Below are 288,358 nucleotides of genomic sequence, written 5' to 3' on the forward strand. Positions count from 1 at the left end.
GTGTGTCAATAATAATCCAACGCAATTTTTTTTGTCAGTACGGAAAAGACAGCTATGTTGTTAAAGACCTGGCGTTCTCACCGGACTCCACCAAAATTGCCATCGGCCAGTCCGACAACATCATCTTTGTCTACAGAATCGGGGAAGATTGGTAACGTCCCGTGACTGGTTTCACCTCCGATATTAATCTTCATTTATTTTGATATCTAATGCACACAAAAATATTTGTGTAATCAGTGTTATCTTTTTCTTCAAGGGGGGACAAGAAAGCCATTTGCAACAAATTTGTTCAGACCGTGAGTAAACAGCAGCAGACGCTTTGCTCTGGCAGTGAGCCGTGTGCATTTCATGTCATGTAATATCTTTGCTTCAGAAGTGACTTGAATGGCTGGTGTGAGTGTCAGAAGAGCTATTTTTCCTGGTAGGAAATTTGACTCTCTGACGAGGTTTTTTTTTTAATGCAACATTTTATTCCCTGTATTGCAGAACGCTGTGGCTTGCTTGCTTTGGCCTGCAGAGCATGCAATTGTTTATGGATTAGTGGACGGCAAGGTAAGTTCTCACACACGTTCTCACTCAGTTCTTACAGTTTGTATATATTTTGTTCATGTATTAGGATTGGTAGTATGACAGACGTATCAGCAGGATAGCAGACAGAAAGAGTGCTTGTAGTAGTAGTAGTAGTAGTAGTAGTAGTAGTAGTAGTAGTAGTAGTAGTGGTAGTAGTAGTAGTAGTGTCCTTCTAACTTTGAATGGACATGTTAGTTGTCGCTGGTCTAGCTGCTGTGTCAGACGTGTTTTCACCTTGTCGGGAGTTTTTAGCTTAACAATGACTTCTTTGAGTTCAAATCATTTGTGGCCATTCTGTTACACAGAAAATGAAGAGTTGAAATTACCGCTATCTGCCAAGGTCAAACGATAAATACAATTTTGCACATTTAAATCCTTTTTTTTCCCCCTCCTGACTTTTCCATAGGTTCGCCTCGCCAACACTCAGACAAACAAGTCATCCACCATCTACGGCACCGAGTCCTGTGTCGTCTCACTGGCATCCAAGTGAATACATAAACATATCTATATATTTATGATCAGTCAGTATGAGGTGGTTTGTAACTCCCAAAAACATTTGCTGGGGGAAAGAAAAGGAAGAAAAACTGCATGCTGACTGGCCTGTTCCTCAAAGTGCCAACAAATTACATACTTATATATTGTCTTCTTCTGTGGTGCACTCAGTCAGTGTTGTTCATCTGTTCCGTGTCAGTGTCTCAGGTAAAGGCATCCTGTCTGGACACGCCGATGGGACAGTCGTGCGTTACTTCTTTGATGACGAAGGCTCCGGGGAGTCTCAGGTACTTCACGTTTACACTCATCACCACTTAGGTTCTCTATGCTGTTGCTGCACATTTATGGTATACATTTGTATTTACAAACACACACACACACACACACACACACTCAGGGTAAGCTGTTGATGCACCCGTGCCCACCTTACGCCCTGGCCTGGGCCGCAAACAGCATCATGGTGGGCGGCTGTGACAAGAAGGTGGTGGCCTACGGAAGAGAGGGCCACGTCCTGCAGACCTTTGACTACGGCCGCGACCGGACCGAGAGGGAGTTCACCGTGGCCGCCACCAGCCCCGGCGGGCAGTCGGTTGTGTTCGGCAGCTACGACCGGTCAGTATGCGGTCTCTCAGTCGATGCGCAGACAGTACGGTGTGATACCTATCAGCTTAAACACTCAGATCATTTGTATATAGGGCTCAGCCAGTTGCTTCTCCTCCCTAGGTTGCGGGTGTTTAACTGGGCTCCCAGGAGAGGCGTGTGGGACGAAGCCAAGCCTAAAGAGATACTCAACCTCTACACCATTACCAGCTTGGCCTGGAAGAAAGACGGATCACGCCTCTGCGCTGTGCGTGCTTTATCGATCACGTATTATTTGAAATCCAGAGTGTGACGTTTGAACAGCCTTTTGCTCTTTACTCCTTCGGTGGAGATTTGATTTGTTTTGTGTGTGCTTGTGTGTTGACAGGGAACGCTGTGTGGGGGAGTGGAGCTGTTTGACTGCTGCTTGCGTAGAGCCATCTATAAGAACAAGTTTGAGATGACCTACGTTGGCCTGAGCCAGGTAGAGACAGCCAGAAGAAAATGAAAATGTTTGTCTGAACCCACAAAGCTGAAGTATCTTTAATTTCCCAAGCAACGAGTAGGACTCGGGACCAAATAAGCAATTCCAGCCCTCACTTTGGTCTCTGCCACTTGCCAATTAATGTGATATGAAATTGGAAATAGCCAGCTGATTGTGCAATAGCAATAATTCAGACTGAATTAATTAAAATGCAAACAACAGTCCACGATTGCAATTTCAAAGTTAAGAAAGGGAGAACAGAAATGAAGGTTTTGAAAACAATCACAGTCTCTTTGGATTTTCTAATTAATTGATGGGTTACATGGACCAGTAAAGGGAATGTTTCAAATTTAAAAACCTATTGTATTTGTATCAATCTTAAGGATTGACCAAACATTCAGTCTGTTGTGAGTGATGAGCTCAATAAACTTGCGTATAGACCACAGCCAGTAGAGTTTTATTGTGCTGATTCATCAAGTCGTTCATTCAATACAAATGAAAATGTCTTATTCGTTTCTTTATTTGCATTTTTGTGTTCTCCTCGTTCCTGTGTTAATCTCCTTTTTCCTCTCTAGGTGATAGTGAGGAACCTCTCTTCAGGAACGCGAGTGGTCCTGAAGTCCTATCATGGCTATGAGATAGAAGAAGTCAAAATCATGGGCAAAGATCGCTACCTGGTGGCCCACACCTCCGATACTCTTCTTCTGGGAGACCTGCTGTCAAATAAATTGAGCGAGGTAGGACTTAAAGGGTCACTTCACCGAAATCACACCAAAAAAAACTAAACATTAACACTGTATAATCAGGTCCTTATAATACGCGTTAGTTAATGGGTAATAACGCCCTTATGGGTCCTTATTATATGCTTATTAACGTTATTATGTGTTAATAAGACTATACAAGTGTTAATAATAGCGTCATCAACATGTTTATCATTCGATTATGAGACTTTTTTTGTGTGTTTTTTCAAAAACATTGTATAATTCTTTCTTCAGATTTAATCAACCGTAAACCACATGTAGCGCTCATTCCAGTTGGGGGAGCTGCGAAAAGCATAGTTAAGTATTAGTAAGTGCATAATAAAGGATGTATTATCCATAATAAGGTATTGTTCTAGCTTTAGATCCGGTAGCTGCAAAAAGCATATTTAACCGTTAATAACTTAGTGCATATTTAACACTAACAAGTGCATGATTAAGTATGTAATAATCTTAATAAAGCAACAAAAAAAGGAATGACACAATATAAATATCTGTGTTTCTAATCCGATTAAAAACAATTATAAGAAGCTCATGAGGCTTATAATATAACAATAAACATTTTTATGATGTTATTAATAGTTTTATAGTATTATTAACACATTATAGCATTAACAAGCATCTTATAAGGACTTATAGGGGCCTTAATACCGATTAACTCACGCTAATTACGAGGAGCTTCATCTAAAGCGTTCCCAAAACGCTTACTTACTTTTAGATATCTAGCCAAAGCATATGTTTGAGTTTGTCTGCTGAGGTTTTCAAAGATCTGCCTCTGGGACTTCTGCCTACACGCTAATTAAATAGAGAGGAATGTAGTTTTGAATGTGGCGACAAAAGCCTTGAAAACTTTGGAGAGAACGTTGAAGACGTACGTTGTTCTTACTTCAGTCGTATTTTCATTAGAAACTGTCATCCTTCGCTGCTTCGAACAGCTTGAACGAAATCTATTCACCTCCTCAAGTTTGTGTCCCAACCTGTCCGGACATATGATGCGTACATGATTGCTTGTTTCCTTCACCCAATAAACTCTGCTGCCTCCCCTTCAGGTGCCATGGCCCGGTTCAGGGGGAAATGAAAAGTTCTTCTTTGAAAATGAATCGGTACGTACACAAGACACTTCTATCTGTGGGATTTTCCAATAAAGTTTACAGCAGTGCCAAGACAGTACTGGCTAAGGAGCAGTGGATTGTAGAGTGTAGTTACAGTTACCCCTGCTCCCATTTATATTACAAGCTACTGTGCTTCATTTGACTGCATTTGATGTTTCAGGTGTGTATGATTTTTAACGCCGGGGAGCTGAGCCTGGTGGAATACAGCAGCAACGAGATCCTGGGATCAGTCCGAACCGAGTTCATGAACCCTCACCTCATCAGGTAGGTCCAGTCACACGAAGCAAACGCACCATGTCAAGTAGGTTTCGAAAGAAACACCTCAACAGGTTTGTCCGGTTCCAAAAGTCATGATGCATGTAGTTCAAAAAACACTTGCTGCTAACACTAGCGTCACAGGTGCCTGATCATTCCTAATATGTATTCCCAGCTCTGCCCATTAGATGGCTGTATTGAGCTGTGCATGAATCTCAGGTGTCGGCACAGCCAGGCTTCCGAAGAGTCGGTTGAGCCTCAGCCTGCTAGTCGGCACACGTCCACGTTCAAAATATTCAGCCCTGTCAATAGTGTCATGACCGACGGTCCCCGGGTGACTGACTAATGGCCGACTGCAGTTGATGCCTGCAGATTATCAGCATGCCCTCACTGCTGCTCGCCTCTGGCTGTACGCTGTGGCATGACAACATCATGATCAGGGGTATCCTGGGATTTGAACAGCAGCCGAAGCCAATTATAACGAGCGGATGCTGGATTTAATACTTACATGTTGAGTCAGTGTAAATTCAAATTTCTATTTTTTTTTCTTCACTAAAGGTGTGTTTGTGTGTGTTTGCAGCGTCCGGCTGAATGAGAGGAAGCAGAGAGGAGTTGAAGACAACAAGAAGCTTGCGTATCTGATTGACATTAAGACCATTTGCATTGGTAAGAATGAGTGCTCGTCATTTCTGTTGTTTCTCAGAGCCTTTCATTTATTGATCGCTGTCGGGATGCAATGACAATTTCAACAATTGTAACAAAAAAAGTCCTAAAATACAAACTATAGCTTTACGTTACTTTCCAAATTCAGATTTATATAATCAACAAATACATTATGATGTACTATCATAGCTTAATATAAGACAAGCTATTATCTATCTGCGGGTGGTAAATTCATAAGCGACCCAGCAGCATATAAAGTAATTCAAATTAGCCCCATCTGGAACATTAAAGCCATGAACACATGAATGCATCAGTAATGAGAAGACATTATTTTGAAATATGCCATTCTGCAGAATAAATACCTTTTGTTTCTTTAAGTATAAGTAGAATTTTGAATACATGACTTTTTTTTGCACACTGTGGCATTGCTATTTTTAAGTAATTTAAATACAATATACAAATACCCACACACTTCAGCTTTTATCAGCAAAGTGTCGACCCAGCTCAGGTCTCAGGCAAGAAAAGGGATCCAGGGATTTGTTGGGATCCAGCATCCATCCCGATGGCATTCTGTGGATGTGCACATGACTATTGTAGCCATTTGTGCAATAAGAATTCAGATTTGACTTCTATATCACGGTCTATCAACCTGTACTTTAAACTGAATCTGCTGATTTCTACAGAAATTGAAAGATGTCGTTTTGCGAGATTTTGCAAACGTTTTTGTTTCATTTAGGTCAATGCACTTCCGGCTCAGTTCGGCACCATGGAAACAACGGCAGCAACAGTAGGTTTGCTGCCCCGCCTCCCCTCCGGAGCATCATACTTTCTGTTGCTGCCGTTACAGATACGGCTATTTTCCAAGTTACTGTAGCTGTCACAGGGATCCGCAATGAAAAAGGATTGAAAGATCTTGCTAAAGTACCTATGTATTTTTTTATTACATTTTTCCCCTTCCATATCCCTTCTGGGGCTCTGTACTTATTCTAATATATTCAATATCTTAAGAGGTCCATTATTCCACAGAAAAACATACTTAAAAACAAAGCTTTTTTCAGCCGTCGTAGCAGATATTTGCTTGCAATAGTGCCGCCCATATATGTATGTAGGATTGAGTCAGAATAAACTACAGTGTGTGTGTGTGTGTGTGTTCATGGTGATGAAGGAACATGTCACCCAGTGTGCCTCACTAACATGTTTCTTGTAGTTTTTGCACAACAATGGAGCTCTCTGGCACAGAGGAGCATCCGGCTGACAGCACTTGTATGTAGGATCAATCGATTGTTGGTTTTTGGTCTTCCTGCGGGATTTGTAAACAATAGGAAAATTGCTGAATATCTCCAGCCTTATCCTTAGATGCAAAAAAGTTTTTAGTTCCAAGGCAAGAACAGCTTGGCTCGTGGCTTCTCAGTCAACTCTTGCGGATAAACACGCGCTGTGGGTTTGTGAAAGGCCTTTGATTTGGAGAACAGCTTCAATCTGCAGCTTTTGAACGCTTTCGGATGCTGATGATGCTGCCACCGGTGTGCTTCTCTCTCTCTCCATAAATCATTTAGTGTGTCTTGTTTTACACACTGAGCCACACAGCTAGTTTTCACACACGATTAATCACCGTAATATTAAACTGATCCAACTACAGTACCGGTAACTGAAGTACATCATCCTTGAACTGTATCATTTCCATTAAGTGGACCACACTGCCTGGACCACATTACATTTTAATTAAAAAAAAGGTGATGTATCAGCAGACTTATATCAACTCGTTCCCCGAGGCAGGTACGTTTTTTTAAAGTAGAGAAACCGCCTGATAGAATCATAGATAATTATTACAAAATGATTTGGTTATGACTTGATTAAAAACACAATTTTAGCCAGAGACACTGTCATGCTAGCAGTCTGACTGCTGCTCAGTGAAAACCTGTCCTTTTCCTTCTGCCCCTCAGTGGACTTGGCCGGGGGCTGCAATCTGGGAACCATCAGCCAAAACTCCAAGATTGACTGGCTGGAGCTCAACGAGACGGGACGCAAACTGCTGTTCAGGGACAAGAAGCTGCGGGTGAGAATAAAACACCTCAGCGCCCTGAGGGATGGTGGGAGTGGAAATGATGGGAGAGAGGCCCTTAAGGGCAGACAGGGCATGATGATAGATAAGATGATGATTAGTGAAGTAGTGAGTCAAGTAGAAAAAATCCCCACCTTGGTTGGGGCTTGTCTAAAGTTATAGCCACGTCCATCACCCAAATAGTGTCTTGTGGCTTTTTGTGGAGGCGTTTTGCTCGTCCAGGTTGATACGATAGTATTTCAGAAGAACTGTTGGTGCCACGGGGGGGGGGGGTCTCAAGATAACTTTATTGTCACGCTGCAGGGATGAAACTTCATTTCTGTGGAGCCGATGATGCTACTTTTAACATGAACACAGTGCAAACAAGGCAGACAACACAAGGAGCAAAGAAACGCAGCAAAGCTAGCACGTGTGAAATAACTATAAGAAGACAGAATGACCAATTACCAATCGATCAAATATACGTAGAATTGTGCGGGGTCCTATAAAACCCTCCAGGTTGGGTCATGGTTAAATGTACCGAACAACATTTTTCATTTGTATTGCATTAAAAAAAATGCAGACATTTGATGGATAAATCACTTTGTTTATCTTCTTATCTAATTTAATTATTTCTAAGTGCAGTGCCCGTTCAGAACGGGCCGAGTTGCTCGGCCTGCGGTGTTGCTTCTTGCAGCTTTCTCGAGAGCGGCTCATCCAAACAACTTCACACCCGTGGGTCCTGAGTGAAACACCTGCCCTGACATAGCGGCATCCCCTCGCAAAGTTAGCTTTTAAGTAAGTAAACGCGTCACTCGCATGCAAAAGCTCACACGAACATCGACTGTGACCGAGCTTTACCCAGCATGCCTTTCGGCGGTGTAACAGTGACTAGGGTTTCCCTCTCAATACGCTGCCGTGTGTTCATAACACTACTAATATAATGAACAGTTACCCTAGATCTCAAGAGCTCGCACTCTACACTGCGCTTCCTTGGGTCCTCAGCAATGCGCCCGCCAAGCGTGAAATAGGAATAGCATTTTTCTAATGATGAAGACATTTCAAGCAGTTTGAACATCCATCAATCTGTCTCAGTCCGTCTGCATCGTTGTCCAGAGTCAGACAGAGTAAAGGTCCTCCCTCTGGAAGCTGGTTTATCCCAAAACGATCCTAGAGTTCCTTTGTTTTTCAGTTGCTTGTATCTTGTTCCACTGATTTGAGTGGAGAAACATACATTTCACCATTTTCCACTTCAATACCAAAAAACATGGAGAGAAGGTCTCAGATTTGAGATCCACAGCTTTTTTTTCGAGAAGCTGTGTGCAAGATGAGAGTGGCAGACAGCTGCTGTCAGTTGTTGCCCCGGGTTAATACATCAGTTTGATGTCTACGCCCTGGGGCAATGACATGGAGAACTCGGGTAATTGGGAATCCCTCTGGGATTATTGCTGCACCCTTATTTCATTTTGTTCAGGTAGTAATGTAAAAATTTGGTCCAAAAAGAACTTTAGTTGCACCAATTGGGAAATATTTATCAATGCGCACAAGTGACTTAAGAAATAACTCCAATACGCCAAATATTGGAAGTTTGAGGCTAATTAGAACCAGAAAGATAATAATAAGTCGTCACTCTCCCTCATATTAGACGCTCGAAGGTTTTGTGGTTCGTTTGTAGACAGAAATCCTTACTTTGAACTGTTTCTAGCCAGAATATTGACTTTAATACCTTGGATTTTAATGTGTTGTTTTTTTCTGAACAGATATATTCAAAACCTTTAATTCAGTACCTATTGTGCATAAATATTAGATGTGCATGCCATCCGTCTATTAAAGGGATAGTTTGGATGTTTTTCAGTGGGGTTGTATGAGGTACGTATCCATAGTCGGTGTATTAGCTGCAGGAGATGGCGGTCAGTACGCCCCTAGTTTGGAGAAACAGAGTACCGGCATGGAAGCGAATCAATGTGCTGCGTTGGATGGGGAGCAGCAGCAAAACATATTTTAGACATGTAAAAAAATCAATATCAGTTTAAGTATACGCTATATTTAGAATGTTTTCACAGCTTTACCTTGTTGTCGGACAGCTCTTTCAGACAGGGAACTGAAGCTGTTATCTGTGCTCTCTTCAATGTCACCAGACTCCTTTGACAAAAAAAACTGTAATTTGACCGCAAAGAACATAGGAGTCGCCGCTTGTGTGACTTTGGTGTTTTAAAGGGTTACTAATAACAGGGGGTCACACAATAACACAAACAAACGAATCGATCGAGGCAGCGGTGAACAAGCAACTCCAGTGTTCTGAGATGTAAAATTGCTTCTGTCAATGGAGCCCGGCGGCTTTGAAAGGGCATAGATGGATACAACAGCTTTAATTCCCAGTCGGAAACGGCTGGTTGACAGCAAAGTAAAGCAGTTAGAATATTCTAAGTACAGCGTACACCTAAAACACTTAAATAGATTTTTGACTTGCATTGCTTTGCTCCCGTGCTGGTACTGCTGTCTGTTTCTCCAAACTGGGGGCGTGTCGACTGCCATCTACTGTAGGTAATACTCTGAAGTATGGATAAGTACCTCATACAACCCCACATAAATACATCCAAACCATCCCTTTAGAATGGATACAAATGCAACAGACTGAAAAGGATTAATACTATTTCACATTCTTTGCATATTTGCATTTAAAGCATGTATTCCCTGCTCTTCCCACCAGTAAGAAATGAAAAAAAAGAAAGTTTGATTACAAATGTTTCTTTAATTGAAACTTGCTTCCAAGTGAACTAATCAACAGGCTGCTCTTCCTCACTGCATTAAAACGTGGCCGGCTGAGCTCCAGGGTAAAACTATAGATGCAGCCTTATTAAAAAGGGGGGGGGGGGGGGGGGGGGGAAGATATTAAGGCAGCTGATTACAACAGCGGGCGGTCTGTCATGCACACACGCATACATATTAAGTGCTGTGGGAGCCACTGTAGCTTATAGAATCGACATCATCTCAACTCATCAAGAGTATAGCAGAATAGATTGCAGTGTGAGTGTTCACATGGAGCCGCTGGAAGTTAATCAACTTTGTTCGAGCGATAGAAGTTCAACTGTGCGTTGTGAACTTTAATGTCAACACAGGGATTCGGGAGATGAGGATAATCACCGTGTTTACTACGTTAAAAGTGTTTTTGTATGTGATTGCTGTCTGTCGGGAGAAGTTCGACAGCCGTGAATTAAAAGTGGGATTGTTTTGACAGTGATATGTGCTGCAAGAGGCTGTTCAATCAGAACCGACACACCTGCAGTGAACACCGACACACCTGCTAGCTACAGGAGCTGGGAGACACATTTTGTTATCTTTGAGTCAGGCCAGCTGTTTGCCTCTGCTCCCAATCCTTAAACGAAGCTAAGCTAACCGTCTCCTGAACTCAGAGCGGTGTCAATCTTCTCATCTTACTCTGTTTCGTTGATAATGAAACTGACAATCAGCATCTCCCCCCCCCCCCCCTCCTTCCTGCCTCAGCTCCATCTCTACGACATAGAGACCGGCTCGAAGACCACGCTGCTGAGCTTCTGCTCCTACGTCCAGTGGGTGCCCGGCAGCGACGTGGTGGTGGCTCAAAACAGGGGAAACCTCTGCATCTGGTACAGCATCGACAGCCCAGAGAGCATCACCATGTTCCCGATCAAGGTGAGGCTTTGCTCTCTTTGTGAGTGTGAGTGTGTCGAGTATGTGATTCCACAATTAAAACGTCATACTGGCCTTTTTCATATTTTCATTTGACCCTCTACTGCCTGGTACTTTTCCCGTCGCTTTTGTAAAGCACGTGTTCCGTAAAAAATTGTGTAGCCTCCAAGCCCACGTTGAAGTAAACCAAGTGACATCACTGTGACATCATCAGAGTTATTTTGCCAGCGGTAGTTCTCCTTATGATGAATAAACTGACCTGTAGGTGCAGAATCAGCGGCGTTCCCCTTTGAATAAAGGAAAAATGCCATTAAAACTTCAAACCACTTCAAACTTCTGCTTTTTCTTTCACTCTCATTAATAATGAAAACCAGCCAGAGGAAGCTCTTGTGGTCCATCATTTGAATACATTTTTTTGTAGTGACTACGGATACCGCAGTCCTGATTCAAAGTATAATTATCTACTTATAATCAGCAAAATATATACGTAAACTATCAGAGTACTCGATGCGTAAATATGTCTCCTGTGAGTTTCATATTACTGTGTATTGTATCATTTGATTATTATTACCGATGCATTAATGTTTACGAAGCATTTTGCTCCAGTAGTCGGTTGAGGCGGACCCAGTTTAAAGTACTTTATATTCCGTTGCGTGCTTTAATCTGTCACAGTGCATCTATTCTTGACAAGCGTATAACTTGTCCTTGAGTGCAGTACTTGAGTGAATGCACTCTGTGACGTTCCACCACTGCAACGGCCGTCTCTCTAACTTTAAACTGGTTTCACTTTGCTCTGTCAGGGAGACATTGTGGATCTAGAACGAGTGGATGGCAACACAGATGTGATCCTGACGGAGGGCGTCAACACTGTGACGCACACCCTGGACCAAGGCCTCATTGAGTTTGGCACTGCTGTCGACGACGGGGACTATGACAGGTACGTTTGGAGTACTGTGACGGAAAAATCAGCCCCCATCACTGTCATTATCGTCGAGTTGAACATCCGTCCGGCCTTCCGACTACCGGTACTTGCTGCTTGTTCTGGGTCAGAGTCACGGTGACTGCAGGGCGAGCAGAACAGGCCAGATGTCCTTTTATCCAGCAGCTTCCTCCAGCTCTTCTCGAGGGAGCTGGCAGGATGGCCGGGAGGCGTAGTCTCCTCAGTGTGTCGTGATGTGAACACCTCCAAAGTGATGCTTTCAAATCGTCGCCACTGACCTCTCTCAGTGTGGAGGAGCAGCAGCTGAACTCTTCACTGCGGCTCTGAACTCTAAACAAAGTGAGGCCAGCCAACCTTTAACGGGACTTTGGTGATTTGTGCTTGTCTATCCGTTCGAAAACAATTAGTATGTGATTGCTGGTTGCTGGGAGATGTAACACACTTGCAAACAAAAAATATGATTTGTTTTGGTCAGAGGATTGTGCTGCAGGAGGCTGTCGTCACCGTCAGACCTGCAGCAAACACAGTCACTACTGCTAGATACAGTAGCTATAAGCTCCCCATCTCAGAATGAGAGTGTAGGTTGTTGTAAAAACGAGAACGAATTCATCTTTTTCAATTGATGAATTCATCCATCCATTTCCTGCTGCTTATCTGGGTCCAGGTTGCATTCGTTTAATTAACAACTACTTTTGTTGGACAATATGTCGTCCCAGAAATAATTGAGATGAATTGTGTTCTCGTCATTTTAAGACCATTTTATGCCACTGATTTAATGATAATAAATGTGAAAAGAATATGAAAATCTCCTAAATAATGAAAACATAAATCAAATAAAACCACACAACCAAAGTAATGATTAGAATGGACTGTCGGCCTTTGTTAACAGAAGTTAAACATGAATATTAAACATTTGGCACAGAAACCAAGTCCTTTTGTACTTATTCTTCCACACCTTCCGGTTGGTCAGAATAGGATAAGATAAGCCGCTAACATAAAAATGATCGAGGCCATGTCCGTATATCGTGCAGTGAGCCGATAGCATGATTAACGTGGCAGGCCATATCATAAGAGTTATTATGGCTGGGAAGTATTAAAACAAATGTGCCATAATATGACAAGGCCATATTGTGTTTTTAACAACCCAAGTCTCACAACTGTTTTTTCAAACACAGACCGCATCTGCAACACAAAATACTGTCGTAGCTAACTTTGGCCTCACTCAGCTTTACATCCGTGTGTGTGTGTGTGTGTGTGTGTGTGTGTGTGTGTGTGTGTGTGTGTGTGTGTGTGTGTGTGTGTGTGTGTGTGTGTGTGTGTGTGTGTGTGTGTGTGTGTGTGTGTGTGTGTGTGTGTGTTGACAGAGCCACAGCATACCTTGAGACTCTGGACATGTCACCAGAGACCGAAGCCATGTGGAAGACCCTCAGCAAGCTGGCTCTGGAGACTCACCAGCTGCACATCGCAGAAAGGTCAGCGAGACACGCACACACAACCTCATACTTTTAATGTTTGTGAGGACTCTCAATGACTTTGTGCATTGACTCTTAACTTAACCATCACAACACAAATGGCTGACCCTAGCCCTAATTCTTATTCCGAAACCTAGTCTGACCCCTCAAACAGGCCTGTCCCACAGTGAGTGATTGGTCCCCACAAAGGTAGCTGTACAAGGACACACACACACACAACCTTGCAAGCTAATGTCTCTGAGCTAATTACATTCTTTATCAGTCTTCATTGTACGTGAGACTTATCTTTGTGACTGAAGATAATGGAGACAACAAGGGCACCTTGGTCACCTGCAATGAAAAAGCTTTTGGACACACACACACACACACACACACACACACACACACACACACACAGCAGATGACTGTGTTTCTGCCTGACCCCCCCTCTCTAACTTCATGAATCATCAAAGACATTTAGCTCTCTCTCTCACTCCATATTTCTCTCTGTTTTGAGAAACTTTTAAAAATTGGAATTCTCTGTCATTAATAATGCATATGCTGTTCGTTAGGCATCGGCCTGATTTGCATAAATCATGAAATTGGGGGAAGAAACGTTTTTGTGTGAAGTGTGTAATGTTAATGAGGGAGGGAAAGGGATGTTAATGAGGGAGGGAGGGAAGCGAGAAAGAGTCAGACAGGAGTTTTCTAACTTGTTTTTTTTTTTACTTTCATAACTTGTTCATTAATCTGATGCAACTGTTCAGAGAGAGTTGGTAATAAAGTGGCCAAATGCTAAGACGAGCCTTTTCATCTCGCAGCCCCTCCGACTGCAGCGTATCTAAAGGCTAATTAGACAAAAGCTGTAATTTATCTCAGTTCATTGAGTGGAACCGTTTTTTCAGAGCTTTGACTGGACGATATTACCTTCCTCCTTCACTGAATGTCTTCTTCTTCCTCCCTCTGTTTTTATTACATGTCCTCTCTCTCTCTCTCTCTCTCTCTCCTTTATCTTTTATAGGTGTTTTGCTGCATTGGGGGACGTCTCGACTCTGCGTTTCCTCAACCAAACAAACCAGATTGCCGACAAAGTTTCACAGGAAATGGTGTGTTTCGTATCACAACAGATATCTCAAAACTGACCATGTATACAACAAATGCAGGGTTTTTAGGGTGGTATGGAAATATTTATAAAAGTTTTTAAATGTCATAAAAGTGAACAAATTAAAGTAATCAGAGGAGCGTGTGTGTGTGTGTGTGTGTGTGTGTGTGTGTGTGTGTGTGTGTGTGTGTGTCTTTTGATCAGGGAGGAGATGGAACAGCGTTTTTCCAAGTCCAAGCCCACGTGGCGATGCTGGATAAGAACTTTAAACTGGCTGAGATGCACTACATGGAGCAGGTCGGCGACACGCCCCGTACACACTTCCAACATGTATATTTGTATATAATATGTAGAATTAATTGCTGACGCATTCTTGACAAACCAAACACAAAATTCCGCAAATTGTGCTCTTTAATAGCATTTGAATTGTTGTGATTTCAAAAGCAATAAAATGTTTTATTTCAAATGAATATACCATTATCTTCTGTCTGTCTGTGTTGGTAACACCTGTGATTGGTCAGATAGTTTACCCATAAATTAGGAGCCCACGGTTGAGCTCACCACATCAGGAACTCTGAACGCAGTGTATCAATATCACACCTGCACTTGCTTTATTATTTGCAGAAGTCAAGATTGTGCAGCACTGAGTCAAATGTCGTGATCTCGTTTTCTGCAGAATTCCATCGACGAAGCGATAGAGATGTACCAGGAGCTCCACATGTGGGACGACTGCATCGCCGTGGCTGAAGCCAAGGTAATAACGCACGGACTCAATTTACACTTTGCGTTTTACCTGAGGGAGATGCTGTTATTGCATGCTGGCGTAAACACCCTGGACCATAAACTGGGCTTTTAACAACACACCGCTGACGTCCACAAACGCTGCCGACAAGACTGTCTGCCGTCCGCGAACTCAAAGCACTTTCCGTCGTTGCCCCCCCCCCCCCCCCCCGCCTTCTGCTCTACAAAAGTATAATTCGTCCCATTCTCCTATTGTTCCCCCATTTTTGTTCACCATTATAACTGCCTCCTATAGGAACAAATATATACGCCAACCTTAAGGATAACAATAAAAGGACCAGAGCCATTACTCGTAGAACACACCCCATAGCACAAGACCACAGGCGCCCCCTCAACCCATTCTTTACACTGCCTCAATCTGTTCGGGGATATAGATCCCTGGGCCTGGAGACGGGCAGGCTGTGGGGGGTTTTGTCCGCTCTGCCATTGCATCACTCAACAAAACAGCCAGTTTTCTAAGTCTTGAATGCATTCTCCTCAGCGCAGACTTAATCCTGTACACAAAAAAAAAACGAGAACCAGACGCAAACTGAATTGAGTTTCAGGTCGACACTTTTTTTTCCCACCTCTGTTCGAGGTTGGGCGTGAGTTAAATTTCTGCGCTGCTGGATCTGTGCACCATTTTAATTTGAATTGGTCCTGGTAGGTTCCCGACATGATAATAGAGGTCTAAAACCACACGTGGAACCTTTTAAAGGTTTCACGAAACTCACTTGTGTAGATATAAAGGGCTCATTCTGCGGTATGGTAAACACAGCGATTCTTCTTTCCAGGTGATTATACACGAAAGAAAACATACTTATTAATGTTCCATTTCTGCCAAAAGATCCCCATAATGCTACACACTGGGCCTTTAACTGCAAATGATTTAAATATGGCTACAACTCAGTCTCATCAATCTGTTGATTACATCAGAAAATATATCTTCTCGAAACCCAAGCTAACATTTTCAAATTGCTTATTTCCAATTAACAGTCCAAAAAGCTAAAGATAATAAATGTACAACGGTATTTTAACAGCGAAAAGCAGCAAATCAAAGTGAATATTCAAGATGTCTTCAAGAGCTTGCTAAATGGCTTAAAGATTACATTGTTTTCTCTTAGTCAAGTGTTTCAGCACTAGATTTGAAGCCATGTCTCACGTAGAAACAAACTCCACCCTCAACCCCAAAAATGACTCTCTTAGGGCCACCCGGAGCTGGACAGCCTGCGTGGGAAACACTACCAGTGGTTGACGGAGACGGGTCAGGACGAGAAGGCCGGCGAGGTGAAGGAGATCGAGGGAGACTTCCAGGGTGCCATCAACCTCTACCTGAAGGCCGGACTGCCGGCCAAAGCCGCCCGACTGGCCATCAGCCATCCGGAGATCACCAACAACAGCGACACCGTCGGCCGCATCGCCGCCAATCTCATCAAGGGAGAGTTTTATGAGCGGGTGAGTGGACTCTATCTGTCCTAACTATCTGTCTGCCTTATTTATTGCAGAATTTATCCCAGCTAGTATCCTATGCCGGTAAATCTTCCTCCTCCTTTTTTACCTCATCTCTCTCTCTCTTCCTAACAAATGCCAGGAGAGGAGAGGTATTAACAGAAGAACCTTTTCTCCTTCCTTTTTTTGTTTGCAGTTTTACACTCTGTCTCCCTCCATCTGTCTGTTATTTCTCTACGTATCTTTCTTTAGCCGTTTGTCTGAGAACTCAGTTCTCCTCCCGGAGCCATCTGTGTTTCTGTAACAGGTGGGAAGGAGGGAACGAAACTTCAGAACAAAATGTGTTTGCTGCGTTTTGATGGTGTTGGGTTTCATAAGTTTAGGTGTTTTGAGGGTCGGCATTCTGTATATTTTCCGTATCTTGCAAAGATCACATGTTGTGCATTCTGTTGTTGAAGAAATGTGTGAAATGTGTGACCTAAGTGAATTAAGTATGTGGACAGCCAGACATTACACCCATATGTGATAGTTTAACATCTCTTTCCAAAGTCATGGTTTATTTTATGTGTCGCGATAACAACCTCCAGTCTTCTGGGAAGGCTTTCTACGAGATTTGGCTTCCATCTAGCCACAAGGGAATCAGTGACTGATGTTGGGTGATCAGGTCTGGCTCACAGTCGGTGCTCCAGTTCACGCCAAAGGTGTTGGATGGGGGTTGAGGTCGGGGCTCTGTGCAGGCCAGTCAAGTTCTTCCACACCAAACTGGCTAAACCGTTTCTTTATGGACCTTGCTTTGTGCGCTTGGACCTTGTTGCCATGAATATCGATACGAACCTTGAAAAGCAGCCCAAACCAAAAGTGCACAAACGTATGTGTCACAGTTTCCACATACTTTTTTTTCGGCAGTATAGTTTCCATTCCCAACAACCCTGACTTATATAATATAATAAATACAATGATATGCTCTACATCTTTGACCAGGCAGGAGATCTGTATGAGGAGATCAGAAACAACCAGAGAGCTTTGGAGTGCTACGTCAAAGGAGGTGCCTTCAGGAAAGGTAAATAAATGACATGTAGATAGCATGAATATGCTTCGCCTATATTTTGAATAACTACCAAAAATGTGTATGTTTGGTGATTTTGTTTGTCATGCTAGCAGCTTTAGGGAGGGCAATGTCGATCGATTGGTCGGTCCGCCGCTTTGGTCCAGACTGAATATATCAATAACTATTGGATGGATTGCCTCACTAGTTGGTACATGCATTCATGAGTCCCAGAGGAGGAATCCTAACAACCCTGGTGACCCTCTGACTTTTCCTCTAGCGCTAGCGCCAACTCCCATCAGCCTCAGCTGCACTTTGTGTCATCAGCAAATGTTAGCATGCTAACGTGCTAAACCAAGTACCGGTACCTGCAAAACTAATGACGTTCCCATTAGCCTCAGCTGCACTTGCGTTACTACCAAATGTTAGCATGTTCGAATTGCCATTGTGAGCATGTTAGCATGCTGACGTTAGCATTTAGCTGGAAGCACAGCCTCACAGGGCAGCTGGCATGGCTGGTTGTACATTCGCCATAATTACAGTATTTATTGTAAGTATACAAGCATCATTTTCAAGTACAAAAGGTACAAGCAATATCATGTGACAAGATTTTGGACAATAACAGGTGGACGCATGTTGTTTAGTTGAGTGTGGGTTTACACTACAGTAAATGTACAGTATATTAAGTAAAGTTTCTGCTTCCTGTAGCGGTGGAGCTGGCACGCCTCGCCTTCCCCGCTGAGGTGGTGAAACTGGAGGAGTCCTGGGGAGAATACCTCGTCCAGCAGAAACAGATGGACGCCGCCATCAACCATTTCATTGAAGCAGGGTATGTAGTGTAGAGGAGTCAAGAGACAAATATTTGGGCAGATGGAGAGGAGGAAAGACGACACGTTAAAAGAAAACATCAGAGACGGCCGATAGTTCTTTAAATCATCACCAGGACCATAATAGATGTCTTTAAACATGATTATATTCCCCACAAATACCAAATAAATACAGTGCCCAGATTTTTATTCTTTTCAAGTTGAAAAAGCATCAGAGTAACTGAATTTTGACTGTGGGAAGCTAAAACTCTCCACAGAAACAAAGGTTTGAAATGTACGTCTTCTGCTGCTAGTTTCTCCTGCCAGAAAAAGTTTCAATCCGTGCCTGTCTTAATAAAAGTAACTTAAATCCTAACCAAAGTTAATTCACTTTCCACAATTCAAGTTGGCTGTGTTGTTGGAGCAACACAATCAGATAAGATAAACCTCTATTGATCCCCAGCGGGGAAACTCTGTCGTTGCAGTACCACAAGGATATAAATAAATACAGGTCAGTATAAAAAGGAACAGAAATAAATACTAAGAGGTACATAAGCTAAAATATGAAAATAAATGGAAAAGTGCACACAGTAGAGTGCTGATCTTCCACCAGGTTTTTCTCCCCTCCCAAACAAAGAGTGGAACCTTCAGTTGTCCCTCCTTGGCTCCCTTACAGTCAAGATGGCGGTGAAGAGATTCATTCATCTCGTATTCCGCCAAACTCTAGTAAATCATAACACAGCGGCTATGGAATTACTCTGCAGATGCTCCGGTTAAAAAATACGACCAACCTTTTCCATGGATGTCAGTTTTTGAGCCACGACAAAGGCCAAAATGTAGTCTAGGTTTTTAGCCTTGTAGTTTTTAGTAGGGAGATGGTTTTAGAAGGTCAGGTGAGTGAAAATGTATGGATACACACAACACTTAAGTCTTCTCTGTTGTCTTTCTCCGGTCCACCCTTAGCTGCTCGCTCAAAGCCATCAAGGCGGCCATCGCTGCTCGTCAGTGGAAGAAAGCCGTCCACATCCTGGAGCTGCAGGAGGATTCGTCGGCGGGGAAATACTACGTGACGATAGCTCAGCACTACGCCTCCACTAAGGACTATGAGGTGAGAGAGGAGGGACGAGGCGTGAGGTGGCTTTGTGGTTCGGTGAGCACCTGAGATTCCTTTTGCTCCCTGAACACAACCACAGGAGAGTGAGATGGAGGCAGCCAGAGGGATGAAGTAGGCAGTGACATTTTGCCATCAGCAATTCATTTCTGCACATCTCCCTGGAATACATACGTTCACCCATGACAAACACACACACACACACACACACACACACACACACACACACACACACACACACACACACACACACACCACCCTGAATACATTTCAAGCATAAAGTCAGAGGATCAGCTTTAGCTCGGTCTCCGTGGAGCATTGTGGGCTGTGTTTGCTCGCGGGTGCTTTGGCAATAATGACAAGTTAGATTGTTTTAGTAGTTGCCAGAAATATAGTTTAAAAGAAGAGGAGAAAGACACAATCTGGTATAAATACAAGGAAAAGAAAAAAGGAGGAGACGCAATGATGGTGATGGTGATGATGATGATGGCGAAGCGTACTCTGCTCATTCTGATGAGCTCAGCTGAGCCAAACGGCCTCCACAGACTGTCAGCCTCTGAAAATAGCCGGCCATTTCAGTCTGTTTGCTCTGTGGGCACATTCACAGAAAGTAATTAAGATAACAGGCTCTCTGCTTTCCAACTTGTGGAAGTTGCCGGAAAGTATAATTCAGTCCAAACTAAAACAATGGAGGAAGCTCACACCTGTGATGTCAGTGCAGAAATTATCGCGAAAGGAAACAATGACTCAACGTTTTTGCTTCGTTGATGCCAGTGTTAGAACAGGTTCAATGTGAAATACGTTTTTTTACGTAGCAAAAATCTGGTCGTGGTGGATTGTTTTCCCTTTTCTTTCTGCCCAATCTTTCCTAAATTCTTCCATTAACAGAGTGCAGATGCCTGCTCTTAAATTAGCTCTATATGTGTATTTTGAGCTCTCTTTACCCTGCAGGAATGCCATTCTAATATATTGATGTGCTGTGGATGTGTCAGGAGGTTTAAAAAAATGTTCTTTTCCCAAGTGCCTCCCAAACGAATGTAAAATATGAACTTCTATATAGAGATCTTATGATATTCAGCCTGTATTTTATATTTTCTGAGTGCATTTTGTGTGTATTCTGTGTGTTTACGGCCTGTAGGTGGCAGAGCAACTGTTTGTGAAAGGAGGTCACATCAAGGATGCTATAGACATGTACACGACAGCAGGACGCTGGGAGGAGGCTCATAAGGTTAGTATGGACACAAACTACACTAACAACTGTGAAATAAACAGAGACCAATTTGGATTATTCAGGCAAAAACACAGTATCAGTAACATGTTCCCGTTTACAAAAAGGAAAATAATAATATTAACATATAAATTTAATTTAATTGATAATGAAAACAAATGTTTTTGACAGGATAGTAATGGATATTTGATCCCAAATGAATCCCATGATGACAATCATATGGATATTTTGGCCACTGATGTCGGTGTAGCTGTGAAACAAAAAGCCATGGCCATGTTTTTTTGGTGCATTTTGTCTGCAGTTGGCGGTGGAGTGTATGACAGAGGAGGAGGTCATGGCTCTGTACATCAGCAGAGCTCAGGAGCTGGAGAGAGATGGGAAATTCAAGGAGGCCGAGAGGTAAATGGATATTTATTTATAGTAATTTGCTGCATCATCGACCACTGGGTGCATGAAAATGGAGCGAGGCAAAGTAATGGAGCGAGCCAAAAAATAAGGAAAACGGTGTTTGACGTTGGACAAAGTGGAAATTTCAGACCCTCTCAGTTAAACTAACTGACTCTTTATTATGTCGCGACTGAAGTCTTTTGGCACTCGAACATTCACCCCCCCCCCCAGTTACTCAGTTACTATGGCCGTCTATGTGTGTGCGTGTTTGTGTGTGTGCTCGCAGGCTATTTGCCACAGTGAAGCAGCCTGACCTCGCCATAACCATGTACAAGAAGAACCGGATGTTTGATGATGTCATTCGCCTGGTGGCCAAGCATCACCCCGACCTGCTCACGGAGACCCACCTGCACCTGGCCAAGGTACATTAGTGTAATGTCATGGAGCTTCATGACCGTGTATTAGGGCCATCGTAGGTAGAGGAAAATTACAGAGTTGGGGAAAGGGGTAATTATTTTACCTTGCAGAGCAGCTGGATTCTCGCGATGCCAAGATCCCGCGAGAATTGCGGGTTCACATATCACACATATCGTATACATTTTTTTATAGTGATGACGAGGTCGGCGTAGATGCTGCAATGGCATCAGTTTTATCAGAACTGGAGAGCAGTTCCCCATTGAACAAAGCGCAAATATCAACACTGAAAGCTTTTCTCGATGGAGAAGATGTTTTTGCTGGCTTCGGGAATAGTTTGATTGACAGATGGCGCATCCAATCACCTGCCAAGTCTTTTTAGAAACGGTTTTTTTTCCCCAAAGAGTATTCAATCACGGCTTCTCAGATGGTTCTGTGTAACAAACCATCTGGTGGGTCAGGTTAGGTAATATTCAGAGGAAAAAATTAAAAAAGTAATGAGAATACACTGAGATTAGAGTTGTAAATTTACGAGAGAAAACTCACACAGAAAAAAACTCTGATATTCTCTGAGATTATAAAGTCTTAAATTTGCAAGAATAACACATAAAAAATACCACGGACGTCACCGTTAAACAATGTGAGAACACGAGCCGCACGGCGGGCGGTGGCGAGCAGTTTCGCCATGACACAGGGAGCTTTTGTAACTTGACTTTACATTGTTCAATCTTTCCCACATTTCACATGCTGGATAGGAGTCCAGGACTGAAGACATCCACATGCCAATATTGAGTCGTAGCGCCACCTCCTGACAACAGGAAGTCAGCCTCAAATGACAAAGATCATTTGATTTACATGAAATTTCCATGGCGTGGTCTACACGTGCTGGACAGCAACACGACGTATAATCAGTGTGAGTTCTCTAGCACCACATAGTTGACACAGGAGATAGAACAAAATTCGCAATACATCATTTCCAAGCAGTAAACGTGTCCGATGAGATTTATTTGTACGGCGCTTTTTTACAGACACAAGTCACAAAGCGGTATTTCAAACATAATGGGGCGAAGGCCTGTTCATCACACTTGCAGCTTTGATTTTTGTTTTCCTTCTCGTCCCATGGTTGTCATTTTCAGTGGCCGAAGGACTGTTGATCTCTTGCTTGGTGTCATTATGTTTACGCTGCTCAGCGCCCTCATTCGCAATGGATGAGGTTTCCTATCTGAAAAAGCTCTCATAGGCTCCAGTTCTGGCACCCTTGCAGCTTAATCACATTTTCTGTCTTTTTTTTTTTTTTTTTACTGTTCTCATGTAACAGCAGACAAAATGTTCACAGTTTTGTGGTTGTCCAATTAGCATGTGAGAATTGCACTGCAGTGCTTTGAACTGTAATATTAATTAGAAATGTCTCTAACTGAGAATTCTTCTCTGAATTCAGAAGAAGAAGCCCATGAAACAAAACAATTTTTTTGAGATGCACACAATTAGACCACACGCATGTCTAATTTTATAACAAGGAGCTTTTAACTGTGGAACAGTCTCAATGTAATGCTGACGCCTCTATATGACCTACATAAGCAAACGAGGACCATCAGCAAGAATGTCGGCTATGTAGTTGTCCTTAAAGCCGGTCATCGGGACTAATTCCCTGCAAAGGAGACCCGGGCCGTATTGTTGGGCCTGCTGGACGGAAGGGAGGCACGGGAGAACCAGAACCAGGACTGAGCGGGGTAGACTGTCAGACCCTGCTGCAGTAAAATAAGAGGTTTTGTAAAGAGACTCTGGTGGTGGGAAGCACTACCACCTATGTCCAGAGAGGCCACCAAAATCAACACAAAATTAAAGCTCCCCATAGTAACTTTAAGTACAGTACCGGTACTTGATTAAATGACCGTAGTTACATTCCGCCGCTCACACTCTGAGACCTAAAGTCCCTTTTAGCTCCCGATAGTTGCAGCAAAGAAGATTTTAAAGAAATCCAAAAGAGTTTCATCATTAAGTAGTTAAGTTGGGTTTCTTTGCTTTTGTCAGCAGTTCTTTTTTGCTGTGTCACAAAAAGAGTACAGCCGAAGGGGCATGAATTACACTTATCAGCATTAATGTATTAGACTAGTAATGTGTAATCATGTGGTTTTGAGAGGTCTTACTGTCCCTGATATGTTGATGTGCGTGGTGTAAATGTGTTTTTGCAGGAGTTGGAGGCTGAATCCAGGTTCTCGGAGGCAGAGTACCACTTCATAGAGGCTGAAGAGTGGAAGGCTGCCGTCCACATGTACAGAGTCAACGACATGTGGGAGGATGCATACAGGGTAGATATTTGTTTTGTTGGCTCGATAGCTGTTAGTGGCTTTACATCTCCAAAGACATCTAGAGTTTTGAGGCATACAGCATAGATCAAAGAACAAAAAAGGTTCTCCAAACAAATACTTACATCACCAAAGTAAATTGGAAGATGCTATAATCACACAAAACACTTACTGGCTTTAATAAAAAGCTTTAAAAAATTTTGAGATTGCTATATCATACCATTTTTTGTGGTGAATGTCATTTCACCGGTCAAATTAGAAGTCTAACATGTATTTAACTTGCTTCCCTGTGTGGCGCTTCATTTTCACACAGAAGTTATAATTGCTGACAAATACCGTACATTAATAAACACATAAAAGGTTTTTATAGCTGCGTATAACTACATTATTTTGTGTCATAAGCCATTTATTCCATACATATGTACAGCTTATGAATGCTGAATAGGAGGACGTAAATTAAATTGAGATCAGACTTCATGGGCACGGCATCGTTACAAGCCTGTGCTTCCCCCGTCCACGGTGTTTATTGCGGCTGCTGCTCTGGGAGCACAGTGCAACTTTATAGCTGCTATCAAATGTTTTTCTCTGGGATTATCTGTGGTGAAGGTGCTATAGGGAGCCATACTGCCGCAGGGCTCCTATAGTGATATATATATATATATATGTATATATTTACCACATATATTTTTGTGTGTGTCAGGTGGCTAAGAGCCATGGAGGTGCTGCAGCTCAGAAGCAGGTGGCCTACCTGTGGGCTCGGAGCCTGGGAGGAGAGGCGGCCGTCAAGCTGCTCAACAAGTTCGGCCTCCTGGAATACGCCATTGAGTTTGCCTCAAATAACTTGTGAGCTGCGCCACGACACATAGACACAACATGCACGGTGGTTCATTTTTCATTTGCTGAGCATCCAGAGTCGGATGCACTCAAGCCCATTCCCGCCAAGTGATGATAAAAACAAAAAGATCATGTCAGGCATTGTAGTGTGAATTTTTCACAAGTGAACGAAGAGGTATTTCAAAATAATGATTTTATTATCTGAAAAGAATGACGATTTGTCATTATTTTAAGATACTGACTCTTTATTTTGACAACGATTGTTGTTACAATGACTTTCAGAAAAAAGAATGTCATGATATTGCCAGGAATGTTTCACGTGAACTGTTTAAAAAGTAAATTTAAACGTTTTATTGGTTTTACTGTCTGGCAGGGAGATCCAACAAATGTAACCTCGACAAACGAATTGCATCTTAAAAGTTTCTGAGTCATGATAGTCAGTGAGTCCCTAAAGAGAAACTGGGATCAGTACAGTCGGTCAAGAGAGCAACTGAGAGTGTATCCTCCAGCCAGTGACTGTATTGTGAAACCTGGCTTGATTTCTTTATTTACTCCCCAGCTCCTTTGACTTTGCCTTCGATTTGGCTCGTCTTTCCAGTAAAGAGAAGATTCCTGAGATCCACCTCAAACACGCCATATACCTGGAAGATGAGGTAAATCTGCTGCATACAGTAACCTATCTGCTGTCCATACTGTACCTCCATGGGATACGCATTACCAAAACCGGTGTTTTTGTTTTTTCTCCCACCTCCACACACCACATTATCTTGAAAAGCCTATTACCTCCTTCTGCAAAACTGGCTAGTTGCTGCAGTGCCTATTTTTGTTATCTTTATAGTTCTGTCCTTAGGGGGGGGGGGGATTATGAGACATGCAAAAGGTCCCACCGCCTCATTCAGACTTTGTAGTTATTTCGACTCTTTATGTTGTTATAGTCGTTGCACATCTCTGCGTGGTTTTGTGTCTCTCCCTGGTAATTTTGTGTCACTTTGTAGTTGTTATGTATTTTATGTAGTTATTTTTCGTCTTATTTTTCGTCTTTCCACCAAATTCAACAAGATACATTTCATAACATCCAACATACGTTCTCATTGTAGTGATGATGATTGTAAATGTAATTTCTGCTTATACTCCCTATCACTAACCATGCTCTGGACTGCATGTGAAGAACAGTAGGTAGTGCTTACTTCTGATATTTCTGATCGTCTTCCAGGACAAGTTTCCGGAGGCCGAGGTTGAGTTCATCAAAGCAGGAAAACCCAAAGAAGCCGTGCTCATGTGAGTACATGTATCTCTGTGTTACTGTCAGCTGATCAAGAACTGTTAGAATTAGTGGCAGATTTATCCCTTCTTGCAGATCAGTGGTGCAATGTAACAAAGTACATTTATTCATACTTTAATTTTGCTTTATACTACATATTAGAGGGCAATATTACACGTTGTATGTTCCATTTCTGCACATAGGATTTCAACTACTTCAAAAACGTCTGTTCTTTTATATATATATATTTTGCCGTGTTTGTGTTTGTGCATGTGAACTGCTCCAGGTATGTCCACAACAAGGACTGGGCCAGTGCGCAGCGGGTGGCTGAGGGCCACGATCCAGACACTGTCTCTGAGATCCTGGTCGGCCAAGCCAAGTTCTGCTTTGAACAGAAAGATTTCCAGAAGGCTGAAGCCTTCCTGCTCCGAGCCCAGAGACCCGAACTCGCTGTTAAATATTACAAGGTAGCTGGCTTCAGAATAAAAACAAATTCAAAAAAAGAGTTGTAAAATGTTGTAAGGAAATAGAATTTCTTACTCATAGACTTTAACCATCCAGCTTTTGGTCAGTTATTCTTTTTATTGATTCCATATTTATCAGGGTGCGGACTTGTGGAGCGATGCCATGCGGATCTGTAAGGAGTATCTCCCCAACAAGCTCTCCATGCTCCAAGAGGAGTACGAGCAGGAGACCTCCAAGAAGGGAATCCGGTGAGATTTAGAGCAAGAAATAGAAGAAATCAATGGGCCTCATTGCCATTTACTTCCTCGTAGTCCAGGGAGCCAAAAACTGTAAGAAACAACTGAAAAATCACTGAAGCCATAGCTGTAGTAGTTACAACATTAGCAACAGCAGATACCAAAAGCCTTGTTAACAGGACTTGTAATTATAGAGAGGTGGTTTAGTATTTGTAGGACATTATTTCAGGAGCTCATATTAGATATTGTTGACCTTTCATGTCGTTATGTTGGTAAGAAACCTCTTCAAAGCCAGAGGGAAACCACAAACCCCACTATGAACATTTCACAGGCTCCCCCCATAGTATAATCTATGCACAAAGAGTCAGTTTGATGCTTTATTAAAACACAGCTCATGTGTTATCCCACATCGGGAGTACCAACGAGGAATAGCTCGTTAGCCAGCGGACCAGCAGCGCGCAGCCCTCGTCCTCCCGTCGCTTCTCCCTCTTTAATGACTTGTGGGAGGAAACATCAAAAGTTACCAATGGAAACGAGCGAGGAAGTGAGAAAACACTGAATTATTGCTGCAGAGTTTACAGCTCGGGCTCCAGATAAGTGCAAGGCTTCACAGGCATCTGCAAAGCATGAATTGTTGTTTGATGCCTTTTATAAGAAATGTAATAAAAGTAAGGCCGAGAAAAAGAGAGGGATGACGAACACGAAACAAGGGGGGGAGGGGGATAGATATCCTTCATGATTCAAAAGGGTGAACTGTGGATATTATTTCTGTGAGTCTGCTCTCTTTAAAAGAGTGTTCTGTTAAATAACAAATATTCTGCCTTGTAGCTACAGCGGGAACGCTAAAAAGAGCCTGTTTCTTGTGGGGAAACATTGGAATTGTGAATGACAGAATTGACCTGATTGATCTGAGAGGTATCGAATGTTCATTCATCATCATCTTCTATTTTCCTTCGTCTTCCTTGCGAGTTGCACTCAAATCACGGAAGAGGCGATTCTCTGTTTCGCTGTGTGCAAATATCAGAGCAGTGAAATGTAATGTTACAGTCTGTGAGGGCCCCGTTTCATTCTCTTGGGCGGCACCGATGGCCATGAGTTGTAATTGAAGGTGCTTAGGTAGAACATTTCACGGGTTCGGGAGGGCGGGTTGAAAAAGTGACAGAGCAGCGATAGCCGTCGGCTTAATCACTTCTTTGTTACCTCATTCTGTAATGTATAAAAATATTCACGATTACTACTTTAAGTCAAAGCAAGAGGCCTTTTTTGTCGCTAATTGGCCCAAATATCAAGAGTCTATCATTCAGAGATTCTAATATGTTTAATAATGCATCGTTGCTTATTTGCCGGTAATTTGAATCTGAAAAGTGAACCTCGAATGGAATGCATTCGTTTGTGACTCTGTGTGTTTGTTTGTTGGTTCAGGGGAGTGGAGGGCCTGCTGGAACAGGCCAGGGAGTGGGAGCAGTCAGGTGAACACTCCCGGGCCGTGGAGTGTTACCTGAAGGTGAAGGACGACGCCAACACTGCCCTGATGCAGAAGTGCTGGATGAAGGTAAAGGGTCCAGTCAGCACAAATACAGTTCCCCTTACTGGCCTATAGGGCTGAGCATTAATCGGTAAATACTTTGAGAATCGGTTAATAGTTTAAGACAGTGGTGCCAAACCTGAAGGTAAATCTGTGGGGTCGTCAAATATTTCACAGCACAAGAGAAAAACATATAAACCACTGAAAATGATATTATGTATGGACAAATAGCTTCAATTTAAAGGGCCACAAGCCAAAAATGTTGTGCAGCATCGGTTTAGGTTATGTATCACGCACCCCTTATCAACCATTTTCTGGATTATTTGATGCTCTTTCCTCTGTTTTATAATATATTGTTAACTGCATATATTTGGACTGTTGGTCAGACAAAAAAATGCAATCTGAAAATGGGACATTGTGACATTTTTCATAATTGTTTGACAATTTATTGTCTCAATGATTCATTGATTGAACATAAAGAAATATTGAAAAATAAATAATTACTACCTGCAGTTCAGATTTAAAGATATCGAAAATGAAACCACAGTTCCATAGAAAAGTTATAGAAAAAAGAAAACGAATGAGTCTTAATTGTAGAAAACAATACAGGAAGTCTTTCTCTAAAATATTGTACATGGTATATATATACACCATGCTCAACACTGCTGTACTCTTTCTGCTGTGTGCAGTCAACTTCTCCATGTTTATAATGACTGCTACATCTAATCTGAGAATGCAACTTGTATTATTACATTTTTGGTTACCTCAGAATAAAATGAGGACTATAAAAAACAAAAATGTGTCCACAACAGAAGCATATGAGCATTTTAATTTCACCAATTAGCTGCTTTCATATTCAACATAGTAGCGGATGGATGATAGGACAGATGCATTATGGGAGCCAGCATGATGGTGGTGGAAGGTGAAAAGGCCACCGTGTCACCAACGATCAATAGATTCCCTTGTTGTTGACTATGTGCTATGGATATCAGAATATTGAAAAGAAGGTCATTGGCCTCATGGATCAATATTCTTTTTTTTCTCCTCATGGAGTTTGGTTAACCAGTGTGAGTAAAGGAAACAAAGATGGCGTGTGCTCGGTGTGTGTTTGGTGTCCCGGTGGGGTTTGGCGTCAACACAATCAATATGTGGCTTCCTGTGGAAAGACTGAATATGAAGATTAGATTTTATTTTTTTATGATTTTGTTTAACCAAACAAAAATTACAAACATTCGCCAGTTCCAGCTTTTCTCATTTGTTTTTTTATTATTTTAAATTTTAAATGTTTGGGTTTTTGGACCGTTGATTGTGCAGAACAAGAGCTTTGAAGTCGCCTTCTGGTCACCACTTCAGAAAACAAAAAGTAATAAGTTAAGCTGTAGAAAATCAAAATGAGAATTGTCTTTACGTACAGACACAAATGTTCAGTGGATAGATTCATCTAAAAACACAACTGAGTGATTGTTATATCATTAATAAAAATATCAGCTCTATCAGATATATTACAATAACAGCTTCTTGTCATTTTACATGTTTCTACCGTTGTACTGCAAAACCTTTAAGACATAGAAATTAGTACTTTTAATACCAATCAGAGTTAGATATCTTTTTTTCTTTTTTCGTGGTAATTGTACTACTTATTGACAAATGAAGCAGTATTAATGTAGTAGTTTTTACAGATGATACATGGTGCACATTTTACATTTGATCATGTTTACAGTCGTCTTGACATCTTATAACCCCATAATGTTAAGCAGATGCAGAGAGACACAGTACCTCAGGTTAGAATGGATATTTATTTTGCGTTTGGATTTATACTTTTGAAATACCGATATTAATCAACATACCTGTTTGTGTAAGACAAAACTAGACATACTCTGGTCAACAAAGGCCATCTTTGTGTCCTACGCGTGTGTGTGTGTGTGTGTGTGTGTGTGTGTGTGTGTGTGTGTGTGTGTGTGTGTGTGTGTGTGTGTGTGTGTGTGTGTGTGTGTGTGTGTGTGTGTGTGTGTGTGTGTGTGTGTGTGTGTGTGTGTGTGTGTGTGTGTGTGTGTGTGTGTGTGTGTGTGTGTGTGTGTGTGTGTGTGTGTGTGTGTGTGTGTGTGTGTGTGTGTGTGTGTGTGTGTGTGTGTGTGTGTGTGTGTGTGTGTGTGTGTGTGTGTCCAGGCAGCAGAGTTGTCCATCAAGTTCCTCAGCGGCGATCGAGCGGTGGAGGTGATCCAGGTGGTCGGGCCACGACTCACACAGCTGAGGAAGTACAACGCTGTGAGTGAACGCGCAAGCGCGCCTCGTTCGGATGAGTCAGTTTCAGCTTTTCAGTGTTTTCAATTTGCCCAACTTCTCTCCTGTTGTGTTGGCGGTCTCGTACTCAAGGCTGCTGAGCTCTACCTGAACATGAACCTCATCAAAGAGGCGATCGATGTCTTCATTGAGGGCGAGGAGTGGAACAAAGCCAAGAGAGTCGCCAAGGAGCTGGAGCCCAGGTTTAAAGACACAGACATGTACAGTACATCAATGGTGTAAAAGTAAGGCAAGGCAAGGCAAGTTTATTTGTATAGCACATTTCAACAACAAGGTAATTCAAAGTGCTTCACATAAAACCATTAAAAGCATCAAAACATAAGGCAAAAGAAAAGGAGATTTAAAAACAATTAAAGAAACAGTGTAAGAAATAAAATTCAGTCGTAAAAAGTAAAGGAGATTACCAAGTACATTAACTCAAGTAGTATTTACATGTTCTCCTACTTTATACTTCTACTCCACCACATTTCAGAGGCAAATATTGTACTTTTGACTCCACTGCATTTGTTAAATAAGGAAACAAAAGTGCGCAATGGTTGACGCACTTCCTTTGTGTCACGAGTGGAGCTTTCATTCTCCCAGGAGATCCCAACCTGGAGGCAGACAGAATTGCAAAGTGATGATAGAGTGCAGGGAACCAATCGAAATGGTGTCATTGTTCTATAGCCACGACATCGTGCAATCGTGTGCTTCATGATGAGAAGTTAAAGCGACAGAACGTGTGTATTGCCACTTTAAGATCAAGATCTCAGAGTACTTCTTCTGCATTCTTGTATAAAGCATATTTCTTCACAAGCACACTTGTGTGTGTATTTTCAATGCGATATCACCTCGCTTAAACGATCGTCTTAAAAAAAACCCACCTCTTAAAAATACTTGGAAATTGTCTCCGGTTGAGAACAACTGGAATGTCTTTACCCTGTGTCTCGTTCCCCTGATCTCTTTGGCAGATACGAGGACTACGTGGACCAGAAATACAAGGAGCACCTTAAGAACCAGGGCAAAGTTGACTCTGTACGTACTACACACTCTGTTACACACCGGATCCAACGAGTACGATTTTGTTGAGGAAGTATTGCCGTATTATCAGTTTAATGCTGCAAGTTTGGGCCTGATTGTGACAAAATCCACTGTCAGCAAAATAGAAGACATCCTTTACTCGCTCATCATATTGCACAGGAAATGAACCAATCTGAAATGTGTTTAAAAGAACAGAAAAGTGTGTCGTGTGTGTTGATTATTTTCAACTGTTTGTGTTTTTTTTTTATGTCTGTGCGTCTCATAGCTGGTGGGCGTGGATGTCATGGCAGCTCTGGACATGTATGCAGAGAGAGGCCAGTGGGAGAAATGTCTGGAGACAGCATCTAAACAGGTACTGAATGCACAATCGACATGACTCTTAAAGGTCAAAGCCGCCGCAGGTGAAGCTCACATTACAGACGTTGCATTTCGTTAAAATAAAGAAATGCTCTCTGTAACCAAACCTTCCTTTAAGTAGTTAAACTGGATGTATGTAAAGTTGTCCTTGAATAAAAAAACAACATCAACAGTAGTTGTCAGTGTTCCTCATCATCCCTGTCATTTTGTCAGAACTTTAAGGTCCTCCATAAGTACGTCGCTCTGTACGCTACACACCTCATCAAGGAGGCGGACGCTCCGAAGGCTCTGCAGCTCTACGTACAGCACGGAGCGCCGCCCAACCCTCAGGTACAGTACGCCCGCACATGTAGCTCCGATAGAGGGCTCCTCATGAGCTGTGTGAGAAAAACATACCTCACTAGGTATGTTTTTCTCACACTTCCTGTTTTGCAGCCTGAATATCTTAACACCTGGATTCAGTGATGTTCTGGAAACACACCTTGAGGGGTTTCTCTCGCGAAACATAAGCCTCAGTCAATGTCAGCCAGTCAAATGCTGCCAGTTCACTGTGTTTACATACAAAGTCTTCCTTTTCAGACTTTGGCTTCTTTATTAGAGCTACGGCCTCACCATCAAATGTCAGGCATCTCTGGTTTCCTGTGTACGTATCTTATGATACAAGCAAAAAGCATCAATGGAAGGTCCCACCAAGAACTTTAGTTTTTTCTACTCCCAGAACTTTAACATCTACAAGCGCCTGTTCCTGGACCTGATTAACCTCCCCGACACTGATGGACCGGAGTCTTACCGGATGTGGGCCGACCTCCGCAATTTCCTCCTGCAGCTGGTAAATGACAACAGAAGGAAAATTGCTTCCCTCCAAATTTCCGTGATGTGAATTTTCAGATTTTCTGTTCCTTTTACTGTAATTCCCCTTTTTGTGATGCCTGTGTGTGATGTGTGTGTGTGTGTGTGTGTGTGTGTGTGTGTGTGTGTGTGTGTGTGTGTGTGTGTGTGTGTGTGTGTGTGTGTGTGTGTGTGTGTGTGTGTGTGTGTGTGTGTGTGTGTGTGTGTGTGTGTGTGTGTGTGTGTGTGTGTGTGTGTGTGTGTGTGTGTGTGTGTGTGTGTGTGTGTGTGTGTGTGATTTCAGTGTGAGAACATGTCCCGGTCGGCTGAGGCCAACTCTCCAGCTCATGAAGACTTTGAGCAGATGCTGCTGATCGCTCACTACTACGCGACGCGATCCGCCGCCAAAGGAGTCGCGCAGCTGGTACGCGAACCACAGACGGCTTTATTTATTTGAAGATAATAGATTTTGGGCCTAAATTGGAGTTAAATTCACGACTGCACGATCACATTTTGATCGTAATAGTCTGCTTTCCATCTTGAATGTTTTTTTTGTTTTGTGTTGTTCGATGTATTTCTTGTGTTCGTCGTCTTGTGCGTGTTCAGGAACTGTGGGGAACGATGCATCTCACCACAAGGTTCAAAACCAACTGGTGCATGTTTATAATATTGGCAGTCTTTGTCTAAGAATGTCTTTTATGAAAAAATTTAAAACGACGAAATTCCAATATGTTGTATTGTTCCAAAACAAGCTTAAACCTCTGAACGATGCTTTATGGGTTTTAAAGCAGAGCTTAACTCTCTACTTTCTTCCTCCGCTGTTTGACAGCTGACTTGTTTTAGTGCTGATTTTTAAAATCAACAGCTTCTCTCCCTTTGCAGGCCAGTCTTCCAGCCAAGCTGTCCGTGTCTCTGCTGCGTCACACTGAGCTCGTTCCTGCAGACAAGGCTTTCTACGAGGCCGGCCTGGCCTGCAGGGTGAGTCCACCGATGAGAGAGCAACGCTAGTTCTTCCACTTCCGGATAAAGTCTCTGTGCTCTGTGCTAAATGCTCCTCTCAGTTCAGTTCTAGTGTTGGTCACGGCCTGACAATGTTCCTCCAACCTGGTTTGTCGTTTGCTCAAGTAATGTACTTGAGCACAATTTTGAGTGACTTTTACTTCACTTGAGTATTTTCATTTAATGCAACTTTATACTTCTACTCCGCTACATGACAGAGACGTGCTTTTTTACGCCACCAAATGTATCTGACATCAAGTACATCCTGCTCATAATGCTTGCATACTTCTACTGAGGTAAGGTTTTGAATGCAGGACTTTTTATTGTGGTGGAGCATTTCACCGCTGCTGAAATGAATAAATCCACTCTGCTACAATCCTATAAATGGACAAAAATTCTCAGATATCCTGCAAATTCCCTTAAAAATACTCCCCGACTTCCCATCACAAAGTTGCAAAATATATATTCACCACCTGACTGATCAGTTTTAAAAACCTCGGAATAACATGAAATATCCTTACTCCTCTGACTGACGCATGAACATGTGTACCAGATTAACTTTACGTCACTTTTTTTCCTAACCTGGCAGGCTGTTGGCTGGGAGAACATGGCCTTCATCTTCCTCAATCACTTCCTGGATCTGTGCGATGTGAGTAAAATCCTTCCCAACGTTATTAGACAGTGTGACCATGGATCAGGTTTCTGTGTTAACTGGGGCGATTTCTGTCTCCAGGCGGTGGACGAGGGGACGCTGGACGCTGTGGACCACTCCGACTTCCTGGACACCGACATTCCCTTCGAGGTTCCAGTTCCCACCAAACTCTGTGTCACCGTAAGACATCCGTCCACCACACGCACGCCGAGACATCCCACCGGGCACGCTGTGGTCAGACTCATCAATGGTGCCGCGTTATGAATCAGATCTGGGGAAAGATTGTGATCAATGGAGCTTGTACTTCGATATCTCCCGTCTCGTAGTGTAACACAGAACATACATTCATGCATGGAAAACATTTCCCTCCAAATGAGTATCAGCTGCTGTACGTCTGTGAGCACAAACCTAAGAGAGAAACGATATTCTATTCTAAAATGAATCGAAACACGTAACATATTTATGACACAACGGCCTGTGCACCTGTGGAACGTTGATTACTCCTGTTAACGAGTCATCTTCAAGTCCAAGTTTGTTCTCAGTTTAAAAATCTTACTTTATAGTCTTATTATATACATGTTTAATCATTTTTAATAACTTTGAACGACTGTTCAACATTCATCTCACACTACGTGTTTGATTAATGTTTGTGTGTGTGTGTGTGTGTGTGTGTTTGTGTGTGTGTGTTGCAGGACGCCCAGCGGGAGCAGATCCGTGACTGGGTGCTGATGGTCTCCATGGACAATCGGTTGGAGCAGGTTCTGCCTCGTGACGAGAGGAACTCGTACGAAGCCTCGCTGGTGGCCGCCAACACCGGCCTCCGCTCTCTGCCCTGTATCCTCACCGGTAACCCACACACACGCACACACACACACGCAGACACACACACACACACACACACACACACACACACACACACACATACACACACACACGCACACACGCACACACGCACGCACACACACACACACACACACACACACACACACACACACACACACACACACACACAGAGTATGGTCCCTCACTCTGTGCTGTTCCTTCCTCCAGGCTACCCGGTGCTGAGAGATAAGATGGAGTTCTCGTCCGTGGGGAAAGTAGCCGTCAAGAAAGACTGGAACAAATTCCTCGTGACCACAAAGGTGAGACACAAACAAAGTCCGCTCGTGGAATGTAACCAAGTCCGCTGACTCAAATACTGCACTTAAATTTGAGGTACTTGTACTTGACAGTCTTTTCTTTTCATGCGACTCTCTGCTTTCACTCCACCACAAATTATTTAACAGCTTCAGTTGATTTACAAAAAACACGCAAAGCGCTTATTGAGTATGATGTTTTCGGTACAAATGAAACGACATATACGCAAGTACAACTGAAACGATTCGTCTATTTTGTAATCGCGCAAGTTATTTTTCATGTCGACACATTTCACGTTTCCCGCTTCTCAAACGTGCAGATTTCCTTTTAATAATTGTAATGTGTTATTAATGTTGATGTTTTGGGCTTTTTGGTCGGACTAAATAAACATTGTGAAGGTGACACGTTGGGTTCTGGGTAATTGTGACGACATCTCTCGCTCGTTTCACAACCCAAACAATCGATAAATGGAGAAAATAATCAGCAGATTAATCCAATCTCACTACCAAAACTCATTTCACTGGGTTTCATCATCTCTATCAACATCAGCGATTTTATGTGAATCAGCAGAGTCGACTGATCTCACGTCTGCAGCAGTGGCGGCGTGTGTTGAATCCGTTTTGTCATTGGTTGTTGTTTGTGTCCATCTTCTCCATGCAGACCACTCACAGTTCAGAGTGTCAGGACGTCCTCAAGTTCATCAGCCAGTGGTGTGGCGGCCTGCCGGCGTCTGGATTCTCCTTCCAGTGACACAAACACACGCACGCACACACGCACACACACACACACACACTGCTATTTCTCGTTCTGTTACACTCTTCCATTTTTGCTGCAAGATTGCCAGAAATTTATTATTTAAAGAAAAGATGACTAGCCACCATCTAAATATTTATTCATGAAACTTTTCATATATATTTTCTGTAAATATGGCGGTCATAATGCTGTTTCAAAAACTTCTCGGCACTTCGGGGTATGTAGTCTCATGGAAGATAACTTGAAGTTATTTTCCATGAGACTACATACCTGGAAGTGCAGATGTAGAATTTAAGTCACATGTGAAGCAATTAAATCTTTTCAAAATCAGCCACATGTTCTAATATGAGAGATATGTTGTAACTGACTGTTAACTCGCGCTTAGGACGATGAACACACATTAGCTGAATTGTTTCTGTGAACACGACCTCGATTCCTTAATACTTCCTTATTTCCTGTCTGTGGTGCTCAGCTCCAAGCCCATTGGTTCCCGCTGAAGAATAAAATCGTTTCAAACGAGAGGAAATCGTGCATTTGTTGAGGACTATTTTCAGCGGCGGATTAATCCACATGTGTTGCTCTGGTATTTGGGGCAGCAGGACGGTGTATGTTGGACTGAGTCAATAAACTACAGTGTGTGTGTGTTCATGGTGATGAAGGAACATGTCACCCAGAGCAACAGTGCGGCTCATTGATGTGTTTTTAATAGTTTTTCGGCAACAAGGGAGCTCTTTTTTTCGATTTGAACAAAAGAGCTTTGAGCAGATGTTTACGATACTCTGATGTGTTCGACTGATGGTTCGAGGGACTATTTAATGTCTGCTATTTCTCTGTGTGTGTGTGCTTAAGAAGCTGGTGTCTCTGGCAATGCCTTTATTGTGTCTTTGATATGGAATGTATTTTGTTTTTGAAGTTAAATAAAAGATAGTTTTCAAGCATTTTCCCAGTGCAAGTTTTAATCCCTTTTCATTGTGTCGCGTTTGCTCATTTTGTGGTGTTTGCTCGGATGGTAACGCAGTTGTTAGTACGTCAAGAAACTTAAAGCTGCAATCTCGAAGATGTCCGTTTCGTTTACTTTGGCGACACCTATGGCGATAAATGGTAATGCAGGTTCTTCAGATCTCACTTCCCAGAGAGCACCGGTAATGTCGCCACAGACGGTTCATAATCTTGCAAATGCAACGGCTTTCAGTGGGCAACAGGCTCGATCACCTTTCTGTCACCTCATTCGGGAATAGAGATTTTCCAGATTGTGACTTTAAGTGATATTTGAAGTCTAATTTCTTTACATCAAGCCCTGTAAGAAAGGTAATGATAAATCATTCCCTCAAATCACTGATTTATTCCTCAAATGTCTTTTTATTAACTAACTTATTACATCATTTATACAGCATGTAAGCTTTTCTGTCTTTTTTGCACAGTTCAGTCACACTGTACTTTGAGCTAAACATTGTTTACCAGGTATCATTTTGGCCTGCTTACCATGGTAGTTTAGCATGTTAGCATGCTAACACCTGCTGATTGGCACTAAAAAGAAGAAAACAGCTGAGGCTGACGGGAAGGTGGTATTTGATCAAGTTAATAGACTAAATGTCCACGCTGGTTTATGGGGATGACCAATAAATGTAAACTATAGACTGCAGGTTTTTAAGACCCTTTACGGGGAAAAAAAAGATTCAGACTCAAATTCAATTTGTGTTTATTTGTGCAGTACAAATACAATGAAATAAGTCAGTACAGAAGACGACAGAAATGTGGAAATAATTGCATCTGAGTCAAACATAAAAACAGCAACAACATTCCTTTATTTATAAATTCACAAAAAATATTGTTGGGAGCTCAAACACAATCTAAAAAACTAAATGAAGCCCTGTCTTTTAAACTCACTCAGTGTGGTTGTACATACAAACACATATATAAATTATATATATATATATATACAGCCGCCTCCTTTCCCAGCAGAGGTACTGTACATCCGCAATCAATAGAACAGCCGGTGTGTTTGGGGAAAATGCATTAGTAAGTGATAACTCCGGAGATTTGCTGCTGTGCTGCTGGCTCCATGTCTCATACTCACCTACACTGTTCCAGCTGAGAATAGACCGTTTACTGAAGTCAGCCCACATATGAGTGTTTTATATCCACACTCACATTACTGCAGACATGCTGAGACATCTATCACATCTATCACAGGAGAACGTATTAAAGTACAGTTATTGTATTCGGAAGAAGGTGATGAATATCATCTCACTCATCTGGACTCATGACTCTTTTTCATTTTTTTGAAAGAAAATAATGATTCCACAAATTAAGGTGAAGAATATCCCTCTGAATCCAATTATCCTTTTAGATCTACTCTTTTATTCTTATTCTCAGTATTGGTCGGCTTCATCTGCATTATGATTCATGTGAATTTATCATCTCACTGGCACTGAAGCAATGAAGAAGAATGCGTTATTTTCTACATCATACGTGCATTATTCTACGTTTAAAGCCCCCTGTAGACCTGTTAATATGAATATCATCTGTACTCAAACTGGACACATTTGTTTGTACATAATCCTCACTTTTTTAAAATGTGTTTTGTCCATGCTTTTCTTAAAGTTATATTTATGCGACTGAACTATGGTGAGGATGTTTCTGTTACTCTGAAAGCATCTGCGCTTCAGTGTTACTGCTCATCTAACATCTAGCATCTTAGCGCTCAAATGAATCCGAGCGATGAGGTCCACTCGACCTGCATGTCAGACCGTCCTGTGAGTCTGGCCCCTCTTGAAGTACTACAAATAGAGGGTTTATTGTGATTTGGGAGGCTGATCCGGGGACGGTGATGCAAGTGAGATGCAAGCGAGTGGAAAAAACATGAACAACGATGGTGAATGAAGCAACATTTTATGCTTTGACAGGGAATAAGGGATTTTTTTGTTTCTTAGTGATAAGAATAAAAGTAGCTTTGTGTTACTAATGGAGTTCCAGATTCATATATGACAACTGGATTGCCTCATTGTAAAAGGCAAACTATTGTGCAATAAGAAAAATGTCAAACCATAGAGATCACTATAGTTGTTCACATCACAAACGAATAGTACATCAAGTTTTTGTCCGATATTCGTGGACGTATTAGGTATGACATCAGCCAACCAAGCACAGTACTGTTTCTACTGAAATTTCTATTGAAATTTTCCTTTGGGTTTACACTCTGTGCAGTATCTGTCTGCAGTGATGGAATTTAGAAGTATCACAGCGTAAAAATACTATTACCAGTAAAAGTACCACATTTAAAATGTTACTTAAGTAAAAGTGTAAAAGTATTAGCATAACAAAAGTAAAAGCTCTCATGTCCCCCATCATTGTAATGCTAATGTATCATAAACAATATTATCCGATCATCATCATTGTAACATCACTGTTAATTTTTGTAGCCGGTAATGGTGGAGCTAATTTTAACTTAATTTTGTGTAAAAATTTGAATCTGAAAAGTAACTAAAGCTGACACATAAGTGCAGTAAAAAATACAATATTTCCTTTATTTTAAGTATAAAGCTGCTTAAAATGGACACGCTCACTTAAGTACAAGTACACCAAAAGTGTGCTTCAGTACAGTACCACAGTGAATGCACTTAAGTGTTCCACGGCTACTTAAAGGTAAATGTGTATGTTTAGGAGAATCTTTTGGAGATTTTGGAGCACCATCTAGTGGCCACTAGCGGTATTGCATCACGCTCTTTCTCAGTTACAAAACAGCCCAGAAATGTGTTGATGAGTTGGAAAAGCTCCTGGGGTTTTATTCATGTTCCGGCTGAGAATGGTGGGTCTTCGATGTGGGCACTAGAGGCAGTCTTACACTGTCTGCTCAGTGAGTTCAGTGTTGATTTCCAGGCCACTCTCTTGGCATTCACCGCGTGCCTTAATTGTATGGACATTTAAATCAAGGTCCGCTGTGAACACGAGGAGAGATGACCCATAATCCCCCCCCCCCCTCACTTTGTCCTGTTTGACTCATTTTTCGCCTCCAACCAATTCCACTCAATCCCCCTTTTCTCCCAACACCGCTCAATCCCACTTTATCCCTTTATATGTTCAGCTTCGCTCGGCTTTGTTCGCTTCTTTATCCTTCTCTGTATCCCTCACAACCGTTTTCTCAACCTCAAAGTTGTTGTTGCCATGTAACGCATACTTTATTTATGTGTACTATCAAAAGCACAGAGGGACATAGATTATGTTTAAAAAAAAAAGAGGAAATGTTCCAAACCTATTTAATGCATTTTTTTTATGAAGAACATAATAAATGAATGTCACCATATCAAGCTCGAATATCTCTTATGGACTTTTACAGCCTGTGTTTGTGTGCATTGGTTATATTTTTGCATGAATGTTTGCTGAAGTGATGAATACCACCCAGATTATTCATCATGACTATGTACTCATAAAATACACACGGACTAATCCTACCAAAGATGTACATCATGTCTGCTGACTACACGAAGGAAGTACACCGACGATAACATTAAAGACGACGTTGATGCTGATTATACTGCATATTGTGATTCTACTGACTAGTACACATTAAGATGCTGTGTCTTCTGCTGCAGACCAAAGACAGACAAGCAGCTCAGCAGACTAGATGCTGTAACGGTCTATAGGTGTGAGTGTGAGTGTAGATGTCATCCTGCTGACCTCCACACAACAGGCTACACGCTGGGACAGATTCGAGACAATGACAGAACTGACAACACGACTATATATCAACCGGCTCCATTGACTATATAAAGATGAAACTATGCATGCTATCTATGATGACTTAAAAGGGCAACGCCAGCATTTTGCATGTGTAAAATATGCATATGAATGTGTTTTTGCACCGTCCACGCTCTGGTTTCCATTAATTTCTCACTCTGGTATGAAAATCAATTTGCAGAGACTCAAGGCCACGGTTCTCGACCCTTTTTTTTTTGGGGTGGGGGGCTTTTTTTTCCCTAAAAAGAAATAATAATGTTCACTTCTCACCTCATTTCACAGGTCCAAGTTGATCTGTGATTCAACCAAATTGGGATTTTTCTTTCTTCTCAGATTGCTGCATTGGAAGGATTCACAGAGCAGCGAGGAGGTGAGAGCAGAGGAAAAACAGCAAAATACAATTCTAATCTATCGTTTTCTGTGTCACCCCTTCGATCAGGTGACTCCTCGTTGATGTATTCTTGTAAAAGCAGAGATAATGGTCATCGGAGACGGATTGACAGATTAAAGTCTCTGCAAAGTGATTTTCACAGTGAAATGTATGAAAAGCATGCATGGGGGGGGGGGGGGGGGGTTCTGAAATAACGCAGCATGCAGAGGGAAATTATTCAAAGTGTTAAAAAAACACAAACCGACCGCTATGATCCTTTAAGCAGCACTGCGGACCATTAAAGCATGATCCTCCATTATCCAACAGCAGCAGCCATAATGCACGTTCTTATGGCACCACTGCATTAATGACACAGCTGCAGGGGAGGAAGCTGCTGCTGCTGCGATATCTACTCCTCATCCCACATGAGCACACAGCCCTGGCAGCTCCAGAAACATCATGCCATGCAGCCTTTTTTGTTAAATTCTATTATTTCAATGTGGTCGCTGCAGATGGAGCAGCAACAGCATCTGTGCTGCTCAACGGCTCTCCGGCAGAGGAGAGGACCCATCTGCAGCCTCGTTAACCGCTGAAATCCTAATGACCCAGATAGCTCATGTAGGCTAAAATGCGGAGGGGAGGGGGGGGGGGGGGGGGGGCTGCCTTTGTGGGGGTCGGGCGTGTGTATCAGAGCCTGTGTTCAAAATTTCTACAATACTCGAACACACAGAATATCTTCAATTACTCAAATTATAACATAATAAATATTTATGTGGGCCCAACACATTACACTTATAAATAAAAAGGCTGTAATGTTTTATACAATTAAAACACCATAACCACCATAATACTACGATTATATATATATTGCATTACAGATGCATTTTATGTATTTGGTCTGTATCATGTGTATGCATACAGCATTTTTGCTCATATTTCAGAAAGAGATAAATAATAAGTTCCGCAGAGCACGACAGCACACTGCGGCTGCTGCAGGAGCAGATTTAGCGCAGATGAAAGGAGCTGGTGGAGGTTTGAAAACCATAAGGCCGAAAAAATAATAAATATTGATTCAAATGAATAAACCTTGCAGATAGCCTATTTTATTGGAAAAGCCGAACAGTACCTTTTCAGCGGCAGGGTGCCCGGATAAATGGCGCAGCTTTCTAATAAAAATAAAGTCAAATGTAACAATCAGCGGACATTTACCGAGGTTTGATGCAGCTAAGACCCCCATAAAACACACCGATGCAGGAGCTTCTGTTTCCCCGGTGATAGAACGCTTTGAAACCTGTTTAACCTGCGTGCGCCGCTCGGTCCGCGGTGCTCTCCTCTGGCGGTCCATGCAGGGATGCTGAGGATGCGGAGGGATGTTGCGGGGGATGCGGAGGTCGGACTGTCCTTCTTCTGCAGCTGAATTGAGAAAAAAAAAAACGATTTTTTTTTTTTTTTTCTCTGCATCAGAACTCTTCAAGCACAGAATAGTCCAAACCCAGAAGAGCACCGGAGCCAAGCGATATCCTAAGCCCTCGGAAATCAGGTTTTCTGTGCGTTGGGTGCAGTCAGGAGGTGGGTACAGTAGCCGAATGGAAGGATGGAGGGAGAGAAGTTGGGCGCAGTCAGAGGGAGAGAGGAGAGAGGAGGAGGGGAGAGGAGGGGAGGGTCCTCTGAAAGAGTGGGAGTCAGATGGAGCTCCAGCTCCGTCCTCCCTCTGCTTGTCATCCTCTCCTGAGGATGGAGGGAGGAAAGAAAGAGCGAGAGCATCTGCCTCACTGAGCAAACCAATCGAAGCATCCGACACTGTACTTAACCGCTGTTAATGCGGTGGTTTAATTTGAAATGTGTTCAGGAAACAACATATTATACAGAGCAACTGGATCTCAATAAAAACACGATATGGTGTGTAGGACTCAATGCTTTTTTTTCGTCTCCTTGGTCAATGAGAAGATTGGGTTTAATTTAAGTGTGTCAAAGTGTCAAATAAATGTAATGGAGTAGAAGGATAAAGTGGCAGAGAATAGAAATACTCAAGTGGCGTGTGAGTATGTCACAATTGTGCTTAAGGACAGTACTTCAGTGAATACATGTGCATTCCACTTCCCCCCCAGAACACCTCGCACATTAAACTCCACCTCTCCCGTCCCCTTTGCTGGAATGTGAAATTGTGCCCGATCCTTCTGAATTATAGATGACTCTCACCGTCACAATCAGACGCTGGAATGTATGTATATCCCCCCCCCCCTAACATGAGCAACGTTTCCTCCGTGGGTTCTTACGGCTCGTCATCTGTCCCCCTCAGCCGTCCCTCCTGTACCCAGCGTATATACTGGAAGCCAGTGGACTGATGGGGGGCTGTCGTGCACTCATTTGACTGCACCATTACAGTCGCAAAGCATGAAATAATCAGCAGCTTCCATCTGACGGAGCCTCGTTCTCTTCAGCCAACCACCAACCAGCTTTACTAGTCTGAATAAAGCTGGCTAGTGAGTGCAGTTTGTACACACACACACACACGCATGCACACACACATTTCATTTATATGTTATGCTGTTTGTATATTTTAGCTACAGTCCATGCTTATTCATGTTTTATAATTCTACTCAGCATATTTCCCTGATGCTCTTATTTACAATGTTTATTTTCGTGACACCCCACTGCATTTATACATTACTGCTACATGTTCTAGACGTTTTGGTTTTAATATCCGTGTGACAATTTGAAATTCCCTGATTTAAGCTTTATTTCTGCTGCATTTACATCTACATTAATAATAATGAATAATGTAAAGATTTGTAACAGTTATACCTGAGTTGTTTGATGATCATGATTATGTGTCACGGGGCATGATGGAGGACTCAAACGCAGACCAGACCAGAAGTAGAGTGAAGTGGAATTTAATGAAAACTTAAAATCAGAACAGGAAACTTACAGGAACACACAGGGAATTCACGGACAAGACAAGAGACTAATTTGGAAATCCAGCAGGACGAGGCAGGGCAGGCAGACGGGGAAACCCGGAACAGGACAAGCCAAACGGGCGGGTGGACATGACAATTATCTGGCAGTGCGTGACTGAGAGGCAGGGGTTTAAATAGTGCACTTGAACAGGCGAGGGCAGTTATGCTGATGAGGGAGTGCGTGATGATCAGAGGCAGGTGACGGGAGTTAGGCTGGTGCTGAGGGAGTGGCTGACCGGCAGAGTGAGGAGGGTCTGGAGCTACACAAAGACACACACACAGAACACAGAAGGCAAAGCCTGGTCGTGACAGTTATGGGTATCTAGACGGATGTGGAGGGACTTTTATGAAATATCATCACAACAAGGAAGGACACATGAGAAAGGCGCTGTCGATTGCATCAAACATGATGATAAAATCACAAGTTAAGACACAACAGCCCCACCTTTCCATTGTGCAATGTGTGTGTACAGTTCACACCACTTTGCACCACTGTGCAATAGCCATTGTGTGTAAAGGTTATGCTTGTATATCAACAATAATACTCAATGCATTTACATAGGCCAGAGAATAGTGGCCTCTAACTGATAGTCCACAATAAAAAGGTGAATCTTTGGTTCTAAGAACTCCTATTAATATGATTTTCATACTTTCTCCCATACCCAAAACACTTTTTTGTTTATTTTTCAAGGAAGTAAAAATAACCTGCATGTCCACATACCAAACTTTCTTATCAGCATATGAACCTACCACTAAAAATAACAAACAGTAATGTAATTGTCATTTAGTATTAAGCTTAATACAACTGTAAAATTGACACCAACAGAGTGGAGTGGGGGGAGAAGGTGCAGATAGTGAGGCCATAAGCAAAAACACCTGTCTCAATTAAATAAGCAGTCCAATTAAAAACAGCCACACGTAGCAACAATGTCACGAGGGACATCTTCACTGAAATAAACCTCACAAGCCTGTGTTTTCTGTAATACCGCTGGAAAACGTCTATGATATTATTTTTGCAGCACATTCTATGAGTGATTTGCAACAATGCTAAACTCCATTCATAATTCTACCAATTTAGTGTTCTTCTACTGATTGGAAACGCTACACATAACCAATGTGCACGTATCAACCAACTGATCAAATTACTAAGTCGTCTGGTGAATTCGGCGCAGACGTGTTGTTATTAGATAGTTACAAGAAGAAGAAAAAAGCAAGAAGTTAAGAATTTCATCAAATAATTACTGCTTATAGTCAGTCTTTGTGGGGTAACACATCTGACTTGGTCTTGAGAGACAAACGTTTACATCCTATTTTAGTGCGAATATGATACATTTAGGCTTTCCGTTTTTTGTATAGTCATTGTTGAGTAACCCTTGCCGCTACATAAGCCTTGTTACGGAGCATATCCAACTGTGTGAAGCAAGAGAGTGTCCGTGCTGCTTCCGGTCAATGGTGTACTCCTCCAGGCTCCGTCTAGTTTGGCGTCATTTTGTCAACCGTAGCAGGGGAGAGATGGGCTCCAAAGCCCAGATGCAGACTTCAGAGAAAGCACTTCCCGGCCGGACCGACACCATGAAAGTCTCCGGTAAGCCAGCTTTTGTACGTTAGCTTCTTTAGCAAGAATGGTGTAACTTTTACGTAACAAACCAAAACGCATATTTTCCACAATTATTTGGTGTTCAGGTTATCTCGCGGTAACGTCTGCGGTACTGCCTTCTTTATACGAAGGGAACTAACGTTACATTCCTTATAAAGACTTAAGGAAAGTAGCGTATACTTTAAATGTAGCCATCAGTTCGGTAAGCACTTGCCCGTACTACTGCGCATGCGCAGGATCGGGGTTTGTTTTTTTGCATCTTGACCGCTGCATGGATATTGACATGCTTTGTTAAAGTCGCCACATCTAATGTACATATGACAGTTAACCCAATATATGGATGTGCATATGTAACAGACTTGGAATGGGCATTGAAGGAGACTACTCAGAGGGTAGGTTTCCAGCATTTATTCGCTGCAGAAGACAACATTACACACATTAGTTGCTTCCTGGTCTCACTCTCTCTTTTTACATCCGCTCATATATTTCCAACAGTCAAAAAGGCACGTAACAGCTTGATAATGTCATCACCTTAGCAGTTACTAAAGGACGTAGCGTAAACAGTTCCATTCCCGAAGAAAACAACATTCTTCCACACAACTTACCCTCAACAGTACGAAACACCATTGTGAGGGGACTACGGGAGCTTAGGAGGTACAGAAGAGGTGAGACGCCGCTTAACAAAATAAAACGCTAAATAAAAATAGCTCATTAAAATAAAAATGCACACATACTCAACAGAATCGTTAAATGACAAACAAAATTCAAATATTACAAATCGAAAATAGGAAATAATAAAGTCAATTTTTAAGTCTGTTACACCTACTTTTAGTCTTTTTTACTGTATTATTGCTCTTTCACCTCTTTGACTCCACACTCTGGAGTTATTAGTGTCATTAAACAGAGGTGGAAAGAAGTACTCAGCTCCTCCACAGAAAGTAGTTACACCACAGTGTAGAAATACGTTGTTATAAGTCTTGCATTCAAAATGTTATTCAAGTAAAAGTACAAAAGTATTAACATCCAAATATACTAATCGTAAAAATAGCCATAATACCAAATTACCCATTTCAGAGTCATGTAGTATTTGAGTATAATTATGAATTTTTTTTTTTTAATGTAGCAGCTGGTAAATGTGGATGTAATTTAGTTACTTTACATGCTGCTCGGTAGCTTGTGAAGTTTGGAATTATATGGCTCGCAAATATTTGCATGTGCAGTGGTGCTGGGCAATACTGATATGAGTAAAATAAATATTTTCCAATATTGATTATTTTTTGTTATATTATATTGGGGGAGTCCAAACAGCGTTCATGTCAACGTTCTTCATTACAAATATAAAACTCTGGGTTTTCTGAGAGGTCCTTTTTATATCCATATCCCAGAACATACGGACACCCGATGTCAGCCAAAGTCCATAGTTCAATGTAAATACACCCAAATGAAATGGTTCTAATTAGGGGTGTCACGGATCACAAACCTCACGGTTCGGTTCGGATCACGGTTCAGGAGTCACGGTTCGGATTATTTTTCGGATCAACAAAGAAAAGGGGAGGAGACAAACATAACTTTGCTTTCCATTTATTAAAGACTTCAAGAACACTTAAAGCAAAGAACTTTGGGCTATAGTCTTGCATGAAAACAAAAATATTGAAGATGTCCAATTTGAAACAAAATGAAATAAATAAATAAAAATAATACATTCAAGAATTCTGTTAAGTTTAAGTGCAACATGAGTTATGTTGATACCCTCGTCCTTTGATCAATATTGAAAGAAAGAAACAGCCAGTGAGCTAGCTTCCACTGTTTACACTGAACTGAACTGCTCGGCAACAACTTGGGTCTATGTTTACTTCCTGTCAGGTTATGCCATTCAAATACACAATAATGTCACATTACTGTGACATTACGGCTTCTGACGTTCCTCCGCTCGCCATGACTTCAATGTTAAATGCTTCTAAGCTGCTCCGTTCACGTGAACACACTACTGCTTTATATCTGTTCACTGACACTCTGCATTGATATTTGGGGACTTGTTACTTGAAAAGGAACAGCAGCAGTAGAACTTTATTACACACTATGATGATTACACTGTAAAAAAGAAAAGAAATACTTGATTGATCCGCGGTTCACGAGTGATCCGAACCGTGAGGGGTGATCCGCACGGATCGATCCGTGATCCGTGACACCACTAGTTCTAATGTATATTGTCAATGCACAGTATTTTTAATACTCACATGACCAACTCTGCATCGATGTGAACGCCCGCCAGTTGTAAATATGGAAATCTTTCTATCGATCGATCGATCGATCGATCTATATATATATCACCACATTTTAGTTTCACTGAAAGTCGATAAAGATCACAACATTGAAGACATTGAATGAGGATATTAAGCATCAAATATCAGATTTAAGCAGCTTCAATTCATGACTGTCAGTGCTTTGACAATCCGTGCATTTATTAATTTACTCAATCGTTCCAAATCATAATTGTCACTCTAGTGTGTAAATGGCTTAAACAAAAGTGTGTGCTGTGTGAGATAGGCAGTTTTTTTTTTTTTTCCAAACAGACCGATAGCAGCACCAAGTTGGCAGTTGGGGCGTTTGGCACCAACCTGCCCCCTCTTCACTACAAGTGAGGGCGCTGAGTCTTGGCACATGATGAATAGATCTGCACTGAACAAAAGACACAAGACACGCACACACACACACACACACACACACACTCAACAGCCTCTGACATTAAAAAGAGAAAGATGACAGTAATGAGTAGGAAGTGTAAAGGTTGCGTGGAGGAGATATTGACTCGGTGCTATTGGGGTTCAGCGTTCAAGAGACGGAGAGCAACGGGAAGATGGGAGGAGTGGAATGTCAACGGCTTGAGTATTTAGAATTTAGTTTGGATTGATTTACCCAAAGTATGCTCAGTATTTTTCGGACCGGAGGGGGTCGGACTGGGGAAGGAGGATGTGGGTTAGGAGGGTGGGGTGGGGGTGGAGGGGTCCAGCGCCAAAAATGACGATTGGGATGGATGGAACGGTTCAGACGGAGTGGCAGACATGCTGGAGCGTCGCCAAAGCTTCTCGGGAACGCTGCCACGATCGTGAGCGACGAAGAAAGAGCGAGGGGGCAGAGAGGAACGGAGAAGCCATGCCTGCAGTGGAGAGACTTGGCAGGGCTTCCCCTCCTTTGTCTGTCTGGCTCAGGGCTGCAGCGCCAGAGGAAATCAAGAAATGGCCAGGCGTGGCGGCGGCGGCGGTTGCGTTGGTGGATGGGGACAAGCTCTGCCTCGGCTCCGGAAAAGACAAGGGAGAGAAAAAGTTCTTTCAAACGTCTGAAAACTTAGCTTCTGAAAAGGGCTATGGAAACCAAAAAACGAAAACGAGCGATTTTCTCTTTTTGATCGATATTCCGCATTGGAGCCGTCGGACCCCAACGAGTTTTCGGAGACCACACAATCGGAGAAGTCGTCGTGTAATTTTAACGGCAAGGAAGCATTGGTAAGATTTTGAAGCGCCAAACGACGTCTCTGAGCCGGATAAGAACGTATGTTTGACCTCAAAGAGTCTACCAGCAGGCCAGCCCCGCGCCAAGCAAGAGGTTTGTGCATGAATGCTTGTTGGATGTGTTTGACCAAATCAACTGGACTACAGTTGGTGTTTAGGGAAGATGGTTTCATCAATTTAAGCACAAAATCTTTAGATAAGAGTTAAAGCCAGGTGTCTTTAGATGAATTGTTTTTTTTCTGGAAACCGACCCAGAGGTTAGGAACTAGGCCGAGTCAGGCCAGAAACCTTTAACTTTTAGCTTTTAATCATATCCCATGGTCTGTATCAGCAGGTCCAGTGTGCCCAGTTGTCATTGATTTTTAGATGGTCAGATTTCCACTTGAAGGAATAACTTAACACCAGGCTGAAAAACAGTGTTTAGCTGCTCTCTCAGCTGTAACCACACCCATCTGTGATGTTACGGGGTCCTAGGGTACACCTGTACGTCACTGCAACCAGGTGAAAAGTGAAACCACTGGAGGTCAGCAACAACATGATTTTTAGTGAGTGTTAAGTTACTCTTTATTGAGTTATCTTCCATGTTGGCTAAAAATGTTTTAAAGTTTTGTTCTTGATTTTGGAAACAGCAGTTGACATTGTAATCTCTCCACGAGGTCTGTTTAGTAGCTGTTCTGGAGCTTTCAGCTGAAGATCAGAGGTTGTAGATGGATCATGGATCATAAATAATGAGGTTCAAAGTGTGATTGTGGTTCAAAGGTGAACCCCCCCCCCCCCCTCCGCTCACTCCTCCTCCTAGCTTGTCAGAGAATTTTGGTGGCCTTCAGCTGATGTAAAAGCGCGACTGGCCCAATCTAGTGCCAGTGTTGGGTTTGTCCATTCTAGGCTACAGTAGAAACATGGCGGCGCACCACAGCGGACTCTCTTCTGTGCTGTTGGTTGGACAAAACAAATATTGTGAAGGAGTCGCTTGAGGTTCTGGGTAATTGTGACGACATTTCTCATTATTTTCAGAATTTTTTTGCAAACCAAACAATCGATTCATGCAGATAATAACAAGCCGATTACTGCGTAATGAAAATAATCATTAGTTAATTGTTAAAACAGATCTACAGTAGAATCCTTATTTTACATTAATGCATGACTCTGTTTATAATACATTATATTATAACAGTCACGGGACATTTTCCAGCGTTCAGTACTTTTACTTTTAATTACATTTTCCTGATTGTTCTTTTCCTTAAGTAACATTTTCACTGCAGGACTTCTACTCCTAACGGAGTGTTTTTACATCGTGGCATTTGTAGTTCCACTTCAGTAAAGGATCGGAACACTTCAACCATCACGCGTGTGTGTAATGTCCTCCTGGTGTCCTCATCTAGTTTATCAGACACACGGGGGACCAGGTAAATCCACGTGAAGCTGTATCGGTCTGTCCATCACGTCCGCGCGGCGTTATCGGGTTCAGCCGCTCTTCAATCCATCTTATCGTGTCACAGCAGTTACCATGACAACGCGCAGGGAAACCAGCAAATAAAATGTGTTTGTGTGCGTACGCGGGTCCATCAGCAGGTGGCCCGGTAACCTTGAAGGGCATAATGACGGGCGTTTAAGGGGGAGAATGCGAGCGACATAGCGGACGAGGGAGACCTATTAGAGCGAGGGAGAGAGGGAGAAGAAAAGATGGAGAAGAAGAGAAACAAGACAGAGACCGAGGCTGAGAGTTGAACTGTGTTGTCACTCAGAAATTCAATGTTTTACCTGATTCAACCAGAGTAAAGGGGGTTGTAGTGGGAGGAAGAAGTATTGAGATCCTTTACTTAAGTATAAGTAGCGTCTGAAAATACTACAAGTACATTCTAAATCTAACTTAAGAAAAGTCTTATCAGCAAGTATGAAAAGTAATTTATTTATTATGCTGATTTCAAAGTGTTACATTGTCATTGAATATTATATGATTCTGTTTATACTATATTGTTAATACTGCTGGGTTGATTTGTAGTATAGTGTGGCACCATACCGTCTGCTTTTTAATGTAAAAAGTCATTTTCTAACTAATTTCAAGTGGATAATAAATAAATGTAGTGCAATAAAAAGTCTAATGTTTCCCTTTAAAATGTCGTATAAAGTAGCACAGAATGGAAATACCCAAGTACAATTATGACATACTTGTACAGCTCATTTACATGAGGCAAAGATACTGCGTTGAGTCAGAAATCTGGTACAGCAGCTGTAATTATTACTCTGGCGGAGGTGAAAAGTAAACTACATGCATACGCTGCATTTTCATCAGCATTAAATATGTTAAATATCTAGTTTGAGTTTTGAGTGATGAATAATTTCTCCTTCTATGTAAACGCTGCAGACTTTTATCACTAAACGTCAGTGGTGGAACCTAACCAAGTACATTTACTCAAGTACTGTACTTGCAGTTGAGGTTCCATTCTGTGCTAATTTAAACTTCTATCCCACCACATATACTTTTTACTCCACTACATTTGTTGGACTTGAATTTGCAGATTTAGATCATGAATACAAAATACCGTATTATTACGGATTAAGCTTCCAGGTAGTACATAAGTACTTTATGAGTATTTTTACACTGATTTATTACTGATCCGAGTACTTTTTCTACTTACGCTAAACATAGCAACAGTAACGTGTTCTCCACACAGTGTAGCTGTAGTTAACCAAGAGATAATAATGTATACCAAATCATAAATGCCAAATATCTCCCGAGCATGTTGAGTCTACATCGCCATTGTCCAGACTTAAAGCACATTCATGTGCGAGTGCAAAAAGCCATTACTTGAACGTACACTCTAGATATTACAGGGCAGTATTACAGTTTCCACGTCTGAAAGGGTCCAGTTAGCCCACCATCTTTTAAGTGCATTATGTACTATTTCCTACACCACACACACACACTGCCTCACTGCTAATGGCTCTGACTGATCGATCACACACACACACACACAATTACCCCGACCACCACTCTAGTTACATGCACACACACACAGCTATCGATAAAGTGTTTCGAAGGTTTAGAGAAGATGACAGAAAGGAGAACAAAACAGGAAGCATACATTTAAAAGATAAAGAAGGATTTCTGGGGATGAATCAATATTGTTTTCACAGCTTGTGCCCTCTGTGACCAGAACAATAGAGACCTTGTATCGGGGTATCGCGCGACAGACCCTGTGTATTTTAACGTCTGCGTGATGCTTCTGCTGAACAACTTCCTGGTGGAAGCTCTGTCCTCGACAATCTAAATCCAGTATGTGCTTTTGTCATTTTTGAGGCTCACGTTTGTTGTCTCCACCACATTCACCCACAAGTGGAAGCATCTCCTTAACAACAGCCTTGGCCATTGTGTCCAAAGCCCATTGAAGCCCACGAAGGAGTTTGTTTTTCCAACATAAAACCCTCAAAAAAATATCCGAACGAGGACGCGTCTTCCTCGAGTCTGTCAGCGGCAGAACAATGAGGGTAACACGAACAATGAGGGTAACACTGATGGTCGTGATGATGGGCAGTAATAAAAACGATGATGGCAATCAGAGTAGCTGATTGAGAGGCTCGTATAGAGGGAGGGAGGAAACGCTGGAGCGGGGAGACATAAATGGACAGAGAGAGAGAGAGAGAGATTGGTGGAGGAGGAATATGTAAAAGAGAGGCTGATGAGAAAGGGGGGAGCAGGAGGAAGATGAAGAAACCAGGCAATCAGAGAGAGCGAGAGACCACGGGGGAGGGGGTCGGTTACTTTGTAGATTTAATTGCAGTGCAGTTGAGGCAATCTTTTCTGTGTGTGTGTGTGTGTGTGTTTGTGTGTCTCCAATATCCACTAGCCAGACATTAGCTGCAGTGTTTCATTCATCACTGTCAGGTCTGGAGCTCCAGGGGGGAGGAGAAGGGGGAGTCCAGGCCAGGCCGTAGCTCCTCTCCAGGCTGGGGGGGGGGGGGGGGGGCAGCATTGTGAGGCCCAGGCCTGGTCTCCTGGTCTTTAATTTCTAGCAAGTAAGGAGAGAGAACCGGGTAGCAGAGGTGGAAATAGCTGCCAAACTAACGGCCATTGTGACAATGTTAGCATGCTAGCGTTAGCATTTGATAGAGCCCCACAGAGCAGCAGATTCATACTGTCGCAGAATATATCTGTTTCAGAGAAATGCCTTTTCAGATTAGCACTGACCATACATGATGTCATTGGGTCTACGTAGATTATCAGTCATACAATTATTATTTTTGTATTGATTACTCTTATTAGGTTTTTCGATGAGTCGATGACTCTAATGACTAATGTACAGATCATTTTTAAGATTTTATTTTTAAATTCCAGAGTTCTACAACTATTTATTTACCAAAAATATATATAAACAAAATCCTGCTCTGTCAGCACTTTTGCCATGGTTTGCTCTTTGTTAGCCGTGTTAGCTTCTCAACCGTCGCCATGTTGAGAGGCGACTGAGATGCTCCCAATCCAGCATATAGCACCTTTTGAGGCGCACTTCTGATTGTTCAAACATTTCTGAGGACCATGTTCCCAAATAAATGACAGAAAAAAGCATAAATTAGCAAACAAAAGACAATAAATATACAAGGCTGTAAATGTGTGTTATGCCATTGTCAGCTAATGAATATTCTGAAATAAAAAAATATTCTGCCTATCCCCTCGCCCGTCACTGCCTGATATGTGATATGTCTCGAAGCATACTTTTTCGATTCAAGTCTTTTTGTGCGTATGTAGCTGCAGTGATAGGCTCTCACTACGACCAAACACAGGTGACCCACACTCAACACTGTGCCTGAACGCCTCCCGTGTATACGCTCGTTCGTTATGCTTGTGGTGCACAGTGGAAGGACAACAAGTTAAGAAAGAAGCCCAGTAAGTTGCCTGTGACGCAGGAGCCTGACTCAGCATCTCAGTGAGCTCCGTGTGCAGGATGACATAAAGACATACTTTGACCTCTGAAAAAATGTAGTGAAACTTTCTCTGCAGAATGATTTATCCAGCGTTCATACGCTGATGTGAACACGCAATGTATTTTATATGTATGTATAGTCAATATACAACAATAAGTTAAACGCTAACCTATTTATTTTTGATCTTTTTATGTTGTAGATTTTGTAAAACGTGATGAAGCTGATCCTGAATCTATCATCTATGCCTGCCTTTGCATGCATGTAGGCCTAAGCTGAAATAGAGCAGCACTAATGTAGAGTGTGTGCGTTTGTGTGTGTCGCAGATGTCACCATGGCTATAGGTCTGTTCTGTGATCAGGCTTATCATCGTGACAGGATTTTGGGAGCCACGGAAGAGGCTGGGAGGCAGGCTGGCTGCTCACACACACACTTGTACCCAAATAAATCCCCGAAGCAGCTAGCTGTTTGATGTGAAGTGCCTCCTAACCTCGTTCACTGCTCTTTACCGCCGACTGAAAATCAGTCGCCAGTGCGAACCAGTCAGAAAGCAGCTTATAGTTGAAATAAACATAATTCTGCTCACGGAAACGACCTGCAAACAAGATATTTTGTGTCTTCACAGATGCACATCCTTCATATTTTTGTGCTAATGCAAGGTTAAGCAACGCTGCGGAGATAAAAGAAACCCAGAGAGTCTCTCGCTCTCACACACAAATATTGTTTGCGCCCGACCTCACACAAAACAAATTAAGTTAATCAACAAGAGGCGTTGTTATCGTTCCTGGTGAGATAAAGGCGACGACGAGAACAGGCATTTCAAAGGAGCGCCGCACGGAATAATTACTTTCCAGAAAAGTGTGTGTGTGTGTGTGTGTGGAGGAAAAGATAACTGGAGAATATTAATGAATGTTTTTGAAAAGGTATTCATTTTCTATCGCTTTCTTTACTGTGTTGGGTAAATTATTTATCCCTCGTCTTAGCCCCGTGTGGTTATTTTTAGGCCGCAGTGTGTTTAATTTATTCACTCTGGTCAGTGTGACAAAACTCCACGAGAGAGCGGAGACACGACTTTTACGGTCCCGTTTGTGTAGCGATTCAAACAAACAAGGTGCGACGTGCACATCAGTGGTTTCCCCTCTCCTTCTAGTCTTTATGCTAAGCTAAGATAATCCGGCTCTAGCTCCATCCTTAAAGCCTCTCTATTCTGGCTGAAGCTTTGAAGGTGGACCTGAGCTTTAACAGAAATGTATTAATTCAGTCACAATTATTCATCTACCAATGAGAATGATGAAGGTGCAATTTGTCCCGCCCTAACGGATCACTCAGTTAGTTTAAACACGGCCACAGAAGTACCCTAAGAGAAGCCGTTCCTTTAGCATCATGCATTTATGTCGGGGCTGCTATTCGTACTCCATCATCATCAATGTGGAATATGTAAATATGTTTCGTCGGTTATCTTTGATCACATTAAAACTCAGTTTTTCTCCATTTGTCTTTGCGGTCAAATGTGGCGCCTTTACAAAATGACATCTTGTCCTGCGCAGTAATGCGCGCGCATGTTCGATTTTAAAAGCCCGCTGAGATTTACGAGCCGGCCTCAAACAGGATGCCAATTGTTTTCCCTGTGCAGCACCAGGTCAGCAGTTTTCAGGTCAGTTATCGGGGGATATCGAGACTTATTAGAGCATGTATGCGTTTAGAGGTACGGTAGAAAATAGATGGCAGACAGCTGATCTGCATCGTCTGTGTGTGTGTATGTATGTGTGTATATATGTATGTCTGTATGTCTATATGTCTATATGTCTATATCTCATGAAACCAAAAAAACAATACAGGATTGTAACTAAAGAGGATACGAAGAAAAAAAAAAAGATTTACAGTATATATATACACACACACACACACACACACACACAGAAATAAACAATGTAAATGTCAGTGGGGAAAGACAATAAGTCCAAACAGAATACTAATGAGGTGTGTCTGTAGCCTGTAATGAACATGGCTTCGCTGGTCCCCAAAGGCGGCCATTACTAACACACACAGAAGATAATGTGAGAGGAGGGAGGAGGAGGAAGAGCATCTTTACCCGTATAAAGTAGCAGGGTCTCACATTTTCATTTTGAAGTCGTGGAGATGTACAAGTTCCTGGCGGCTGATGCGTTTTTGGAGTGAGTCTCTTCTCGTTCTCAGGAGCTTTAAGAATGCCACCAGTTCACTGCTGTCAGCATTGGAAGATATGATGTCGCTCCCAGACTTTTACAAAGGCACAAATGTGATCATGTTGAAGTTATGATCAGCCAATCAAGGAAAACCATTTGGATAAATCCATCAAATAAGACACACAAAATATGTGCTCAAGCACCACATATTCATCATAAAACGTGCACAACATGAAACAAAGCATGACAAATAAAAACAGCATCATATATGAAGCAATGCTATTGCTTTCATGTTGCTTTTAGTATGTATTTTATGTGACTTATAATTCAGTTTTGTCTTCAATGTGTCCTGCACATTTTCATCTCTTTATATTATTACGTCTATTTCTATCACACATGCTCTGTAGATGGACGTTTTAATTTGTTTAATTTTAGGTTTACGCTCATTTAATATCAGTTCAATGTAAATTGACGTGATGCCCCTGTTGCATTTATTTGCATTTGGATCCGATGCAAATGTTGTGCACAAGCTGACAACAGGAAACACTGTGTGATGGGAAGCTAAACTTACTGCAGGGACTGTAAAGGGACTGGAGGTGAGGAGCTGCTGCATCCAACCAATCAGGATGGAAAAAACCCTTCCTCCCTCACAATGCAGAGGGAGATGAGAATGTGTCTCTGAAGATGTCTGTCAGTCTGTCGGACTGACGCTGTCTTTCATCTGGATGAAAGGCTGCTGGTGTAATCAGACAAACAAGGATGACTTCAGATGGTGTGTGTGTGTTCCAAGTTTAAATGATCAGTGAATAGAGAATGCAGAATCTATACCGCTGATTGACAAGATGAAGTCTGCCTCGCGAATCACGCTTTGATGTGTGTGTTTGTGTTTGTTTGGAGGGCTGCTGATTGGTTGGCAGTATCCATCTGGCTGCTTTTGGCCATAGGCATGCTGCTCCACACAATTATGCTTCCATGCATGAAGTGTGTGTGTGTGTGTGTGTGTGTGTGTGTGTGTGTGTGTGTGTGTGTGTGTGTGTGTGTGTGTGTGTGTGTGTGTGTGTGTGTGTGTGTGTGTGTGTGTGTGTGTGTGTGTGTGTGTGTGTGTGTGTGGGGATAAGGGGGAGTGTGAGGAAGAGGTGGAGGGGTGATCCAGATGTTGGGTTCATTCTCATTCTACTCCATCCCATTTATTTTAATCCATCTCCCTCCCCCCCACAGCATTGTACAGCAAGCCATCTGTACACACACACACACACACTCTCCAACGTACTGACACACAGCCTCCGGCATGCTAACGCTAATGCGCGTTAGCTCAGCCAGGTGGCTGGGTGGCCTCTAATGGGTCCTGGTGCACCTCTGGCTGTGTGCTGATTGGAGTGAATGCAGCTGCTATGGAGTTCTGTTTAAGTGGGTCAGTGTGTGTGTCTCAGGTGAATTCAGCACCGCTTTTTTGTTTTGGTGGTGGTGCAGTGTTATGAAAAATTTGGGTTTTCATTTTAAATATGTATTGTGCGAGGAAAGGGGAAATCACTGAAATACATTTTAACACAAAGCCACGTAAATTGAAAAGTTGGCAGTCCTGCATACAAAGCATCTAAAAGTGTGTCTGCATTGATGAACTGCAACATTAACATGCTTTTACATGTATTTATTCCTGCTAAAAACCGATTGTAATATTCTTTAATAATGTAACACTGTGAAAGGAGCCTGCATAATGAGTACTTTTTATACTTTCAGTACATTTTGCTGATAATACTTCTGAACTCCAAGTAGTCTAAGTAACACTTACTGGTTGTTTTCTTTTTTTTAATATATCTCTTTTCCTGAAGTAAAGGATCTGAGGACACCACTGTGTTACACTGTGTTACACGTGTCTCACAGTAATCATCCTACAAACACTGAGTAACCAAAAAGTCATAAGTGAGCCTCGGGTGCTAATATTTGCCATGCGCATGCTGTTTTATTTTTGGTCTTCATAACTTCTCATTCTCCGTTTCTAATGCAGCCAAACACGATGTGAGCGGCAACAGGACTGTTCCACCTTTTCCAGAGGGGACAGCGATGGCTGTATTTGGTGAGTGTCGTTCCAGGACATGAAGACAGTTTTTCTAGTCCTGATATCACCTAAAATGTACTTCATGCTTTATTTAGCACATTAGACGGCGTCAATATTCTTTATATCACAGGCTAAACTCAGTAGGGCTGCAGAATTTGTAATTTTGGATTAATCTGAAGATTATTTTCTTATTTTATTGATTCATCTTTTAGTCCAGTTATTCCCATTGACTGGCCCACAGTTGGGTCGCAGGAGATTTTGTTACGGTCATGATTTCTCTTATTTAACATTTATATAAGCAATACAACAGAATCGCGTTCATTCTGTTTGTTTAACTGATGAGAGGAGAAATACGAGAGCCTGCTAACTCCACCTAAATGCATCGATTTGGCCTCAGTTATAAGTATTTCATGTGTGTATGTTTTCAGTAACACCTGCATCAAACAAAGTTGGGATTTATCAAACCTAAATCTCCTCAAAATGGCTGGTTTACCTCTTCAAGATGATATAAGACGACGCTGAATGGCGGTATCGATGGTCGGGAACGTTCATTTGACGCACGGATTGGCTCCTCTCATGATTTATAGATGAGGTCTATTGAGTCACGATGGTTTGTCACTTTTTAAAAAGTGGGTCCCCAGAAATACAGTTTGGGAAACCCTGGTCTATGAAATGTTCCTCAGAGGCCATGCTAATGTATTTCATTTACTGACTGTCATATACGACAGCTAATTGAATATCTTAAAGTTTTGGACAAAGAAAAAAAAAAAAAAAAAAAAAAGGGCAGATCTTATTTTCGAGGCTGGAACCGGAGAACGTTTGCTTGAGAAGTGACTGAAACAACTGATTGATCGAAATAGGTGCTGATAGACTGACCAGTCGTCGCAGCTCGAAAGCTCTCGCTGCCCGTTAGCCCGTTGAAGGCCGTTGTCTAACAAAGTTTGGGTTTCTTCTCTCGTAGGCATGGGCTGCTTCTGGGGAGTGGAGAGGAAGTTCTGGAAACAAAAAGGGGTTTATTCCACCCAAGTGGGCTACGCGGGAGGATACACACCTAACCCCACCTACAAGGAAGTCTGCACAGGTAGCTTCTGAACACACACACACACACACACACACACACAGCGCACTGGGCAGCACGTTATCTACTGAGAATCAATGGACTGTGGAAAACAAGACCGACATAAACAGAAGAGTGAATCATTTCCCCCGGGCCCTATTATACTGGGGCATGGATAAGGCTGCTATTGAAGCCTGACCACTCTGAGCTGTGTGTGTGTGTCTGTGTGTATATATTTCTGTGTGATGCATGTCCAGCCCTCCCAGTGATTCCTCCAGCCAGCCACTGCAGTGGGAATCCATCCTTAGCCCTGCCTCACCACCTGTCTCTTTTTCTTTTATTCTTCTCCGAACTCAAACATAAACAAACAGCTGTCAAAGGGCCACACCAACGCAGAGCTGAAACGAAGCGGCTGCACTTGTTTGACCAGCAAAGATAACGCTCGTCCAATAAAGGAGAGATACGGGATGTTGAACTGGAATCAACCACAGGAGGCAGAATATGCCAAGAGGAGAAAGAGTCACTACCGTTAGCTATATAGGGCACCACATTTACTGTCTGACATTTTAATTAAATGTGTAAAATGTATCAACTATATAGCGACCCACAAAAACCTGAATGGAACAAAAAAAAGAATGTCTGGGCCCCCCCCAGATGATGATGGTGATTAGTAAGTGTCTCACGTTACTATTGTTGTCACGCCTCCGCTGTGTAAAGGCCTTAAATGGACAATTCACCCCAAAATCTACATCTTACACGTGGTGCTATTTATTGATTTAGAGATCGAGATGTCTGCCTCCTCTCCAATATAACGGGGCTGTATGACACTCACACTTGCTCAACAGCAATGACTCTATCCAGAAATCATGACCCAGTACAGCGCTACAGGTAAGAGGGAAATATGTATTTTTAATTTTGGGTTGGGCTATCCACTCAATGACGAGACAATGACGAGACACACCGACCGTCATTAAACACTAAATGTGACGATATCAACGTGCGATTTTGTTGAGGAAAAAAGACAAAACAAAAATCTAGTTTAAAAAAATACAAACTTGACAAAAATCTCTTCATTTTTGTTGACAAGAAAAGAGTGTACGGAATATTATAGACTATAAACGAATGGCTCCACTATTGAACCCAACAATTGTAACATGTCTCTCATAACAATTGTGACTGGCATTTATAAATGTATTTATCGGCTAAACTGATTAATTGGCAAATATTTCAGAGGAGGTCATAAGACACTTGTTAGTTGCAGCCCCATATAAGAAAGCCGTTACATCCAGGAGGCATCGGGTGGGCCGCTTTTCTTGCCTTCCTCTCGCATGCCGATTTTGTCAAATCTGGTTAAAATCAACGCATGAATCCATCTGAAATGCTCGAGAGCACCGGTTGAGTGCGGGACTTATCTGTCATGGAGTCATTTTTGCAGAGCGGGAGCAGTTCATAAAACTCACCGGGCAATTTGTCGGCGGAGTTTTGGCGTCATGGTTGAGTATGTTATGCACTTTCCAACGTTTAAGGTTCCATCTTCTCCAATTGTAATAAGACCAACAGTCTGTAGGCTGTGGACTGCATACATTTTACATTTTACTGTAACACAGGAATATTCTTTGAATATCTGAAGAACACTTCTCTCTTCTCACTGTACTGAACTGCTGGATGTGTTTTTGTAATCAGCATCTTTCCATCTTCAGGAGAGACAGACAATATTCATGTTTGGTTAAATATTTACACCCGAATCAGTGTGAGGTTTGAAATGTGCTGATTCAATTTGCCCTTTTTTTTTCTTTTTGACAAACAACATTTTTCATTTATTTGGTCTCAAAGCCCTCTTCCTCTACAGTCAGAAGAATATATGTTCACTTCTGGCTGCTAATAGCTGAAAATGTACAATATTACGAATGAGATAAATCAATTCTACCTTCTTCAGGCTTTACCAAACAAAATAACCTCTTATAAATACAATGTAAGGCCTGCAGGGAAGAGTTTGTATAACTTCCTAGGAGCCAGCAGTGTCATTCAGCAGGAAGTTGGGTGTGGGGGTTAAAGGTCAAATTAAGGATGGAGACTTGTGATTTAATAATGTGCTGAAGTGCTCTACCGCCAGCATTAGGGCTGGGTATTAGGCATCAATATGTCCTCTACTCGCATGCTCTCTCAAATTGGTGTTCTTCCCTTTTACATAACAGTAATTTGTCATTTTTCGACTGTATTTTATTCGCCACATGGCTGGTTGTGGCAACATTTAACGTTTGGAACTTTGGTCTCTTTTGGTAACGCTGCAATAAATCAATGAGGAGCCAGGACTGAGAGGGCCAGACTGCTCCAGTCAAATGAGAGGTCTTCTAAAGGGACTCTGGTGCTTAGAAACACTGCCGCTTTAGTCCACAGGGACCGCCCTGAACTTTAAGTACAGTACCGGAGTAAATGTACTTGGTTACATCCCACCGCTGTCTTTACAGTTGTTGCTTTCAAAGTCATTGTCTTTGCTGTCGGTGCATTAAGATAAAACTTCGACGGTCAACTATCAAACACACAGTCAGTTGTTCATGTTGAAATAGTGACATGATGAGAATGCAGGATAATCATTTTTACAGTTAAATGTACAGAGTGTGGACAACAACTCTCTGTTCCCATTCCAGCCACTTCTTTATTTCCCGTCTATTCTGAAATGGATATATTCCTGCGAGATTGTCCCGGTGAGGCATTCATTTAATATCGACCGCTGCTTTGTCTCTGTTCGCCAATATCTACCGTAGGAATCCATAACTCCTGATATTAAAAAAGTAATAAGAGACGGAGAGAGATGAGAGTGGAGGTAGAACGAGAGACGGGAGGAAGATGAGGTGCAGCGTAATGGGTCACGGTGCATTACCAACACCGTCTGCCCGTCTGCAGGAGTGATCGCTTGTTAGGCGGAACATTCTCATCAGCTTTGGACGACTGAGGACTTTTCAAGCACGATGCCTGGATTTAGGCATTTTTTAGTTTTTAGTTGTAGTATTTCAAGACCGACAGTTGAGTTTTGACCCTGGAAAAACAAGTTGACAAAACAGTCCAGATGATCACTTGTTCCAGAGCTTTCGGCTGAATCACGTTTTCTTCATCAGTTGCCATGGAAATGTAGGTGTTCAAACGTATTCTGAACTACTTTTTGGACTTGTTGTTCGTGTTTTAAATGCTTCCACAGATCATCCTTGACGTTTTGAAACAGCAGCTGACCAGACTCGACTCAAGGTCCACTTACTTGCTTGTTCTGGAGCTTTCGACCAATAGGACCTCAGGACTGTTTTAGAACTTCTTCATCTTAGAAGTCCCAAGAAAAGAAAAAGTTTCAACATTTACAGTTTCATGACAATTTAACTGACAAATAAAATTAACCGTAAACATAGAGCAAACTCTCGACATACAAATTCTCATAAACAACATTAATAAAGATTACATGTCCAAAAAGGAGTTTGGCACTTACGCCGCCCTACTGCGTCTCATGACTCAAACAATTAACACAAAATGCATCATATATAACTAACAAACAACTTACCCAATGTTCCTCCCAAATATCCCATTATCAGATATACCAAAGAGGATGCTCCACAACCAATCTCCTTCATATTCAACCCAAAGAAGTCATACAATAGGCCCGTACAACGTCTACATATTGCAGCTTTACTTGACGCGTCACTGCATAAAAACATCCCACAATTAGGAAGTATGCAATAGAACCCAAACGTTTGCGATAAAATTCACTGTGTTGCGAGTGAATGGATGTATTAGTTGAACCCCATGTTGGACCTCTGTGTGTCTGGTGAGCTCACAGACGTTTATACTTTGCAGGTATGACGGGCCACGCCGAGGTGGTGAGGGTCGTCTTCCATCCGGAGCAGATCAGCTTCGCCAGCCTGCTCAAAGTTTTCTGGGAAAGCCACAACCCGACTGAAGGTACGACCTCCCAGACACAGACACTCTCATGACTGAACCCTTTAAGGAAAATTAATAGTTTGTTTTTTGTGATATGTATGTAAAAAAATGTGCCGTAAAAGAATGTTTCGATACCTGTGAAAACGTGTATTTGGAAGTGCTACGTCGGATTTGTGTCAGAAGTATCCTGTCAAGAACTCGAATGTAACATTCTGACCCGTGGGTCGCACAAGATCAAAAACCAGGAGGTCCCTGAAGTCATAGGGATTCATACTGCGTAACACAAATGTTTCACTTTTGACCAAAGCGTGGGATTGACAGACTGACGGACACGTGCTGCCATCTCTACAGCGGCACCACTCGAGTGGCTGAAACCTTAGAGCGAAACCAGACATTGTGGTTGACAGGCTGACAAGCTGACGTTGGAGCGGTGAAAGGAATACGTGATGAAATGTCCGGTTCGCAGTCAAAACACCCCCCAAACAACATAAAAAAAATAATTCAGCTTTCAGCTCTGCCAAGACAGACAAGTTATATTTTTGGAAAATGCTGTCAGCTGTTGTTTTCAGACGATGTTGCCTCAGCCAAGAACGGAGGAGGAGGACGAAGGCAACTCACGTCAGCTGAAATCCTAAAGTCTTCATATTCCTCTTTGTGTGTGTGTGTGTGTGTGTTCGTGTTCAGGGATGCGACAGGGGAACGATATTGGGACGGCATACCGCTCCGCCATCTACGCCGACACAAAGCAGCAGCTGGAGGAAGCTTTGGCCTCCAAAGATCAATACCAGAAGGTACACACACACACACACACACACACACACACACCTAGGCACCAATCAGTCTTTAATGCCTCTATCATCCTCAAGTCTCCTCCTTCCTTAAGTCCTCATCTTCTTCCTTGTCAGTCCCTTTGCTTTTCTCTGACTCCATTCCCGAGCATCCCCCTCTGCTGCCCATCCCTCTTTCTTTCACTGTTTCTCAGGAACGCTCACACAGATTCTTTTGGCGTCAGCAGATAAACACCGATATATATAATGCATGTTACATTTGCCATGTACAGTATGTCCATATGCTTTTTACGTCCACACACACACACACACACACACACACACACAAAAGATGTTCACACACTCCCTCTGTTGAACGCTCTCCTGCTGAGACTTCTGCACCACTATCCCACCAACAGGGCTTGTTGCCATGGAAACTGACGGAGAGGTTGTTGCTCTATTCTATTCTAGTGTAGTCTGGTCCTTATGAGCGTCCCTTTTTCCCTGTCCTCTTCCTCCCCCTGTTCACAGCTCCTGTTCTGTCTCAAGCCTCGTGTCTGTTAACAGGATCTGTCTCTTTGTTTGACTCTTTCTCTCCTCCACCAAGTTCTGAACACGTCAAACATTTTATTTGTGATCTAATGGAAAGACGAGCTGATGTGTTAAGTGACAAATAAATAAAAATGGTTCCTGGGTTCCAGTATTACTTACTCTTACGATACTATATCCTACGTTGTGGAAAGTCCTTCTCACACGTGGAATACGAAACACCGCTGCCTTCATTAATCTGTTGAAGGGACACAGTCGTATTTTACGTGAATCTGAAGTGTAATTCTACACACTCCCTTCTGGTCGCAGATACTGATATACCAAGATCACAACCAACCATGTTAAAAAGGTAATTTATTCCTATGGCCATAACCCAACAACAAGCTGTACAGTAGTGCAACACAAGGTCCTTTTCCACACAAACACTCAGAGAGAAAACGTGGTGGAAAAAAGTTTTATTTTTCAAACGTTTCAAGGCTACTGGTCTTGCTCTAACTCTCTCGCACACACATCACATTCACTTTAAAACAATCTAGAGTTCCATATCAAAGTGTGGCGACATTACGGGTCGAGAGATTTGGTCGACGCACGTCCTTCACTCGTTGTCTGTTCTCACACTCGTAGCTCTGCCGGGTAGCTGGAAGTCCCTTTCATACGGGAGAGCAGCATTCATGCTTTTGTTCGTTTACAGTTTCTTTGTGAACTTCACTGTAGTTGCGCAGGACAAAAGATGCATAGATAGCTAAAGGCAAGCCCTCTGTTTTATGTCCATCGCCCTTGTCAAAGCCGCAAACCGCGCCTTCATATGTCCGCTCGATAGGGGAGCAAAACGCTGCTGGAAACGCCGCTCACCGATTGTAATATTGAATTCTCGCTCTCGCTCTCTCAACAAGATTGTAGTTGTGACATTCACGTAACAGTGACCATATTAAATGTAACGGTTTGAAGGCTTGAAAGGGGCTTACAATTCTCACACAATTGCTTAAACCCAGTTTTAAAGTTGAACAGCCTCCATGTCAAAGTATTCTTTGCACTTATTTCCCACGGCTTGAAAGGCCAGCAGCTTGTTTCCCAGAAGTATCTTCATGTTAATATCATGCTGCTTGTTAATGTGCAGGATGCTTCAGGGCCCAGAAAGCCCATTTAGTGGACATAAATTGGAGAAGCAGCTGACGTGTGCAAGTGTGCTTTTGTTCCCTCTTGCGTTGAGTTGAACTGTGATGACATGTCTTATGTCACATCAGCTGTGCTTTGTCTGAAGACGATATCATTGAGAAACAAACCTGCAATACAACAAAACACAATGCTAAAAAGAAGATATGTCAAAATCCAATCGACAGTTTATAGTTTTACTGAGCACATTCATGCTCTCAAGAGGACTGACCTTTACTAGCACAGACAAGATATCACAAATGTATCTTTAGATTTTCCTTGATTTATGGATTTAGTTGGTCCACAGAGGATGAATCCTTTAGCACCACGACCAGGCTGACATTAATATCTATCAAGAGTTGAAGTTGTTGGACAAAAACAGAGACCACTCCCAGACCGGACGACGCCATGGTAGTGACCTGTCAATCACAAGGTAGCCCCGCCCTAAAGCGTACCCTGCTTTATCTTCTATTGGACTCTAAATGGACCAAATGAACATCATGCTGAATTTAAGAAGACTTAAAGCTCGAGATTGAGACCATAGATAATGTTTCTGGAGGTGACAAATATATTAAGAGGTCATTTTCTCATAGACTTCTATACAATCTGACTTATTTCTGCAACAAGAGGAGTCGCCCCCTGATGGCCATTAGAAAATAATGCAGGTTTAAGGCACTTCTGCATTGGCTTGCACAATTGCACATTCATGCTCCTCAGAGGATAGACCATTTTTAATTTGTTGACACGGTGAGTTATCTCGTTTCATCCTGTGCTCAACATTTCCATTTTTTGCGGTCAGAAAGGCTCTGAGAATATATTATTCTTTTTTGGGTCTCATTAACGAAGCTTTTTTCTACAATGGTCTTCGATAGATTCCCTTCATCGAATCACTACATCTCTCTATCAATCTTTCTAGATTTAGTTTCCTCTCATTTTTTCTCACCAGATTGCATCCCCCACTCTCTCCTGTGTGTGTGTGTGTGTGTGTGTGTGTGAGCAGTTGGCCGACAGCAAACACACTCCATGCCAAACCATCTGGGCCTTAAATCTGTCCTCCACAAAAAACGCTTTAGTTGCAAAACTGACGTGCACACACACACACCTATGCATACACTGACTTTTACATTTTGTTCAGATTATGTTTTGTTTTTTTCTTTATGCCTATCGTTATATATTTGAACAAATCCTCTGTCTGATGTTTTACACAAAGCCAAAAAAAGACGAGGCCATTTCAATAATTCAGTGTTTTTTTGTTTTTTTCACCCTGACTGTCGAGAGCGGATGCAGCGTTCAACCGCCGCGCATCGACTTTGAGCGCATTTGCACGGCGGCATCTTTAAAATATGAATGCATCTTTGCTCCCCCAAAAAGAATCTCGGGCGGAGTCCCCCTCCCTCCTGTTGGTGAAGTCGTTGTAGGTGCCTCTCTTTCTCTTTGTCCCCGCAGCCGCCGACCACCACACTTCTTCTCTGCCCACAAACTGAACATGTAAAATGCATCGCGGCGCGGAGAGCCTTTCCCAGGACACGCCGTCCCAGACACTTGCAGAATGTTTATCAGGATCCACTCTGATCCCCCGAGTCAAATCTTCTTCTTCTTCTTCTTCTCCTGCCACATTGCGAGCATTGAAACATAAAAGATGGAAGAGTGCAAAAGGGACGTGCAGATGGAAGGAGAGAGACATTTGGGGCCAGGAGTTGTGATAAAGAGAGAGAATAGTCTGGTTAATTTGGTGTCAGGGTATTGACTATGTTCTTTACGCCGCCCGGCTTGATTGTATTGTGGTGTGTGTGTGTGTGTGTGTGTGTGTGTGTGTGTGTGTGTGTGTGTGTGTGTGTGTGTGTGTGTGTGTGTGTGTGTGTGTGTGTGTGTGTGTGTGTGTGTGTGTGTGTGTGTGTGTGTGGTACAACAGCACTGCAGAAAATTACCTTGCTGGCGTTTGTCTGCAGCATGAAAGGAGCCTCCCTTTTCTTCTCTTGCCTCCTACCCATCATTAGGGTGTGCACTGCGTCTAAAATGGCAGGTGGAAGTGGTAACTGTGTGTGTGTGTACTTGCATGCTTGCTTTATGTAATAATAATGTGCTCGCTCGGTGGGTGCTGAAGCAGCATGTGTTCATTGTTCTGGCATCTCTTTCCCTCTTGATGCACCTCTCCGTCTACGTTTTTGTTTTCATGAACACTCTTATATCTTCTTCTCAACACAAAACAGCTGCTTTTTCCTTCCCTTTCTTTCTCCCTTTTCTTTGTCTATGAAATCCCTCTCCAGCGCTTTTAACATGCCAGCGTCACCTTTTTTTTTTATATTTGTTTTAGTTCCTGCCTCGCGGGTGCTTATCAGTGCTGCTCACGTTTCCCTGTGCTTTACCAGAGCAGTCAAGGTATTTGCATTTCAAATGAGAAATCTACTTCTCTGACATGCAAATGAATGGATGTGAATTATGCATCTACAGCAGGCTGGAGCAGCGGCAGGAGCAGCCCAAACAAACGCACTGAAACACAGGGAGGAGGGTTGAGGATGCCATAGGACCGGTGTCATGGAAAAGAGAGCCTTTTTTGGGTAATGCAGGGAGTGTCGGAGGGATGTCAGTGTCCATCATTTTAAGCTTAAAGCCGAATATTGCCAATATTTTTGCGCTGAAATTCATTATCTTAAACGAATAGTCCAACTAAATCTTTTTAGTATCCTTCCTCCTGTTGACTTGAAAGGTGGCACTGAAAGAACAGTGGACCCCAGTGGCGACCTAGAAAAAGAATACGTCACAACCAATCAAAACATTGATTTGAAATTAGTCAAATCACCCCCGCGGCTTAATTCACCTCCCTGACATTGATCTTTGAGTTCAGTATTATCCTAACAATTGTTCTCTTTGTGAATAACTTACTACAGTGTACGCCACTCCCAACGGAGGCTCTGAGTTGGGAACATTCAGATCAACGGTGGAAATGTTCCGTTGGACAGTTTTATGTTTTAGTTTTTTTTTAATTTACTTTCTATGGACGATTCCTTCGAAAGTGTTTTCTAAAAAAGGTTAGAACATGCCTCCCCAGACTGCACGTAACTGAGCATGACGAGGGTCATTTGTACAAGTTAAAAAAGAATAGCCAAAACGCATAAAGTCCGATTTTGAGTTTGTGTGCTTTTCTTCTTCTACTCTCTGAATATGTGCGACCAACAGTTTAAAAACACATTTTTCTGTGAAGACCTGCAGATGCCTCAAAGAGTATCATCAGAGAACCATAATTCTGAAAACACAGAATATTCCATTTTTTGTGTTCAAACCTTTCACACTTCACAAATGTCCACATTCCACCAAAAGTTAAAGGTTTGCACCGTCTCACAATCAATTGACTGTATGCATATACAACAGATATAATTGATGTAGCGCTACTGCTTATCCGTCAGCTTTTCTAGCACAGCTTTCACAAACGACGTCATGAAAATTCCGACACGTTTAATGTCCACAGCATAACTTTAGCTGTCAGACTTTGTTCTCTCCACGTTATCTTAACAACAAAATTATGTTTAACCCTCTTTTGTTGGCTACTCACCATCACAAGCAAGATCAACTGCTGCACTTACCCAGATGTTCTCTTTATATTCGTTGTAATCTCTACTTTGTTTGCCAAAAAGGGCACAAAGTTGTGAGACAAAATGTCTCAAAAAAAAATCAATGTTCACGTCCGTTTTTAATCGACGCTATGAATAACAGAATTTATGACATTTGCCACTATAGAGACGTCCGAGGAAATCTATTCATCATTATTTTATTGGTAGCCTTTTTTTTTTTTTTTATCGCCATCTGAAATTCGCAGCTGCAAATAAATCCCTGGACTGTGAAAATACAAAAGTTTTGAATTTGGTGTGGAGAGGCTCATAGAGATGGATGGAAGACCTTTACTCTGACTAATCGGACATGAAGACATTTGTGGCTTGAACTCATTGCAGAAGGCAAGTCATCGCGCCCAACCATCATTGACTTCCATTGAAATCCCATTTAAAGATTTGCCTTCAAGTAGCAAATCCCAGCCAACGGAAACACAATGTTGCTTTTGTTGATTTCAGAATTGATGTGGAATGGGCCCCGCTTGATCTTTAGATGTATAAAATCTAAAAATAGTGCATCAATTTATTTCTGCGCCATTGCCCAGTACTATTTTTTTTTAGAATTTGATTTTTTTTTCTGCAAATAGTTTTTGTCATTCTCTACTCGCCCTTTGTGTTTGAAAGGTTCTGTATGAAATACATCTAAAAGAGACATTAAATAGATATCAAGTATATCTGCTTACTGTATGTAAATGTAATCACAAAGTGCAGCTGCAACAGAGAAGAGAGTCGACGAACTGCTGTGTTGTACCCCCCCCCCCCCCCCCCCCCCCCCCCCACACTCACTCAAATTAAATTGTGGTGTCAGTACAGGAAGTGATGAATCAAACAGCAGGGAGCAAACACTGTCCATTAACAGCTAAAACCCGCCAACGTTGGATCTTTAGTCTCTTTGGTAGTTTCTGTTACAGCAGCATCGCAGACCCTCCGGGGTTTGTTTGCTGACGTCCTCTTTATCAACCTCCGAGCGCTGACGTCAATGAAGTTAAAAAGGTTTTCAAACAATTACCTCTCACTGACTATTAGGGGCACCAATGTGTGAAATTACCCAGCACCGCTTTAAGTCTGATTGTCTCTCTGTACTAAAAATAAACAGAACTTTTTAGTATTTCCCCCGGGAGTTTAATCCTCTCAAACAGGATCTGTAACATTAAACCTATCTGCAAAATGATGCAACAATCGCACTTTTTACATACTTTTACAACATTTACACGCTTTCTGTAGTTATTTGCTAGTTGTCTGTTTTGCTTTGAATGTATAGTTTTCATAATTGTTGACAGTTCTGAGTCCTGTTCTCTCTTCTTGGCTGTGATAAAAGATAAATATGTGCAGCAATAAACACACTTCCACTAACGGGGGAAAACAGGAGTTGGCCTTTAAGGTTTGCTGTGGAAGGAGTTGTAAAACTCTGAAAAGAGTACTGGATGAAACACAACAATACGTCACAGTGATTAGAGATTAGAAAAAGATAAGCTACCACAAACCATAGTTAGACCAAATATAATACAAGGCTGTTCTTAAGCACAACCCCACTTTGACCTAAACAATGCTAACATGCTGCAGTTAAACGGGTACTATGTTTGCCATGTTCCATCTTAGTTAAGAACAAACATTTGCTGCAGTACATCGCTCTAAACGCAAAGCACAGCCAAGGCTGACGGGAATGTCTTCAGTTTTTGGTCACAAACCAAGTTATGAATTTGACCTGATGGTAGCGCTAAAGGAGAAGTCAAAGGGATCGGCAAAGTAATTAATTCAATTCAATTCAATTTATTTTTGTATAGCCCAAAATCACAAATTACAAATTTGCCTCAGAGGGCTTTACAACATGTACACGTTTGACATCTTCTTGTCCCGGAACCCTCACATCAGAACAGGAAAAACTCCCCAAAAACCCCTTTAACAGGGAGGAAAGAGGAAGAAACCTGTGGGAGAGCAATAGAGGAGGGATCCCTCTCCCAGGATGGACAGAAGTGCAATGATGTCATGTGTACATCAGGATAGTGAATTACAACACATTCAATGTAATTACAGCACATTCAATGTATGACACAACCACGACAGGAGGCAACACCTGGTCCAGGTAAACCCGGATACACAATTACAATTCTTCCTGAGGGGAATCGCACGACAATAAGTCAGAGGATCGTCAAAGTCGGTAGGATTGATCATCTGGGAAACGTGAATGTTTGTACCAAATTTCATGGCAATCCATCCAATATTTGTGGAGATATCTCAGTCTGGAACAAAGTGGTGGACGAACAGATCTACCCTAAAAATGAATTATTACATTAAAATATCAACATTAGGACGCCACAGGAATTCCTAAAGCGGGGTTGGAAATTAGCACCAGTCAAATGCTGGTAAAATGTGCACGTGACTGCTAGCTTTACTCACCCGCCACAAAAACAATGGTCGTCTGTTGACTGGTTGGTACATTTTGGAGTCCACCAGCCAGAAATGATGTCTGTTAATATTCCCCTGGTTACAGCTGACAAAGTGGGGGATGTAACAGTGGGTGCTGATTGGAAACGCTGAAAATTCGGAATAATTTATTCTAGAAAACTTTTTCACGCTTGGCTGAGGTGGAAAAATCTATGTATCGCGAAAACAATCTCATCGCTCCACACAGCTCTGATGTATACTCTCTCACACTGACACATGAAACAAACAGAAATATCATCCAGTTTTATACATCATTTTGTCCTCTTTTTAAAGAAAGCTTTATTTCTTTAAACCGAGGTACTTCTAAAGGCTTGTTCAGCCCAGATGAGAGGCTCCCTGCTTGGGGCTTTAGGTCTAGGCCAGCTCCCTAAGGCCGACTTGACCTCTGGTTCTCTGGTGAACACAGCACCGGTTCTATTATCATTTAGGTTCACCAGCAGGATAATTACCATAAACCTGGCGCCGCCGCTTCAGAGGATTTGGGTTTCGGTAGCTGTCGGGCGGAAGAACAGCAGCTCCGCCGATAAAACACAAAACATGTAAACGTCGAGCCAAATGAAGCTCTCCCGCCAACGAATGCTGTGATCAAGCTGTGTTGTAAACATGCCGGCAAACACTCCAAAAAAACAAAGCAACACCCCTCTGTCAGGAAATTAAGTTTCGTGTGTGTGTGTGTGTCTTTTCCTGCTTCTTTGTCTTTTGATTCATCCACATGCCATCTGGTTGAGTTATTTCATCACAAGGAGGAGAAGGTGTCATCACCAACGGATTCTACCGTGAATATGTGTGCGTGCATTGTCTGTTTGTTTTTTTTGTAGTTTGCCATAAACACATTTTCTCTTTTTTTATTCCCAAGATGACAGTAAGTACTTTGCAGTGTGAGGGGAGGCGATGAGAGAAATTGGAGGAGAAATTGTTTTCATGCTCAAAAGGATACAAACATAAACAAGTGCATTAAAAAAAAAAACACTTATAATCCTAAATGTAGGCGCAGTTCACAGAGAAACGCGCAACTTTTTTTAGGTTTTCAACATTGGAGAGATCAAATAGAACTTAATTTCCCATCATACACTATTCCTGCCATTCCCGCCATGTTCTTTGTTACTGCTGAAGCTGAGATCACTGACGTTTCCTTCTTATCCGTCTGTTCGTCCATTGCGTCTGCAACTATCACTCCATCTGTTTAACGCAGTTTACATCCTTGTAAATCTACAAATGTGTCTTTGTTGCTGCTTCTTTCAGGTACTAGCCGAGGAAGGTTGCGGTGCGATCACAACAGAAATAGCCGAAGCCAAGCCTTTCTACTACGCCGAGGATTACCACCAGCAGTACCTGAGTAAAAACCCTGGAGGATACTGCGGGCTGGGAGGGACGGGAGTCTCCTGTCCAATGGGAATCAAAGCTAAGGCCTAGATAGCCAATGGCAGCCAAGAGCCATTGCCGTCAGTAAGGATGCAACAGTGGAGTGGCGTGAAGTTTTAAAATGTTTCCAGAATCAATAATCTTGAAGTTTTCAAGATATTTAAACCTGTGAATTAGATAATGTCAGTATATCGCACATTTCTCATGAACCCAGCATCTCCATGCCTCTGAAAAACAAAACGATGATTGTTGTCAAATGCTGAAGCTCAGTTTGTAACATAGTAAATAACGCAGCCGATTTGTGCCTGATGTGAACCGGTGACGCGTAGCATGAACTGCAGCGTAGACGCCGATGGAGGCCGGTTGTCTTCTCAGCTCTTTGCTGATGGAGAACCAGTGACTCAAGATAGCCGCGGATGCTGGTGCATCGTCACTTTAGTGGAGGCTTCACACACAGTACACTCCCTCACACATGCGGCGCAATTTTATATGTTCGATGTATCAAAATGTATGTAACCCAATGACAGCTAGTGAAAAAAACAGTAGCTCTTAAATTTTAGTATACAGTCCGACACAATCTAATATAGTGTGCGTCAGTCCTCAATTCACTTTTTTCGCATATATAAATTGAAGATATTGTTTCGCAGAAAGATGCTCAGGTTGCTTATACATGATGATTATTTATGTTCAGCGTTAAGTCTGTAGAGGAATAAAACATATTAAAAGCTTCTTTTGCGTCTTTTCTGTTTCCTGAGTGCTGTTTAAATCGAACCATACGAGAGGAACAGAGCTGCGTGTGTGCTTTAACCTCTATTGTGTCATTCTGAGTTTGCAGCACGGTGAACAGCAGGTTTGTTTGTGATTTAAAACTCTATGTATTTGCTCTTTGGTGGTTTTGATTTTGGAAGAGCTCCAGTCCTTCCTCTGATCTTTGCCTGAAGTAACGTTCCAGTCCTCGACTCATCCGTCATCGCCGTTCATCTGTGTGCGTTTGTGTTTTGTACAGTATGCTCTACGTGTTTGGCTGCTATACGGCACACAAACACACCGACACACCAGCAGGGGGAGAGCGGGTTTGGTGCCAGGCCCTCCAAAGCTTGGCATCACCGCCGCAGAGTCGAGGAAAAAAAAAAGGCAGGAGGAGGAAAAGATGGGTCTCTTTAGAAAATGGCAGAGAGCCACCTTGGATCTGGGCTGCTTTGGATCGCCTCCATGATGCAGACTGCAGGACCTGACTGGCTTTTCCGAGCCAGATCTGACTGCTATTTTTGGAGTGAAGCTGACGAAAGCTGAAATTTGGTGCAAATATTCAGTGTTCCTTTAGGTTTTTGCTTTTAGTAAAATGTAATAAAAAATCCTTGTCAATGGGGAAAACGCCTCAGAGTTCAGACCACAAGGTATTAAAGCTACTGAGACAGAATATCATGGATGTTTTCTAATAAGGAAAAAACATCTTTCACTAAACCATCAGTATAGAATGGATCAATTCTATGATTAATGTGAGCGCTATGCGGTGCACCCGTCATATATCATATATGAGGATGACACCAGCTGCGACTGGATCCCAGTTTTAATAAAGGTGTGATATTGGCATACATCAGCGTGACCTCCACACAGCCTTTGTTCTTTCCGGGTTTGTTGGTTGGGTTTGTGGTTACTAATAGAACGCTAATAATTTCACAGAGCCCTGTGATTGGTTAGAATAAAAGTTGGTTAATTAAAGTTTAAACAATGTGATTTCAAATAACTTTCTTGGATAAAGCAAATTAACTACTTAGTTTGCAGTTTATGATAATTTATCGTTCGTCAAAAGAACAATGTATTCCCCTTTGTTGAATTTGTGTTTTCCACATGTCTGTATAGTACAATCTGTACCTTTTTGGTAACAACCAAATTATGTTAATTTCATCGAGTACTGAAAGGCAATGAAACTTAACAATAGTTCATTGATTAATTTTCTCTTTACCGAGAGCTCCAATGTTTGACTTTGGGAGTTTTTATCTTTGTGTTTAGTTTAAGGGGGATCTGTTGCCAGAAATGGATTATAACATTAATATTATGTATATTCATCTAAAAAATAAGAACCGTTGTGTTTTCATCACCTCGGAATGAACTGTTTACGTCTACATAAGAAAGGGCGTCCTCTTCACAGAGCCGGCTGCCATGTTCCTACAGTAGCCTAGAAAGGACAAACCAAACGTTGGCGATAGAAGGGGCCATTCTTGTTTCGTGTTTTCACATCGGCAGAAGTTGTGCTTCTTTGGTAAAATTATATGAAAAATCATGTGGCAAAATGTGAGGTTTATTGGCAATTCTTTAGATAACCTCTCGAGATGTACCATTTTGTTTTCATGGGGGTCTTCTTCGTGCATTGTTGTGTGTCTGTGCCAACACGCTGGTATTGTAGAAGGCTTTATCTGCTCATAATTCAACAAGTGTAAAGAAATCTGCTGCATGTCCTTAAAATACCGGAGGAATCTCGCTCATCTTTCTACATCTCTGGCCAACTGGTGATTGTGACTCTGATCGTCAATCCAATTGTACAAAATTGTCATCGGGATTTGTGTCTGTTGTTTATTTTGGGATGTATATATATTTTTATAAACCTCATACGACACACAAAGAGCGCACAGCCAACATTACTGTCTGTCTCTCGTTTCAGACGGACTCACTCACGCTCCTGAATCTGTCCCTGGTTAGAACGCATGCTTATGCTGCCATCACGTGGTATGTTTGAGGTATGAGCACATGGCTCAGACCCACTCAGGTAACATAAACCAACGCAGGATTTTAGGCTTTAGCTTGAGATAGAAAGGTAAGAATTCAAACAAAAAAAGTTCCAATGTCTTAAAAATTGAAATACCACTAATGTACTACGAATAGACATTGGTCCATGTCGAAAAAAAGGCAATTTAACTAAATTTGAATAATTTCTCCTTTTGTATCTGGCTGAATTATTCCTTGAATCAGTGAGGTTGAAGAAAAGGCCAGCAAGGAGAAGAGACCGTGGTTCTCAAACATATAGCTTCATTTGAATCCAATTCATCCCACATTTTAGAGTGAGTCTAAAGGCATTTTTCTCCATGAAAAACGAGCAGAGTGTACATCGTTGAACGATGTCTGCTGAAAACCCCATGGAGAGAACGTACCAGAGGACGTGCACGGACTCTAATCGGTCGGTTCAGACTCCTGCACCTGTCTCACCCACTCCTGAGGACCCAGGGGACGGCCTGGGCCAGCTGGCCTTTCAGGTCCAACCAGTGGTGGGCATGATGCCCCCTGACCTCTCCTCTCACATGAGCCCTGATGATGCTGTCCCCCGTGGACGATACCAGCCGACGGCCTTTCACAACGTAAATCAGCAACAAGTGAGTGTTACTTTGCTGTATAACCCAAAAAAGCTATTGATGATGTGTCTAGCACTATGTTTGATGAGAGGAGGATCTCAGGGTGAAAACCTTTCGTCAATTATGTGACAGGGAACTTTCTCTAGAAATAAAGAGAGGATTTATTATATACAAGACTGTTCTACGTAATCAGGCATGTCCACTTTTAGTTCAGTTGTTCGTCTTGCCACTAGACAGCAGTAGAACATCAGACAAATTTCCCCTTTGGGATGAATGAAGTACATTTCTATTATATTCTATTCTATTGTTCCTGCTGGGAAGGAAAGTGCCCACCACAGCCAGTGTAACATGTTGCGTTGGTCCGGTTCTTAATGTGTGTCTGTTGGCAGGCTCCAGAGCATCCATATGAGGTGGTTCAGATCCACGAGGTCCTGCAGGAGCAGAGTCGACTGCTGACGCTATTAGGGACAGGTCAGTGTTGAGCAGCACACTCCTGTTTAGGGTCAGGTGAAAGAAAAAAATATATGTTCATATATATATTATTAAATATATATAAACATTATTCAAAATATATGTATAATAAACAAATATATGTATTTTTTGGAGAGAAAAATATATATATTTAAAAAGAAATATATATATATGTTGGGATCTAAAGGAGCGTGTTTGGGTTATCAGCATTTAAGAAACTGAATTCTTGACATCAATAGAATTATTGATGTATGTAACAATTATTAATGATTATTAATATAAACGGGGCACCACCCTGCGAACAGGGACCAATAACCAAACGATAAAACTAAGTCTCATAATTAGTAGTCACTCATAATGTCAATAGTCTGCGTATGACTATACATTCAGTGACAGTGAAGGGTTTTAAGTTCGAGCACAGGCTACTACATACAGTCTTATCAAATACATATGCACAAGTAATCACAGACGACTGCTCCTGAAAGTATAACAGAGTTTATTGAATCAAAATAATAAATGATCAAATCAATTAATATTGCAACCAACCAACGTTATCATACAATTTTATATGCCTAAACTAAAGAATGAATAAAATGGATGAGGGTGTATGTCTGTGTGTGTATGTGTATGTGTGTGTGTGTGTGTGGGTCTGTGGGTGAACAGGAAGGAGTCTTACAGCTACGCTAAAAACTACAAAGATGGCGGCGTCGAGTGACGCTGGCCAAAGGGGAGGGGCCTTAAGAACTACAGCTAGAAACTACAAAGATGGCGGAGTCGAGTGACCCGGACAAAATGGCAGAATGGGGCTGCTGTACGTAATTCACGTGTGCCGATGCAGCACGTGTGTGTGAGGCGCTCGTTTGAACGAGGTTCCCCAGGGGTAGAGCTAGGAGCTGTGTGTGTGTGTTACGTGAGAGGAGGAAAGAGAAAAAGGAGCGAGAACTCGAAGTGAATCACGCTTCGGCGTGCGATGTGGTAGGGAGCCTGATTGCTGGTTCTATCATGCATAAATATACCGCTGTCGTCTTTGAACTGCCGGTAACTTATGCCGTGATAAACCACGCACCTCAGCTCACTCACCGAGTCGAGTTAATGAAAAGAGAACTTCCACACGGAGTGGAAGACAATGAATGAAAATAATCAAATAAATCCCAAGCAAACAGTCATAGTTGATACACAAATACAGCGGAACCTCTCGGTTCCGTAATGATTGCGCAATATCTCGATATCACGCGACAGTAACTTAAACACACAAAAACACGGGAATATCAACATATAAATGAATGGCCTGAATTAAACTTAAGTTAATTTAAGCTAAGCTATGCCCAAATGCCAAGAACCTTACTTGTAGATGCTTCGTTGCAACGTGGAAGTGTTCGTGGCAAAGCTGTCCTTTTTCTTCGAGAGGAAGGGGGGGGGGGGGGCGGCTGCTTGCAGCGCGGCTGGTAGCGGGCGCTGTGTGTCGCACGGCTTTTGCTGGTGCGGCTTCGGTCCGTTGGCGTGGCTCTGGAGCAAACGCAGGTCCGATCTGTACTCGCTGCAGGGAGGACAGTTTAACTTCGGCTGAGACGACGTGGTCCGTAGGTCTCCCGGTAATCATCGGTCAGGAGAGGAGCGAGGCTTCGTCGGCTCCTCTGTGCCGGTTTGTGTGCACCAAAAGAAAAAGAAACAAAAAGCGGAGCACGGATCGCTGATGCAGATTCGTTATCGCGGGCTGTTTCGTCCAGCGAAATGGCTCGTGACCTGACAGGGTTTGGTGAGGGTTTGAGGGGCTTCCTCGTGGCCTGGACGGGGTGTCCGAGCGAAGAGAGCGTTTGCGTGCTCCCTAACTCAACCGAGGTCGAAGGGGAAAAGCTTTGAGTTGGGGGAAGCAGATAGTTTTATAGAACATCGGCTGAACCACAGGGGTCCTGGGGTCTCTTGGCCTTCGGCCAATGAGACTGCAGCGGTTACCATGGTTTTTTGGGGGGGAGGGGGAATTCACACCTGAGTGTGAAATTTCACCCAAGGGAGGCTTGCTCTCATCAAACTACAAGTCAGGATGAGACCTTTGCTTGAAAAAGTGAAGGCCTGATTCCCTTTGTCCACCGCACATATTTAAGCCATATATCAGACCCCAACATATATATATATATATATATTATTAAATATATATCTATAAACATTATTAAAAATATATATATAATAAAAAAAGATATGTATTTTCTGGAGAGAAAAATATATATATATATATAATTAATTTAATGCAACAATATTTGTTTGGGTGATCCAGTATTGATTCTTAAAATCGATCTTTGCATTTGAGCCTTTTCTGAGCAAACAAATGTGTTCATCTGCGCTAAATCTTCAGCATTGTAATTTAGGATTTTCAGCAACTAATTTCCAGTGCTGGGTGATGTTACTTTTAAAAGTAACGAATACCATTACAACGTTGGTGCCATTTGAAAGTAACCTGCTACAGCCACTGAGAAAAGTAACTCCTAAGAGCCCTTTTCCATTGCCAAAAATGAAAACCTCTGCGATTCCTTGCGTTGGTTTTACATCTACGCCTCGTCTCATCTCGTCACAGCCCAAAGAGCCTCGCCGCCCACACGTGTTGTTGGCGCTTCTCTAAATTGCTGGGGACGCTTCTTCTTATTCTCAGGCACAATTTGCAATTCACTGCGATGTCCTTTGAACGAACAGCTTATTTGAAAACGTAAATAAATAACTGATTACTTGAATTACTGTACGTTGAGGAGATTACGAGACGTTTGATGATACAATTACGACGTCTTGCCTCGAATTCCTTAAGTTTCCAACTCAACACATACTTATCTTTGTGAGATAAATTACTTAAAACAACATTCAGTCTGAGGCGAAGTCATTAACCCATAACAGGCTTTTAAAAAAGCAGACAGAGCATGCAGCTGTGTTATTAAAGCTGCTAGCTTCAACTTGACAGCCACCACAAGCTCTCCTGTTGCTACACCCGCACCGCGCAATGGGTGCACGCCTCAAAATGTTTCAAAATTGAAAATAAGGGTGCTAATGCGTCTAAACAAATGCCTTGAGTTAGGATAGGATCGACAACAATACGTGGGCAATGTGCTGCTTTTGACCAGGTGAGTTCACATACACAACTGTCACAGGCGTGGACAATGGAGCCCGAAGAGGCCGATCAGCACCGTCAACAGTTGGACACTGCCAGTGATGTAAAGCAGGGTGCAACAGTGATCCTGGTTTGGGATCATGTAACAAGGTGCTTTCACAGTAAATGCTTTGCATGTTGGCGCATTGCTCCGAGAGCATTTGCACATCAGAGGTCTCCATCTTGTGATGTTTTGCTTAAACCTGTATTTAGTTTATTTACAGCAGTAATATACAAAAATCTTCAGTTGGTATCACGATCTCATGCAAATAATCAAATTTTGATGATCAACATCACAAAATGACATACAGCGTGAGTGAGGAATGTTTAAATCAGCCTTCTAGGTTCCTGCAGTCCACTCGGGTTTGACATTTTAGTCGTTGTTGCACTTCATTTGTAACCTCCTGTTAAAGAAAAAGGGGGTGCAGACGGCCTGGTATACCCTGATTACACATCATTACAATTGTACATGGGAAGTGAAAATGCACCAGTAAGAAATAAATTCCAAAAGATATTGGAAATCTTCATATACATCTTTGAGAAAAACAATATGTGGCTCTGAGGGTGAACACCAGCGCAGCTGCTTTCAGGTACTGATGATGAACGCAGAGATGGAGAGCTTCCTGAGTGCCAACACAGTATGTATGGGTAAACGTACAGTACAGCAGAACACAGTAAGTTAGGTCTGGACTGTACTTTACGTTGTATACTAGTACTTTGTAGTTCGTGCAAGGACCATCGTATGCAGTGAAATAGCAATCGCAAGGGAAATGTATCATCTTAACACCTCACAACAAATATAAAAATATATATCTAAATATAAAACATGCCGCTGAAAAACAAAAAAAAGGTTCACATCTTCCTCATTGTCTTATATCCGTCCGTATACATCATATTGAATTCGACTTTAGATCAGGCAGCCGCACAGTGTGAAGCCACGTGGATGGACCACGAGCACTGAAAGCAGTCGGTCAAGCGTCGATGCGGATTTCATGTTGGAAAAAAAGTGCGGAAAGAAAATGATTCGTTCTCAAATTGTTCAGACGACGGTCTCTTCAGCTCCAACAGGAGGTCGTTAAGGGTTACAGCGAGAAAAACATCAGCAGGGTGCGTGAGCGGAGCTGCTGGCCCTAAACACGGCTCCGGATAAACCCCAGCAACACATGCTGATGTTAGATAGAAGATGGTTTGATCAGATCATGGCTGTGCCCACAGAGGATGTCAGCCGGCATCCGCCTCCGCCTGTGTTTTCAGCCTCTGTGTCAATTCGGCAGAATTGCTCTACCTGACGTTTTTCTGAGAACATCTTGATAATCTGCCGGTGTAGCTTGTGTGGAGGGACCAGTGGTTATGCTATCTGTGCAGCTCAGCCGTAATGTTGATTAAACACATTGGACACAACTTTCACTGCAGTTTAAGAGAGTGAAAATATCATTGAGCTAATATCGGCAAATAAACGTCTCTAATTCCATAAGTGGTTGTTGTTGTTATAGTTGTTGTTGTTGTTGTTGTTCCCAAGCCAAAGTCAGTCTTTAGCAGTCTGTTCCGGAGAAACGCAGGACAGAAGGTGGATATGTAGGCATCTTTAAACTCGGAGTTGCAGAAGCAGTATACCAGCGGGTCCAGCAGGCAGTCGATGTAAGACAGAACCATGAGGCTGTCGTAGACCTGAACCACCGCATCTTCCGCGTGCTTCCAATCTTTGTTAAGCCGGACGCTCAGCAGCACCGCTCTGGCAACGGTGCTGGGCAGGAAGCAGACGGAGAAGACGACGACGACGGACATGACCACGAACACGGCTCTCCTCAGTTTGGTCTTCTCCCCCACCGTCTTCCTCTGCAGCCGGTTGACGATGCGCACCGTGCAGTAGACGAGGATGACGAAGGGCACGATGATCTGGCCAAAGTCGACGATCTTAAAAGAAGAAAAAAAGAAGAAATGAAAGGCCGCAGAGTTCACCATCCGTACCCTTCAATTTAAAGATCGTTGTCGGGTGCTGAGGTTTATGACTCATTTCTAAATTGAACTTCTCAGCAGTCTTACTCATCCAAAGCTCTTGTCCCCACAACGATGTCAAGTTTTCCATCAACCAGCAAATATTCACATTTGGGTGAGGAGTTTTTCTTCAACAAATAGTTGCAGATTGCCACAGGTCTTCTTATCTATTTTTATTAGACATCAAATGTAACGTGTCCAGAGTGTAAGACAGGGGTCTCAAACTCCCGCCACGTCATTTTATGTGGCCCGCGAATCCGCCAGCAAAAAAAACAAAAAACTTGTTAATACAAATATCCACATAGTCGAAGTTATGAGATAGAAAGTCAAAATTATGATAGAAAGTCAAAATGATGAGATACTTAAACACAGTCATAGAAGCAGCTCTTTGGCTGGTTACTGTACATTTAACATGGAAATGTATTGTGAGTACATTGAAGACTACTTTAAACGTGTCTTTAAAACACATGAAATACTTCATGATTGTGCAAACGCACCCTTGAAAGGATTTTAAGCTTTGAATGTGGGTTTCTTAACCCTCAATTAAAAGGATTTAAGTTATAATAACAGAAATGTGCTTAAATATATTTTTACGTTTATATAACTGCATCTACAATATTTTTACACTTAAATAAACAACAATCAAATGCAGAGAGAGTTATTTCACAATATGTTACGAGTAGTGACATTTACAACCGGCCCTTTGTGGGCGACCATGATGCTGATGTGGCCCGGAGTGAAAATGAGTTTGAGAGCCCTGCTTTAAGATGTGATGCCCTAGACAGGTTTGTTTGCGCTGCTAGTCAGGGAACTAGGGCAATTAGATCAACCATTAAAGCTGATGAACTGTAATGACTGCCAGGAAGTCTGTGTGTGATGGTATGAGGTAGTGTAAATAGCTGGAGTTCTTATTATTGTTGACAGCGGCTAGCTTTGGCAGGGTTGGTATAGGTCGGGTGTATTGGGCAATTGTAATTATTAAAGCCTTTTTGGTTTCCGAGCCCATTTTACAGCTCTGCTAATGCAAACTAAAGGAAACAAAAGAAAGCAAAAGCACACCTCTCTGAATATGTCCGTCACGTTGTGGAAGCGGGTCCCGTTCGTGCGGCCGAGGCTGTTGCAGCACTTGAAGGTGTTGACCATCGTGGGGATGGTGAGGGTCAGCAAGAGGAGCCAGATGACGATGGAGACTAGGGGGGATTTCTTCAGCACTTTGACGAAATTCCTCCTCCCGAGATGCACCACGTTGAAGTAGCGGTCGATGGACAGGGTGATGAGGAAGGCGATGCTGGCGCCGCGGTTGAGAAACAGCATGAAGTGCATCGTCTTGCACAGCGCATCGTCGGGGCTGCGCCGGTAGCCCCGGTGGTACTGGTAGGCCTTGGCAGGAAGACAGGCCACCAGCATGAAGTCGGCAACCACGATGTTGAACAGGAAGATGCTTTTCTTCTTCCAGAACTTGAACCTATAGGGTGAAAGCCGTCGACAAAGCAGTTATTCGCTTCACTTGCTACAACGTTCGCTCTGCATCAAGAATAAACACAACAGAGAAGGAAGCCTAACCTGATCCCGTCTTTAGCATCTACAGAATCCCTGCACTGGTCAAACTGCTTCATGTTCAAGATGGGATGACTGGAAGAGGATTCACTGGTCAAAAGGAGATCTCTTATCGACACATTTCTTAGTATCTCATAATTGCTGCTGCTTTTCTTTTCGCAGTGTATATTTCAGTGGTGCACAGATCCTATACAACTTACAAGGACCCACTTTAAGAATGCAGATATGTTTTCTGAAGATCATTTCAGCGTTTTTCATTGCAGAAATGGACTGAGAATCCAAACAGGATGTGGCTGCTGTCCCTCTCATCTTCTAATCACTAACATGTCATGAAGCAGTGGTATTAAACTTGTATCAGAGCATTCATTGAATCAAGACTAAACTTGCAGGGTTAAAAATGTTACTTGCCCCTATATATATTGTTTTATTTATGGTGGTTATCTAATAACAACAAAGACTTAAGTTAATTGTCATTTTCTATCTGCCCTGCTCTCACATGTGCGGAAAATTGCGCAAGACATAGACGGAGTTTCGCCACCCAACTGAACCCTTGTTTCCAGGATAACAGCCTGATTTGGCAGGTATCCTAAGTACCAATAGCAGCAGCAGGTCAAAGTCACCTTGACTCATTGACTTTCTTGTGGTTTGAATCACTCGAAGAGCCTGGAAATTCCCAGCGGCTGATGAATCATTTATGAAGTTCAAGTTTTTGGCGAACTTGAAACATTTCCCCCCTCTCTCCGAGGGCTTTACCTCACTTCTCACTCTCTCGTCCACATTCGTGTTTGAGTACTTTCTGAAAAAAGTTGAACCGGCAGTGATAGCCAGATTGTGTTTCCTCTTACCTGAAGACGAAGACGTAGAGGACCGACAGGTTGAGAGGCAGACCCAGCACGAACTCTCCAATCATCAGCCAGGAGAGGGTCTCGTATGTGACCCGATTAGTTGCTTTGCAGTCAACGGTTGGATCCGTAGACATTTTTGCTGGGAAGGGCGTAGCATTCATTGAAGCGGCACTATTTCTGCAGCAGTAGAATAAATCACAGTCAATGTAATACCAAAGCAATGGGATCTCACTGTGATCCGTCAAAGTCAACAGTGTGAGAGCCTCACAGTGATTCCAGAGCTCTAACTCGGCCAAAACGAGGAAACGCGCACCGTAAACAAAGCATGAGCCTTAAAAGAAAAGTACTGAACGTAGAGTGGAGAAAACCCCCTGACCCTGTGAGTCTGTAAGCCCTTTTAATGTGAGAGGCTGCCGCAGATCCTTCAGAGAGGAAGAATCTTTTTTTTCTTCTGTCAGCTGGAGGTGTGGTTTGAAGACATGGTGCTTAACTTAGATGAGAGAGAGATGCGTGGTGTGGAAGAAAAGCTTTTCACATTAAAAACACGTTAAGAGCGTTGGCATTTTCGATTTGGCAGATGAGAGATAGTGCCGTGCTCTTAACAGTTTCTGTATTACACACAAGTGCTGACTGGAAACCTGACCGTTCAAGGTTTTCCCAGGGCTTGGGAAATTCCTCAGGTGGCTGTCGATGCTCAACCATCATGTCTGCACATGTCTTTATTCTTGGGTAAGGTGACGATAACATCCTTAGGTCTAAGTGTTCTGGGGAATAGCGCTGTTGGATCACACCCTGTGGGCATGAATGATGGTAGAATGACGTTGCCATTGAAGTCATTTTGTCCTCGACTACGTCCTCTTTCAAAGCGGATTGGCAAACATGGGCGAAGTGATGTCTCAACCAGAGCAACAGCTCGCGGGGACCTAGTGGTCCCAGGCAGGAGAAGCAAGTTTAGCCAGCTATCATACTCTGTCACAGCTTCCGTCACCTGGAACACTCTCCCATCACACATAAGACAGAGCACCACATACAGGTTCTTCACACACAACCTCAAAGCCTGGCTCATTAACAACCAGGTGTGTCAGCACTAACAGTCTCATGCCTGCCATGTCCGTATGTAGCCTGCCTGTCTGTCTGTCTGCCTGTCTGCCTGTCTGCCTGTCTGCCTGTCTGTCTGTCTGCCTGCCTGCCTGCTTGTCTGTCATGTTTGATCCTGTGTCTGCAGGATTGTATTGCACAGCTCTGTTTGCTTGTTTTTGTGTTGTTGTCTTTTTAAACAGTTTTTAAATGTTTAAATGTTTTTAGCGGCTTCTAACACCGTGCCCAGGGACAACGGTTGAAAATTAGCTTTTTTAGCTAACACTGTCACATTTACAGTCATGTTTTTATTAATGTGTGCTGTCGATTAATGTGAACTGTCCCTGTACAAATAAAATCTTAATAATAACCCACCTCGGTGTTTGTCGGTTTCTCTAGTTTGTCGTTAAAAAAGCCTTTTACGCCTTTGCCAAGCAAGTTTTATTCATACAGCCCAACATCACAAATTTGCCTCAAGGGGCTTTACGTTCTGCACATTATTTGACACCTTCTGTCCTGAGCAACCCTCACTTCAGAAAGGATAGCCTTGCTGAAAACCAACAACAGAATAATCCTTTTAACAGGGAAGAGGAGGCGAGGGCTCTCTCTCTCTCCCTGGATGGACGTGCAATAGATGCCATGTGTACAGAATAGACTTACATCATAAAATGACAGTACAGACGATACAAATGACAAAAATGAATACGTACAAGATAAAGAAAATGGATCCAGGAGGATGTTAAGCAGCTTCCACTGTTCTCTTGTTCTCTGATCTGTTCATGAGCTCTTCTGATCTTTTTCCATTGAAGTCAAATATGAACTACTTTCACCTAAAAAAAAGCTACATGCTATAATGCGTTAAAACTTTGACATGAAGTGCCGTAAAGCCATGCACTTACAATGAGACTTCACTTTCCTAAAAGGTAAGTCTGCTGAAAGCAAAGGTCCGGGACAGACTGAGACAGAGCATGACAAGGTGTTATTCCTTTGTCACACTCTGTCCCAGATGTGATGTAAAATTGCACAAAAAGAGCAATGTTGCAACAGAACACGCGTCCAAACACGGCGAGTGCATTTAGGCATTTGGTCTGTTGCACCCCCGACCACAACACTGCATCCTTTAATAGCCATTGCAACATTTGCTACTTCTTCCATGGAAATGTTGTTTACTGTTCCTCCCTTGAAATGACGGGATGATTCCAGTTGACATGATCCTGAAACCCCTTTTAAAGGTAGATACAAGAAACAATACAAAACAGTCCAAAGCATTAAGATAACACAGGATATACTTCTGTGCATGGCAAGGAAAGTGTTGCAGCAGCAAAAGGAAGTACAAAGACACGCAAGGTGTAGATAAGTGACCTAAAAACAACAACGTGCCATCTGATAATTGAAGACGGGCGCTCTTCACAACAACACATCAACAGTTGCTTAACCTTTATAGTGAAAGAACAAATCAATCAATAAAATAAAAACACGTCTACTAAGTTGTGGGGATGTGTTTATTTTCTGGGCGTGGCGCAAACTAATTATAATTTCATAATTCTCATTCATGTCATGTTATTTACAACAGAACATGTTCAATTACCGACCAAATGCAAATAGCATCAGCTGTGAGCTTTTAAAAGAATGCCCCATTATAACATATGCTGCAGGTGAGCGACGGCGCAGCCGGAATGCTCCTGTATGTACCTTTAACTGACACACACACACACACACACACACACACACACACACACACACACACACACACACATTGAATCATGGATCTTGAAAATGAGTTTTGTTTACATTCCAGAGCATCTAGATACGGTGCTTTGTGGCATGAAATATGCTTTACATATTGCTCACAATATTACACAAACTGTGTGCTTGCGCAACAGGGTGCCGAAAGACTGATCCGTTGTATCACGCGTGATGTGTACATGCATAACATGCACACAGAGCTATCAGTGCCCCATATCAATGAGGGGGAAAAAGAGACCTACGAGAACTTATCTCTTCTTCATGAATGCCGCTGTGCTTTCCTGCGCAAGGACATCTTGCTCATTCTTAAGTACCTTTTTTTTATTTCTTTTTTAAAGCACCAGTAATGATGGCAACGGTATACAGACACTCAGTTGTTTACTTTGTCTGCACTTAAGAGCACGGTGTTCTGGAAGACTTCTTAAATTTATTATAATCAGTATGAGCGTGAATGCCAAGAAGCATTTTCTTGGCCAGTGGTTTGGACTCTGCTTGTGTTTCCTCACACCACACACACACAGATACACACGCACCATCTCTTAGATATTTCATTTCTTATTTCACATTCTAATCGGCTTAGTTCTTGTTTATCTCCTGCCTCCGTCTCCCTCACAGCTCTGATGTTTCCTGCCTTTGTGCCGTTGCGGTGGATCGGTTTGCAGCCCGTACTGATCTCTGAGAAGGTAGGAACTTTACAGCTGCTAATGTACTTGATCAGGACGCATTTGTATATCAACTTTCTAGCTGTTTCATTAAAATTTTTATATAATATAATACATTAAAAAATGTTTAGAGTGGTTTTGCATTAAAGCACCATTAATCAATATGGTTTCACTCATAGTGATTTCTTTATTCACCTCAGCCCGTTTCCACAACAAGCTCTGATAAGCCCACTGTGTACTACACAGCCAACACCAAAGCAGCAGACAGAAAGAGTTTAAAGCAGGGGTTTGTTTCCTTTAGTTTGCATTAGCAGAGCTGTAAAATGGGCTCGGAAACCAAAAAGGCTTTAATAATTACAATTGCCCAATACACCCGACCTATACCAACCCTGCCAAAGCTAGCCGCTGTCAACAATAATAAGAACTACAGCTATTTACACTACCTCATACCATCACACACAGACTTCCTGGCAGTCATTACAGTTCATCAGCTTTCATGGTTGATCTAATTGCCCTAGTTCCCTGACTAGCAGCGCAAACAAACCCGTCTAGGGCATCACATCTTAAACCAGGGCTCTCAAACTCATTTTCACTCTGGGCCACATCAGCATCATGGTCGCCCACAAAGGGCCGGTTGTAAATGTAACTACTCGGAACATATTGTTAAATAACTCTCTGCATTCACAGTTTAAAGTAGTCTTCAATGTACTCACAATACATTTCCATGTTAAATGTACAGTAACCAGCCAAAGAGCTGCTTCTATGACTGTTTCAGTATCTCATAATTTTGACTTTCAATCTCATCATTTTGACATTCTAATCTCATAATTTTGACTTTCAATCTCATCATTTTGACTTTCTATCATAGTTATGACTTTCTATCTCATAACTTCGACTTTCTATCTCATAATTTCGACTATGGCGATATTTTTATTATCAAGTCTAACTTAAAAAAAATAATAATAAAAAAAAATGTTTTACTTTTTTTTTTTTTTGCTGGCGGATTCGCGGACCACATAAAATGACGTAGCGGGCCGGATTCGGCCCGCGGGCCGGGAGTTTGAGACCCCTGGTTTAAAGGGATAGTTTGAATTTTGTGTGAGGCACGTCAGTGTATTAGCTGCAGTGGATGAGGCAGACGGGAGTACCAGCAAGGAAACTAAGAAATGTACTGCTGTGGACCAGGCAGCAGCAAAACACATTTTAGACACTTAAAAGAAACCACAGCAATGTGAAGCATCTGTGCTCTCTTTATAGCAACAAGACTACTTTGACAAAAACTGTAATTTCACCTCGCAGAACACGGGAGTAGCTGGTCTCGCTGCCTCGATTAGTTACTCTGTTATTGTTACTGTGGGGAATTTTGGTGTTTTAAAGCGTTCGATGGATATATGCTTTGGTACTCCAGTCCGTTTCTACAAACTGAGTGAGTGCATGTCGACCGTCACCCCAAACTATCCCTTTAAGAGCCAGATATGTGTGTGATAGTTGGTGAGGACCAAACCAGGAGGCGATTATATGTATTGGTTGGGTGGCTGCCAGCTTTAATAAAGATTGAATAAAGAAGTGAACTTGAACCAGATGTTCCGCTGAGAGTTCTTAAATATGTGTGTTTTCCTTCAGAACAAGCCCAAATTCCTTTCTGATTCAACAACAGCCCTGGACATATTAGGGGAAACACTTTACAAATATGGATGATGGAAAAAAAAATGTTCTGCTTGCAGGGTCAGATAACGTGCGTTTTTTTGTGTATTAGTCATCTGATCTATTTTTGAAGATGCATCATGGTTTATATTGCAGTATAAGGTCAACATCCATTTATATATAGAACACATTTAAGATGGGAATTATGTTGGAAACACCTGCCATTTATAAAAGTGTTACGCACAGTTCATATATATATATATATATATATATATATATATATATATATATATATATATATATATATATATATATATATATATATATATATATATATATATATATATATATATTAGGGGTGTAACGGTTCACAAAATTCACGGTTGGGTTCGGTACGATACAGTGGAGCCACGGTTCGGTACGTTTCGGTACAGTAGAAAACTATAAATGCCAGAGAAATGTACTTGATTTTTAAATATATTTATTCATTACAACTAACATCATGAAGTTATTCTTTGACTTTGAACAATGATGGAACTATACCTGAGTGACCCATCTTCTGGGGTGTCTTCTTAGCAACACATGAGCATAAAAAACAAAAACTGCTCCTTAATGTTATGTAGTATTGTTACTTACATCTTGCTTGCATCTTGTATTGTTACTTACATCTTGCAAAAGAGATTTATAATCTCAATGGGACCACCTGGTTAAATAAAGGTTTTTAATTTTTTTTTAAATTTTTATTTATTTATTTTTATTCAAACGTATTCGGTTCGTCATGCGTACGGAACCGTGAGCCTCGTACCGAACGGTTCAATACGAATACGCGTATCGTTACACCCTAATACATACATATATATATATATATATATATTAGCTCTTCTAACTCTATCACATCTGAGACGTCTCATTACGTCTTCTTTTTCTCCTCTTTGTGTGGCCCCACAGTTTCCAGTTTTCCCAGTGTCACCTCCTCCATGGCCTGAGGATCACCCCGTCTCCACACGTCCCAGCCAGGGTAAGAACCAGCTGCTGCCTGCTGAGAACCATATCAACACACTACGTCTCTATTAACACCGACCAAACAAGCCTTCTTATCTGACCCCATTTTCATATTAACGAGTGGAGAGTGGTGTTACGTGTAGGATTTGAAAAGTTCAGACTTTGGCGATTTGAAAAAGACTCAAAATGTAATTGACTAAATGTTCAATCGGATATGCTTCATAGTGGTTTTACTTTAAAACACTTCAAAATGTTTTTTTTGCATTTCACTATGACCACTATGACACCTGGTTTATCGCCCGCTGCTGTTTATTTATTTTACCAGAACGCAAATTTGATGTTGCCTGTGAAGTAGCGACAATTAGTATTAGCTATCATTCTGTCTGTTAATGTGTGATTTATGGCTGTTACTTACATAGAAAAAAAATCATATGAATACATTTTAAGGCTCAAAATACCATGTTACTACATGCTTTACCTGATGTGAGATAGAGTATAAGGATGCTGGAAGTATCACAATTGGAATTATTTGTCTGTCTGTGTGTCTATGTGTGTGTGTGTGTGTGTGTGTGTGTATATATATACACATATATATATATATATATATATATATATATATATATATATATATATATATATATATATATATATATATATATATATATATATATATACACATGTATATGTATATATACATGTACATGTATATACATGTATATACATGTATATATATACATGTATATGCTCTTCACTGCAACTCTTTATGAGCATAACTTCCTCATGCAGGTTACTGCCATGGTACAGGCTCCCTCCAGGTTCCTTAGCTTCACCTACATTCCCCTGGGTCCTAAGTCCCTCCATGTACAGCTTCTTATCACCCTCTATGTACCAACGTACACTTATAACAAATACCACACATAATAATCAGCGTTGCATATGTGTCTGACCAAAATACCAAAAAAAGCAAACAAGAAATGATTCATTCCAATTATTTTTTTAGAGTTTTTAAAGTGTTTTTGTTTGTAATATGTATAATAAGCATATCATTTAGTTATCGCAACTGAGAATTTATCAAACATGAAAAAGGAAAAAAACATGACGTAGATAAGTTTTCCGTTTTCAAGGTGTAAATTTCAAATTGCATCTGTTACACACATGAAACTAAAGTTGTGAACACCGGCTGAATATCTATTATCAGAATCATTATAACTGTGTTATAACTGCTGCTGTGTAAAGGGAATACTGCTGTTATAAAGCACCTTATTTGTTTAAAGTGTTTGCAAACCAAACGTTATTGCACTTTTGTTCATATAGCAGTACTTTTAAAATAAAAGTGCGCAATACACTACTTTTTAATTCATTATTGAACTTTGCGCATAACAATCATGCGATTAAAAATTTGAATCATTGCCCAGCACTAATATACATATAATATATATATATATATATATATATATGCTAATAATTACGCTTAGATGAGACATCTGTAGCTTTAAGACTGAAGGCAGCACTTGTTTCTGAGACTGTTAGCTTTTCAGACACAATGCCGATAATCAGAACCACACCCAATCTTTATCAGAACAGAACTTTTTAAGATTGCTTAAGTGCATATTGACTCATATCTGGACTTCGTGGGGGATGTGTGTGTGACGGCGGAGTGATGCTGTTGCATTATAAAACTTGATATGATCTCTACATATTTCAAGTTTCATTTCAACCTCATTTTCCGACCAGAAAGAAGATAAAGGATCAGTCTGCAGAAATGTACGATAACAAATGAAGATAAAAAAAAAATGTTTTTATACATTCACATATTACAGCAGTAGTAAAAACACATAAAAGACAAGACAAGTATTTACACAATGCCACCTATCAAACAGTCATACAATGTGATCCCTGCTCTTTTAAACTTTTCTGTTCCCAAAATGACAAACATTCTTATACTGACAACGTCACCTAAATGAGTGACATTTATATAATAATAATAAAACATATCTTATAATATATCCGGAACACATTATGTAAATATATAGATTCATATATAGATATATATATATAAAATAATCATAAGAATTCAGAAGATGTTTATCAAGTCAATAACTCCTTCTATTACACTGAATCTGTGTTATGGGGCGATGAAACCTGAGTTCAAACCATCTGCTCCTCTCTTTACTCCGTCAATATTTGTCAGGTTTTCACACACTTAGACACACAGATGTGACATTTTCAGGGATGAAGGGATTGTGTGTATATATATACATATGTATATATGTATATATATGCAATTCTTCGCTTGTTTGTGACCCTCAGTTCAGTATGCATCGGTCTTGTTACCTCTGCAAAGGAGGTCATATTTTTGGGTTTGTTTTTTTTGTCTTTGTCAGCAGGCTTAAGGAAGAACTACTGCCCTGTTTATTTTCATGTAGCGTGGGCCAAGGAAGAACCCATTACATTTTTCTAGCAGATTGGCCTTTGCAGTGCTCCTCTAGTTTTTAGTCAGGTAACCACATTAATAACGTTATTTTAATCTACTTTAAAGTTGTCGAGCTGGGGATCTTCCACCAGCACTAGCCTCTTTTTATTTATTTTTCCCCTCACACCAAACGGGGGTTTTCCTCTGTTGTGTTCCCACTTGATGAATCAGATTTTATGATAAATTCAACGTTACAAGGAAATTGCTTAACATCCCACTGCACAAATGTATCATTGTGTTCTTGCAGCATTTCACCATTTCAAACAACGCTGTTACGAATAACAAGTGACGACTTTTATGATACACAATGAGGGATCTTTAACACACGGATGAGTCTTAAATGAGCCTATTTATAGCCCGACAGTGATCAACAGACACAGACAGATCACTCACTGCGCTGTTACTGTTGATGACATCATCAAGGTGAGTCCAGATGACTCAATGGAGTTGATGGGAATAAGTCTGAGTAAAGTGGGGTTTTTTTATCTGGTTCAAGGCATGATTCAGGATTAATATTGTAAGAGGAATTCTACATTGTGCTACATTGAGGTATGTTCTGTGCTGGATTCAGGACAATCCAAAGTCAAAGTGGGTTCTTCAAACCACAAGACAAGAAAATTGTCCCACACAGAAAATATGTGCAGCACTCAACATTAACCATCGACTTCCTGTATGGGCCTTAAGGGTTAAGTCTTGTGTATTAGGGGACCGACCATAGCAAAATATGTGTCTATTTTGGAGTCAGTTACATGGACACATGTCATACCCCTCCCCTCCTTAGTTCCCTTGGTTTGGAAATCCTCACCATGTACAGCTTCATAAAAAATGTATTTGACACAATTTCACAACACTATCGGGTGACATGGTTATATTTATTTAGCCTTAACTGATGGCATTAAACACTAACACTTGTCTCGTGTGAGGCTTAGATAAAGGTTGCGTAAACCAGATAAGAGTCCTGTTCTTTTTCTCACCCGCCTCCAACAGTTGAAAGGATTTTTTCATCGTCATAACTACTCGCTGTCCAAGACGAAAAGAAAAACAGATGTGCATACTTTGGCCCGAGGGGCAATCCCATTGAAAAAAGAAAAGTTTGACGAAATACAATCCACCAACATGAATATATTCTAGACTATCAGGAGACGATTTGACGATTTGATTTTTAGTGCACCTATGGGGATAAGCTGTATAGTTGCAGGTGTTGTTTTGGATCTCGATCAAGTAATGTCAGTTTGAAATCCTGCAAATGCAACCTCCTTTTTTCATCAGTTACCAATGTGTTACCTCACTCGGCGATGGATAGTGACTTACCTGCCTTTTTATTTGAATGAAAATCATCAAGATTATTACATTAAGAGTCAATAGAAAATAGGAAGTTAAATAACATCTGTACGTCTTGTCTTCATAGCGCCTTCAGAGTCCCTTTTCATAAAGTAAAAACATGTTTGGGGGCGCACTGTCAGTCTCAGGTAGTATCCTTTTGGATCGCACGGGTGTCACCCCGCAGACAAACAGCCTCCGCGTTCCCATTTCAGATGACATTATTGCGCCTAGGTTGCGTGTTTCCCGTTGAGCTCTCCACCGGCACTTGATCGCCTTTCGTTAAGAACGGGAAATAAGTGGAGAGGTAAAGACCTTTAAACTTGGTGCTGCAGAAGCAGTAGACCAGCGGGTCCAGCAGACAGTCCAAGTAGGAGAGGATCATGAGGCCGTCAAAGGCCGCGGCAGCTTTCTGCTGCGAGGCTTTAGACCACAGTTGGACCCGGGAGATCAGCAGAACCACCCTGGCTATGGTGCAGGGGAGGAAGCAGAGGGAGAAGACCACCATGACCGAGGTCACCAGGAACACTGCTCTCCTCAGCTTGGTCCTGTCCCCGACGGTTTTTTTCCTGAGCCGGTTGACGATGTGCACCGTGCAGTAGACCAGGATGAAGAACGGGATGAGAATCTGGGAAAAGAAGACCGCTTCTCGCATACTGTCCACCAACTCCTACAAAATCAGAAGAAAGAGGATCATCTTAATTTGTCATTCACGTCAACAACAAATTCTCACTCATGATTGGCCATTGTGTCCCCAAAATGTGTATTTCAAAAACAGCAAGTAGGAAACTCTCGGGCGATCTCCTGGCGTTCTGCCTCCAGCCAGCTGCTGCCTTATTTAGGTTTTTGCAGTGAAATGTGGAGGTGAAAAAGCGAGAAATTGGAAGACAGACGCGTAGCGACAAGTTACGCATATTACACGTTCAGCGGGGAAAACATTACCTCCCTCGAAGTAGAGTTGGGATCGTAGCTGTTGCAGCAGTCAAAGTTCTTGAGCATGGTCGGGATGGTGAGGGGCAGCAGGAGCAGCCAGATGACGATAGAGATCTGTGGAGATTTCTTCAGAGCTCTCAGGAGATTCTTGCGACCGGGGTGCACCACGTTGAAGTACCGGTCGATGGAGGTCACCGCCAGGAAGGCAATGCTGGCCCCGCGGTTCAAAAACAACATGAAGAGCATTCCCTTGCACACCGTGTCGTTTGTGCTCCTCCTCTCCCCTTGGATGTAGTTGTATGCCTTTATGGGCAAACAGAAGAGCAGGAGAATGTCAGCCAGCACCAGGTTGAACAGGAAGATGTTGTTGGTGTTGGATTTCCAGAATTTCAGCTTGAATATAAAGAGGTGGAGGACGGACGCGTTGAGAGGCAGGGCCAGGATGAAAATCACAATCATGACGGCCGCGTAGAATTTGTACAGGTCAATGAACTCGGCCTTGCAGTCGTCATCAACCTCGTTAACAGGTGAAGAGGTGTTTGTCATTTGAGCAGTGGAATAGCTCATGATTAAATCTGAATTCGAAGCCAGAACGAGCGAAGTGTTTTCCCACTTAAACTGACAATGTAAACACTTCTCACATTAAATCTCACCAGGCAAACACACAGGAACACACACCCCCACACACAAAAAGAAAAAAACCCGCCAAACAAGTTTCTTCACGGTCTTCAGTTTGAATCCTCTTTGATGTTTAAGATCTCTCTTTTAGTCCTCGTGTGTGTTTCTGTTGTCCGAAGTCATGCAGGGTTGACTGTCCTGGTTTGTGAGTGCCAGTAGCAGGTCTGGAAGTGTTCCTCCTGGTGTGCAGAGTAAATGCTTGACAGCTTCTTTGAGTTTGCCTTGCAGTTCAGCCCCGTGCTTGTGGCTCCGCCTCTTCTGTAGCCCGAGGAGGTGAGTCACCAGCTGCTTTTCTACTGTGGGGCTGACAAGGAACAAATACCAGCCTGTCACATTTTAAATACAAGTACACCAAACTCTGTTTTTCTTAACAGGAAACTGATAAAACATCGAGCGAAGCACAAGCGTGGCGAGGTTTCTTTTGAGATGGAAGCAAAGTCTGCATGCCACGGTCAAGCACCGACAAGCCCCGACAAGAACCCTCGAGGTGATATGACTTTAGACAGGCGGCCAATCAGTGGTGTGAACAAAAACTGTTGCGGAATCATTTCATGTTCTTGTGAAACATACTGCTTTTTCCCTGGCACAAACTATGAGAATTTACCATTTTGCTACTCTGAGGGTAATTCCCAGAAGCTACTGAATTGACTTACTGTTTCTCATAATGGACAGCCTTTGAGCGCGTTTTGCAGCTTAGCGGATGCTAAAAATGCTTAAAAAACGGGAGATATCCCGAGAAAGATTCCCCCTTAGAGTACGCAGATGTGGATCCCTGGGAATTGATGATGGATGTAAGTGTAGGCACGAGGAGATGGACATAGCGCAACTGTCAATGTCTTCTACTCTGTAAGGAAAAGTAGACGAGGTTGCATGGAATGTCGCGTCCTAAGGGAGGAGGAGAAGGGGGGTTAGTCCTAGGCCTCACACTCAACTCTGCATGCCTCGAACTTTGCATGCTTCAAGCTCCTTCTCAACTGCAGCTACAAGTTCAGGCAGCTCGATGGAGTCAAACAGGTTTTTACAGACGTGAGCTCTCTCCAAAATCATGATTTTTAAAGCGGCACGTAGACTCGAGACTAGACGCATGAAATGTCAAAATCATCATCAGTTTAAGTACCAATAAAATAACTCATTTCTCTCATGTCATTGAACGGTTTTACTGCTTGGGAGGATTCATGTTGACTTTGATCTGGGAGTTAAGATTTATTCTGAGCGACTGGAATGCTCGATTTAATTAATTATATCTTGTCTCGGCTTGCACCAGCAGGGATTCATTTTTTCTCCCCGATTAAATCAGGGTTTGACTTTTAATCATGTTGCACCGAACTTTAAAAGTATAGCTCAGACAGAAGGAAGATTATATTCAAACGCCAGTTTAGAATTGACTCTAAACCTAGATTAAATTCAATTTCTGCTGCACCGAAACTGTCAACTGTAGTTTGAAATGTGATCCAGCTATTAAACTTAAAGTTACACTTGAGGATTTAACACTTTTAGAATGACTGTCTTTATGAAATGGATTGAGCAAAAGATCAAGTTCCAAGAAGAAAATTGAAAGACTGATTCCACCCAGTTAAGTTTATGATGCTGCTGAGTTTCTCTCAAGACAGTGGTTCAGCAAAAACACCAAGATTCTCATTTTTTCCTCATTGTGTCAAGAGTTGCTTTCCTTACTGTGCTGTTGTCCGTTTTTTTATCTTCCATCATTTTGCCAGTGTTGCATTAACTCGGCAATAACTTTTTTCTCAAATTGGAGCTTCTCTGCCAAACCTTAATGAGTAACGTTAGGCTAACTCACTGACTTTACAACGAGCTTCGAGCAAAGATTGCAACAGCTACAGTTTCATAAATTCGGGCAAACATTCATTCCCCATTTTGGTTGAAACTTGGATTTACTAGACAGAGGTTAGTTTTGGATTTACTCATTTTAAACCTAGCTTTACTAAACTCTGATTAGAACTAATCTGAGATTGAATTAATCCTTGTAGGTGGAACCCAGTCCTTAGACTTGACCTTGTCAGATGAGTACCTTTTTCTGATCCTTGACCTCCCGCCCTCTCCTGTCCACATTCCTCCGACAATGATTTAATTGTGTATTGGGTTACTCAGTGAACTACGCAGTGGATGAAGGTATAATCAAAGCAAGCCGGCGCTCAGTAGCACAGCGACACTCACTATCTACCTGCAGGATTAGTTTAGTGACTAGGATTGATAGTAAGGCAATTTCAGGTTGTATCTGAACACCTTATCCCTCATTATCTATCAAACTGGGAACACACACACACACACACACACACACACACACACGATTTATAAGTTACCTCGCTTCTCATGAGAACTTTGGATATTTTTGCTGTGGATATTATAAAAAAATGTAATTACTGTGACATTTTCTTCAATGTAGATCAACGTGTCAACAAAGTGTATCCTTGCTACCACACGGCACAGAAATAGAAACGAGTGTAAGATGTTAAAAGTTCAGCAAACCACAGCTCATTCTTATTTATATTCAATAAAACCTGCAGTTGCTGTCACACTGCCCCTGTTGTTTTTGTGCTTTCAGATTTAAATTTTGCAAAGTTGGCTCATAAGACTTACCACAATGATGAAGTTCATATCGCGTTCTTCATCTTTATTCTGTGAATAAACAGCACACAGATAAGGTGACTGTTGTCGGTTTTTTTTAAGATACTTTTTGTTTCTTTGCTTCAACGCATCAGTTTGAAGTAAATGTTGATTGCAAACTGTCATGGCTATAAAATGAGTTGTCTGTTTCCAATTTCAGAAGAAGAAACTGATGATATACATTCATTGAGAACATGTACGACTACAATGATAAACATTGCATTTTAAAGTTATTGTGAGGAACTTTTAACTGGTTATGAAGACATCCTCAATTCAAAACGATGAGGTCCATATGACCGACATAAACAAACGAGACCATCAGCAGGAATATGGTCTATTTTTACGTAGTTATTCTTAATGTCTGTCATCTGGTGCGATTCCCGGACCGCTCGGGGGAAACTGTCGGACCCTGCTGCTCTAGAATGAGAGGTTTTCCAAACACCACCGCTTTTATCTGCAGGGAACGCCAAAATCAACCCAAACTGAAAGTTCTTTGTGTTAGCTCTCATTAAAATGTAATATTTCATCGGTACATTTTTTAGTGATTGAAATGAACAGTGATTATTAGCCTAAAGGAACGTGATCATGGCTCTTGAATCCAGCAGGACTCGTGACAAGTGCAGCTTTGCAGCATCAGAGGCCGGTCAGACAGCTCAACAATCAGCCGAGTGTCCTCAGATTGTCACGCCCACTTGTGACTCCAGTAACACTCCCTGTGAAGTGGTATCTTCTGCTATCACTCATTCCGACTCTTTCTAACTGTCATCCGTACTATCTCACAGCAGGCTGAAATGTTTGGCACTCATCCGGTCACATATCCTCATCATATACAGTACTGTGTATAAATTGTCTCCCACTCAGATGCATTTCGATCCAAAGACGAGACGGCAGACCAGAGACACTTGCCTACCACCACAGAGGCCGACCAGACTGTAGACAGAGACCAGGACCCAGTGTGCCAACCCTGCAGACAGGTACTCAGACGGCTGCCCTACAGCTCTGGAGGGTTTTTTGGGTTGTGACTCGTAAACCCACTATATGGTAGAACACGTGTGCCACTTCTTTGTTACATTAACTCTGCTTTGATATGATTTGGTAATTTTCTTTTCCAAATGTCACTTTAAATGTTCTTTTAACGCTGATCTTCAGGGAGTGTGTGGAGGAGCAGCTGAGAGTGCATGAAGTCTCTGAGCCAAAGCAGCTGCAGGTATATTCCATAGTAGCATTGTATGTACAGTAGTACCGGAGGAAGTGGCAGATTAGACACCACTTGGATGACAAAAACATATCAAATCACCAAAACTCGAATGCAAAGATGTATTACTGTTACAGAATAAAGTTGCATTGCTGTTCTTTAAATGCATCGAGTGGGACTGAAAATATTCACCAATCTGTTGGATTAAACATTAAAAAAACGTCTTCACTTTTATTTCAACAAATATATCTGCTTTTACAAGAATTTCACACAGCTGGGACCGAATAAAAAAATATGAATATGGAAAACATTTTCAGTCGAGTTGTATTGAACGGAAATAAAACAATTTCGGTCATTTGTTTTCATGTCTTTATTGTGTCACTGTGTGCTCTATTGCTCTTTAAATCCCAATTATGTTAATTAAAGGAGAGGAAAACCAAAAAAAATGATTCCAGGCTGCCCAAAAACATTCTCACCATCAAATTATTAGTTGCCCAATTGGGCAGAAAACCTCTATAAAGCACGGTAATAAACACCAACATCAACATGTGCACGTGACTCTGAAATGATTTTTCTTCGATCTTTTATGTTTCAGAACCTCAGTGGGATGGTGAGGTTGACAGAGAGGCGCTACTTCTTGCGGGCGGGTGAGGGCGATTCCAAGATGGACAGAAATAATCTGAAGTTCACCGATCAGCAGGAGGCCCAGAGGAGCGCTTCCCTCGGCCGGCAGCGGCCCGGCGGGAAGTTAACCTCTGGCATCCACAGTCGCTCCCCTTCCCCGTCCGCTGTCTTTAAAGACGAAGCGTCGCAGCTTGAAACCTTCCAGACTTTGACCTTTCAGCCGGATCATGGCCGAGAGTTTGGGACTCCACGAGACTTTTGCCAGACCGCTGAGTGCAACCAGAGGAGGACCCCGACGGAGATCCAGACTCCGGTTCAGGTCTGCAGCCGAGAACAAACCCACTGCAACACTCCCCTCGTGCCCCAACCTGAAGCTCCACCGATCCAACTAAAACGTATCCCTCATGTTCCTGCAACAACAGGCACAGAGGATAAACGTGGCCAATCACAAGAGAGAAAGTCCAAAGAGAACTCCCGTGTGAACAATCCCTGCAGCAGAACAACACACACGCGTGGACACCCGAACATCCCAGCGCTGCGTATCACTCAAACTCAGTGCACCATTTCAACACCCGCCCCCCTATGAAGGACAACAGGGTTTCCCCTCGGGCCTGGAGAAATCAGGAAGTTATTGTTCGTTTTAAGATCACGGACGACCACATGGCGAGAGTCTCAAGCTTTAACATGGAAACTCTCTCCACATGCTGCGATGAAAAGAAAACACACTCTCATCTTTGCCAGTGCAGCAATTCGAGAGCGGGAAGCAGCGCGGGCTCAAACGGGGTTAAAGGTCAGAAGCAAGCTGCTACAACAACAGCGTGCTTCTGTCTTGACACAAGTCAAGTCCCAACACCTCTGAGAAGCAGCACATTTCCCACACATTCCACCACAAGAAGCACGACTGGTGGTGATGGTAGTGGCGGGGATGATGAAAATAACCCACCCTCCCAGTGTCACCAGTTTCCCAAGCTCCCAGTCCCTCCACCCTGCCTCGGCCTCCAGGAATCCCATTTATATCTACCGGAGGCTGATTATGGCAACGAGTCTGAGAAGGAACGGATGTTCCCGGAGATCCAGAAACAGGATCAGCAACAATCCTCCTCGTCCAGCTCCAACAGAGATGATGAATCTCAGGGGGTTTCTAATGGTAATTTTAACGTATGTTTAAAGTTGCAATTTCCAAGATCTCTGTTAAGCTGATAAGCGCTGGTGTGTTTCATGATGTCGCTGCCCCCCCCCCCCCCCGGGAATGTCACAGCCCCCAGGAAGAGCGCTGAGCTTGAAAGTAAAATCTGACATTGTGGCCAAACCGTGGAATTACAACTTCCAGATCCGTCGCTCAGACCTTTTCTCACAGACTGACGTTGGGAAAGTGACGTCTGTAAATCAGTACTTTTTTTTTTCCAGCTCTATTTTTACGTCCATGATCGCCACGTACACCCAGTTCATCATCTTGCAATTATAAGGGCTTTCAACAGTGGGCCATAGGCTCAAGCCCCACAATGGGCCTATGAGCCTTTGAGCCTATAACTCATTCGGCGACGATAGATTGTGACTCATCAGACATTTAGTTCAATGAAAATCCTCCCAGGTTATTATTATAACATATATTCTGCACTGGTTTTGTTTGGATCTGCATCTTAAGATTCTTATGGGGCTCCCCCCAGGGTTTAGTTATTTTTAGAAAATTGTGTTCCATGCTGATTGTTTGATGAAAAGCCATAATTGTGAACTTTTAAGTCCTGCTCCACCCATAATTGTGTTCTGTTTATTATTACTTCACATGACTGATCATTTCAAGCACAGATCACCTGTAAGTGGGCAATTTCCATCTGCCTCTTACACGTGACCTTTGTGTATTTCTTTATGTCTAGGGGCTCAGAGAATGTTGAAGACACACTCACCGAAACCAAGAAGGAAACCTGGCGGAACCTAGCGTAACGAAAAGGGCACGAACATCGAGGGGATTTCTCAGGTAAAAACTGATATTCTTATAGCATGCAAAATCGATTCTTTAACATCTATTCCACATCTAGCAATGCAGCGTTGGCCCGGGAGGTAGGTTGGTATCATTTTCATCAGTTAAGCAAGTTTTAGCTTCCTTTCTGGTTTATCATCATATCTTTTATTTCCTTTTAGAGAAAGCACAGACAGGAAATGATATGCAGACTTAATAAAAAAATGCCATTGACCTGTTTCAGTAATTCAGCGACATTGTATCAACAGTTTTACAGTGTACTGATTCTCAATGGAGGAAGAGGATTGGCTCGAAATACCCTGCTAAACTATGAGATGGATTGAAATGAAATTTGGTACAGACAATGAATAACTTTAGTGATGACTGACTTCTTAATCCAGCGCCGTCAATTCAAATTTGTCCCAATAATTTATGACCAAAAACACTTTGCGAAACTGATATATTTCCCATCAGCCTCAGCTATACTCTGTGTCCTGTGTTTATATGCAGAGAAGGAGCGGATCAGAACGATGAGGTGAGCAGAGAACGGAGCCAGGACGTGAGGAATCAACACATTCTGCACAAACTGGAAACCGGGGAAGTCCAGGTCAGTTTTTTGGGTGGGAGGAAATGTGTCTCGGCCTTCGTGCAGACTGCAGGCAGAAGCTCCCCCAAGCTGTGACTCAGCTCATTTGATTAGAATCAAATGAAATCAGATATTTTGGACCACTTTCATATGTGGTCCTAATGCAACCTCTGTCTGAACAGCCCCACACAGGAATTCAATGTAACTGGCCCTTGACATCATGACATTTTGAATAAAATCTGTTTCAGTGAAGCCACTCGCGACACGATCCCACCGCTGCGACTCTGCGTCCGTACAGAAGCAGCAGCCGTTGCTCCACAAAAAGCCATAATGTGTCGGGACCAGTTCACCCTGGAATCTGATATTGGCCAGATTAGAAAAATAATGTGAACAGCCAAACAAAAATAAATCAGATCAGAGCAATAAATCAGAATTGAGCACCAATGCCTGCAGTGTGAGTTTAGCATCGGTGTCAAACCAGACGTAGGGGAAGTAGACTAATGTCTCTTCTAATTAAAAGATAAAACAACATCTGCATATCACTCAAGCTGCAAAAAAAACCATTGATCTGTCAGCTGTTTTGCTGCAGTGTTGCTCAACAGAAAGCCTTCGCCTTTCTCATGACATTTATTGGCCCGTTTCACGACCACAAACCATCAAGCAGTTCACACCTCTCCTCGCCAAGCTGCATACACACATGTGATAGTTGCTCATTGACATGATGGAGGAGCGCTGCCCTGTCAGAGCCTCGCCTCTGTAATAATTTACTATCCTGCATTTCTCCAAAGCTCCCTCCAGTATTCCCTGAAGCCGTAGATATCGGCCACACCTATTCGCGTAGCGTATGTTACAGAACAGGTACCACCGGTGGTGTGTAACATTTGCATTTAGTGGGAAACGAGCTCTTTGAAAGCAGTACTTCAACTTTGCTTTCAGGAACCCCTTTTAGCATTTCAATACAAGGATTAAGAGTCTGAAGAGGAAATGTGACACCTTCCTCCACTGGATAACAATAGATTGTGCAATTGTTGTAGATGATGTCATGCATGTGATGCAGGGTGCTGCTGGGAAAAAAACCCTGTAACCTGAAAAGCTTTTCTCAGAAACCCTTCTCTGTACAGCAAATGACCATAAAGTAGGACAACAAAACACCTCTCTAAAGCAATTTCAACAACAACAACAATGTCTCAATTATGGTGACTCAATCTAATCAACATATATTTTCACTTTGATTAATTAGAATATTATTTGTGTACTGTAAGATTTTGAGGATATCTCTTTATTTAAAAAAAGCAGCGGTGTTTTATTTTTGTCATTAGAAGATCGTGAGATTAGACTAAATTGAAACCGAATTTATTCAAGCTACGTCAGTAAACAGCGAAGCATGGACAGTGCATTGACACCGATAGTTTAATTTGTATCTATAAATGTTTTCCTCCAATAAAAATGTAATATGGCGATAATGTGATTCTATTATTGGCTAAAGGAGATGAGTGTTGCGCAAGGACCAACTGAAAACGGTGGTTCAGGGAACTTGACTCAAATCAGCTTCAAGCTGTTTCCTGATCGAGATTCCTCTCGTCAGCTGCAGAGCGGTTAAACACGGGATGATGTAAATCTGTGCAAACATTTACAAACAGACTCCCACTCCTTCAAGTCAGCACCTGAGTCACAACCAGAGCTCTGTGTGTGTGTGTGAGCGCGCGCGTGTGTGTGTGTGTGTGTGTGTGCGTGCGTGCAGGCCCTCAGATGGAGGCCCTTCAGCAGCAGTTCAGGCAGAGAGAGAGAGAGTGACTGGTCTGAAGTTCGACGCCAGCTGGAGGAGCTGATGAGAGAAAACTCTGAGCTGAGGGAGAAACCAACAGTTACGCCACAGTGCAGCCCAGAGGCCGGCCGATGTGCTGCACACACACGCACCCTGCACCAGGAGGCTCAGTCAGAGGTCAAATATATACACGGTCGTCTTCTCTTCAGGTCACAAATCACGTCAACATGGAATCTCCCCCATGTATCCTGATTAATAGTTTGTCAGTCATATTTGACCCTGAATTGTGGTGCCCTTCAGTATACACAGCGATAACCACAATAACTCTTCCTCACACAGTTTGTTGGACCAGACTGACATCATGGGGGTGACATGAGTTAGTGCTGGGTCCCCTCAAATGACAGAAAAAAAGAAAAATAACATAATAAAACATAATAACTTACTCCTAATGGACTGGGGGCGGCCCAAGGCAAGGACACCTGAGAACATGATTTAAAAAACGAAATACAAGGAGACAAAAGGAAAAAAATGGTAGACTTGGTCAGACTTCATCGACCCTCTTACTATTAATTTACATATTTATTTGTACTTAACTATTATTATTTATTTATCTATTAATATATTTATTTATCTCGCATACCTGCATATTAAAGTCTGCACCATGTTCAAATCAAAACCTCTGTTTTGTGGTGCGCCTTTGTCCATCTAATTTGATTTTATGTCACACTGACAAAAAACAATCAAAATATCTCTCCTCACACAGACTGGTTTAGGAACATTTTCTGTTCATACCAAATAACGAATAAGGTGCAGACATTCAGATAAATAGAGGGGCGTAGGTTTGCATATGGAGTGTATATATAGACCAATATTTTGGGAGGACAGAATTGTCGTTTGCGACATCTTCTATCGCACACGCACAGAGAGACTGAGGAGCAGAATCTCTTGTTGACCGGCGCAGAGAAATGTGCTTTTTGTTGTAGCAAGCTGTGAGGTCACCAAGGTCCGGACCTATAGTAGTGAGATGTATGCCTTATCAAAAGTGTATTCTGTTAGTATCACTTTTATTGGGCACGCCGATTTTTTTTCCTTGAAATATTATGACTTTATTCCTCGTAATATTACAATGTTTTTCTCAAGATATTGAAACTATTTCCCAACTTCCCAGAGTACACAGATATAAAAATGTTTAACAGGCTGAAACACATGTGAGCTATTACATTCCAGAAGTTTATAAATGAATTTAAATAAAGTTAATTTATCATTGAGGTGAATAGGTGCCACATGCACATTTAAAGAGGTTAAAGACACAAAAGAAAAGGCAAAAGAAAAGATGATCTACAGGAGAATACATATTAAAACAATGCAGAATGTGTGAGAGCCTTACTGCATTATGTTCCATTATATTTTTATATTTTGAATTATCACCTGGCACCTGAATTTAGTGTTTTCCTTATCATAAATAAATACTTTTCCACCATTAAAGGCTGCAGAAAAATTCACTAAAATGCAGGAAATGTTGTGGGGGGAGGACACCTACACTCCCCGATTCAATATGTGAAACCAAACCTACGCCCTTGCCTCTCACACACTCAAGGCTACTTCGTCCTTTTCATTTTACTGCCGTGTAAATCTGGTTGGTATCAAATGATTCAAGTACATAACACTTAAGTGGTCTTGAAGCACCCGGGCAATAATTTATGAGGACGGACAAAAGGTGACCTCATCACAGGCGTATGCAGTGCAAGTCGATACGCTCCCGTACCGGCCACTGCCCAAACCTGATTTAACCTTAAAGGGCAACTTAAAGTTGTCAATGAAATATGAGAAAAAAAACTGTATTGACATTTAAAATAAATCAAGGATTCAGGCTCTTTCAGTGGTAATTTGGATCATATTTGATTTAAATAATAATCATTAAAAAATGTCCCTAAAGAATATGTAAATTTTCCCTCAGAATAATTCAGAGATGAGTATTTTGCACTGACGAAGATGTCGTTATCTCCCGAGATGGAGCAGCTTGTCTCCAATGAGATGGCAAAGTGGTGAGCTCTGTGGCTGCCTGTGTTACCTTTATGCATGTTTAATAACGTTTTAAGTAAAGATTCTTTTTTAAAAATGTTTTCATGGTTTGTTTTCATTTCTGTGCATTAACCTGATCACACAAAGATGTTAATATTGATTTACTGATTTGGATCATGTGTATATGTGTGTTACAGGTGTATTACTATGCTGCTTCACAGACGACACACACCTCCCACCCGAGTGGTCTGGACGTCTTTCACTTCCCCAACAAGCAGATTGGTAACAGAGCGCCTGGACAGACTAATCTACATCTGTCATTGTTTGAGTGTTATGTTTCATGTCATGTAGTCCTCATCTTTAAAGCGTCTACAATTGATATTTTTAACAACAATGTATCAGATATAAAAGTGAGGCTTCACCAGGTCTTACAGTGAGTTTGTTTAGCTCTCCGGCTGCCACTTTTTTATCTTTGTAAACATGTATTTATTGATTTTTAGACTTGAAAATTTAATTTGACAATTCACAACGATACATTGTAGCAAGACATGAAATAGTCGCACTGATGCACAATCACCCACAAAACACATACAAGGTTATAACATCACATCAATTACATACTGGACAACATATCATTGTATGGTAGACATAAGAGCTACATCTGCATTCCGAGAGGATGGATCACTGTCAAGTTTCCAAAGCTTCCCCAAGCTCACAATTCTCCCAGAATGGAAGAAAGCGACTCCAAACCTCATCAGATTTGGCAGATTATGTTTTGATTGTGTATGTCAATTTCCCCGGCTGCTACTTTACAGTTTTAGTGCCACATAATGGAGTACTTAGCAGCTCAGGAGGTAAAAGAGAGAACATACTGGACTCACATTCATCAGGTAGACACAAAGACGACTCGGAATGAATGATCATGTTGCTAAACAAGCAACTGTTCCCCATGTACAGTAGATCAATCACCTTAACAGGTAATGATGTATCAAAGCTGTTTCTGCTGCCCTCCTGTGGCTACAAATATCAGGTATTGCAGGTTTAAATGAACGGCTTTCCAAATATAGATGTAACGCCAAAAATAGAAAGAATATTTAATACCTAACGTCTATCATAGAACCGACCGAACCCGATTTATCATGATTTAATGACAAACTGACAACGTAACGTATCAGTTGGCCAACATCTCGAACAGACAATGGAAAACATTTGCAGACTTTGCCCCGATATGACCACAGCTCATCGCCTTTAATTCATAATGTCTCTCCTTCTGTAACAGAGACGCGACACCCTGGGAGGAAGAGAGAGATCCTATTTCCAGACCAGACCATCAAGTATCTGGAGCCTGACGGCAGCGAGAGGACGATCTTCCCTGACAGCACCATCGTTCACCTCTCACCGTGAGACTGAAGTCGCTGCTTTATTTCATTGTATCAGCTTCGGGGTGTCTGCAGGGTCAGAAAGCCAGTGGAACCCATGGAACACGAGCTTTCCTCGTGAATAAATGACACCGTGAGGTAACCAGTAAGAGGACAGACGCTGACGTCATGGAGTTTTGATATCAAACCCTTAACGTCTGGTTGATGGAATGGAAAAATGCTCTTATTCTACAGTCTGACAGTATCTTATCTGTCGTCTGTGTCTGTAATATTCAAACTCAGGTCTGGTGAGCGTGCCAAACTCTAATTACTAGCTTCATGTTGTTCTTAGATGCCGATATGAACTCGTTGTGGTTCTGTTAATTATCAAAACATTGTACGGGGCCTAATCACAACCTGAAAGAAGTCATTTGTTCATTGTGCCTTCTGGGTCGTCGTCTCTTCTCCAGGTCAGGCGAGAAGATGGTCGATTTCCCCAACGGTCAGAGAGAAAGCCACACTACCGTACAAGAGGAGGGAGTATCCTGATGGGACGGTTAAGACCATCTACCCAGACGGACGACAGGAAACCAAGTACGCATCAGGCAGAATACGCACCAAGGAAATAAGTTACCATCTGACATCTTGAATCAATGTGTGTGTTGTGTGAGGTGGAGAGGGTGTGTGTGTGTGTGTGTGTGTGTGTGTGTTTGAGGGTGTAGTGCTGGGAGGAAATACTTTTAGTAGATTACAGATGTTCACACATTGTAGACTTCACTTTGTATTTTACCCTCATGTAGCCAGTTAATTCATTACTCATTATTTATTTGACATATATTAAATAAATGATCAACATGTGATATCACACAATAATGATTCAATGTAATTATGACCACTTTTCCACATGCTGAACACTGAGGGGCGAACACACAAAAGCTGCTAAACCTGCACAAATAAGACAAACAAAAACATCTTGTTGTAATTGTGTAGTTCTCAAAAAGATGAAATGCACCCCTAACCTCTAAAATGAAGTACTTTATTTTATTTTTCAAAAACTTTGTGTAATTTATTTTTAAATCCAGTCCTTATTTTACTTGAAACAAGAGAAGATGTATTTATTATTAGAGTATGTATTATTTATAATTCATCCAGTTCAATTTGAAATCTGACAATAAATATTGTTGAGATATGATTCATTTGCACTTTCTTCATTTGATTTGTCAGTTGTTGACTACATACAGACGTAAATACAACTGTTTGGCTACTTCAATGTCAATGGGACTAAATCATAGAACGAGTTAGACATTATTGTGATGTTCCGGACTTTTGCGTGAGGAAATTCTCTCTAACTGGAGCTCGTTGAACTTTAATTGAATACCCCTGATACAAACGAATCATTTTCCTGGGAAGATATTTTCGCGTACAGAAGTGATGTGTACACGTTCACTTTCATAGATGTAACAGAAACTGTAAAAGAAAACCAAAGAACTCAAAGGAAAAACAGCTCAGTGCTTAGCAACACATCGGGAAAGTGGGTTAAGTGGGTTTAAAACATTGACTGAGCAACGGAGGATCCTTCGGCCCCCACAGCAGTGCATCAAACTCTTCACCATCCGTCTCCTCCTTCACCTCCTCCTCTTCTCTCCTCAACCTCTCGCCTGGTGTGGCCAACTGGGCAGTGAGCTTGTGAAGCTCCTGTATGACCACCATAACATCCAGTTCATGCCGTGAGGCCCTCAGAGTGGCGGCGTTAAACGGGAATGTCCGTATGAAGTCTCCGACTCTGAGCGGAGGAACGTGTTGTCCGTTCAGAGTCCTCTCCATCCTTACTGCTCCGTGACTCCCACTGTGAAACAACCACAACCATTACATTTTTACTCTTTCCAAGCCATAAAATGTACTTTTTAAACATAATGCACAAAACTCTAAGACTCCAAAACAATATTTAAGTCACAACAAACTAAACAGTGTCACTGAAACCAAGAATTATGTAATAATAATAATAATTTGAATACAATCATGCATACTTGATTAGGATGTCTGTTATATTTGGGTTTATTAGCAATGATAAAATCTGCATTTTATACGTGTATTTACCTGTAAATGTTGGGGAGCTTTGACCGTCTGAATCCCAGCTCCCTGTGTGGGGTATCGCGTATCGAAGAGGACGCGTCTGCCTCTCCAGAGCGCTCCGTCTCAGCTTCTGTTTCAGTGCCGTCATGGCTTGTAACCTCAGACACACGAAGACTCTTCTGCGGTGCGAGAGCCGGACACGTCCGTCTGTTCACCACTGACGCGTTTGTCCTTGAACACGGGCCGAATGTCAGACTCCGGGTCTTGTCCCTGTGGGTTTCGTTGGCTAGACTGCCCCTAGTTGCATATATCTGGTTTGAGTCAACAGGGGGAAGGCGTCTTTGGTAGTCGGCCCCAGAAGCATCTTGTCTGGACTGTCTTTGGTTCGTCTTTTCAGGCTGGCGTAGAGTTTTTATAGGAGGGAGTGTCTGTGAGGACTGGCCGCCACTCCTTCGCTTCTGAATTTTGGTTCCTTCAAACGTGGAGAGCACGGGTGGTGTCGGAACATGCGAGGGGCGCTTGGCACGGAAACAAAGCCGCTTGTACCCATGTCTCCGATCGGCCCTCTCTCTCAAGCTGTCGCTAAATGTGTAGTTCATCAAGTCAATCAGGTCGCTGATCAGCCCTCTCTTCACTGTAATATCCACTTGGCAGTCCAGAGTCAACGCGGGGCTGTAGTTGACCTCCAGCAGCCACGGTTTCAACGTGACGTCGACGAGGATGTCGAAGCCAAACAGCTCCACGCAGTTTGGGCAGGAGGGGACGGATGGAGCGATGGCGAGGAGGGTCAGGGTGACGATGTTGTTGATCCTCTGCCACAGGAGGAGCTCGTTGATGTCCTGGCTGTGGAGAAAATGCCTGAACTTGCTCATGGTCCACTTGCATCCTTGGCCCACTGTCCCCTTTGCCGCCTTGTAGAAGGGGCCGAACTTGTTGATGCTGGTGTTGGTGAGGTGAGCGTACAGGTTGCGCAGGGATGACAGGTTGTACTTCTCGGTGGCGAAACGCACCAGGCCTTCTTGGTGGATGTAAACGGTCAGCGGGTGAAAGCTCTTCACGCACGCGTAGATCCGCAGGTCGAACTTGTAGCCGGAGATCAGCAGGGGTTTGCTGATGTACCGCTGTACGATCACAGAGCAGTCGTAGACCAAGTCCTTAACGTCCTCGAAGATGAAGATCCCCCGGCCTCTGGAGAGATCCACAGGCTTGCATATCCAGTAGACGGACGATCCCCGGGTCACGCGCAGGTTGTTGTATTCAGACAGGAAGCGGGTGTAGTGGTTGGGGAGGATGAAGGCGGTGGGACTGAAGTCGTAGAGAGATGAACCAAACGTGGCTCTCATCCTCCTCAGGTTGCGAGCCAAGCAGTCCTTCCAAAAGAATTACAAATCATTCTCTCAGGGTGCGATCATTTTAACTGAGAAGATCTTTCTAACTGGTTTCTCTTTGGAAACTTGTTGGGTTTGGTATTCTTGGCCCCATTTACACCTGGTATTGCAAACACTTGGTTATGTTTAGACATCATAACTACTCTGTTCAGTTGAGGAAAAGATTGTGGTTTGGGTTAAAAATACCAGAATGTTCTTCTAAATCATGTCCCATGTTTTGCATAGTTGAGATTAATGCAATAAAAAACATAATATATATTTAAAACAGATTTGTATTTTGTGAATACTTCCTCTATGATGTATCCGTGTTGAAAGTCTTGACAAACCTCATAAAGTACAAACACACTCATGATTCTGGTGTCACTGTCGAAAAGCACAAAAAAGTCTCTGCATTTCTCTGACTCACAAAGTTAACACACGTGACCGTTATCACCTTGCGTGTGATGCCAACAGTTTTGGGATGGTGGTTGAGGCGCTGCCATGGCAACAGGTTGTGATACTCTGAGTTTCGAAATGCAGAGCGCCGCCAGTAGAGGTTCCAGTCTTCCTCCTCCCGTTCTTCTTGGTCATATTCCTCCCATCCTCGCTCCAGAAGCACCTCCCTCACCACCTCTGGTCCTCTGTCGTGTAGTCTGAACACCAGGGATGCAGCCATGCAGCATCGTAAACTGTAGCATGAGATGAAGCCGAGTCAAAATTCACACTCCCTTCTTCGTCAAAACGTAGTCGAATCTAAACACTCAGACATGAAACACATTGATAGTCAGTGTGCCTCCAGAAGAAATCATCATCTCCGCTGTCCATCACGAATAAACCCTCACAAATCCGCTTAGAAATCACAGAAAAGGATGCTTAAGAATCACATTTTAAAGTTTTCCTCAGTATAAAATCAATCCAGTGATAGTTGTCTTGACAGCCATTGGTACATTACAAACAGACAAAGCTATTCGTTAATTTGCTATACTGTTAATGGTGTTAAGGTGCCAAAAGGTAATCAAAAGATGAGCGGTGTATGTAAACTAAAGCGTTTACATGGTAAATCCAAGAAGCCCACATAAACCCGACACTTGCACAGAAAGAGGGATCAGACTCGATCTTCAGTGGGCCAGCTCACCACCAGACAAATTAAATGTGTTGAACTTTGTTACTTCACTATCTGATCACGTTTTTTTAAAGAACAAAAAGTGCTGCATTTCAGACTGATGAACAAATGCACACGTAACAGGAATGGTCACTTCTTTACAAGCCAAACAAATACTGATGCAAACACAGAAATCTCAAGAAGTTCCCATTTCTCAAATAAATGTACACAAATTAAGAATTTACAAGATTGAAAATAAGACTTTGTCTTAACCTTGAATGCACATTAGTCTTACATCCTTTCTGCCATGTAAATGAAGGCTAGCCGGTAAGAGACTCTTGTACAGTGGACAGTGTGTGCTCTTAGCTCCTCCCACTGTAGGTCGTCTGTCAGACAGGTTTAATGTACAAGTGGCAGCACAATGGTTGTTAGATGGAGTGCCTAGTGTGTTCGCTCTGTATTGTTGTAAAACCGCTGTTATCGTAGAGAAACTGTTGCAGTAATTTAATACTCTGAGGAATGTTAATATGATACACACTATTTGTGTAACACCTTTCATATAAGAAATGTAGCACAGTGCTGTAAAGGAACAGAAAAAGAATATACTTTATAAAGTGTTCTTTCTTATGTACGTTATACAGTCCTGCCATCACAGTGAAGGTATACAGCGTATCATTGGCGGGCCGTGCATTTTATTCCTAGGCCTTCACTGTTGTCCTGCAGCTGAAATACCACCTTATAACCACATGATGGCGCCACTGTTATCAGTTTCTAAGGCTGTAACTATGTACGTATTAAATGCACGTAACATTCGGTACGAGGCTTACAATATGTTTGAATAGTACTAGAGCATCTGGAAAATATGTTCTCTGCGCTCATGGAGGACAGTGGTTCTCAGCTGGTCTGGTTGTGGGACCCACCATTACTCCTTGATGACAAATCGCGGCCCAAAGAGATCTTATGATTTTACTTTCACAACTTGAATGTACTGCTATGCAGTGTCTTTCCTCATCTCATGGTGTGTGGGGTACATCTCAGTCAGAATGCCCATATATGATTGGCTGAGCGGCATCACGTGATGCGATTCACTACCCGACAGGCTCTGCTGTTAAGTTGTTTCACGATGGTCACGTGCTTGCCCACTGACCAATCACAGCACACCTCGCGGCATAGCTGCCTGGACACTGAGCTGCACGTAATGCTGACGTCATTATAGGCCGGCTCGCAGGCGCTGACACGCCAAAGAATAAGCCCAACATGTCAAACTAAACATCTGATTGGATCTGAATATGACAAACAATATAGTCTCCATTTACTTTAATCTGCACTGGAGGCTCTGTTCCTACCTAGACAGGTGAAATCTGATTGGATAAAAGCTCTACTTAAAACAAGCTGCACTGGAAGCAGAGCAACTGAGGAAGACAGTAGCTGTGCAATGAGAACATAAGATAATGGGAAACAGTCTATAAATTATAATACATCTGTATTTAAGAAAAATGATTAAATAGATATAGCTTTGTGATTCCGTTTAGGCCAGCAGAGAAGGCCTTGCAGGCCCTGACAGCCCACCACTGCAGTGTATGTTTAATACGGTACAAAAGGTCTATTTTTGCGTGAGTTGAAATACATTTAGTGACGCTACATTTTGTTACCACAGTTCAGTGTCAAAATATTTTGGCTTTAAAAGACAAATATCATTTTTTTGACACATTGTACAAGAGATAAATAAGTTAGCCAATTCATTTTACTGTATCTTTAAGGCAAAACTAATTTATAGAGCACTATACAGACGCAAGGCAATTCAGAGTGCGCTACAGCAGCATAGAAACACATTTAAAAACAGCAAAGAGTTTCAAAATAGGCTATGCAGTACTTTACTGAAAACGAGTTCATGTTTTATGTTCCAATTTAAATTAGCTGACAAATTCAACAGACCTCGGTGATTCAATCAGCTCACGACAGATGAGTTTAGAATCTACAAGCGGCTTTGTTTTGACTTTGGGAACAGAGTAAACCTGTCCCGGATGACCCGAGGGGTCCGGATGCTTCATGAAGTAACTCTGATGCTTCATGAAGTAACTGATGCATTAAGGCCCAAGACCATTTTGTGCTTTGTAGACGAGTCCAGACCTAATGGGTCTAATGTGATGCATTTGGGAAAGAAAGTATAGTAGAAACAAAAACGCAGGATTTTTCGGATTTTATTAAATCTCCCAACAAATGCAGATCAACCAAGAGCTTGCGAGTCCATCCGCTCATCTGGAAGAAGAAGAAATTTTATTTGTATAGCACTTTTCCCGCTGGGAGCACAATATGCTTCCCATAAACACAAGAAAAAAAAGAAAAAAAAAAAAAAAGAAAAAAAAACACACAGAAATGATCATCAAACTGAAAATCAGACGGTTGCGCAACAGAGCTGTATGTAAACAGGACTAGTTGTCAGGCGAAAAGGCAAGTCTGTATAATAATAATGTGTCGCTAAGACAGGCTTTAAAAAGCAGAAAGTGTCAGCAGATGAACATTAACTTAGAGACTGGATGCAAAGCACAAGTAAGAATTTAAAGTGGATCCTAAAAGAAGAGTCTCCGTATTGTTGGAACGCTTGCCACCTGCTTGAACAGAACAGAGTTATGAGACGTGTAGTGATGACGTAGTTACCACAGTGGTAGAGTGTGTTCAGTTTCTGTATATCCAGATTGCTGAGGTGTGTTCTCTGACCCATGTGCACGCCGCTCCGCTTCGACAACACAGTTGGACCCCCACCCTGACTGAAGAAAAACCTGCAATAAAACAGAATCTCTTGTTCACTCCGACTTGGTGTTAAATAATATCCAATCAAACAGTAGAAATATCCATGATTAGTTACTATTAAATAAATAACAGACATTTAATGAGACCTGAAGCAGTTCTAATGACCGGTGTGACTTACGGGCCATAGTGCATTATGGAGTTGTGGTCATACGGCAGGTTCAGAGTGTTTCCACGTTTCACCTTGAAGTACCGCTCTTTCCCTTTAAAAACAAATTACAGATTACTTTGGTCTTTTGCAGTAAAGTTAAGAATAAAGTAGCTTTGTCAAAATGTTTCATACCAATCTTCAGCACCGTTTTAGTTTTGTTAGTTGAATATTCATATATATTTTCATTTCCTCATTTAAAAAGAAAGTCTGCTTGTGAAGCCTTTAACCTAAAAACATGGTGTCAAAACAGAGTTCCCAGAGACAAAGTCGGCAGAATGCACAGACAAATTGGTGCTGGCTTGTGTGTCTCAAAAAGAGGGAATTGCAATAAATGAAGCGTTCACCTGCTTTGATGTTCTGCCACTGCACAGTGATTTGCTGATCACGGTCCCAGCGGCTGTGTTCATGATGCAGTCCCAGAGCATGAATGAGCTCATGGCAAAGATTCCCCACGCTGCAGCTTCGGCCGAAATACACCGACTGGATTCCTCCCTGACAACCGACGTAGGAGGCACAGCTACAGAGACAAACAGGCCAGTAGGATAAGAGTCATATTCACACAACAGTACAAAAGGTATTTCCCCTCTTACCGCCGCTGGTATTACGTCACGTAGTAAGTTCTGATTTATTTACATTTAGCCAGGATGCTCATTTCTCTCCTCTGGTATACAGATAGGACCATTAAGATTCATATTAAATGCAATCGCAAGAGTGGGTTTGCAGCAGGATATGCTAAATCCATTTCTTTGAGCCGGGATTAAGTGTCACGGAAAAAAACAAAAAACCTTCCATTTGGTGATGTGATTTTGTTTTCTTCTTTTTTTTTAAATGGCTGAAAGCTTTTTCAGTAGATCATCAATATGCACATTAAAAGTTTACATTTATTTTTCCAGCAATTAATATAAAGTCAAAGTGAAAATTCAGTCCAACCCGTCCTTGTGTGGAAGAAAAAAAAGAAAAAAAGTGACCACATCACACAGAGTTGTCCTTGTTGCCGTACATTTTAGAGTTGGTTTTAAGATTCTACTGATTGATATGGAGCTTCTTAAAACAAACTTAAAATCAGAGAGCTTAACTTGATTTGTTGCTTTACCAGAGTGTTACAGTTTCACCAATAGAACACTCAAGTGTTCATTTGCAATTTGAGGTTTGAAAAGTGCTCTTTTATGAAAACAGATAATTATGATTTTAAAAAGGCAAATATATATTTCTGCCTGGCTTTATTGTAATATGGGTGAACTGACCCTTTAAAAAAAAAAAGACACATTTCTCACCCTTTGCCATCCTTGATATTGAGGTAGTTATACTCTGTGGTGTGCTGTCTGAAGCGGATGCAGGAGACATCCGATATCATCTTGAAGGCAGAGAGGATGTCAACCTCTCGATGAGCTGTCGAGTGAAAGAAAATAAATCAAAAGAACGTTTTGTGATCTGCACTCAAGCAGTCAGACACATTGGATCAACAAAGACCCACCCAGCTCATAACTGATGGTGTAAGGCATGACGGCATCCACCCACAAAGACTGCACAGCATTCCTGTCCTCCTGGAAGTTATGACAGATACACACCATTACTAGTTCCACACAATCACTACATTTCAGTCTTAACGCTAATATTGAGTGAGAGAATATTAATATCAAGTGAGTTCCCCCTCAGGTTTGAAATGTTCCTTCCAGTCTCTGGTTCATCTTACCGGCATCAAAATATCTCCCTCGTCAACAATTTCGTTTTCTTGAAAGTCTGACATGATAAATAATTAAAAAAAAATCAGTTACTGTAAATTGCATCTATGAAAAATATATTTTTAAATATATATATTTAACACATTTTAAGTTTACCTTCAAAGGTCTCTGCACTGTCCCGCTGCGGCTCAAGCATTGAAGTCACGTTACCTGCAGAAACCTGAGAATTTAATTACCGTTTTTAAACCCAAAGTCTGAAAGAAACCAAGAGGCACCGACCTGCTGCAGGACTAGTCCCATTCTGGGTGTGATTCAAGGGGATGACGTCAACTGAACGAGTGAAATCAGTTAAATGTTAGTTATTCTATGTCGATTTATTTTGGCATGTTCTTTGTGTGTAAAATATACCAGACGATCTACCTTGCAACGCTGCTGTCGGGGCTGGCTTGGACACATCAAGCGTAGAAGTGACAGTCATATTATCTATGAAAATACGAGAATTCCTCATCAACAATGTGTGCGTTTGTGTGAAAATCAGTGCGGCCAAAACAAACCTGTGGAGTGCCTGGAAGCCTCCTGGGTTGGATGTACGGGTACACCACCAACAGCTGCATAAAGAGAACACGATCAGCATTGTTCAGCACAAGATGTGGTTTGAATGCTTGAGTTACCTGTCGCCGTGCAGATGAAGACCAGAAACCACATAGTGCCACACGACTTGAACAAGGACAGAAGCTGTGAACCCAAACGCCTCAGCTGGCTGTCCTTAAAGAGATCTGATAACCATCACCAGGTGTGATCACTTCCCACTGATTATGAGCTCCAGACTGGAGTGCAGAGGGCTTTTGGTGTTTGCAGTTACTCTGCTTTTCCTTTCTGTTGCCGTGTTTCAGTTCTTTGTGTGCAGGCGTCGGGATGGATTCACAATTGTTCCAAGTCAGTCCTAAAGTCTTCACAGTTAGGTGTCCAATGCTGGCTGTAATCATTCCCTCTGTTCACACTGGCCAGTCAAACAGCCATTGGTAAGGTTTCTCAATGAGGTTTTGGTGTAAGTGATGGGGGACCAAATCCATCCAAATCCAAATCTGTGAAAAACAGTAGACAAATAGGTCTCCACATCGACATGTTACATTTAACACACATTTTTGTAAAATGCACATGTGTTTTTTCTCTCCTCTTCAATCAGCTGGTTTCAATGCTTATGTGGGCACCGGACTCAGGAAAATTCTGAACTTATCCTTTAAAGTATTTTTTAAGAGCACTTTCCAACGTCAGTGTTGACCCCATGTTGTGGTTTTTATTCTTTATAAACTTGCCTGATGCATTTAGAAATGTTCAAAATATTTTTATCATGCTCTTGTTGTGAGAGACTCGTGGGTGGCGAAAGCCATATGTGGTCAATACTCATAAATGGATGTAGAGGAGGGGAATTGTGGTGTTTTAGGGGTCTAAGAGGCTCCCTGTGTAATTGCACTATTCCTGAGTTTGAATTGGGAACTTTGTTGCACATCTATTTCCTCTCATCCTTCTATTATATAAAGGCTCCAAACACAACGCCCTGACAGCTCTCGAGGAGCTGTTTTGGTCTGATTTTTTGGATATTAACAAATGTAAAGAAGGGTATAGGAAAACATGTCCAGAGTCAAGAATGAATAAAGGATTAAAGCTTGTTCAGCAACTGAGACTATAACTGAGGGGAAAATACCTGAATACCCAACACTGTTTAAACAGCTGCCCTTGAATCAGCTAAGCGATGAGTGAGAGTTTCTGTTGTGTTCCGTCATGGCCACTAGAGGGCGCAATGTGACAGCCAAAGGCGTCATTTAAATGGTGGTGTGATTTTGCCCTGAGGTGGTACTTACAGGAAGCTGAATCTTTCTCCCAAACTGAGGACTGACTCTTCACAAACTCTACTAATGAAATGATAACTAAATGATAATGTTGTACAGATGGTTAAGGATGGATAGTTAGGGTTATGAAATCCTGCGTTCAGGTATTACTTAACAAACAGCAGTGGATGCATAACTGGAAAAGCAGCATACCTCTTCCTTTAAATGGCAAACTCCTGTTTGACTCTTTGTTCTTGTCATCAACAATGCTGCATTCAGGTGCGATAAAGACGGTAGAAAATATTTCATCTTTAAATGGTGTATTCGTTACTACTTATCATTTATGTCCATGTGATGTGTCCATGTGATGGCCCCACGAGTATATGACAATGTCTTGTTCTAAATTGAATTGACATCCCGAATATATCAGAAGCTTATATTTTAAAGAGAAAGAGAGAATTCGTGGACCCTGAACTGTACATCTTGCCCTTAGTACACTTTGAGCATATGATTGAACTGCTAATCCTTTGATTGGCAGACGACCTACTCTACCTCCTAAACCACAGCCACCTCCACTCCTGCGAATTAGAAAGGCACTTCCATAAAGGTTATAATAAACCGCCCAACTATTTGCAGCAGAGGCTAGAATTTTTGTAAGTCAGTCTCCCCTAAAACACTGGAAGCCTATGTCCCTCAATGAAAATCAATAGTGTGGTTTATTAGATCGAGGTTTCCAGAATGGGAGACGGGCGTCCCTATGGGGGTCCAAACTGTTTTAGGGGAGGCCTTTCATGGGTTTTTAGGGGGTCTAGTTTTGTCAGATTTGTCGTGAAATCAGAACATTTGGCATTTTTGCTTCTGAAAATGACTTGGTAGATTGATTGGCCCACTGTAATGTACGTTCATCATAACAAAATCATTCATTGTATTTAGTCATTAATGCTATGTGCAGTGGTGGTTTGATGTTGACACTCTGAAGACATAATCAATGTATTTGTAGACTTTTTGCAGGAAAGCTCCCCTCCAGAGCCACAGAGGACTTTCTACAACTGTTTTCACAGACTTAATATTGCTCTCTGTCACGAATTTCCAGTTTATAATTTACTTTGTAATGTAAGATTTGCTGTAAAATTCAAAGAGCTTAAAAGCAGATGTTCAGCACCATAAAAAAAAGTTAGTTTTGAGCTATTATTATTTATTATCCTCAAGTTAAATGTTAATTTCATTACATTTACTTGCAACAGAGTATTGCTACACTGTGTAAATTGCTTATTTTACTTTTGCCCAGAGTACTTGTCCCACCACTGCTTGTATGTAAAAACCATAGACTGTATGGTGCAAACCTCCTTCTCAATAAACGTGATTCTGATTTAGATCCCCAGTTTCCCCACAGATCATGAAGGCGGCATCAGTCAGCATCATGAGAGTCATGTGATGTCCTGTCATGTGGTGCATTCACGTCCTACTGATTTGCTCCACAGCAGACAGACTGCCGTATCATGTCGTCTTAGGCGCCACAGACTGATATCCACCCCTGTAAACATGTTATTTCTGTGTAAATCTAACCGCTTCTCGCCTCTGAAGCTGTTTCTTTGGTTAGTTGCGTGTCTGGTATGTTTGTCGGTCCGGTCCGGAGCGGAGGAGGACAGCAGCAGCCCGTGGTACCGGGACCTCTGCAGGTAACGTTATGTGGTCATAGCTAACGATCACACCTCCGACTGAAACACTGCAGCTAGAAACAAAACAAATTACGGTTAACGTTACAGCGTCTCATGCTCTTCTGTAGCTACACAGATCGTTATGCTAGGTTTAATTCACAATTGTATCAGTTGGTGATTTATTTGCTTATTGACGATGTTACACCCGGTTTCACACGACCTCATTATACGACTGTCTCTTGTTAAACGCGGCTTATAAACAACCAGCGCGCTCTTTATTTCAGTGACAATATCAACTTTTAAAATCTTACATTTAGCAACCGCTTTCAATGATGTAAGCTAGCTAACAAACCCGATAACACCTGTGCAGTTTGTCTAAACGTGCTGCTTGATAAGTTTCAAGCAGCCAAACTTACTGTGGACGGAAATGAGCTCGAAACTCAAATGGTCTCGAGCCAAAGCAGTTAGCTTACACTGCTGTGTGTTTTGTTCTTATCAGGCTAATATGTAGCTAACTGCTAACGTTACATGAAAACTCATCTAACAAGCTAACGCTAAATGTTAGCAACCTTAAATGACATGAGGAGGACAAAGAGAGCAACACTACAGCATGTTACGTTGGTTTAAATGAGGACTACTGGAGCTATGTGCAGGCTGCTGCTGCTCAAATATTGACTCAGGCTGGAGTGATAATCAGTAACCTGTCTGGCTGGCTGAATGTCACTTCCTTGTTTTGGTGGCCTTTGAAGAAATGGTCAGAAGAATATTTGATATGGGATAATGCAATGTTATTATGCCTGTGTTCTTCACCAGCTAATAAGCAGGGTTCACTTAGAGGCGTATGAGCTGCTTGGTTATTTATTTTTTACTCTTTTAAATGAAGGAAAGCACAACTTAAACCCAACACTCAGAAACACAAATGAGTCATGGGAAAACAACTAACTATTGTTTTCGTTATTGATGAACCAATGAATTGTTTAATTTATAAAATGTCAGAAAATAATGAAAAAATGTCAGAAAATAATGAAAAAAATCCTAAAGCCCAAGCTGACGTCTCTGGATTGCGTGTTTGTTTTCTGAAACTTTAATATAAAAAAGCAGCAAATCCATTGTTGAGACTAAACAATTAATTTATTCATCAAAAAAAATGTGATACTCGGGTTCCACTCCTTCTCTTTAGACCGGCTGAGACCCAATGTGTTCCTGGTATGAGTGCCTAAATGTTTTTCCTTAATTCTTCTGAACGTCATTCCTTGTATTCCCCGTGTTGCAGTTTTAAATGGGAGGCTATTGACCAGGATAATAAGGTGAGCTACACGCTAAAGCTCTGCGAGTCTTCACCATCAACTAGCTGTGGCCCCGGCACCGCCGTCTGCGCCCAGAACCTCACCACCAACGCAACCCAGTCTGTTGGTGAGTACAACCCACTGGGGGGGGGGGGGGACGCAGGGAAGGTTTCGCAGTTGCGTCGGACATCTCTTACTGTATTAGCTATGTGTTGTGGAATCATGGCAGTCTCCTGGATAAATGGATGATGGATAAACATAATAAAGAAGCTAAACATGGAGATTTCTTTCTTCTTTTTTTTCCTGGGAAAGTATAGTGGCGGGAAAGATTTTGACTTCAAGGGTGTCGGTGCACAGCGTAAGCACCTTGAAGCCTGAGCCATTAAGCCACCTGTGACAGTGAATTATGTGAGATAGCATACCTGTACTTCCACACTATTTAGTATGCCAGAAAAACATTTAGTATGTCCTAATACATAGTGTGTCAAATGCAGTATGCCAAAAGGTACTAGGATGTTTTGCAGGATGCCAGCCAGCATGCTTTTCCTTAAAAATCCCCCACAAAAGGACAAACTCTAGAAAGCACACGGCGACACAAAGGCCTGTACAAATACGTGAGCAGAGACGGCTGATTGAAGTTCGGAATGCTCTTCCTGCAGACCCTCAAAGGCGTGATCACCTTTTGTTTTCAGTCGAGCAACAGCAGGGAGTACAATAATAACAACCTATTGCAGCCTTGTGTGCTGCAGTGTTGTTGTGCAGGATACATGATGTGGGCCGTGTGTTGAACATGTTGGACCTTGCCTCGTGTAATGGCCACTCAGCCCGTGATACTGCTCTGTTAAAATGTTTATGAGTAACAAAGGTGCATGTGAGCCGGTCTATGACTGTGATGCGTCCCATGTGTCTTATGACAACCACACAACAAAACACTTCACGGCTCTTTAGATCCACATCTCAGGGGCTGTCGTGTTTATATCTATATATATCTATATATATATAGATATATATAGTTGTGGTGGTGTTTTGGTCACAGTTTGGGCACTTTGGCCACATATATGCTATTTAGTCTGTTTCTGTGTGAAGCGTGAAATTAGTTTTGAATCATTTGGCTTGATATAAATAGGAAAAATACAAATCCTTTATTGTCATTGTACAGAATACAATGAAATTGCTAATGCTAATGTTGGTAAATGTGTCTCAAATCATTCTGATTGATCTTGTTGACCGCTGTCCTCAGTCTGGAGTCACAACCAAAACATACATGTATTTTAGCGTATGTTTACAGAAAAGTAAGATCCATATTTGCAATGATTTTCAGCTATATGTAACATCTGCATGTCTACTGTATGTCTGAGGAGAGGAGGTGTCACTACTGTTGGTTTTCTTAGTGACCGGTAGCATCATCGAACCGCTGAGGGCGTTTATGATGCTGCGTGAAGTGATGCTTTATGCATCAGTCTTTCAGAGCTTTATCAGTACATTAGCAGATCTGATATCTGTGCTGATGAGTCTGCTGCTGCTGCTGTTGTCTGTCAGCAAGATCTGCACCTCGCTCTGGCCCAGACGAGCAACCCTCACTGCAAGTCCGGCCAAGCAGCTTAGCTTAGCATCAGCAACTTAGCTGCACAGTTGAACTAAAGCTAGCCGGCAGCTAACCTAGCGCTTTTAAGCTACAACAGAGACGGGTATTAAAGTTATGTTGACCCCGGATGCTGACTGTTTGGGTTGCAGTGCGTATGAACAGAAAGCAATGCAGTTTGTAATTTAAAAAAACAAGCTTTGTTTTGTTAATTAATGGAAAGATCTGGGCCACATTTTCTAGTTATTATTGTTTTAACTAGTGTGTAATTTCTGTTGTAGTTCCTCCTCCTGTTCAGTGGTTGAGTTGTAGTGTTTGTGTGAAGATTGTGTGTGATTTCCTTCATCAGACCTGACCTTCAGTAAACAGAGACGGCCCTGATCTTTATTTAATCACGCTGACGTCCATTGATTACACTCAATTTGAGGCCATGCCTTCTGTTTGGAAGCACGTAAACAGTTTTGTCCCTGACTTCATTTGATGACATCAACTTGTGACGGGATGATTGATTACAAATCAAAAATGAAAATAACTCTTAGTTGCTGTTAAATAATGTATTAACCACAATGTTATTAGAGAACATTATCAAGTTCACAAACTTCATGTTTTCCTTTCACTTTCAGAGCTGCAGTGATGAGTCACTCTAAAAAAATAAATGTTGATTTGATCGTTTCAGTGATTCTTTTTAAATTCTTATTTCATAGACCTAACACCTCTCACCTTGAGCTGTAAGTAGTGCTTCCTCCAAAAACGGGGGTCCCGAGCTACCACCCCAGGGGCCCGAGACTATTTCAAAAACCTGTAAAGAATACAAAATGACATCCATCCCACAAAATAAGATAATCCTTTATTAGTCCCGCAGTCTGGAAATGTACAGTTTTACAGCAGCGTTTCGAGGACGTCACTTTGGGGTCTGGGAGATCACTGAGGAGTTACTTCTTCTTCCACTATTTTGCAACTGATTTGAGACAAGTGTCAGCTTTGTATCTGAACCTGAAAGACACCTGATCTATTTAAAGTGAACCTCTACTAAAGGTTTTAACTGATCTGTTTTCGGATCTGTTGGATTTCTTCTCCTCAAATATCTCTTCATCTTTTGTCGTTTTTGCTGTCTGAATGGAACTCCCTAACTTCCCCTGATAGTGTGAAATCCCTCTTGTTTTTGTATTGTTTCCACACCAATCAGAGTCATTTAGTTCTGCTCCACATATTCCCACCCCTGGGTCACATGCCCCCCCCTTCTCCTCCCCCCTCCTCTGGGAGAAGCACCCCTCAGTTTTTGAAAACCACAAATTAAAGGTCTGGTTAGCCCAGGGGAGCAATGAGCTGCAGACACGTGTGATGTCTTTCGAGATGTTCTTTATAACTCTTATGAACTCTTTTGTTACTCTTTGAAGACTGAATTAGTGGATGGGCAGAAATATGACACATCTTTTCTTTCTCTTTGGATCTGTCCTGACTTACATCTCTTGGAGCTCATTGGATGCCCAAATTATTGTTTGAAGTGGTGCCACAACCTCCCAGTTCATACTGTGTAAATACATAAGACCACACGCTGATGTCACATTAGCCACTGTTAATATCAAACAGCTACCTGACGATTTCTTACATTTTGACACAGGATCGCTGTGATTATTTGGGTCTGTTTCTCAATTCCAGTTGCGTCACTGTCTCAGATTTTTGACCCGTGACCTTTTCCAAAGAGGACAGGCTGCCAGACGAAGTTATTTCAGAGTCCCACAACAACGGCTTGTCCTGCAGTCTGAGGCCGAGACCTTCCCCCGGTGACAGAGCGGTGTCTGGTAGCTCTGAGCGTGTCAGCCGACTCTTGTTCTCTGAGGCTGACAAAGAGCTGGAGACTGCAGAGTCATGTCGTCGTCGTACGGTGTATTTCACGACGTGTTTTTATTATTAAGATGTCCTCAGTTGTGTTTCAAGAGGAAGATCACACAGCGGGAAAGTGACAGAAGGGCAAACGAGGAGCAGTGTGGTCAGATTAATTGCAGTTTAGTCATGCCAGATGACTTATCACATGACACGGGAACACATCATCGAGCACAAACACAAATAGACACGAATGTCACGCTCTGCTCACTCACTCACCAGCGCTCTCTCTGTCCTTCTGTCTCTCTCTCTCTGTCATTCTGTCTCTCTCTCTCTCTCTGTCTCTCTCTCTCTGTCTCTCTGTCTCTCTCTCTCTGTCTCTCTGTCTCTCTCTGTCTCTGTGTGTTTGCTTCTGGCTTTGTTCATGCTGCCTTGACATAAAAACCACACATTGTCCATTCTAACACTTTGATATTTGTGGGTTTTTCTGCTTCCTCAAATCAAAATCTTTGGAGGAACAAACGCTCCCCTCACCACATGTACTGGAATGAAGAGTGGCTGTAAAAAGTCAGTTGTTCGCTCTTTCGTGTAGCTCAGCGGCTGCAGTCCACTTCGATTTACAATGGATCACATTTGTTCCCACATTTTCATGATTAAAAGTGTGTTTTCTATCACAAAATAGTCCATCACAAAGTCCTAGGTGACGTCTTCAAATTGCTTGTTTTGTCTGACCAACAGTCCAAAAGAGAAAATCAATTAACAATCACATGAGATAAAGGTGTCACATTCTCACATGTGATCGCTATAATAGCTTGATCGCTGTTTTTATGTGAAACAAAAATGAAACCATGCATACCTAACTCCTTATGTTAGTCATAATACTGCCAAAATATGTCCAACAATAATAACAACTCGGTATTACGGGACTTTATGTTGATGCAGTGCAACAGGCTGGGACGTGGGCAGTGCTTCGGTCCTGCCTATAGTAGTGGTTGGTGTTAGTAGGTCACTGTGTTGTTCAGTTACATTCCTTCATGGTCCGTTTGTGATAGCGCTCCAGCCATGTCAGTGGGACCACGCACACGCGCATAACAACACTTCAAATGCCCATGGAAGTTGTTAGTATTTCTTCGTAACATTTTAAATTTGACGGAGACGCTGAAATATACACGAGGATGAGAATGAGGTCATCAGTTAGACACAGACGGACACACTCGTACGGCTCATTACAAAGGGGATTTGTAGTTGTAATGCTTTAATGAACTCTAATTAGTTTCTGTTCGGGCTAAATGTTTGGCTGCTTAATGACCTGCAGGAAGAAGGAAAACTGATTTATTTTCTGCTGATCGTCGTCGGTGCGACGGAGGCATATTTGAGCTTTAGGTTCGGTAACACCTTTACAGACGTCCCGGTAGTTTCGTCGGGCCGAGACCCGCTGTGAGTTTATTTTACTGCCCCAAATGTTCCTTCACATGCAGAATATTTCCCACTGCTGTCTGGTTGTATTCAGATGATAAATAACGACTCTGTACTGGCAGCAGAGTCGGGATATTATGCTACCGAGGTTGAAGTCGTGTGTGGGTCAGAAGAGGTTGGCGGGTGAAGCCATTATTCTGCCAGACTGTCTGCTACAGTAACATACAGGGAAACCAGAGACTGTGTTTTTACTGTTTTCATTCTTAAAATATCATTAGATAAATGTTGTTATAATCTTTTTATCGCAATAACAGCAACTGTTAGGTACAGGAAGTCTCTGTGTAGCTCTACATAATCTGTGTTTGATTATCCATGGGTGGTAAAGACGAGGGTGGGAAGAAGTGTGAAGAAGAAATAAAGCTACAATTGTCATACACAAATGTATGTATTTTCTCCACCACCGTCTCTTCGTCTTATTCCAAAAGTCAGTCTTTCCACCCTCCTGTGTTGTAATTATTGCAAAGAAAAAATGGATTTAATTCAAAGTTAATTAGACATTCTACATATCTGTTGTACAAACTAAAGGCTCATTGACACTTTCTCTTGTCTCTGGATGTGCAGGTGAGCTGTCCCTGCAGACGCTGTCGGGCACGGTGCTGGATTACAACGGCACAAAGAAATGTCCGGGCAGCGACAACAACATTCAGACCAGCATCAGCTTCCAGTGCGGGAAAACCCTGGTGAGACTCACACCCCCTTATTCTATCGGGATTTGTGCTTGTGTTTAAGCTACCGGAAGAAGGTTAACGGTATGATGAGAGATAAATCTGACGGGGGAAAGCGATAGAGCAGCGCTTGCCTCTCGCTCATTACCACCTTCGAGACGCCCTTGAGCAAGGCCCTTAACTCGTCACTCAGTGGCAGTTAATATTATTCATGATAATGAGATTGGTGGCGTTATTTTGATTAACTGGATAAACCACATATCGGTAATCCAAATGGTTCCGCTCTCGCATGAAAACACATGACTTGATAGAATGACATTTAACTTTTTAGACGTATAAAGGTATGTACATCGTTGTGCAATATTGAGGAAATGTTAAAGTGCTTTGCTGTTTCTAATTCTTTGTATTCAGCACAATATAAAAACAATTCGAGAGACGCCCAGCTGACTGAAATGAAGATTAAACACCTCCGGATGTTTTTGAGTTTTTATTTGACTCGTATTTCATCGAGCTGAAAATAAAAATGGGTCTTTTCTCTCACTGAGACGAATCTAAAAAAGCTAAAATGACATTTATTGAAATGTACCAGGAGCAGCTGTCTGCTGCCAGCTGCCACGAAAGGAAGAGAATCTGTTGAGAGGAAAATAATGTAGGACAATGACAGTCACCTGCTACGAACCTCTGCTCGTTTGAGTCAAGTGTGTGTGTGTGTGTGTGTGTGTGTGTGTGTGTGTCTGCGGTTTCAGGGGTGGCTGAGAGGTGGGTTGACATTAACATGCGCCGCTTCCTGTATAGAGTCACAAAGTGCAGTAGAAGAAGACCATCAGCGCTATATTTTCTGCTCACAATGTGTGAATTGGAGAAATGAAAGTGGCTTTTTTTTTACAAAGTCATCTAATGCTGAAAAGAAGAAGAAGTTATCTGTGACTATAATCTGCCTCAAGAGTGGACAGTTTATGAATTTAGTTTTTTTTGACACTTAAAGACAATTTATTTTTTGCTACCAACATTTAAAGAGCTTGTTTTTAGGTTCTCTGTGTGTAGAATATGTACTAAATCTGTAATTCTTTAATTGACTTGGATAGTGTAAAGCTGTGGCATGTTCTTTGTCTCTTGTTCAATGCAACTTTTTTTCTCTCATAAGATCTTGGCAAGAATTTGACATTATGTGTAACTTTGGCTTTTTTTTGTAGCCGTTCACTTCTCTTTTCAAATGCTCTTATACACCCTTAATTTAGTTTTTGACAACAGAGAACTTCTGATTCCATTATTTCTTTGATGCTGCATTTCTTGGTGCTTTTATAACCACCTGCAGATCAGAGGAATAGTGTGAGAAGAAACGTCACGAGAACAAGCAAAATGGGGACTGATGTGTAAAACCGTCGCTCCTGAGCAATACTAAGGTCAAAAACTGTAACGGGTACCTTTTAAAATATAACCGCCATCCTTTTAGTTTGGACAACGCGAAGCAAATACAACTGATTCAGGTCGCTTAAAATTCACAGTTTGTCATGAATATGTATTTTTTTTTACCCACTTCAGCAAAAAAAAAACATTCACATAACACCAGAAATCACTGAACTAGTGTCAAAATGTGCCGTATGACAGATGAAAAGTACGTCGACCTACAACAGGACAAGTTGCTGGTTTGACTCAGGATCAGGAGATGATAAAATGTGGATGAGGAGCGAGAATGAAAAACACTCCAACCTTCTCTCTTTCCACAAGTGTTGCCCTCGAGCAAGCACTGAACCTCCAACCACTCCAGCAGCAGACTGTGGTTGTGCACTCAACTGTGCACGTGGGGAGTAATACATAGTACATAAATGTTCTCCCGTTAACGCAACATTTAAAATAATTCTTCTTAACATTAACAAAATAAACCTGTATATTCTGTGTTATAACCGAGACACTGACACATTTCCTCTCATGCTAAACCGTTCCTTTGTTCGCCTGTGTGTTGAATCACCGCTGCGTGTTACACAGCACTATACTGTGTTGGTCACCATTATCAACATGAAACTACCCGTATTACTCATGCTCCCTGTGTTCGTGTGCGTGCAGGGGACCCCGGAGTTTGTCGCCGTGTCGCAGTGTGTGCATTACTTCGAGTGGAGGACCTTCACCGCCTGCAAGAAAGACAAATTCAAGCCACACAAAGAGGTACGTGGTGGAACATGTGACTGGCTGACGGGAAGGTTTTTTTGACGTGTAAGAGAGAGAAAGGAACTGCTGTCTGTCGAGGTGTGATACGTGAGAAACAATGAGGCAGAGAGGGGTTTAAAGGGAAATGGAAAGCTGTAATCGACAGCAACATGTCACAATGAGGCCGTTAATGTGAGCTCAACGTGGAATAATTGAGAGAATGTGTGAAATTAATTAAATTAGCGAAAGAGCAACAGACCCCCCCCCCCCCTAAAACGTATTATTTATAAGAATCCAATACATGAATCTGATGGAATAGGTTGGAGGTTAAAAAGAAGGTTGAAAATAATTGCATGTGGGCACATTTGGTTACAATTACCAATGATCTGTCGGATGCTCCAGACCTGCACAATGCTGGATAGAGCCATGGACATAACCATGATGTCATTTTACCATCCACACAAAGATCTGATGTGGCATTTCATATCTGCTTTGGCAAGAGTGTCTGTTGATAGCCTATGTAAATACCTTCCGCCATGAACCCTCCGCTTTCCTCTGTGGAATGCGATGTCAGCGCTGCACTGTGACACTACCTCCTCTGTGTGCAGGTGCCCTGCTATGTGTTCGACTCTGACGGTAAGAAGCACGACCTCAGCCCCCTGATCCGAGTGAACGGCGGCTATCTGGTGGACGACGGAGACGACGGCATCGACTTCTACATCAACATCTGCAGGAGTCTCAGTCAGTACCTGAGGGAGGGTGGAGAGGCCGATTGATGAATGCATGGATTTGTTTAAGTTGTAAAATAAGAGTCACCATAGAAGAAGAGAGTACAACTTTTGTCACAGTCAACTGACATTTAATTGTAGAAATAAAATGCCTTTTATCCTTAATACATTTGACACCCATTCAGTCATTTGAGAGTAAAAATTTCCCGTCTATTTTATAAAACAGTTTTCAGCAAAGATGCCTGCTGACCAATACTGATAATTTTTAGGCAAAGAAAGCCATCAAGTTATGCTGTGATAAATGTGATGTAATGCCTACAGGCCAATAATTGAGCAACACTGCTAGTAGCAATATAGTTTTCCTATTACATACAAACTTCCCTTTCTCATATCCTTCCTCTTCTTGTCTCAGACCGACCAGACAAACCGTGTCCGGAGGGCTCTGCAGCCTGTCTGGTCACCAACCATGGCTCCTACGACATGGGCTCTCCTACTGCACAGCTGGAGCTGTTATCCAACGACAGGTATCTTCTTGATGAATGCTAACCATCTGTCGTCTGACGTTCCATATGTTTGAGCCGGACCGCATGCCGAGGTGGCCTTGCTCGTGTTGAGTTTGGATCTCAGTGAGGTATAGACAACACTGTGGGCACAATCCAGACTATTTTTCATACGTAGTTCTCCATCATCTCCCCCCAACATGGGAGTTCCTCTCCCGAGGAGAGCGAAGGGAAGAGAGGAGGGATAACTGGGGCTGGAGACCAGAGTCGTGTTACTGCTGATTTAAAAAACAAACAAAAAAAACACAAGTGTAACCACGGGCTTAGATGTCTGTAGAGTGACCCTTATTGGACTGAGGGATACACGTGTAATGTAATTAAATGAACAGCTCATTTAGTTTCTTGTCTCCTCTCTTCTCAAGACTGAAGTTGCACTATGAAGTCGCTGCTGGTTCGTCTCCTCCGGACATCTGCAATGGACACGATCCTGCCGTCACCATCACCTTCATCTGTCCGTCAAGCAGACATTCAGTAGGTTACACACACACACCCTCTATGCAGTATGTACTTGGCAAACTTGTGTCCCTCTCTAATATCTAATTAGCCTTTCTGATACTGGTATCGGAACAACTCTGCAAGTTCCTGCTTCACTAAAAGTGTCCTTTGGTTTCCCAGGGCAGCATTCCTAAGATGACAGCGGGGTTGAACTGTCGCTACGAGGTGGAGTGGGTGACTGAGTACGCGTGTCACAGAGACTACCTGGAGAGCCACACCTGCAAGCTGACCAGCAAACAGCACGACATCGCCATAGACCTAACACCTCTCACCTTGAGCTGTAAGTAGTGCTTCCTCCAAAAACGGGGGTCCCAAGCTACCACCCCAGGGGCCCGAGACTATTTCAACAACCTGTAAAGAATACAAAATGACATCCAGCCCACAAAATAAGATAATCCTTTATTAGTCCCGCAGTCTGGAAATGTACAGTTTTACAGCAGCATCGTGGATGTGCCAACAAGAGACACAGTAAAAAATCAATGTATTGTAAATAAGCAATAATAATAATAAGGATAATAATTTGGGTGTACTGGGTGGGCTAAGCGTGGATAAGTGGTTGAATTATATGGACGGGCTAGAGGAGGAAGATAAAAAAAAGAGAGGAGTCACTGAAGTTTATGAGCAAGATATCGGGACGTCACCAAAAGGTACAGGCCGGCTTGATATGAGCCCACTGTATCAATCTCTCCTCACACCTGATGCGCACTTACACAGACAGACAGAGAGAGAGAGAGAACCTTCTCCTCTTCACCCTCAGTCTGTCAGTAAGAGAAACGGTCAGATATACAGCTGCTAGAAAAAGTTATTCATTTTGTGGCAGAGTAAAAAAAAAAACCTGCCGCCATTGCGTCTTTACCCGCACAGCATCCTGTTCCTCAAACTGGTTCTTATAAGCTACAAGAGTGAACACACGAGCACAGAAGAAGGTGTCATAAAAGTAACAAGCTCGAAACGCCAGCGTGCCAAGTTCTGGTAGGTGATTAACAGTGTAAATAAAAGCCCAAATGTTCCTTCTCTCTTGCATTATCCACGATTACGTGTATAACCCACAAGAGTTATTGGCTCACAGTGAAGCTGTTTTTATCCCAGTCAGAGGAAGTAGCTTCATGAGTAAATTGTCCTGACCTTCCTGTTTTTTTTGTCAACTCATTGCTAGAAATAGAAAAAAAGGCGCTTTTTTTTCTCCACTTGGTCTCACAGTTCATGCAGGTGCATTATTATATGCATATTTATTTAAAAAATTTACCAAAAAACGAGGACGATGATGATTACGACCACAATACTTAGTCATTGTACAAATACGTAAATTTACGATGCTGCTTTTTGTGTGTGTGTGTGCATGTGTGTAGCTACAGACCAACCGTACTACGCACACTCTGGGTCCAGTGGCGGGGATGACGGCTACGTCTACTACCTGAACGTGTGTGGAGAGATCCCCATTGATGAATGTGGCCAAAACCAGTTCATATCGTCCTGCCAGCTGAAGAAGTCCGGAGACATGAAGAAGGTGGCTGGAAGATATCAGAACCAGACACTACGGTAATGTGTGTGTGTGTGTGTGTGTGCGCGCGTCAGTCAGTCAGCCGGTCGGTGTTTAAAGGTGTTAATAATTCTACAACGGGGAAACATTGTCCATCAGCTTTGACTATATTTGAGCACCATTGATGTAAACGCAGAGTCCGCCTCTTCTTGTCTCACCGGAATCCTGCACTCTCCTCTGGTCCGCCCGTCACGTGCCGCTTGATCCGGGATACCGCTATAGAGCCAGGTCTCTGTAAAGATAAGGGCACAACAGTCAGCGACTTCCTGTTCGCCCGAGTCTTATTTAATCCATTTTATGTTCATACGGCCGCGTATCAGCCAGGAGTAGGAAGAGTGGTGGAGTAGCCAAAAGGTCTTAGCTGGATTAGCTTAACTTCCATCCCGGCTCTCCTCCCTCTCCTCCCGGGGAGGTCGACTCAGTGTTTGCTCTCATTTGGTCCGCCGGGTCTGGTTGGGTGGTCGGAAGACACAGTTTGCGGTGATTTTTCTCAAAGTCCGCTGCACATAATCTAGTGCTGGGCCATAATTCAACATGATAATTTATCGTCTTTTATTGGAATCATATTGTGATGTGCAGTAATCATATATCGAGACATCTTGATACACAGTTACGTTTATTCATTTGATAATAACAGGCATTATACTAACTCACATTTCTCAGAAAAGCCGATTACTTTGTACTTATGTTCTTAATTTAATAAGAAAATACTCATTTGTCAAGTATTCAATTAAAGAGTTTGAAGAGTATTAAAGAGTACACAAAACCGTGTTGTCATTTCATACAGACTATTTTATTAATTGCATGATATCATAATCTAGATTGATATCATGATATAAAAATACCGATATCATAATAGAAGGTTTTGGCCCTAAGATAATTCAGTCCCTGCGCTTCCTTTTCCAAAGTTGATTAGTGTATTTCTGTCGTATGCCGTACGTACTCCAGTTATAAAGACCAAAAATACAGCAGACTGGAGCTACCGGCCGCCACATCTTCATGCGCTGCCGTTGCCTTTTATCTGGATGGATTTAAAATATTATATATATATATATATATATACCGTATATATAAATGATCCACGATGATCTACTTCAGGTAGAACATCATAAACAGTGCCGGTACATTTCTTAACTCTTTCACCTTTCAACCCTGTTGTCATCTGTAGTTATTCAGATGGAGATCTGACTCTGATCTACCCAGGCGGGGCCAGATGCACCTCCGGCTTCCTGAGAATGACCATCATCAACTTTGAGTGCAGCAAGAATGCATGTAAGACACAGAAGTTCCTTCAGAAGATCATCAGCACACAATCGCCACCTTGTGGTAGTATCAAGAATTACACTGTGACAGAGCAAGACGTGCTGCTACCATGAGATTGTCCTCATGTAATAATGTACATGAAATTAAGATTATTCACAGGGACATGTTTCATTTCATCTTGTTTTTTTGTTGTTCAACATTATACTTTCTGAGCCAAAGGAACACTACATTTACAGGTCAAGGACTTCTCTAGTTTTCTCCCTGTTCCACATTTTACTCCATTAGTGAACTACGTATTGTACTTTTTAACCATTTGGAGTTTCTCCTCCCCCAAATCACTGATTTGTGTATTTTTACTGTCGCATTTCAATGTAAAAGTTCCATATATTCAGAATTGTCAGTCAGGTGGAATCCCGTCAAAACTCATGCTTAACCCACGGTGTGCCTTTCTTTCTGCAGCCAACGGTGGGCGAGGGATTCCATTGTTTGCGGGGGAGACGGACTGCACTTATTACTTTAACTGGGAGACGGCCTTCGCCTGCGTCAAGGAGAAAGAGGATCTACTGTGTCGGGTCAGAGATGACAACAAACACTACGACCTTTCACCCCTCACAAGATACCCTGGTGAGAAGGCGACTGGTTGTGGTCACATCCGCTCAATGTAGCACATTCTGTTTTCCGGCTGTTGTGACTAAACATTTGTTGCTGATACGGCACCTTCCTCCGTGTCTCTCTGTGCTGCTTCAGGGTCAGACGTCGGTGGGAACTGGGAGGTGGTGGATGCTAAATCTCCAAAGCCGGACTCGCGTTTCTACCTGAATGTCTGTCACAAAGTCATCCAGACGGGTGCAGCTGCCGGCTGCCCGGTGAATGCCTCCATCTGTGCCGTGGGTAAGAGTCTACACACGGGTGGGGGGTGGGGGGTGGGCTGATGGTGGTAGAAGGGATGTCGAGGAGTTGTAAAAACCTTGCAGAATTCATGAAATTGTCAGGGATAGTTCTGGTAGATGATTAACAGTGTCAATAAAAGCCCACATTAGAAGCCTTTTAGTTTGGTGATTGCTCCCTTCTCTCCCTCAGATAAGGATAAAGGGGCGATCAGCCTGGGCAGCTTCCTCTCATCTCCCCAGAAGACTAAAATAGGAAATGACATCAGACTGGTGTATACCGATGGAAGTTTTTGCATCCATAAAAAGACGAGGATCCAAACTATCCTGACCCTTAAGTGCAAACCGGGTAAGCTAAACAGAGAGAAGAGCTATTTTTGTCCTTAATGTTTAATATCTGCTCTGTATTTTTCTCTCTATTTTCTATGTGGTTGTGATTTTGTTGTCTCCTCCTACACATTTTCTTCTTCTCGCCCTCCTGGCAGGAGATCTGGAGAGCGCTCCCGTCCTTCGTAGCGTTTCGTCTGACGGCTGTGTGTACGAGTTGGAATGGTACACTGCCGCCGCCTGCGTCCTCTCGAAGACTCAGGGAGACGACTGCAAAGTGGAGGACCCTCAGGCTGGTACGACACGCGTAAACGTTTGATCGGCGCGCGAACTGACTGATCAATATTTTAGCACGAGCCAGAAAAACACAGCAGTGAAGGAAAGGCGAGAACGAAACAACAGAAATTCAAAAACATAGTCGTCTCCGTTAGTCACTTGGACACAAAAACATGGGAAAATAGGGTCCAAGCTGGAAACGTCCATGTTGTGCGACGCTGTTCAGAGTTGACGTCTTTGACTCTGCTTTAATCCTCCTCTATAACTGGCCTCTGTTGCTCCACAGGGTTCTCTTTCGACTTGTCGCCTCTCTCCAATGCCGACGGTGGCTTCTACAACCTGACCAGCGGCAACTATGACTACTACATCAACGTCTGTGGGCCCGTCAAGGCCGCCAGCTGTCCTGAAACGGCCGGAACATGCCAGGTCGAAAAGAGGTAAGGAGGAGGAGCCGTGGGCATGCAAGCAGAAGCACCCATTCACACATTTCTGCAGTCAATCACAACCGTATAGTTTACCATCAATTCGGCATCGCAGCTGGTGTAATTCTCTTGTGGTTTTTAAAATTTCATTTTGAGTGTCTCAACCCTTCAAAATGACTTGTTTCACCACCAGAATTTGATCAATTTGACTCTATTTATTTATTTATTTATTTATTTATATATAGATATATATATATATATATATATAGATATATATATATATATATATATATATATCTATATATATGTCATTTCTTTTCTTTTCTTTGATAGACGTGACAATATGATGACTTGCAAATTTTCTTTCTGCCACATCAGTTCTTGGAGTCTTGGGGAAGCGAACTCCCGCCTGTCGTACTACGACGGCCTGATCCAGCTATCCTACAGTAACGGCTCCCAGTACAACAACAAAGAACACACTCTCAGATCCTCTCTCATCTCTTTCCTCTGTGACCCAGAAGCTGGAGCTGGTAATCCCGAATTCCAGGTAAACTGTGTCTCTGCATTATGCTGATGTACTGTATTTGGTTTTTATTTTAACAATACATGTTTCCACTTTTAGGCCTTTTTATTTAAGGCCTATTTCGTATTACCAGTGTGACATGTCATTTTAATCTTCATTTTTTGAATCCAGGTTGAGGACAAGTACACCTATAACTTCCGCTGGTATACATCCTACGCATGTCCTGAAAGGCCTCACGAGTGTTTGGTGACAGATCCCAACACTCTTGAGCAGTACGACTTATCCAGGTAATGCATGGATTCATATTGTTAGTTCACCAAGCAACCGAGATGTTTTTGTGGCAGTCACAAAACAACATACACACAACTACGACGGCGTATTAGGGCCATTGTAGTTGTTTGTATTTGTTATTTCTTTAATCTACCACTTCTTAAATCTACCACTTTAATCTCTGAAATTCCGATTTCTTTCTCAGAGTATTACCCCCACTCCCTTCCATAATTATGATCTTTTTAACCTACAATGGCCTTAATGGGCCGTCGTACATAACACACTTGTCCAAATACTCACAAAATGAAGATAAAAAGGAACAAAGAAGAAGACACAGAGTCATTTGTTTACCTTCTTCTGCCTCCAGCTTGTCACGCTCCACCTCCATCAGCAACTGGCAGGTCATGGATTTGTCTGACACCATGAACCTGAAGAAGTACCACATCAACATATGTCGGCCTATCAACGCTGTACCAGGCTGCGACCGCCATGCGTCCGTCTGCCAGATGAAGTACATACCCGAGCAGGTCTGTGATATCCAGAAACAAAATTGTAACTTCAAAACTAAGTACCATTTTTATTTTATTTTTACATGAAAATGTTTCACTTTTTTTTTAAATGGCAACATTTGAAAACAAATGTGACAGCCGGTCAACAATACCAAAGACTAGAAATTAGATTTAGGAGCCGTTTCCTCCCCTCTGTCCTCAGGGCTCTCCGAAGGAGGTTGTATCCGTCAGTAACATGGGTATTTCCAAGCGAGGGCCGATCATCGAGGGGCGGGACCGGCTGCTGCTGGAGTTCACAGACGGCTCTGTCTGCATGTCAGACGGCCTGAAGCTCGCATACACGACGCTCATCCACCTGGTCTGCTCCAGAGGAACCGTGGTGAGTCTGTGCTGTTTGTACAGTGGAGCGGAGCGCGGGTTGTTGACGCTTGGCATGTGTCTGAGATGTGCCTCTGTTTGTGTTCCCAGTCAATGGGCCCGAGGTTCCTGATGTACCAGAACTGTACTGCCACCTTCATGTGGGACACCAGTGCAGCCTGCGCAATCAAAACCACCACGAACAATGTGAGTCCAGCTACATTACAACATTATCTCATCCTGTGTTTAACTCGTGTGTGCTCACCGATAAGACAACAATATGGAAAAGATGTGACGCTGGGAAATTGATATGATTACAACAATAAAACATTTGGGAAAACCTGTAAAACGCGTCTTTGTGTCTCAGAACTGTGCCATCGTGGATCCCAACACTGGCTTTGAGTTCAACCTTCAGCTTTTGGCTTCTAAAACTGGATACAAGACAAAGGCGAATGGAAAAGACTTCCTGGTAAGATTTTATAGTCATGACACTTTGCCAACCATAAATAATACATCCCTCGTGCATTGTTTCAATGTGTTTGTGTGGTGTGTGTGTGTGTGTGTGTGTGTGTGTGAGAGCTGCACTCACTGCTGCACTTTTTGTACCGCTCTGATATCGCCTGCTCACGCTCGCAACAGAACGGGGTTTTAAGTTGACTTATTTTTACATTTTATAAATATAAACTGGATGTATAATAATGCTATACACAACAAACACTGCAACCAACAAGTTGTACAATTATAGAATAATAGTGAACCATCTCCAATCAATAAAAAAAAATGTAATTTTGACATTTCAGAAAGCTTTTTCAGTATTCCTTGAAAACGACTCAAACTATTTATTGATTCTTAAAATAGCTGCTTATTTTCTGTAAGTAAAAAAATAGTTTCTGCTCTTAAATTATACCTTGAACTAAAGTAAAACGCTTACAGTACAGCAGTAAATACCTGTAGACCCTTGTCCCGTCGGGTGAAACGCAACGAGTTTTTCAAAAGGTTCCTCGTCCTTGGGAAAAGTTCCTTCAGTTGAAAAGAGGCTTTGCATGCCAGTGATTTAAAAGCATCATGAGGCTTTTGTCTCTGAAATATAAGGACAGCACTCCCTTCCACAATTCATCAGAAGTAAAACCCTTCCTCCTCAACGCCCTGTAGGTGAACATCTGCTCAGACGTGGCAGAATGCGGACCGGGCATCGCCGGCTGTGAGCTGGATGAGGGGCATCTGTCCAGCCCGGTGGGGGTGGAGAAGACCCTCCAGTACTCCACCGATGGCCTGCTCACACTGACGTATAAGGGAACCCTGGACGAGCCCACGGGTATTTATTTACATTACATTACTGTGACTGTCATGTTTCAGCATTCAATGGTTCACTTCAGCTGTGGTGCAATTGTGTTTACTGTATTTACAGCTGCGTGACTTTAAACATTTCGGACATTTTCTTAACGCCGCACTTTATTCCTCGATTTAAATTTCCCTTCTGCATCAGCAACGCGGGACACCTTCGCCATTAATTTCGTGTGCGATCCGACCTCTCACAACGGCTCGTTAAAGCTGCTGCGAGAGGACCTGAGTTCTTTACCGAGCCACGTGGTCCACAACGTCTTCTTCGAGTTCTCCACCGCTCTGGCCTGCATCCCTGCTCCAGTTGACTGCCAGATCATCGGTACGGACACGCAAACAGAATGAAAGCATTTCTAATGGAAAACTAAAAGCCTTTTTCTTCTGTGTGTAAATATACGTTTCTGTTCCCTCTAGATTCTCATGGTAATGAGTATGATCTAAGCCACCTGATCCGGGACAGAGATGACAGCCCCTGGATCGCCATAGATACAGATGCTGTGAAATCACGCAGATTTTACATCAACGTCTGCAAACCTCTGCCTCCAGTGAGCGACTGTCCCGGTCAGTATGCTCCTTCATGCTCCTCCACCTGAACCGCTTACACATGCACACAGTAAATAAGAGATTTTAACTGACTTGGGCTGTTGATTGGATCTGCAACACCTAATCGAATTCAATCGTTTTTTTTAAACAGTTGTCAACAAATTTGGTTCTGGATTAATTGGGTCTTTGGCGCGCCGTGGCATCTCTCGTGGTGAATTGCAGGAAATTACAATGTCTCCTTCGTCTCTGTACATTTGAGAAGTGTCGGAGACAGAGACCAACAGAGAAAAGTGCAGAAGCAAACGCTCAATTACAGGGTTCCTGATGGAGCTGTTTTAAAACTAACGCTCGATAAAGACGTTAATTAACCTGTGATCGGGAATTTTGGTCGTCATCACGGACAGAAATCTGACGGAGACCGCCGTTTCACAGTTAAAGGTGTGAAGGAACATTCCAAATGTGTCTCGGTACATGTGAATGACATCAGCTGACGGGGTTAAACATGGACCCAAGTTGTTGCCAAGGAACACAATTCTGTTGAAACGGTCTATAACGTCATATTAAGGAGTCTTTGGAATATTTCATGCCATCAGTCAGAGACACTCTAAAGTGGATCCTTTAATATAGTAATAACGATAATAATACTCTATACTTTACAAAAAAGCAACACATTTAAAGAAGGACAAATAGACAAGACAGTAGATGCAAAAATATGTAAATGAAATAAACAACCTTACCTGTAGTGCTATTTATCAATCTAGATTCTGCAATGTCTCTTTGCAGAAATCATGACCCGGTATTTGAGATAAATCCACACACAGAGCCGTTTCATGTAGGAACTAAGAAAATAGTCCCTACATGAACCGGCTCACTACAAGGATGCGTCCACTTCTTGTATACAGTCTGAGTTAAATATATTATTGTGCTTCTCTCCAGTGGGTCCTTTGGGTGCCTGTGGCATGATTGATGGGAAGAGTTACAACCTGGGATTCGTCCAGTCCAGCCCTCAGGCGGCAGAGGACGGCTCCATCAGCATCGTGTACCAGAACGGAGACCTGTGCGCTTCTGCATCCCGCTACTCGACGCGCATCATCCTCCAGTGTGACGACAACCCGGTGAGTTATAGATAAAAGCATAAAGAGCGAGTGAAATGTGGATATGGATTTTGAGAGTGACTGAATCAGTAACAATGAAGTAATCGCAGTAACATTCTAAACTGCATATTCCCGCTAATTTTGGTGGGGAAAAGGGTATCTGTTACATTTTCTCTTAAGTAAACTATTTGGTTGTTCCACGAGACCAAGACAAAAGGCATGAAGCTAATTTTGTGTGTGTGTCTTTTTCTAGGGCTCCCCCATGTTTGACCGTAAAGATGGTTGTGAATATGTCTTCATCTGGAGGACATCTGAGGCCTGCCCCATCAGGAAGTCTCAAGGTAAGAACGTGTGTGTGTGAGACAAAGTGATGTGAATTGTGGATATCAATGTTTTAAGATTAAACCTGCTGTTATCTTAAATGTTTGGAATCTGATGCAAATCAAACAGCTGTGACGATATTATCAGAGGCCATAATGCAGTTTTGATAAAAGGACAGTGTTGACCACTATTTAAACCGTGATGAAGGAGAAACGAGAGTATGTGCCTCTATGCTCACCGTCCAAACGTGTCCTCCCAGGTGATGACTGCCGGGTTCGTGACCCCAAGAGTGGCTACGAGTTCAACCTGAGCTCTCTGAAGGGTCGCGATTACCCCGTCAGCAGTGATAAGTACGTCTACCACCTGTCGGTCTGCGGCGGGCTCCAGAGAGACATCTGCACCCACAAAGACACAGGCCTTGAAACTGTCTCCTCCTGCCAAGTGGAAGAAGACAACTACAAGATTGCAGGTATGGCAAAAAAAAACAACTAAAACAGCTCGAGTATTCTTGATATTTAATGCAGTGTTGTATGTATGAATGCGTGTCATTATTATTGTTTGTGTGCAGGAATGGCGTCCCAGGTTCTGAGCTATGTGGGAGACCAGCTCATCCTGAACTACACGAATGGAGAGGCCTGTCATAAGATATACAACAGATCCACTGAGGTCTACTTCTCCTGCCACCCTGACAGGCATCCTGTGAGTGTCGCACATAAACACACAAAGACAGAAAACCAGCTGATCCCACAGATCTTATTGGCTTTTAATGAGCTGTTATTAAACATAAGTTAATAATAATGAATCCCTGCAGATCCTTTCTGTGTACTAATTGGAAAGAGTCAAAGCCTTTACACACCGGGTGCGTTATGAATAAACGGCAGGAAAATGCGGATATTATATGTCGAGGGCTTTTATTGTGAAAGGTAATAACTGAAGGAGTGGATCTGGTCTGGTCTGCGCTGCCTTTGTCAAGGTTGACATTCGGACGTGATTGGTTGATGCCCCCTGAAGTTATTTCTTTCTTTCTCCATTATTTTTGTTATATCTATATTTTTTTTTCCAAATGTCAGCAGTGGCAGTTCATTTAACGTTTCTCTATTTCGTCTCGGCTCTGTAACTCTGTAGTAGCTCATTGCGTGTTGTGTCGATTCACTCGTTCAGGGAACGCCAGAGTTCATCAAGGAGACTCCAGAGTGCACCTACCTGTTCAGCTGGCCCACCGCGCTGGCCTGCGTCCCAGTCAAGACCACCAGCTGCTCCTACAGGTAACAATCCTCCACCGCCTCCCACATGGCATCCTCCTCCATCTCTTCTCTTTCTTCCTCTGTTGGTTATGAACACTTCTCATACCGGTGTTTCTAATTTCATTGAACTTGTGTCCTTTTTAAATGGACTTCAGCTGGCGATGCTTGTTAGTTAATTGGTGAGGTAGCATTATGCCGGATAGCTCTACCTCGATGAATTAAGTAACGGTAAAGTAATATGACAAAGGTAGGCCTAGAGGGTGTGTGTGTGTGTGTGTGTGTGTGTGTGTGTGTGTGTGTGTGTGTGTGTGTGTGTGTGTGTGTGTGTGTGTGTGTGTGTGTGTGTGTGTGTGTGTGTGTGTGTGTGTGTGTGTGTGTGTGTGTGTGTGTGTGTGTGTGTGTGTGTGTGTGTGTGTGTGTGTGTGTGTGTGTGTGTGTGTGTGTGTGTGTGTGTGTGTGTTAGTTAATTATCAGGCAATAACTGGAAAATCTGTCTTTGGTATCAGAGCGGACCTCATAATTCAACCTGATTTGCTATACAGGCAATTTATTGATTCATTAAAAGTGACTTGACTTGCAAAGGTGGTTTAGAGTGCTCTCCATAAATAAATGATTCCTAGATTTGATTTGTTTAGAAGTTAGGGTATTGTTTTAGATGTCTTTATCTGCTAAAAGCATCAGAGTTGCAGTATGATCCACTGCTGGAAAATGCTTGTATCTGAACAGACATCAATGACAACGTAATGACCAACATTAAAACAGTTCAGAAGTCTGTACAGACCGTAAACACCTAAGACGGCGAATGTTCACCCTCTCCATGTGTGCTCTGTCCTCAGTGATAACCAGGGACACTCGTACGACCTCTCCCCTCTGGCCATGGACTCTCGAAACTGGGAAGTGGAGCACTCTACGGAGGACACGAAGAACCGATTCTACATCAATGTCTGCAGGTCGCTGGTGCAGCAGGGAGGTCAGCGTGCATGCTTGTGTTCTTTATTCAGTAATACTGTGGCGTCCAGCTCTGCTCTGTTGGGTCAGAATTCAAGTTCCAAGAGAGCGCTTTGAGACGGAATGTCTTCTGATGTGGTCAGAGCTGACCCTGTGCTCGCCTCGCGACAGGTACATGGAAGTGTCCCTCCAGTGCAGCGTCCTGTTTGAAGGCCGGAGAGGACTATGTGAATTTGGGGCAGGTGGAGTCTGGTCCTACGTTGGACAGAAATGTCCTGAAGCTGCAGTACACCAGCGGCCAGGTGTGTCCCGATGGAAGCCGCAACAAGAGCAGCATCATCCGCTTCAAGTGTGACAAAGACAAAGTGGTGAGGAGGTGTTTCCAGTAAGCTACAAACAATAGGTACCATTTCCTGTCTGGGGTTTGTGTGTAACTGTACACACAAGAGATTGAGTTAAATCGGGAGAAAGAAAAAAAACTGGCACCTTTGTTGGTAATGGATGCTCTATACAATGAAAATATTTGCTTTGGGCTCGATCGGCGTAAAAACGTCCATGTCTGTGGAGTATCACCTTCTGATAGTTCAGGAACTTTTGGACAAAGTTTGCGAGGTCCGACCGTCACTGATTGATCAAACTTCGACACCAAGGCGTTTAAAACTTGCTTACAATTCCATCACAGTCGCAATAAATACATAGAATATGAGGATCACTTTGTGTTTCCTCTTTTGTGTATCATGAAAGATGACCAGAGCTCCACTCGGCTTAATCTTAACTGAGGTGCTGGATGTATCAAACTGTCCAAACTGTGTTTCTTAATTTGTAAAATAATAATACTCTGCTGCTGTTCTTCAATCGGTCATTGATCTAATTTGCCTAATCTTCACAGTTCTTCAAACACTGTGGTACACAACCAGAAAAGTGCAAAAAGGGACTCTTAGTTCCTGGTTTGGTTCCCGAGTTTAGTTGTTTGAGCAACCTTTAGCATATGCTTTGTTTTTGACCTTTTATTATGGTAAGAACACCAGGGGAATATAGTAATGATTTGAGTAAAGATATAAATGACAGAACGAGTATGTTCCTGTCTCCCATCCAGGACTCCCGGCCTACTCTGATCTCTGCCATTGTACACTGTGTGTACAACTTCCTCTGGTTAACAGCTGCAGCCTGCCCTCTGAACAGCACCCAACACGACAACTGCAGGGTCACCAATCCCGCTACAGGTCAGACATTCAAAGAAAAGACCGTAACTCCGTATGTATGTATTATATACATACCTGTTACTAGTATGTACTTATCATATTACTGTCTCTTGACAATACAAATGTAAAAATGAGAGACTTGCATAACGAGCCACTTTTCTGGAAGCCTTTTCCCCAGTATTTGTGTTTAATAGACTTTAAATGACTGTACCTGATCAGAGTAAATAAACTGTGACCCTCCACTCCCTTAGGTCATTTGTTTGATCTCAACACCCTGACGAAGGAAGGAGGTTACAATGTGTACGATCATCAGGAACACAGGAAGACGTTCCACTTGAACATCTGTAGGAACGTGTCTCACGCTGGATGCAGCTCTGAAACCGGTACGTACGTCCACCTACCTCAGATCAGCCAGTCAGAGCTGGTGTTACGTAACAGGTGTTCACTGGTTGGTCCAGCTTCCAGCTCAATTCATTTTCAGTCACTACGGGATATTTGAGGGGGATGCAGATGTTTATTAGACTTGGTGCTGGATTCTAAATGTGGATTATATATATATATATATATATATATAAATAAATATAATATTGACAAAATGACGTTTCGTGCAAGAAGCCCTTATTCGGCATGTATTCTAACAATTTCACAATCACTTCACCCAGGTGGTGTTAATTATGAGTGGCCTCGACCGCCACAACAAATACGTCCCAACGGGGAGCCACAACCTTTCCAGATGTTTGAAAATATGTCAATAAATAAGGACTGGGCAATATATTAATATTATATCCTTACTGTGAATGAGACTAGATATTGTATTATGGCATAGGTGCTGTCTTTTCCTAGTTTTAAGGGCTGTGTTACAGTAAAGTGATGTTATTTTCTGAACTCACCAGATGGTTCTAGCTGTTCTATTATTTGCCTTTACCAACTTACTCATTGCACCCACATTACTGGTAATTATTTTTGAAAATACTCAACCCTACAATAACTTCACCATATAGACATATATTGAGCAATTTGGTTACTATATACTGTATATTGTGATATTTGATTTTCTTCATTATCCCCCAGCCCTAAAATATATATTGTTTTTTTTAACCCCAGTAGACAGTTTTCCCATTTTCTTTGAACATGAAGAAGATATTTGCCATGGGACATATGTTTAATCCTTATTCTACCCATATAGAACTGATAAAAAGCAGCTTAAAGTAGAAGACATAAAAAATTACGCCAAACTAAATACAAACAACCGATGTCTTTAACCGTAACAGCTCCTGCAGACTGCTCAGTCATGGTTTGAGAAGTTACACTGAAACACCAGCTCTATGTGAAAAATACACTTTTTTTCCCTGTGGTTTATTTCCTCCAGAAACTGTGCAGATTCCAATAAACGGTGATTGTTCTTGGAACAAATACAATTTTCTAAAAGTACTGGGAAATACAGGGAGATGGATTCACGAATAACTCATTCACTCCTCCCCGGGTTACTGTTCAGTCTTACTCAGACGTCTGTGTGGTTAATGCTAAGCTGAGGACATGCGTTACCACTGTTTTGCGTCACAGTTGAGCATTACCTGAGGCCTGAAATTCCAGTGATTCTCAAATGATTGACTGCTCTGTTACCCGGGCTGTATTATTTACTGCACATTAAACTGGAAGGCTGAACTGAACTGAAGGAGCACACACCTCGACCAAAGCTGCACAATAGGTCTCAATTGGTAATTAGAATTACAGGATATAGAAATGTTCAACCTGCATCAAAATACACAATTCCAGACAATTATGTGATGCATGTGCCGAATATTTTTCATTAATGTGAGTGCTATAGTTGATGAAAAAATGGTAAAAGAAATTTGCAAATGCCGTTGTATTTTTGCAGTTATTGTAAAAAGATCTCTATGTGCATATTGTGTTCCAGCTGTGTGTATTACGGATGCCACGACCGCGGTGAGCGGCGGTCAGGTGAGCAGGGAACTCTCGTACAAGGATCAGGTTCTGGAGCTGACGTATGAAGGAGGAAGTCCCTGCCCAGCAAACCCCGACCTCAAACACAACACCATCATCCACTTCATCTGCAGGTACGTCCCCCTCCGTCCTCTGTCCTGATTGGATTTTCTCCCGAGTTTTTCTTTTTCATTGACGCTGATTGATTGATTGATCTTATTCATCAATCATCAGCTACAGAAACAAAAATCTGAAGGGTAACATGTTAAAGTGAAAACACTCGGCACAAGACATTCCACATAAAAACTCAACAAAAGCAATCCTGAAGTCCAAAAACAGTTTGTTATTACATGTTAATTACCTGTTTGAACGTAATACACTGATGTATTAAAATTCATATCATGAAGTTATGTATCTGTCATGTTACCACTGAAATATCGAGCTATGTTGAATGTTTGCATTGTGTTTGTACAGGCCACCTAACATGGTCTCAGCCCCACCAGAGCCAGTTCTCATCGACTCCAACGCTGACACCTGCACACACTTCTTCTCTTTCCACACACCCCTGGTCTGCGAACAGCCAGTAAGTGTGTTTTGTTTATTTGTCAGCGGGATAAGTCCGATGAGCACTGTGACTCTCTCAGTGTGCTCGGCCTGTTTCATGAAGTAACTCAAATTCAAATGTTGGGAAACTTTTGGCTATTCAGGTTTTCCCATCCAACGCAGTGGAGAAATAACTGACAAGCATTGTGCTTGTATTGGTAATCCAAATCAAATGTATGTGAAGTTATGAATCTCACACAACCTGATCCCAGCATGTGTTTGTATGTATGTGTGTGTGCTGCTTTATAAATCACCTGATAGCAGGCTGTGTTTATGACAGAAGAACAAATAGGATTTCCAGGCAAAAGAAAGACACTACAGTAATGTTACATAACTTGCTAACACACAATATGTCATATTTTGTTTGGATGGAGAAATTAACTTGTATGGAAGAAAACATGAAGGTTTTTTATAACATGGGGTAGTGGTGCACTTCAGCCTCTCGTGGTCAAAATGAGTGTTACAAGAAAAAAGATACTTACAAATGAAACTGTTCCTGATAAATTATTAATAATGAAAAGAAATTCACCTTCCCACACTTTTTTTTTCTCACTTGCCTCTCAGGACTTCCGTAGTTTTTCGCAGCAGCCAGTAATTATAAAAATAACTTGGAGCATTCTTTTGCAAATTTGCACTGCATTGGCCATTTCAAACAGCAAATTGGATTTCAGTTGAGTGTAGTCTGCAGATGGACTACAATCCGCTTCTCAAGGATTATCAAAGGAGACAGGAATGCAGCATTGAATTATGTGACGCTGTAGGAATTGTGGGATTGTACCCGACTCACAATACTTCTCAAAACATAGAGGATCAAAAGAACAGCCACTGTATAGAATATAATGACTGAATTCCTTTGCTTTGAGGCTTTCTGAGGCCCAAAAAACTGATGACTGTGACACTACAACGATGTACCACTGACATGTATTTGCTTCCTTTTTATTACATTTTCAGGTGAAGTGTTCGGTCCAGAACGGCTCTGCTCTCATAGACCTGACTCCTCTCATCCACATCAGTGGATACTACACAGCAACAGGTCAGTGGGCCGAGGTGTCATCATGACATATGCCGAGTTTTTCTGCATGCAGTAATGGAGATCAAATGTAGCACATTATGCATCATGTCAGTGAGGATCTTCATTCATCTGCATCATTTAGGGGGACAAACATGAATCCATAAATATACCGTTTCCACATTTCTGTTTCAATCCTCTTCATTGTGTCCTTTCAGACGACGCAGTGGACCAAAGTGACGGATCTCCAGACTTCTACATCAACATCTGCCAGCCTCTGAACCCCATCCCCGGGGTCACCTGCCCCTCTGGAGCCGCCGTCTGCGCAGACCCCGACAATGGACCGCCTGTGGTAAGACGCTGGCAAACAACCACAGACGCGTACATTCTCCTTCACGCTTGTTTTCATACAAGGTAGATAAAGGACCACCTACCTTGACCTCACTTTTATGTGGTTTGATGCCTTTGACGACGAGTAAAAAGGTCCGATGGCTCCTCTTGATGACAACAGACACAGCCATTATGAAGACAGATTTTCAGTTCCAGCTATTTATTACCAATATATATTACGTGCTGCGTTTTGTACTCTAAAGGAATTTTGTGAAAGGAAATATGTTTGTTGGTTCGAAATGCACCATGGTCTCTTTTTGTGCCACATGACTTACAAATACATCAACTTATTATAAAGGAAATGTGTGATTTAAGACTCTAATCACGGAATATTTTTTTCTCTGAGTAAGTACAAAAATACAATAACAACAATGATAATAGAAGTTTAGAATCTATCTCAGTCTTGCATCTGTCACAGGTTGGGGAAACGTCATTACTAAAGTGCTGTTTTGAAGTAAAATAATGCGGTTTAAAAGGCGGCGCTATTTTGATTCTCTCTTCTTTTCTTTTGGTATGATGATCCCTTTTGTCCTGTCTTTGTTTCGCTTCCCGTCACTTTCAACAACACCTTTTTTCTGTCTCTTAAAGGACATTGGGCGGACTACCAGCGGCCCTGAGATCAACAGTGCAACAGGGGTAGTGTCCATCACCTACAGCAGCTCCACCAAGTGCGCTGCTGATCCTGCACAGAACTACACTTCGACCATCATCTTTACCTGCCAGAGAGGCCTGGAGCTGGTCAGTCAGCACTTGGATGTAGTTTCATGACAGGAATTCTTCCACATGTACTGTTTACTTTACTGTTTACTTCTCTGGGGATTTTTGAACGAAACAGTGACCCTTTTATTGTCTTCATCCAGGGCTCTCCGCAAATGCTGGGGCTGCAGAAATGTGTCTATTTGTTTGAGTGGGCGACTCCTATAGTCTGTTCGGATGCCACCCACACCAACACCAGCGGTTGCCAGCTCACCGACTCCCAGCTCCAGTTCACCTTTGAACTGTCCAGCCTCTCTGGTGAAGTCCAGGTGAGCTCCTTAGGCTTGTTGTCTGTACCCCAAAATCACATGTGCCATCAGGTGCACATCAATAATCTTCATCTTGTAAAATCTACGTTTGTTTTATATTTCAGAATAGTTGTAATATTTGTATATTCGTCGAGTGTAAAACTGTAGAACCGCCAGCCGGCGCCTGACTTAAATTGCTCCTGAAGTAGTGTTATTACGGTAAAGATGGCTTCTGATTGTCCCTTTTTAAAACACCGTAGTGACGTTAAGTCTCTGTTCGTCAGGTACCGACGAACTCCAGCATCTACCGCATCAACGTCTGCAGCTCAGTGGCCGAGCCGGCCTGCAAGAAGAGCGCGGTTTGCCGGCTGTCTGGTTCTGGTTCAGAGAAGTCAGCCTCATCCTTTGGCATCAGCAAGGCCATGACGATGGACTACAAACATGACGAGGAGGCCGTACTGATGCAGTACGGTGGGGGAGATCCCTGCCCACCAGGTAGGTCTGCTATGCTCACCTTGTGTATGACCCCCGCTCAAAAGTCTTAGGATCTAGCTTAACAAAATGGAAATGGTGCATAATAACTTGATATGATCATAGTTGTAGAGCAGGCAAAGTTGAAAAATGTCCACATTTTAATAACATAAATGACTAATCTTTCTAGTACCTGTGTGGATTCATGACACTTCCAAAATGCTTTCTTGTGTTGCATTTCCTTTACTTCTCTTCCTTTTCTCTTTCAGCCTCTGGTAAGCGTCAGTCCTCCATATTGTTTACCTGCGACCAGTCTGCAGGCCGCGGCTCTCCACAGCTGCTCTCAGAGACGGCGGGTTGTTCGGCCACTTTTCAGTGGCGCACCAGCGCCGTTTGTCCCCCGATGAAGATGGAGTGCAAGCTGGTCAGCCAGCATCGGACCTTCGACCTCCGAACCCTGTCCTCCCTCACTGAGCCCTGGAAGTTTAGCCACCGAGGGGATTCGTAAGTCTGGCTTTACTCAACTCCTCCTCATCATGCAATGTGACGATCACAAAAATCCAAAATGGCAGTGTAAAAAAAAATATATATATCTGAAGTGAGCTTGAAATTTTAATGAAAAAAGCTGTTCATGAACATGAAGTGCCATGTTGCTCATGCTCTTCATGAGTGTTTTATCTGTTATTATATTGGGCATGAGTGCTCCACCTTTAGTTGGCTAAGATTTTGGCATCAATAACGTTCCCTGCTTCACAATAGATGCAAGAAAGAGAATAAATATTGCTAACGCCTGCATATGCGTGAAAATAAATTGGTGAACATATCTGCAAAGCCACTTAAATACCTTCAGCCTTCGTTTCTCGAGCCGTGACTTCGTTTAAATATGACTCTCTTTGCTGTTTCTATGTGCTCAGGTACTTCATTAACCTGTGTCAGGGTATCCACGGTGGATTGCCAGGTTGTCCAGAGGGAGCAACCGTGTGCCGGCACACAGCAGCAGGACTGACCCAGACCCTCGGCCTAGTTTATACCCAGAAAATGAGCTCTGTTGGTGGGTAATCATGTCATGTACATTGCAGTTTGCTTTATGAAGGACTTTTTTAAGGGGGAATAATATCTACTTGAAGTTTCAAATATCCTAGGATTGACATTTGTGTGCGTAATTTGGTTTTGTTGCTAGTCGAATTAAAGAAAAACTACTGGCAAGGCTTTGAATATTGTATTACTGTTGTTTTACAACTCAAAAAACCGAAATCAGTGCAGGCTTGTGGCTTTGAGGCAAACCGAGTGACTCTCACAGCTGTGATTTGTTTCTGTGCATTGGAAAAGTTCATGATCACATTTCTCAAACTACTTCTGCAGATGGAAAGATTACTGTCAGCTACTCGGCGGGAGAAGATGTCTGTGGCAACGGCGTGCAGGCCAAGACTGTAATCCAGCTGAGCTGCGGCTCCACTGTTGGACACCCGGCACTCATCAGGTACATTTACAATTTCAATTTTTTAGCCCACGAGTCAAATCTTGGTCATTCGCAACTCATTTACTCAACTCATTTACTCATTTGTCTGTAACGGAACATTTTCTGTCATTGAAGCATAATTTAGGCACACCACCAAACCTTTATTGGCAGACTTGTAATTCAGTCATGAGAAGGTTTTGTTGTCTGCAATCAATATAAAGGCTAAAAGTTTCTTTTGATCAGTACCGCCATGTTTAGATAATACAAAAGCAGTTTTTATTAAATATATATTTTTTAAATATGATGTTTGTACTAGACACAATATGACTCGCTTTGACTCCTTCCTTCATGTTACATTTCACAGCATTGATTAGTTTTGTTCAATTAGTCCTTCAAGTCCTAAATGTTGCTCAGAGTAAATCATCTCGATCTGTTTCCGTGCGAACAGCGTCGATGAGGCGTCGTGTGAGTTTGTGATTGGCTGGGAGACCCGGTCGGCGTGTGCTGTGAAGCAGCGCGAGGTGGAGATGGTGAATGGGACGATCCAGGTTCCCGACACTGGAGCCCGCCTCAGTCTGGGAACGCTTTACTTCAGGTAACACAAGCAACATCTTCATCATCAACGTCTTCATCCTGCTCCAAAATATCTCACTGTGTTGCATTTTATTTTCCACCTGTGGTGGTCTGTTTAGCCTTGTTTTTTACCTTCCTCCTCTCAGCCACCATCAGGCGTCTGGAGACATCCGTCCCAACGGCGACCGCTACGTCTACCACATCCAGTTGTCTGGCATCACCAACAACTCCCTGCCCACCTGTTTCGGTGCCAACATCTGCCAGGTCAAGCTCAACGGGGCCTACAGACGCAGGATTGGCTCTTCCAGCAAGGCCAAGTACTACGTGAAAGGTAAAGTATTGCTAAGTTTAGTGAAATCAGCGATTGGCGGTGTGTCACTGTGGACCCAAGGAACTGCAATGTCAAGTGTGAGCTCTTGAGATCTACGGGATATATTTAGTAGTACTTACACACTGTAGTGTATTGAGAGGGGGGATTGTTAGACCCTGCAGTAGTGAAATGAAGGTTTTCTAAAAGGACTCTGGTGTTCTGAAACACTACCACTTTCATCCACAGGGACCGCCAGAATGAACACAAAATGAAATTCATTTGTTGTCTGACTTATGTCCTAATAGTGAAATTTGAATTAACTTACAGTTGTCATGTCATTAAAACATGTTGATTCTAGCTAATGCATCATCTCATCCATGTTAAAAAACGTCTCTGCTTTCCCATCAGGAGGAAACCTGGATGTGATCGTGCCCTCTGAGTCGGCATGTGGGCGGGAGAAGACCAAAACGGTGTCGTCCACCATCATGTTCCACTGTAACCCCTCGGTGGGCGTCGGCATCCCCGAGTTTATGCTGGAGACGGATGGATGCCAGTATATGTTTATGTGGCACACGGACGCCGTGTGTGGTCTCACGTGAGCATATGTTTTGTTTTTTACACTGGAATACAGTTTATTCTTACTACAGGAGAAGTAGATTTAAGAAATGGCAAATACGTATATAAGTCTTCCTTCTCGATTTCTTTGCAGAACTGTTGACACACAGTCCAGCGACAGCGAGGCTCCTGTTCTCTCCAGGCGGAGCCAGGCGGTGGGGGTGATGCTGAGTCTTCTGCTGCTGGTTCTGTCCGTCTGTCTGCTCGGGCTTTTGCTCCACAAGAAAGAGAGGAGGTGAGACCGCCAGCATCCAACGAAAGCAGGGAAGCTGAAAGATTGAGAGTTTTTTGAGTTTTCATGAATGCTTGTTTGCCTTGTCATCATCAACAGAGAGCTGGTGATCCAGAAGGTTGCTGGCTGCTGCAGGAGAGGAAACCAAGTCTCCTATAAATATTCCAAGGTAGGTTGATCGAATGACTGAATCCATTCTGATTCCAGGTCCAGTGTGAACAGAACAGCTGCACAGGTAAAAGTGTGTGTTACTGGTGTGTGAGATGTAGTCTGACAGGCTGGTAGTAAATTTTGCGTGAAGGCGACTTATTTTATCCCAGATGACTCGCTGTGTGTTCCAACTCCAAAATCCTTAGGTCAACATGGACGAAGAAGGGGGTGAAGAGGAGATGGAGTGGCTGATGGAGGAGCTGGAAGCACCTCCCACGTCGTCCTCCTCCTCCTCCCACCGAGGGAGGAGTAACCTCGGCAACGGTCACATCAAGACCAAGTCGGTGAACACGGACGGCCTGCGCTCGTTCTCGCTGGACGAGCAGGACGACGACGACGACAGCGAGGACGAGGTGCTGAGCGTCCCCGGGGTGCGAGTGGTCAAATCCTCCGGAATCTCCAGGCACTCTGCGGCCCATCGCAGCCCCTTCCTTCAAGTGAGTATCTCTCCAGGTGTTTTTCTTTTTTCCTAACGTGGTGCTCAAAACCTCACAGAAAGTCCTTCGTTACAGGAGGAGAGTGACGAGGACCTGGTGGGCCTCCTGGACGAGTCGGACAGGAAGAGGAAGAGCAGCAAACCTCGCTCCTCGGGCCTTAATACCGGTAACAACACGGCAGCCAATAGGAAACGGGACGAGGACGACAGTGACGAAGACCTCCTCAGGGTGTGATGTCACTTCCTGCGTCCCGCTCCCCTACCACAACCAGTCTGAACTCTTCTCTCTCAGTGAATGTCTCCATAACAGCGACAACAGATACCAACGACATATGGAAAGCAGAAACCTTTCCTCTCTTTTGGAATTCTTTTTTTTGTTGGGCTGCACCTTTACTTGGCCTCAGACTCTATCCAGTCCACTGTCTACAGGCTGTCAATGTTAGCGTATGGTTTCTTATTTATTGACAGCTGATTATTTAAAGTGTTCTGCAGGCAGTTTTTTTGATCTGCACCCTATTTTCTGTCATAATTCTGAAATGAAATAATAAGGTACTTCACTATAGTTACTTCAATCTCGCCACATTGGTCTAATACAGACTCTTAAAATCAACCCCAGAGGCATGAACAGGCATCTTCTTTGACACGTTGGCTCTGCAATGTCGTGAAAAGATGTAAATTCAATGTTTTCCTTTCTTTTTGAGTTTTTGAAATGGAGTTGTGTCATTGCTTTCGCACTTTATTTCAGCATTGGTTAAGTTAATTCAGAATAATACCGTGTCTCATTGCAGCGAATGAAGAGAAAAGCTTTGACCACCTATTCAGAGTTGATTTTTCGTGTCCACGACTGTATTTGATAACTGTGGTGAGATGAACAGTGAATTAGCTCAATAGTGAAACAATTTAGCAGATTTTTCTGAGGAAACCGACGGCTATCAAAGAAAAAAAAAAAAAAAAAAAAGAAGAAGCAGGGGGAAGCTGGTTTTGTTCCCTGAATGTGGGCGGTGAAGGTGTCGGCTTGTGTTTATTCTAAAGGGAATGAAGACGCCCGTTTGTCTTTTCTTGCTGTTTGCAGTTGCTGTAATAGCAGATGTCTTCTCTTTCTTTCCCCTCGAAAAAGGAAGTGTGATGGCGTCCTGGTGATGAACTTTGCTTTGCTTTTTCATCGAGGAGTCGACTCCGGCGACAGATTGATTTTTGTCTTGTTTTGATCAGAGACATTGTACATAGAGGATAATGTTCTGTCATCTGTTTTGTTTGTTTGTCTGTTGTCTTCACCGGTGAGTTGCTCACATATCTGTTTTTATTATTTAAATGCTTGTCTGAGCTTATTATCGGTGTGAATCTCTGTTCTGGTTTTGACAATAGAGATGGCCTTAAGTGTGAGTGGACGGAGGTTGAAAGTGAAATTTAAGATGTTGGTTTAGGTTTGCGTTGTTTTTGAAGTCACCCCCCCCCCCCCCCCCCCCCCCTCCCCTCCTGCCAAAGCCATATTTCTACAGCTGGCACTAATGTCTGGAAGTTGGGAATTTGTTGTCCCACGCTTGCTCAGTTTTCTTATTCGGGTTTGTGATCGTGTTGCTGCAGCAAAAGTGAAGTTTTAACCCGGTAAAGCCAAGTTTTTGTTTTTTTGTGCCGAAATCAGCCGTTTTATAGCCAAATGCATGTGACGATGAAGAGACAAAAGAAAGACGTGACGCGTTTAAAGTTCCAAGAACGCAGGCAGTTTATTTCCATTTAACGTATTTTCTGCTTAATAATCAAACTAGCGCTTTAAGAAAGCATATGAGTAATGATGGAGATCAAGGGCCCGAGATATTTTGGTAAAGTATGTCAAACTGACAGCAGTGTTCCCACATAAGAGTGATGCGAGTAACGCAGTATAAACGGAGTATTTGTATGCGGTCCCATTTGCAGGTTCTTTTCTTTAGTCCCAAAGTCGAAAAACAAATCAAAGTTTAGTTCCTGCGACTGAACATGGAGGATTTGTCTGTGCTCTCTGCGTTGATGATTCTTCTCTGCTGTGCATATCGGTTAAGAACACAAGTGTTTTCTAAGGTCGCAACTAACAGTTATTTTCATTGTTGATTGTCAAGTGCCCGTCACAAGTAATCCTCGTCCGAGGTGATGTCATCTGTCTGAACATCAGTCTAAAAGCCAAAGATGTGGAGAGAAGAAACCAATCATCACGCAGCAGAAGCTGATCATGAAAATAGTGATTAAACCAAAAAATACGAATCTTAAGTCAAGGTCCACTGTCATGCTTTTTTCCCTAAAGTTTTTATTCTCTTCCTTAGTTGTCAACTGGGAAGTCCACTTGACTGCTATGTGACTGAAAGCTCCGGGGAAGGTAGTAAGTTGTCCTTGAGTGAAGAGTTTTCTTTGTTAAAGTCTAGCAGAGATCATTCAAACTGAAACTCTGAGTCACTGACAGATTATCAGTATTATTAATCAGATAAATCATTTGAATTTCAGCTTCTCAAATGTGATTTTCTCCATTTCATATCTTTGTAAAAGAAAAACAAGAAGTTTGAAAACATCACCTTTGGTTCTGGGACATTTCTCACTATATTCAACCTTCTCTCGACCAAATGAACTGAATGCCTCACAGATGTAATGATCCGCTCCAGACCTACTGTCGGTGAATGTAGAACCTTGGGCGAGCCTCTCATGATTCATTCAAAGGGTTTTGTAATGATTTGCAATCACAAACGGTGCACTGATGCCGGCTATGACTGTTTATTACCTTTGTTATGTACATTGTGGACAGTGCGAAGGGGGATAAAGTCAGCAAGGTCACTTGGGTTTTCTCAGTATTCAATCCACCGATACTAAAGGTATTAACAAAACATTAAACTGTTCAAATCTCAGCTCAATCAATGAAAGAAGGGCCACCACCGTTCAGGGTATTTCTAAAGCTTTGTACACAAGATTTGTTCAACAAGTTTTTGTAAGGATGCCAAAAATGTGACAAAAGGATTTAAAAAATCTTTAAATTAGAAACAGCAGTATTTTATATGGATGAGTTTGGGATGTGCCGTAGTAATTGAGAAATACATCATCCTGAACCTTTGCTGTGGTTCTAGTACTATGTTCAGTCATTAGTTTTCCCGTTTTATTATCTCTAAGATCAAATACTGAAATTGAACTTTTCACAAGCAAGCGAGAAGAAGTGAAGTTTTGTTCACACAGTCTCACAAAATTCCCCTTTGTGTAATCTGTTAATTTGCGACTATTTGTAGAATAACGTATGATTATGATGCTGTTCAGAAATCATGAATGAGTTTTACTCAAAGTGAAATCCAGCTTTTAGGGCATAAAGAGCGATGTGATGGTGCACGGGGCAGGTTTCCAAAGAAGAATTACTCTACAGACGGAATGTCAAGAATCCATATTGATTATTAAAGTATCATTCAAAGTCCAGCAAGACTCCAAAGGAACTCGAGCTCGTGGTTGGCAGACCTGACAGACTTTCATGAAACTTCATTTTAAACAGTCGTACAGCATGCAAACCTCAGTTCTTGCTCTGAAAGCTTCTTTTTTTTACTTCCTGAACCTGTTGGAAGGAGGTTTGAACTACATCTACCTGTGTTTGGCACTTTGTAATCAAGTCATCATCAGGAGACATCGTAGCGCTCCTTTAAAGAGAAGCAGAAGGCTCTGTTTAGTCTGTGAAGTCTGTATTTCCATCCTCCCATAAAGTCTGTTGCTGCTGTATTTAGCAACCAAAGCTCTAGTGTCTGCATGGTGCTGTCCTGAACCTTCTCGTCCCTCTGAAGACATGAATGGACGTTCTCGTGCTTTGTTGTCTGAACTCGAGCAGAGAACTGCTTTGGGTTACGACGTGAAACTAACTCTGCGTCTGCGATCGAGGCCGAGAGTTGAATTCAGAAGCAGACAAACGGGGTCGGACTGAAAAACCAAAAAAAAAAAGCACAAGAACTTTTCTGTGATGATTCGGTACTATTGGAGATCATTATTACCTTTTTAGGTGGTGTAAGTTATGTTGTCCGATGTGTTTTTTGTTTTTTTTCCAGTTCTTTGCCTGTCTTATTTAAAAACGATGTAAAAAAAGGTCGCATTATTTGAATAAATAAGATCTGCTGTTTAACACTGCTGTGGTTTGATCACATACTCTGACTGATAAAAATCATTGGAGACCAGTACTTGTTTAGAAGGATTTTAGACTTTTACTTGATTCGTATTACTTGAGACTAACTTGTACTTGTCTGAAATGACTTGAGAATTGACTTGGACTCATCCTGTTGGTTTTCAAAGTTGATTTGGAGTTGTCTCAAGTGGCTTTAGACTCTACTTTGACCTGTCCTGAAGGACCACAGACTTGACCTTTACTCCGATCGATGAACTTGAGACTTGGACTTGCCTTGGAGGACTCGTGACTTGTCTTGGAGGACTTGAAACAGCCGTAGGACTGGTCCCTATGGCTTTTTTTGGACTAGTTTGAGTGACTAGAGACTTGCCTTTAATCTGTTTCCAATGAGCCCAGACTGGAATTGGACTTGTCCCAAAGATCCTTAGACTTGAACTTGTTTCGAAGAACTGTAGACTTGTCTTGGACAAGTCTGGGAACATCTGCTAGAGGACTCGAGATTTTACTGGCACTCATCCTGATGGATTTGTCTCAAATCATTTTAACCTCAACTTCAACCTGGTTTGAAGGAACCCAGACTTGACCCGGACTCCTCTTGATGAACTTGAGACTTTGACTTGTCTCTGAGGACTCGTGCCTTGTCTTGGAGGACTCATCTGGGAGGACTTGAGAGTTTGGTGACTTGGACTTGACCTAATGACTTGATCGGGACGAGTTTGAATGACTTGGACTCGTCCCAAAGAACTTTAGACTTGCACTTGTTTCAAAGGACTCAAGACTTGTCTTGGACAAGTCTGGGAACATCTGGGAGGACTCGAGATTTGTATTGATGGTCTTGACTTTGACTTGAGACTTTGATTGGACTTGTTTGAATGACTTTAAATTTGTCTCATTTATTCATCTTTTTCAAGGAAAGACTGAGGCCTTAAAGACGGCTCTGACCGGAACAGAACAGACGTACTAATAGCACCCATCCCTCAGGTCCCACCCCCCTTTGCATGGTGACTTGATCATGATCCCTTTGCTGGCTCCCCAGCTCCAAAGACAACATGACAGATGTCACATCTTCATGTGAAAAAGAAAAATTGACTGATTAATCGTATTTCTGCGTGCCCACACATGCATGACATGGAGAGACGGGCTGCACCAGCAGGTCCGTGTTAATGAATCTGGGTCGGCCGTTTACGCAACTGGTCTGACGTCTGAAAACATGGTGTGTCTGTGGACCTTTGCTCCTGCTGGTCCCTTCTTAAAATCCAAAGGACAGATGTGGTCACGCTGCAGCGGCAGACTCTGCATTCACACTGTCAAGACTGTCGATGCTGAGACACTGTGATTGAAATTAGAGTTGTTTTGTTTGAGAGAGAGACAAAAAAAACAAACCACCTTTGCAGCCATGACCTCTTTTGACGACATCTTGGAAGAAGCTGGGCAGTTCGGCCGCTGTCAGAAGCGTATCTTCGCCCTGCTGTGCATGGTGTCCATGCCCTGGGCCGGCGTGTACGTCGGCATCGTCTTCCAGGGTTTCACCCCGGACCACTGGTGTCGGGACCCTGTGGTGGCGGAGAGGAGGCAGGCGTGCGGCTGGAGCCTGGCGGAGAGTCGCAGGCTGACGGTGCCGCCGGTCAACAGCTCCGGGGTGCTGCAGCAGAGCAGCTGCGAGCAGTACGAGGTGGACTGGAACGCCACAGCGCTCGCCTGCGACACACAGGAACTGGACCTCAGCAAAACTCCCACAGGTGCCTGCAAAGGTGGCTGGGAGTACGACTATGAGGGCAGGAACTCCTTCGTTACAGAGGTAAGTAAGCACATTAAGTTCAATCGAAACAATTTTGGCCTTTATTATCAAAAACAGGACATCCCTGTAAAAATGTTTTTGCTACTTTACCGGAATAATCAGACAATATGCACAAACATGCACACAATCTTTAGTTTACCTACATTGAAGAAAGTTTAAAGGAAATATAAATCAATGTTGTGATTGACCTTGTCTGTCTGTGTTGTCCCAGTTTGACCTGGTGTGCTCTGACGGATGGTTGGTGGACATGTACCAGGCCACTCTCAACGTGGGCTTCCTGGTTGGGAGCATCGCAACTGGCTACCTGGCCGACAGGTAAGGCTGTGATTGGTTTGATAAAGATGTGACGACCAGGTCAGTCAAACACATTATGTAACACGAAAAAGTTCAGACAGGAGATGCTGCATTTATTTTACCTTATTTGAAGCATTGCTGCTACAAGATTTATATATTTTTAAACTGATGCCTGTTTGCGTGTCTGCCTTCAGGTTTGGCAGGAAAATCAGTTTCCTGATGTCCAACCTGTTCAATGGTATCGCAGGAATCCTGGTGGCCGTGGCTCCAAACTACGTGGCTTTGCTGGTTTTCAGAACGCTCTACGGGTTCGGAGTGAAAGGCGGCTGGGTGGTCGGATACGTGCTGAGTAAGAGCGACCTTTAACCTCACAGCTGGGGATTTACAGTTCAACAAGGTTCAAGAAACCGCAAACGCATCTGTGGCGTTACTCGATGTGTGACACCGTCTTCCGTCTCAGTCACAGAGATCGTGGGGGTGGAGCACAGACGCACAGTGGGAGTCCTTTACCAGATGTTCTTCAGTGTCGGCCTCCTCCTCCTCCCTCTGCTGGCCTACTTCATCACCGACTGGCGCTGGCTGCAGGTCGTCATCACTGTCCCTTACATCTTCTTCCTGTCCTACTACTGGTGAGAAACCCTGGCTGTGCTTTTATTTTGTGCTTGAAACAGGAAGTGAAGTCTTGAACCCCCTTTTATGTTTCGAGAATATTTTGAAGAGGAAAAATAAACACTTAATCAATTCTTATTTTGTGATTCACGAGCTCGCATTGGATTAATCCGCCTTGATTTTTAAAAACACGAAGTTCCGTTGGATGATCAAATAAGTTGTCATTCCCTCATGAAAGTGTTTGTATTTGCAGGTTCATCCCAGAATCTCCAAGATGGCTTCTCTCTCAGAAGAAAAAGTCCGAAGCTATTGCGATCACTCAGGCCATGGCCAAAGAGAACAAGAGGACCCTGTCCAAGAACATCGAGGTAGCTGCTGGTTTAGCAAAGAGTGTCCACGTCACTAGAGCAGTTCCAGACAGTCTGAATGCATGAATCTGTTCAAATGTAAATGTTTCTGCTGCTATAAATGCAATAACTGTATTCCATGCCTTACTGCTTCTTTTAACTTTTACTATTACAATTTTCTTTTCTCCCCACTTTATTTGCGATTTCTTGTCGTATGCCTCAATGTACACATGAAGTGCTCATTACGTTTACAGTGTTGTAGTTTATATTTAGTTCTATTTTCATGAAATTGTTTTAAAGCCGCATGTTTTTGCACTTGCAAAAGTGGTTGTAATTTGCACCCTCACCTCTAGATGCCGGCAGATCCTACAAACTAGACCTTTAAGTATCTGAAATTCCGCAATTGCAAATCAACAGCAATTTTACAGTCTTTTACGCACAGTTGCATTTAATGCATTGCAGAATTGTATTGCGTAACAGATGTGAGTTCTGGAGCATTTCATATGTAATTTAAAAAAAGCTGAAAACAGTAAAATAGTACAATATCCTAAAATAACTACTAAAAATCTGCCAAAATATCTGAAAGTTATCAGTGAAATATAAAAACAATCTGTAAAATATCAGAAAATCATTCGTGAAATGTTTTAAAAAAATACATCAATAACATATCTGAAAATAATTTGTAGAATATCTGTGAAATGCAAAAGCAACTGCAATTGTACAGTTCTTCCTGGTAGAGTCTGAGCATTACAGATTGTGAAGTGTTTAAAATGTAATATTACAAAAGAGGAAAACAGTTGGTCTTTCATATTAGCAGCGTAAATAATTCACAATGTAATATTGATCCTGCAGAATCTGTCAGATGATAACTCGGACTCCTGCGCTGCCTCCTTCATGGACCTGATCAGAACTCCAAAAATGAGAAAACACACTTTCATTCTCGGCTTCAACTGGTAAGTATTTTTTTTTTTTTTTTTCAAACATGGGTCTTTGTAATGCTTGAATTAAAACCTAAATTAAACGGACTGGTCGTCTAGAATAACATTGATTGGGAACTTTAAATAATTCTTCCACTCTGTCTCCTCCAGGTTCACCAGCGCTGTGGTCTACCAGGGCTTGATCATGAGGCTGGGCATTCTGGGAGGAAACGTCTACATCGACTTCCTCATCTCTGCCCTGGTGGAGTTCCCTGCTGCCTTCCTCATCCTCTTCACCATCGAACGCATCGGCAGGCGCATTCCCTTCGCCTCCGCCAACATCGTAGCCGGAGCCGCCTGCTTCATCACCGCCTTAATCCCTGAGAGTGAGTCTTCGGGCGACAGGTGTGGAGCTGAGGAACAAGATGTTCAGGTGTCACCAGATTTACGGTCCTCTCTGTCCTTGCAGGCATGTTCTGGTTCAAGACGGTGGTGGCCTGCATCGGTCGGCTGGGCATCACCATGACCTTTGAGATGGTGGTGTTTGTTAACACCGAGCTCTACCCGACGTTTGTCAGGTAAAATCGACACACTACACGCTCTCGGCCGTTCTGGGGGGGGGGGGGGGGCAATTAAATATTATGAAATATGCTATTTTGTTCTTTTAATATTTGTTTCCTCTGTTTAGCCATGGTGGCTTTTACTGCTCATGCCAACAGTTGACAGTTTTTAGCTTTAGCTAGTGGCTAAATGAGACGACTCAACGTCGTCACGCTGAACTTTAGTTCGCCTTTAGCGTAGCGGTGGTGACATGAAGGCATGTGCTGTCGTTTGTTTGTAGCCTACTTTTCTTGCTTTTTACTGCTGTCGAATGCATTCACGCTTCAAAAGTCATACAAATTTGCTGAACAAAAGGTGTAACTATCCAATGGAAGAATCCCATTGCCTTTTGGTCGAGGGAACCAGTGCGATGCAAACTTTCATGTTGGACTACAAAACCATAGGACACCCCTGATACACTCCTCTACTCATTTTTCAACCATCCAGGAGTTTTTTTTAATCGTGTGTAATCAGCTTTACAGCCTCATGGGGCTGCTTAGCAAGCGACTTTTAGAAATGCATCTCTCGAGTGTCAGAAGAGCCACCGGACAACATGTTCAGGAAAGTAAATATTAATTAGCTGGTTGTTCTTTTGTCCGTAGGAATCTCGGCGTGTCGGTTTGTTCCACTCTGTGTGACATCGGAGGCATCGTAGCTCCCTTCTTGCTCTACAGACTAGCGGTCATCTGGCTGGAGCTGCCGCTCATCATCTTTGGTGGGTTTGATATTATTGTGGAGCGAGAACATTTCATAGATATTTTTCCAAAGTCTGTCCCAAAGACGGCTGCAATAGATGAAGATGTTCTCTAAATGCTGGTATTTTATACGTAATGCATTCAGGTGTCTCGTCACTTTTATAAAACCTTCTGATACTGTCGGTGTCAGCGGCACATTTTGAACGGATAATGAATTAGATTGTGGTCTGACCGACTGGTATCGATATTTTCTAAAAGCTAATGTGTTGTTCAGGGTCTTTGGCTTTCGTGGCCGGTGGGTTGGTGCTGCTGCTTCCTGAGACCAGAGGTGTGCCGCTGCCCGAAACCATCGAAGACATCGAGTTCCCAGAAGAGTGAGTATGCACTGCTGAAATAATGAGGTCCTTTAAGTATTGTCATTGTCTTTTAACCTTCCAGATTATTCTCTTCATTAATCATTTTGTCGATGTCGTAAAATGTCATCATAAAATTGTGAGAAGTTTCCCACGGCCCAAGGTGACTTCTGCTAATGTCTTGTTCTGTCTGACCAACAGTCCAGCGAAGATGTTTATTTATGAACGACAAAAAAAACTGAATTTTTTTAAAATTTTGCTGAAAAAATGACTGACTCAATGAATCCATCACCAAAATAGTCGCCAATAAATTTTCTGTTGACCAATTAATCGTTGCATCTCTGTACATCATGTCATTGTGTGTGTGTGTTCAGAGTGAAGGAGAAGGCTGCACTGAAGAAACAGCAGTTGGCCAACTTGCTGCCCAACGACGACGTGTCAACCAACAAAGAACCAGCAACTGTTTAATCTGCTCCTTTGACCAAAGTATTTATTTATGCTCCGTTCATTCCTATGAAATTCCTGTGTGTGTGTCTGTATAGTGGAGATGTTGTTTAGTTTCATATGCCATGGGGTTGCAGATGGAAATTATCTAATAACTTAATCTCTTTTCGCTTTTGAGATTAATGTGTTTTTGTACATTGTCCCTGATGTAAATAAAGTTGATTAACCAAACTTGATTTGACTCCATTGTGAACGTTCTGCTGGAAATCCTGTCTGTTTGAGTTCAAGTTCCATTATTACTGGACAAGAGCTTTTCATGAGCACACGCCCTTAAGTGCCAAAAAAGGAGTGACAGCTGTTGAGCAGGCCCACTGAGCCGCTGCTCAGCAGAGCTCAGTCATCACTCATTCAGACTGAAATCGCAAAAGGTACGTTCATCGCAGCTATTGTGCTTGCTTTACCTGAATGTGGCCTGTGACCGTTTATCTATTAGACTAGAAACAGCTAAGAGCTAGTGGAACGTACGTGTGGTGGGAAATGATTTTACCCGCTGTTGAGTCTTTTTAAGCTGAAATATAGACTGTCGTTCAACAGAACTTGTCTTTTAAAAGTATTTCTTCTCTCAAGAAGAGGCACAGTTTCACAGAGTCTGTAGAAGTGTGCGCTACAAAGATGACGTTACACAAAGTTATATCAAGGGTGGGGGTCTGTGTCCTGGAACATCCTGAAATGTGTGCAGGCAGACTGCGGTCAAGTCAGCAGACACTTAAATTGTAGTGCACATATACGCTGATACTTACGGTAAACGGTACAGATCGGGAGCGAGCGAAGGACTTTGCAAAGTTAGCGGAAGGATTAACGTCAGACAATTTCCGGTTTTCTACAGACTAACATCCGGTTTTCAGAATAAGATGCCAACAAAGTATACATATTGCATAATGGAAATAAGATTAAATTAATTATATTCACATTAAGTATAAAACATGCTACCTGCATCTCCTGAGTTAAAGGGAAAATACACCTAAATTGTGCGTAAAGTGTCTTTATTCTTTGATTTGAGGGTATATAAGGTAATAAGTATTTCAGGGTAAATACTTATGAGAATATAATATTTCCATTACCCAACAGCAAGATACATTTGAGCACGTATGTTGGTGAAGATGTACTGAGCTCAGAGCAAAAGTATACAAGCGCTTAGACATTTACACAGTATATTAAGTAGAAATATATACTAAGTAGAAATGTACCATTGCAGGAGCAAAACGGGTCTTCTCATCACTATAAGGAGGGCCCCCAAAGTAAATCTTATTTAGGGCCCCATGCTGTCTAGAATGTAGTAAGCCAGGGATTCCCAAAGTGGGGTGCGCGCACCCCCAGGAGCTGCCTCTAGGGGGTGTGCGAGAGGAAAAGTGTAATGGCGGTCTGATGGTGTAATAATATTGTATTAAAAAAAAATGTAATTTTAATTTAAAAACTGTCAGGTGGGACATCTGAAGCTATCAGTCGTAAAAGAGGAGAGGGACAGAGAGAGAGAGAGGAATCGGAGGCGAGGGGAACGGAGAGGTGCAGCACAGACAAGTCGGGAGCACATCGGCCCATCGCGGAGTCAAGGTGAAAAAGAGGAAACGAGAGTGAGCATCAGACTGGGAAAAAAAAGAGGAAATATGATGAAAAGTATCTGTGTCTGGGCTTCACTTGGATTGGCAACGCAGATTGCCCAAAGCCACAGTGCGTGGTGTGCAGTGAGGTTCTGGCTAACAGTCTGAAGCTCTTATTTACGTCGCCACCTGAACAACAAACATGCCAGTGCAAGTCAAAAGCCCCTTACATTGTTTATATCGAAATTGGAGGAGTTACAAAACAGCCAAAAACAACTGGAGTCTCATTCATGTGTTGGTCTATAAATGACGCACTACGGGCTTCATATCTGGTTACAGAATAGCGAGAAAGGGGCTACCGCACACAATCGCCGAAGACGTGAGCTTGCCAGCTGCCAGAGAGATGGTGGAATGTATGATTGGGGAGAAAGAAGCAAAAAAGTTGGACATGATCCCGGTGTCCAACAACACTGTGTCGCCGCATCGATGCTTTGTCCGAAGACATCCTGGCTACATTAGTCGCTCATTAATTGTAAATTAAATGTGATAATCTGCCTCTGAGCCTGTGCGTGTGTCCTCGCATCCGTATTGCTCTTTAAAAGTGACGCCTTGTGTCACTGAAAGTTATTGAAACTTTGTTGCAGTGTTTCAGGGCGTTTTCACACCTTCAGTTCGTTTGCTTTGTTCCGATTCAGGGATTAATATGATACAATGTTGCAGTTGCTCCTTTGTTCGGTTTGTGTTCACACTGCAACATTTAACAGCGGACTAAATCTTGTAAACAAACGCCACGCGCGAGCAAACTGTTCTCTCATTGGTCCGATTCTTATGCGGCTATGAAGGCTTAAAAGGCTCTGTTGCTTCTTTTTTTTTTTTTTTTTATTAAGGGGGGGGGGGTGCGCGAACCCAGTCGGGATGTAGAAGGGGGTGCGCGGCGTAAAAAGTTTGGGAACCGCTGTAGTAAGCAGTATGCAGCGCATACAGATTGAGTACATGTACACAGCTTGTAATCTATAACGCAGGCATTGTGCATAAAGTTGAGGAACTCTGGTAGCACAATTTAATCTGACTAAGAGAGTTTGTTTCGGCTCTGGTCCAGTTGAAGTTCAGCCAATGATTGTGCAAGTCCTGTTATTGTCAGTAGGCCTATGGCTCCATTAGACATGTTTTCGAGTCTCAACAGACCTCTTTGGCCTTCTGCCCCAGATCGAGTGTAGGAGGGGTTTGAAGTCTGTCCAATTTTTGGCAGACTTTTGGGTAGTTTCCCACTGATCCAGTGTGTGCTGAACTGTAAAGACGTCATTGTTTTTTTGATATCTTTAACACCGAGAACTTGCATTGCTGCAGCATTGACGACCTTTGATCACCTGCTGGAGGAGGCCGGCACCTTCGGACGCTGTCAGCGGCGTATCTTCGCCCTGCTCTGTCTGATGTTCGTGCCTTTCGCGGGCGTGAACGTCGGCATCGTCTTCCAGGGTTTCACCCCGGACCACTGGTGTCGGGACCCCGCGGTGGCGGAGAGGAGGCAGGCGTGCGGCTGGAGCCTGGCGGAGAGTCGCAGGCTGACGGTGCCTCCGGTCAACAGCTCCGGGGTGCTGCAGCAGAGCAGCTGTGAGCAGTACGACGTGGACTGGAACGCCACAGCGCTCGCCTGCGACACACAGGAACTGGACCTCAGTGAGGTCCCAGTTACCGGGTGCAAGGTGAGACCTCTGAGATTGATCTAAATCTGTAGAAGTATTTGGCTCTGCAGCAGCAATCATAGAAAGCTTGCATGTGATTTAGTGGATGGTTTGGAGATGAAAAACTAAATATATTAAAATGAGTAGCCTATTATTAGTTAAAATGGTGAGCATGATCACAGCTCCCTGATTTAATTAAAGGGATTCATTGGAAACGGTTTGGGGAATAGTTTGACATTTTGGAAAAAAACTAATTTGCTTTCTGGTTGAGAGTTAAGATCAAAATCCCTCTCATGTCTGGAAACATCTAGCCTGGCTCTGTCCAAAGGTAAAAAAAAAGGCAGTTGAGCCCCAGGTTGTTGTTTTTTAAATTAACCCGCAGGCTGTAGTTTGGCCACACCAGGTTAAATATAATAATAATAATAATTAAAGCTGCGAGCAGCGATGGGCGGGCCCTCGCAATATGCACGTCGGGGTGCCGGCGGGACTCCGGCCTGCGCGGCCGAGAACGTCCGCGACCGTCGGACGGCGCGAGGACTCTGGCTGATGCTGCCATTTAGTTCTGTGACCGTCAGACACTGCATGCAGGTTTAGAGCATGGCCCCAATATACTTTTATTTAAGTCCATATGTGATACATGTTCCCACCAAATTTCATACATCTAGGTCAAACGTACTGCGAGGGCTCCTTCGTCGAAATTTAGTAGGGGGCGCTATTCAGCCGATTTGCCACTCTGAACCAATAAAATCATATTCCCTAACTACATTTCGGCCTTGTAATCTACTTGCCAAGTTTGCTTATGTTTCGAGCATTTTTAGCCTGTCAAAATGACCTTCGTTGTTAACGGCGAAGACTGCATCGCCACGGCAACGGCGTTCGACGAAACATCAAAAACTTCATGATCTGGCATTATGAACTTCTTGTATTTGTGTGGAACAAATTTGATATTGATTTGATTTACCTACTGAGAGAAACAAGCCAAAGTATCAAGACTTTAACTTCCTGTTACCAGTAGGTGGCGCTATGACTATGATTCAAAATTGGCCTGCAGATGTCTTCAGGCCTGGAGTCTAATCAAGCATGTGAAATCTGGGAAAGATCTGATGATGTGGAGTCGAGATACATCAGTTTATTCGTTCATGGCGAAGGATCGAAATTCGCCGAGCCGCCACGTCGCCGCCCTTCAGTAACTTCTTACAATCTTCACAATGAAGCATTATCAAGGTCTTAAGGCTTGTTTGACAAGATTTGAGAGGGATCTGATTAATCTGTGAGGAGCAGGATGTCAAAGTACGCAGCGTACAACTTCCGGTTGCCACTAGGTGGCGCTATCACTATGATTCTAAATTATCATACAGATGTGTTCCGGGTCAGGATGTTATGACATATGAGAGATTTGGAGCAGATTCGACAATGTACGGCCGAGTTACAACAACTTCCTGTTTCGTGGCGAATGGTGTTTCTTTGACGCCACGCCACGGCCACATCGTTCGATAACTTTTTGATCTTTGAGTAACTTTTCACTGCCAAGGTCTCAAGAGCAGACTAGCCGAATCTGAAGTCAATCGGGTCAAATCTCTGGGAGGAGTTCGTTAAAGTATGACGCCTTGAAACGGTCAAAAAACGTCATAAAAGCAAAAATGGCCGACTTCCTGTTTGGTTTAGACAAAACGGCCAAGAGGATTTTTTGTGCGTCTCATCACGTTCCACATACCGACCAAATTTCATACAGCTGGGTGAATCCTGATGTTGGGGCTACTCAATAGGGGGCGCTAGCGAGCCAATATTTTATACTGCAGCTGGACACCCCAATCAGACTGCAATTTTCGCAAATTCTGGCTTGCGTGCCAAATTTCACAACATTCCCAATATCCCAAGCACCTCCTTTTTGCCATCAAACTGGTAAAATAATAATAAGAATAATAATAATAATTAAAGCTGCGAGCAGCGATGAGCGGGCCCTCGCTATATGCACGTCGGGGTGCATGCACGTTGGAGTGCCGGCGGGACTCCGGCCTGCGCGGCCGAGAACGTCCGCGACCGTCGGACGGCGCGAGGACTCTGGTTGATGCTGCCATTCAGTTCTGTGACCGTCAGACACTGCATGCAGGTTCAGAGCATGGCCCCAATATACTTTTATTTAAGTCCATATGTGATACATGTTCCTACCAAATTTCATACATCTAGGTGAAACGTACTGCGAGGGCTGCTTCGTTGAAACTTTGTAGGGGGCGCTATTGAGCCGATTTGCCACTCTGAACCAATAAAATCATATTCTATAACTACATTTTGGGCTTGTAATCTGCTTGCCAAGTTTGCTTATGTTTCGAGCATTTTTAGCCTCTCAAAATGACCTTCGTTGTTAACGGCGAAGACTACATCGCCACGGCAACGGCGTTCGACGAAACATCAAAAGCTTCATGATCTGGCATTATGAACTATTTGTGTGGAACAAATTTGATATTGATTTGATTTACCTACTGAGAGAAACAAGCCAAAGTATCAAGACTTTAACTTCCTGTTACCAGTAGGTGGCGCTATGACTATGATTCAAAATTGGCCTGCAGATGTCTTCAGGCCTGGAGTCTAATCAAGCATGTGAAATCTGGTAAAGATCTGATGATGTGGAGTCGAGTTACATCAGTTTATTCGTTCATGGCGAAGGATCGAAATTCCGTCGCCACGGCAACAGCTTTTCACGAAACAACAAGCTTTGAGTAACTTTTCATCACAAAGGTCTTTAGACTGTACCGACCAAATTTGAAGTTGATCTGATGAATTCCCTAGGAGGAGTTCGTTAAAGTGCAGCGCCTGGAAATGACAAAAACGACATGAGAAATTCATAAAAAATGCAAAATGGCTGACTTCCGGTTGGGTTTAGAGCATAGCCCCAAGAGACTTTTATTGAAGTCCATATGCGATACATGTTCCTACAACATTTCATACATCTAGGTCAAACGTACTGCGAGGGCTGCTTCGTCGAAATTTTGTAGGGGGCGCTATTGAGCCGATTTGCCACTCTGAACCAATAAAATCATATTATACAACTACATTTTGGGCTTTAAATGTGTATGCCAAGTTTGCTTATGTTTCGAGCATTTTTAGCCTCTCAAAATGACCTTCGTTGTTCACGGCGAAGACTGCATCGCCACGGCAACGGCGTTCGACGAAACATCAAAATCTTCATGATCTGGCATTATGAACTTCTTGTATTTGTGTGGAAGAAATTTGATATTGATTTGATTTACCTACTAAGAGAAACAAGCCAAAGTATAAAGACTTTAACTTCCTGTTACCAGTAGGTGGCGCTATGACTATGATTCAAAATTGGCCTGCAGATGTCTTCAGGCCTGGAGTCTAATCAAGCATGTGCAATCTGGTAAAGATCTGATGATGTGGAGTCGAGATACATCAGTTTATTCGTTCATGGCGAAGGATCGAAATTCGCCGAGCCGCCACGTCGCCGCCCTTCAGTAACTTCTTGCAATCTTCACAACGAAGCATTATCAAGGTCTTAAGGCTTGTTTGACAACATTTGAGAGGGATCTGATTAATCTGTGAGGAGCAGGATGTCAAAGTACGCAGCGTACAACTTCCGGTTGCCACTAGGTGGCGCTATCACTATGATTCTAAATTATCATATAGATGTGTTCCGGGTCAGGATGTTATGACATATGAGAGATTTTGAGCAGATTCGACAATGTACGGCCGAGTTACAACAACTTCCTGTTTCGTGGCGAATGGTGTTTCTTTGACGCCACGCCACGGCCACATCGTTCGATAACTTTTTGATCTTTGAGTAACTTTTCACTGCCAAGGTCTCAAGAGCAGACAAGCCGAATCTGAAGTCAATCGGGTCAAATCTCTGGGAGGAGTTCGTTAAAGTATGACGCCTTGAAACGGTCAAAAAACGTCATAAAAGCAAAAATGGCCGACTTCCTGTTTGGTTTAGACAAAACGGCCAAGAGGATTTTTTGTGCGTCTCATCACGTTCCACATACCGACCAAATTTCATACAGCTGGGTGAATCCTGATGTTGGGGCTACTCAATAGGGGGCGCTAGCGAGCCAATATTTCATACCGTAGCTGGACACCCCAATCAGACTGCAATTTTCGCAAATTCTGGCTTGCGTGAAAAATTTCATAGACTTCCCAATATCCCAAGCACCTCCTTTTTGCGACGAAACACTAAAAATAAGAAGAATAATAATAATAATAAACATTCGAAATTCAATAGGTCCTCCGCTCCGACTACGTCGGTGCTCGGGCCCTAATTAAAGCTGCGAGCAGCGATGGGCGGGCCCTCGCAATATGCACGTCGGGGTGCCGGCGGGACTCCGGCCTGCGCGGCCGAGAACGTCCGCGACCGTCGGACGGCGCGAGGACTCTGGCTGATGCTGCCATTTAGTTCTGTGACCGTCAGACACTGCATGCAGGTTTAGAGCATGGCCCCAATATACTTTTATTTAAGTCCATATGTGATACATGTTCCTACCACATTTCATACATCTAGGTCAAACGTACTGCGAGGGCTGCTTCGTCGAAATTTTGTAGGGGGCGCTATTGAGCCGATTTGCCACTCTGAACCAATAAAATCATATTCCCTAACTACATTTCGGCCTTGTAATCTACTTGCCAAGTTTGCTTATGTTTCGAGCATTTTTAGCCTGTCAAAATGACCTTCGTTGTTAACGGCGAAGACTGCATCGCCACGGCAACGGCGTTCGACGAAACATCAAAAACTTCATGATCTGGCATTATGAACTTCTTGTATTTGTGTGGAACAAATTTGATATTGATTTGATTTACCTACTGAGAGAAACAAGCCAAAGTATCAACACTTTAACTTCCTGTTACCAGTAGGTGGCGCTATGACTATGATTCAAAATTGGCCTGCAGATGTCTTCAGGCCTGGAGTCTAATCAAGCACGTGAAATCTGGTAAAGATCTGATGATGTGGAGTCGAGTTACATCAGTTTATTCGTTCATGGCGAAGGATCGAAATTCGCCGAGCCGCCACGTCGCCGCCCTTCAGTAACTTCTTACAATCTTCACAATGAAGCATTATCAAGGTCTTAAGGCTTGTTTGACAACATTTGAGAGGGATCTGATTAATCTGTGAGGAGCAGGATGTCAAAGTACGCAGCGTACAACTTCCGGTTGCCACTAGGTGGCGCTATCACTATGATTCTAAATTATCATATAGATGTGTTCCGGGTCAGGATCTTATGACATATGAGAGATTTGGAGCAGATTCGACAATGTACGGCCAAGTTACAACAACTTCCTGTTTCGTGGCGAATGGTGTTTCTTTGACGCCACGCCACGGCCACATAGTTCGATAACTTTTTGATCTTTGATTAACTTTTCACTGTCAAGGTCTCAAGAGCAGACTCGCCGAATCTGAAGTCAATCGGGTCAAATCTCTGGGAGGAGTTCGTTAAAGTATGACGCCTTGAAACGGTCAAAAAACGTCATAAAAGCAAAAATGGCCGACTTCCTGTTTGGTTTAGAGAAAACGGCCAAGAGGATTTTTGGTGCGTCTCATCACGTTCCACATAACTACCAACTTTCATACAGCTGGGTGAATCCTGATGTCGGGGCTACTCAATAGGGGGCGCTAGCGAGCCAATATTTCATACTGCAGCTGGACACCCCAATCAGACTGCAATTTTCGCAAATTCTGGCTTGCGTGCCAAATTTCACAACATTCCCAATATCCCAAGCACCTCCTTTTTGCGACGAAACACATAAAATAATAATAATAATAATAATTAAAGCTGCGAGCAGCGATGAGCGGGCCCTCGCAATATGCACGTCGGGGTGCATGCACGTCGGGGTGCCGGAGGGACTCCGGCCTGCGTGGCCGAGAACGTCCGCGACCGTCGGACGCCGCGAGGACTCTGGCCGATGCTGCCATTCAGTTCTGTGACCGTCAGACACTGCATGCAGGTTTAGAGCATGGCCCCAATATACTTTTATTTAAGTCCATATGTGATACATGTTCCTACCAAATTTCATACATCTAGGTGAAACGTACTGCGAGGGCTGCTTCGTTGAAATTTAGTAGGGGGCGCTATTGAGCCGATTTGCCACTCTGAACCAATACAATCATATTCCATAACTACATTTCGGCCTTGTAATCTACTTGCCAAGTTTGGTTATGTTTCGAGCATTTTTAGCCTCTCAAAATGACCTTCGTTGTTAACGGCGAAGAATGCGTCGCCACGGCAACAGCTTTTCACGAAACAACAAGCTTTGAGTAACTTTTCATCACAAAGGTCTTTAGACTGTACCGAACAAATTTGAAGTTGATCTGATTAATTCCCTAGGAGGAGTTCGTTAAAGTGCAGCGCCTGGAAATAACAAAAACGACACTAGAAATTCATAAGAAATGCAAAATGGCTGACTTCCGGTTGGGTTTAGAGCATAACCCCAAGAGACTTTTATTGAAGTCCATATGTGATACATATTCCTACCACATTTCATACATCTAGGTCAAACGTACTGCGAGGGCTGCTTCGTCGAAATTTTGTAGGGGGCGCTATTGAGCCGATTTGCCACTCTGAACCAATAAAATCATATTCTGTAACTACATTTCGGCCTTGTAATCTACTTGCCAAGTTTGCTTATGTTTCGAGCATTTTTAGCCTCTCAAAATGACCTTCGTTGTTAACGGCGAAGACTGCATCGCCACGGCAACGGCGTTCGACGAAACATCAAAAGCTTCATGATCTGGCATTATGAACTTCTTCTATTTGTGTGGAACAAATTTGATATTGATTTGATTTACCTACTAAGAGAAACAAGCCAAAGTATAAAGACTTTAACTTCCTGTTACCAGTAGGTGGCGCTATGACTATGATTCAAAATTGGCCTGCAGATGTCTTCAGGCCTGGAGTCTAATCAAGCATTTGAAATCTGGTAAAGATCTGATGATGTGGAGTCGAGTTACATCAGTTTATTCGTTCATGGCGAAGGATCGAAATTCGCCGAGCCGCCACGTCGCCGCCCTTCAGTAACTTCTTACAATCTTCACAACGAAGCATTATCAAGGTCTTAAGGCTTGTTTGACAAGATTTGAGAGGGATCTGATTAATCTGTGAGGAGCAGGATGTCAAAGTACGCAGCGTACAACTTCCGGTTGCCACTAGGTGGCGCTATCACTATGATTCTAAATTATCATACAGATGTGTTCCGGGTCAGGATGTTATGACATATGAGAGATTTTGAGCAGATTCGACAATGTACGGCCGAGTTACAACAACTTCCTGTTTCGTGGCGAATGGTGTTTCTTTGACACCACGCCACGGCCACATAGTTTGATAACTTTTTGATCTTTGAGTAACTTTTCACTGCCAAGGTCTCAAGAGCAGACTCGCCGAATCTGAAGTCAATCGGGTCAAATCTCTGGGAGGAGTTCGTTAAAGTATGGCGCCTTGAAACGGTCAAAAAACGTCATAAATGCAAAAATGGCCGACTTCCTGTTTGGTTTAGAGAAAACTTCCAAGAGGATTTTTGGTGCGTCTCATCACCTTCCACATACCTACCAACTTTCATACAGCTGGGTGAAACCTGATGTTGGGGCTACTCAATAGGGGGCGCTAGCGAGCCAATATTTCATAACGCAGCTGGACACCCCAATCAGACTGCAATTTTCGCAAATTCTGGCTTGCGTGCCAAATTTCACAACATTCCCAATATCCCAAGCACCTCCTTTTTGCGACGAAAGACTAAGAATAAGAATAATTAAAGCTGCGAGCAGCGATGGGCGGGCCCTCGCAATATGCACGTCGGGGTGCCGGCGGGACTCCGGCCTGCGCGGCCGAGAACGTCCGCGACCGTCGGACGGCGCGAGGACTCTGGCTGATGCTGCCATTTAGTTCTGTGACCGTCAGACACTGCATGCAGGTTTAGAGCATGGCCCCAATATACTTTTATTTAAGTCCATATGTGATACATGTTCCCACCAAATTTCATACATCTAGGTCAAACGTACTGCGAGGGCTGCTTCGTCGAAATTTTGTAGGGGGCGCTATTGAGCCGATTTGCCACTCTGAACCAATAAAATCATATTCTGTTACTACATTTCGGCCTTGTAATCTACTTGCCAAGTTTGCTTATGTTTCGAGCATTTTTAGCCTCTCAAAATGACCTTCGTTGTTAACGGCGAACACTGCATCGCCACGGCAACGGCGTTCGACGAAACATTAAAAGCTTGATGATCTGGCATTATGAACTTCTTGTATTTGTGTGGAACAAATTTGATATTGATTTGATTTACCTACTAAGAGAAACAAGCCAAAGTATAAAGACTTTAACTTCCTGTTACCAGTAGGTGGCGCTATGACTATGATTCAAAATTGGCCTGCAGATGTCTTCAGGCCTGGAGTCTAATCAAACACGTGAAATCTGGTAAAGATCTGATGATGTGGAGTCGAGATACATCAGTTTATTCGTTCATGGCGAAGGATCGAAATTCGCCGAGCCGCCACGTCGCCGCCCTTCAGTAACTTCTTACAATCTTCACAATGAAGCATTATCAAGGTCTTAAGGCTTGTTTGACAAGATTTGAGAGGGATCTGATGAATCTGTGAGGAGCAGGATGTCAAAGTACGAAGCGTACAACTTCCGGTTGCCACTAGGTGGCGCTATCAGTTTGATTCAAAATTATCATACAGATGTGTTCCGGGTCAGGATGTTATGACATATGAGAGATTTTGAGCAGATTCGACAATGTACGGCCGAGTTACAACAACTTCCTGTTTCGTGGCGAATGGTGTTTCTTTGACGCCACGCCACGGCCACATAGTTTGATAACTTTTTGATCTTTGAGTAACTTTTCACTGCCAAGGTCTCAAGAGCAGACTAGCCGAATCTGAAGTCAATCGGGTCAAATCTCTGGGAGGAGTTCGTTAAAGTATGACGCCTTGAAACGGTCAAAAAACGTCATAAAAGCAAAAATGGCCGACTTCCTGTTTGGTTTAGAGAAAACGGCCAAGAGGATTTTTTGTGCGTCTCATCACGTTCCACATACCTACCAACTTTCATACAGCTGGGTGAAACCTGATGTTGGGGCTACTCAATAGGGGGCGCTAGCGAGCCAATATTTCATACCGCAGCTGGGCACCCCAATCAGACTGCAATTTTCGCAAATTCTGGCTTGCTTGCCAAATTTCACAAACTTCCCAATATCCCAAGCACCTCCTTTTTGCTACGAAACACATAAAATAATAATAATAATTAAAGCTGCGAGCAGCGATGGGCGGGCCCTCGCAATATGCACGTCGGGGTGCCGGCGGGACTCCGGCCTGCGCGGCCGAGAACGTCCGCGACCGTCGGACGGCGCGAGGACTCTGGCTGATGCTGCCATTTAGTTCTGTGACCGTCAGACACTGCATGCAGGTTTAGAGCATGGCCCCAATATACTTTTATTTAAGTCCATATGTGATACATGTTCCCACCAAATTTCATACATCTAGGTCAAACGTACTGCGAGGGCTGCTTCGTCGAAATTTTGTAGGGGGCGCTATTGAGCCGATTTGCCACTCTGAACCAATCAAATCATATTCCCTAACTACATTTCGGCCTTGTAATCTACTTGCCAAGTTTGCTTATGTTTCGAGCATTTCTAGCCTCTCAAAATGACCTTCGTTGTTAACGGCGAAGACTGCATCGCCACGGCAACGGCGTTCGAGGAAACATCAAAAGCTTCATGATCTGGCATTATGAACTTCTTGTATTTGTGTGGAACAAATTTGATATTGATTTGATTTACCTACTAAGAGAAACAAGCCAAAGTATCAAGACTTTAACTTCCTGTTACCAGTAGGTGGCGCTATGACTATGATTCAAAATTGGCCTGCATATGTCTTCAGGCCTGGAGTCTAATCAAACACGTGAAATCTGGTAAAGATCTGATGATGTGGAGTCGAGTTACATCAGTTTATTCGTTCATGGCGAAGGATCGAAATTCGCCGAGCCGCCACGTCGCCGTCCTTCAGTAACTTCTTACAATCTTCACAATGAAGCATTATCAAGGTCTTAAGGCTTGTTTGACAACATTTGAGAGGGATCTGATTAATCTGTGAGGAGCAGGATGTCAAAGTACGCAGCGTACAACTTCCGGTTGCCACTAGGTGGCGCTATCACTATGATTCTAAATTATCATATAGATGTGTTCCGGGTCAGGATGTTATGACATATGAGAGATTTTGAGCAGATTCGACAATGTACGGCCGAGTTACAACAACTTCCTGTTTCGTGGCGAATGGTGTTTCTTTGACGCCACGCCACGGCCACATAGTTTGATAACTTTTTGATCTTTGAGTAACTTTTCACTGCCAAGGTCTCAAGAGCAGACTAGCCGAATCTGAAGTCAATCGGGTCAAATCTCTGGGAGGAGTTCGTTAAAGTATGACGCCTTGAAACGGTCAAAAAACGTCATAAAAGCAAAAATGGCCGACTTCCTGTTTGGTTTAGAGAAAACGGCCAAGAGGATTTTTTGTGCGTCTCATCACGTTCCACATACCTACCAACTTTCATACAGCTGGGTGAATCCTGATGTTGGGGCTACTCAATAGGGGGCGCTAGCGAGCCAATATTTCATACTGCAGCTGGACACCCCAATCAGACTGCAATTTTCGCAAATTCTGGCTTGCGTGCCAAATTTCACAACATTCCCAATATCCCAAGCACCTCCTTTTTGCGACGAAACACATAAAATAATAATAATAATAATTAAAGCTGCGAGCAGCGATGGGCGGGCCCTCGCAATATGCACGTCGGGGTGCCGGCGGGACTCCGGCCTGCGCGGCCGAGAACGTCCGCGACCGTCGGACGGCGCGAGGACTCTGGCTGATGCTGCCATTTAGTTCTGTGACCGTCAGACACTGCATGCAGGTTTAGAGCATGGCCCCAAGAGACTTTTATTGAAGTCCATATGTGATACATGTTCCTACCACATTTCATACATCTAGGTCAAACGTACTGCGAGGGCTGCTTCGTTGAGATTTTGTAGGGGGCGCTATTGAGCCGATTTGCCACTCTGAACCAATAAAATCATATTCCATAACTACATTTCGGCCTTGTAATCTACTTGCCAAGTTTGCTTATGTTTCGAGCATTTTTAGCGTCTCAAAATGACCTTCGTTGTTAACGGCGAAGACTGCATCGCCACGGCAACGGCGTTCGACGTAACATCAAAAGCTTCGTGATCTGGCATTATGAACTTCTTGTATTTGTGTGGAAGAAATTTGATATTGATTTGATTTACCTACTAAGAGAAACAAGCCAAAGTATAAAGACTTTAACTTCCTGTTACCAGTAGGTGGCGCTATGACTATGATTCAAAATTGGCCTGCAGATGTCTTCAGGCCTGGAGTCTAATCAAACACGTGAAATCTGGTAAAGATCTGATGATGTGGAGTCGAGTTACATCAGTTTATTCGTTCATGGCGAAGGATCGAAATTCGCCGAGCCGCCACGTCGCCGCCCTTCAGTAACTTCTTACAATCTTCACAATGAAGCATTATCAAGGTCTTAAGGCTTGTTTGACAAGATTTGAGAGGGATCTGATGAATCTGTGAGGAGCAGGATGTCAAAGTACGAAGCGTGCAACTTCCGGTTGCCACTAGGTGGCGCTATCAGTTTGATTCAAAATTATCATACAGATGTGTTCCGGGTCAGGATGTTATGACATATGAGAGATTTTGAGCAGATTCGACAATGTACGGCCGAGTTACAACAACTTCCTGTTTCGTGGCGAATGGTGTTTCTTTGACGCCACGCCACGGCCACATAGTTCGATAACTTTTTGATCTTTGAGTAACTTTTCACTGCCAAGGTCTCAAGAGCAGACTAGCCGAATCTGAAGTCAATCGGGTCAAATCTCTGGGAGGAGTTCGTTAAAGTATGACGCCTTGAAACGGTCAAAAAACGTCATAAAAGCAAAAATGGCCGACTTCCTGTTTGGTTTAGACAAAACGGCCAAGAGGATTTTTTGTGCGTCTCATCACGTTCCACATACCGACCAAATTTCATACAGCTGGGTGAATCCTGATGTTGGGGCTACTCAATAGGGGGCGCTAGCGAGCCAATATTTCATACCGCAGCTGGACACCCCAATCAGACTGCAATTTTCGCAAATTCTGGCTTGCGCGCCAAATTTCACAACATTCCCAATATCCCAAGCACCTCCTTTTTGCGACGAAACACTTAGAATAAGAATAAGAATAAGAATAATAAACATTCGAAATTCAATAGGTCCTCCGCTCCGACTACGTCGGTGCTCGGGCCCTAATAATAATTAAAGCTGCGAGCAGCGATGGGCGGGCCCTCGCAATATGCACGTCGGGGTGCCGGCGGGACTCCGGCCTGCGCGGCCGAGAACGTCAGCGACCGTCGGACGGCGCGAGGACTCTGGCTGATGCTGCCATTTAGTTCTGTGACCGTCAGACACTGCATGCAGGTTTAGAGCATGGCCCCAATATACTTTTATTTAAGTCCATATGTGATACATGTTCCCACCAAATTTCATACATCTAGGTCAAACGTACTGCGAGGGCTCCTTCGTCAAAATTTTGTAGGGGGCGCTATTGAGCCGATTTGCCACTCTGAACCAATAAAATCATATTCCCTAACTACATTTCGGCCTTGTAATCTACTTGCCAAGTTTGCTTATGTTTCGAGCATTTTTAGCCTGTCAAAATGACCTTCGTTGTTAACTGCGAAGACCGCATCGCCACGGCAACGGCGTTCGACGAAACATCAAAAGCTTCATGATCTGGCATTATGAACTTCTTGTATTTGTGTGGAACAAATTTGATATTGATTTGATTTACCTACTAAGAGAAACAAGCCAAAGTATAAAGACTTTAACTTCCTGTTACCAGTAGGTGGCGCTATGACTATGATTCGAAATTGGCCTGCAGATGTCTTCAGGCCTGGAGTCTAATCAAGCATGTGAAATCTGGTAAAGATCTGATGATGTGGAGTCGAGATACATCAGTTTATTCGTTCATGGCGAAGGATCGAAATTCGCCGAGCCGCCACGTCGCTGCCCTTCAGTAACTTCTTACAATTTTCACAATGAAGCATTATCAAGGTCTTAAGGCTTGTATGACAACATTTGAGAGGGATCTGATTAATCTGTTAGGAGCAGGATGTCAAAGTACGCAGCGTACAACTTCCGGTTGCCACTAGGTGGCGCTATCAGTTTGATTCAAAATTATCATATAGATGTGTTCCGGGTCAGGATGTTATGACATATGAGAGACTTTGAGCAGATTCGACAATGTACGGCCGAGTTACAACAACTTCCTGTTTCGTGGCGAATGGTGTTTCTTTGACGCCACGCCACGGCCACATCGTTCGATAACTTTTTGATCTTTGAGTAACTTTTCACTGCCAAGGTCTCAAGAGCAGACTCGCCGAATCTGAAGTCAATCGGGTCAAATCTCTGGGAGGAGTTCGTTAAAGTATGACGCCTTGAAACGGTAAAAAAACGTCATAAAAGTAAAAATGGCCGACTTCCTGTTTGGTTTAGAGAAAACGGCCAAGAGGATTTTTTGTGCGTCTCATCACGTTCCACATACCGACAAAATTTCATACAGCTGGGTGAAACCTGATGTTGGGGCTACTCAATAGTGGGCGCTAGCGAGCCAATATTTCATACCGCAGCTGGACACCCCAATCAGACTGCAATTTTCGCAAATTCTGGCTTGCGTGCCAAATTTCACAACATTCCCAATATCCCAAGCACCTCCTTTTTGCGACGAAACACTAAAAATAATAATAAGAATAATAATAATAATAAACATTACGGTTTCAATAGGTCCTCCGCTCCGACTACGTCGGTGCTCGGGCCCTAATAAGAATAATAAACATTCGAAATTCAATAGGTCCTCCGCTCCGACTACGTCGGTGCTCGGGCCCTAATAATAATTAAAGCTGCGAGCAGCGATGGGCGGGCCCTCGCAATATGCACGTCGGGGTGCCGGCGGGCCTCCGGCCTGCGCGGCCGAGAACGTCCGCGACCGTCGGACGGCGCGAGGACTCTGGCTGATGCTGCCATTTAGTTCTGTGACCGTCAGACACTGCATGCAGGTTTAGAGCATGGCCCCAATATACTTTTATTTAAGTCCATATGTGATACATGTTCCCACCAAATTTCATACATCTAGGTCAAACGTACTGCGAGGGCTGCTTCGTCGAAATTTTGTAGGGGGCGCTATTGAGCCGATTTGCCACTCTGAACCAATAAAATCATATTCCCTAACTACATTTCGGCCTTGTAATCTACTTGCCAAGTTTGCTTATGTTTCGAGCATTTTTAGCCTGTCAAAATGACCTTCGTTGTTAACGGCGAAGACTGCATCGCCACGGCAACGGCGTTCGACGAAACATCAAAAACTTCATGATCTGGCATTATGAAGTTCTTGTATTTGTGTGGAACAAATTTGATATTGATTTGATTTACCTACTGAGAGAAACAAGCCAAAGTATCAAGACTTTAACTTCCTGTTACCAGTAGGTGGCGCTATGACTATGATTCAAAATTGGCCTGCAGATGTCTTCAGGCCTGGAGTCTAATCAAGCATGTGAAATCTGGTAAAGATCTGATGATGTGGAGTCGAGATACATCAGTTTATTCGTTCATGGCGAAGGATCGAAATTCGCCGAGCCGCCACGTCGCCGTCCTTCAGTAACTTCTTACAATCTTCACAATGAAGCATTATCAAGGTCTTAAGGCTTGTTTGACAACATTTGAGAGGGATCTGATTAATCTGTGAGGAGCAGGATGTCAAAGTACGCAGCGTACAACTTCCGGTTGCCACTAGGTGGCGCTATCACTATGATTCTAAATTATCATACAGATGTGTTCCGGGTCAGGATGTTATGACATATGAGAGATTTTGAGCAGATTCGACAATGTACGGCCGAGTTACAACAACTTCCTGTTTCGTGGCGAATGGTGTTTCTTTGACGCCACGCCACGGCCACATAGTTCGATAACTTTTTGATCTTTGAGTAACTTTTCACTGCCAAGGTCTCAAGAGCAGACTAGCCGAATCTGAAGTCAATCGGGTCAAATCTCTGGGAGGAGTTCGTTAAAGTATGACGCCTTGAAACGGTCAAAAAACGTCATAAAAGCGAAAATGGCCGACTTCCTGTTTGGTTTAGAGAAAACGGCCAAGAGGATTTTTTGTGCGTCTCATCACGTTCCACATACCTACCAACTTTCATACAGCTGGGTGAAACCTGATGTTGGGGCTACTCAATAGGGGGCGCTAGCGAGCCAATATTTCATACCGCAGCTGGGCACCCCAATCAGACTGCAATTTTCGCAAATTCTGGCTTGCGTGCCAAATTTCACAAACGTCCCAATATCCCAAGCACCTCCTTTTTGCGACGAAACACTAAAAATAAGAATAATAAGAATAATTAAAGCTGCGAGCAGCGATGGGCGGGCCCTCGCTATATGCACGTCGGGGTGCATGCACGTCGGGGTGCCGGCGGGACTCCGGCCTGCGTGGCCGAGAACGTCCGCGACCGTCGGACGGCGCGAGGACTCTGGTTGATGCTGTCATTCAGTTCCGTGACCGTCAGACACTGCATGCAGGTTCAGAGCATGGCCCCAATATACTTTTATTTAAGTCCATATGTGATACATGTTCCTACCAAATTTCATACATCTAGGTGAAACGTACTGCGAGGGCTGCTTCGTTGAAATTTTGTAGGGGGCGCTATTGAGCCGATTTGCCACTCTGAACCAATAAAATCATATTATACAACTACATTTTGGGCTTTAAATGTGTATGCCAAGTTTGCTTATGTTTCGAGCATTTTTAGCCTCTCAAAATGACCTTCGTTGTTAACGGCGAAGACTGCATCGCCACGGCAACGGCGTTCGACGAAACATCAAAAGCTTCATGATCTGGCATTATGAACTATTTGTGTGGAACAAATTTGATATTGATTTGATTTACCTACTAAGAGAAACAAGCCATAGTATCAAGACTTTAACTTCCTGTTACCAGTAGGTGGCGCTATGACTATGATTCAAAATTGGCCTGCATATGTCTTCAGGCCTGGAGTCTAATCAAACACGTGAAATCTGGTAAAGATCTGATGATGTGGAGTCGAGTTACATCAGTTTATTCGTTTATGGCGAAGGATCGAAATTCCGTCGCCACGGCAACAGCTTTTCACGAAACAACAACCTTTGAGTAACTTTTCATCACAAAGGTCTTTAGACTGTACCGACCACATTTGAAGTTGATCTGATTAATTCCCTAGGAGGAGTTCGTTAAAGTGCAGCGGCTGGAAATGACAAAAACGACACTAGAAATTCAGAAGAAATGCAAAGTAGGTGACTTCCGGTTGGGTTTAGAGCATAGCCCCAAGAGACTTTTATTGAAGTCCATATGCGATACATGTTCCTACCATATTTCATACATCTAGGTCAAACGTACTGCGAGGGCTGCTTCGTCGAAATTTTGTAGGGGGCGCTATTGAGCCGATTTGCCACTCTGAACCAATAAAATCAGATTCTGTAACTACATTTCGGCCTTGTAATCTACTTGCCAAGTTTGCTTATGTTTCGAGCATTTTTAGCCTCTCAAAATGACCTTCGTTGTTCACGGCGAAGACTGCATCGCCACGGCAACGGCGTTCGACGAAACATCAAAAGCTTCATGATCTGGCATTATGAACTTCTTGTATTTGTGTGGAACAAATTTGATATTGATTTGATTTACCTACTAAGAGAAACAAGCCAAAGTATAAAGACTTTAACTTCCTGTTACCAGTAGGTGGCGCTATGACTATGATTCGAAATTGGCCTGCAGATGTCTTCAGGCCTGGAGTCTAATCAAGCATGTGAAATCTGGTAAAGATCTGATGATGTGGAGTCGAGATACATCAGTTTATTCGTTCATGGCGAAGGATCGAAATTCGCCGAGCCGCCACGTCGCCGCCCTTCAGTAACTTCTTACAATTTTCACAATGAAGCATTATCAAGGTCTTAAGGCTTGTATGACAACATTTGAGAGGGATCTGATTAATCTGTTAGGAGCAGGATGTCAAAGTACGCAGCGTACAACTTCCGGTTGCCACTAGGTGGCGCTATCAGTTTGATTCAAAATTATCATACAGATGTGTTCCGGGTCAGGATGTTATGACATATGAGAGACTTTGAGCAGATTCGACAATGTACGGCCGAGTTACAACAACTTCCTGTTTCGTGGCGAATGGTGTTTCTTTGACGCCACGCCACGGCCACATAGTTCGATAACTTTTTGATCTTTGAGTAACTTTTCACTGTCAAGGTCTCAAGAGCAGACTCGCCGAATCTGAAGTCAATCGGGTCAAATCTCTGGGAGGAGTTCGTTAAAGTATGACGCCTTGAAACGGTCAAAAAACGTCATAAAAGCAAAAATGGCCGACTTCCTGTTTGGTTTAGAGAAAACGGCCAAGAGGATTTTTGGTGCGTCTCATCACGTTCCACATAACTACCAACTTTCATACAGCTGGGTGAATCCTGATGTCGGGGCTACTCAATAGGGGGCGCTAGCGAGCCAATATTTCATACTGCAGCTGGACACCCCAATCAGACTGCAATTTTCGCAAATTCTGGCTTGCGTGCCAAATTTCACAACATTCCCAATATCCCAAGCACCTCCTTTTTGCGACGAAACACATAAAATAATAAGAATAATAATAATAAACATTCGAAATTCAATAGGTCCTCCGCTCCGACTACGTCGGTGCTCGGGCCCTAATTAAAGCTGCGAGCAGCGATGAGCGGGCCCTCGCAATATGCACGTCGGGGTGCCGGCGGGACTCCGGCCTGCGCGGCCGAGAACGTCCGCGACCGTCGGACGCCGCGAGGACTCTGGTTGATGCTGTCATTCAGTTCCGTGACCGTCAGACACTGCATGCAGGTTCAGAGCATGGCACCAAGAGACTTTTATTTAAGTCCATATGTGATACATGTTCCTACCAAATTTCATACATCTAGGTGAAACGTACTGCGAGGGCTGCTTCGTTGAAATTTTGTAGGGGGCGCTATTGAGCCGATTTGCCACTCTGAACCAATAAAATCATATTCCATAACTACATTTCGGCCTTGTAATCTACTTGCCAAGTTTGGTTATGTTTCGAGCATTTTTAGCCTCTCATAATGACCTTCGTTGTTAACGGCGAAGGATGCGTCGCCACGGCAACAGATTTTCACGAAACAACAAGCTTTGAGTAACTTTTCATCACAAAGGTCTTTAGACTGTACCGACCAAATTTGAAGTTGATCTGATGAATTCCCTAGGAGGAGTTCGTTAAAGTGCAGTGCCTGGAAATGACAAAAACGACATGAGAAATTCATAAAAAAGGCAAAATGGCTGACTTCCGGTTGGGTTTAGAGCATAGCCCCAAGAGACTTTTATTGAAGTCCATATGCGATACATGTTCTTACCACATTTCATACATCTAGGTCAAACGTACTGCGAGGGCTGCTTCGTCGAAATTTTGTAGGGGGCGCTATTGAGCCGATTTGCCACTCTGAACCAATAAAATCATATTCTATAACTACATTTCGGCCTTGTAATCTACCTGCCAAGTTTGCTTATGTTTCGAGCATTTTTAGCCTCTCAAAATGACCTTCGTTGTTAACGGCGAACACTGCATCGCCACGGCAACGGCGTTCGACGAAACATTGAAAGCTTCATGATCTGGCATTATGAACTTCTTGTATTTGTGTGGAACAAATTTGATATTGATTTGATTTACCTACTAAGAGAAACAAGCCAAAGTATCAAGACTTTAACTTCCTGTTACCAGTAGGTGGCGCTATGACTATGATTCAAAATTGGCCTGCAGATGTCTTCAGGCCTGGAGTCTAATCAAGCATGTGAAATCTGGTAAAGATCTGATGATGTGGAGTCGAGATACATCAGTTTATTCGTTCATGGCGAAGGATCGAAATTCGCCGAGCCGCCACGTCGCCGCCCTTCAGTAACTTCTTGCAATCTTCACAATGAAGCATTATCAAGGTCTTAAGGCTTGTTTGACAACATTTGAGAGGGATCTGATGAATCTGTGAGGAGCAGGATGTCAAAGTACGCAGCGTACAACTTCCGGTTGCCACTAGGTGGCGCTATCACTATGATTCAAAATTATCATATAGATGTGTTCCGGGTCAGGATGTTATGACATATGAAAGATTTGGAGCAGATTCGACAATGTACGGCCGAGTTACAACAACTTCCTGTTTCGTGGCGAATGGTGTTTCTTTGACGCCACGCCACGGCCACATAGTTCGATAACTTTTTGATCTTTGAGTAACTTTTCACTGCCAAGGTCTCAAGAGCAGACTAGCCGAATCTGAAGTCAATCGGGTCAAATCTCTGGGAGGAGTTCGTTAAAGTATGACGCCTTGAAACGGTCAAAAAACGTCATAAAAGCAAAAATGGCCGACTTCCTGTTTGGTTTAGAGAAAACGGCCAAGAGGATTTTTTGTGCGTCTCATCACGTTCCACATACCTACCAACTTTCATACAGCTGGGTGAAACCTGATGTTGGGGCTACTCAATAGGGGGCGCTAGCGAGCCAATATTTCATACCGCAGCTGGGCACCCCAATCAGACTGCAATTTTCGCAAATTCTGGCTTGCTTGCCAAATTTCACAAACTTCCCAATATCCCAAGCACCTCCTTTTTGCGACGAAACACATAAAATAATAAGAATAATAATAATAAACATTCGAAATTCAATAGGTCCTCCGCTCCGACTACGTCGGTGCTCGGGCCCTAATTAAAGCTGCGAGCAGCGATGAGCGGGCCCTCGCAATATGCACGTCGGGGTGCATGCACGTCGGGGTGCCGGCGGGACTCCGGCCTGCGCGGCCGAGAACGTCCGCGACCGTCAGACGGCGCGAGGACTCTGGTTGATGCTGTCATTCAGTTCCGTGACCGTCAGACACTGCATGCAGGTTCAGAGCATGGCCCCAATATACTTTTATTTAAGTCCATATGCGATACATGTTCCTACCACATTTCATACATCTAGGTCAAACGTACTGCGAGGGCTGCTTCGTCGAAATTTTGTAGGGGGCGCTATTGAGCCGATTTGGCACTCTGAACCAATAAAATCAGATTCTGTAACTACATTTCGGCCTTGTAATCTACTTGCCAAGTTTGCTTATGTTTCGAGCATTTTTAGCCTCTCAAAATGACCTTCGTTGTTAACGGCGAAGACTGCATCGCCACGGCAACGGCGTTCGACGTAACATCAAAAGCTTCGTGATCTGGCATTATGAACTTCTTGTATTTGTGTGGAACAAATTTGATATTGATTTGATTTACCTACTAAGAGAAACAAGCCAAAGTATAAAGACTTTAACTTCCTGTTACCAGTAGGTGGCGCTATGACTATGATTCAAAATTGGCCTGCAGATGTCTTCAGGCCTGGAGTCTAATCAAACTCGTGAAATCTGGTAAAGATCTGATGATGTGGAGTCGAGTTACATCAGTTTATTCGTTCATGGCGAAGGATCGAAATTCGCCGAGCCGCCACGTCGCCGCCCTTCAGTAACTTCTTACAATCTTCACAACGAAGCATTATCAAGGTCTTAAGGCTTGTTTGACAACATTTGAGAGGGATCTGATGAATCTGTGAGGAGCAGGATGTCAAAGTACACAGCGTACAACTTCCGGTTGCCACTAGGTGGCGCTATCACTATGATTCTAAATTATCATATAGATGTGTTCCGGGTCAGGATGTTATGACATATGAGAGATTTTGAGCAGATTCGACAATGTACGGCCGAGTTACAACAACTTCCTGTTTCGTGGCGAATGGTGTTTCTTTGACGCCACGCCACGGCCACATCGTTCGATAACTTTTTGATCTTTGAGTAACCTTTCACTGCCAAGGTCTCAAGAGCAGACTAGCCGAATCTGAAGTCAATCGGGTCAAATCTCTGGGAGGAGTTCGTTAAAGTATGACGCCTTGAAACGGTAAAAAAACGTCATAAAAGCAAAAATGGCCGACTTCCTGTTTGGTTTAGACAAAACGGCCAAGAGGATTTTTTGTGCGTCTCATCACGTTCCACATACCTACCAACTTTCATACAGCTGGGTGAATCCTGATGTCGGGGCTACTCAATAGGGGGCGCTAGCGAGCCAATATTTCATACTGCAGCTGGACACCCCAATCAGACTGCAATTTTCGCAAATTCTGGCTTGCGTGCCAAATTTCACAACATTCCCAATATCCCAAGCACCTCCTTTTTGCGACGAAACACATAAAATAATAAGAATAATAATAATAAACATTCGAAATTCAATAGGTCCTCCGCTCCGACTACGTCGGTGCTCGGGCCCTAATTAAAGCTGCGAGCAGCGATGAGCGGGCCCTCGCAATATGCACGTCGGGGTGCCGGCGGGACTCCGGCCTGCGCGGCCGAGAACGTCCGCGACCGTCGGACGCCGCGAGGACTCTGGTTGATGCTGTCATTCAGTTCCGTGACCGTCAGACACTGCATGCAGGTTCAGAGCATGGCACCAAGAGACTTTTATTTAAGTCCATATGTGATACATGTTCCTACCAAATTTCATACATCTAGGTGAAACGTACTGCGAGGGCTGCTTCGTTGAAATTTTGTAGGGGGCGCTATTGAGCCGATTTGCCACTCTGAACCAATAAAATCATATTCCATAACTACATTTCGGCCTTGTAATCTACTTGCCAAGTTTGGTTATGTTTCGAGCATTTTTAGCCTCTCATAATGACCTTCGTTGTTAACGGCGAAGGATGCGTCGCCACGGCAACAGATTTTCACGAAACAACAAGCTTTGAGTAACTTTTCATCACAAAGGTCTTTAGACTGTACCGACCAAATTTGAAGTTGATCTGATGAATTCCCTAGGAGGAGTTCGTTAAAGTGCAGTGCCTGGAAATGACAAAAACGACATGAGAAATTCATAAAAAAGGCAAAATGGCTGACTTCCGGTTGGGTTTAGAGCATAGCCCCAAGAGACTTTTATTGAAGTCCATATGCGATACATGTTCTTACCACATTTCATACATCTAGGTCAAACGTACTGCGAGGGCTGCTTCGTCGAAATTTTGTAGGGGGCGCTATTGAGCCGATTTGCCACTCTGAACCAATAAAATCATATTCTATAACTACATTTCGGCCTTGTAATCTACCTGCCAAGTTTGCTTATGTTTCGAGCATTTTTAGCCTCTCAAAATGACCTTCGTTGTTAACGGCGAACACTGCATCGCCACGGCAACGGCGTTCGACGAAACATTGAAAGCTTCATGATCTGGCATTATGAACTTCTTGTATTTGTGTGGAACAAATTTGATATTGATTTGATTTACCTACTAAGAGAAACAAGCCAAAGTATCAAGACTTTAACTTCCTGTTACCAGTAGGTGGCGCTATGACTATGATTCAAAATTGGCCTGCAGATGTCTTCAGGCCTGGAGTCTAATCAAGCATGTGAAATCTGGTAAAGATCTGATGATGTGGAGTCGAGATACATCAGTTTATTCGTTCATGGCGAAGGATCGAAATTCGCCGAGCCGCCACGTCGCCGCCCTTCAGTAACTTCTTGCAATCTTCACAATGAAGCATTATCAAGGTCTTAAGGCTTGTTTGACAACATTTGAGAGGGATCTGATGAATCTGTGAGGAGCAGGATGTCAAAGTACGCAGCGTACAACTTCCGGTTGCCACTAGGTGGCGCTATCACTATGATTCAAAATTATCATATAGATGTGTTCCGGGTCAGGATGTTATGACATATGAAAGATTTGGAGCAGATTCGACAATGTACGGCCGAGTTACAACAACTTCCTGTTTCGTGGCGAATGGTGTTTCTTTGACGCCACGCCACGGCCACATAGTTCGATAACTTTTTGATCTTTGAGTAACTTTTCACTGCCAAGGTCTCAAGAGCAGACTAGCCGAATCTGAAGTCAATCGGGTCAAATCTCTGGGAGGAGTTCGTTAAAGTATGACGCCTTGAAACGGTCAAAAAACGTCATAAAAGCAAAAATGGCCGACTTCCTGTTTGGTTTAGAGAAAACGGCCAAGAGGATTTTTTGTGCGTCTCATCACGTTCCACATACCTACCAACTTTCATACAGCTGGGTGAAACCTGATGTTGGGGCTACTCAATAGGGGGCGCTAGCGAGCCAATATTTCATACCGCAGCTGGGCACCCCAATCAGACTGCAATTTTCGCAAATTCTGGCTTGCTTGCCAAATTTCACAAACTTCCCAATATCCCAAGCACCTCCTTTTTGCGACGAAACACATAAAATAATAAGAATAATAATAATTAAAGCTGCGAGCAGCGATGAGCGGGCCCTCGCTATATGCACGTCGGGGTGCATGCACGTCGGAGTGCCGGCGGGACTCCGGCCTGCGCGGCCGAGAACGTCCGCGACCGTCGGACGGCGCGAGGACTCTGGTTGATGCTGCCATTCAGTTCCGTGACCGTCAGACACTGCATGCAGGTTCAGAGCATGGCCCCAACATACTTTTATTTCAGTCCATATGTGATACATGTTCCTACCAAATTTCATACATCTAGGTGAAACGTACTGCGAGGGCTGCTTCGTTGAAATTTTGTAGGGGGCGCTATTGAGCCGATTTGCCACTCTGAACCAAGAAAATCATATTCTATTACTACATTTCGGGCTTGTAATCTGCTTGCCAAGTTTGCTTATGTTTCGAGCATTTGTAGCCTCTCAAAATGACCTTCGTTGTTAACGGCGAAGAATGCGTCGCCACGGCAACAGTTTTTCACGAAACAACAAGCTTTGAGTAACTTTTCATCACAAAGGTCTTTAGACTGTACTGACCAAATTTGAAGTTGATCTGATTAATTCCCTAGGAGGAGTTCGTTAAAGTGCAGTGCCTGGAAATGACAAAAACGACACTAGAAATTCATAAGAAATGCAAAATAGCTGACTTCCGGTTGGGTTTAGAGCATAGTCCCAAGAGACTTTTATTTACGTCCATATGCGATACATGTTCCTACCACATTTCATACATCTAGGTCAAACGTACTGCGAGGGCTGCTTCGTCGAAATTTTGTAGGGGGCGCTATTGAGCCGATTTGCCACTCTGAACCAATAAAATCATATTCCATAACTACATTTCGGCCTTGTAATCTACTTGCCAAGTTTGCTTATGTTTCGAGCATTTTTAGCCTCTCAAAATGACCGTCGTTGTTCACGGCGAAGACTGCATCGCCACGGCAACGGCGTTCGACGACACATCAAAAGCTTCATGATCTGGCATTATGAACTTCTTGTATTTGTGTGGAACAAATTTGATATTGATTTGATTTACCTACTAAGAGAAACAAGCCAAAGTATAAAGACTTTAACTTCCTGTTACCAGTAGGTGGCGCTATGACTATGATTCAAAATTGGCCTGCAGATGTCTTCAGGCCTGGAGTCTAATCAAGCATGTGAAATCTGGTAAAGATCTGATGATGTGGAGTCGAGATACATCAGTTTATTCGTTCATGGCGAAGGATCGAAATTCGCCGAGCCGCCACGTCGCCGCCCTTCAGTAACTTCTTACAATCTTCACAACGAAGCATTATCAAGGTCTTAAGGCTTGTTTGACAACATTTGAGAGGGATCTGATTAATCTGTTAGGAGCAGGATGTCAAAGTACGCAGCGTACAACTTCCGGTTGCCACTAGGTGGCGCTATCAGTTTGATTCAAAATTATCATATAGATGTGTTCCGGGTCAGGATGTTATGACATATGAGAGACTTTGAGCAGATTCGACAATGTACGGCCGAGGTACAACAACTTCCTGTTTCGTGGCGAATGGTGTTTCTTTGACGCCACGCCACGGCCACATAGTTCGATAACTTTTTGATCTTTGAGTAACTTTTCACTGCCAAGGTCTCAAGAGCAGACTAGCCGAATCTGAAGTCAATCCGTTCAAATCTCTGGGAGGAGTTCGTTAAAGTATCACGCCTTGAAACGGTAAAAAAACGTCATAAAAGCAAAAATGGCCGACTTCTTGTTTGGTTTAGAGAAAACGGCCAAGAGGATTTTTTGTGCGTCTCATCACGTTCCACATACCTACCAAATTTCATACAGCTGGGTGAAACCTGATGTTGGGGCTACTCAATAGGGGGCGCTAGCGAGCCAATATTTCATACCGCAGCTGGACACCCCAATCAGACTGCAATTTTCGCAAATTCTGGCTTGCGTGCCAAATTTCACAACATTCCCAATATCCCAAGCACCTCCTTTTTGCGACGAAACACTAAAAATAATAATAAGAATAATAATAATAATAAACATTACGGTTTCAATAGGTCCTCCGCTCCGACTACGTCGGTGCTCGGGCCCTAATAAACATTCGAAATTCAATAGGTCCTCCGCTCCGACTACGTCGGTGCTCGGGCCCTAATTAAAGCTGCGAGCAGCGATGAGCGGGCCCTCGCTATATGCACGTCGGGGTGCATGCACGTCGGAGTGCCGGCGGGACTCCGGCCTGCGCGGCCGAGAACGTCCGCGACCGTCGGACGGCGCGAGGACTCTGGTTGATGCTGCCATTCAGTTCTGTGACCGTCAGACACTGCATGCAGGTTCAGAGCATGGCCCCAATATACTTTTATTTAAGTCCATATGTGATACATGTTCCTACCAAATTTCATACATCTAGGTGAAACGTACTGCGAGGGCTGCTTCGTTGAAATGTTGTAGGGGGCGCTATTGAGCCGATTTGCCACTCTGAACCAATAAAATCATATTATGCAACTACATTTTGGGCTTTAAATGTGTATGCCAAGTTTGCTTATGTTTCGAGCATTTTTAGCCTCTCAAAATGACCTTCGTTGTTAACGGCGAAGACTGCATCGCCACGGCAACGGCGTTCGACGAAACATCAAAAGCTTCATGATCTGGCATTATGAACTATTTGTGTGGAACGAATTTGATATTGATTTGATTTACCTACTAAGAGAAACAAGCCAAAGTATCAAGACTTTAACTTCCTGTTACCAGTAGGTGGCGCTATGACTATGATTCAAAATTGGCCTGCATATGTCTTCAGGCCTGGAGTCTAATCAAACACGTGAAATCTGGTAAAGATCTGATGATGTGGAGTCGAGTTACATCAGTTTATTCGTTCATGGCGAAGGATCGAAATTCCGTCGCCACGGCAACAGCTTTTCACGAAACAACAAGCTTTGAGTAACTTTTCATCACAAAGGTCTTTAGACTGTACCGACCAAATTTGAAGTTGATCTGATGAATTCCCTAGGAGGAGTTCGTTAAAGTGCAGCGCCTGGAAATGACAAAAACGACATGAGAAATTCATAAAAAATGCAAAATGGCTGACTTCCGGTTGGGTTTAGAGCATAGCCCCAAGAGACTTTTATTGAAGTCCATATGCGATACATGTTCCTACAACATTTCATACATCTAGGTCAAACGTACTGCGAGGGCTGCTTCGTCGAAATTTTGTAGGGGGCGCTATTGAGCCGATTTGCCACTCTGAACCAATAAAATCATATTATACAACTACATTTTGGGCTTTAAATGTGTATGCCAAGTTTGCTTATGTTTCGAGCATTTTTAGCCTCTCAAAATGACCTTCGTTGTTCACGGCGAAGACTGCATTGCCACGGCAACGGCGTTCGACGAAACATCAAAATCTTCATGATCTGGCATTATGAACTTCTTGTATTTGTGTGGAAGAAATTTGATATTGATTTGATTTACCTACTAAGAGAAACAAGCCAAAGTATAAAGACTTTAACTTCCTGTTACCAGTAGGTGGCGCTATGACTATGATTCAAAATTGGCCTGCAGATGTCTTCAGGCCTGGAGTCTAATCAAGCATGTGCAATCTGGTAAAGATCTGATGATGTGGAGTCGAGATACATCAGTTTATTCGTTCATGGCGAAGGATCGAAATTCGCCGAGCCGCCACGTCGCCGCCCTTCAGTAACTTCTTGCAATCTTCACAACGAAGCATTATCAAGGTCTTAAGGCTTGTTTGACAACATGTGAGAGGGATCTGATTAATCTGTGAGGAGCAGGATGTCAAAGTACGCAGCGTACAACTTCCGGTTGCCACTAGGTGGCGCTATCACTGTGATTCTAAATTATCATATAGATGTGTTCCGGGTCAGGATGTTATGACATATGAGAGATTTTGAGCAGATTCGACAATGTACAGCCGAGTTACAACAACTTCCTGTTTCGTGGCGAATGGTGTTTCTTTGACGCCACGCCACGGCCACATAGTTCGATAACTTTTTGATCTTTGAGTAACTTTTCACTGCCAAGGTCTCAAGAGCAGACTAGCCGAATCTGAAGTCAATCGGGTCAAATCTCTGGGAGGAGTTCGTTAAAGTATGACGCCTTGAAACGGTCAAAAAACGTCATAAAAGTAAAAATGGCCGACTTCCTGTTTGGTTTAGAGAAAACGGCCAAGAGGATTTTTTGTGCGTCTCATCACGTTCCACATACCGACAAAATTTCATACAGCTGGGTGAAACCTGATGTTGGGGCTACTCAATAGGGGGCGCTAGCGAGCCAATATTTCATACCGCAGCTGGGCACCCCAATCAGACTGCAATTTTCGCAAATTCTGGCTTGCGTGCCAAATTTCACAACATTCCCAATATCCCAAGCACCTCCTTTTTGCGACGAAACACTAAAAATAAGAATAAGAATAAGAATTAAAGCTGCGAGCAGCGATGGGCGGGCCCTCGCAATATGCACGTCGGGGTGCATGCACGTCGGGGTGGCGGCGGGACTCCGGCCTGCGCGGCCGAGAACGTCCGCGACCGTCGGACGGCGCGAGGACTCTGGTTGATGCTGTCATTCAGTTCCGTGACCGTCAGACACTGCATGCAGGTTCAGAGCATGGCCCCAAGAGACTTTTACTGAAGTCCATATGTGATACATGTTCCTACCAAATTTCATACATCTAGGTGAAACGTACTGCGAGGGCTGCTTGGTTGAAATTTTGTAGGGGGCGCTATTGAGCCGATTTGCCACTCTGAACCAATAAAATCATATTATACAACTACATTTTGGGCTTTAAATGTGTATGCCAAGTTTGCTTATGTTTCGAGCATTTGTAGCCTCTCAAAATGACCTTCGTTGTTAACGGCGAAGACTGCATCGCCACGGCAACGGCGTTCGACGAAACATCAAAAGCTTCATGATCTGGCATTATGAACTATTTGTGTGGAACAAATTTGATATTGATTTGATTTACCTACTAAGAGAAACAAGCCAAAGTATCAAGACTTTAACTTCCTGTTACCAGTAGGTGGCGCTATGACTATGATTCAAAATTGGCCTGCATATGTCTTCAGGCCTGGAGTCTAATCAAACACGTGAAATCTGGTAAAGATCTGATGATGTGGAGTCGAGTTACATCAGTTTATTCGTTTATGGCGAAGGATCGAAATTGCGTCGCCACGGCAACAGCTTTTCACGAAACAACAAGCTTTGAGTAACTTTTCATCACAAAGGTCTTTAGACTGTACCGACAAAATTTGAAGTTGATCTGATGAATTCCCTAGGAGGAGTTCGTTAAAGTGCAGCGCCTGGAAATGACAAAAACGACATGAGAAATTCATAAAAAATGCAAAATGGCTGACTTCCGGTTGGGTTTAGAGCAAAGCCCCAAGAGACTTTTATTGAAGTCCATATGCGATACATGTTCCTACCACATTTCATACATCTAGGTCAAACGTACTGCGAGGGCTGCTTCGTTGAAATTTTGTAGGGGGCGCTATTAAGCCGATTTGCCACTCTGAACCAATAAAATCATATTCTATAACTACATTTCGGCCTTGTAATCTACTTGCCAAGTTTGCTTATGTTTCGAGCATTTTTAGCCTCTCAAAATGACCTTCGTTGTTAACGGCGAAGACTGCATCGCCACGGCAACGGCATTCGACGAAACATCAAAAGCTTCATGATCTGGCATTATGAACTTCTTGTATTTGTGTGGAACAAATTTGATATTGATTTGATTTACCTACTAAGAGAAACAAGCCAAAGTATAAAGACTATAACTTCCTGTTACCAGTAGGTGGCGCTATGACTATGATTCAAAATTGGCCTGCAGATGTCTTCAGGCCTGGAGTCTAATCAAACACGTGAAATCTGGTAAAGATCTAATGATGTGGAGTCGAGTTACATCAGTTTATTCGTTCATGGCGAAGGATCGAAATTCGCCGAGCCGCCACGTCGCCGCCCTTCAGTAACTTCTTACAATCTTCACAATGAAGCATTATCAAGGTCTTAAGGCTTGTTTGACACGATTTGAGAGGGATCTGATGAATCTGTGAGGAGCAGGATGTCAAAGTACGCAGCGTACAACTTCCGGTTGCCACTAGGTGGCGCTATCACTATGATTCTAAATTATCATACAGATGTGTTCCGGGTCAGGATGTTATGACATATGAGAGATTTGGAGCAGATTCGACAATGTACGGCCGAGTTACAACAACTTCCTGTTTCGTGGCGAATGGTGTTTCTTTGACGCCACGCCACGGCCACATAGTTCGATAACTTTTTGATCTTTGAGTAACTTTTCACTGCCAAGGTCTCAAGAGCAGACTAGCCGAATCTGAAGTCAATCGGGTCAAATCTCTGGGAGGAGTTCGTTAAAGTATGACGCCTTGAAACGGTCAAAAAACGTCATAAATGCAAAAATGGCCGACTTCCTGTTTGGTTTAGAGAAAACTTCCAAGAGGATGTTTTGTGCGTCTCATCACGTTCCACATACCTACCAACTTTCATACAGCTGGGTGAAACCTGATGTTGGGGCTACTCAATAGGGGGCGCTAGCGAGCCAATATTTCATACCACAGCTGGACACCACAATCAGACTGCAATTTTCGCAAATTCTGGCTTGCCTGCCAAATTTCACAACATTCCCAATATCCCAAGCACCTCCTTTTTGCGACGAAACACATAAAATAATAATAAGAATTAAAGCTGCGAGCAGCGATGAGCGGGCCCTCGCAATATGCATGTCGGGGTGCATGCACGTCGGGGTGCCGGCGGGACTCCGGCCTGCGCGGCCGAGAACGTCCGCGACCGTTGGACGGCGCGAGGACTCTGGTTGATGCTGTCATTCAGTTCCGTGACCGTCAGACACTGCATGCAGGTTCAGAGCATGGCCCCAATATACTTTTATTTAAGTCCATATGTGATACATGTTCCTACCAAATTTCATACATCTAGGTGAAACGTACTGCGAGGGCTGCTTCGTTGAAATTTTGTAGGGGGCGCTATTGAGCCGATTTGCCACTCTGAACCAATAACATCATATTATACAACTACATTTTGGGCTTTAAATGTGTATGCCAAGTTTGCTTATGTTTCGAGCATTTTTAGCCTCTCAAAATGACCTTCGTTGTTAACGGCGAAGACTGCATCGCCACGGCAACGGCGTTCGACGAAACATCAAAAGCTTCATGATCTGGCATTATGAACTATTTGTGTGGAACAAATTTGATATTGATTTGATTTACCTACTAAGAGAAACAAGCCAAAGTATCAAGACTTTAACTTCCTGTTACCAGTAGGTGGCGCTATGACTATGATTCAAAATTGGCCTGCATATGTCTTCAGGCCTGGAGTCTAATCAAACACGTGAAATCTGGTAAAGATCTGATGATGTGGAGTCGAGTTACATCAGTTTATTCATTTATGGCGAAGGATCGAAATTCCGTCGCCACGGCAACAGCTTTTCACGAAACAACAAGCTTTGAGTAACTTTTCATCACAAAGGTCTTTAGACTGTACCGACCAAATTTGAAGTTGATCTGATGAATTCCCTAGGAGGAGTTCGTTAAAGTGCAGCGCCTGGAAATGACAAAAACGACATGAGAAATTCATAAAAAATGCAAAATGGCTGACTTCCGGTTGGGTTTAGAGCATAGCCCCAAGAGACTTTTATTGAAGTCCATATGCGATACATGTTCCTACCACATTTCATACATCTAGGTCAAACGTACTGCGAGGGCTGCTTCGTTGAAATTTTGTAGGGGGCGCTATTGAGCCGATTTGCCACTCTGAACCAATAAAATCATATTCTATAACTACATTTCGGCCTTGTAATCTACTTGCCAAGTTTGCTTATGTTTCGAGCATTTTTAGCCTCTCAAAATGACCTTCGTTGTTAACGGCGAAGACTGCATCGCCACGGCAACGGCGTTTGACGAAACATCAAAAGCTTCATGATCTGGCATTATGAACTTCTTGTATTTGTGTGGAACAAATTTGATATTGATTTGATTTACCTACTAAGAGAAACAAGCCAAAGTATAAAGACTTTAACTTCCTGTTACCAGTAGGTGGCGCTATGACTATGATTCAAAATTGGCCTGCAGATGTCTTCAGGCCTGGAGTCTAATCAAGCATGTGAAATCTGGTAAAGATCTGATGATGTGGAGTCGAGATACATCAGTTTATTCGTTCATGGCGAAGGATCGAAATTCGCCGAGCCGCCACGTCGCCGCCCTTCAGTAACTTCTTACAATTTTCACAATGAAGCATTATCAAGGTCTTAAGGCTTGTATGACAACATTTGAGAGGGATCTGATTAATCTGTTAGGAGCAGGATGTCAAAGTACGCAGCGTACAACTTCCGGTTGCCACTAGGTGGCGCTATCAGTTTGATTCAAAATTATCATACAGATGTGTTCCGGGTCAGGATGTTATGACATATGAGAGACTTTGAGCAGATTCGACAATGTACGGCCGAGTTACAACAACTTCCTGTTTCGTGGCGAATGGTGTTTCTTTGACGCCACGCCACGGCCACATAGTTCGATAACTTTTTGATCTTTGAGTAACTTTTCACTGTCAAGGTCTCAAGAGCAGACTCGCCGAATCTGAAGTCAATCGGGTCAAATCTCTGGGAGGAGTTCGTTAAAGTATGACGCCTTGAAACGGTCAAAAAACGTCATAAAAGCAAAAATGGCCGACTTCCTGTTTGGTTTAGAGAAAACGGCCAAGAGGATTTTTGGTGCGTCTCATCACGTTCCACATAACTACCAACTTTCATACAGCTGGGTGAATCCTGATGTCGGGGCTACTCAATAGGGGGCGCTAGCGAGCCAATATTTCATACTGCAGCTGGACACCCCAATCAGACTGCAATTTTCGCAAATTCTGGCTTGCGTGCCAAATTTCACAACATTCCCAATATCCCAAGCACCTCCTTTTTGCGACGAAACACATAAAATAATAAGAATAATAATAATAAACATTCGAAATTCAATAGGTCCTCCGCTCCGACTACGTCGGTGCTCGGGCCCTAATAATAATAAACATTCGAAATTCAATAGGTCCTCCGCTCCGACTACGTCGGTGCTCGGGCCCTAATAAGAATAATTAAAGCTGCGAGCAGCGATGGGCGGGCCCTCGCAATATGCACGTCGGGGTGCATGCACGTCGGGGTGGCGGCGGGACTCCGGCCTGCGCGGCCGAGAACGTCCGCGACCGTCGGACGGCGCGAGGACTCTGGTTGATGCTGCCATTCAGTTCCGTGACCGTCAGACACTGCATGCAGGTTCAGAGCATGGCCCCAATATACTTTTATTTAAGTCCATATGTGATACATATTCCTACCAAATTTCATACATCTAGGTGAAACGTACTGCGAGGGCTGCTTCGTTGAAATTTTGTAGGGGGCGCTATTGAGCCGATTTGCCACTCTGAACCAATAAAATCATATTATACAACTACATTTTGGCCTTTAAATGTGTATGCCAAGTTTGCTTATGTTTCGAGCATTTTTAGCCTCCCAAAATGACCTTCGTTGTTAACGGCGAAGACTGCATCGCCACGGCAACGGCGTTCGACGAAACATCAAAGCTTCATGATCTGGCATTATGAACTATTTGTGTGGAACAAATTTGATATTGATTTGATTTACCTACTAAGAGAAAAAAGCCAAAGTATCAAGACTTTAACTTCCTGTTACCAGTAGGTGGCGCTATGACTATGATTCAAAATTGGCCTGCATATGTCTTCAGGCCTGGAGTCTAATCATACACGTGAAATCTGGTAAAGATCTGATGATGTGGAGTCGAGTTACATCAGTTTATTCGTTCATGGCGAAGGATCGAAATTCCGTCGCCACGGCAACAGCTTTTCACGAAACAACAAGCTTTGAGTAACTTTTCATCACAAAGGTCTTTAGACTGTACCGACCAAATTTGAAGTTGATCTGATGAATTCCCTAGGAGGAGTTCGTTAAAGTGCAGGGCCTGGAAATGACAAAAACGACATGAGAAATTCATAAAAAATACAAAATGGCTGACTTCCGGTTGGGTTTAGAGCATAGCCCCAAGAGACTTTTATTGAAGTCCATATGCGATACATGTTCCTACCACATTTCATACATCTAGGTCAAACGTACTGCGAGGGCTGCTTCGTCGAAATTTTGTAGGGGGCGCTATTGAGCCGATTTGCCACTCTGAACCAATAAAATCATATTCTGTAACTACATTTCGGCCTTGTAATCTACTTGCCAAGTTTGCTTATGTTTCGAGCATTTTTAGCCTCTCAAAATGACCTTCGTTGTTAACGGCGAAGACTGCATCGCCACGGCAACGGCGTTCGACGAAACATTAAAAGCTTCATGATCTGGCATTATGAACTTCTTGTATTTGTGTGGAACAAATTTGATATTGATTTGATTTACCTACTAAGAGAAACAAGCCAAAGTATAACGACTTTAACTTCCTGTTACCAGTAGGTGGCGCTATGACTATGATTCAAAATTGGCCTGCAGATGTCTTCAGGCCTGGAGTCTAATCAAACACGTGAAATCTGGTAAAGATCTGATGATGTGGAGTCGAGTTACATCAGTTTATTCGTTCATGGCGAAGGATCGAAATTCGCCGAGCCGCCACGTCGCCGCCCTTCAGTAACTTCTTACAATCTTCACAACGAAGCATTATCAAGGTCTTAAGGCTTGTTTGACAAGATTTGAGAGGGATCTGATTAATCTGTGAGGAGCAGGATGTCAAAGTACGCAGCGTACAACTTCCGGTTGCCACTAGGTGGCGCTATCACTGTGATTCTAAATTATCATATAGATGTGTTCCGGGTCAGGATGTTATGACATATGAGAGATTTTGAGCAGATTCGACAATGTACAGCCGAGTTACAACAACTTCCTGTTTCGTGGCGAATGGTGTTTCTTTGACGCCACGCCACGGCCACATAGTTCGATAACTTTTTGATCTTTGAGTAACTTTTCACTGCCAAGGTCTCAAGAGCAGACTAGCCGAATCTGAAGTCAATCGGGTCAAATCTCTGGGAGGAGTTCGTTAAAGTATGACGCCTTGAAACGGTCAAAAAACGTCATAAAAGCAAAAATGGCCGACTTCCTGTTTGGTTTAGAGAAAACGACCAAGAGGATTTTTGGTGCGTCTCATCACATTCCACATAACTACCAACTTTCATACAGCTGGGTGAATCCTGATGTCGGGGCTACTCAATAGGGGGCGCTAGCGAGCCAATATTTCATACTGCAGCTGGACACCCCAATCAGACTGCAATTTTCGCAAATTCTGGCTTGCGTGCCAAATTTCACAACATTCCCAATATCCCAAGCACCTCCTTTTTGCGACGAAACACATAAAATAATAATAATTAAAGCTGCGAGCAGCGATGGGCGGGCCCTCGCAATATGCACGTCGGGGTGCGGGCGGGACTCCGGCCTGCGCGGCCGAGAACGTCCGCGACCGTCGGACGGCGCGAGGACTCTGGCTGATGCTGCCATTTAGTTCTGTGACCGTCAGACACTGCATGCAGGTTTAGAGCATGGCCCCAATATACTTTTATTTAAGTCCATATGTGATACATGTTCCTACCACATTTCATACATCTAGGTCAAACGTACTGCGAGGGCTGCTTCATTGAAATTTTGTAGGGGGCGCTATTGAGCCGATTTGCCACTCTGAACCAATAAAATCATATTCCATAACTACATTTCGGCCTTGTAATCTACTTGCCAAGTTTGCTTATGTTTCGAGCATTTTTAGCCTCTCAAAATGACCTTCGTTGTTAACGGCGAAGACTGCATCGCCACGGCAACGGCGTTCGACGTAACATCAAAAGCTTCGTGATCTGGCATTATGAACTTCTTGTATTTGTGTGGAAGAAATTTGATATTGATTTGATTTACCTACTAAGAGAAACAAGCCAAAGTATAAAGACTTTAACTTCCTGTTACCAGTAGGTGGCGCTATGACTATGATTCAAAATTGGCCTGCAGATGTCTTCAGGCCTGGAGTCTAATCAAACACGTGAAATCTGGTAAAGATCTGATGATGTGGAGTCGAGTTACATCAGTTTATTCGTTCATGGCGAAGGATTGAAATTCGCCGAGCCGCCACGTCGCCGCCCTTCAGTAACTTCTTACAATCTTCACAACGAAGCATTATCAAGGTCTTAAGGCTTGTTTGACAACATTTGAGAGGGATCTGATTAATCTGTGAGGAGCAGGATGTCAAAGTACACAGCGTACAACTTCCGGTTGCCACTAGGTGGCGCTATCACTATGATTCTAAATTATCATATAGATGTGTTCCGGGTCAGGATGTTATGACATATGAGAGATTTTGAGCAGATTCGACAATGTACGGCCGAGTTACAACAACTTCCTGTTTCGTGGCGAATGGTGTTTCTTTGACGCCACGCCACGGCCACATCGTTCGATAACTTTTTGATCTTTGAGTAACTTTTCACTGCCAAGGTCTCAAGAGCAGACTAGCCGAATCTGAAGTCAATCGGGTCAAATCTCTGGGAGGAGTTCGTTAAAGTATGACGCCTTGAAACGGTCAAAAAACGTCATAAAAGCAAAAATGGCCGACTTCCTGTTTGGTTTAGACAAAACGGCCAAGAGGATTTTTTGTGCGTCTCATCACGTTCCACATACCGACCAAATTTCATACAGCTGGGTGAATCCTGATGTTGGGGCTACTCAATAGGGGGCGCTAGCGAGCCAATATTTCATACCGTAGCTGGACACCCCAATCAGACTGCAATTTTCGCAAATTCTGGCTTGCGCGCCAAATTTCACAACATTCCCAATATCCCAAGCACCTCCTTTTTGCGACGAAACACTAAAAATAATAATAATAATAATAATTAAAGCTGCGAGCAGCGATGAGCGGGCCCTCGCAATATGCACGTCGGGGTGCATGCACGTCGGGGTGCCGGCGGGAATCCGGCCTGCGCGGCCGAGAACGTCTGCGACCGTCGGACGGCGCGAGGACTCTGGCTGATGCTGCCATTCAGTTCTGTGACCGTCAGACACTGCATGCAGGTTCAGAGCATGTCCCCAATATAGTTTTATTGAAGTCCATATGTGATACATGTTCCTACCAAATTTCATACATCTAGGTGAAACGTACTGCGAGGGCTGCTTCGTTGAAATTTTGTAGGGGGCGCTATTGAGCCGATTTGCCACTCTGAACCAATAAAATCATATTCCATAACTACATTTCGGCCTTGTAATCTACTTGCCAAGCTTGGTTATGTTTCGAGCATTTTTAGCCTCTCAAAATGACCTTCGTTGTTAACGGCGAAGAATGCGTCGCCACGGCAACAGCTTTTCACGAAACAACAAGATTTGAGTAACTTTTCATCACAAAGGTCTTTAGACTGTACCGACCAAATTTGAAGTTGATCTGATTAATTCCCTAGGAGGAGTTCGTTAAAGTGCAGCGCCTGGAAATGACAAAAACGACACTAGAAATTCATAAGAAATGCAAAATGGCTGACTTCCGGTTGGGTTTAGAGCATAACCCCAAGAGACTTTTATTTAAGTCCATATGCGATACATGTTCCTACCACATTTCATACATCTAGGTCAAACGTACTGCGAGGGCTGCTTCGTCGAAATTTTGTAGGGGGCGCTATTGAGCCGATTTGCCACTCTGAACCAATAAAATCATATTCCCTAACTACATTTCGGCCTTGTAATCTACTTGCCAAGTTTGCTTATGTTTCGAGCATTTTTAGCGTGTCAAAATGACCTTCGTTGTTAACGGCGAAGACTGCATCGCCACGGCAACGGCGTTCGACGAAACATCAAAAACTTCATGATCTGGCATTATGAACTTCTTGTATTTGTGTGGAACAAATTTGATATTGATTTGATTTACCTACTAAGAGAAACAAGCCAAAGTATAAAGACTTTAACTTCCTGTTACCAGTAGGTGGCGCTATGACTATTATTCAAAATTGGCCTGCAGATGTCTTCAGGCCTGGAGTCTAATCAAGCATGTGAAATCTGGTAAAGATCTGATGATGTGGAGTCGAGATACATCAGTTTATTCGTTCATGGCGAGGGATCGAAATTCGCCGAGCCGCCACGTCGCCGCCCTTCAGTAACTTCTTACAATCTTCACAATGAAGCATTATCAAGGTCTTAAGGCTTGTTTGACAAGATTTGAGAGGGATCTGATTAATCTGTGAGGAGCAGGATGTCAAAGTACGCAGCCTACAACTTCCGGTTGCCACTAGGTGGCGCTATCACTATGATTCTAAATTATCATAGAGATGTGTTCCGGGTCAGGATGTTATGACATATGAGAGATTTGGAGCAGATTCGACAATGTACGGCCAAGTTACAACAACTTCCTGTTTCGTGGCGAATGGTGTTTCTTTGACGCCACGCCACGGCCACATAGTTCGATAACTTTTTGATCTTTGAGTAACTTTTCACTGCCAAGGTCTCAAGAGCAGACTCGCCGAATCTGAAGTCAATCGGGTCAAATCTCTGGGAGGAGTTCGTTAAAGTATGACGCCTTGAAACGGTCAAAAAACGTCATAAAAGCAAAAATGGCCGACTTCCTGTTTGGTTTAGAGAAAACTTCCAAGAGGATTTTTTGTGCGTCTCATCACGTTCCACATACCTACCAAATTTCATACAGCTGGGTGAATCCTGATGTTGGGGCTACTCAATAGGGGGCGCTAGCGAGCCAATATTTCATAGCGCAGCTCGGCACCCCAATCAGACTGCAATTTTCGCAAATTCTGGCTTGCGTGCCAAATTTCACAACATTCCCAATATCCCAAGCACCTCCTTTTTGCGACGAAAGACTAAGAATAAGAATAATAAACATTACGGTTTCAATAGGTCCTCCGCTCCGACTACGTCGGTGCTCGGGCCCTAATAAACATTCGAAATTCAATAGGTCCTCCGCTCCGACTACGTCGGTGCTCGGGCCCTAATAATAATAAGAATAATTAAAGCTGCGAGCAGCGATGAGCGGGCCCTCGCTATATGCACGTCGGGGTGCATGCACGTCGGAGTGCCGGCGGGACTCCGGCCTGCGCGGCCGAGAACGTCCGCGACCGTCGGACGGCGCGAGGACTCTGGTTGATGCTGCCATTCAGTTCTGTGACCGTCAGACACTGCATGCAGGTTCAGAGCATGGCCCCAATATACTTTTATTTAAGTCCATATGTGATACATGTTCCTACCAAATTTCATACATCTAGGTGAAACGTACTGCGAGGGCTGCTTCGTTGAAATGTTGTAGGGGGCGCTATTGAGCCGATTTGCCACTCTGAACCAATAAAATCATATTATGCAACTACATTTTGGGCTTTAAATGTGTATGCCAAGTTTGCTTATGTTTCGAGCATTTTTAGCCTCTCAAAATGACCTTCGTTGTTAACGGCGAAGACTGCATCGCCACGGCAACGGCGTTCGACGAAACATCAAAAGCTTCATGATCTGGCATTATGAACTATTTGTGTGGAACGAATTTGATATTGATTTGATTTACCTACTAAGAGAAACAAGCCAAAGTATCAAGACTTTAACTTCCTGTTACCAGTAGGTGGCGCTATGACTATGATTCAAAATTGGCCTGCATATGTCTTCAGGCCTGGAGTCTAATCAAACACGTGAAATCTGGTAAAGATCTGATGATGTGGAGTCGAGTTACATCAGTTTATTCGTTCATGGCGAAGGATCGAAATTCCGTCGCCACGGCAACAGCTTTTCACGAAACAACAAGCTTTGAGTAACTTTTCATCACAAAGGTCTTTAGACTGTACCGACCAAATTTGAAGTTGATCTGATGAATTCCCTAGGAGGAGTTCGTTAAAGTGCAGCGCCTGGAAATGACAAAAACGACATGAGAAATTCATAAAAAATGCAAAATGGCTGACTTCCGGTTGGGTTTAGAGCATAGCCCCAAGAGACTTTTATTGAAGTCCATATGCGATACATGTTCCTACAACATTTCATACATCTAGGTCAAACGTACTGCGAGGGCTGCTTCGTCGAAATTTTGTAGGGGGCGCTATTGAGCCGATTTGCCACTCTGAACCAATAAAATCATATTATACAACTACATTTTGGGCTTTAAATGTGTATGCCAAGTTTGCTTATGTTTCGAGCATTTTTAGCCTCTCAAAATGACCTTCGTTGTTCACGGCGAAGACTGCATTGCCACGGCAACGGCGTTCGACGAAACATCAAAATCTTCATGATCTGGCATTATGAACTTCTTGTATTTGTGTGGAAGAAATTTGATATTGATTTGATTTACCTACTAAGAGAAACAAGCCAAAGTATAAAGACTTTAACTTCCTGTTACCAGTAGGTGGCGCTATGACTATGATTCAAAATTGGCCTGCAGATGTCTTCAGGCCTGGAGTCTAATCAAGCATGTGCAATCTGGTAAAGATCTGATGATGTGGAGTCGAGATACATCAGTTTATTCGTTCATGGCGAAGGATCGAAATTCGCCGAGCCGCCACGTCGCCGCCCTTCAGTAACTTCTTGCAATCTTCACAACGAAGCATTATCAAGGTCTTAAGGCTTGTTTGACAACATGTGAGAGGGATCTGATTAATCTGTGAGGAGCAGGATGTCAAAGTACGCAGCGTACAACTTCCGGTTGCCACTAGGTGGCGCTATCACTGTGATTCTAAATTATCATATAGATGTGTTCCGGGTCAGGATGTTATGACATATGAGAGATTTTGAGCAGATTCGACAATGTACAGCCGAGTTACAACAACTTCCTGTTTCGTGGCGAATGGTGTTTCTTTGACGCCACGCCACGGCCACATAGTTCGATAACTTTTTGATCTTTGAGTAACTTTTCACTGCCAAGGTCTCAAGAGCAGACTAGCCGAATCTGAAGTCAATCGGGTCAAATCTCTGGGAGGAGTTCGTTAAAGTATGACGCCTTGAAACGGTCAAAAAACGTCATAAAAGTAAAAATGGCCGACTTCCTGTTTGGTTTAGAGAAAACGGCCAAGAGGATTTTTTGTGCGTCTCATCACGTTCCACATACCGACAAAATTTCATACAGCTGGGTGAAACCTGATGTTGGGGCTACTCAATAGGGGGCGCTAGCGAGCCAATATTTCATACCGCAGCTGGGCACCCCAATCAGACTGCAATTTTCGCAAATTCTGGCTTGCGTGCCAAATTTCACAACATTCCCAATATCCCAAGCACCTCCTTTTTGCGACGAAACACTAAAAATAAGAATAAGAATAAGAATAATAATAAACATTCGAAATTCAATAGGTCCTCCGCTCCGACTACGTCGGTGCTCGGGCCCTAATAAACATTCGAAATTCAATAGGTCCTCCGCTCCGACTACGTCGGTGCTCGGGCCCTAATAAACATTAGAAATTCAATAGGTCCTCCGCTCCGACTACGTCGGTGCTCGGGCCCTAATAATAAACATTACGGTTTCAATAGGTCCTCCGCTCCGACTACGTCGGTGCTCGGGCCCTAATAAGAATAATAATAAACATTCGAAATTCAATAGGTCCTCCGCTCCGACTACGTCGGTGCTCGGGCCCTAATTAAAGCTGCGAGCAGCGATGGGCGGGCCCTCGCAATATGCACGTCGGGGTGCCGGCGGGACTCCGGCCTGCGCGGCCGAGAACGTCCGCGACCGTCGGACGGCGCGAGGACTCTGGCTGATGCTGCCATTTAGTTCTGTGACCGTCAGACACTGCATGCAGGTTTAGAGCATGGCCCCAATATACTTTTATTTAAGTCCATATGTGATACATGTTCCCACCAAATTTCATACATCTAGGTCAAACGTACTGCGAGGGCTCCTTCGTCGAAATTTTGTAGGGGGCGCTATTGAGCCGATTTGCCACTCTGAACCAATAAAATCATATTCCCTAACTACATTTCGGCCTTGTAATCTACTTGCCAAGTTTGCTTATGTTTCGAGCATTTTTAGCCTGTCAAAATGACCTTCGTTGTTAACGGCGAAGACTGCATCCTCACGGCAACGGCGTTCGACGAAACATCAAAAACTTCGTGATCTGGCATTATGAACTTCTTGTATTTGTGTGGAACAAATTTGATATTGATTTGATTTACCTACTGAGAGAAACAAGCCAAAGTATCAAGACTTTGACTTCCTGTTACCAGTAGGTGGCGCTATGACTATGAGTCAAAATTGGCCTGCATATGTCTTCAGGCCTGGAGTCTAATCAAACACGTGAAATCTGGTAAAGATCTGATGATGTGGAGTCGAGTTACATCAGTTTATTCGTTCATGGCGAAGGATCGAAATTCGCCGAGCCGCCACGTCGCCGCCCTTCAGTAACTTCTTACAATCTTCACAATGAAGCATTATCAAGGTCTTAAGGCTTGTTTGACAACATTTGAGAGGGATCTGATTAATCTGTGAGGAGCAGGATGTCAAAGTACGCAGCGTACAACTTCCGGTTGCCACTAGGTGGCGCTATCACTATGATTCTAAATTATCATATAGATGTGTTCCGGGTCAGGATGTTATGACATATGAGAGATTTGGAGCAGATTCGACAATGTACGGCCGAGTTACAACAACTTCCTGTTTCGTGGCGAATGGTGTTTCTTTGACGCCACGCCACGGCCACATAGTTCGATAACTTTTTGATCTTTGAGTAACTTTTCACTGCCAAGGTCTCAAGAGCAGACTAGCCGAATCTGAAGTCAATCGGGTCAAATCTCTGGGAGGAGTTCGTTAAAGTATGACGCCTTGAAACGGTCAAAAAACGTCATAAAAGCAAAAATGGCCGACTTCCTGTTTGGTTTAGAGAAAACGGCCAAGAGGATTTTTTGTGCGTCTCATCACGTTCCACATACCTACCAAATTTCATACAGCTGGGTGAATCCTGATGTTGGGGCTACTCAATAGGGGGCGCTAGCGAGCCAATATTTCATACCGCAGCTGGACACCCCAATCAGACTGCAATTTTCGCAAATTCTGGCTTGCGTGCCAAATTTCACAGACTTCCCAATATCCCAAGCACCTCCTTTTTGCCATCAAACTGGTAAAATAATAATAATTAAAGCTGCGAGCAGCGATGAGCGGGCCCTCGCTATATGCACGTCGGGGTGCATGCACGTCGGGGTGCCGGCGGGACTCCGGCCTGCACGGCCGAGAACGTCCGCGACCGTCGGACGGCGCGAGGACTCTGGTTGATGCTGCCATTCAGTTCTGTGACCGTCAGACACTGCATGCAGGTTCAGAGCATGGCCCCAATATACTTTTATTTAAGTCCATATGTGATACATGTTCCTACCAAATTTCATACATCTAGGTGAAACGTACTGCGAGGGCTGCTTCGTTGAAATTTTGTAGGGGGCGCTATTGAGCCGATTTGCCACTCTGAACCAATAAAATCATATTATACAACTACATTTTGGCCTTTAAATGTGTATGCCAAGTTTGCTTATGTTTCGAGCATTTTTAGCCTCTCAAAATGACCTTCGTTGTTAACGGCGAAGACTGCATCGCCACGGCAACGGCGTTTGACGAAACATCAAAAGCGTCATGATCTGGCATTATGAACTTCTTGTATTTGTGTGGAACAAATTTGATATTGATTTGATTTACCTACTAAGAGAAACAAGCCAAAGTATAAAGACTTTAACTTCCTGTTACCAGTAGGTGGCGCTATGACTATGATTCAAAATTGGCATGCATATGTCTTCAGGCCTGGAGTCTAATCAAACACATGACATCTGGTAAAGATCTGATGATGTGGAGTCGAGTTACATCAGTTTATTCGTTCATGGCGAAGGATCGAAATTCGCCGAGCCGCCACGTCGCCGCCCTTCAGTAACTTCTTACAATCTTCACAATGAAGCATTATCAAGGTCTTAAGGCTTGTTTGACAAGATTTGAGAGGGATCTGATTAATCTGTGAGGAGCAGGATGTGAAAGTACGCAGCGTACAACCTCCGGTTGCCACTAGGTGGCGCTATCACTATGATTCAAAATTATCATATAGATGTGTTCCGGGTCAGGATGTTATGACATATGAGAGATTTGGAGCAGATTCGACAATGTACGGCCGAGTTACAACAACTTCCTGTTTCGTGGCGAATGGTGTTTCTTTGACGCCACGCCACGGCCACATCGTTCGATAACTTTTTGATCTTTGAGTAACTTTTCACTGCCAAGGTCTCAAGAGCAGACTAGCCGAATCTGAAGTCAATCGGGTCAAATCTCTGGGAGGAGTTCGTTAAAGTATGACGCCTTGAAACGGTCAAAAAACGTCATAAAAGTAAAAATGGCCGACTTCCTGTTTGGTTTAGAGAAAACTTCCAAGAGGATTTTTGGTGCGTCTCATCACGTTCCACATAACTACCAACTTTCATACAGCTGGGTGAATCCTGATGTTGGGGCTACTCAATAGGGGGCGCTAGCGAGCCAATATTTCATACCGCAGCTGGACACCCCAATCAGACTGCAATTTTCGCAAATTCTGGCTTGCGTGCCAAATTTCACAACATTCCCAATAGCCCAAGCACCTCCTTTTTGCCATCAAACTGGTAAAATAATAATAATAATAATAATAAACATTACGGTTTCAATAGGTCCTCCGCTCCGACTACGTCGGTGCTCGGGCCCTAATTAAAGCTGCGAGCAGCGATGGGCGGGCCCTCGCAATATGCACGTCGGGGTGCCGGCGGGACTCCGGCCTGCGCGGCCGAGAACGTCCGCGACCGTCGGACGGCGCGAGGACTCTGGCTGATGCTGCCATTCAGTTCTGTGACCGTCAGACACTGCATGCAGGTTTAGAGCATGGCCCCAAGAGACTTTTATTGAAGTCCATATGTGATACATGTTCCTACCAAATTTCATACATCTAGGTGAAACGTACTGCGAGGGCTGCTTCGTTGAAATTTTGTAGGGGGCGCTATTGAGCCGATTTGCCACTCTGAACCAATAAAATCATATTCCATAACTACATTTCGGCCTTGTAATCTACTTGCCAAGTTTGGTTATGTTTCGAGCATTTTTAGCCTCTCAAAATGACCTTCGTTGTTAACGGCGAAGGATGCGTCGCCACGGCAACAGCTTTTCACGAAACAACAAGGTTTGAGTAACTTTTCATCACAATGGTCTTTAGACTGTACCGACCAAATTTGAAGTTGATCTGATGAATTCCCTAGGAGGAGTTCGTTAAAGTGCAGCGCCTGGAAATGACAAAAACGACATGAGAAATTCATAAAAAATGCAAAATGGCTGACTTCCGGTTGGGTTTAGAGCATAGCCCCAAGAGACTTTTATTGAAGTCCATATGCGATACATGTTCCTACGACAGTTCATACATCTAGGTCAAACGTACTGCGAGGGCTGCTTCGTCGAAATTTTGTAGGGGGCGCTATTGAGCCGATTTGCCACTCTGAACCAATAAAATCTGATTCTGTAACTACATTTCGGCCTTGTAATCTACTTGCCAAGTTTGCTTATGTTTCGAGCATTTTTAGCCTCTCAAAATGACCTTCGTTGTTAACGGCGAAGACTGCATCGCCACGGCAACGGCGTTCGACGAAACATCAAAAGCTTCATGATCTGGCATTATGAACTTCTTGTATTTGTGTGGATGAAATTTGATATTGATTTGATTTACCTACTAAGAGAAACAAGCCAAAGTATAAAGACTTTAACTTCCTGTTACCAGTAGGTGGCGCTATGACTATGATTCAAAATTGGCCTGGATATGTCTTCAGGCCTGGAGTCTAATCAAACACGTGAAATCTGGGAAAGATCTGATGATGTGGAGTCGAGATACATCAGTTTATTCGTTCATGGCGAAGGATCGAAATTCGCCGAGCCGCCACGTCGCCGCCCTTCAGTAACTTCTTACAATCTTCACAACGAAGCATTATCAAGGTCTTAAGGCTTGTATGACAACATTTGAGAGGGATCTGATTAATCTGTTAGGAGCAGGATGTCAAAGTACGCAGCGTACAACTTCCGGTTGCCACTAGGTGGCGCTATCAGTTTGATTCAAAATTATCATACAGATGTGTTCCGGGTCAGGATGTTATGACATATGAGAGACTTTGAGCAGATTCGACAATGTACGGCCGAGTTACAACAACTTCCTGTTTCGTGGCGAATGGTGTTTCTTTGACGCCACGCCACGGCCACATAGTTCGATAACTTTTTGATCTTTGAGTAACTTTTCACTGTCAAGGTCTCAAGAGCAGACTCGCCGAATCTGAAGTCAATCGGGTCAAATCTCTGGGAGGAGTTCGTTAAAGTATGACGCCTTGAAACGGTCAAAAAACGTCATAAAAGCAAAAATGGCCGACTTCCTGTTTGGTTTAGAGAAAACGGCCAAGAGGATTTTTGGTGCGTCTCATCACGTTCCACATAACTACCAACTTTCATACAGCTGGGTGAATCCTGATGTCGGGGCTACTCAATAGGGGGCGCTAGCGAGCCAATATTTCATACTGCAGCTGGACACCCCAATCAGACTGCAATTTTCGCAAATTCTGGCTTGCGTGCCAAATTTCACAACATTCCCAATATCCCAAGCACCTCCTTTTTGCGACGAAACACATAAAATAATAAGAATAATAATAATAAACATTCGAAATTCAATAGGTCCTCCGCTCCGACTACGTCGGTGCTCGGGCCCTAATAAACATTACGGTTTCAATAGGTCCTCCGCTCCGACTACGTCGGTGCTCGGGCCCTAATAATAAACATTCGAAATTCAATAGGTCCTCCGCTCCGACTACGTCGGTGCTCGGGCCCTAATAATAACTTTAATTTATATAGCGCCTTTCAGGGGACCCAAGGCCGCTTTACAAGAGTAACAGTTAGACAAAAACAGTTTAGACAAACAGTCAGAAAAACAGAACAAGTAAACTAGGGGCCGAAAGCCTTGGCAAACAGATGGGACTTGAGGGCCCTTTTGAAGGCGTCCAGAGTGGAGATGTTGCGGATCGCTGCAGGGAGAGAGTTCCAGAGGGTGGGGGCTGCCACACTGAAAGCTCTGTCCCCGAAGGTTCGTAGTTTAGTGCGGGTGGTGGCAAGCAGGCCAGAGTCTGAAGACCGCAGGTTCCGGGGAGGGGCATGTGGGCGGAGGAGGTCCGATAGGTACTGGGGGGCATGGGCACGGAGGGACTTGTAGGTGAGGAGGAGGATCTTGTATGAGATGCGGGACTTGACCAGGAGCCAGTGGAGGTTGATGAGGGTGGGGGTGATGTGCTGCCAGGGCTTTGTGTGCGTGAGAACCCTGGCGGCAGAGTTTTGTACATACTGGAGCCTGTCCAGGGTTTTGTTGGGTACCCCGAACAGGACACCATTGCAGTAGTCCAAGCGGGAGGTGACAAATGCATGGACCAGGGTTTCAGCAACAGACTCCGAGAGTGACGGTCGGAGTCTGGCAATGTTCCGGAGATGGAAAAAGGCAGTTTTGGTGACGGACTTGATGTGGGACTTGAAGGAAAGGGTGGAGTCCAGGATGACACCCAGGTTGCGGACTTCAGGAGATGGGGAGATGGAGCAGCCGTCAACCTCGAGGATGAAGTCACCAACCTTCCGGAGCAGCGCCTTGGGTGCCACAACCATGAGCTCTGTCTTCTTGGTGTTGAGTTTGAGGAGATTTGATGACATCCAGGTTTTTATTTCATGCAGGCAGTTGACAAGGGACTGAGGGGGGAACTGGGAGGATGGAGTAGTACTGAGATAGATTTGAGTGTCATCAGCATAGCAGTGGAAGTTCAGTCCGTGATGGCGGATGATCTTGCCGAGGGGGAGCATGTAGATGGTGAAGAGGAGGGGGCCAAGCACAGAGCCTTGGGGCACGCCATGATTGACTGGGGCTAGGGGGGAAATAGAGCCGTTGATGGAAACAAACTGTTCCCTGTTATGGAGGTAGGATGAAAACCAGGAGAGGGCGGTGCCAGTGACCCCTAGAAGGTCAGATAGGCGGTTGAGGAGGATGGTATGGGAGACAGTGTCAAATGCTGCAGAGAGGTCCAGGAGGATGAGGATGCTGAGGCGGCCAGAGTCAGCAGCAATGAGGAGATCGTTGATGATCTTAATGAGGGCGGTCTCCGTGCTGTGTTGGAGTCTGAAGCCGGATTGGAGGGGCTCATAGAGCTCATGGTTGGACATAAAAAATATGTACAAAGACAAAAATGTGCCTATATACACAGGGCTATGTGTTCCAGACTATTTATTGGCTGTGAGCAGGTTTTCTCCACAGACTGAACAAACCGTGAGATCAGCAGGTGCTAATAGGAGGAGTTTGTAATCATAGGACAGAGACAGTTTCCAGTCTCAGCTTCATAATCACCGTACAGTGAAGAGGCCTTGGGTTTTTCGTTTCTTTAAAAGTTATGTCTACTCCTTGTCTCTGAAATTATGTTTCAGTTTATGTATTGTTTTTATGTTATAAAGAATGGCTGGGAGTATCAGTATGAAGGCCGGCAGTCCTTTGTCACAGAGGTGAGAGGAGAAATTGAATGCATTTCTGTTGCAAATTTGTGTTGATTACAATCACCAAAAAAAAACACTAAACATATCACAATGAATAATAAAATGACGCACATCATGTAGGGCAAATTGCAGTTTGGCAATCCTGTGCAAAGTAAATCCTTTCATATTTCATTGTACAGACACAAAGACATCTTGCACAAAGACATGTAACCGTCTTCCTTTTGGTCCCAGTTTAACCTGGTGTGTTCAGATGGATGGTGGGTGGACATGAACCAGTCTGCTCTCAATTTGGGCTTCCTTATTGGCAGCTTTGCTTTTGGTTTCTTTGCTGACAGGTAAGGCATTGAATTATTTTCACAAGCACCTGTAGTCTCACATATTGGCCACAATTACACGTCCATCAGTAGTAACGCAGTTGTATTTGGCAGAGAGCTGACAGTCAGGTTGGTCTAGATTTACATGGCAGCATCTATTAGTACATTTTCTTTTTTTTTTACCCTATTCTGTTCATTCAAGCGTCTCTTATCCTGGCCTCATCTCTTTCTTTTTGCAGGTTTGGGAGGAAGAGCAGTTTCATGGTGTCCAACTCACTGAGCGCGATCGCAGGGATTGGTCTGGCTTTGACTCCGAACTACGTCTCCATCCTGGTGTTGAGATGCATCTTTGGCTTCGGAGCCAAAGCAGGATGGGTGTCCGCATATGTGCTGCGTAATGATGACTTTCTATGTTTCCTCAAACTGAAGTTAACAAACACTCCGAGTCATATTCGGTAGAATTCTTAAATTCTCTTGTACACGACGCCCCCAAAGTTGGGGCTCTCGGGCTTAGAGGGGGGGGGGGGGGGGGGGGGTAGAAAATATCGTCCAAAAAATGCTCATATTGAGAGCGAATATTGTGCATGTATACATTTTATATACCGGATTAAACAGCAACATATGGGCAACACTATCAGATAAGTCACTTTTTACACACTCCAAACACAACTATACACTACTAATATAAGCAACTAGAAAATGTACCACAATATCACGTATTTCTGGCCACGAATCGGCGATCTATGTACTGCACTTCGATATTCCAACAACAAGCTAACGGGTACACGGCCGATCAACACATCGCAGAGCATTAGAATTCGACACAGAATCCAGAGATACCTTCGGAATTTCTCTCCGTGAAACCAGTACAAAGCTGTGTGCAAAGAACAGCAGAACAACACATCGCTTCACCGGAAACAAATCATAGCCAGCACCTCACCTTTATGAAGAATCACGAAAAGAACGGCACAATAATCCGGTTAGCGGCTAAAAACGTTGTTGCTCAGTACATCCTGTCTGTTTCTCATCTGTTTCCTGTAGAAAGCTCAATCTAACGTCAGACTTTTGGCGACTGGAATTTTACGTTCGGGGATGCGTGGCGCTTTTTGGATTTTTACTGGCTGACAGTTCTGTCAATCAACACCCGGCTTCGACTACCGCCTTCCTGAGACTCTGACGCGTCGAAGGCGGGCTCATTGACTGAAATCGACCGATGATAGGCTGAGCTAGACCTCCATACACACACAGCAACTGGAATTCAGACAAGAAAATCCCATGGATGAGAGCCAGAAACAGGCTCTGAGAGGACCCTGGCTCTCAAAATGATGCCAAACGGCTGTATTTGGATGTATTGAATAATATGAGTGATAAAAAAAGTGAAATATATAGTTATATAGCGTATAAAAGTACAATGTAAGAGCTGCAAAAGCTGGTTCCAAAATGACGACCTCGCGTGACCTCTCTGTACTAAAGCCTGTATAACCTTTCTTATTCTTCACTTTATCCCAGCCAAACGTTTTTTGTGGGACGACTGATAGGTTGTGCTGTGATTTGGGAGAGTTTTTTTGGCTCTCAGCTGCATTATTTCAAAAACATAATATCAATAAAAGTGCTTTTTTTTCAGGCGAACCTGAATATTTTCAATTTGAGCTGTGTAATATCTTCATGTACTATATTAACCAGCAGGATATCCACGATATTTACCCATCTGAACAATTCTCACAATCTGCATTATAGCATCAACAATTATTAAAATAGACCTTGTAGTTACAGAATTGCACTCTCTTTAATATGGGTATGCCATTTTCGAGTAGAGGCCTAAAAATAGTTTATTAATAGTCTTTGAGAGAGATCTGTAAATCATTCATTTCTCTATGCAGGTTTCGATTCGGTGAAATTAGTTCAGTTTTAACATGTTTCCTGTCTTCTTGTCAGTCACAGAGATAGTTGGAGTGGAGTACAGACGGACGGTGGGCATTTTGTACCAGATGTCCTACAGTGTCGGCATCCTCCTCCTCCCTCTGCTGGCCTACTTCATCACTGACTGGCGCTGGCTGCAGGTCGTCATCTCCGTCCCCTTCGTCCTCTTCCTGTCCTACTACTGGTGAGAAAGCTCACATTCATTCCAGAATCAAATGTAGTCCTGGCGGTAGATTTGGTTGCCGTCATAGTCCTGTCCCTCACGCTCTTTAATGACTGTATTTATGCACTTTGTCAAAATAAAGCCGTAAAGTAAGAGCACATGCTTTAGTTTTTTTTGGTTCTCACTAAATCTCAAGTGTCTTTCCTCAAATTTATCACAATGAACAAATCACCTTGCTATTATTTGTTCATCACGAGCGCTCCAACCTTGGATTTGCTGCCGGTAATCATGTGAGAGATGTTCTTTGTTATCCCACACCTGCTCCGAAAAAAAGATGTCAATGTTGAACATGTCGTCCAATGTCAGAGATGTTTTGAGCTGTCGCACAGTGTCCCCGGTGTGAAGAAACGCATTAGACTGAGAAAGAGACCACGCTCAGATCGTCCATTACAAGCAGGTGTGTTGTTGAACAGGTTCTGAGATTTCTGTATCCGTCAAATGTTTTGTGCCTCAGGTTTATCCCAGAGTCTCCGAGGTGGCTCATCTCTCAGAACAAGACTTTCAGAGCTCTGGAGATCACTAAAGCTATGGCTAAGGAGAACAAGAGGAAACTCAACAACACTGTGGTAAATAGATACATCTCAATTCTCAAGAAAGGAAACACAAATACTTGTCCAGATACTTAGTTCGAATGTACTAATTTCGTGTCACAACTGGATCAAGATTACTTGTTTCAGACTCTGACCGACGAGGAGGGTGACTCGCCCTCTGCCTCTCTGTTGGACCTGGTCAGAACACCAAACATGAGAAAACACACTTTCATCCTCATGTTCATCTGGTGAGACTCATCTGAAATCACGGGTTTGTTTGACCAAAAAAATGTAGCTGACATTGAATATTCTGGTTCCTCTTTCAGGTTCACCACCGCTATGGTTTATCAAGGCCTCATCATGCGGGTGGGGATCGCAGGAGGAAACGTCTACATCAACTTCCTCATCTCTGGCCTGGTGGAGTTCCCTGCTGCCTTCCTCATCCTCTTCACCATCAAACGTATCGGCAGGCGCATTCCCTTCGCCTCCGCCAACATCATAGCCGGAGCCGCCTGCTTCATCACCGCCTTAATCCCTGACAGTGAGAATTACCCTTTGTCAGTGGAAAGAACCACAAGATAATGCCAAAGACCTGCATCATTATACATCTAATAAAAGTCAGCACAGATGTTCTATCTAGAAAACAAAAAAAAATATGCACACGATCCTGTAAATGCTCTTTTGTCTCCGTGCCTCAGACATGTTCTGGTTCAAGACGGTGGTGGCCTGCATCGGTCGGCTGGGGATCACCATGGCCTTTGAGATGGTGGTGTTTGTTAACACCGAGCTCTACCCGACATACGTCAGGTGAGGTCAGACTGACACACTCCACATTCACGACACAGCAGCTCTGGTATCAACACGTTCTCACTCCCAACTCGTCGTCTAGTGTCAGATTTGGAATGGCATGTCAAGTTTTTGCATCTTTCAAAGTAAACTTCCAAAGTAGGCTTAAGGTTTACTGCAAAACTACTTGGTTAGGCTGAGGAAAAGATTGTGGTTGGGGTTTCTAACGTAAAATAAGTAAGCTTGTTACATAACTGGCGTGACTAAAGAACGGAAGTTACGTAATACACAATTTTGGTAAAATAAGTAAACATGGACTTGGTGTCACATGGGACACTAACAGGGATCTCCTGGGTGAAAGTTCTGTGTTTGTTTGACCTGTGTGACCCCACATCCCTACGCAGACTTTCTCACTTTTTACACTATCGCAAGTGCTCTGAGATTCTAGTAATGACGCATGTGGGTTTACAGTGGAGTGAGTTGAAAGCCCGGAGCATCAAATACAGTAGCTGAAGGGTGCGTCGCTATCGGACTCCGAGGGACACCGACCAAGCGGCGGTATTTGGCGAGTTGCGAGTAAGAACGGGTTGCTGGAATTTACAGTGTCATTGCTAAATGTTGGTTAATTGGATTCACAAAATACAGGAACCTGGGCATGTCAGTTTGTTCCAGTCTGTGTGACGTCGGAGGCATCGTAGCTCCCCTCCTGCTCTACAGACTGGCGGTCATCTGGCTGGAGCTGCCGCTCATCATCTTCGGTAGGTTGTGACACCGCCACAAACGTGAGCGGAGGGGGATACATGTATTTGTATACTTTTCTCTTTCATCTTGCAGATCGTAACGTTGCCATGAAAAAAGAAAAAGCGAAATAAACAATTTATTTGGAGCCTCCTTTGTGCCCTACAGTTCTAGGGTTTCTGACATTATTAATTACGAGTTATTTATTGTGGCCTTGCACATTTTAACACTGCTGTGCACTGGTGGCCCAAGGAATCCCGTCATCAGGCTAATGCCGACTCTGATCATATCAATTGTGGAGGACAAGATTGAGATGTTATTGCTTATCGTACTGCCCCTACACAAAATGATTCATTTCAAATTGACCATTACATTCAGTAGATCTATTTCTCTGGTAACAGACTTAATCTATTAGTTGATTGCAACTGATGGATTTTATTCTTATTATCCTGTGATGCGCATCCTTTTTTTCATCCTTTGAGAAAAACTTGTCGGCTGAATTATTGAGTCAATATGGCCAAAAGATAGAAGATAACAAAACATCATGAACTCAATTAGCTTAAGTCTGTCCCTTAAATATCTTTGTGGTACTTGATTATTTTAAAGATAAACCTCCTGAAGTGTAAGTTTAGAGTTGCTGTCTGAATAACATTTTAAATTAGAATTCAAAGTTCCGATGACAGCAGATTTAAGCTCGTTTTGAAGTTTGGTGCAACATGATTTGCAGTTAAACCATGATTCAATCAGGTTTAGAAATGAATCCTTGTTGGTGCAACCCAGCCTAAAGGTTGTCATTTACACAGGGGTGGTCGCGTTGATAGCTGGAGGTTTGGTGTTGCTCCTGCCTGAAACCAGAGGAGTTCCTCTCCCTGAGACCATTGATGATGTTGAGTTTCCTAACCGGTGAGAAATCTCTCCCAACACTCCCAAAACGTTTCATCACTCAACACAACACAGCGAGAGTGTTCGATTATTAAGTGTGTGATGTTATTGGACCAACAAGTGTTTTGTTAGGTAGTGACATAAATAGCAACACATGATATTAGCTGATTAGCTGAACGAATACTGTAGTACTTTAAAACTGCAAGTACATTTTCTTGATTTACTTTACACCACTGACAAACTTGTTTTTTTATAGTTGTCATTTAATGAAGTAACTGATGCTTAATTTTAGAGTAAACCTGCAAAGGGCTTACATGTCAATGAATTAAATGTACCATTGAGTGTAAGAACAATTGTCTGAATATAATAAAATCTTAATGAGTGATTCACCGGAATCAAATTTGACAGGTATGAATTAATGCAACGTCAGTGTTTTCTATTAATTATTAATTATATGTGTGTTTTTGTTCCCAGGAAAAAAGAGGATGTGGTGGAGGACCAACAAATGGAGAAACCTTTAAAAACAGACCTGACAAACGAAATGGAAGCAACAACTGTATGACTGACTGAGTGCACGTAGATGTGTGTGTGTGTGTGTGTGTGTGTGTGTGTGTGTGTGTGTGTGTGTGTGTGTGTGTGTGTGTGTGTGTGTGTGTGTGTGTGTGTGTGTGTGTGTGTGTGTGTGTGTGTGTGTGGACTTATTCACTGTGATGATACAACAAAAGTTTTTTTTTTTTTTTTTTACAAACATTTTCTTTAAATCATGACTTCTCAATTTTCTTTTACATTCACTTTTATTGTTCAACTCTTACAGAAAACAAAGCAGGAACATTGATCTGCTTATTATGTTTCCACCACAGAAACACCTGTTCATATCAGATACTACCAGACGAACTTAAGTAGTCGTGCTGGGGCAGAACAGTTCCCGCACATTAAAGTATCTTCAAAAAGCACAACGAACCGTCGCTTTCTGACTGTTTCTCATCAATTGGCTTTGATGGTTCTGTCGATCCACTCGACAAACTTGGAGACTCGGGCGTAGACGCCGGGCTTCATGGCATTGGCACAGCCCAGGCCCCATGATGTCACACCCTGCAGGAGGTACCTGTTCTGGGAGTTGCACACCAGAGGGCCGCCGCTGTCACCCTGCAGGGAGAACAAATGTCATGGTTCTCAGTTCAACTGCTGCCAGAACATTTATTGATCTACAAGTGACACTGATATGGAAAATGCATATCCACCAACCGATCGAGATATTTACAAATAATCCAAGATATATTTCTAAAAGACGCCATCTTTCTTAGTTTAGCTGCCAACTCTGCCAGTGGAGACTTCCCTCTGGTGGCGCGTGCTGTGCGCTACATCGCGTCTGTATTTATGAGGTAATACCACCCAAACCTACGATACAGTTTTTCTAGAAATCTTCCCCAGTATCCATAATTTAGTTTGTGGGTTTCGTACCTGGCAGCTGTCTGTTCCTCCCTCGATGTTACCGGCACACATCTCGTGGTCTTTGACTCTGCCGTTCAGGTACGACGGACGATTGCAGATCTTGTTCTCGATCACAGGGAATCCAGTTTCCTTCAGGACGCCCTCACCCCCCGTACCTGCAACACACCGCCACACATTTATTCAGGTTCAGAATATCTAGTGCATCTAGTTGCAGTGTACAAAAAAGCGCGTTTTGCGAGGTCACAGTGACCTTTGACCTTCTCTTCAGTCTTTCTTTGCAAGTGGAAGTTTGTGCCAAATTGGAAGAATATTGCACAAGGCATTCCCGAGGCATAAAAAGCAACACAAGATAAAATATGTTAACTTTGGCTTGTATATGAAATAATTTGATTATTGGGCTTCTATTATTTGTCACCTTTCTACACTACAAAATTGATGAAGATCTGAAAACAGTCCTTGCCTTAAAGAATCGGTAGAGTGACCTATTAGTCACTGAAGGCTTTTAACTTGATTTAAGAGAAAAATACTGTCTGTTTACTCTTATTTTAGTCTTTAAGCAAAAAACAACAAATGCGGAAATTCTACTCACTTTTAAAAACAACCCTACTCTCGAACTAGTCCTCTCAATGACATAGTAGTACAAGAGCACACACACACACACACACACACACGAACGACGTACTGTTACGTACCTTGAGTTTCACCCCATCCGGTAACATAACACTCAGTTCCACTGGGAACAATGTAGTCCTTCTCTGGCAGACAAACTGGCAGGACTTTGTCATTTATTAGTGCCGGGCTGAAAGCACAAATGAAGTCCGTACTCAGATCTTCTACTTAAAAATAACAACACCACAGTGTAGAAGTACTCTGTGACAAGCACAAGTAATGCATTCAACATGTTGTAGTTGAAGTATGAGCGTCACGTTATCATGCAGTATAGCCCATTTTAGAAGAATGTATATGATATTATTAGATGATAATATTGATGCAATAATATGTTCATCGCTTTATAGTTGCTGCTGGTAAAGGTTTGGGTTATTTTATTCATTTTAGGGGTGTTGTGATATACTGATATTGACGATAACTGTGATATTTAAATAAGGAAATATTGATATCATGTTAATAACACACAAGTGATAATATTGTGTGAATAATCCTGCACCTCTTAAATTATTTCATATGTACAGTTATGGTTACAGACTCTTCACTCTGATTTTTTGAGTGTAATATAAAAAAAGAGACCAAACGCACAACAAACGAAACTAAAGATGAATTTGACTGATTATTATTATTCATTTTTTGCTGTCAAATTTGTTATAGAAATCGCGCCAATATCGTGACTGTGAATTATTTTCTTGTGGAGTAAAAAGTACAATATTTGCCTCGAAACTGTAGTGGGTTAGAATAGAAGTACAGTAAAAAATGTAAATACTCAACATACCTCAAAACCGGTAACTTTCCACCACCGCGTAGCAATAGTGAGTGAAGGAAGGATGGTTGTACTAGCTGAACGAGTGTGACTGTAGGCAGACTCACCTCTCCAGCTTGAGCAGAGCGATGTCGGCTCCATTGGGTCCCAGTATCAGTTTGTTCAGGTTCTTCTCTTGTTTGGACGCCTCATTGGCTCTCTCTGTGTGGACACCCAGGAGCACCTTGTAGGCCGCAGGCCGTTTGGACCTACAGTACACAGCACATCTATAAATACACCAACTAGTTGTTGGTCTTTAGATGTGTGGTTTAAAAAAAAAAAAACATTCTTCTGACCTCTCCAGGCAATGTGCCGCAGTAAGGACCCACTGAGGGGCAATCAGAGTTCCTCCACAGAAATGTATCCCCGTGCTGGTAGAAAGAGACACACAGAAATGTATTCAAGTGGGACAAAAGAGAGATATAAGATGATCTTTTTTAATCCGTGATTTCAATAGTTGGATCTTGTTTATGTACTTTATTTATTCCAAGGCAGTAATGTAACGATGCACCTTTCTATCCTTTAACAGGCTGTTGGATCAACCTGCCTTTAAAGGGATAATTAGGATGTTACAAAGTGGGGTTGTATGAGACTTATGCATAGTCAGCGTACAGTGGACGAAAAACGTAATTTTACCTCACAGAATACCAGAGTTGCTGGTCAACCCCCGCCTCGATCGGTTAGTTTGTTTGTGTTCGTGTGACTTGTAATAAATACAAACTAACACCAACGTCACCTCATGCTACAAACGATGTTAATACGGGGGTAAACCCACAAAGAAAAACTGACTCAAATGCACGACCCAGAGAGCAGGATCAGGTGCAGTCTTTACATATCAAACAGGTTCGGTAAACAGGAGATCCTTCAGGCAATAAGGTAAACAAAGCAGGCAAGGATGAGACGAAAAAACAAAGTCTAGAATATCAGGCAGAGATCAGAAAAACCAGGAAGACTAACACTGGGAATATTGCTGGAAGATGGAAGATGGACAAAGATGAACTGGCACAGAGACAGGGCATCGCACAGAATGAACACACAGGGGAGGTGAGGATGAGGATCCAATCTGGGGCGGGGTAGACAATCACAAAGGCGGGGAAAACACACAAGGGCAGGAAGTGACATATCTGATACGAGAGGAGAGGTGAGTAACACAAAATAAAACAGGAAATAATGAAATGTCAAAATAAAAGGAAACACAACCTAAGGAGCAGGACAAGACATGACAAACTATCCATTTAAGCTGCATCAATTCACAAGTCTAATCGATTTGACTTGAACTGTTGAAGAAAAACCCATTCAGCAGACTTGTAACTGGGTTCACTGGGTTTGGTGATTTTGACACTAATAAAAGACGGTCACGCTCTGTGAAATATGGGTTTTATTTTGCTAATTAAAATCAATTAAGATTTTCCAATATCTAAATACCAAAGTCCCATTTTTTAAATATTGGTTATTTTTAGCCCCAGCTTGCGCCTCCCATGTATTCGCACACATTCCGGTCACAGAGGCAATGTCTGAAGAACCCAGGAGGTCGTTTTAAAAACATTTACCGCTGTTTTAAATGTATTTCAAGAATCCTTAAAGACTCTTCAAACGATTTGAATGGAAAAAAATATATTCTGCTGAATAAAAAAAATTGTTATTCTTGTGACCACATGTGTGCCAATACATGGGGTCAAACTGGGGCTAGGTCACGTTTTGCATCTTCTTTAAAAAAAAAATAAAAAGAAGCCAGTTTCACATACACTTTTCTGATATATCGCAAATGTCGTACAAGCCTTGGGATCATAATTCGGTATTATTCTACTCACTTGGTCCGGAGGCTGATTTGCCAGGGCCACGAGTACGCTTTAGACACGCAGCCTCCTACGATCCGACCAAAGCAGCGCTTTGGTTTGATGACCGGCGTCCCACATTTCAATCCAGCTGCAAAATAAAGTTCACGGTCAGGAATTCATACGTTTGAATTGGTATCATTCAAAAAGACGAAAAAGTTAACAGCCATTGGAAAAAGGTATGACCTGAGGGTGGAGCCAGAAAAGCCACGATAAATCAAAACAGTTTATCCTCTTTACCGTTGCCATCTTAGCATGCAAGACACGCCTCTACATTTTCTAAGTTGAATCAGCTTTCATCAGTCTAACTTACACTTTTCCGAGCTCTGCTGAACTTATAAAGTGTCAAAAGATACATTTGTTACAAATTTCTCAAGAACAAAGGTGATGTCATCTAATTGATTAATTATTCCCAAAACTGAAATAGATTATATGTTGCTCATTACTCATCTATTCTAAAGTGTCACCTTCACAAGTTGTTATTTGAAATAGTTGATTGGTTCCAGACTTGTGTCTGACTTCATGTCAATGAGAAGAGGACGAGAGTGGACCTGAGCTGGGCTGGTCGGACCAGGCAGCCGAGTGGGCAACACGAGACTGTGGACAGCTAATCGGGTCCACTGGGGTTCAGGTCAGGACCGCATCCTTTTCTTGTTGATTGACAACCAAGGCAGTTTTGTTGTTTAACTTTTTTTTGCATTTTTAGAATGCTAACATTAACATGATGACATGTATGAAGTACTTCCGATGCTGACAAGAATGAGGATAACAATATTTTGACCTTTTGGTGGCAATAAATGACAAATCAATGGGATTACAAAAGTCAGTATCCTCTGGAGACAATGAATGTTTGCACCAGTTTAATGGCATGATGGAGAGATTTTATATCTGGCCTGGGAACGCCTCAGGGTTCCCCAGGAAGAGCTGGAAAGCGTTGCTGGGGAGAGGGACATCTGGAATACCCCGCTAAGCCTGCTGCCCCCGCAACCCGGTCTCGGATAAGTGGAAGATAATGGATGGATGGACGATGGACACATTTCTACCGACAGACCAACCTACTGTCATCCTCACTATTAGCGTTCACATACCACAGTCGGGGATCTGGCAGTAGTCCCATTTCTTGTCCCTGTCAGTAGTGTAGCACCACGGCCCGTTCACATCGCCATCTGGGTTTCTGCATTTCTGTTTGTGTCGCACAAGGACAGAATCTTTTAACTAAAAACACAAATGATTACCCTCCTTTATCATTTCAGCTACTAAGAGCAACAGTGCACTCCCTGTGGACAAAAGAAATCCTGTCATTCTACTGCAGCAGGGTCTGACAGTCTGCCCGCGCGCAGTCCAGAGTGAAATGTCATCACTGCGAAAGTTGACGATTCAAAATGGTTCATACAGGAATGCACACACTTACATTGCCCACCAGACCCCCAGTGGGGTGACTTTGTGCGGTGAAGCTGGTGTGTTGGTGAGGGCTCTGAGCACTCCAGGCCTGGCAGGTCACACCCAGAACGGTGATGGAGGTTGAACCCCGGTATGCAGCTCCATTTCCAGTCTTACAGTCTAACACAGCAAAAGACAGAATGTGTGGACAAAAATAGGATAAAACGAGATAAAAATCGGACAAATGCCCAGTTAAGAAGAATTTACCACTCTGTGGTGGGGTCTGGGTGGGGGTTGACGGGCCCTGGGGATTCGGAGGTCTGGGTGTGGGGTTACTTCCCGAAGCATTAGTGGAGCATCTCTCCAAGTTGCAGTACTCCCAGCGGACACTGGGGTCCGTAGTGTAACACCAGGGAGCTCTGTCTCCGTCCGGATTCCTGCACAGATTCCTCCTGAGGTCTCTGTTGAAAGAGAAAACCTGGAACTTCAGGTCAGCAGTAACCAATATGCTACTAGGTTTTATATTCTACTTCCAGAATCAAACCTGAAACTATCTGTTGCCTTGTTTGTGTTATATACAATATTGGCAGGATTTGCCTCAGACTTTAGTGGCTAAAGACTGCTGCAGGAGTAAGTCCTAAATCCCGTAAATGAGTTCGGCACTTCTACACGTCTAAAAGTTGATTGGTTTGTTGAATCGGTTTTTGTTCAGATGCCTGAAATAAGGTCTCTGGTTAATACAAGCGGAAGACATTTTTAAGTTTTGTTCTACGAAATCAAAGTAAATTCCCCTCTCGTCAAATTTGAAGCTTTAATGTGTCTTAAAAAAAGTCGGTTGCTAACAAGTGGCTAAGTGAGACTAAACCTCATCACTTCAACACATTTTCCCCTTTAGCTTAATAGTGGTGATGTGAAGTCATGTGACCGTGGTGTTGACTGCCTAACAATAACTTTCCCATTCTGCCGATTGCATTCTTGCTTCAAAAATTGTAAAGCTTGTCTTGCTCGACAAAACGTTTAAGTTTTATGAATTGTTTGCCACAGAACTTATTTTCTGCAGCAATTCAAAATCGAATGGAAAAATCCCATTGGCTTTCTGTTGAGGGAACCAGGGCGATGGAAATTTCCGGGTTGGCCCAAAAACACGTCATGCCTGCCGCTATCTATAACTAGTGAGGTGGAGGTTGCCTCACCAGATGGATTGTATGGTAATGTGTAGCTTGCTATGACCAAATACCCAAATTCTACTCTGAACTCGAGCTTTCATGAGGTTGATACGAACTACGTTGCCTGAAATGTTCAGGCCTAGTGAACATGGAAAATGAGGGTCAAAAAGGGGTAATATCTGCATTTTTAGATATAAAATGTACTAGAAGTCTCTATTTGATGCTCACCCTTTGGGGAAGTGCTGTGGAGTTTTTTGGTGGTTGTGAGGAGTCATGGCGCTCCAGCTTTGACATCTTTTTCCACTGATGGACTCTGATGTTACGCCACGGTAACTTGACCCGTTCCCCTCATAACAGTCTTCCTCCTCTGGGGGGATCACTGGCTCATCTGCAGCACGATGAGAAGTCAGACTGATTCATTGACGCTCTCTGGTGTTTATCCATCAGCACTGTCATTAACATTATTGTAATTGCATGAGAAATCAACTCATAAAAGTATTTTATCCTTCCTTTGCATTACTCTTTCTTTAAAGTACATGCTCAGATTACAGGACACTGATGAGCATTTATATAAATCATGTTTCCATCGTACAACTGCTCAGCTTTGCAACATTTTCTGAATCAAGAGCAGCTGTTCCTGAAGTTAACATCATCATCATTGATCTGTGTCGTACTTGGTCCGGCTGCGTCCCCACAGCTCGGCACCTTGCAGTACTCCCAGCGCGTCTCAGGGTCAGTGGTGTAACACCAGGGCATCCTCTCGTTGTCTGGGTTACGACAGTAGTTGCTATCCAGGCCCCTGAAAAACAACAGACGGTAATAACGATGAACACACAGGTAAACCCAACGATGAAAGTATCATGCCAAAGGTCCTTCATTCATGAAAAATCATTTTCCTGTTGCCGCTCTTACTTGCAGGGGTAGTTGTCTGGCGAGCGGTTGTGTTTCTGTGGCGTCTGTGCCGACCAGCTCTGGCAGCTTTTGCCAGATTCCGTCACAGCGATGGTGCCTCGGTACGCTCCACCTTCCCCGGTGGCACAAGTCAGCTCTGGGACGACGGTGGGAGGCTCGGACGCTGAAGATGAGATGGACTGGTTAGATCTCACATGAAGCAACAGGAGCAGCAGTGTTTTAAATAATTACAAGAACAATGACACTGAAAAACTGCAAAAATAGGAATGACTTATGTGTTACATGATTATCAACAATTAGAGGATGTATCTGAGCAGCTGTGTTTTTACCATCATTTAGGACCTCTGTGATAATCTGTTTCACGTTGAAATTGTGTGAAATAATGACACTGTAACAATATAAATGTAAACATTAGAATTTTTCTTCAATCTGATATATTCTTTTGTTCCTCAGGTTGCGGTGCAGGGTCGGTTCGCCAGTGCGACGCAGCAGGTAGTGGTCAAACATCTTGCTCACAGGTACCACGGCAGATTAAAGGGCAAGTATACATATACTGTATATCTCTGGTTCTCAAAAGTTGCAATTCTACTTGCCATGCTTGTAAATACATGTCGGCCATGTATTTCAGCTGTTACAATGGTGAAATAGGGCAGAAGTAAAGGAAACATATTAAACAGGAGGACTTACTGCAGCGGGGTATGGAGCAGAAGTCCCATCGTTTGGAGAGGCTGGTGGTGAAGCACCACGGTTTGGGGTCTCCATCTGGGTTTCTGCAGTAGTTCTCCTCAAGATATTTCTCTGGAAGACTAGAGGAAGCATCAATGGAAAGATAGAATACAGCTTTAGGACAAAGGAAACAAGGTTCAGCTTCTGAAAGATGTCTTTTTTGATTGATTGAATGTCATCAAATCCTGCTTGTGGTTGGGTGATTGATGTGCTGTTTGTGGTCTTACACGCTGGGGTTGTAGCCATGGTTGTGAGGTTTCTGGGAGTCCCAGCGCTGGCAGGTGTAGCCGTTTTCTGTAGTTAAGACTTTGCCTCTGTAGTCCTCACCACTGCAGTGCATACACTCCTCTGTAATGGAGCAAGCAGAGACACATCACACGTAATTTCGACACTCAAATTAGATGATGGACCGTGAAATAGCGGGAGACTAGATTTGTGCCTAAGCGTCATTAATAGCACACACAAACAAACCAAAGACACAGAATGAATGAATGTTACCAGTGCAGCTGGTTACATTGCAGTGTTCCCAGCGGGTGTCGGGGTCGGTGGTGTAACACCAGGGTCCCCCGCTGTCATCGTCAGGGTTTCTGCAGAAGTTAGACTCCAGGTCTGCTCGTGGGTGGTCCTCCGGTGTGAAGCTGCAGCAGACACATTGAGAAAAGTTATGTATACGAAAGGAAGCATACGATTTGATGTGTAAAGTAAGAGGATGATATGGAAATACATACTTAGGCCTGTGTGGGTATTTTGCTACCCATCTCTGACACGTCTTTTTTGTTTTTGTTTTGCTATTTGTTCCTCTGTAATCAGTTCCTAATCCATTTACACACTCCAGGAGGTATCCTAGACGAAACAAAAAAATAGATATACACCAACGGACACTATCAGCATTGTATGGAAGAGTGTTAGTGCACGGCATAAGGAAAAACATGAGAGGAGGAAGAATTTGTATTTATTTTTGCATTTCTAGCATAGAGTCTAAATGTGAAGAATAAGGTCGAGCTTTTAGTATTGGTGCCACGAAGAAGAGAAAAAAAATCTGTATTTTGAAAATGAAGTCGAAATACTATTTGGAGAATAAAGTTGAAATGTTGAGAATAAGCTTTTGAGAAGGAATCAAACTGGTAGTGTGAGCACACATACTTCCGTAGCAGTCACTGTATAATGCGCAGCAGGGTACAATAATCTAATTCTTATCTGGTGGACACATTTATCAGACAATTCCTGGAGTGAATTCATCTGATCCCACTGAAGTAATGTGTGTTTTTTGTTGAAGTAGTGTTCAATCTGCGACACCTCTTCACTGCGTTTGCATACATTGTCATCATCGCTGATCATGCAACATGTGCTAAACCCTAAACCACAATGCAATGGATACTAAATATCATGTAGAATCTAAACTGGAGCAGTGTGTGTAGACCTATGTGTCACAGTTCATAGGACACAAAGACAGGACACGAATGAAATAAAAAAGACGTGGCTACTTATACTAATGAACAATAGGACTTGCCTTTTTTTTCATATAATGCTGCGCTACTTCTTCGCATGATAATCTCTGTTTTGGAGTTTGCTGCTGCTGTCCAACACTCTTGGTCCTTTTCAACGTACATGAAAGCCCTGTGGAAACACAGCAGGTGTCAGGTCGGGATGCCAAGCCTCAAAAGTTAGATTGTGAATTAAAGGGAAAAGTTGGATTCTTAAAAATAAAGCGTGACCTTACCTGCATGTGAGGGTTGTTTCAGCGTCACATTTGGCGGCACACTCAGCCACAGTGTTTGATGAGTACTGTCTTCTCTGCAGCGAGAGAAGCCATGCTCCTTCAGTTTTAGCGTAGCCGTCCACCTCAGTACCACTCACTGAAATCAGAGACAAAGAAATATTCATTTACTTTTAGATATACAGCCCGTTAATTGTCATTAATGTCATCTGAGCTCAAGGTTGGTTTCAGGTTTTATGAATGAGGTAATACAACAGTACATGTATTCATATAAACAAATATAACAACGCTGCACGTTCATATGAAAGACATGTAAAATAAAGGATGAATTGTAACCCCCCCCCCCACCAAAATACATGAATATTATATATATATATAAATAAATAAATAATAATGTAATAATATAAATATATATACATATAAATAAATAAATACATAAATATATATAAATAAATATATATAAATATATATATGTATATATAAATAAATATATATATAGATATATAAATAAATAAATATATATATATATAAATAAATACATAATAATGTAATAATATAAATATATATATACATATAATAAACAAATAATGAATCGAATAATAGTAAAAGAAAATAGTAAAAATTAAAAAAAAGTAGCACAAGGTATTACTGTAGTTCCTGTATTGAACACAAGTTATTGGCATTCAACATTATGAAATACGAGTTTAAATAAAGAAGGAAAAACTATGTAAAACCACAAAAATGTATGCACACTTTATAAGTATACACATGGGCTATACTTTCAAAATAGGAGAGATAATAACATGTTCAAAACTGCGGTCCATCTACCATTTACCATTGAGTAACAGCCAGAAATTGCGTCATCATATTTGCAAGTGTTCCGGGAAAACCAGTGTTGACTAAATTACAAATATTGTGATTGCGAGACTAAGCTGTCCTTACCTTACGGCAACTTATACATCCAGTATATATATGCAGTTTTATCATTTCATTCTAATCTAGAAATTTGTGATTCAAAACATACATTTAGGTTTAGATTAGGTTTCTGGGATGGACATTTAATCACCATCAGGCCAGCGCTCTAAAGTGCATCAGTTTGAGGGTCGTGACCGTTGAATTGTGTAAGAGGACTCAGTGAAACACATTTCCCCCCGATGACTGTTCAAACAGCACAAGAGCAGAGAAATGTAACCTTGAGAAGTCATGTTGTTGGTCTGACTTTGTTAAAATGGCATCGTTAGTAACACAAAACAGAATATGAGTAATTAAAAAATGTGAGTCAAAAAAAGTTCATGCAAAACGGCTTAAAGCAATAGTTTCGACATTTTGAGAGATAGTTTCAAGGCTTATATGAAACGAGTAATACGGTTTTTTTTGCACGAAAATTAGGTTAGCTTAGCATTAAATATGGAAGCGGGGGAAACTTCAGTTTCAGCTTCAGCTTCAGTCATCATGCTAAGCTAAGCTACCCACCTGCTAGCTGTGGCTTGAGACATGAGTGATATCAGTCTTCTCATTTAGCTCGCTCGTCTTTTTTGTCACAAAATATCCAACTGTTTGCTGGAGATTTGATATCAGGCCCCAAAGGTTCTTCTGGAAATTGAAGAGCTGGCTCAAGTGGACCAGCAAAACAACGTTTCTCTGAAATAAAAGTTCCTAAAAGTTCTTCGATCGTGGCACAGATGTTTTACTCTTTTTTGACGAAAGCAAAAAACATGCTAGGAACCACATCAAGTGGTGATCTCATAATTATAATATGACCTGTTACTTATTAGACCCCGGCATGATTTGAATAATGCAAATAGTACTGAAAAAAGATATTGAATCAGTTTGGACAAGGTTTTCCTGATGAGGTACTATCACAACGAAGTATTGTCCTTTTTAAAAAATATTTCATGGCATCAAATCATTGTAGAACTATTATTAGTTACTATTCAAAGATGCCAATATATCTTACCAGTGCAGATCAGGGCAGCCAGAAGGAAAGCTAGCTTGTACAGGTCCATGGTGAGGCCCTTATACTAGTAGCTCATAGTCGACGAAGTCTCCGAGGTATCTCCTGGTATGTTATTGGGCTCCTTTTAGCATGTCGGGAAGATAAACAGGACAGCCCAAACAGTAGTCAATCATTGGCCAAACAAGGAGCAAGGAGCATCAGGTCAAAAACCTTGTTTGTGTGAGAATTTGGAACATTAAATGTGACATCGTTTCATCCTCTCTGCCAATTCAACTCTTTCCTTGTTTGCAGTTATGAGTTATGAGTTGGGGAGCAGGAAGAGATGCACCCATGAGGCGTTACGAGCAAATCTGCTGCTTTTCTGCAGCTACAATACATTTTTGGGGACTGTTCATGAGCTTAGACCTCTTTTGATATCATGTGAGCTTTTGCTTCTTATCAAAATGGCAATAATTTCTCTTCATCACTGCACTGGTAATATGTCCTGTTTAACGTTTAAACTTTCAATATAACATAAGTAGACGGTTGCATGTTCTTTAATTGTAAAGCGTGTGTCTATGTTATCATGTTATGTGTAATACCGTCTACTGGTGAATACTATGAGAGCTGGTTTAAATGAGATCAATATGTATCGTTAATCTTCTGCTAAAAAGGGACCAATGTCCTCAACTGCAAACATGTGATTGCAAAACCGCCTGCATTCGGTTTGTTTTAGGGCTGAGTAACTACTGTTCAATTCTGGAACTTTGTGTCACTGTCTTTATAATAACTTGAATTTTAGGGCCAATTTCAGTTGATTAAGTTAATGGTGAGAGTTCTCTGTGTATATAAGCTCCTTTCGGAGGCTCTTTGATTGATTTTATTCTGCATTATAAGAAATAATTATTTTGAATGCAGGACATTGACATTTAGTTTTTTTTTGTTATTCCTATTCTTACTCAAGAAAAGGAGCTGGGGAATGTTTGCATTGGGAAACCAGATGTTTTAAGAGAATTAAAACAAAACCAAAGAAAAACATCAAAGAAAACACACAACCTGCCTTATGCACTGTTCCACTGTGGGGATGGCACCAAATCTGAAAATCCAAGGAACTTAATCCACTCTACCATCCCACCTCCTTTCCACCTCGTCCCCTTTAAACACACCTCTGACCAACATCTGTCTGTTTCTTTTCATTTATCATTCCTTTTGCAAGAAAGTACAACACTTGGAGTCTTTACAGCATCCAAAAGAAATCGATCAGCCTCATGCACGCACAAACTCTTGCAAAGTTCCCCTAGCAAACCGCGAATGCACCACACCTATGCACAATGTTCTGCACTATATAAACCCTTACCTTGCACTTATGACCTCTCCTCTGTCAAGACTGGAACAAGCTTTACATTACAAAGAATTTACAAAGAGAAACCTTTGTTCTGTCTTGTTTCTATCACCTGTTGTGCTTTGTCTTGCTACAATGATTATAGTAATAAAACTGCTTTGGGATTATGATGATGCTAAGTGAAGGTATCGGTTGCTTTTCTACCTAATGCTGTATTTTATTGCACATTTCTCTGGGCTATGGCGCCTTATCCACTTACTTTGTTTGAAATTGGTCTGCAAATATAGATTTTGTTCAAAAGGGTCTTTAATAAACTCCATTTAGACCATTTCTACTGAACATGAAGTCCTTTAAATGGACTTTTAATGGACTCTTCAGTTTAAATACCATTTTAAAGTAATAACTCCATCACCTTGTCCTGTTTCTAAACAAAAGCAGATGGATCTTATGAGAAATAATCGTTAATGTTTTTTCTGCGATGCTCCCACTTTCAGCGATAATAACGCATCTCATTGTTTCACTGAGGGACTCGGTGTATCGGTTTTGCTCTGATGAAGGTCAGTCTGTTCCATACAGCAGGACCACAACAATACTTCACATAGGGGGATGGCGAGCGAGAGGTGTGGGCTCTGCGGTGTCCAAGGTTTGCTGCTCAATCAATATCCCACTGTCAGACCTCAATTCAGCGATGTCCGTCTCTCCATAGAAAAGGGAAGAACAGCTGCTTTACTTTGTACCATCAAAAGAATCTATTCATCTTAATTCCAATGCCTTTTGTGTTTCCCTTCCTTTTTCCTTTTACTCTGCCTTCCATAGCTGTTGGTTTTATGATGGTGTGTGTAATTATGTGGTTTTGGCCAGTATTCCCTTGAAAAAGAAATTTCTTTTACGGAATTTTCCAGAAAGGTCAAACTAAAACTCAACATGCACTCAATGAATTATTAGTTGGTAGTAATACAGACTGCTGATTGACAAGATTAACCTGTGACAGTTTTATTCATCAGAGGAATGAGGAATAATCTTTTTCTCTTCTTTCCTGCTTATTGGCAGAGATGGAAAATGCATTGAAAAAAGAATTCAGTCAGTCAATGAAAGCTGCTTGCATTGTAAAGTCATTGTGGAAGTGTGGAAAATAAGTAAATATTAGCTGTCACAAGAAGCTCTAACAGAATGAAACCTCTCTATTTCAAAAAGAAGTAGAAATATTACAGAAAAAAGGCCACCAAATGTCCTACAACACAATAAGTCTTATATGCAATTGAAAACTGCCACTGTCTCGACTATAACTTTACTAAAGATTTAAGAGAACGAGTTAATGATATATATGCTTCATTTACAGTATAGTGCACAGCATAGCATGTAGAGATGTTATGCATGTGTTATGTACAGTATATGTATAAAGACAACTATGAGTAACAATACGTGTTGTAATATGTATACCTTTAAAAAGCTACCTTTGTAATGAACATCACCTGGAGGTTCATTCCTGAACTTTGTACCACAGTTTTGACGAAATCTTCATTTTTAAAGATTTTAAGGGAGGACTTTTTTTCACAAAACATCATGGTTTGGATTAAAATAACATAGACTGCACATTAGAATTGGATTTGATCACCGTGTCGTCACACATTGTAGAATCAAGTTTTGAAGCATTTTTGCTGTCGCCATCTCGTTTTTTTGCCACCAGAAGTGACATAAAAGGGTGGAGCTTAAGTACAAACGAGTGCAGAAGAAGACATTTTAGGAACCCAACAAGTCACAATTTACTTTCGTGAACTGAAACCACACTGGGAAAGGGTTGAAGTTCTAAGACAAACACAATCAACAGACACCAATGAACATCATGCTGCATTGAAAAAGACTTGAAACTAATTTTATCTCGAGACATCTGCCTCAAAGTTGCCCTAATACAGCTTTCTCAGAGCTGTTTAAAGTCACTGCAAATGAAATCATGAACTCAAGAATTCAGAACTCAACCTGCTGCAACTTCTGAAAGCGAGGACGAAACAACACAAATGTCGCATTTGGACAATTCACTGCATACAAATGGAACAAAGAAGTACAACGGGGAAACACATTTGCCAACTTGACAACGCGCGGAAATAAATGTGCCGCAAACACGGAAAACACAAGCAAATACATCAACGCTGCAAGTCTTACAGGAAACAGCACAATGTTACGACACAATAGAGGTTTCCAGAGGACACTAATGTGATGAGCATGCAAGTTGCATCAGTCCAAATGCTGCCTTGTTGAGCTTGCTGTATGTGGCAAGTTGTAATTTGTCGTAGTTTCTGAGTAGTAGACATCTCTGGAAATCCTGCCTCTGCAGATTAAACCGACTCTTCAATATCTCAAAGAATATGCAATCATATTGTAAAACGAATACAAAACTTTCTCTTTCACACATAGTCAACATATTTGTCTCTCGATATTGTCTGTTGTGTCAGACTGTTATCAAATGATCAGATGTATTTCTTCATCTGATTGTGTATCACTTATTTGCAGGGTTTATTTTTCCGTATGATACCCATGTGTCATCAAAGTGGTGATGATCTTCATTCATCTTTATTCATCTTAATTTGCTTGTGTTTTCCTAAAGTTGCAATGCGATGGCCATGTGATCGCCATTTGAGTCTTTCTTCTGAACAACAACCCGATCAAACCCCAAAAACATCTCATGGTCATTTTTCATTGTGGACAAAAAAATTTTATTCATTTATTTCTCCCTCAGAATGTCATCTCTTTGTGTGTTTTCAATTACAGTCTCATTGGACAGACGGTCCCGGGAGATGGACGCAGAACGATGGTCCATTAGAGCCGACTATGGTAAATCACGCAACACGTTTAAAAAAAACCCCCATTGTTCCTGAAATTGAATGCATTTTTCCTTTTATGAAAGGATTGCTTCAGTGACTTGCCCTTGACTGGACCATTCTACAGCACTCTGGTTTAGAAGAATGTTTGATTAACACATGCCTCTAAAACTACACACAGTACAGGTATTTTATTCTCGGTGTACCAATGGATTTTTTAAAAACTGTTGTACATGGACGTGAAAAATGGAGTGAAACAGTCGGCTACTTTCAGCTTCATCCCGCAGCTTGTTCTTGCCTTCGCTGTTTTGTCTCCTGCATAAATAAGTGAAATTGATGAATTAAATTGCGAAACAGGTTCGTGTCAAATTCACTCTTCTCATTACCAGATAAGATAACTCACTCCTCAGTCCTCCGGACTAAGAAGGAAAATGTTTCCTCTTTTGGTGAATGCTTGTTATGGAAACCTCTTTGTCCACCTTTGTCAGTGTTTTGGACACACGTCAGAGAAACAAGAGACAAAACGATACAGTTAAAAGGGAGCAGATCCGCTGCAACTGATGTTCAACAAGGTTCTAGGCAAGGCAGGTTTATTTGCATGAAACCTTTAATAAGTAACAAGGCAAATCACAGTGCCGCCCAAAAAATAATCACCAGACGCTAGCGGCTAGCCACCTGTAATGGCATCCACCTGTCACTCAAAGTAGCCACGCCCTTAATTAGTCATAACTTTAAGCCTTGACCTAATTTAGCTGGTGAGTGAATGAAAATACACCCCCTGTACAATTGTCACAAATGGCAAAATTTAAAGCTCTTTTCTTTGTACCAGGCGAATCAGAAATGTATTTAGGCCGTAAACAGTCTACTTTATAAACCAAGATTGAATCTTCTTAAATCTATTCTTTAACACACATGAAACCAGTGCAAACATCTCAGAACTAGACTGATGTGGTCTCTCCTGGTCTCAGTGAGGACTCTTGCAGCACCGCTATGAATCAGATATCTTCTTGTTTTCCATAATCTGCGTGTAGATGTTGAACGGAAGTGAACACCACTTCATGTTTGAATGCTCAGATGTGTGAAATGCAGCACTGAGATCTAAGAATACCATGACTGAAAATGCGTCCACTGTCTGTGTTGTGGCCTCATATCTTCTGTTGTTTCCGGAATAACAAAGTACATCTTCTTATAGACGAGCACATATATACGGTGCTGCACAGATATGCACACACAGAGTCCAGTGTACAGAGTCCAGCTGTCTCTGTCTCTGCCATTGCTGTAAGAGAATACCCCCGGCCGGCGCTCTAACCCACTCCATCAATCTCTCTCTGTTTGACAGAAACTATGCCCACCTGTTCTCCCACAGTCCACACGCAGAGACTCAGAGGCTGAAGCTTAACGCGCTACTTCAGGCTTCAGGTTTGGATTGATGGAGACAGAATGTGATCAGTGTTTTGTGTTTACTCACATGGCAAATAACTGTCATGATGTCTTCAGTGACTCATTCATCATTTGCTGGGGTTCAGGTCTTTTTTGACTGTTCTAAGATGCTGTGATTCCCTGTAGACTTTGTACTTTAATAAAGTAAAGTACTGCTACTTTAGGTTTTTCAATTAGATCTTAAGATTATGTTATACTATTTTGTACTTCTCCTTCACTACATTTCTGGAGGAAAATATAGTACCTTTTACTGTTACATCTGTTACATACTTCTTAAGATTTCCATCAATTCATTTGATCAGTATTTTCCATTTAATATGGGATTAGCATTGTTGTCAAGTAAGAATCATTCTTTTCCCATATATCAACTTTTAAGGGGTGCTAAAAAAACTCTTTTTGAGCTTGATGATACAATTCTTTGAAGACATTTGTTGGAAAGCGTTGATGAGCCTGTAATCATTTTACTGATGAGAAACTGTATCTTGTGTTCTTCAACTTTAAGAAACCATTTTACACAATACATTTGTTTTACTGTCGATAATTCAATTGCATTCACTGCTATAACTCTTGTTTACATAATTATATTTTTAAAATGTAGTTAGAATAATCAAATATGTGTCATAATTACATAAAATGTATGTTTAACTGATATTTTGGCCACTTGGGGCAGCAGAAACAAGCTGTAAACAACATTTGTATGCTGTGTGGAGGCAATCCCTCAATCATAGATTCGCTCTGAGGTCCTTCGAGCCACATTCAGGCGTCCCCATGTTCACCGGCCCTTACTGTGAACTTTCTCAAATAATAACTTCTTGTCAAAAGACATTGGTGCCCATAGGTGTGATTGTAAGCCAGGATTCAACCCTGAAGGATAAGTGGGAATAGATAACAGAGGAATAGATGGATGGAATAGACTAAAGCTGAAACTAATCTAAGGTGGACAAGGTGAATCTGATGATTATTCAACAGCTAGCAAATGTATAAAGTCATTTATACGCTTTTTCTTCTTTCTTGATGCAATAAAACCTGGACCAGTACACCTTAAAAATCTAACATTTTCACAGCTGTCATTTCTTTGAAGATTATAGGTTTCTAATTCTTAACTCAAACATTCCTCACAGGTAGCAGGATTTGCGGGATTTGAAACAACGATCCTGTGATCTCCAACTTTTAGGCTACTGCTGCCCCCCATTTAAGTTAAACATACTTCAGACAAAGAGTGACCAAATCCTTTTAAAACCCTTCTTTTACAAAACGGTTTTTTTCTTTTCTTTTTCTTGTGGCCAGAGATCATCTGTCCAACCAGATAGCTGGTTGTCTTCACACCTCACCAATCACTTTTTGTCCCCTCTCCCTATACCTGTTTGGTCCTCTGCTCCATTAAGAACACACACACACACACACACACACACACACACACACACACACACACACACACACACACCCTGAGGCCCCGTGGTGGTGTTTGCTAATGCTTGTGGGACTCAGGCAGGAAATAGTGTGGTGGTGGTGGGGGAGGAGGGTCATGGAGGTAGGGGGTTCAAGGTGGGTCTGCTCTCAGGTTACCTGTCCAGGTAAGTCTGTGTTTGTTTAGTGTTACCTCCCAGTAGTCCGGAGGTCCAGGCTGACACATGGAGTGTTCTCTCTTCAAGTGTGTGCGCGGTTTGATTGTGCGAGGCGCTGTTGACATTTGAAAGAGGTGATACTTTATCCGACTTGTGTGGGAGACTCTGTAGATCCCCTCTCTCTCTCTCTCTCTCTCTCTCTCTCTCTCTCTCTCGCTCTCTCTCTCTCTCTCTCTCTCTCTCTCTCTCTCTCTCACACACACGTAGCAGCAGCAACCTCTTAGTTCAGAAAACAGCTTAATTACTAGGCGAAGCTTAACTGCCAAGTTTACTTTTTTTGTAAGATATCATACGAACCGTTGTATGAGGATACGCTGTAGATACAGACATCAAACTGTAGTAATGTCGCTGGTATGTCAATATGCTGTCAAAAGCTGTGAATGAAAAAATTTGCAACATTCTTAATTTCTAGAAGAGACACAGCTGAAATGCAGCCAAGCGGCACCTGAGCTGTGCTGCTCACGGCAGGCCTTGTGGCTACTCTAACATGGGCCCCGGAATAACATATACAAGGTTCCACGATGCACACGTGCTGCTCATGCAGGCAGTGTTGCCCAGTGGTTACTCCTCGAACATACAATTCATGCAATATTTAACATGAATTCACAACTTTCCAACATTTTTAAAAACGTTTTTTCTGCCATTTAAAAAGAATAAAAGCCTACGAATTGTATTCACTTAACAGGCAACATTTTAATTTTTTTGGAGTTCCTTGAACTTGTTATTCTTGAAGTCACTGAGGCTTGAGAAATACTAAAAACAATTTGGTGAAGTGTTTGTTAAATGCTTGGGTTGGAGTTAGGTGCTTAGATTATTGCATCAATTGATACAACTTTTTTCTTTTCAAATCTTTTTATTGATTTTGCAATAGGGTCTACCCCCAAAGGGTTGTGATGTACAGCATATTACATTAATTTGCATATTACATTAATTTCTCTTGGAGGTAGTGTAACTGTGACAAACTGCCACTGAATACAGAAATTACAAATTCAACAAACAAACACACACCACTCTGAGGAGGTATGGTATGAAGATTGATTCAACCAGAGACACAAAATCCTCAGACCGACAACCACCATAACAACAACAAAAAATCACTTTTTGGATTGCAGCATCGTTCAAATAGTTTATGAAAGGTTTCCAGGTCTCTTCGAAGGCTTCACTGGAGTCTCTCAGTGAGAATCTGATCTTTTCAAGTTTTATATGATTTAAGATCTCTATTAACCAACTGTTATGTGAAGGCGGGAGGACGTGTTTCCACTTGAACAGTATGAGGCGTCTAGGCTATAACTTTTTTGAAAACTAAATCGAGAATCAATTTTGAATCGAGTAGTGAACCCAATAATCTATATCGAACTGAGATACCAAAAGATCCACACCCTTAACCTGGAGGCATGGCTAACCTGAGGTACATTTTTGTAAAGTTTGAGTGTATATCTCAGAAAACCACCACAGTACTCCTGCCTTTTATCAGAGTAGTCCTATATTCCTCAAATGAGGTCTAAAACTGTGTGAAATGAAACTAATGTGTTGCAGCTCAATACTTTATGTCCCAGATGAGCTATTTTGGCAATTGCGAGTCTGTCCACGCTGTTGCAGTTTCCACTTCTCCTCCAGTTGAAATCGATGGAAATCAAGCATGTGGGAGCTAAACAAACCTCAATTAAAATCAGTCAGTGTGTATTCAGCACCAGGATTTGTTTTACCCCACAGCTGACAGTTCTGGCAGTCAAAGCCTGGACAACAAGGACCACAGCTGTGTTTCCACTTGACTCTAGCCCCTCCACTTAAACGGAGAACGCATTCCGTCGGTTCATTGTGGGCTCACCACGAGCAGATCGACCATTTAAAATGATTTATTGAAATGCGGCACATTGCTGTGTTTGTTGAAGCAAGGTGTTTGTTTTGTCATCTGACATCCTGAGAATGAAAAGGATAAACTGAGTGTCACTGACATTTGATCAGTGTTTGCTCCATTATGGCATTCCAACATGCGCATAAGCAAAACATATGGATGCTGGTGTTGGACTGATGTATTGGAAGTTTGAAGGCTGATATTTTTGGGAATTTAAGCTGCTGATGGATGAAGTTTGCAATTTCTAGAAGAGTGTTTTCCCCAGAATTTTCCTCTGGCTGTATTTGGTTGGGGAAATGTGAAACTGTCGTTCCATGTAACTGAAATGATGTGTAGATTATTACAAAAGGCTGTCAGGTATTAACTCCACCTACACCACCGTAGCATTGATCTATACAGTAAATATATTATCAAATTGAATCAATGGTCACTGTACTAGATCGTATTTTTAAAAGTCAGTATCAACTTCATCAATCAAATAAGAAAGAAAGCTCCCACATGGCATGATACTAAGTAGGCAGGAAATGTTTCTACAATATCAGATTTTGAAGAAAAGAAAACATTCTCGTAAACATCTGTTGTCATCTGTGGATTTAATGAGAACTCAATGTGCAGGCATACAGTGCACTTTAGCTGCACTGTATCCTCATGTGTCACGTAGTGTGAGAGTCTAGTGAAGGATGTATTTAACAATCAGTCGCTCCTCAGTGTGAGTTGGAAGAGCAGTATAGTCTTTTTACCCTATGACAAATCTGCCTAGGTTTTATTTAGAATGTCTTTTTATCGTCTAAAGCCAATAAAATCAACCAGTCACCAAAAAGACTGTGATATTAATAATAGGCTTCTTGCCATTGGACACTTTAGCCAATTGGAAATTCCACTAATCGCTTTAATAAGTGGCCGCACTACAGGAAAAAATGCTGATGCAACCTTGCAAGTTCCCAAAGATCCTTAAAGTAGCTATAATCAATATTTTTACAGTAACTCTGCATCGAATAAAAAACGGGAAAGAGGATTATGACCCAAATCTGAAGCTCCCCTTTTTACAGAGCGTTACGGCGAGCTCATTGTCCCGCCCACTACTTTATTGTGTTGGTTCACTCTCCCAGCTCTCACAGTGTCGTTTGTCGCTGCAGCACCGATAAAGCTCGCACAACCCACTGTTCAGTACCTGCTCCACAGCAGACGGACACACTTAGCCACTAGCTGGTGAACATAGTGGCGCATTTAGCACCTAAAGAGCCAGATATTTCCCTCCCTTAGATAAGACTGAGCTAAAAGAGACACAAACACGACTCAAAAGAATAATAAGCCCGCAGGCTCTACAGCCTTGTTGCCACACTGAGCAATGTTAATGTAACTGCTCGTTCACATTTGAAAGGTGTAGTGCTGCGGACCCAAGAGAGTGCAGTGTTGAAGTTGGAGAAATTTGGACACGGTAGCATTCTGTGCAGCAGCTGGGGTTTCAGGGCTCAGTGGACTGAGTCAAGCATATTGTCCTTTGCGGGCCTCCACAGGCTGCGGTGCATTGACTGCAGTTTACTTTTGTTGCTGGATATACGAACATTACAATCAAGCTCTTCCTCACAGTCAACGTGCAATGAGCAGGTCCGGGGGCCAAGCGATTGACCCGCTCCACGTCCCCCGACAGCGAATCAATTTCCCCCGTTCCCTACAGGCATCCCCTCAGAAAGGCCAAGCCATGAACTGCCACTGCATTACATTTACATTACATTACAGTCATTTAACAGACGCTTTTATCCAAAGCGACTTACAATAAGTGTATTCAACGTCGGTTTTCGAGAGAACTACTAGTCACCAGAAGTCATAAGTGCATGTCCTTTCCTCAAGCAAGCATCTAAGAGCATAAACCAGCGCCAACGTACAGTGCAGAAACAAACGAATGCAGTAAGTGCCACAAACTAATATGAAAATGATAAGTGCAATACGCCAGTATGAATACAATAGATGCTAAGTAAGTGCTAAGCGGAAGGCTATGGGTAGGCCTGCTTGAAGAGGTGAGTCTTCAGCCTGATGAAAGATGGGCAGCGACTCTGCCGTCCTGACGTCAGTGGGGAGTTCATTCCACCACTGAGGGACCGGGACAGGAAACAGCCACGACCGCCTCGATCGGCCGCAGGGACCTCTGAGCGACGGGGCGACCAGTCGCCCCGAGGTAGCAGAGCGAAGAGGTCGGGCGGGGGTGTAGGGCTTGACCAGGCCATGGTAGCCTACATAACAGCTGATTACACTATGTCAATGTTCACAACTTGTTTTCAATGCTGAAAAAATCTGTTATTGTTATCCATAGAACTACTGCTACTGCTTTGACACTGATAATTCAGCTTACTCGCAACTTCAAGAAGATGAGGACACATAGTTTAAGTTTCACTTGTTTTGCTTGTTGGAATTGTAATGGTGTAAATGGCCTTTATCTTTGTTTTCAGCTTCTCTCTCAGTGAGTCACGCTGTCTTTCCAGGAGTTGTTTGCAACAAAATGTCCATCGTTCTATACTTCTTGGCTTGGGTCTTTCTTCTTGCCACAAGAACTGTAGCAAAGCCCGAGGTAGAAATGTGGGGAATGTTGCAGAAAAGAGCAGGAGGATTCACTCTGCATTGTTAAAGGGCTGTTCCGCTCCGTCTCTCCTGTAAACACTCGTCAAGGGAGGAGAAACCTGATAGCTTCACTTAGCTCTGATCTGCTCTAAAGACAGAGATCACAGGCCAAAGGATGGAGGGATGGAAGGCAAGTGGGAGAGAGGTACAAGGTTAGACTGGAAAGCAGAAGTAGAGGATTTCTTTTACCTTGACGAGATGTTGAACATTTTATTTCGTCGTGCTCAGGTAAAATGAATGTCAGGCACTGACCAGACAAGTGTCAAATGTTTTTGACACTTTTTGTCTATCTCATACACCTTGACACACATACAATTAATCCTCGTACTTTTTTTATTATTCATTGTCAACGAGTGATGATAAATGACTTCCAGAAGAATTTTGGGAAAAATGTTTTTTTTCTCTTTTTTTTGGTATCCACTTTCCCTACTTCGAAGCGACCACAAAACAAGCCTGAACTTGTCGCATCAAGCCACACAGGTTTTTAGGTGGAGAAGCGTAGTTGTTGCTGAAACCAGCTGCTGCTGGAAACATGGTTGATGAGAGTGACGAGACTGATTCTTGAAGTAAATTTGGCGTAAAACCAAAACAATGAGCGAAAAGAAGCTTAAAAAGTGAGCGAGCCAGTGTTGTTGACTATGCTTTACGTGTTTGTCACTATGAGTGAGCCCTTTATTATTTAATTTAGTCATTTGAGTGATTGTTAGGAAGATATTGATTAATGCAGCTTTATATTTCCAGACTTCCAACTAATATAATGTAGACAATAAGGGCCTATACACACCCTGTGCGTGACGAATAAACAACAAGAAAATGCTAAATACTAGCGTGCAAATATTTTGTATCGGAACTATTCATACTGGCAGCGATGTGAATTTACAGCAGTTGCAACATTTTTTCAATAAAATGTTCAAATAGATTTGCGAAGGCAGAGGTCCACCTACCGGATCCAGCGTCTGGCAGTCTGTCTGCGGTCAATTGTTTCATAGCATAAGCGACGGTAAGCTATTTTGTTGAGTTTCCTCCTAGAGAAATGCGAGGGAATCTGAGTGTCCTCTGGATAACGGTTACAAAGTGTATATATATGCTATATAGTAGATCTGTCTGTATGTGCTGCCCAGACGGCAACCTCTGGGTCTGAAACGTGAAGCCAATGCTCCTCTGGTTGCAAAATAAATCCGATTTTTTAGAAGTCTATGACCCAATTTTTCACTTGATTTATGAGTTTATGGTCTCAATCGCTAGTTTCAAGTCTTCTTCAATACAGCACGATGATAATTAAGTGAATTATGGTCCAGTTTATAGTAAAATAGACCATAAAGCAGGGTATGCTTTAGGGCGTGGCTACCTTGTGATTGACAGCTCACTACCACGGCGTTGTCTGGGCTGGGAGTTGTCCCTTCACCCTCTTGTTTTACTTCTGGTTTCAAAAACCAAGATGTCGACTGCAGTCCACAAACCAATGGGTGGCGCCACTGTGACCATGTCCACTTCTTATGTACAATCAATGGCGTTGCCTTTGTCAAGGTTGCAAGGAGTAGCGAATCAAGTTTGCTGTCCTGGTTCTGATTACGGAGCCTCCTTGTTGTTGTACACTATAGTGTGTATATATAGTGATTGGTTTATTCTTGCAGCAAAAGCTAAGAAAAAGTCCCCTTTTCGTCGCCGTGCAATATTTGCGTTCTGTGTGAAATTATATTTATGACAAAAACAAAAAAATATTATGTTGATGACAAAACATCAGGCATCATATTCATCAGCATGATTCATATAAATGTCTTCTTGGTATGAGAGCTGATGTAGGTCAACAGAAGAAAAACATAAAAATGCACAAAGACTATTAGTGCACTTTGAGGTCTAACAGTTTACTGAAACACACTGATGAATCAATGCATTGTTCCCTCTCTGTGCTTTGATTAAGGGGCAGCTCTTGTCCTTAACCTCAACCTTGCATTTCACACAATTAACACAGCTCCATACCTTCCTTTTCTGCTGGAGAGCTGAATTAAATCTCCCGTCTTTGTGAGAAGAAAGATTTAAAAAAAGAATTAAAAAAATCTTTACAGAAAGCTAACAGATAACATAGAAAGGAAAGACTGAAACAACCAGAAGGTGGTTTGTGAGTATTGACAGCAATAGAGAGAAACAGCTCCTCTCCACCCTTCTCTTGTCTGTCATCACTCAAGTCAGAAGTCGGTATTAATCCACAGCTGTCTCGCTCTCAGCTGAAACTAATTCAAACACACGCCTTCAGCTTCTGAGAAACAGAACATATGGCTGAAATTGACGGTGTTTTGTTTTACTGTATCGCAAACAAAAGAAACTCTTTTATCACTTTGTATCACCTTTTTTCTATTTATCTTTCTAACATTAAAATAATTTTGAATCAGATTGACTGTTGAAGCCTCATATTAGCTTTCTATAAAGTATTGATTGCACAAAGGAGGAATGATTTCAGCAAGCAAAAAAACTGTTTCAGTGTTAAGAAGCACAGGTGAAACACATTTTGACAATGATGGCTGAGTGGAATCAAGGGTCCCAGTAAGCCACGAGAGTGTGACAGCAATTACAATACCACGACCCTGGAAGTAGCTCAACGAAATGGAAAGCAGCGGTTTAATGTGATCAGTTACGCCTGTGCTTTTCCTGTTGTGACATACAACATTGTCTGCTGTGGAAAGGGTCTAGTGGCCAAAAGCATGGCTTTGGGTCAAACATTTTTTTTTTTCATTCTTGAATCTTTGCTTTGTGCTGTGGTGTGAGTGCTCTGATCCTCTCAAAATGATGTAAAATATCAAAATCCAACCACCACTCATTTAACTCTGCTTTTTTGGGGGACTGGGTTTTGCCTGTACATCAGAACTGTACACTGATGTTTAAACAGTGTTGTATTACTGTGCCTCTTTTCAATGCTGCAACACAATAAACGTGACACTAATTTGGGGAAAACATACAAATACATTCCCTGTTTTTAAAAACATTTTCACCAAGTACAGGAGTCCAAAGTTGTATTTAATACCAAAATACTACAACTATGAGCAGATAGAGGATCAGAACCTTTACTAGCTCTACTAGCTCCAAGCCAATGGTGTCCTCACAAACTGATTTGAGTTTTAGCCCCTTCTGTCTACTGAAAGCTGAGTGATTGCAGCCGGGGTCAATAGCAGTAGGCTCCTTCGAGATGAACTGAGCCTCACTTGGAAAGTAGAGGCGAGCAGGCAGTAGCAGCAGGGGGCATTGACAAAAAACTGAGGTCAAGTCGGACAGTTTTCAGCCGCCTTTAAAGAATAAACAGGAAGTCAAAGAAACCGTTACATCCTGTTAGATCCGACCTGTAGGCTACTTGTAGTTGACCGACCTCATATGTGTTTGGAAATGTGGAAATGTGCATGTATCTGCATTGTATGCTATCTTTTGTTCTTTTTTTTGTCTGTTCGTTTTTATGTTTTCAATAAATAAGCATTTATGATTATCAATCACACAAGATATGTTTTTTAATTAAACCATCGTCGGACAACATGAGAATAGTAGCCAACAATCGGGCAAATAAATATTATAATTACACAGAAAATTTGTATTTCCTACAAAACGTGGTGTTTGTTGTCAAATCTAAGAGCCAATCAGCTCTTTGATCTGGCGACAGCCCGGCGTTTCCCATCATGCCCCGGGTCATGCAGTCGGTGAAAAGCAACTGCGGCGCCTGGCTCTAAAATCTGCGGGCGCCATGAATTATAAATAATACATAATCTAATAATAAATATATGTTCTTCTCACGTTTCAAGTAAAGTAAGCGCTGCATTTAAGAATAAATGAAAAATGCATTGATTCATTGAAATGAATTGTCCTGCAACTTTATATTCAGTTCATTCAGGTGTGAAGTGATGTCAATCAAAAAAGCCACGATATTATATTCTTGTCATCTTCTAAGAGGAGAAATTTGTGTGCAGGGACTTTATCGGTTGCTATTGAAACCACTTGTTTCAGCCTCATTCCCCCGCATGTTTACATCATTGTAGACAAGGAATTATGTGTTAGGATTCTGATCATATTGGGCTCTAACATTGTTTATTTTCTGTGCCTTGATTTCGGATGTGAGTGGGTGCGTTTGCTCAAAAGATGTGTCCTTTGTCTCTATGTCAAGCTTCACATTACCGCTTTTAATAAACGTCACGGTCTCTGAACATATGAGACACACTGGTTTTGAACGAAGAATTAACATTTAAGAGTCTGTCCATTCTTGTCACATTTCTCTTTGTGTAAATCTCACTGGAGTTGCGATGTTTATCAGAATACACATTTTTGATTGGCTGAGTAGCATCACACGATGTGATTTACAACGCATATAATTGGACGGTGTGTTTCCTGGACCGCTGAACGAGTGCCGTAAAGGTTAGAAAAGCTGCGCTGGTTAAAATAGAAGTGCTCCGTCAAAATGTAATAATTCTCAATTTTCTATCGGTTGTAGGTCCAGGATCGAGACACAACGGCATCTGGGTCTGGATCCGGAGGGCGGCCCGCCTATTAGTGACCCCTGCTCTAGAGGGACAAATAAAAAGTAGATGACCAATCACTCAAAGCCAAAGTGTCGTGACATCAAACACTGAAAAGAAATACAGGTCCTGTAGATGGTGTGCTCGAGATCAGGAGAAACGTTTTCACAAAGCAATAAAAACACGTGTGACCTCCAATAGTCACTTGAGGGCTTTTATGCACAGGACAGGGTCAAAAGGTGTCAGACGTCTCTCTGTGCACCACCTGTATTATGAACCTGACTATTGAACTTGAGGATCTTATGTGTTATATAGTGCTTATAGTTAGGGCTGGCTCTGGCTTGCCTTGGACCGGCCTATGGACAAACTGGTATAGGCAAAAACTACAGGGGGACTTCCTACACTGAGCACCTCTCTCCTCCTCTTCTTCACCTCCGTCTGTATGCATTGATGTCCCATTAATGCTCATTACTAACTTTACTTCTTCCCCGGAGTATTTGTGCTTTCTCGCCTCGCCCTTGTTATAACAGCAGCTGGATCTCCATAATCTGGACTGTCAAAAAACAGTTGAGAGCTGGCAGTGTGTACACAACCAGCTTTTGATGACTTGCCAATTTGCCTCATGAAGCATGCTTAGGATGTAATCAGTTTAGTTCTATGCTGCTAATAAGTCACTACTGGCATTGCCTCTTGTTTTAAGCCTTATGACATTAATTAATACTTGTGTTTGACGCACTATGCAGGAAAATCTTAAACAAATGAATTCACAATGTCTGGGTGTTTAAAGAGTGGCTAAATTAGATACTTACTAAAGTAGATATATCTTTTCAGTCTTTTAAAAAAATATATAAATAAGTAAATAGGTTACCGGTAATTGTAAGCTTATTGGACTTGCCGAATGATACATTTATTCTTTCTAAGTGATAAAGCGAAATATGGAAGTCAAATCCTGTTCCAAATAGAGTAATGTACCTTTACTGCTATCTTCATAGAACAATGTTTAAAGGCTCTTTGATCAGTTTTGGTTTCAACATATTCAAATTTGAATCCTATCAAAGGCAAATAATGTCAACGCAGTGACATTACCGAGTGAGTTTGAAAATAAAAGGCTAAGACCTCCCATCAACACTGTTTGACGCTGAGTTGGTCGGGGTTAACTGGAACTGGTCTCTTGTTTGGGTACTCTCAGAGAAAAACCTTTAAAAAAAAAATGAAACAAATCTGCCTAGCAACAAGGGCCGGTCCCCACAACTATAGCAGAAAATGTATTTTTTTGTTGATTGGATTTTTGGATCATTCTAGCTTCAGAGGCCCTCACAAAGAACTCAAAAACATGGCTCGCACCAGCTCATAAAGACAAGTGTGTGTGTGTGTGTGTGTGTGTGTGTGTGTGTGTGTGTGTGTGTGTGTGCGTGCGTGTTCAGTGAGTTGAAGAGCAGTTGTCGTTGACAGCTGCATGGGAGCAGGGAGCGAAAGAATCAAGTGGCTTCAAATAGCCGTCGTTCTCCTCATTCACCAGAGGACCCCTCCCCTCTTTCGCTCTCTCAGCAGCCACTAGTTTGAGGTTTGCGTTTCTTTTGTTGACATAGTGAGATGTTTCAGGTGTGATGGCGGTTGCCCCAGTTAGCATTATTCTCAATCAAAATATCCCTCCTCATTGTGTCTGCTCTGTTTACCCAATTGAGCCCACCAAACAGTTTTACATGAAATAGAATTTGATGACACTCGACATGGACACAGGAAATAGTTCTTCTTCAGCTGCTGCAGGGTTTTTCAAATGTGCACTTCAAAAAAAAAATCCAACCGCATAGAAAGTTGTTAACCTGAGATTTTTTAGACTATTGTGCTCATCTCTTCTGTGACTCAAGGATACGACCAAAATCAGCAGGCGTCACCGTTATACAGTTTGAATGATATTTAAATAACGGCTGAAACTGATCATCATTTTCATAATTGTATCTATTAATCAATCCATTATTTTTCAATGGATTGATTGATAGTTTAGTGTATAAATCGTAAAAAAAAAAAAAAAAAAAGGTGAATCATCAAAATCATAACCCCAAGGTGACATCTTTAAATGTCTTGTTTTGCATCAGTGCAGTATTCAATCATTTAAAACAGACAGAAGCAGCTGTTCTGCACATGTGAGAGGCTTTGAGCAGCAAATGTTTTGTGTCTCTGAATTTAAATCATGAACTGATTGTCAAAATTGTCAATTATTAGTTAGATAAACAGCATCTGTATGCTGTACTTTATGGTATATGTAAATGAATACACTGTGAACTTGTGTACATTGCATTACAGAACAATAGTGTACATCAACTGCACACAATTCCGTATGCATATACTGACTTTTTTGAGTCCACTTTATCTTTCCATATGCTCAGAGTTCGTACACAGTATAATTGGGACACAGCTAAAGTTGTTTGCAGCCGTTATTGGAAACACTCTGTGAAATCATTACTGAAATATATTTTGTTATCAGTCAAAACTGTTTAATTTAACTTTTACAGCGCCACAAAATACTGAGTGTTTTTCAGTTGACATTGAACCAATACTCCATGTAAACCAAAGTGTTTGGACTTCTGCCTTCACAGTCTGCCAAATTCTTGCTGTGCGGCCTCCTCAACACCAACACGGCCTTTCCTCCAGCCACAACACTCCCAGTGTCTGTTACCCAGTTGTCCCAGTGAGGCAAGTCCTGCCAAGTCCTCAAGCGCTTGTCTTTGGAGTTTGACAACACATGTTTCTGTCCGTCTGTCCCAAGACTTTTTTTTTCCAGTTTAGGAATGTTGTCCCTGCCTGTTACAGAAGCACAAAGAGTCTTGTCTTTGTCCACATCCGTCAAGATCAGATTCTCTGTCTCTCCTACGCGAGTCCACTTTTGTTTCCACGCTCGTTTTTGTATCCACACTGTCGGCATTCAGCTCAGCAGGACTGCGCTGCTGCTGCTGCTGCTGCTGCTGCTGCACAGGCCTCCGTAACACCGAGCTGCAAGTAGACCAGAAGCAGTTACAGCACAAAACTGCCGCGTGACAGATTTTTCAGTTTCTCTGTCAGTCATCCCATAACATCAGCAGAGCAACAGCAGGAGTGGCGGAAAGAGGCTAAAGCTGAAGGAGTGAAGTGGGGTCGGGGGGGGGGGGGCTCTAAAACCAATACAAATCCTTGCTCTTATCTTGTGCCTGCAGACCTGAGAGAGGAGGAAAAGAAAGGAGGAAAAGAAAAGGCAGTGGAAGGGAAGAAAAGGCAAGAAAAGGGAGATTAGAACAAGAAGTGCAAATGTCTTGTTGATAAAAGCAGGAGGAGTTGCCCGAGGCAGAGAGGGGATGAAAGAAAGACAGCAACAGAAAAGGAAGTTTACAGCTGGTGTTAAAGTGCTGATTGACAGTCAGTTTGTTGGTTCAAACCACTTGTGGTAAGTTGATCTGAGGCAGGGCAGGGGGGGGGGGAGAGAAAAAAATATCTTTATTTAAATCTGGTTTCATGCTTTGGTGTTGCATGGTCATACTGAACGTCTTTATTGCTGCTTTCATTTAAACACTTCAACAATTATAACGAGTTCCCTGAATGGTGTGCATTTCACAGACAGGTGTTGGCCCAAACAAGCAGGACGTTTTTTTTACTTGGTCAACATGGAATAGTGAAAATGCTTCCAAATCTGACTCAAGCTTAACTGCGCTGTCGCTATTTGCAAAGCTTTTGGCTGCTTTCAATGGTGGTTTTCACATCTGTTGAAGATGAAATGGCCGCACACGAAAACTCCAATCATTTCAATGTTTGGACCACACCTGGTGGTTCTGCTGAGAACGTACATATGTATAAACGTTGGTTGTACTTTAATATCATCAGAGTTTAGTATGCTGTCATCTTGTCTTCCAATTGCCAGCTCATTTTTTGGTGTGCAGTCACCAAATAACATTTCACATCTTCTATATATATAACCAGTGTTGTGCAAGTTCACACCTTACAAGAGAGTTCACTTCACACAGTTTACATTTTGAATTTTGAACTACATGTTTATCAACTAGTTCATGTTTATTTGTTTGTTTGATAGCGGATGTAAAACCAGGCGTGTGCATGTAATCTGATTGCAGAGAAATCATCAAAGCATTGTTGCTCCTGAAGAAGTATTTCTGCTAGACGTGCACCAATGCGGTCACGTCAGCATGGCACTTTGATGAGGAAGAGCTTGTCGAGTTGCCTTCTGAGAATTTGCAGAGATGGAATAGACGGTAGACTGACGTCGCCGATCCTTTGAATGCACCAGTTGTGCCGTAATTGCGTCGTTAACTCAACATCTCTCACGTTCGCTTTTCATTAGTTGCCAACGGATACGTTCACCAAAAATATGAGCGCATTCCTGTTCTGTCGTTTGACTTTTTAAACCCAAGAAACTGCTGCATATCTGACAATTAATGTCCATCGGTTAAAAAAATGTAATGTTTTGGGGTTGTTCTCAATAACTTTCACAGTGACTTGATTTATGAAACACAACATTTGACAACAACCAAAGTGCGTTTGATGCCTAAACCACGAGGTCTGGATGGACAAATCCCAGTGTTAACATTTGACAACACAACATAATAGGGAAAACAATTTAGCATTATATAAATGTAAATGTAATGTAAGCATATAACCTCACAAAATAAGAATCTGATAATCGAATCTGATCAACATGTAAGTAATCACTGTGCTTGCTGTTGAAACTTTCGGGTTTTAGATTAGAATTGGCAAGAAGACCACTAAGTTGTTTTTTCAAAAGTTTGAGTGATGACAGATGATGTCATCCTGTTTCTTCACAATTTGCTATTTCTGTCTACTTTGTATATCTATTGAAGAGAAGAGGAATTTGTCCACTGTTGATCTTCCTGAGGTTTCTTTCTTTTTTACTCCCTATTAAGTTTTTCTTTGTATGAAGGACGTGTCCTGCACAGATTGTAAAGCACTTTGATTTTCTGCTACGCTTTTCATAAAGCAATGACAATACCTGTGTCCATGTTGAGTCCGATCTCTGCTCCGGCTCCGGTGAAGGCGCCGCTCCAGGCCGAACTTGTTCCAGACTCCCCCTTCCCTCCCAGGTCACAGGGTGAGGCGCTGGGCCCCGGTACCGAGCTACCGGACGTCAGACGGTGATGAGGCCTCACCGATGGCACCAGCAGAGAGCTGTAACGCGGGTCGAACGCCGTGCCGTACATCTCGTGAACTCCCGGGCGTGGGTATGCTGAGCCCTGGCTGCCTATGGCGCCTCCTAATGAGTACGGGTGGTGGTGGTGATGGTGGTGGTGATGGGACGGGTGCCAGGAGTCTGGGCTGGGCTGGTGGAGGTGGCTGTGCAAGGAGGCGGAGGAGTACGGGTCGCCAGGGAATGGGAGCTCTGTGTGGGGAGCCGACAGAGCGCTGCCCAATGCGGAGGAGGCCGATAGCTGGTAGGAGCTGTTCCAGAAAGACGGAGGGAAACTTCTCTGGCTCATTGGGAATGATCCGTCTATGAGGACAGAAATCCACACAGGTACGTTATTAAGGAAGCTCGTTCACTGAGGCTGAAGCTTCATTCTTGCCCTCAGAAATAGTTTGACAAGGAATTCTTATCACACAGTCCTTGCTTGTTTTTCCTGAAGCTTTAAACCATATATTGTGGCCACGATATCTCATAAAACTGTTCCTCTTTAAATGTGTCTTTTGGTGTTGACTGACCAAAAAGAAGAAAACTATTTTGACAATTGATTCCTCATTTTCAAAGCAACAATGTGAGTGACTCTTAAATGTGATTTGTCTGCTTTTCTCTTATTGTTATGTATCATTGTGAATGTATTATCTTTAGTATTTGGACTGTTGGTGGAAGAAATACGTTAACGAATATAATGAATAGATTCATGGACAGTGAAATAATTAACACAACTTTGAGGTTGTAATTTAAAAAAATACAGAGATGTCTAGTTTAGAGAGAGCATACATATTGTATATCCCCATGCAGAGTAACAATAATACTTGCATGGCTTGAAAAAAGGGCTTTTATATTAAAGTTTTAAAACTACAGTCCTCGTCAAGAAATGATTGACTGGAAACACTGATAACAATGCAAAATCTTCGTGCTCATTTTTTGCCTTTTTTTGTTTCTGGTTGGATTCAAAAGTTGCTAAATTACACAAAGGTGCTCGAGAAAGGAGATGACAATAAGTGCAAGTTCGCTGTTAATAAGAGAATAAGCATACCAAGAATATTATAAAGACATACATCTGTATGACTTATTATCACCCCCTTATATTTATAAAAGTTTAAGTTTGAACAAGTTCAGCATTCTGTAACTGCTGTAGCTGAAGAGATCAGTAATGCGATCAGGAGTAAAATAATCACCAGTTTCAGGGATGTGCGACAGATCAAAGTCTGTGACAGAAGCACTTAAAGGAATATTAAAAAACTGAGAAATTCCCGGGAAATACTTTTAACTGTGGTATTGATTAAAATTGTAAAATTCCTATTACATGTATGAAACACATGCAGCGCTCCAAATAAAGAGAAATAAAATGAACCAAAAATGAAGTAAATAAAAGCATATCCCAAATCCAGCTGCCGTAAAGATATTTCATTGCATACAGTCCTCTATTTGCTATGCGATATTTCCACCATCTCACGATTTGATTTAACTTTATATTAAACTCAAACACAAAGCCAGAGCGGAAGCAAACTGCCGGCTAAGTAACAGCCAATATAATATACAAAAGCTAAGGCAGCTGTTACATTTATAGATAGAATATAGTATTCAGCCAATGCCATCTAACACTGTGGAAATAGAGTTTAATTAATCGCATACTTGTTCATGGGTAACCCCTAACCTCAACTCAATCCAATTCTGATTAGATTTTCACACAAGTTTAAATACAGTTTGATATCTAATTCTGGTTTCAGGGGAGTTTTAGAATATAAATATTCAAAATCTACTTAAAACACACCGAATAGTAGAGCAACAGCTTCAAGTGTGCAGCGGCCATCAAAAACCAGTGCAACTCTACACAAAAGGGAAGATTTTGTAGTTCAGATCTGAACTCTTGACTCAGTGAAGCAGAAACATCACCGGAAAGTTCTCCTGTTTTTATATTTTATATTTTATATTTAATCAGATGTTGCCTGGTGGAAACTATGACGGTCCAAGATAAAGTTAGTGAATCCTGGAGAATGACCTTAGCTTTTAACAGGCTCAGTCCTACAATATTAAATCACAAAGAGCAGAGACTCAAATTAAACACATTCGCAGCACAAACACACCAGAATTTCCCAAAAACCATGAAAGCATTTCATGAATTTCACTGGTGAAATAGAACGTCAAGACGGTCTTTCAGAGGCCTTTTTCCACGCTGACAGACACACACTGAGGGACAACACGCACACAGGAACACACGCACACACACACCTCTTACGGCCTTGTGGCTGCTTGGGGCAGGGTACACGGTTGTGTGGCTCAGGGCTCGGCTGAAGTGCTCGTCCACTACGGCGCTGATGTCTCCCTGGAAATAAGTGAAGAGGACGCAGCGGGAGCTCAGGTACTCGGCTCCCGGCGGCAGCTCCTTGTCCTCCTCTTTGATGGCCGGGGGGCCTGGGGGTCCAAGCCGGCTGCCGCTGTCCTGGGGGTCTTGCATTTTGGTATACAAGGCCAGTTTCTGAGGACACGCAGATGCATGTGCGTGTCATGAAAGTGTGTTTATCTAGTGTCCCGTTGGAACACTATCATTTTGCATAGACTTTTTGCTGGTGTTTTAGATAAAATAAAGACTTAAACCAATATGTTATTTGACCTCTAAATCTCATCGGAATGTTTTTTTCTAACTGACACAAAATATGATACATTTATTTGTTAACAAGTGGCTGTTATTTAAAAAAGAAAACAATTTACATTCATGTTGACATTGTTAATGAGCGCTAATTACAACAGTGCACCAGCCTTTTAGTTTACCACTGTCTCACTGTTTGCTGTACACACATATGCTATCTATGAGAGTACAATCATTTTCACACATGACTTCTCACCTCATTGCTTCTGCACACGACTGAAAAACTCACTTTTAAAAATATTCATTTTCATTTTTTACTTACTTTTATAATAAATAGAAAAACATAAAGTCCAGATTATGGTGAAAAAACTATATGCATATAAAATGAATTTAGGTAGACATGGAACTTTAACGTTTTTTTTTATAATTAATACTAACAACAAATGTATAAAACAAACCAGACAAAATAAGGGATCATACAAATCTTGCTACAGTTTTTTTTAAATAGATATTTTAAAACTGTGTTATAAACTGGCTGATCCAGAGTCAGTTTGGGTGACAGACAAAGTTAGTTTTGGCACTATGTGAAATATGCCTGGATGTTGACTGCGAGGTTTTAAGAGAGTGGAAAAAGCCCTTTAACAGGTTTGGAAAGGCCTCACAAAAATACCTGCCTCTCTCAAACCGTCCACTGACATATAATTGGTTTTCATCCTAAATTGTGGGTTCAACTCATTCAACATCGTAACACAAGGATGGATAATGCTGTTGACAATTTATTGTGCAGTACAGTTCTTTCTGTAAAACCTCTGCGAAACTCTTTAAAAACGTGTACGACGCATGGAACCCGTCAGTTTCACAGTTTCTGCGTTTTTTTGTTTGTTTTTTAAAGTAAAAAATAAATTAAAAAAATTTCTTTACTTTCTGCTTTTGACTTTCAAAAACCTGACTAAAGAAAAAGAACAAACGATGTGTTCACGGTTGTATTAAGTAGAACACTCAAAATGAGATAAATGAAAACAAAATGAACAGGTGATCCAAAAGAAAGTGTTACACCGCGCTTTGCACGCTGGATCCTCTCTGCAAGTAAGATTTATTTTTGAAGATATAGAAGATATTAAGTGTTGTTAATGACTGAAGGACTTTAATGATTACGTTTTATAAATGTTATCCATATGGCTGAATGATCAGTATGGTTAAAGTTTTCTTTACATGATAACACATATATAAGTCCTCTGTGCAGAGATAAGTAGAGCATGAGCGCTTTAAAGATTATATGTGATCCATACCTGGTGGTGATAGGGGCTGTAGGAGGAGAAATAAGGCTGAGGACCAAACACTTTGTACATCACATCCAGGCAGCTCATGGCGAAGAAATCACGGAGAAGAACCAAGCTTCATTTAGAGAGCAGGTCTGTTCAGAAGGAGAGGAAACGGTAATCCCGGCGGCGGAGGACACAGTGGACAATGAGGGTCTCTCTGCTGCGCTGCTCTGCGCTCTTTACGCACTGTACTGCGGCAGGGCGCACAGAGGGGAACCCCGTCCACCCTCCTCTCTCCACACACCCAGCCTGACGCCTCCCTCCCGCCAATCAGAGGCCAGAGCTCCACCTCTGCCTTAATGGGCTTGTAATTACAGGACACTATAGCGTAGCATCCACAAAGCTAGTTTAACTCAAATATGTACTAAAAGAAAGGTTCGTAGAGTAAAACAATTGTAATAGTGGAGCAGTTTTTAAAAATATTTTTGCCAATTTCACATCGAATGCTGCTGCATTCATGTTTCTGTATGAATTTGTGTGCACCTTGACAAAGCTATTATCAGGAGATCAATTTATGTAAGGTGTTGGTCATGTTACAATTTACTTTTCCATTGACTTACTGAAGTATTCATGCATAATCTATGGAAGTTCATTATTGACCTTGCATTGTGGCAAAACAAACTTCACTTAGAGGTCCAGTATTCCCAGGCTTTTAACTTTGTGTGCAGTGGATTGTTTTGCCACACAAGCTTTTTCTAATGCACCATAAGACAATGAATGAACACCTGAATTCAATCCTTCGTTCATTTTATTTATATCTTTTTTCCCTTTCAAGGTAATTTGATACTTGGAAAATCCTCTACTGGCCCCCAGTTCATGACAGGTGTCGGACAAATAGCCACTGGAGAGGAAACACCAGAGCTCCTCTGAACGATGAGTTTTTGCTTTTTTTGGGAACTTTATTTTGAAAGCCTCTAAAATGACGAAGTGGGTCAGGGTGACCAAACTGATATTTCTCTGTGTTGGAGGACTACTGCGGCTGACGCGAAAACGTGAAAAGACCAATCTAGAGCCAGTGTTTGGTTTGTTGGCTCTGGGCCAATGTAGAAACATGGCCGCCTGCTCATAAGAGGACCAGCTCCGTAAGTAGATATGAACGTTTCATTCTAAGGTAATGGAAATTATGTTCGGGTGATTATACACCAGAAAACATACAGATTCAAATAATATTCCATTTCTACCAATAGATCCCCCTAAATGCTACACACTGTTCCTTTAATGCTCTGAATGTCAAATAGAGAACCTTTAACATTACAAGTCAGAAATTGGGTTTCTCAATGTATCATTGGAGCCAGTATCACTGTTGATAGTGATAGAGCTATTTTTCATTTCATTTAGTTTTACATAATCACAAACCAACCCAATACCCACTGTTATAACATAAAGTAGAGCAGTGGCACGAGACGTACTCAGATCCTTTACTAAAGTACAAGTACCAATATATTAATGCAATAATACTCCATTTGAAATCGAGAACATGTTTAATTTTAAAGCCAAATCCTCATAACTGAGTTTGATTCATTTGCTTTCACAGCTGAAAATCCTGAAGTGATCAGCGAGCATGATAAGCAGTACGTATGGACTGCATGTTCATGCTAACATTTTCTTTAAACTGATTCAAAATTGGGATCATTATATTTCCTGTATTATTCATTGTTTGTCTCCCCTTTGACGGGACTGTTCAGAATCGAACAACTGGCACTTGCTGCTAATTGAAATGAGTAAACAAATCAAGCCGACCAACGAGTGGAATGCAATGCCATGAAGTCCCACAATCCCTCAGTGGCCTCACACATTCTGGAGGTCAAAGGTCAAATAGTTGGCTCCCAGTTTGGTGCTACTACTTGCGGCCAGAGGTCACCGGCAACTTACCCAACAACAAATATCAAGCCACAGTACAGGCAGTGGTGGAAAGTAGCTAGGTGCATTTACTCAAGTACTGTTCTTAAGTACCATTTAGAGGTACGTGTACTTTTTACTGCATTACATTGATCTGATGCCTTTAGTTACTTATTAGTCAAATATAATCAACAAATTGTCTTTTGTAAATTGAACCAAGTGATATTTTGATTGCAGGACTTTTACTCGTAACAGAGTATTTCTACACTTAAAGATCTGAGTTCTCCTTCCACCTCTGCAGATTAAACCAAGTCTGAGCCCAACTTTAAGTGCCTTGAGTGCCAAAACATTACCATCAAATCATATCACGTTTTCATCAATATAAGCGGATATTGTAAGACAAATGACAAAAATGTTTTGGTAAGTATTTTGCAACTTTGCAGGTGCATTCCCTTTATATGTTGATTAAAAAAGGGATGGCTTTATGTTTCTTTCAAATTAGTCGCATAATAGATGGATTTCTAAGAGACAGGGTTGCTGTCCAACATTTTCACCTTTTGATGTCACGCTTGCAACGTCATCTGACTTTTCACACTAATTCAGCTTTTTGACTCAAACCTTTGATCCATGAAGTCTCCAGTCGTGATGATTTCTGCCTGTGACTGAGCAAAAGTAGCTTATTTCTCTTTCAAAATGATCCTTTTGATAATCAATGTCACATTCTTACATGTTACATGTTTAATGCCACAGTGATCCGCTTATTGTGTATGTGGTTTTTTTTCAGGCTTTTAAGCTTATACAAGTTGTTTTAATGAACTCAGATATTTGCCTGCACTAACCCATCATGAGACTACATGAGGTTAAATGCTGTTGAAACTTTTAATGAGTAATAACTTGGGACTGTGTGAAAGAGCAGCCAGCACTAGTTATAAATGAACATAAAAAAGTACTTGCTCATGAATATAACCATTATGTTATCACAATGGGTTTTGCCCTTGTGAATAATCTGCTGTAGCGATTTGTGTCATTCTGGCACTTGACCGTCCTCTTGGCTGACCCCTCCAACAACCAGCACACCTGTTCCCCACCGCAACTGTTACAGAGAAGCTGTTAAAACCCCAAAATATCTCCCATTGAAGTGCAGCTCAGCTCATCTCACGGGCACTATTCAACCATCGATGTGTATTGTGGACCTCAAACCACCAAGGTTCAGTGAGCAATGTTTGGCATCCTCTCTCTCTGCTGTCACTCAGGATTGATGGATTTAAGAGACGGTTACTGCAATAATCCGGGGTTTTCATTGCTTGTCGAATTTATCTTTTTCCCAACAAACCAAAGACGGGCAGGGATATTCAGAGCTTGACCGTGACCCAGTTAAAGCAGAAGTCTGAAGTTGAAAATACGTGTTCACTCTGTACTCTCCCTTTCCTCAAAGGTCAGCATTGTCAAGACGGTTTGCTGTTGGTCAATGGCCCAAATTTGCACCTAAAAGTTTATGAAAATTAAAGTTGATGTTGAAAAAAAAAATTGTGTGGATTTACTTCACCCTCCACTTCACGGATCACAGCAATTCAGTTGAAATTAATTAACTTTGCTGTTTTTTTAAATGTTGCATTCCTTCTTCTAGCTCAGAGACGACGGAGAAAATTGCCTGGCATGCCATAATGTCACCTCACGTCAAAGTCAAGTCTTACTGCTGTCAAGTCCAAGTCAAGTCCTCTTCAGACTTACAGTCAGTGGTTCATGATAATTCCTTACTGAAGAGCTAATAAAATACCAATGGTGAGATGCTTAAATTCTCTAAGTAGTAGGCTAATCATTGTTGAGTTTAATCTTATAAAATGATATTACAATGTTACTTTCTACTGCAGTATTAAAACTATTAGGAATTATTATAAAATGGTTAGTTCCGGTCCGTGAATATGTTTGGCTGAACCGCATCGAACCCATTGTAAAATACTAAATTACACAATTAGTCATCTATAGTTACAGCTGAAATTCATGAGCGAGAAGCTGAAGAGCTGAAAAAGTCAAGATATGAAACCGTTGTTCGCCCGTGAAATAGTGCTTCCCTTCTGTTTAAATGACAGCGCCCCCCTCGGGGGTTAAGGTGAGAGATAAGGGTTGGTTCAGGTTTAAGGGGGAACTATCAACGGGGAAACAGTATTCGGCGCAACACCGGGATGTTGAAAGGACTCCGTGTTCTGTTCGTTTTCAGACCCGATCACCTGCCTGGACAAGAACGGTGCAGGAGTAACATTACGCCACGCTGTCATTCAACGAATGCTAACAAACAACAACACAAAGATGCAGGCAAAGGAAACCAAGAGAGAGATTTATGTTTGAGCAGAAGGGAATCCACGTTGACTGAGGTTCAGAGGTACATCGGGTCCTCCTCTAATCGGAAGTTTGGGGGAATTGATCCCATGCTGAAGTGTCGTTTATCTGGCTGTGTTGTACAGTAATATAACTTAGTTACAGTGCAGCCTGGCTACCCAGCAAGTAACCAGGCTACACTGCATTTAAAATGATATTGCTGGAAAGTGACAACAGCTAGGGATGATGATTACAAGCGTGTCCTGCACACACACACACACACACACACACACACTCACACACATATACACACACACACCGAAAAATCAGTGCTCTTTAGCACACAATTAACAGCTCCAGCATGAGTGGAAAACTGACTCGGGTGTGCCTCAGGCCTAACAAATGTGCAAAAACACACGCACACACACAGTGGTCATATTGGAATGCGTCCAGAATCACATGCTTGTGGCTGATCCCCGTGTTATGTCTACCCTTAGAAAGACAGAGTACTGTTTCATTTTCGTCAACGCCGGAGAGGAAAAGCTTCTGTGAATTTGATTGTTGTTTTGAAATTTCAAAATTGAAATAACTTCAGGATTCCCAGTGACCCACCATGAGTTTGACCCCCTTCCTGTACAACAAAGAGTATTTTAACAACAGTAAATGACTAAAGCCATTCTAACAGCCCCGTGAGGCTGTAATGCTCTTCAGAAACCAGAGATAAGTGAACATAGTACTTCCGAGATCCACCAGAGGGGACAAAAAATGTAAAGTTTGACTTGAGGGCCATCGAATCGGTTGTCTCCCAATTTCACCAAAACAGTTCTCCAGTTTTTGGGGAAAACTGTATAACACTTATGAACTTAATACATATTGCATTGGCGTAATATAGCATATTTATTGATTGTCAGATACCTTTAAAACTAAACACACCATATTTGTCAGTGTGCACAGACGCAGGCCGCCAGATAATGGCCGACTGTGACACATTATCAGGCTGTCTTCATCTGATCTTTTATATTTCCATTGTGCATGAACGTGTATCCTACACTTGCACTGTGTGCAGAATGCAGCATTTTCATTGCCGGGTACTTTATGAAGAACGGCATAAGCCTCCTGGAGCTCTTTGGAAAACACAGTCTTTCTCTTTGGCATGACAGCTAACTGTTACTGTACTCACAGGTTCTGTCAAAAAGAGCCGTGCGCGGCATAGCAACAGCCTTGGCAATGAAATATTGATTGATTGACACACATACAGACAAATCAGTGTTTGAATTTAGATGCATGTGGCATGTTTTTATACTGTGTTATGTAATAATGAGTTCAAGACAACATGATAAATGTGTATGTAAGGGCTGAAAACAAGTATAATAATATTGTTATTACATTGATTATGGTGAAAACCGGGCAAGCTGTCTCGGACAAACCAACTATTCGGCTCATTTTATGTAGCCAGTGTAGAATAAAAACATGGTGGTATTAGCACGCTTGCTAGCCAACGTAATGCTTCATCCACACACAGCATAAAGCACAAAGTCAAGGCAGCAGTTGAGAACTTTATGAGCAACGACATTTACGCCACAACTTTTGTTTGAGTGTTCATTCATTTTACTCAAATGAAATACCTTAATATTTATTCCACCACTGCTCATTTGGGTACGACTGTGCTCTTTTAGCACAAAAGCTACATACATGTTTTAACCAAAATGAGATCTTTCTGTCTTTTTGTTCTTAGTTTAGGACTCTTTAGACTCTTTAATTAGATTATATTCTTATTTGCACATGTATGCTTATTAATTATTGAAAAACTGATAATAAAATATATATTGTAAGTAAAACAGCAGGAAATAGTTTAAACCCAGGGTGATATCTTCAGAAGTTTTCTTCTGGACCAGCAGTACAAAACAGAATAAATTGAATTAATAATGGTAATAAAAACAGCAAATCTTCACACCAAAGAAACTTAAAAGGTTATCAGATTGCAATGCTGATTAATTATTGACTAAATGTTTCATATCTTGTATAGTCTTAGTATTTATATGATATACTGTACACATGTTGGAGAGGCTGCGCAGGTGTGTGTAGTTGTTAGAGTGCATCCTGTTCAAGCCCATTCATCCTTCAGTTTGCTTTCCCCCCATGATGGAGGAGTGTGCAGGTTTTGTTCGGCCGCATGATGAGGAAGACCTCAACATGACCCTCCATTTCACACTTGTCTTCCAATGTCCCACCAAGGACAGCGCTCTGTGTGTGCGTGTGTGTGCATGTGTGTTAGTGTTGTGTGTGTGTGTGTGTGTGTGGGTAGATTTGAGCGCATGTCTCATAACTGTTCATGTAGACCTGTATGCTATTAAATGTTGTTAAATGTGTATGTTGAGGTGTACGGGCGATCACAATGTGAGCATTACCTTGTAATGGGTGTTCACTTTACACTGTGTAGTGTCTCCAGTGAAAATGATTAAGTACACACAACGCACACACAATTGCGCGCAAAAGATTAAATTTGGCCAAATTAAAATGCTGTTCGACTTGAAATACGATGGATGTTAAGGTGGCGTGTGTTGATACATAGAGTACAGGTAAAAGGGAAAAAGCTAATATAGTAACACAGAAAAATATTTTTTTCTATTCGATTTTATCACAACCTATATGCCAATTCCCACCCTATTACAATAAGCAGAGGCACGCTAAATATCACAAAATGGGAAAACTGCAGGTCTCATTTTGAATATGTGTAATTCTAACTCATCATCTGTCAAATCCCCAATTGGATGGACGAAATATTAGAATCAATCTCTAATAAACAGAGTAAAAGTACAGTGTTGACAAAAACTTTTAAACAATACAATAAAAGCTTCCCAAAATTTGAATTCATGGCAGAGCTGTTGTATTTCATTGCATTTGATTAGAGTACACAGTTGTATATTATTATAGAATAAAGATTTGCATGATTCTGAACTGCATGACCAACGTGAGCGGGAGAGGATTTGTTTTGCACCACGTCCTACAGGTGTTTCAATTTTACAGTCACTTTGCGTAGTTCTCAGAAAAAAAATCCACACAAGCACTTCAAAAAAAAAAAAGAAGTAAAAATCTCTGTCCAGATGAAAACATAGTTGAAGCGTTGTCAAGGCCAGTGAGCAGGTTGGGCCACACACACACACACACACACACACACACACACACACACACACACACACACACACACACACACACACACACACACACACACACACACACACACACACACACACACACACACACACACACACACCAGTGATGTTGACAGTGGGGACTGAGTCATAGTATTGCATTGGATTAAGCATTAATGACCCACGGAAAACATTAAATTAATAACCTGTGATTATTGTAATTGGATGGGAATTATTACAAACAATCATTTAGTGTATAGTCCTACATTGTACTGTGCTATGTGATAATTTTTTGCCATTAATTAATTGGACTAAATCTCATGTTTTGTGTGTATACACCTTCCAATAATGTAATCTAGTATAACAGCACCACTAGTATTGTACTATAAAGTAGAAGTATCACCTTTCTGACAGCATTGCACTGACTGACAGCAGATTGCATTCGGTTGTACCGTAATCCAACGGTCTTGTAACTTCAATACAGCCCACAATGGAAAAACACAATCATAAATACTGTGTTAAATGGACAGCTATTGAAACTGTCTTGCAAAAATCTCTGATTGTTGACAATTTTTCAACATTTAACAGTTTGTGTTGCGAGCCACCGCAGTAAGATTAAAAGTCTGAACCGTACCAACAGCTCTGAAACACAGCTGTGGCACAGTGGTGTGACAGCTGGAATCTTAACAGAAGAACAAGTCTTTAACTCCGCAGCTAACCTCTCTCAGCTGTCTGTGTGTCTGTGTGTGTGTGTGTGTGTGTGTGTGTGTGTGTGTGTGTGTGTGTGTGTGTCTCTGTGTGCGTGTGTGTGTGTGAGTGAGAGAGAGAGAGCGACTCCCTACTTTTTAGTTACACTTCTCCATTCATCCAACCTGTCAGCTCTTTGGACTCACAGCATTTATTAGAATATAACAACCAACATGAGTACATTACAGATTAAAGTATATGTGCTGAGTATGTTGTTCCTACGTATACATACCTATCTACATATACAGCATGTACATGTGCTACTCTATTTCATAAATTCCAAAATATTGTTAATATTTTGTTCAAAAGTAGCAGTTCTAAAAAAAACTCAAAAATCTGATTTTTAATAATTAAAACTGATTATCACGTCCTTTTCCCTATATCCTTACCAGCTAATTAGGAATCACCCTAATTCAGTCAGTTAAGCTACAAGAAAGCAATAATGCAGAGGTTCCTCTTCCAGTCGCAAACCCCAACCTGTGTTGATGCAAACCAAACCAACTTTCACGAAACCTGAATGGCAGCAAAAATAAGAAAAAGATCAACAACAAGAACGAGGAAGAACAACACCAAAGACGAACGCAAAACAAGAACTAACGTGACATAACTGAAGCATGAGCAAAGACAAAGGAGAGGAAGAAGAACAAGGGCATCATGTACAGGCCTTTGAACAAATGACCCGAGCAGTTCAAAGTTCACTGCAGTCCTCCTCCTCTCTTCTGCTCGTGTGTGTCTGCAAATGGCATTTCACTCCAGAGCACAAAGATAAAAATAATAAATAAATAAAAAATTCATCAAGTACCCAGATATTCACATTTGATTGCTCAAAGTAAAATTGAATGTTATGCTGATGGCTAATTTGCTTCATCTTGACACACAAAAAGACATTTGCGGCGCCTTAAAAATAGCCTTTTTTATTTTAGGACTACACAAAAGAGTATTTTTTTCACCTTTTCACAATTTATACGCATTTAATTTTTAATTAATTTAAATGTATGATCACACCAGGTATAGCAAGGGCAGTGTTTTGAATGTGTGCCTGAATATTGCTTCTTTTTTTTTTATTCATCATGTGGTTTTGAAAGAATAACTTCTATGATGGCCTCCCAACAGAAAACCTTGAAGGTTCATGGTCTACTCGCTTTTGTGTGAGTTTGTCATGGGGATACAATTCTACTGGCTGCATATATATTTCAGACAAGTGCTGGAAATGCTATTTCAACACAATAATGAGCCAGAATATAAAGATCTTCTTGGAGCTATAAACTACATTTGCATGATAATGCAACGGAGGGCTACGGTAATGAGAGAGAAATCATTGAATACCTTGTGTGTCATGTTAAGAGTAATAATCCATTCTCTACAGCAATTTGTGAATTCATTATTTTGTAGATGCACATGATTTACATATTGGAAAGACCTTTGTGGCTCCTTTATTTCCTTAAATATTATCACCTATATCTATCTGTTCCTGCTTTCTTCAGCTTATTTCATATTCCACGTTTTGCGTAGACACAATTTCTTGCATTTAAATGAGCCGAATTTTACAAATGTGTCAAGTAATATTACACCTGATGATCATAAAGTGGGGACTGTGGCTGAGCGATTCGTGGTGGTGTTGGATTAAGAACAGAACATTTGCTTGTGATGAAATAGTCCTCTCATTTTGTTTATTTAATCTATTTATTCATGAATCGGCGGAAATCAGCTTTTGTGACATCTATAAAATCTCCCTTCAATTGAATTAAGTATGTTTGGTGTTGAAACTTGATTTAAATAAGAGGAGCGTGTGTCAGTGTCTTTAAAGTTGAATGTGTAAGAACTGGCCAGTATCGTTTTTGCATATTCTGGCCCCTCCGTTAGGTGGTTGGCTTTTTCTTTTATAACTGATGACTGTAGATTTAGATTGAATGGTCTCAGTGCTGGAGGTGAAATGCTGCCCCATATTTCTTTGCAGGATGTAGCAGACATTTACCCATTGCACCTTTTAAAGCATTTTGTACAACCCAACTGAACTGTACTATAAACTCTGGAGGTTTCAATATCCCCAAAAATGTATCTGTATCTCATCAATTGTGGTAGGATCGAGCTCAGAGAAAGGTAAGGGTTATGGCAGTAAGTTAGGGCACTTGGGCCGACCAGAGAGGGGTTTTTTTGGACAAAAGTTATCAACATAACCTTTTTCCTCTGCCTGCACCGTGCATCACACGTTCAAGTAGATGCTCATCAGCTGCATTTTAATCTTAGAAGGGCGAGCTGCCTGTACAGTTACTGAACATACTTTATCTGGAAACACTGAAGGGCTAAAGCAAGATCCAACAAGCTCAAATACTGTATTATCAAGACTCATCAAAGTGATGTGATTACAATGCAAAGTGGAGTCAAATATGATACATTTAGGTCCACATAGCTGAATATAGACAAAGATAAACAATATCAATTATCGGTATGACAATCAAACACAGCTGACGTTTCTACAGGTAAACTACAAACATTAAAATAAAATGGGTTTATATTGGGGGTCCACATTTAAAGCACCAGAGCCCACCACCACAAATAAAACATGAATTCACTAAAGGGAAATAAATAAATAATAAATATGCTGGAGGAAATAAGTGAAAAACGTACCACCAATCTTAATGACTAAATTCTTCAAAATTCTTCGCAGACTTTTGACCCAGGTAGATCATGGCTGTCCTTGCTCTTGTAACCACTTCAAACTGTCCAGTGTGTTGCTTATTTTAACACCTACTCTATGCGAAGCCATTAGCAGCAACACATAAACAGACACGCTGTGCGGATCACAACTTAAGTGCGTCTCTTTCGCTCTCTGTAATTCCTTCCTTTCATCTTTCTCTTTGTTCCTCCTTTTTCCATTTAGCATTCACATTTGCTCCTCGCTCTCATCCTTATATGTCTTTACAACTCAGTTCAGTGAACATTCAACAAAACTTTAAAAACACTTACTGTGCCCGAAGGGGGGGAAACAGCTTTGCTGTGTGACTGCCTTCATAGAAACCATTACCAGCCCATGAAAAAAAGAGCTCTCTGACACAAGGCTATGGAAATACTCGCATGAAAAGACGTGTGTTTCAGATGATTGCGCACGACTGCAGTTCTGCCTCCAACACGATAAAACAGAAGTGACCATTTCTTTGGCAAGAATGTTATTCCATTCACCTCCATTTAAGTGGCGGGGCTAATACGTATCAATATGTAATACGTCTAATTTGTATTTTGAGTGGACTGACAGTTTTGCATGTTTAATTGAAGGTTACATAATATAGTGGTGTTTAAATCAATACATCTTCAAGAATTAAAATAACAGTACATTTTTTAAATTCCCCGCATAGATCAACACAGCTCTTGTAAGTGTTACCCATTCTCTACATGTCTCCTTATGCCGAGGGTCCACTCTTCTCTCACTCCGCTCCGTCGCCTCCACGTCGGGCCCCTGGGTGCTTGCTGCTGCTGTTCTGGGTGCTGACAGGCCCAGCTGTCTCCTCTTTTTTTGCCCTTGGCTGTCGCTCATTAATTTCCACCAAAGGCCCCCAAGCGACAGCTCTGCTTCATAGTGACCATACTTGGAAAAGAGGTGCTCAGAGGACAAACAGACGCACATGCCGCACACAAGTGTACACAAACACACATGTAAAATAAGGGCACACGCAAGTCACACTGTGGATACGAATTGATGCAAAGCATGTGCATGACAATGCACGGTGTTTAGTACACAAAGATCAAATTAAATGAAGACAAGTGCGGTTTTGTACCTGAATCTACAAACAAAAGCAATTTTCTGTTAATGCTGTAATAAACATAATAATACTTTTTTTTGGCCACCTGATGCAAGTTATAGAGACACAAACAATACCTGTACGCTGCACCTACAGTACTGAAATATATTGCAGTACAAGATATGCCTGGGTGCATACATGAGGTACAAATTGTAAAGTCAAAGTTTGCAGCTGTAAATTCCAAATATAATGTTGTTACGCTATCCGTGGTATAATTTGCAGCAGTTACAACCATCCACAAAGGGCCAGTATTGGAAAGCAAGAGTATCGAATCCTACTAATTTATTGTTTCAAACTACTGTGTGTGTGTGTTTCTGTGTGTGTTTCTGTGCGTGTGCGTGTGTGTTGGTGTTAATCACAGACCCTCTGCACAGCCACGCGCCCCTCACTGCCTCTCTGAGCAATGTAAATTAGATCTGTTAATGAATGTTTTCTTTCATCACATACAAGTGCAAAGTAAGTATGCCATCTATGCCCACCTTGCCTCTCCGTTTACCGCCCCAGTGTGCCAAGCATTCGCACTGAATGAAAATATACACAGGCACAACCATGCCCGGCATCCCCTTGCTGCAGAAACACTGCGAAGCACGGCTGCTATGCTGCAGGGAATCTTGAGAATCTCAGTGCTTAGACCCGGCGAGCTCTTCTCCCAGCTTTTACTGCTATCATGCTGATCACATGGTTTCTATCAAGCAATTTAAGTAAAATGTCAAAAAGAAAGTAAATTACCTTTTCAATCAGCTTCATGAACATCAAGCGACACCTGTAAACTTGAAAAATGAAAGAGTACTCCAATAACTGAATCATAGACAGCAACTTTTCAGCTAGTGTTGGCTTTATGTCATGATTCCTGAGAACAAACGATGTTCATACAAATGCATCACAAACAGACAACTTGAGATAGTATTTCAAATTATGCAAAATATGCATGACTTGTTGCTCACTTACAGTCTTTAGCATCATGCTTCCCTCAATATTTATTCCATACATTCTCATATTTGCAAAACAAATATTATTTTCCTTTTTGCAGTTAGCCTTTTCATACAGTATAACACACATTTTAGTTTCCAAATCCAATGCAAACATACTTTAATTTCAAACTAATTGATATAAGATAAGAGTTGATACCCGGCCAATGGGAACAAAACAGCATTAGATTCAGGAAGGTTTACAGGAGTGAGAAGAAGAAGAAGAAGAGTTTATTTATTCATAAATATACCGGCAACATTCACAGATGTCTGGACGCAAACATTTCAGTTTTTTGTATCTTGTATTGTGTAAATCTTTGAAACAACAATCACCCAACGACTGGTATGGGTTTGAGGACGGGGTAAGATGAACCTCACATGACCTGACAACATTTATAACCCTGACAAATAGAACAGAATAGGTTTTATTACATAAGTACAAACAGGACAATATCCAACAACAACGAAACAATATAAAAAAGGAAAAACAAAAAAAAGCGGTAAGTGCTGTACAGCCAACAGTAAGACCGGAAGTTCCAAATAACATTAAAATGCTGTAATATGAGAAAAGCCACACTGTTCTGGAGGACGACATCGATTATCCATTGTTCACAGGGATCAGTCAGATATAGTATTCAAACATAGGTCAGAGGTCCGAGAAAAGCAGTAACATCTAGAACTTCTAATCAAGATGAGGCAAGTTTAGTTTCGCCTTTTGCGTCTAAAATACATTTCGTTTAATTGTTTGTCATTAGTTGCAATTTCTAAGCTCGCTGTTGTGTGCAGTCTCTCCCTCGGCCTCTTGCAAACACACAGTCCGTATAACTGAAATGGTAACAGCGTAACATTGATTTAACAGCAGTTGGTGTAAACTGGATGTAACAGAATGCAGACGTGCGTGGAGACTGGGCTGGACAGAAAGCTTAGCAGCAGTGTTAAAACTGTGCCGCATTCATCGGATTGTGTCGTACGTGACACAGATTCCTGACACAAATCCTTCGTTGGTGTCTCCATAAAAAGTGACCAGCGTGGTCTGCAAACGAGGAATTCTGGTGTTGCAGCGAGCGGGAGGAATTCACGGCTTGTCACATTTCATTTCTGCGCGAGAATATGAGACACTGAATATTCCACGCTCACTTGTTCCAGATCAGTTTGATTGTGCGGAGAGATGCTGTGGAAATATTCCCCCTCGTACATGCATTCATGTCCAAAGATCGCCACACATACCGATACTTAACGTGCATGAAATCTCAAAGCTAAAAAAAACGTGTATAACTTCACTATAGTCAAAGCTTATTACATCATGTTGCTGTTTGTTTAATACTGTAATGTATGCTTTTATTTGTCATTAGAATGTTTCTTGTTTCAGAGCTGCATCAGAATAATTTAATTCAAATTAAATTATAATACTGTAATAACATTATATACAATACTGTATACTACTAGTATACTGTATGTCAAGTACTGTTTGTATAGTATATAATATCCACATACTAAATACAAAAGTTGTGCAGTACTGTTTAATACATAGTTATTAACTACAGTGGAGTTAACTTAAAGCAGTAAGTCCCTTGAGTTAAGTTGAGTTAGTTTAAAACAATTTAAGGTAAACTAAATTGTTTAGAAATGAGTTAGAGTTAGATTTGTTTTCGTTAAGTTGAGTTTGGTTAATTTACCTTGAGGTTAAACTGATTTAAGTAAATTAGGTTGAGTTAAGTTTATTTACATTAGCTAAGCTAAATTAAAGTTAAGTTGAGTTAGATATATTTCAGTTAAGTTGAGTTAGATTTGTCAGTTTATTTAAAGTAAACATAGTTACATTTATTTGAGCTAAAGTTTAAAGAGGTTCAATTAAGTTAAAAAAGTTGAATTTGATTGAAGTTGAGATGAGTTATTTATTTGCAAAGCAACTTCAAACACAGACACCATTTAAAGAGATACAAAGCACAGAAATACATTCAAACACAATAAAAATAAAAATCATACATCAATTAATGATGATACATTAACATAATTTACAATCATTACACATCATTCAGGAACCTTCTTGTCTTTCGGGGGTTACTTGTCTCTGAACTGAGGGCTGCAGGATCTTCATTGCTCCTTCTATTATTACCAACAACCTCGTTCATTTATGTAACCCCACCTCCAGCTCATCAAGAAGACCAACAGTTTATAAACAATCTCCTCATCCGCATAATCCTTTTAACACGGAGACACGATCCCTCGGATGCTCTCGCTGCTTGCAAAATCAAAGCACAACAATGTATTCTTTTTCGATCTTTTATTTTATTCATTACTATTTTACAATTTATCATTTAGCTATTGTTAGTGTCTCCAAGCGGGAGCGTTGTTTGTTTGTTAAACTTTGGTAGCCACTGCTACTGAGTCTAGCAGATTGATTGTTCTTGCTGTTCGGCTGTCAAGAACAACAAATGTAAGAGTTTTCAGTCATGTAATGTTGGTCAAATCGCTCCTGTTTTTTTTTTTCTTCTATTACCTGGCAATCAAGTTAATCTTTTTGACCTTCATGTGTCTATCGCAGTGAAAGCTGTAACGGTAAGACGCAGCACCTATGGGCGCTGATGGGTACCAGTGAGTAAATGGTGGCAACAGAGAAAACAGAGAAGGCATCAACAGGGCGAGTCATAACTTTTAATATGATATTGTAGCTTCACCAGCTCGATCCGGTTTCAACTCACTATTTAGAAAAGACCTTCTATGTAAGTATGTGTGTGTGTGTGTGTGTGTGCGCGCGTGTGTGTGTGTGTAAAGCTTAGGTCCTGTGACTCTTCTGCCAGCCATACGACCACCATCTTGCAACGTTTAGGGATGAGGTCAGACTCCCTTTTTCTCTATTGTGTGTGTGTGTGTGTGTGTGACAGAAAGAGAGAGAGAGAGAGAGACAGAGACAGAGAGACACCTGCCTCCAGTGTGACAGCTCCATGAGCGTCCTCATGAATCACGAGTCATGTGGCTGCCCTCATCTCATGTAGCCGAGTTAGAAATGTTCCTGAAATCCGGCCCTCTATGCGTGCATGCATATGTGTCCGTGTGCGTGTGTGTGTGTGTGGGTGTGGGTGTGTGTGTGTGTGTGTTTAGGTGTGTGTTTGTGTGTGGGAGAGAGCTAGAGACAGAGAGGGAGACAAGCACTAAGTTAGAAGCAGATTTGAAACCTTAGTAGGGCAGCAGAGGAGCATGGGAGGAAAAAGGAAGTGGACGTTGGAGGAGAGTTGTTTGTGTCAATTTATGTGTGTGTGTGTGTGTGTGTGTGTGTGTATGTGTGTGTGTGTGTGTGTTTGAGAGAGAGAGAAAGATAGACTGAGGTCATGTGAAGGTTTAAAGTGAAACAAGGGGAGATCAATGGTTGACTCATATGTAGTCACTACGCACAGTTACTGTCCTTGTTTACCCAAAACAGAATGACAAAGTGAAGTTCCGCTTTAGTACAATTTTGTGCCCAGTATTAATTCAATTATCTGCTGAATGTTTGTAAAAAAATAAAATAAAACACTGCGGTATTGTGTGATTGAATGAATACAACCAGTGCTGTAAAGCCTTGTCCAACAGATTTCATTCAAACTGAAAACCAAGTGGCGATGTAACGTTATACAAGCAATGGGCTCAAAGTCGTCATATATTACACTTAATACAATCATTCCAAAACACAAAGGTAAACTTTCCAAGCTGTCTGCCCGCTAAGCTGTGGCTGAGTTGCGGTGAGGTAGAGCAGTGTGTGTACCGGTGGTTCAGGTAGCTGTTAGCAGTTAGCCAAACACACACAAAAAGTGAGCCGCAGAACAGTGTCCATAGCCGTGTGTGTATTTGTATTTTGTTGTTTGCTGTTAGCCAAACACACAGTCCAAAACAACAACACTGCAAATTGCTACCGGCCCGCTGTGTCTCTGGCCGCAGCGCAGTGATGAGTAAGCAGGCAGTCAATGGCAGTATAAAACCGGTAAAGGTGTTCTGAGAAAGTGTGAGTCCCTGCAAGGTCCTTGAGCACGCTGCCATAACTGGTCACCCAAAATATTGTGCGGTTTGCTGCAGCACAATGCGAGATTAGCCGCGGACAGACACAGAGGCGCACACTCACTCATACACAGGACCAAACACATAAACTCTCCCAAGTTCAATATCATTGTTTTCACGATTTTTAGCAGCATACATGAAATTACAAGAATTTACCGATATTGTGTTGAGGCGGCAGCAGAAATTTCTGATGTGCTGTTTTATGTGTGTGATTTGTACAAACTGACCCTCCGCAAGTACTTCTCGTTGAAGGGTTATTGCTTTGAATGAGACTGTTCAGATGTTCTCATATGTTCATCCCCTGTACTGTATATTTCACAGTTTCTTTTCTTTCTCTTTTCACTTTTTGTTTTGTGAGACGGTGGATAGGAAAAAATTAACAGCGAAAGTACAAGGGCAGACTCGATATGAACAGAGTATAGACCAGGAATACATTTTTTCATTATTCTGTTCCATCACATTGGACTTTGAAAGGAACAAAGAGGTCAAAATACTGACTTTTTAGATGTGAATTCAATTAATGTTGGATGAGTTTGCACCTAACAATTTATTTACCAGTGCATGAAAGGCAAAAAGCAAAGGTGTGGAGGTCAGGATAGTGGAAGGGAATAAGCTGTATCTTGACTTTCATTTCATGTCCAAACCTGCAGTTAACAAATTTGTTTTTTCTTACCCTACCTACGTTTTTTTCCTAAACTACTAGACATATTAATAGTGGAAAATGCCAGAAGAAAAATGCCACCAGCCCATGCTGATATTATTATATTGCTTGTTTTATTTGACAAATGGTCCAAAATCTAAAGAAATTCAGTTTACTATCATATACGATAAAGAAAAGCATCAAATTCTGACATTTGAGCAGCTAGAACCGAGAAATGTTTTGCTTGAAAAAATTACAAAAAACGAATACTAGCGAATAGAATAGTTGCCAGACAAGAACATTGTACTGTGTCAGAGCCATAAAAACCTCCTTCGTTGTTTAGAATTATGTTTCTGCTGCATCGTCCTAAAAACACAGTTCAGAAAATCTGAATGTGAACGCCTTGTTTTTATCTCTCTGTGATTCTTTTGTTCTTTTACGATATGGGCTTTTAATGCTTTGCCTTATTTTCTAACATTGATTTGATTTTATCTATTATCATAAAGTGACATATAACCTGTTAAAGCAAGACGGAAACCAGATACGCTGTGAATACATTAACCAAACAGGCTAATTAGGATGCTCTCTTTTTTTTTGTGTAGATTCCTGATTACATCAATGTTAATTATTCTTCCTGCTCTACGTCTCCTCAGTCCGCCCCTGTCTTTTCTTGCTTTCATGCCCGTCTACCTGCCGTTGATTAGCTGAATGGGTCTCGAGGATAAAGGCAGAAGGGGCAACAGCTACATTCTTGTTACTAGGTGTCGGGCTCTGGGGCTTTGGCAGGAGAAGAAACAGGCTCAACACTTGTTGGGGGAAATATATTCCATCACCCGGGAGTCCTGCTCTGGCAGCCGGCGCTATGAAGTCACCCCAGACCATTCAAACGGCACGAAACTGGTAATTATGCAAAGCAATTCTTTCTACACTCTGGTATGCTTAACTGAAAAAAAATGTTTTTGTTTATCCCGAGTCTCGCTTCTCAGCGTCACCTCGTCACCTTGCAGGATGCTTTTAATTAGAACCGCCTCATGAGCTATCTCTTCATGGCTCCTTAATTAAGAAGAATCATCTTCACCCTCTTTTCATTGTCCAGCTGTGAAGAAAAGCAACGTTGCCTTTCTTGTCATTTGCGTCTTTCTATAAGGTCTTTTTCTGGGCGTTTTTTTTTTCTTGTGGAAGGTTTTCTTTGAATTGGCAGATGAAGAGGGAGAGGAGAAGAGGGAGAGGCTGGGTAATGAAAAGACCTCCGATCACCAAGGACCCAGGAGCCACCTGATAAATTGGCTTGTTAAGAGGAGAAAGATCACTATGTGGCATATTCCTCCCATTCACTCCCAGCAACACAGGTGCAAAACAGACAACAGACAAATGGGAATCAATCAAAATGCACGATAGCTGGTGCTTGTATTGGTTTACAAACACTGACGGCCACTCAGCTGGGGGGTTGATCAATTGCATTTTAAGTTGTATAGGCTCAATTCAAGTGATTGCCGCATGTGCATAAACACATGTAGGCAGAGGGCAGACGGTAGAAATCAAATGTTTTACAGGGCAAAGAGGGCCTAACTCGCATCCATCCCAAGGCCAATGTCTCGCACCGTGTGAATGAGAGAGCGGGGGCAATGAAAAGCTGTGAATAAAGAGTGTGTGTGTGTGTGTGTTAGTGTGCACACCCTATTACCCAGACACCACCAACATTGTATGGGAGGATAACTCGGTGCTCTGAATACTAGAGGACAGTGAGAGCATGTTTGATATCTGAAGGGACACAGAAACAAAGACGGAGAGACACGAGGGGGCAGAGGGTTTGAGAAATGGAGGTAAATTGGGTTGATGGATGATGGGTGTATGAAGGGGAGGGGGAGGGGAGGGGAGCACATAAAGGGTCGGACAGCGCTTCTTTTCTGTCAGTCTCCAAGCAACTCACAATAGAAGGTCAGAGAAGAAGAAGGGGAGGGAGACGACAATACGGAAATACAGAATACTCCTTTATTCGTCCACAGACGGACAGGTAGGCACAACAAACACGAAGGCCCGGCATTAAACAGAAAGTTGAATAAAATATCTCCGAGTAGAAATTCACATCCAGGATTAGTAATTGGGTGTTTTCCTGTCTGTCGATGACTATTTCACAAGACTGACACTCACAGTAACGATCTGAAGATGGGGTTAACTTTACTATGGAAAATAAATAAAAATGTCAACCAAAATAAAAGTACTAAACATTATTTTCAGGCAAGTATGCCACATAAATAAGGCATTTCCTTTCACAGTATCTGTTATATCAATGACGCATCTAACCTGGAATTGTTTATTTTGTGCCACTGACATTACATGGACTTTACTAATTTACTTTTTATAGGTTCATGTAAAAACAAATCCCCGTGTACTTATCAAAACCAACAATGGATTTAGTCACCATGGGCGGTGTCAGTCTCTGCAGTGCAGAAATCCCTGCACTTCCTTTGTGTAACCCAAACATGTAATTTTCTATCAGAAAACCATATTTCAAATAAGCGTCAATCAGCCCAACATCAATCTCTAATTGATTCAAAAAAATGCATGAAGGTTTCATACTCGTTAATACATTAAGGTCAAGCTGCCACATTTGTCAGCAGCAGGCTGACTAAAGCAGCTGTAGCCAGCTCGAGTGAGGCTGGCTCGGCACATGTGGTGAGCCTTGAATTTATTTTTTCCCAAAGAAGGTGAAATTCATAAAGGACATTCATCAAAAAGACAAAAATATTCTCAAGGACCTTAGCCAAGGAGTGCAAAGGTGTATCATTAGGGAGATAAAGGAACCACCCAACCCAGTTATTAAAAAAAGTATTAATCTTCACAATCAAATCAGAGGTGTACACTGCACAGGTGGAATGTCACTAAGTACATTTACCCAAGTACTGAACATAAAGGCTCTCTATAAGATATGCAGAGCATTAATATAGCAGCAAACAACTATTAGCAATGTAAAGATATAGTGGAGCAATGTCTACCTGAGCAGAGAATGAAGTCACTCTCCTGTTTGTGTTGTTATCCGAGTTTCTCTGTGCTTGGTTGACGTAGCAGGACCGGTGCACACTTTTTAGTGCATGTGCGTGCTCTGCTGTGCACCACTGTCAAGCCCATGGCCGCCGCTCTGCACTGCGATCATATGGCAACGGCATACTGACCAACCCCTGGCGTCATTGTGGAAGCGTGGCACGACCCTCCGGTTCCCCCAGGTAAACACTGTTGGTTCTCTCTGCGCTGTTGTGGTTGTTAGCACTGTTAGCTGCAAGTCACTGGCATAGCATGATAGGTCCTCTTTAATAGAATTTTAGGTACTTTTCCCTGAGTCTTTTCATGTGACTTGTTACATCTGCTCCACCACATTTCAAGGGGAAATATTGTGCTTTTATTACACTACATTTATCTGACAGCTTTAGTTGCTTTTCTAATTAAGATTTTTACACAGATGAATTGTGGACAGCTTCTACAACAGGATGTGTTGTTTTAAATTTAAATTCCCGACAGTTTGTACAACAAAATGATTCGTCGATTATTCAATGAGTCGATTGACAGGAATTGAATGAGCAACTGTTTTGATAATCGTCACTTTTCATGTATAAGCACTTGCAGCTGACTTGACCATATTTGATGGTTTTCAACCGGCATCTTTTGAAAAAAGAAAAAACAATTAATTTAGAATACTATTTAAAAACTCGTCTCCACTGTAAGTCCTTAACTGTAGACAAGCTGGTGGTTTTCAGATCTTTCTTCACTGATTAAAAACGATGCTTCTTCCTTTAAGTGTTTGGCAACAAGTGCCCCATTCCTCTCCTCAAACGTGAGGAAAACATGGCTGCTGTTCACTCAAGGACAAATCATACTTTTCCTGTGACTGAGTTGTAGTCAAAGGGAATCCTTTGTATGAGGTATAGGTTTTTTGAAAAAATTGCATTTTTCTAATTTTCCTATCATCAGCGGGCTGGTTCGATGTCCATTAGCAGGGCAAAGCTGAAATGTGTTTCTGATGCATTTAGTGGCATTCAGAATTGGAAATAATTTGCTAAAGGTTCAAGGGACAAGGTTTCACAAAAAGGATTGTCTGCCATTCAGTAAACAACAGGACTCTCTGTGCCCTTGGACTGAATAGTCTCTTGAGTGAATTCGCTTTCATTTTTCGTTTTTGCATTCATATGATCATAACTCTGTATCGTGGAAGTGTCACATCAATCCTTCAGTTACTTTTAGCTTTTGTGGTGGATCATCTTTGAAGACTCACTTTGAGTTGTCAGAGCCTGGCCTATTGACCTACCTGTGTTAGGTGATGAACGAAAAGAGAGCCCTCAGAATTGAAGTGGATTATAAAGAGATCGCAAATGTATTTGATTTAATTTCTATTAGAAAACATGAAACTAATTTCAATAAATCAGTCTGCGACCACATTATTGTATCAAACAACTGAGAAAATGAGTAGAGGTGTTAACCAACTATTTTTTAAAGTTTAATTTTTGTTCATGCCTGTATAAGTCTGTCTCCTAGAAATCATATTTCTGCAACAAGTAACGCTGCCCACATTATGTCTTTTAGCGATGCAATTATGAAACATTTTAATGAACGTGGTAAGTAACAAAACGTTGACACTGAACTGCAAAAATGATCCCTGACAACTAATCTCCTTCCCTACAGTAACTTGAAACTAAAGCATGATGTTATGTGTTGTGTTAAGGCTCTAAAGGCACTTAAGTTGTTGCTCTCTTGGTTAAGATTCAATCCGAAACCCTGATCTTTCCTGGACCAAAGCATTTGTGTTGCTTCAATCTGATCAAAAGACAAACTAACATGGGACTTGCATCATTAGAGAAACGTTGCCACAAAACATAGTCAAATGAGCAAATAGAAAAGTGCACGCAAACACTTTTCTGTCTGCAAAAACCACTGCTGTAATGTATAATTGAATGAATATATAACGAAAAGGATGTGAAATAAAGAAATAAGAATAGAAATAAAAATCTATCAATCTATATTAGAATATATATATATATAAATATATAAATATAGTACAATGTATGCAGCAGATAATAAATATAGTATGATGAAGAAGACAGTGAATCATCAACAAGTAGGCCTATTTATCATCAAATGTAAATGTAGGAAATATTATTTCAGTGTTGCTGTGTATGAATGTCGTAAAAAGTTAAATTGTTTGGAGTACGCAGGCTTCATGGAGACATCGTTGCTACATCAAGGTTGTAAAGCACAGAACAGTTGAATAGTTCATATCTGACAGATCTGAAATTCCACTCACTCAATTCCATACTGTGTAAACAAAAAGGAGGAAAAACTACAGTAAAACAAATACTTTCATGCCACCTAAAAAAAATGATTTTATTACAATCATTTAATTGCAGTAGTGGAAAGTAACTAAGTAAATTGACTTAAATGCTGTACATCAAACATCCCATTTTTAAGTAAAATAATTGAAAAAGCGGTTTTCCAACAGCCGAACAACTTCTTGGCTGTAAATAACTGCTTTGATGTTTTCCAGTCAGGCTTTCGACAGCACCACAGTACTGAAACTGCTCTTGTTAAGGTTTCCAACGACATCCACGTAAACACAGACAATGGCAGAAGTTCAGTCTTAGTGTTACTGGATCTCAGTGCTGCATTCGACACGGTCGATCATGCCATACTCCGAGAAAGACTAAAAATCTGGATGGGACTTTCTGGCACAGCACTTAACTGGTTTGAATCCTACTTGAAGGGCCGAGAATACTTTGTGTCTGTAGCTAATTACACATCAGAGCTGACTAAAATGACATGTGGTGTTCCCCAAGGTTCAATACTGGGGCCTCTTCTGTTCAACATCTACATGCTTCCACAAACTCAGATTATGGAAAACAACAAAGTGCGTTATCATAATTATGCAGACGACACGCAAATCTACATAACTATGTCACCAGGGGACTATAATCCCATACAAGGGCTGGGTAACTGCATTGAACAAATCAACAACTGGATGTGCCAGAATTTTCTTCAATTAAACACAGATAAAACAGAAGTAATTGTTTTTGGTACCAAGGACGAACGATTGAAAATCACCGTTCAGCTTCAATCACTGATGTTAAAACCCACAAACCAAGCCAGAAATCTAGGTGTAGTTATGGATTCAGACCTCAACCTGAACAGCCATATCAAGACAATTACAAAATCAGCCTACTATCACCTGAAGAATATATCAAGGATTAGAGGACTTATGTCTCAACAGGATTTGGAAAAACGTGTCCACGCATTTATCTTCAGCAGACTGGACTACTGTAACGGTGTGTTTACAGGTCTCTGTAAAAAGTCTGTCAGAAAGCTGCAGCTGTTTCAGAACGCTGCAGCTCGAGTCCTCACTAAGACCAGGAGGGTGGATCACATCACTCCAGTTCTGAGGTCTTTGCACTGGCTTCCTGTCCAACAAAGAATTGACTTTAAAATCCTGCTGTTGGTTTATAAAGCACTGAATGGTTTCGGGCCAAAATACATCTCTGATCTGCTGCTACCTTATGAACCATCCCGACCCCTCAGGTCGTCTGGGACCGGTCTACTATCTGTTCCCAGAGTCAGAACTAAACATGGAGAAGCAGCGTTCAGTTTTTCTACTCCACATATCTGGAACAAAGTCCCAGAAAGCTGCAGGTCTGCTGAGACCCTCAGCTCATTTAAATCAAGATTGAAGACTTTTCTGTTTGCTGCTGCCTTTAATTGAACCACGTTCAATTAATATATTAATCAATTTCCTGCATTTCTGCATTTTACTACTGCATTTTATTTCTTACACTGTTTTTTAATGTTTTAATGAATGTTCTTAATTGTTTTTAAATCTCCTTTTCTTTTGCCTTATGTTTTGATGCTTTTAATGGTTTTATGTGAAGCACTTTGAATTACGTTGTTGTTGAAATGTGCTATACAAATAAACTTGCCTTGCCTTACATAAAGTACTTTTCTTTTCATGCCACTTTCTGCTTCTGCTCTATATTTCAGAGGGAAATATGTGCTTTTTGGGTCACTAAATTAATCTGACAGCTTTAGCTATTTGTTATCTTTATGATGTTTTGTTATAAATTAAACTACTCAACAGTTTACAACAGTAAAGCTGAAATGATTAGTCGATTAATCAATTAGTAGTTGGAAGAGGACCCGCTTCTCATGTAGATATAAATATCTTTTTCTAAGCCTGCAATAAGACAAACAATTCTTAGTTTTAGGTTGTTATACACTGATGAAAACATAGTTGTGCATATCATATTCCATTTCAGCCAATTACTCCCCCTAAATGTTACAAACTGTTCCTTTAAGTAAAGGATCTAAATACCTCCTCCACCACTGTAATTATATGTGATGTATTATATGTTTCTTTATTTGCTTGTGTGATTTGCATACATTTTCTTAATTTGCAGTACATTGAGTTCATTGTTTTTTATTGTTATTAAATATGCTCAGTGTCAAATCTGTATCCTTCTCAAGACAAACTATTAAACAGTTGGCGGTTTTTGCATCCTCCATAAAAAAATAATTATGGAAGCACTTGTATGACCTTTAGTGCATGATCACTGGTTCAGAGGCCTTTTGAATGCAGTTAAGTTATGATCACTGAAACCCAGAGCTACAGATACTGTTTTAGGGCAGTGCTCAGGAATATTTGTGAGGAAGCGATCAATGCATTCTCATGATGTTAGTCCATTCTGATTCATGTTGGTTTTTGTTGGCAGTGTAATAGTTTGTATTAGGTTGAAAGCACTGGCTACTGCAAAAAGCTTTTTCTATAGCAGACACACAGCTGCAATCAATGTTCATATCACCTTCAAAATAAAAAAACCTTCATTACTAGATTTATCCAGCATTTCACATGAAGTATCTCATTGCCTACAGCAGCAAAGTATAGCTTATAGCTTGTGGCAGGTGAACCTGTACCCACAGTGCCTCTACGTCACCCAACATTACATCACTTCGTATTTTTACAATGTTATTCTGGACATATAAAGCTCTACACCTCCCCCATATTTATTTTTGTCTTTCCCGAACAATGTGTATCCATCAACGGTGAATTCTGTGTCCTCAAATGAGAAAAATATTGCAATTATATAGCAAGGAGTAGGGCTTAGTGACCCAACTTTTTTTGTAAATTAATTAAAATATCGACAATACAAAAACGCTATTCAGGAAAGCCATCGACCTGGAGGTTAAGTTTTGTGAATTACTCTCATTTGTAAGTTATTTTTCATTTCAAGTGTAAGCCTGGCAATATTTAATATGTAAAAAAAATCCAAAAACCAACAATAAATTAATCCTACAAGATTTGCATGTGTATCAAATCTGATGTATAAGATTCCTCTGTGCCATTGAGCTCCATGCTTGTCCAAAAACTATTAAATGCACATGAACGAGCTATTCACATTTCCCTTCATTACCATAAACACACACGTAAATGGTCAACACATTGTTGGTTATGGTCTTTTTATTGAGTAAGAAAAAAACAAATCAAAACACCATCTTTCTTTCTTTTCTTTAGGATCCCCATTAGCACCAACATACCATTGGCTATTTCTCCTGGGGTCCACACATATGCAGTCAAACACACTTATACACGCCAAAGTCACATACACACAAACAAACTAAACAGCTATCATGTACTATCACCCTTGTAACAAACATTAACACCAAAAAATATAAAGCAATCACAATTCCTCAATAATTCACAGGAAGCTTAGCTTGAACTTAAACCACTAAAATGTAAAAATTTACTTTGTGGGGACTTTCATTTAGTGTAATCTGATTTATGTCCCCACAACATGAGTAATACAGACCCACTCATACACACGTACTGTGGAAACACACACACACACACACACACACACACAGTTGCCTCATGGCTCTTGCTGCTTGGGTTGTGTACTGAGTGTTTGCACAGTCCTCCCAGATATTCACCACCAGGGAGAGAAATACCTGCAGCACACACACAGGTGTGACACATGTTTTAATAACTGAGCTTGCTACTGACCTACGACAGGACAATCACACCAACAAATGCTGCACTTACAAGCTGCAGTTTGTACAACTATCCTCAATCGATGCTCCGTTCTGTGAGATTATTTTATTGTGCTAAACTGTTGCAGACTGTCTCAACAACTTGCTTTAGGAATAAAACTAAATTTAAAACATGCTTTATTGAATGAAAACATTGATCTTTGGCCTAAAATTCCAGTTGAAACTTGTGCAGTAAAATGTACCTTGTTGACCAGCTGCAAAACTGAAGTGCCGTTTACATGTAAATACATTAATAATCATAATTCATCAATATCCTATGTGGGGGAGGGGGTGTTGCGTCATGGCTGTAGTTGCTGTAGTAAGTGCGGCAGTTTTAAGACGGTCTGACAAAATAACTTGCACACTGTCATGTACAATTTGATATAGCCTAATATTGTACCAGGTGCAGCTTTATCAGTTGATTCGCAGTGTATGTATTTCTGTAAATAGTGTATTAAAAGATTGAGGGAATTGATTTGTGAAACCTTATCTTTTGAAATGAGGTTGAGTTTCTGCATCTTTTTATTTATATTGCCATGTGTTTATTTGATATCTTGCCTTCATGTCTTTAATCCCTCATTTAAAGGTATTTTAAAGGAAGGCTTGAAAAACACATTCAGAGACAGAAACAATAGTGTTTAACGTTACAGAACACACATATGTTTGATTAAAATTGAAATGTAAAGTGAAAGTATTAGCTAAAATCATTATTTTCATTGCCTTAAGTTGAACATTTTGTTAGCTCAGGACGTTCACAGCGATCATCCTTGACCATCAGACCTTACTAAGTTTTTACCCTCAGGCGATCAGATGACTGAACAGCAAGCACTTTAAATAACTCACTGTGATTTCATATTGATGGATTTTCTAAATTGATATTTTGTCATTATTGTTGTTTTCTTGAATTTATTATTTCTACATTCTTCTTATTCTTCATATATATAATTTTAGTGGTTCAGAGAGCCAGAGCAGATGCATTTCATTGCCTTTACGATTCACATTTAATGTGCACAATAAACTAGACCTTGAACTTCAACTGAACTCAATAATTGTATTAAAGTGGAGCCGATCCCAGCTGACTTTGGGCAAAGACAGGGTACACCCTGGACAGGTCACCAGATTATCGCAGGGCGAACACATAGAGACAGACAACCATTCATGCTCACATTCACAATGTAGAATCGTCAATTAACCTAAGCTGCATGTCTTTGGACTGTGGGAGGAAGCCGGAGGGGACCCACGCTGGCACGCATCGAAACAGGGGGTCCCTCTGGCTGTGAGGCGACGGTGGAGCCACAGTGGAGCCACCGTGCAGCCCTTCCATGATTTCAATGTATTCATATTTTTATTTGTGAATGGAGACCTTGGATTTTCTGAACTGAAAGACATTTTCAGAGACTTTTCTTAAAAGGAAATCAATGAACTTTTGTTTGTGTTTGCTCAGGAGAGAAAAAGGGAGCAGCAGATTCAGACACCTTCAGCTCTGGTACACCTAAAACAGTTAAATATGTGAGTTTGTTGCTCTCTAGCGGACTTTTGGAGAACTACATCTAATGCTTCCCCCATGTAAAAGACGCAGGCAACTCGAGAGAGAAGTCCAGTGGAACCTCTTAACTGTTGCATATCAGTTCAATTACAAATTGTACTTTTTCTTCCAGTATATGTCAGTTTTTGCCTTTCACTATATATTCTTATCCTATATTTAACATTATTCGGTCAGATAAAGCAGCATAAACAATAATACATATCTAAACCAACTCCTTTTTAACCTGTTACCTCCACACAGTGAATATTGTATACTTTATACAGATAGGGTTTATTGTATATGTTACATAGTATATATTATGTTGTGTTGCATTGTCCATCGCCTCTATCCATAGAAAATTTGTTCAAATGTAAAAAGCCTAAACAGTGCAGATCAGTTATAAATACAACGGCCACTAGAGAGACCTGTGTTTTTAATGTTTTATTTATATATGTAACATATTAAAAAGACAAAAAACTCAAAAAATAACAATGAAATATGAACATTTAATCAAATCTGTCAATTAATGATTCAATTTCCTTTACTTTGTCTTTTTAATTTCAATTTGCTCAGTTAAATTAAGCAAAAACTGAATTCATTGTAAAATACTTGAATTTATATCTTTTTTTAATTTCATTTTCTCATACTTGACTATAATAGCAGCTCTGTATTCCAACAAACATTTCATTTATCTTCATCTCTACATTTTATTAGCATGTAAATTCTCATATTTCATTTGCAAAACAGACTTTAATTCGTAGGCTAATAAAAGGATATAGCTGCATAGAAAAGTGTACTAATGTAACATCCACGAGGACTGAGTCCCTTGGAACAGTAAAATAAAAACAAATTATTTGTATACATTACTCTCCTTTTTATTTATATTTTATAGTTGAAACTGTCATACAATTGGAAATAATGTTGTTCCTTATTGCAGATACACCAGGTTTCAACTGCACTACAGTGTGTGTGAGATATAGAGGGTGTCTGGATCGGCTCTAATGCAAAGTTCGGGTTAAACATTGGCCCAAAGTTTGCCTTCCGCCTTCTGTTGTTTTTACACTAAAGGTCCAGCAATTGTTGCAGCCATTATTGACTTAGTAATTAAAGTATTTTAACGTGGGGATTCTGTAATCATTACATATGCCGCCATCTGTTCCTGCGCCGCTGCATGAGCACCTGAAATGGATTTTTCCTCCTGAGTAGATAACACATAAAAACCAATGAAGAAGGGAGGAGGGAGCACAGCCACGTCACTGCCATTCATCTAAAGCGGTCTGACTCGTGCCAATTTGTATTTATTGAGTTTTAATTAGATATTCAATAGTGGTCTCTCATTTGTTGTTATTTGAATTTGAATGAAAGACAAGCCACTGTCTGAGAAAGCAAAACACGTTTTCACACATAAACAGAATAAAACTACAATAATCAATTGTAATTGCATGTCTAAATAAAATGCAAAAATGTTTGAACAAAAGGCAACAACAGTCCTTGTTAATTTGATTAAATAACCTCTTTTTGAGGTCACGATATAAAGGAGAAAATACAACGAAGTGCATTTAGCTCTCTATTTCTTTTAGCTCACATAAAACCCCATCAAGTCCATTGATAACAACAGAACATGTTTAATAATGCTAAATTGAATGAAAAGAACAATGTAGTTTGGTACAAAATGTAGTGAACAAAGAGAGTCAATCATACAATGCAACATATATGGAGAATAAAGTTTACAGTCATAAATGGTCAATACATTAATTGTTTTCTTCAGTTTAAATGGTGGTTTTCTTTCGAGGAAATCAACATTTCCACTATAATTGAGACTAGATTACTTTGTTCTTT

General features: G+C 42.1%; 11 protein-coding genes across 13 annotated transcripts in view; 5 read left to right on the forward strand and 6 right to left on the reverse strand.

Annotated features, from left to right (window-relative positions):
• The window catches only part of ift172 (intraflagellar transport 172), a 38,102-nt gene extending 1,163 nt beyond the window's left edge, over positions 1-36,939 (forward strand). Inside the window, exons 3-48 of the mRNA XM_079290231.1 lie at positions 39-151; positions 257-296; positions 487-552; positions 977-1,056; positions 1,262-1,349; positions 1,460-1,674; positions 1,786-1,909; positions 2,030-2,125; positions 2,701-2,862; positions 3,933-3,986; positions 4,156-4,259; positions 4,831-4,916; positions 6,857-6,969; positions 10,459-10,626; positions 11,424-11,560; positions 12,928-13,035; positions 14,036-14,120; positions 14,321-14,413; positions 14,793-14,870; positions 16,103-16,351; positions 17,327-17,405; positions 18,099-18,219; positions 19,160-19,304; positions 20,446-20,535; positions 20,837-20,934; positions 21,209-21,344; positions 23,529-23,645; positions 24,343-24,485; positions 25,036-25,129; positions 25,690-25,754; positions 26,024-26,204; positions 26,341-26,450; positions 27,861-27,990; positions 30,130-30,228; positions 30,337-30,446; positions 31,215-31,278; positions 31,550-31,636; positions 31,855-31,971; positions 32,360-32,470; positions 32,774-32,893; positions 33,352-33,447; positions 34,058-34,117; positions 34,202-34,300; positions 34,813-34,966; positions 35,171-35,262; positions 35,918-36,939. Coding sequence (XP_079146357.1) covers positions 39-151; positions 257-296; positions 487-552; positions 977-1,056; positions 1,262-1,349; positions 1,460-1,674; positions 1,786-1,909; positions 2,030-2,125; positions 2,701-2,862; positions 3,933-3,986; positions 4,156-4,259; positions 4,831-4,916; positions 6,857-6,969; positions 10,459-10,626; positions 11,424-11,560; positions 12,928-13,035; positions 14,036-14,120; positions 14,321-14,413; positions 14,793-14,870; positions 16,103-16,351; positions 17,327-17,405; positions 18,099-18,219; positions 19,160-19,304; positions 20,446-20,535; positions 20,837-20,934; positions 21,209-21,344; positions 23,529-23,645; positions 24,343-24,485; positions 25,036-25,129; positions 25,690-25,754; positions 26,024-26,204; positions 26,341-26,450; positions 27,861-27,990; positions 30,130-30,228; positions 30,337-30,446; positions 31,215-31,278; positions 31,550-31,636; positions 31,855-31,971; positions 32,360-32,470; positions 32,774-32,893; positions 33,352-33,447; positions 34,058-34,117; positions 34,202-34,300; positions 34,813-34,966; positions 35,171-35,262; positions 35,918-36,007 — 5,067 coding nt within the window. The 3' untranslated portion in view covers positions 36,008-36,939. The remainder of the gene's footprint in view (positions 1-38; positions 152-256; positions 297-486; positions 553-976; positions 1,057-1,261; positions 1,350-1,459; positions 1,675-1,785; positions 1,910-2,029; positions 2,126-2,700; positions 2,863-3,932; positions 3,987-4,155; positions 4,260-4,830; positions 4,917-6,856; positions 6,970-10,458; positions 10,627-11,423; positions 11,561-12,927; positions 13,036-14,035; positions 14,121-14,320; positions 14,414-14,792; positions 14,871-16,102; positions 16,352-17,326; positions 17,406-18,098; positions 18,220-19,159; positions 19,305-20,445; positions 20,536-20,836; positions 20,935-21,208; positions 21,345-23,528; positions 23,646-24,342; positions 24,486-25,035; positions 25,130-25,689; positions 25,755-26,023; positions 26,205-26,340; positions 26,451-27,860; positions 27,991-30,129; positions 30,229-30,336; positions 30,447-31,214; positions 31,279-31,549; positions 31,637-31,854; positions 31,972-32,359; positions 32,471-32,773; positions 32,894-33,351; positions 33,448-34,057; positions 34,118-34,201; positions 34,301-34,812; positions 34,967-35,170; positions 35,263-35,917) is intronic.
• Positions 36,940-45,502: 8,563 nt separating this feature from the next.
• Positions 45,503-73,899, forward strand: msraa (methionine sulfoxide reductase Aa). Its single transcript, XM_079290734.1, has 6 exons — positions 45,503-45,659; positions 58,268-58,336; positions 59,280-59,399; positions 63,216-63,320; positions 63,984-64,090; positions 73,060-73,899. The coding sequence occupies exons 1-6, from the start codon at positions 45,524-45,526 to the stop codon at positions 73,228-73,230; spliced, it is 708 nt and encodes a 235-aa protein (XP_079146860.1). The 5' UTR covers positions 45,503-45,523; the 3' UTR covers positions 73,231-73,899.
• A 7,659-nt stretch (positions 73,900-81,558) lies between these two features.
• LOC306793496 (12-(S)-hydroxy-5,8,10,14-eicosatetraenoic acid receptor-like) lies at positions 81,559-84,658 on the reverse strand (the record flags this gene model as incomplete). The annotated part of the gene is made up of 3 exons (XM_079291139.1): positions 81,559-82,041; positions 83,182-83,587; positions 84,525-84,658. 3 exons carry the CDS (start codon positions 84,656-84,658, stop codon positions 81,559-81,561), a joined length of 1,023 nt encoding a protein of 340 aa, XP_079147265.1.
• Positions 84,659-92,436: 7,778 nt separating this feature from the next.
• On the reverse strand, positions 92,437-96,226 carry LOC306792888 (12-(S)-hydroxy-5,8,10,14-eicosatetraenoic acid receptor-like). Its single transcript, XM_079290249.1, has 2 exons — positions 95,391-96,226; positions 92,437-95,118 (listed from the first exon to the last, which is right to left on the reverse strand). The coding sequence occupies exons 1-2, from the start codon at positions 95,946-95,948 to the stop codon at positions 94,660-94,662; spliced, it is 1,017 nt and encodes a 338-aa protein (XP_079146375.1). The 5' UTR covers positions 95,949-96,226; the 3' UTR covers positions 92,437-94,659.
• A 13,501-nt stretch (positions 96,227-109,727) lies between these two features.
• ttll2 (tubulin tyrosine ligase-like family, member 2) lies at positions 109,728-112,307 on the reverse strand (the record flags this gene model as incomplete). The annotated part of the gene is made up of 3 exons (XM_079291140.1): positions 109,728-110,037; positions 110,289-111,634; positions 112,086-112,307. 3 exons carry the CDS (start codon positions 112,305-112,307, stop codon positions 109,728-109,730), a joined length of 1,878 nt encoding a protein of 625 aa, XP_079147266.1.
• A 2,611-nt stretch (positions 112,308-114,918) lies between these two features.
• Positions 114,919-117,263, reverse strand: LOC306793498 (zinc metalloproteinase nas-4-like; the record flags this gene model as incomplete). Its single annotated transcript, XM_079291141.1, has 6 exons — positions 114,919-114,992; positions 115,392-115,513; positions 115,663-115,744; positions 116,037-116,209; positions 116,967-117,081; positions 117,167-117,263. The coding sequence occupies 6 exons, from the start codon at positions 117,261-117,263 to the stop codon at positions 114,961-114,963; spliced, it is 621 nt and encodes a 206-aa protein (XP_079147267.1). The 3' UTR covers positions 114,919-114,960.
• A 3,482-nt stretch (positions 117,264-120,745) lies between these two features.
• Positions 120,746-158,047, forward strand: igf2r (insulin-like growth factor 2 receptor; the record flags this gene model as incomplete). Its single annotated transcript, XM_079291142.1, has 50 exons — positions 120,746-120,882; positions 122,135-122,274; positions 127,591-127,709; positions 129,759-129,857; positions 130,448-130,580; positions 130,980-131,091; positions 131,490-131,598; positions 131,743-131,902; positions 132,972-133,161; positions 134,331-134,434; positions 134,885-135,049; positions 135,173-135,316; positions 135,506-135,661; positions 135,798-135,935; positions 136,202-136,352; positions 136,716-136,884; positions 137,032-137,147; positions 137,498-137,657; positions 137,842-138,018; positions 138,108-138,203; positions 138,364-138,465; positions 139,149-139,311; positions 139,483-139,659; positions 139,752-139,898; positions 140,817-140,995; positions 141,228-141,315; positions 141,555-141,764; positions 141,864-141,994; positions 142,457-142,560; positions 143,376-143,509; positions 143,659-143,855; positions 144,584-144,710; positions 144,941-145,072; positions 146,608-146,767; positions 147,108-147,216; positions 148,188-148,269; positions 148,464-148,597; positions 149,224-149,373; positions 149,496-149,660; positions 149,924-150,134; positions 150,380-150,614; positions 151,025-151,161; positions 151,473-151,590; positions 152,018-152,164; positions 152,289-152,473; positions 152,861-153,047; positions 153,162-153,302; positions 153,399-153,468; positions 153,656-153,946; positions 154,022-158,047. 50 exons carry the CDS (start codon positions 120,746-120,748, stop codon positions 154,178-154,180), a joined length of 7,347 nt encoding a protein of 2,448 aa, XP_079147268.1. The 3' UTR covers positions 154,181-158,047.
• Positions 158,048-159,449: 1,402 nt separating this feature from the next.
• LOC306793705 (solute carrier family 22 member 2-like) lies at positions 159,450-164,149 on the forward strand (the record flags this gene model as incomplete). Its single annotated transcript, XM_079291429.1, has 11 exons — positions 159,450-159,851; positions 160,063-160,166; positions 160,340-160,494; positions 160,606-160,774; positions 161,008-161,122; positions 161,954-162,054; positions 162,190-162,404; positions 162,488-162,596; positions 163,221-163,333; positions 163,588-163,687; positions 164,041-164,149. The coding sequence occupies 11 exons, from the start codon at positions 159,450-159,452 to the stop codon at positions 164,132-164,134; spliced, it is 1,677 nt and encodes a 558-aa protein (XP_079147555.1). The 3' UTR covers positions 164,135-164,149.
• Positions 164,150-164,235: 86 nt separating this feature from the next.
• On the forward strand, positions 164,236-221,171 carry LOC306793500 (solute carrier family 22 member 2-like; the record flags this gene model as incomplete). The annotated part of the gene is made up of 14 exons (XM_079291143.1): positions 164,236-164,240; positions 164,477-164,538; positions 167,056-167,411; positions 215,145-215,192; positions 215,415-215,518; positions 215,737-215,891; positions 217,433-217,601; positions 218,095-218,206; positions 218,318-218,418; positions 218,497-218,711; positions 218,869-218,977; positions 219,602-219,714; positions 220,498-220,597; positions 221,051-221,171. The coding sequence occupies 14 exons, from the start codon at positions 164,236-164,238 to the stop codon at positions 221,136-221,138; spliced, it is 1,737 nt and encodes a 578-aa protein (XP_079147269.1). The 3' UTR covers positions 221,139-221,171.
• A 389-nt stretch (positions 221,172-221,560) lies between these two features.
• On the reverse strand, positions 221,561-233,241 carry plg (plasminogen; the record flags this gene model as incomplete). Of its 2 annotated transcripts, XM_079290576.1 has the most annotated exons (19): positions 221,561-221,722; positions 222,038-222,183; positions 222,721-222,827; positions 223,568-223,708; positions 223,796-223,870; positions 225,311-225,425; positions 226,423-226,516; positions 226,746-226,894; positions 226,982-227,175; positions 228,109-228,268; positions 228,555-228,679; positions 228,793-228,955; positions 229,480-229,598; positions 229,746-229,866; positions 230,017-230,156; positions 230,247-230,361; positions 231,029-231,135; positions 231,239-231,374; positions 233,193-233,241. In XM_079290576.1, the coding sequence occupies 19 exons, from the start codon at positions 233,239-233,241 to the stop codon at positions 221,561-221,563; spliced, it is 2,418 nt and encodes an 805-aa protein (XP_079146702.1). The 2 variants fall into 2 exon arrangements, with proteins under 2 accessions (XP_079146702.1, XP_079146701.1); XM_079290575.1 differs by having other exon boundaries at positions 226,746-227,175.
• Positions 233,242-251,839: 18,598 nt separating this feature from the next.
• vgll2a (vestigial-like family member 2a) lies at positions 251,840-258,635 on the reverse strand. 2 transcript variants are annotated; one of them, XM_079290601.1, is made up of 4 exons: positions 258,414-258,635; positions 256,767-257,013; positions 254,346-254,843; positions 251,840-252,346 (listed from the first exon to the last, which is right to left on the reverse strand). In XM_079290601.1, the coding sequence occupies exons 1-4, from the start codon at positions 258,489-258,491 to the stop codon at positions 252,279-252,281; spliced, it is 891 nt and encodes a 296-aa protein (XP_079146727.1). In that variant the 5' UTR covers positions 258,492-258,635; the 3' UTR covers positions 251,840-252,278. The 2 variants fall into 2 exon arrangements, with proteins under 2 accessions (XP_079146727.1, XP_079146728.1); XM_079290602.1 differs by having other exon boundaries at positions 251,840-252,548.
• Positions 258,636-288,358: the final 29,723 nt, after the last annotated feature.

Source organism: Melanostigma gelatinosum (assembly GCF_949748355.1).
Source record: "Melanostigma gelatinosum genome assembly, chromosome: 19".
Lineage (NCBI taxonomy): Eukaryota > Metazoa > Chordata > Actinopteri > Perciformes > Zoarcidae > Melanostigma > Melanostigma gelatinosum.

Bases quoted from the DNA above. Each gene is read 5' to 3' on its own strand.
- msraa (XM_079290734.1), top strand. From the start codon at position 45,524: ATGGTGTACTCCTCCAGGCTCCGTCTAGTTTGGCGTCATTTTGTCAAC. The intron at 45,660-58,267 runs GTAAGCCAGCTT...TTTCTAATGCAG, and splicing joins CGACACCATGAAAGTCTCCG to CCAAACACGATGTGAGCGGC. The intron at 63,321-63,983 runs GTACGACCTCCC...GTTCGTGTTCAG, and splicing joins AAGCCACAACCCGACTGAAG to GGATGCGACAGGGGAACGAT.
- LOC306792888 (XM_079290249.1), bottom strand. From the start codon at position 95,948: ATGAGCTATTCCACTGCTCAAATGACAAACACCTCTTCACCTGTTAAC. The intron at 95,119-95,390 runs GTAATGTTTTCC...CTGATTTTGTAG, and splicing joins CCAACTCTACTTCGAGGGAG to GAGTTGGTGGACAGTATGCG.
- vgll2a (XM_079290601.1), bottom strand. From the start codon at position 258,491: ATGAGCTGCCTGGATGTGATGTACAAAGTGTTTGGTCCTCAGCCTTAT. The intron at 254,844-256,766 runs GTGTGTGTGTGC...CTGTCCTCATAG, and splicing joins CAGCCACAAGGCCGTAAGAG to ACGGATCATTCCCAATGAGC. The intron at 252,347-254,345 runs GTATTGTCATTG...GTCTACTTGCAG, and splicing joins CGGACTCAACATGGACACAG to CTCGGTGTTACGGAGGCCTG.